The sequence below is a fragment of the Trichomycterus rosablanca genome, chromosome 22 (genome assembly GCF_030014385.1).
Source record: "Trichomycterus rosablanca isolate fTriRos1 chromosome 22, fTriRos1.hap1, whole genome shotgun sequence".
Classification (NCBI taxonomy): domain Eukaryota; kingdom Metazoa; phylum Chordata; class Actinopteri; order Siluriformes; family Trichomycteridae; genus Trichomycterus; species Trichomycterus rosablanca.
In genome coordinates, this window is record NC_086009.1 from 10828252 (window position 1) to 11116609 (window position 288358).

Genomic DNA, 288358 nt, shown 5'->3' on the forward strand with positions numbered 1-288358 from the left:
TCATTGCAGTGTCTGTTAAATTATAATACAGGCCTCATTCTACTTACAAAGTACTGATTAAATCACCTGAACCAAATCTTATTAAATGAAAAATATAAAAACACTGCTGTGGTCATCACAACTGAAAAAACTGTTGGCCAAAGGTTTGATAAAGGAAAGAAAGGTTCAATTCTGGCTTAACTGGCAGAGGGATACAGTGAGTGTCCAGTGTTGCTTCTGTCCTTAAAATTTTGAAAACGTGTTTAGAACAAGTCAGAAAGTCTTTAGCTGTTTAGCAAAAGATGTATTGCAAGTAAATTGCTACTTTCAGACATCTTTCCTGACATGCTAAAATTGCTATCAATAGGCCTTAATGATAGCAGGCTATTAAGATAGTAGGATGCTTTTAAAGGTGAACAAGAATTGGCATGGGCACTTTGACTGACCTGCAACTACATGGCTCTATACACACAAGGTTTTGTGTTATGCCACATTCACCTTAGTACCAGTATTAAAATTAATTGCAATTTGAGCCACAGCAACACTTTGTTGGACCATACCAAATGTCCTTAAGCATGAATGAATCTTGGTTGCCCAACAACCTGTTGATGGTCTGTGATTTGTTCCTCTTTAGACTTCTGTTGGTATGTTGGTATGTACTTACCATGGCTGCATATAAGCAGTCTTTTGCCATTTCGGAGGAACATTAACCCAGTCACTTGGTCATGATATTTTCTCCCCTTTTTCTCAATTTTAGAATGTCCAATTGCCTGATTGTGTCACGCTTCCTCTCCACCAATGTCGATCCCCGCTCTGATTGAGAAGAACAAAGCTAACCCACGCCCCCTTCGACATGTGGGCAGCAGCCGTACGCATTTTGTCACCTAAACTTTGACGAGTGCAATGCGGATCAGCACTGTGTATGGAGAGACACACCCTGACAGCACTCTTTTCCCCGTCTCTGTGCAGGCGCCATCGATCAGCCAGCAAAGGTTGTAATTGCATTAGTTATGAGAGAGTCCCTATCTGGCTTAATATCCCACCCCTATCTGAACAACAGGCCATGTGGCCACTCAACCCAGCCAACAGGCAGAGCTGAGACTCGAAACGATGTATTCGAGATCCCAGCTCTGGTGTTTCAGCGTGTGTTTTTACCACTGCGCCACCTGAGCAGCCCCTGGGATTTCTTAAACAGAGATGTACGTCTTGGAATTAAGGCATGGAGACCTTTACCGTATAATATTTGCCTAACTGTGTGTCGGTGATAATTTCATCTTTTTGCCAGGTAGTGTAGAGTTCCTTTAACTTTGAACTTGTAAACTATGCTTCCAACTGTATCTCTAGGAACATTCAGTGCCTTTGCTATATTTTGAATCATTTTCCTTGTTTGTGTAGGGCAATTATCTCTTTTCTTAACTTTTTGGAGAACTCTTGCATATTTCTTACATGCAATCAAATGTCACAGTAAACCAACCCCTAGCCAGTCCAGGTATTTGATGTGCTTTATTTTAAGCACTAATGAAATAATGAAGCCTGTGATTAGTTGCATTAGGAGAACACAATCACCTGATTTGCGAATGTGTGTTATGAGGGACTCTATTTAGAGGTTAAATATTTCTGAGACTGCAGCAAAAATTGGATTTTGTGTTGAATTTGGAAAAACACTTGTTATACTAGCTGTTACGCCTTTTAAATTGTTCTTATTTGATGGATTTATTGCAAACAGCTGCAAGTTTGTAAATGTTGCTATTTAACATAATTTACAATAAGAATTAAATAATTTAGAATTATATACAAATTCTATTTCCAAAAATGAGGCATTGTGTAAAAGAAGAAAGTTATTTGGTAATTTCTTGAATCTTTATTTAACTGACAAAAGCACTCCAATGTTTTTACATCATACTTTGTAAATAGAAACACATTTAGAATTTAATGCTTATAACATGGTCCAAAAATTTGGAGGAAAAATATTATAAAGTAAAAGAAGTAAAAGGTTTATAGAGTATTCAAGTTACAGTGTTCCAGAATAAGCAGGTGAATTAGTAACAGGTGAGGGAATTGTGATTGGGTATAAAATGAGGATCCACCATAGATTCAATGATGGGTCATGGCTAACCACAATTTAGAGGCCTGCCCATAGGCATTTCCAGAGGCAGCTTGCCCAGGGCGATTTGGCTGTGATGGCCAAGAGTTGCTGCAACACACCGTCTGAGTTCCCTGCAAATAAGATAAACGAGTCAACATATATGCTAGCAGAAAAACCAGATTGAGCTCGATATCATGGCCTCTAAAAAGTGCAGGATCAAATAGAGAAGCCAGCAACCCTCTGGCAAATAAGTTGTGAAAAATAAGACACACAAGCACCTACAGTGCTGCCTTAGGAGCAGGCACCAACCCAAACCAGAGGAGGGAGTGTTTGCGTGCTTAAAGCTGCAGGGATGAGCCAAAACATCAAGCTAAAAAAGGAAAAGGGAGCTCCCTCTGATTAAGCTCCATTCACAAACTGACCGGCTTCTTCTGTAAGAGGAGTTGGTCATGCATCACTGTGGAGGTGCTAGATAAAGCTCCACACTCAAGGGAGCTGTTTATAAATAAATTCACTATATAGGATACTTAACCAAGGCAGAATAATACTGTGGCTAAATAGTCATAAACCACAGACTGCTGGTTAAGGGAACTAATACTGTCAGTCATTTGCACGTCCATGCCCTGATGGCAGTGACATGACAAATGGAGATGATACTGTAGCCTAATTTCCCTGCCATAAATGAGATGAATAATAAAAAAAAACATACTTCCCACATATCCGCATACACAGCTCTAGACCGAAGCCAGTCACGATGTAACAGATTGCATCATTTTGTTGAACAGAAGCGCATGCATTCTATATCTGCAAGTGTGAGCACATTCACACCAGATCCAAACCAGATCAGTAGTATTTAAAAAGTGACTAACTTTGCAACTTGCAGTATTTTATTCATTTGTGTCATTTCAACATTTGGATCAGGATTTAAATTTTTTAAATGATATAAAAGCATCTAAGCAAAGATAATAGGTAAGTAGCTGAGTTTTTAGCAGATATCACTGCTAAATACAAATGTTGTTGCATGAACAACATTATTGTGGAAGAAGTCTTTGTTTTCCTGCACTACAGATAATACAGATATTATTAGCTAATTTAACCAGCTAGCACTGTTCAACTAACGGTTAGCTACATAGCTAACCACTGTACAAAACTTAGACACTTGTTAGCTTATTAAAATGTAGAAAGAACAGCAGTTTGTTTTGTAACATATAAGCATTGTATCATTCTAGTATTTTTTAGTTCTCCAACATTTTTTAGTTCTCCAAGTTTTCCAACAGATCCTTCTGTCTGTGTTTCGCACTAGTACAAAGGTGAGGTAAATCATGTTATCAGACATCCCAAGTTGCAAAAACTCATTTCAGGGAGGTACCCCCGGACCTCGACCCCGACCCCCAAGCCCAAAAAAAAAAAAAAAAAAAAAAAAGCTAAAAAACCTCTCACACACACCAAAGGTCACAAACCATTGCGACTGTGTCTGTTTACAGTGGCAGGTGTAAGCCAAAACAAAATAAAAAAGTATGTCATAATAACTTAATTAAAATTAATCTAAATAAGCATCATGAAAACACTAGTAAGGCTAAACTAAAGCTAGGACTTCTAAACATCAGGTCACTTGCATGCAAAATTGTAATTGAAATTATCACAGACAATTGTCTTAGTGCACTTTGTTTAACTGAGACCTGGGCTACACCTAATGAGTATCTAGGTTTACAGTAGTGTTCAAAAAAATAGCAGTGATTTTAAAAAAGTGAATAAAGCGCAAAATCATTATAATAACTTTTATTTCCATAAATGCAAATGCACTGAAAATACTACACTTTCAATTCTAAATCAAAACATTAACAAAATTTAGCCAGTTTGTGTTAATCCTTTACAGAAAATTAAGAAAAATGAATATTCGGCTGTTCAAAAAAATAGCAGTGCCAGCATTTTTCTTTAAAACTCAAAAAATGTATGTATGAACTGAAAATGTTTAAGGTTTCACTTTACTTTAAATTACTGAACTAATATTTAGTGTCATAACAATTGTTTCCGAGATCTGTGTTGCATGGAGTCGACCAACTTCTGGCACCTCAGAACAGGTATTCCAGTCCAGGATGATTAGAATACATTCCACAGTTCTTCTGCAATTTTGGGTTTTGCCTTAAAAAAAAACGCGTTTCAGATGTCAGAACACAAGTTCTCTATTGGATTGAAGTCAGGGGATTGGGCTGGCCACTCTATTATCTCAATCTTGTTTGTCTGTAACCAAGATGTTTTGGGTCATTGTCATGTTGAAACACCCATTTTAAGGACATTTCTTCTTCGACATAGGGCAACATGATCTCCTCAAGTATTCTGATATATTTAAACTAATCCATGATCCCTCGTCTGTGATAAATAGGCGTAACACCACGGTATGAGAAATATCCCCATATCATCATTTTGTACCACCATGCTTTACAGTCTTCACAGTGAACTTTGGCTTGAATTCAGTGCTTGAGGGTCGTCTGACATACTGTCTACGGCCACTAGACCCAAAAAGAACAATTTTGCTTTCATCAGTCCACAAAATGTTGGGCCATTTCTCTTTGGACCAGTCAATGTGTTCCTTGCCAAATTTGAACCCATTCAGGACACGTCTTTTTCTTAACAACGGAACTTTGCAAGGAGTTCTTGCTGGTAAATTGGCTTCACTTAATCATCTTCTGTACTCACTGGTAACTCCAGATGTTCCTTGATCTTTCTGGAGGTGATCATTGGCTGAGTATTTGCTATTTTGGCTATTCTTCGATCCATTCGAACAGTAGTTCCACGCTTCCTTCTGCGTCTTTCAGGTTTTGGTTTTCACTTTAAGGCATTTGAGATCATTTTAGATGAGCAGCCAATAATTTGCTGTACTTCTCTGTATGTTTTTTCCCTTTACAATCAACTTTTTAATCAAAGTACGCTGTTCATCAGAACAGTGTCTGGAACAACCCATTTTACCCAGTATTTCAGAAGGAAATGCACTATGACCAATCTGTGCAACATTTGCCACCCTCCTAACTTAAATAAGGGCCAAAATTGACACCCGTTCTTCTGCAGAATGAGTGACTTCACCAATTGAACTCCTCACTGCTATTATTTTGAACAACCCCCTTTCAATCAATGCTTCGATTACTCAGAATGAGCGGCATGCATGTCCTAATTGTTGGGTTTGTTTTGTTTTCATTACTCTACTACACTTTCAAGTGAATTATTTGCAATGTAGAAATATATTTTCTACTAAAAACAGTGATTTATCAGGTTAATGGTGTTGGACTGCTATTTTTTTGAACACCACTGTAAATGAAGCAACTGCTCCGGGTTACAGTTATGAACATAAGCCACGTCTTAGCGGTCGTGGTGGAGGAATAACCACAATTTATGACAAAGACATAGGTCTGTAAAATCATCTCCCATAACAAACTCGTTTGAAGTTCTTATCAATTCAATTCAATTCAAAAAGTGCTTTATTAGCATGACAAATATTCACATTTGTATTGCCAAAGCGCATTTACAAACTAGATAATAAATGAAAAAAAAAATAATAATAATAATAATTGCATACGTAAACATTCATATTAATTTAAAGGATGTTCAATAACCTTACTAATTAGAATTAAAAAATTAACATAAACAAATTAGAACAAGTATATAAAGTGTGTATATGTATGTGTGGAAAAAGTATTTGTAAGTGTGTGTGCGTGTGCGCGTGTGCGTGCATTTGATGGTGTGTGTGTATGGTGTGTGTATGATGATGTGTGTGTGCGAGTATGTGTGGGTGTGTATGGGATACAGTATAAGGTCACTCACTGTCCCTCACCTGGTGGCAGGTGTGTAAGTAGAGAGCTGCGAGTGTGCAGCTCGCTCTGTGCTCCCCCAGTAGGTAGGGCAGCTTGTCAGGGTTTGAGAGAAATTTGTGTGTATTTTGTACATTCAGTGAGGAAGTGCAGCTCTGTCTCTATTTGGTTTGAAGAGCAGTGTTGACACACTCTCTCCTCTCTGGGCATCCAGGACTGTCTGTGTCGTCCCGTCTCGATGGCCAGGCTGTGTTCGCTGAGTCTGTACCTTGTCAAGCTGTTTCTGAGTTTTGGATCAGTTATAGTGCTGAGATAATCTGCCACACTATACTGTCTATTTAGAGCCAAATAACATTGTAGTTTACTTTGGAGTTTAGTTTGTGTTTCCCAATAGGCCAAATAGTTTATCTTTAATTCATGTGTAATTTGATCAGTTCTGATTAGGTTCTGGTCTTGAGTCTTAATAGTGTTAGTCTGTGTTAGTGGTGTGTTAGTATGTGTTAATGGTGTGTTAATGCAGTGACTCAGGGCCAGTTGGATGAGGGGACTGGTATCTTTGCTCAGCTCTTGGTATTGCAGAGCTTTGTAATGATACGAGTGTGGGTCGCTCTCTTTGAGATGATTCCAGAATTTTATTGCCCTTTTTTGTATATTAATAATAAGTGGGTATCGGCCTAATTCTGCCCTGCACACATTGTTGGTGGTGTGTCTGTGCACCTTTAATATTGTTTTACAAAATTCTGTGTGCAGGGTCTCAATTGGATGTTGTTCCCATTTGTTAAATTGTTGGTGTGTAAGCGGGCCCCACACTTCACTGCCATACAGGGCAATTGGTTCAATTATTGCGCCAAATATTTTGAGCCAAATTTTGATTGGGATTTCTACAGAAGTTTGTTTTTTTATGGCATAGAAGGCTCTGCGTGCTTTTTCTCTCAGTTCATTCACTGCCAGGTTGTAGTTTCCTGATGAACTAATGTTTAGTCCAAGGTAGGTATAGTTTTTAGAGTGTTCAATTTCATGATGTCCTAATTTAAATGTGTGTTTGGTTCCCTGAGATCTGGATCTTTTCTGGAAGGTCATAATTTTAGTCTTTTTGAGGTTGACTGTCAGGGCCCAGGTCTGACAGTACTGCTGCAGCAGGTCCAGTTTGTGCTGGAGACCCTGAGCGCTGGGGGACAGCAGGACCAGATCATCTGCATACAGCAGGAGTTTAATCTCTGAGTCGTGTAGAGTGAGACCGGGCGTGGCTGAGTGCTCTAACATGGAGGCCAATTCATTAATATAGATGTTAAATAGAGTTGGGCTCAGACAGCAGCCCTGTCTCACTCCACGCTCCTGAGAGATAAAATTTGTTTGTTTATTGCCAATTCTTATTCCGCACTGGTTTTCTGTGTACATAGATTTGATAAGATCATATGTTTTACCCCCTACACCACTTTCTAATAGTTTGTAAAACAATCCTTGATGCCAAATTGAGTCAAAAGCCTTTTTAAAGTCAATAAAGCAGGCAAATATTTTTACATGGTTTTGAACTACATATTTTTCAATGAGGGTGTGTAGGGTGTAAATATGATCAGTTGTGCGGTAATTTGGTAAAAATCCAATTTGACTTTTACTCAGGACATTGTGCTCAATAAGGAAGCTTGAAAACCTTGAGTTAATTATACTACAGAATAACTTCCCCAGATTACTGTTCACACAGATGCCCCGGTAATTATTAGGGTCGAATTTATCTCCACTTTTGTAAATTGGTGTTATGAGACCTTGATTCCAGATTTCAGGGAAGGAACCTACACTCAGAACCAGGTTAAAGAGTTTTAAAATGGCCAATCGAAATTTGGAACTGCTGTGTTTAATCATTTCATTCAGGATTCCATCAGGTCCTGATGATTTCTTTGGTTTTAATTTATTTATTTTATTAAGGAGTTCCTGCTCAGTAATGGAGGAGTCTAAAGGGTTTTGATTATCTTTAATAGCCAATTCAAGTTCTATAAGTCTTCTATTGATGTCATTTTGTTCTGAATTTGTGTTGAATTTTATGTTTTTAAATAGTGATTGGAAATGGGTTGTCCATATATCCCCATCCTGAATGGCTAATTCTTCTAATTCTCTTTTATTTAGTTTGTTCCAGTTGTCCCAAAATTGATGTGTGTTGATTGACTCCTCAATTAGTGTCAGTTGTTTGTTTGTGTGTTGTGCTTTTTTGGTTCTGAGTGTACGTTTATATTGTCGAAGCTTTTCACAGTAAAGAAGTCGTATGTTAGTGTTGTTTGGGTCTCTGTGTTTTTGATTTGATAATGTTCTGAGTTCTGTTCGTAAATGTTGACAGTCTTTATCAAACCAGCTGTCATCTTTTGTTAATTTGGGTTTTAGTGTAGATCTAAGTTTTAGTTTTGCCTTCTCTGCTGTTCTTCTAAAGATTAGGTTAATTTTTTGGACTGCCTGATTTACTCCTTCTTTACTGTGAGTGTATGCAGTGTCCAGAAAGCTATCTAAGAGTGTTTGAGTTTGGTGGCTGATGATTGTTTTCTGGAACTCTTCTGCGCTGTTCTCGGCCCATCTGTAGGATCTGGGGATGTTGTACAGCTTACTGGGCCGTGTGTGTGTGGTGGGGTTAGTTTCTGTCTTTTTAATGAACACAGTAATTTGGCTGTGATCAGACAGAGGGGTTAGTGGTTTGACAGTGAATGCACTGAGAGAGAAAGGGTCTAAATCTGTTACCATATAATCTACTGTACTGTTCCCAAGAGATGAGCAATACGTGTATCTTCCCTATGAGTCCCCTCGTATCCTACCATTGACAATGTACAGACCCAGACTTCGACAGAGCTGCAGGAGGTCTTTTCCGTTTTTGTTTATCCCAATGTCATAGTTATTCCTGTAAATGGAAGAGGAATGATTATTAAGGAACATATTATTCTTAATAAAGTGATCTCCGTGTGTTTTTAAAGTGTCTGATTGTGTTCCTGTTCTTGCATTCAGGTCTCCACAGATGAGCACATTTCCCTGGGCCTGGAAATGGCTCGTCTCTCTCTCTAGTTCTGTAAATATATCATTTGAGTAGTATGGAGACTCTGAAGGAGGGATGTAAATGGCACAAAGGAATAAGTCCCTCTGTGATGATAATATAGATTTGTTTAATTTAAGCCAGATGTGGTATTTTGCTTGTTTTATTGTGTCTATGAAATTATGTACGTTTGATTTATACCAGATGATGAGCCCCCCAGAGTCTCTGCCCTGGTGCACTGTGCTCAGTTTTTGGGAGGGTATTAGAATTTCCCTGTAGTTTTGAGGACAGTAAGTGACCGTATCAGCCCTACACCATGTCTCTTGTAGAATGATAATGTCAAGGTGTTTTATCTGTTTGTGTAATTCAGGGTGTAAACTTTTTATACCAAAGGCTGAGGAATTTAGCCCCTGGATATTCCACGTGGTGATGGTGAGTGAAGTCATTTATAATTATTTCATTTCAGAATGAGACAAATCAGTCAAACAATCATATATACATAAAGGGCAGTTTTTTTTTAAACCAGTTTGTTGCAAATGTACTGCAGTAATTGTTTGATCTCACCCATTTCGTCAGTGTGTTGTGGTCCTATGAGTGCTTGAGCATAGCTGAGATGTGTTTGTTCAGTCCGGGTGAGGTGGAGTGGTGTTGCTGGTTCTGAATGCTTTGGTTGGTGCCGGTGAGCTGGTGGAGTTGTCAGTAGTCCAGGCTGAAGTGATGGTAATTTGCCTGGTGCCGGTCTGGTCAGGTGAGAGCGCTGAGTAGGTTGAGGTATGCTTTGTTTTTTTAAGTTGTGTCCCATTTGAGTTTTTTTTAAAAGCGGTTGTGTTGGTGGTCGTCTGATGGGTGTGCTGTAGCTGTAGGTTTGTCGTTGTAGCTTTGGGAGTTGTCCTCTCTGTTGGTCCGCTGTGTGAGTAGGTGTGTGTCTGCCCAGTGCTGCATCCTTTAGTGTTCTGGCGAATTCTTTAACACTGTTTTTGTTCAGGTGCACATGGTCGTATAGGTGATGGGGTGTAATATTGGTGTGATGAGCGAGGTGTACATTAGGAATGAGAGCACATCCTCTGGAGATGTAGGAATTTACTTTCTGTATGGTGTCAGGGTGGAAGTCTTTGCGTGGTAGGAGGGTTGATATGATGATTTTAGTGTTGGGGAAGGTCTCTGCAGCTCTTTCTGCAGCTCTGCACATCAAGGCTCCAACACGTTCCTGTTCTATTCTTAAATCGTTTGTGCCTGTGTGAATGATTATATAACTGGGCTGAATTAGGGCATTTTTGTGGAAGATTTGGTGTACATCTTTTATTCTGGGACACCAAATTTTTGATGTTGTGTATCCTGGGAAGAGCTTTTTCTCCTGTAAGAATTTGCCATTTGAATCAATTAGTATGACGACTTCTGTGTTTGTGTGAGTTCCTGGCTGGATATTCTGCTGGTGTTGTGGGGATGTGGGCATTTCTTGTGAGTGTCCGGGGGTGGGCACGGATGAGGGCTTGGCGGTGGGTAGCGCTGAGGGCCCAGGGGTGGGCTGTGATAAGGGCCCGGGGGTGGGCTGTGATGAGGGTTGGGTGGACGGCATTAGGGGCCTAGGGGTAGACTGAGATGAGGGCTTGCCGATGGGCATCGTTGAAGGCCCAGGGTTGGGCTGTGATAAGGGCCAGTGGGTGGGCTGAGATGAGGTCTTGGCATTGGGCAGTGTTGAGGGCCCAGGAGTGGGCTGAGGTGAGGGCTCAGGGGCGGACTGCGATGAGGGTCCGAGGATAGATTGTGACAAAGGCCCAGGGGAAGTCCTTTTAATGGAGTCTCTGTTGTGCAGCTCCTGTCTGAGGTTCGAGATCTCTCTGAACAGCTCTGCTTTAATGTTTATTTGTTCTTTTTCTGCTTTCTCTTTATATTCCTTCAGCTCATTTTGTAGTTTTTCCCTGTCCTGGTGTAGGTTCTTAATCTCTCCTTTCAGATCCTGTACAGTCACTTTTAGCTGGTTTTTAATTTGGTTGATCTGGTCTCTGAGCTCGGTGTCTGGGTTGGGGATGTTGTGATTAAAAAAGTGTTCTTTGAGTTCTATCAGCTCGGTCTCTAACAGAGCTAGATTGTCTCTGAGTTGGGTCACAGTGGTGCTGAGGTGTGGGCTCGGTGGAGGGATGGTGCAGGGTTTTTTACCTGACTCTGTGTCTCTCTCAGTGGTATGTAATTCAGAGGAGGGGTTCAGACTGTCCCTGAGACACAAGCTTCTGATTGATGGAAAAACATCTGCGAATTTTCCCAGTGCATGTTCACTACCTTGAATCATGATAGTACCTGTCTGGTACAGGTTTATAGTTAAAAATCTGTGTTCTGCATTTTTATCACAGTCTTCAAATACATAAATTTGACGTCCCTTACAGATACCACGTTTAGTGACATGTTTAAAATGAGAACAGATGGCAGAGTGCCAGTCTTCGGTGTGGTTTGTGTAGAAGAGTAGGTTGTTGGTGGTGTTTTTCCCTTTATTTAGACCACAGTCTTTAAACTGGGTTTAAAAGGGTTTTCTTTCTGAGTTTTGATCTTGTACTGCTGTCTGCTATTCTCTGTCTGAACCTCCTGAGGAAACTCAAAGAGGCGGGGCTTCACTGCTACTGCTGTTACTGTTGCTGTTACTGTTGCTACTGTTACTGTCTCCTCATTGGCCATTTTAAAAGGTATCAATATTTGAATGATACTAGCAATTTAATAAACAATTAGCACAGTAAGCCTTTAGAAAATAAATTATAGCTGTCTTATCTTCCGTTTTCTAATCCTTTTTTGTAGAGGGTATGTGGGTGTGCAGTTTAGGACTGTGTGCTTAGATTTCCTACCCTCAGTGTGCAGAAGCAGAGCAGATTTGTCCAGGTTTTGTGGAAATGCTGTCCTTATTCCTGTTTATATGCCTTTGTTTCTACTTTTCTTTTTCCTCCTCTTCCTAATACATGTTAAATCCTCTGTACTTTATTTTCTTCTTCTTTGTGTTATCTTTTCTCCTTCTTCTTCTTTTCTTTTGAAGTTGCCTTGTTTTTGGTAAGATTCTGTCCAGATATGTTATTTTATCAGGTTTTGCCTAATCAAGTTATTAAAAAAAAAAAAAAAAAAAGACTTATCTTTAATATTACATTTAAGATTATTGTAGATATTAACTGTTTTACTAAAATTTATCTCACTCCAGAAACAAAAATACTAAATAAAATCAGGAGCTCATCTTATACATGTCTTCACTCTCTGTGGAACTTATCTCTGACATAGCCAATAAATGTTCATCTGATAAAACTAGTATGTTTAAGTTGCAGCAGCATTCATAAACTGCCTACCAGAATTATCAAATATATCAGCATCAGAACCTAAAGAACTAGATCAGGCAACTCAACACCTAGAGACCGTATTGCGCACAACCTTAGATAATGTAGCCCCACTCAAAACTAAACTGATTAGGGAGAAAAAACTTGCTCCATGGTACAATGACCACACATGCGCACTTAAACAAGCAGCACGGACATTAGAACGCAAGTGGCGTCACACTACACTGGAAGTGTATAAGATAGCTTGGAAAGATGCTCTAACTGAATACAAACATGCCCTTATAAAAGCTAAATCTTATTATTCGTCCCTAATAGAGAAAAATAAGAACAATTCCTTTTTGAGACAGTGTCCAAATTAACTAAAAACGTCAATGAAACTGAATCTAATATACCACCCGACTGTACCAGCGATGATTTAAAAAAATTCTTTAATGATAAGATAGAAAAAATACGACTTCAGAGTCAGAGGGTGTGTTCGAAAACCTAGTGAGCTGCCTTGCTGTCTTACTGTCTACATAGGCAGCTGACTTAGTAGAGAGGATTCTAATAAGTTAGTGACTTATAAAGCAGGTTATTCGAACGCACTACTTAGATAGCGATTCCATCGGGTTTAGCATATCGCGTTTAGCATTTAGCATCTCGCCATTAAAACCAATAAACTGAGGTAGCACAGCACGCTAACGTCAATAACATCTCCCTTCATGTACCGATAACGGTTAAATTTCCTGACAAGCCCGAACTTGCAAATAAAAACACTCGGTACAAGTTTATACAAGTTAAAAATCAGTAATATTTTATTTACGTTTGAAAATAACTCCATTCGTTTCTCCGCCCCCCCGTCAGCCATGAATGCTGGGATTGCCTTGATCACTAAGGCAGCGTCAGACGCTCACTCGTTCTTGAGCCAAAATAACATTGAAATAATAAGATGCCTCAGAAGTGAGGATTTTAAGGCATCTAGGATTTCGAACAGCCTCCTTCTCGGGAGCGCGCACAGGATGACGTAAAATGCTGTCTATGTAGAGAGCTCACTAGCTTTTCGAACACACCCATAGTGTGTCACCTGCCAATGTTAAGAACTCACTCTGAGCAGCATTGGTGAGAATAGTGATGATAATAGTAACAAGGTAATCCAACTAAATTCCTTTAATCCAATCTCCCAAAATGAACTAACTGTGTTGATTAAATCATCAAAGTCATCATCGTGTATACTCGATCCTGTTCCAACTCGTTTACTTAAAGATTTACTCCCAGCTATTGTAGAGCCCCTGCTTACATTAATCAATGCATCCCTTAGCCTTGGGTACGTACCTAAATTCCTTAAAAGTGCTGTTATTAAACCCCTGATTAAAAAACCTAATCTTGATCCACATGTTTTTTCTAATTATAGGCCAATTTCAAACTTCCAAACAGTTATGTTCTTATTTGAATGAAAATTGTATTCATGAAAAATTTTCATCCAGTTGTTAATGTCTTCTGATAATGGATGTGTCTCTTTTCTTGTTCTATTAAATCTTAGTGCAGCGTTTGATACGGTCGATCATAACATTTTACTGGATAGGCTAGAAAATACAGTAGGTGTTAAAGGACTCGCACTCTCTTGGTTCAAATCATATTTGACTGACCGCTCTCAATTTGTTTATGTAAATAATAAATGCTCGGAAACTACAAAAGTAAAGTGTGGTGTTCCACAGGGGTCAGTACTGGGACCGCTATTATTTACACTCTATATGCTTCCACTAGGAAAAATTATTCATAAACATGGCATAAATTCTTACTGCTTTGCAGATGACACACAGCTGTATATATCAGCCAAACCAAATGATACTGACACAATCAGTAAGATAGAAGATTGTGTAAACAACATAAAAAAACTAGATGTTGTGTAATTTTCTTTTACTTAATTCAGATAAAACAGAGGTTTTACTTGTTGGCTCTAAAGCAGCAAGAGACAAGTTGTCTAACCTGGTGCTAAACCTAAACTCTTTCTCCCAGCTCAGATGTAAAAAACTTGGGTGTCACACTAGATTCAGATCTCTCCTTTGATACACACGTCAATAATATTACTAGAGTTGCTTTCTATAATTTGCATAATATTTCTGAAATAAGAAATATACTATCTGTTAATGACGCCGAAAAACTGATCCATGCGTTTATAACTTCTCGGTTAGATTATTGTAATGCTCGTCTAACTGGATGATCTGGTAGATCCATAAACAAACTCAAGTTAGTTCAAAATGCAGCAGCTCGAGTGCTAACTAGAACTAGAAAATTTGATCATATTAGTCCTGTTCTATCATCTCTACACTGGCTGCCAGTTAAATTCTGCATTGATTACAAAATACTTTTACTAACCTATAAAGCACTACATGGTCTGGCTCCACAGTATCTGAGTGAATCTATTAATCACTACAACCCGGCACGTCCACTTCGCTCACAAGATGCAGGGTTACTTATAGTTCCTAGAATTAAAAAAATCACGGCTGGTGGAAGAGCATTTTCTTACAAAGCTCCACAACTTTGGAATAATCTTCCTGCCTCTCTTTGGGATTCGGACACAGTCTCAATGTTGGATTTTGTAAAGTTGCTTTGAGACAATGTCTATTGTAAAAAGCGCTATATAAATAAAGTTGACTTGACTTGACAAAGGATATGGGTGATAACAGAACTTTTAGGAACTGCTAACTGAGCTACTAAGCTAACTGTTCGCGTCACAAACACATTTATGTGTACTACATAGTGCACTAGATAGTGTGAAAGATAATAGATTTATGTTCCCTACATAGTGCACTAGATTGTATTTTAGAAAAGAATTTATGTTCCTTACTTAGTGCACTAGATAGTGTAATAGATAATAGACTTATGTTTCTTACATAATGCTTTAGGTAGCGTATTAGTTAACGGATTTAGGTTCCCTACATAGTGCACTAAATTGTATATCAGATAACGGATTTATGTTCCCTACATAGTGCACTAGATAGTATTTTAGATATGAATTTATGTTCCCTACGTATACTACGTATAGTGCACTAGGTAGTAAATTAGACAATTGGTTTATGTTCCCTACACAGTGCACTAGATTGTATATCAGATCACAGATTTATGTTCCCTACATAGTGCACAAGATAGTGTATTAGATAACGCATTCATGTTCACTACATAGTGCACTAGAAAGTATAACTCGATGATGATTTGTGTTCCCTACATAGTGCACTAGATAGTGTATTACATAATTAATTATGTTCCCTACATAGTGCACTAAATTGTATATCAGATAACGGATTTATGTCCCTTACATAGTGCACTAGATAGTATATTAGACAATTGATTTATGTTCCCTACACAGTGCGCTAGATTGTATATCAGATCACGGATTTATGTTCACTACAGTGCACTAGAAAGTATAACTAGATGATGATTTGTGTTCCTTACATAGTGCACTAAATAGTGTATTACATAATTATGTTCCCTACATAGTGCACTAAATTGTATATCAGATAACGGATTTATGTCCCCTACATAGTGCACTAGACAGTATATTAGACAATTGATTTATGTTCCCTACACAGTGCGCTAGATTGTATATCAGATAATGGATTTAATACGCGATCGGGGGGAGTCAAAAAAAGTCTTTGTCTCCTGCATGCGCGTTAGTGTCGCTCTTGGCCGCTCGTTCTAGATTCCGGGAGATTTTATCTGACTTGCGGGCATCAGGGAGCCGCTATGTATATGCATGAGACTCCCGGAACTTCACGGAGAGTTGGGATGTCTATGGTAATCATCATTAATTTTATTTATAGCTCTGTAATTGCAATCAGCTCATCTTTGCATTACTGAGTGTGAGAATTTTGCATGTTATTTTTAGTGTTATTGTATTTTAACATATGTTAACAGAATAAAATATACAATTTCTTTTTTATGTTGTTTTGAGGGCTCTTTAATTAATAAAAATCTGTTTCAACCATTCATTGAAATTAAATCAGATTGTAGAGGTGGTTTAAAAAAGTCATAATTAGTTTATAATGTACTCAATGAGCATCATATGGTATACATACAATTGCACAGACTTAACACTAAGCAACCACAAAGCTTGGGTGTGTACCACTGATATAAGTAATAACTTACTTGCTTTCGAGTCTGATTTTATCAAACGTTTCATGAGATGTAAACTTACATAAGTCACCGAGACCTAAACTGAATGTTACTAGCTCCAACATTATATAAATATGCTATTAAGACATTGTTACAGCAAGAAGGTCCTGGGTTTGATTTCCAGGTGGAGTGGTCCAGGTTCTGTGTGGAGTTTGCATGCCCTCCTTGTGAGTGGGTTTCCTCCGGAAGCTCCAGTTTCCTCTCACAGTCCAAAAACAAGCTGTTAATAACATGTAAATAAAAAAACACAAAATTGCCTGTAATGGTGTTTGACCTAAATCTGAACTGATGAATTATGTGTAAAATCCTAAATAAAACAGTTACTTTAGCATTTAAGAAACTTCAATAATGTTACTTCTGCCTAATGTTATTTATTAAATTTCACTACTCCCTTCTAGTATCACTCCACTCGCTTTAAAACAGGCTCAAAAGTGTGACACATTAGGGAAGTCACTGCTAAGAATAACAAAAGGTATGAAAAGGAAATATGACTTCAACATAATTTTACTCTTTTACTCACAACACCACACCAAATATAACATCTAATGTTTAAATTGATCAAAATTGATTGTTTTAAATGTTGAACATAAATATCTAAACAATATAAAGTGAGTAAAAAGGGGCCACACTATCTGTGCCTCTACAACATAGGTGACTGGAGATCGCATTTTTGCACTTAAAGTAAAAAAGTTAAATAATAATAAAAAGAAAAAAAGCTTTTCTTACTGAATTCTTGAAACAGGATGTCTTTTATTGAGGGTAAGAGGTACACTTTCTGAATACAGTATTAAAACATGCAGTGCTCGTTATAAAAGTGCTGTTACTTAATCCTGAATCCTTACTAAACTTTACTTGCCAATCTACATAACCTCTGATGACTAATGTTCATGTTTGACTTCCTTTAGTAGAACCTAAAATTGACAGTGGATAGTACTCCACTAAGAATTTTTTTTTTTAAATATTAAAATAAAATTTATGGGCAGAACTGAAAAAGTGTGTCAGCACGGAAGCTTACAAACCTGACTTAGTTACACCAGTTAGGAGGAACTTGCCAAAATTCCAGCAACTTTTTGTGAGAAGGTTGTGGAAGGCTACCCGAAATGTTTGACTGGAGTAAAACAATTTAAAGGCAATACTACCAAATACTAACCACTTGTATGTAAACTTCTCAGCCACTGGAAATTTAACTAAAGTTTTTTTTTTTTTGTTTTAAAAAAAACATTTTTTAATGCATTTTCTCCCCCTTTAGCGCGTCCAATTGCATTATGCTTCCTCTCCGCCTATGCCGATCCCTGCTCTGACCGAGGAGATCGAAGCTATCCCTGCTCTGACTGAGGAGATCGAAGCTAACCCACGCCCCCTGCGACACGTGGGCAGCAAGCCGTATGCATCTTATCACCCACACATTGACGAGTGTTGTGCCACCTAGCGTTGTGTACGGAGAGACACACCCTAAGAGCACTCTTTCCTCATCTCTGTGCAGGCTCCTCTAATCAGCCAGCAGAGTAATTGCACCAGTCTGACAGAGAGAGACCAATATCCGGCTTAGTCCTGCCCATCTGAACAACAGGCCAATCATTGTTCATGTGACCGCTCAGCCTAGCCGGCAAGGCAGAGCTGAGATTCGATACGATGTATTCGAGATCCCAGCTCTGTGTTTTTACCGCTGCGCCACCTGAGTGGCTACTGTTTTAAGTATTATTCTGACATTTCACATTCTTAAAATACAGAAGTGATCCTAACTGACATAAGAGGGTTAAATGTCAGGAATTGAAATAAAAACTTTAAATGTGGCTGAGGTATGTGTAAATTTATGACTTTAAATGTAGTATGTGTAAAGTCTGGGTTAAGACTATTTGCAGAAACATATTATATTCAGTCCAAGAAAATGTATCACACAGTTAGGGGCCACTTCAAAGTACCTTTTCTTAGCTCTCACACAACACAAGTACATCTGCATTCAAAACATCACAGTTTATCATCACATATCCAAACATCCAATGTGAAAACCTGCACTTACATGAACACATAACTAGCCTAACATGATCTCTTTTGAAAAATGAAAATCTTTGGACAATAAATTAATAAAATAAATAAAAATTCAAAACAACGAACATTTATCCTCAAAAACAAAATAAAGAAACCACACTGTGGCTCATCTGAGATTATTTCTAAACTAGTTTATACAAACCTCTACCCCACCATTAGTGCAGTATAAGCGGACCAAAAACTCTGGCAGACTCCCACCTCTACTCCATCACCTCGTCTTTAATGCAAATCCCTGCATTTAACCTGTTTTCAAAATTTTAAAAATCATACCGCTACTCTTCCTCCAACCTTTTCAAAACTCTTCCTATATCCCTACTTTAGTCCTTGTAAACAGTCTGCTGTCCATGGCCCCTCTCATCATGCATAATATGTCTGCGCACATGGATTCTCCTCACACGTCTGTCTCCACCCCCCAAACCAACTCCATCCTCCTCTGGCTGGCCCACATAAGGAGATGAGACACCACTTGAGTCCAACAAACCAATACTTCCATGACCAGAGCCCTGCCCATTCTCATAGATCAGTATGTTTAGGGTTTCCTCAAAGATGCGGGCTTCTGGAAACTCAACCTACAGTTGAAAAAAACAATAAACAAAAGTCACAAAATTAGAAACCACACAAACAATAAGATAAAACCCCAAATATTTTATTTACAGTTGTTTGCAAAAGTTTGAAAACCTCAGTGATAATCGCATTTTGTTAATTTAAGTTAAAAGTAGTAATCACATTTTCTGCAGCACATTATTTAAAAATGATTACATCTGCATATATAAGAAACGATGGGGTTTTGTCCCATTCTTCTACAAGATTTCTAAAACTTGAAAGATTTCAGTGGACCTGCAAGAAGTTGTCCTGTGAGCCACCCATCACACAATCTGTTGTCACTCAGAAATCTTTCATTTGATGTTATTGTAGCTTTTGGCATACCAGATATCATACTGGAGTTTCTTCCAGTTTTTAATTGCCTTTGAAGAGTGTAGGAAACTGTACTGACACCTTGGCTGTTTTCACAATTTTTTTTTCAATAAGAAAGACCTACTTTTTATTGTTTTTGATGTTCTGCCTCTTTAGTCAACTGCCTAATTCTTGCCATTACAACAGCAATATACCATTTCTGGCACTGCAATATTGCAGGGATCTAGAGAGTGTAGTAGCATAGCAATGATTGTGAACAGACAGGGGCTTTGTAAGTAATCAACAAAATTTGGTACACCTGTCAGAACTGTTAGCATCAAATTTCAAAGTTAAATTTACTTCCATTGTTGTTCAACTTTTCAAACCTTGTGTAGCGGACTAACGATATAAATATGAAACTACCTAACGCTAACAATACTGAGATAAAGGCTATAAAAAACATATTTTTACTGGGCAAAATGTCACATTTAAGGGAAATTGTCGACGTAGGAAACTCTCAGAATAAACTACTTGCTTGCTGTCCATAAATGCAATACAGACATGTGAGTGGTGGTACACTGTCCCTACCAGGCAGCAGTAATTCCACAAACATGATCTGCATGAAAGAGTCACCAGAACAACCTTCCTTGCAAACTTATTACAAATGTGAACATTTAAACAATGCAAAACATCTAGGCAAAACAGGCATTTTGGAAACAAGTGTTGTAGAGTGTAAAGTAAAATTAATATTTTAAAACCACTATCAGCACAAATATGTTTGATGAAAAAGGCACAGCTTTTAATGAAAAAACAAAAAAACACTGACCAGCATGAGTGTGGATCAATTATGCACTGGAATTGTGTGGCAGCTAGTAGCTGCAAGGAGGCTGGCTTTTACAACAGGACAAAAATTCAGAAAACCCTTCATCATGAACTACTTCAACAAATGCAAGCTTAATCTAATAGCTTTACAGTCCCCTGACTTGAATATCGTTAAAAATATAAGTAGATCTGAAACTTAATGTGCAAAACCACCCAGGAATAACTAGATGCATTCTGCAAGAAAAGAAAAATGTGAAAATTCCTGAGCTTGATTAAATAGGCTTTAAGCTGGCTGCAAGTTCCTAGCTGTGTTTTCAAGATGTAATTTATTTAATTAGTAGGTTGTCCAAACTTGCACATACCACAGTTTTACCACACATTTCTAAACCTTTAAATCATTAAACATACAGTAAATTTGCAGTAATTGTTATGTAAAAACTTGCTGCAGAGGTAGTGCTTAGCTTTTGTCTATTTAAAGAAAAATAACAAAATACACAATTAAGCCAAGGGATTAAGATTAAGGGATGCATAGAACTCTGTATACAGTCATGCTTACTTTGGTCTGTTTCTTCTCAGTAGCATAAACAATTGAGGTACAACAAACTTCAGCAATCTTGCGTCCATCTCCGTAGAAGGACCAGCAGCAAATTTCATCTCCGAGTACATCTTTAATGAAAAGCACTCTGCCATTAAAGCGCAGTCCCAGCTTATCAAACAGCTCGATGTTCTTTAACAAGTTGTCATCAGAGTTACTGTGGAGGTCAAGAAATGTTTACAAAAAACATTCACAACTTAATATATTTGGGTAATTGTAATGATGGAATTTTTTGTTCCCACTTTTACTATTTTGTGGTTACATACAGTATGTGTGTACACCCTCTTATAATCAGGGATGTGGCCGTGTTCAGAATTAACCAATCACACTCTAACTCAATGTAAAATAGTGACAATCAACAGTGCCTTACCCTACACAGACTAAATGTCTCTAGATTCCATGAATCATTTTACAATATTATTATATATGGTAAATGGTAAAAGACCTAAATGAATTGTAACTTGCAATTAAGATTTGCAATCTTAATTTCTCAGTTTGGCACAAAGTGGTAAGCCTTTGGTGGATCCTCCTTTTATACCAATTATGCTATCAGTATGTATCAAAAACTTCAACATTCTTTACTTTGGTTTAATATTCTTTACTTTTATTTTGCCCTGTCTCAGCATTTTTTAGTGTACTGCAGGCATCAAGTGTAAAATGTATTTATTCTTACAAAAAATTTTTTTTTACATTTTGTACATTTGTCAATAAAAGAAATGTTCAAGAGAATTAACAAATACATTTTTTTTTAACATTTAACAAAATATCCTATCCTTGTATCCAGAAACTGGGTTTGTACTATATAATCATGAATATATTTACTTATTCAATTAAGTTAAACCTGTTTAACAAATCAGTCAATTTATTACTGCATTGGAATAGATATAATGTTGCTCTGCTTGTAATTAAGATTTGGCAGTGGAATGGCATATACTTTGTGATCATAACTGATAGATCTTCTAAACTATGCTGTAAATGTTTACAAAACAATGTTGCTTATCTTAAACCGACATGGCAGAACTGCAATTTTAATACACAAGTGACAAAGAATGATGGCAGTGGAGAGTGAGAGTTTGGATTTAAAATGTCAAAAACAAAGCTTTTCTACCAAAAATACATAATTGGCATATGGAGACAAAATCCATAATTTAAAGTACGTATTCAGCTTTATACAGCTGTTTATAAAAAAACATCCAGTGAGTTCTACGGGGCAAAATGATTTCTTGATAAAAGAGATTAGAAGGGTATGGCTAGATTGGTTCAAGCTGACGGGATAGCTATGAGAATTTAAGTAACCACTTTTAACAAGCATGGTGAGCAGAAATGCACAACACATTAAAACTTGGATGGGCTACAGCAGCAGAAGACAACCTTAACTTCCACTTCTCTTAGCTAAGTACAGAAATCTGAGGCTGCAGTGGGCACAAGTTAATGGTAACTGAACAGTTAAAGGTAGGGAAATTGTTGATCAGAATTTGGAGTACATTAAATAAATCCCTTTGACCAGACTTGTGTGAACAGTCTGATGGTGGTGGTGTAATAGTGTAGCATCTCAAAAATCACTGATAAGTACTTAAGTTTTTTTCTCAAATGTTTGTGTGTGCCACAATTGTTGGCACCCCTTTATCCAGTAATTCTCCAGTTCCTGAGCAGAAAGTCAAAACAATATACCGCATTAAAACTACTGACTGACAGTTTATTCACATGATGTTTTGTATGTAATACGTTTTAGTTTAAAACAATAAAGTGGGTTCAATGAATTTTGTCTAAGGGCAAATTAAATCTTATTAAAAAGCTACAAAACCATGATAAGTGATTCCAGAACCTGAAATGCAAACCTGTTTACTAGTTGCAATGCCATATTTTTCTTACTAAAAATTCCAGTAACATATGGTAAACTGCAATTGCTTGTGTTCGTTTGTCCTTGACAGCTGAGACTTCCTGAAACATTTAAAAACAGTGTGCAGTGGCGTTTGTGTAGTGGTGTTTGTGTTCTAAAAGTACCTGGTATAGGAGTACTTATTGTTCCCTCTGTTATTCTGTAATTTCACCACAGGCTGAAACAAATAAAAAAACAAGATTTACAACTAATTTCATATGAACAAAATCCCAACAGTACAATTCATTATATCATGAATACATTTTATCTGCAGACAGGTTGAACAGTTCTTCTCACCTTTCTGCAGGTTGCAATTATTCTTTGTTCCTCCTTGGCAGAGGTGATCATGGGGATGCAACAGCCACCCTCATAGACATCACTCCGTTTCTACAGGATGTAAAAATATTTACAAGCTAACTTTATAAAGATAACAACGGGTAACCTGTAGACTGAAATTGGTTAGATCAACATACACCATCTGGCCAACAGTATGTGCAAATGTCTTTCAGACTAGAAATGTTATTAATTAACCGCTTAACCAATAACAAAAAAAAAAAGTAATTGTTTAATTAATGTGATCATTTAAAAAGATCATTTCCATTCACAGCCAACAGCTGACGCATTATTTGAACTGAGAGACTGAGAACTCAATTTGAGTCACCACCTTGTGCACAAGAAACTCATCACAAGTTATCTTAAAAGTGTGAATGCAGTTGTTGCTGCCAAGGGTGACACAGCCAATTATGTTTGGGGGGTGGGGGCAATTACTTTTTCACATGGGTGATTTAGGGTTTGAAAATCTTCAATAAAAGTAAAGATAATTTAAAAGCTGCATTTTGTGTTTATTTGTAATGCCTTAATCTTTTTTTTGTTAAAATAACTTTTAATTGGAAATATGAACATTTAAATGAGCAAATATAGAAGAAAGGTACATAAACCTTTAAAATTAAATGTAGGTTTATGTAGGCAGTGGAGCTGACCTGTAAGGTGGACAGACAGTGTTGAATAAGACCTTGAAGTCTATAGAATTGTGCCTCCTTTAGCACCTCCTGCAGCTCCTGCTGGCTCTCAGGCAGTGATACAGTTCCATCTCGTAAGAAGTTTAGCACCAGTGAGAAGTGCCGTCCACATCTGTCAAGCACAACCCAACCTGGAAAAGAACAAATATACTAAAAGCACTTAGATTTTGGCAGTGAGCTGACATATTGTTGTAACAGCAGAACAATGCTTAGTGGACTAGACATGCTTATTATTTGGCGAGGAGTAGCTTGGCATACTTAATCTATAAATCCATCTTTACATTTGTAGATCCAATTTGCAAAGAACGTATCGGTGGACACATTTTTGGCAGCACTGGAATAATGGAACTACCTTATATTTTCTTCTACTTAATTAAGATAAAACTTAGATCTAAGGCAAGGGACAAGTTGTCTAACCTGGTGCTAAATGTACGTGACTCCCAGCTCAGTTGTAAAAACAAAAGGAGGTGTCACAAAGGAATTAGTCCCGTCCTTTGATGCACACATTAGTAATATAACTACAGCTGCTTTCTTGTATCTGTATAATATCTCTACAATAAAAATATACTTTGTCAATGATGCTGAAAAAGTGATCCTTTGTGTTCATAACTTCAAGGTTAGATTATTGCAATGCTCTTCTCACTGGATGCTCTAGTCCATAAACAGACTCCAGGTGGTTCAAAATGCAGTAGCTCAAGTTTTAATTGCAAAATATATTTACCAGCCTATAAAGCCCTACATGAGTTGTTTCTTGAGGATTCCACTACTAGTAATGAATGGTAACCAAAACACAAAACTACACCATACCATACATGGTAAATCACGGTGGTGGCAGCGTTATGTTTTGGGAATGTTTCTCTTCCAATTGCCAATACGATAGAAAAATTTATTATTTCAAAGAGGTTTTGAGAAAGATTTATAGAAAGATTTTCTATAAGCGCTGAATTAAACTTGAATGTTTACATTGCACAGACACAATTCTCCTAATATGCATTTTTTTTGTCACACTACCCCACCCCGTCTTACCTTCTGAGTCTAAAGTAGTCTCTGTGCTGCCATCACACATATTCCTGAGCAGGCCAGCCTCTTTGCTGAGGGTCTGGACTGTGGTGTAGTGTAGAGAGCCACCAACATTTAGCTTTAAATATTTACTACTAGTCAGACCTGGCCCGGTTTTCTTCTTTGTTGCATGGCTGGGGGATGAAGGGGCACAGCTGGGCTCTGAGACCACATTTCCACCAGAGGCTTCAGCAGACATGAGGAAAAAGGAGGTCCTAACACGTTTTATATACTGCCTGGAGATTAAAATAAAATATTATGAACCATACAGAGTTAAGGACACCACTTTGCAGATTGAGACACAGCCTTACATCTTGTTAGCATATTGGTCAGATAATCCATTTTGAATAGTTTGTGAGTACAGTGAAAGGTAGAAGCAATCAATGTTGGCTGAGATAGATGTTGGGACAATCAACAAGAAACATTAAGGTCAATGCCATTAAACACTTACAGAATGGTAGGTTATTATGGGCATATAAGGGATGTCTATGATTAAACGGCTAACAAAGTCATTACAGTACGTCATTGGTCAACTGTAATGTCCTGTCGTAATGCTGTCAGGCTGCTGATTTGTAACTCACACCCTTACTTTACAGAAAGCAGGACAGTGACATCTAATGCTAGCTAGGTAGCTTTATTTAAGAAAAACTAACGGTATTTCATATAGTTGATAAACAAATTAATTTAGCACTAACTGTTAAAGTCATTCTGACAGTGCTGTTAAAACACTTGAGTAAATACACTTTACTAAAACAACATAAGTCAGTAAGCCTGCTGGCTATCACACAGCACTAGCTAACCAGTTAGCATATACGTTAAATCTGTGGCTGTTATACACAATTCACTATTGCTGGCTGTCATAGAAGAAATTATCGGTTACTTACCAAGCTGCTTATCGGAATGGCCGCTAAATGCAATAAACACAAATTAAATGTAAATTATAGGATTAAACTAACATTTATGTACGCATTACTTCTCTATTCATCTGATCATTTTCCGTTTAATATCTGGATTCACCCAGTATTCACTTCCTCTTAAGCACGGGCCTGGTATTGTAAAATGTGCAGCTGATTGGTCAAGCCACACGTCAGTTACTTGTTCTAGAACCTCCCTAATTTATCCTGAACAGGCTGAAAGAGACCGCGGTAAAGTTAGTTTGTATCAAACGTTTGTCTGCTATTCGAGGTTCTTTTTTCTCGTTCCCGGGTCAAAAAATGAATAAAACTGCATGAAATCACACTGCATTAAATAATCAAATATATTTTGAGATTAAAATATCTTCCGTTAAGTCCTAATTAATGTTACTTTTTTAAGGCGAGGTTCATTCGCGTTGAAGCGATGAAGCGAACAAATTTTTAAAAGGTTACAGTAGTCACCTAGTGACAAAACTACTTACTACACGTGCATTACAAAAATAAAAGTTGTACAATATAAGTACAGTAATAACTAATATTTTTTTTTTCTTTTAGTTGCTCCATATATGGTCTGACTTGGTCTGTTGCAATCCTCCTATTTTTTTACCCGGGCTTGGGACAGGCACTGAGTGCACCTGGCAGTGGCTAGGCTGTTTCTACCATCCACCTCTTGGCAGTGCAAATGCCCGACCAGCTGAAAACCAGTGTTAATTTTGACAGCAAATTTTGATTTAGTTTTAGTCATAGTCTTTTGACTAAAATGTAATTTAGTTTTAGTCATAATTTAGTCATCTAAATTGTTTTAGTTTTAGTCTAGTTTTAGTCGACTAATTATCATAAGAATATAGTCGACTAAATCTACAGTTGATTCAGTCGACTAAAATACATATTTGTTTGTTTATTAGGATTTTAACGTCACGTTTTTACACATTGGTTACATTCATGACAGGAACGGTAGTTACTCATTACACAAGTTTATATCGAACACAGTCATGGACAAATGTAGTATCTTCAATTCACCTCACTTGCACGTCTTTGGACTGTGGGAGGAAACCGGAGCACCCGGAGGAAACTCACGCAGACACGGGGAGAACATGCAAACTCCACACAGAAAGGACCCGGACCGCCCCACCTGGGGTTCGAACCCAGGAACTTCTTGCTGTGAGGCGACAGCGCAACCCACTTAGCCACCGTGCCGCCCTAAAATAAATATAAAGGGTGTAAAATGTAAATGCTTTTTTATCAGTTCCCTTAAATTATTTAAGTCATTATATACACTTACACAAAATAAAACATTTTTAACCAGTTATGGAATATTATTAATGTTTGAATGTGCAATACACACAAAAACAGATTTAACTTATTTCAAACAACATCTTTATTTACCTGACCTTGCTTATTGAGCATAACAATAACAAAATATTAATGACCAGTAGGCCTGCTCTGCCTGAAAAATATATGCATTGTTCATAACAAATTGCATATTACATTCTTTATAAAACTGGGTACTGTAAAAGCAGCTGTGCCAGATGTTTCAGATGTGTTGTGTTTTTACCCTAGATCGCCCCACATGGTTTACACATCGTCTTGTTTTTCACGACGTCAAATGAGAAATGTGTCCATATATCGACTCTCCTCTTTCTCCCTGTTGACATTGTGGAGTTAATCTAGTTCCATGAGTAAAGAAAGTTCACAGGCTAGTCTGGTAGTGATGGGTCGGTCGCGAACGAGCCGGCTCTTTAAAGTGAACGACGGGATCCGGCTCCTGACTGGGAGCCGATTCGTTTTTTTCCGTTTTTTTTTCTTCTGTCAAACCCGCACGTGATTGGTCAAGATTCGTGGTGGCGTTTGTGTAATTACACTGAGCAGGAGGGGAGGGGTTACATACACACACACACACACACACACACACACAGACAGCGTGCACACGAACAGGAGGGAGAGAGAGAGAGAGAGAGCGAGAGAACTCAGCGCTTTACACAGCCAGACATTACACGCTGGAAAGGTGAGGAAAATGAGTGAGAGGAGACATAGTAAAGTTTGGACACGAGAAGCCCCTTTTACAGAGAAGTTCAGACCCACTGAACCAAGTGTTCACTGGGAGACCAAGTGTTCAGTCTACCCACATCTTATACATGTGATGGCACATAGACTGTGTATCTGTCCCCTCAGAGAGAATCTTTTTTAACAGGGCAGATCATAACAGAAAGGAGAAACAGGATCAAGCCATCAAAGATGAGCTCCTTGGTTTTTCTGAATGCCAATCTTCACTAAATACTTACAAATACTGTCACCTGGATGCTTTCACCTGGATTTTCTTTTTGTTTTGCACATTTTCATTTATATTTTGTTGAGTGTGAGTGATGCTTCGTTGATGTTGTGTTGTTTCACTCTAGATGCTTGTTTATTTTGTTTTGTTTATTAGGATTTTAACGTCACGTTTTACACTTTGGTTACATTCATGACAGGAACATTCACCTCACTTGCATGTCTCTGGACTGTGGGAGGAAACCGGAGCACCCGGAGGAAACCCGCACGCGGACACGGGAAAGACATGCAAACTCCACACAGAAAGGACCCGGGCTCTTCACCTGGGGATCGAACCCAGGACCTTCTTGCCGTGAGGTGACAGTGCCAACCACTTAGCCACCATGCTGTCCCACTTTAGATGCAAACGTACAAATAATATACACAATCAGATCTTTTTGTCTAATTTAGATGGGTCTTTGTTTTTGTATTTTATAATTTATTGTTGGAGCACTCTGTTCCATGTTGAGTATATAAATAAAGCAATTTAAATAATAAACATTTGATACAATGTTTTTTTTACATTATTAATTCATTTTACGTGTAATTTGGTAATAAATTAATTTAAGCAACAAAAAAATCTAAGGAGCCACTTGGGAGCCGAAAGAGCCGGCTCTTTTTAGTGAGCCGAGCCAAAAGAACCGGCTCTCTAAAAGAAGCCGAAATTCCCATCACTATAGTCTGGTCTTCCCGGGTATAGATCAAATTTGTGCCAGTGTGCTCTTAACGCAGTACTGCAAAAGATTAGTACTGATTGGATGGCTACCCGGCTTGTCCCGCCCCTCCACATACGCTAAAGTAGTTTTGATTGGATCTCTTCCTAACTTGTCCCTACCTTCCACAAAACTAAATCAGTTATTGGATGTCGTCCCTGCCAAACATTTTCGTCTCGTTTTTATTCGTTGACGAAAGTGTCGATTCATTTCGTCATAGTTTTTATCTTTTTTTGTAGTTTCTATTTAGTCATCGTCTCGTTTTCGTCATGAAAAAAGGTTCGTTGACGAAAACTATGACGAAAATCATTCGTCAACGAAATGAACGCTGCTGAGATTCAAACCTCAGGTCTTTGTAGCATACTTTACCGCTGTGCCACTGGAGCAACCCACAGTAATACGATATAGTAGTTACCTAGAGTCAGGGCTGGTCTGAGAACAAAATTCAGCCCTGGACTTTTTTCTTGACCAGCCCACTACAAGCACATCGCGCCACACACACACACACACACACACACACACACACACACACACACACACACACACACACACACACACACACACACACACACACACACACACACACACACACACACACACACACACACATATATGTATGTATGTATATATATATATATATACACATATATACAGTATGCATATATATATATATATATATATATATATATATTATTTTTCCAACACTTTCCTTTGGGATTGATAGTTCTATCCATCTATCACCCACAACTACAAATTCTACAATATTTCCTAAAGTTTACAGTTTCTTAAATGGTTCTATTGGATTTCCCCATCCTGTCTCATTAAACCGCAAGAAATAAAACATTTAACACTTTAAACATTTAACACTGGTAAATATGCTTTTTTTGCACTTTTATTCACACGTGATTCACGTTTGTTCCAAATTAGCGCATTGCTCCGATGAGCGAAGAAATAGATCGCATGTGTAAATACTTTAATATGTTGATAAAGGAAATTAACCATGTGAGCTATGCACATAATCACTCTAAAAAATGTCCTGAACAACTGCATTTTCCTTTCTGTATTATAGAGGACAAGATAGTGTTTACTTTTTCTGAGGAGAAGAGACTAATGGTACCATCTCAAATTATATCCACCGCCCTATGTAGTGCACTATGTTGGACATGACATAATACAACTTTCACAAAAATCGTCCTTAAAACGGCTGGTTAAAAGCCCCTGATATCCAACAGTAGCTTAGATAACTACTTATTAATCATTCAGTGACTGTTAAAAGAAATGTTTTGTACTGTTAGGAAGTACCCTAAGTAGGGCATAGGTGACATTTGAGATGGGCCCACAGTCTCTTCTTGAACTGTGTTACTAACGAAGCAGAGGCACTGGACTCTAACTCTACTTTTCTGCTCTTTGGCTATGCTGTAGTTCCTCACTGCCAAACAGGTTGTCCAGTTTCCTGCACTTTTCTGCATCTGCTTGCAGCTCTCTGAAGTTAGGGTGCCAGTACGACTGCAGTGAAGATTCACTTCGGTGGCCAGTTACAGCCATCATTTCCCTGCATCAGAAAGTTTCTGCACTGACAGTGGCGTATTAATATGGAATGATGTGAGGTGGTCATAGGTGTGGGCGTATATCGGGGATTTTACAACGGCTTTGAACGCGACTCAGCCAATTAGATTTTAGGAGCGGAACTATCTGTTTTATAATATGTAATTTTTGATTATGGTTTATCCTGGGGGAGGGACATTTCTGTGATTGGCCAATGGACAAGCAGTGAGGATACTGTGGTGGGCCAATGCACACTTCAGGATTATTATTTAGGAATATTTAAAACAGAATTTATTTTTCACTCTCTCAGCGGCCCACATACAGAGCGGCCCACCGGGAAAACTCCCGACCCTCCCGATGACCAGTCCATCCCTGCCTAGAGTGTAATACGTACTACAACTAAATTATGAAATGAAAGTCCTACACTATGAGTACAGTAATAAATCATAGGATTAAAAAAAATTATTACTAAAATTATTACATGTAACTTTTAATATAAAAAATATTGTAGTAGTTACTTAGTGGGTTTTAGTACCTACTGCACATGTATTACAAAATAAGTTACAGTAATTAATAATGAATTGTAAAAACATCGCTAAAAATCATTCATTGTGTGTGACAATGTCCCTGGCTAGGAACTCCCGTATAAGGTCTCATGTGCAGTCGGTAACAAGAAAAACAGCAATGGGCTGGAGCAATGGCTGTTAAAGTAGGCAATGTGCTCTAGTGGTGATATACATATTATACTATACTTTGCATAATATACCTACACATTATATACAGTGAATGATGTAATGGCATGCATAAAATATTATTGGTTGAAATGCACTAAGAATGGGCCATGGAATGTTTAGAGTGTTCAGAGTGCTCAGAGCGCCTGTGAGTCAGTGGAGGTTGCTGTTCTAAGTAAGGATGAAGTTCCTGAGGTATGGTTAATGAGGTTTATTGCTTTAGGGAAGAAACTGTTTCTTAGTCTGGCAGTACGGGTGCTGATGCTTCTGAAATGGTGTCCAGAAGGTAGTAGAGTGATTTCTGGTTGCAGGGGTGTGTTTGGTTACTGCAGGTGGAGTCAGCGACAACTATACATCTCCTAAAGAGATGGCAGCTGGAATCTGATGGTTCTCTGGGCACTGTTGATATTGATATTGATATTGTTGTTATTGATGTGATACTGGCAGACCAGGATAGGTCCTCAGATGTGTGAACACCCAGGAACTTGAAGCTAAGTACTCTTCTTACTCTGTCACCAACGATGATTAGTACATCATAACCATCACTGCCTTTTCTGAAGTCAACAATGAGCTCCTTAGTTTTGCTGGTGTTGAGTACTACGCTGTTGTCAGAACACCACATAGCCAGGCGCTTTGTAGACAGACTTGTCATTGCCCCATTATTGTAGTGTCGTCCGCATACTTGATGATGGCATTTGTATTGTAGGCAGGAATACAGTCATAGGTGAAGTTATAGTGCAGAAGTACAGTACATAGCTCTGAGTTGCACTAGTGTACAGTATAAGTGGGGAGGAGTGGTTATCCCTAGTCTAACTGTGGAGGTTGGTTAGAAAGTCCTGGAAACAGGTGCAAAGGTGTTGATTTTCAAAGCAAATCAAAAAATTAAAGTAAAAAATTTTAGATTTTTATACTTGACCAAAAGTTTAAGCTTATTAATGCAGTTAATTATTAATAATTGCAGTTAATTGCAGAATAATTATTATTTAGAGGTTTACACTTTTATAAAAAAACAATTTTATAAAATAAATAACATGCTTTCAACTTTGTGTAAACAGTTTTGGAAAGGATTACTTTTAAGCATGACTGTGACAATGTGCATAGGTCCCAGAACACAAAGTCTGGTGTAGTGGAACTTCAGTGGCCATTTAGCTCTTGCCTCAACTCCACACTATCTTCAGTGCCACTAGATCAAATGTTTTAAGCATAAAGTCTTCAAAATTTGACATAAAATGTAAAGTTATTGGTAGCATTCAGAATACTGCCTGTTTAAAATGTACTTTGGACCACACTGAAGAACTTCGTTTTAATATTTTGAGTATGTATTTTAAATGCATTTATATTTATGCAATTCAGCAGACATGTTATCCAAAGCAATTCACAACTGTGACCAAATACAACACATGCAATTGAAAGGTAGGTACTTGTTTAGAGGCCCAACAGTAGCAACTTGGTGGTGACAGGGTTTAAACCAGTGACCTTCTGATTAATAGTCAATTACCTTAACTGCTAAGCTACCACTGCCTACTGAGTATTTGCATTCCATTACTGCTTAGCAATGCCCTGAAGCAGGGGTAGCAAAAACAAATAAAAAATACATACTCCAGGGAAAACCAATTAGCATAAAGAAAATACAAACTGAATATACAGTGGTGTTAAAAAAAATAGCAGTCCAACACCATTAACCTGATAAATCACTGTTTTTAGTAGAAGTGCTATTTCTACATAGCAAAAAATTTACTTGAAAGTGTAGTAGAGTAATGAAAACAAAACAAACCCAACAATTAGGACATGCATGCCGCTCATTCTGAGTAATCGAAGCATTAATCGAAAGGGGGTTGTTCAAAATAATAGCAGTGAGGAGTTCAATTGGTGAAGTCATTCATTCTGCAGAAGAACGGGTGTCAATTTTGGCCCTTATTTAATGTAGGAGGGTGGCAAATGTTGCACAGGTTGGTCATAGCACATTTTCTTCTGAATTACTGGGTAAAATGGGTTGTTCCAGGCATTGTTCTGATGAACAGCGTACTTTGATTAAAAAGTTGATTGTAGAGGGAAAAAACATACAGAGAAGTGCAGCAAATTATTGGCTGCTCAGCTAAAATGATCTCAAATACCTTGAAGTGACAACCAAAACCTGAAAGACGCAGAAGGAAGCGTGGAACTACTGTTCGAATGGATCGAAGAATAGCCAAAATGGCAAAGGCTCAGCCAGTGATCACCTCCAAAAAGATCAAGGAACATCTGAAGTTACCAGTGAGCACAGCAGATGATTAAGTGAAGCCAATTTACCAGCAAGAACTCCTTGCAAAGTTTCATTGTTAAGAAAAAGACGTGTCCTGAATGGGTTAACATTTGCCAAAGAACACATTGACTGTTCCAAAGGGAAATGGCTCAACATTTTGTGGACTGGTGAAAGCAAAATTTTTCTTTTTGGGTCTAGTGGCCGTAGACAGTATGCCAGACGACCCCCGAGCACTGAATTCAAGCCAAAGTTCACTGTGAAGACAGTAAAGCATGGTGGAACAAAATGATGATATGGGGATGTTTTTCATACCATGGTGTTACGCCTATTAATCGCATACGAGGGATCATGGATCAGTTTAAATATATCAAAATACTTGAGGAGATCGTGTTGCCCTATGTCGAAGACGAAATGTCCTTAAAATGGGTGTTTTAACATGACAATGACCCAAAACATCTTGGTTACAGACAAACAAGATTGAGGTAATAGACTGGCCAGCCCAATCCCCTGACTTCAATTCCATAGAGAACTTGTGGGCTGACATCTGAAGTGCGTTTCTTTGAGGCAAAACCCAAAAATGCAGAAGAACTGTGAAATGTAGCCTAATCATCCTGGACTGGAATACCTGTTCAGAGGTACCAGAAGTTGGTCGACTCGATGCAACACAGATTTTGGAAACAATTGTTATGCCACTAAATATTAGTTCAGTAATTCAAAGTAAAGTGAAACCTCAAACATTTTTTGTTATAGATAAATTTTTTGAGTTTTTAAAGAAAAATGCTGGCACTGCTATTTATTTGAACAGCCTAATATTCATTTTTCTTAATTTTCTGTAAAGGATTAACACAAACTGGCTAAATTTTGTTAATGTTTTGATTTAGAATTGAAAGTGTAGTATTTTCAGTGCATTTGCATTTATGGAAATAAAAGTTATTATAATGATTTTGTGCTTTATTCACTTTTTTAAAACCACTGCTATTTTTTTGAACACCACTGTACTTAAGTATACTTAATAAACACATAATAAATTTGCCTTGTTTATTATTGTTTGTCAGATAAAAATAATAATAATAAGGCAATCAGTCACAATTCAACACTTGAATTTATTCATAAATCTTAGCAAATAAATAATGCATTCATGATGGGATAATATGTTGATTATTAAACAATATGAACAATTGAGTAATAATAATATTTTAATGCAACTGAGTCCACAGCTAGACTCCAAATATGGCACAGTGGAAGAGACAAAACTCACTGCATAATAGCAACAATAAAGCATGTTTAAAAAAACATGAAAAGCAGTTCAATTTGATACTGCATCATAGCAAGCAGTTGATTTAAAAAAAATATTTGTGTCAACATAGTGCATATGCAATACATACATTTTTTTCTCTTAACAGTGCATATGCAATAACATCGAATCCAATAAACAATGATAGTAGGGATAACTGTTGATGAATCCTAAGCTAAAGCAATAAAATACAATCATTTTGTGCCCTAAGCATGAAAGACATTCCACCCTTTTAACCCAGAGTCATTTAACATTAAGCAGAAAGAGATTTAAGAAATAGCAAAGAACATTTTGAAACGCTGGCATTATTTGTCATTATTACATTTAAAATGTGAGAAATACTATGGCAGCCTGTGAAATGTACTAATGTCACATTATGGGATGTCATATTTTGGCACTGAATTAGTTTTGTATACATAAGCCTCAATATTTAAACAAACTATTTACATTCAATACATTATGTAATTCTGTATATTCATATGTATGCAGGGTTCGAGCAGAATAATAAAAAAAAAAATAACGGCATCATCCTAAACAAATTCTGTTACTATACATTAAACATTAATGTTACGAATACCTTTAAAATACACACCTTTGTCACTTTTTATTTGTGTTGTTAGCTGGGGTGTTTCGGAGGGGTGGGGTGGGGGTTCAGGGCTGCTGTGTCAATAAACTTGGACCCCTCTGTTTGCCCCATGATTTTTTTATTTTCAGATCTCATAAGCCTTAAGTCCCAGAGCCCAACATCTGCAAGACGAATAAATGCTTCGGAAGGGGAATGGACCTGCACTATGTAGGTGTTCAGAAGCATTTAAAGCATGAAAACTAAGAAGAACACATCATTGATGGATGTACACTAGGGACATCTGGTGTATCATATGAACAAAAACTTGCAGTTTCATTGAATGTTACAGTTAATACAATTTGTTCAAAACCATAATAGAGCTCCAGAAAATTAAAAACAATGAAAAGGTCAACAAATATATAATTAGTTCTAATTAAAAAGACATTTTAGATGAACCCCTATCAATAATCAATGCAAACGAGATTCATTAAAACTTTCTTTAAGCATAATACAGTGTTTGAAAACTATTCTACTATTTGATAAAGGAACTGTGTTCGGAATACTGCCCTTTCAGTATTTTTTTGGGCCTTAATACAAATACATTATTTTTGTATTCTAAATTAGCCCACTGCTATTGGACAACCTCATGTGCATGAATATCTGTATGTATATGTGTGTGTGTGTGTGTGTGTGAGCAGGCATAAAAGTATTGTGTGTGTTCATATGTTCATGTGTTTGTTGGCGTGTGCTCCTGTCTTTGTAAGATTAACTTGTTCTTGTGAAAAATACAGTCTAATTCATATCCTCTCTCTTTTTAAAACTCTGTCTCTATTTTATAATTGCTGACTCAGCCTCAGCCTTTCACATATTTTCATATCACATAACTTTTTCTGTCCCTTCCTTGCTTTATTTTTTTAAGTCCATAAGGCACCACAACAAATGTAAAACATGTCTGGTAAGTAGAATCCATAAGCTAATACATATTGTTTACTCCTTGAGTCTTTTCTCTGTCATCACACACATATGTACACACACACATGCACACACACACAAAACACACAAACACACACAGAATTACATGAGAGAGACTAAATATAGAGTGAAACAGAAAAAAGGATGCGTTAGCGGATCATGTATGTCCGGTAAAGAGAGATATTATATTATTAATTAATTATTCTTCCTTCCTCACATCCTTGGTTTTGGCTGTTTACTTTTTTGCCCCTTCAGATAGACACCTCATACTCCCTTGTGTCCTACAAAGACACATAACAAACATAATAAAAAAATGTAAGCTTTGGTCATATGGAACCAGCTATACATACAATAATTTTAATGTTCAGTATTTACACTTCTTAGATTAGCACAAAACATTTTATTTGTTACTTCTTTGCAATAAATTGGGCTGGCCGTTGCACACTTGGTGCCCTGGGCAAGAATCACTCAGAAGGCAGATGTAGCCCTAGGCAGAGAGACCAAGTGAAAAATACAGTTTATATTTTAGATTACATATGTAAAATATAAACTGCATTTTGTACAGTAAATCCCTCTATTCTTAAATTTTTCTCACGAAAAAACACGTTCCGGTGACGGTATTTAAAAAATGTGAAGCGCCAAATTTCTGCTTAAGGTCCACCTTGAAAACTGAGACTTTAGGACCAGCGCGCATCCACAATAAGGGAGGTGCGGGAGTTGTAGGTGGTTGGAGCTCACTGATTGGTTGTGGAGGTGCTCACTGTTTGAGGTGATAACACAAAAGCTAAGGAGCTCTCTACATAGGGTGTGTTCAAACACCTAGTGAGATGCCTTGCTGTCTTACTGCCTACATAGGCAGCTGCCTCAGTAGAGAGGATTCTAATAAGTCAATGACTTATTATAAGGCAGGTTATTCGAACGCGCTACTTAGACAGCAATTCCATCGGGTTTTGCTTGCTAAGCTAACAGTTAGCATCTTGCCATTCAAAACCATGGGATGGGGTGGCACAACGCGCTAGCATGTCACTATAACATCTCCGTGTACCGAATACGGTTACATTCACCGACAAGCCCGAACTTGCAAAAAAACACACTTGTGCAAGTTTATACAATATAATATTATCTCTGTGTGTGTGTGTCGCGCTCACTATTCGCGATACTCGGATTTCGGATTTGAATTCCGACAATAAACAGCTTTTATTATGACTGATTAATTCCCCGTACTGATGTGAAGCAGAATGGGTGTATTACAGCCAATAAGAACGGCGCAAAAATGAAAAGAACACATAAAACATATATATAACGGTTCCCAGAGATGCGACTCGGTTCATTTGAAAGAGCCGTTCAATAGAATCGGATCGCTCGCGAACGACCCATTACTAACAGAGAGACGTCCGCACCACCACCCCCACCCCCACCCCCACCCCCGCGGTAATACCGTATTCATTTTATGAAGACGGTATGACGGTACGAAAATCGGCAATATCGACCAACCCTTGTGGGGGTTGCGCCTTGCTCTCTTTTAAGCATGGAGTAGCCATCCTTCTCCGTTACATACAGAGAGGAAAAAAGTTATATAATAACATTTATTTTTAATATTATTTTTATCAATAATAATAATAATATAGACAGCTGGGCAGCCAGCCATGCCGTAATATTATAATTTAAAGAATGTAACAGCATATAAAAAAATTTTCACACTAATGTCTAATTTGAGCCATATGGCCAAAAGTATGTCACTTTTGTAACACTCATAAAAAAATATTGAGTTTCAGTGTTTCAGCTATAGCAGCAGAGCCCTAACCCACATGAACACTTTTGTAATTAATATTCCAGTTAGAAGCCAGGCCTTCCTTTTCAACATCAATAACTAACCTCATAAACGCACAAATTTCTATAGACACACTCCTTAATATTAAGGAAAACCTTCAGAAGGTTATAGAAGAAAAGTGCAATTCTAATTTGAACATGGTTTTACAATGAAATGTCAAACAAGCTTATTGACAGATGTCCACGTACTTTTTTCTATACAGTGTATTTCCCAAATGGAAATAAGTTCATTTACAAGTAATACATACTGTACATGATAAGCCATACAAAAGCCATTTTGTGAGTATCAAGACAATGTCCTTACACTTCTTTGTAATAACTAAACAAGCAAGAACATTTTACAATTTGAAGCAATGTAACAGATCAGTAATCTCATTGCATACATTGATCATTTATCTTTATTGTCCAATCCATAATTTTTTGTATAATAATTGTATTTAATGCGACTTAATCATATTTAAATGGTTTAAAATTCTTACCCCAGCTTCGTACAGAGGGTTGTTAAAATCAGACTCCACTGTAATGGGACTGTAGGAATGAGTATGGGAGAGGGACTTCCAAAACAATGGCTTCCACTGCAATCTACACACACTGAGATAGAAAAAGTAACAGAAAAAATAAAGAAAGAAAAAGGCAAGGGAATATAAAAAGTTGTAATTAATTATTTCCAAAAATGATTGCTACAATAATATGACTTTATTTGTTTTAAAAATAGGTAAGACTTACTTAGTGTAGTACATGTATATTCCCCCAATCAAAAGGATGACCAGAATAATTGGCAGGATGATAGCCAATGCAATGTTCTCACTCAGCATTTGGTGGGAGGCTTCTAATGACTGTGAGACTTAACAGAAACAAAAAAAAAAACACCTGTCTGTTTTAAATGTATTCAAGTTCACAGCCCCAATTATTTATGCAGTTTTTCCACCTTTTCTCCCGATTTAGCATAGCCAATTTGTCTTCCACTGCTGAGGAAGGTTCCCGCATCCCAGGAGGTTATATTTGCCCATAATTCGGTGGATTCGCATGTGAGGCCGGATATCACACACGGAGAGTCACGCACTGATCTCCATGCAACTCAACTTCTGTACAGGCACCTCAGATTGCTAACCAGGGTCCTTACCCAGCATTGAAGACCCCACCCACTTATTAGTCCGATCTTTTCCACCCAGCAGACTAGTGGCCAATTTTGTCTGCTGCAGGCACTGCCAATTGTGCCCGCTAGGGGGTCCCCAGCTGACCGGCAGCAGAACTAAGATTCAAACTCGGGGAGTTCAGAATCCCAGCGCTGTTTTAATTTTAATTAAAATCTTTCTTGATTTGTCATACCACATAATTTTAACAAACATTAACTGGAGGTTGTTTTATAGTCAAGCCTTCTTCAAGACATTAGTCTATTTGCTGTTATCCAATGTCCAAATAATGCAAATGTATACATAAAACAGTGGTCTATAAGGTAAAAGTGTGTAACCTCATTTTAACTGTGCCCCTCAAATTTTGTCCTGTTTTCAAAATACAAATCTCATTTCTAGAAACGTTGGGAAATTTTGTAAAACGTAATCTTATCTTTATGTGACTGACAAAAATACAAAGAAATAATTTTAAATGTTTTGGCTGTCCAGCTAGATTTTATTTATTTGTATTTCGTAAATATAAACACATTTTGAATTTGATGCCTGCAATACACACACAAAAGGTGGGTCATGGGTCCAACCCACATGGGTCTTTACCCAAATGGGTCATTACCTTTGCCAAATTTAAAAAGAGAATTGCCAATCACTTTAAAAAGAACATTTATCAGCACAAGATTGCAATAGATTAATAGATTACTTGGAATACCATGATTATTTCAGCAAGACAATGCCAGGCCTTATTGAGCACACGCTACAACAGTGTGGATTTGTATACACAAAATGTCTTTTGGAAATGGAGTTTGGACATACTAATGTTATGAATTAACCTTAAGGGTAACATTCCAATTAGGATTTATGGTGTGGCTGTATTACCTTCCAGTTTGTGATCTTCCAGCAGTTCCTCATAGGCCACTATACAAATATAATATGATATGATATAATATAATATAATACAATATAATATAATATAACAGAATAGTGTATTTAGTCAGAATGCTACTTTGTTTGTGTGTTTGTGTGTATCTTCTCATACCTTTGCAGAAAGGTGGTGGGCTGTTCCACTGAGAGGGGTGTCCTGGGACACAGTTAATGGTGACCTCTCCAATCAGCTCATATCCTTCATAACAGAAAAAGCGCAGAGACTCCCCTGCTTGGTAACTGTGTTTGTACAAAGTCTGGTAACCATTGTCGGGCACACCAGGATTTGGGCATGGATCATACTTCACTGTATGTGTGAAAGATGGTAAATAGACAAAAAAGAGATGTCATAATTCTTAATGTACATAATAACATCCACATTAAGGCAATGAGCTGCAGCGAAAGCTTTAATGTGAGCATATGCTAGTAGCACAACAAAACCATTAGATTTACAGTGCTATGAAAAAGTATTTTTCCCTCACCTGATTTCTTCTGTTTTTGCTTATTTGTCACATTTAAATGTTTCAGAAATTCCAACTAATGTTATTACAAGCTTAAACATAAGTAAACACAAAATGTAGCTTTTAAAAGATACTTCCATTTACTTTATGCAAAACCAATATCACCCATGTGAAAAATAAAATGCCCCCAAAACCTTATAACTGATTGTGCCACCTTTGGCAGTAACAGCTACAATCAAAAGTTTGTGATAGCTTGCAATGAGGAAATTTGGCCCACTCTTCTTTGCAGAATTGTTTAAATGATGTTACACTGGAGAGTTGTTGAGCATGAACTGCCAGTTAAAGTCTTGCCACAGTATCTTAATGGGATTTAAATCAGGAATAAAGTGACATGCCTACTCCAAAACCTAAATTTTGTTTCTTTTGAGCTATACAGAACTGAACTTGCTTGTGTGCATTGGATCATAGTCCTGCTGCTTAATCCAACTGCAGGTCACAAAATAATGTCTTAAACTAATCTCTTTTTCTAATAGAGAGAACAATTTATTGTTTCATCAGTTATGACAAGTTGTCCAGGTCCTGTAGAAACAAAGCAGCACCAGACCATCACACTACTATCTCTAGGTATGATGTTCTACTTAGCCTTATGCCAGATGTAACGGAACCCAGAAAAGTTCCACCTTTGACTCATCAGTACACAAAATATTATCTCAGAAGTCTTGGGGGCCATCTAGATGTTCTTTGACAAATGGGAGATGAGCCTTTATGTTCTATTTGGTCAGCAGTGATTTACACCTTGCAACTCTCCTATGGATGCCATTTATGCCCAGTGTCTTTCTTAATGTAGAATTGTGTACACTAACCCAAACTGAGGCAAGTGAGGCCTGCAGGTCTTCAAATATTGTCTAGGTTCTTTTAGGACCTCCTGAATAAGTCGTTATTGCGTTATTGAGGATATTTTGGTAGTCCGGCCATTTCACCACTGTTTCAGAGGTTCTCCATTTGTGGATAATGGCTTAAAAAGATTTAAAGATTTTAAAGACTTCAATATTCCTCATCTGTATTCAAATCTCTTCAGAATGTGGCATCATGTGCTGCTTTTTGAGACCTTCTAGACTGCTTTACTTGCAAGACAGGTTCTATTTAAGCGATGTATGTATTTAACAGGTCTGGCAGCAATCATGACTAGGTGTGATTTGTGGAATTGAACCCAGTTGAATTTTTGTTAATTTGTTGACTGTGTAGCTACGGGGCAATTACTTTTTCACATAAGACCAATTAGGGATGAACAGCATTTTCCTCTAATGAATAAATTCATTTTAAAAAAGCATTTTGTGTTTACTTGGGTTATCTGTTCTAATATTAAAAGCAGTTGATGATTGGAAAATCTAAGTGTGACAAGTATGCAAACACAGAAGAAACACTAATGGAACAAATAATTTTTAAAGCACTGTATTTGGAATGTCTTAACTTAAGATTGTTTTACTAAGTTTTCTTAAATACATTATTAATAATCGGTACCAAAATACACAATATGCACTATGATTTCAATCCTTGCAGTCAGTGGTAGCTGGGATTGTGTTGCAATTAAAATCTATTTTAGTGTCTTTGTGTGTCAATAAAGTTTAAGAGTAGGATGCAAAGGCAAAGAAATTTAACTTAAACTATTATCATTCCTAAGGATGCAGAGCTGAAAGCATAAGAGCTAAAGGAGAGATCAGGTTTGCAAAAAATTCTAATGGTCCCAAAGCCATAAAATATGGAAACCAATTCATAACATTAATAAATGTTTATTTATGTAATAAACTACCTGCCATAGTCATCAGCTGAACCAGTTTACATCATATTCACCAGGACAAGAAGTGTTCCAAAAACTGCTATATAAGAACTTTTCTTAAAAACTGAAAAAGGTAAAGGTCCTGAAAATAACAAAAATTTCAAAACATAACTAATAACACGTATATAAACTTATTGACCTAAGACTGTCCTCTTTATATTATGTAGTAACTAGAAATGTTGCCAATTTCTATTTAACCAATAACAGCTGTTGAAAATGAATTTAAGTGACCATTTTAACCAACAGCATCAATTGAACAATGATTTCTTTGATTGGTTAAATAGTTAATCACTGACATCCCTAGTAGTGACACTGGACACATATGCATAGTCTCAGTATTAATTAAAACTCAAAAGCAAAGGGTGGAGTTTACAAATAAAAATACAAAAAAACATAATGTCAACTTACAGACACATTTGGGGCAACGGTCACTCCATTTTGGCAGACCAGTGTCTCTGCCATGGCAAGAGATCTGACTCGGGCCCTCTAGCTGATAACCTTGATTGCAGGTAAAGCGCACCACTGTCCCAACTGCAAAACTTAACTCTGGGTGCACTGAGCGTGCTCCATTCACCACCTCCCCTGGGTCAGGACACTGCTGGACTGTAAGGCAGGAAAAAGGCAGGAATAAAAACCACTCATAATGAATAGACACAGTCACAAAACAGTAGACCAGACCAGTGGTCTTTGTTCTTGCACCTATTTATCCATGTACCATCTGAATTGGAACTTACTTACTTTTTACACAGGTTGGAGGACTGTTGCTCCATGACAAATCCCACTGGCAGGTAATGATGTCAGAGCCCACAATATCATAACCAGGTTGGCACTGATAGGTTAACACACTGCCCCTCACAAGTGAGACGTGGGAGGAGCTACTTAATCCAAATTCAATTGGTGGGAGGACTGGGCATGTGTCATTAGGCTCCACCTCTGGATAAAATAAAGTGCAGCAGCATCAAAATCAGCTACTTAAACAAAATGTCAGAAATGTTAAAAAATCTGGCACAAACACATTTATAATCATACCTCGATAATGAATCAGGAAGCCTTGGCTTAGGATGAAGGTGGAATCATCAGTGTCACTTTGAAACTGAATAGTGACCTCTGCACCGCTAGACACAACCCGGAACCTCTCGCGTGATCCCAAGTACTGACCAATAACATGGGACATTAGGTCATGTCCATCAAAAATGGTAAGAATGTCATTATGTCGGATGTTTAAACTGTAGAACAAAATAAAAATAATTCATAACAGTTTATAAAATCATGCACTTTTTGTGCTCTTACTGCAATTAAACCTTTTCCTGGGTCGAATAAAAGCAATGACGATATAAACATACATAAATATGAAAGTTATTTCATATTTCATTGTTTTGGTCTTGCTTGTTTGTATTTTAATAAGTTCAATATGTTCATAATGTCAGCTCATTTGTGTTCTGCCACTTCAGCTGGCATCTTGTTACTTACAGATTCTTGTTTTATTGCATTTTAAACAATGTCCCAACTTTTCCAAAAAAAAGTTTGTAATTTATCCTAAAATATTTTGGCATGAATTCGAAACATACTGTGTAAGTAGATTGTAAGGTACTTGGAAAACTTAAGGTTACATATGTATTCGACGTGCACCTTTCTTATTTATTAGGTCCTGCAGGAAAGATAATATGACCTTCATGTAACAATGAATGGAGGGTTTGTGTTTATCTGCGCACCACTGCTCAAAAACACGCCACTTAAGGGTATCCATATAAGAATCTAGAATTTTGGATAATTTCAAGTTCAATGGCAGCTCATACTCAAATAGAACCACTTACGTGCCACACCCATAGATCTAAGTGCTCTGAATTGGAATGGTAAAGTAGGTGTGTATGCAGTGGGAGAGGCCAAGATAAAGAAGCTGTAAAATCTCTGATAGCCAGTGTTTCCTTAGCCATGGGGAGTGGGGGGTGCGCTATTAGCTTTACTAACAGACCATTCTTTCTTATTCTGGCTAGAGCTGGTGGATCAGTGCTATAGGGGGGAACACATAAAGGAGAGTGCATAGCCATTTGTGGGCTAGTGCATCTATTCCCAGTGGTGCACTTCATTCTTGCAAAGAGAGGAACAGCAGACACTTTGCTGTTTCCATTTCCTGTAAAAGGAATTTTTGCCCCCTAACAATAAGTCTGCTCCTCAGTTCAACACTTTCTGGACATATGTGTCTCTCAGAGAAATGAAATGGGCACTGCCTCATATCAGTTTGCGTGCCAATATATGCAAGGGACAGACCACATGCCGGTTCTTCAAAAATAGTAGGAAATACCCTAATGTTAGACAAACTGCTTGCCTTTCCAAACAGTTTATATGTAGGGGACACAAACGGCGGCACCATGTGCCAAGCTGGAGGCCAGATGTGCATAGGTGGGTCAAGGGTAAGCCTTAAAGTCTTTATGAGTTTTCTTGGGTAGGTACAGCTGTAGGGCTTCGCTTTTTTCTCCCTACACCTTTACTGCATTAGTGTTACAGCAGAGCAGAAGTTGCTACCTGGGACTACAGGTGCACTCAAAATGGTCTCTTTCTTGCTGTCAGACAAATCAACCAGGTTAAGTCACTGCCCTCTTTCCTGGTTCACCTTGGTGGCCATAGCTTTTCCCGCGGTATGTACATCACAGTGGCGATTTCTCTAAGACTGCAAGGGAAGCTCAGCTTCCCCTAAAATGTCAAAAATTAAATGGTCAAATATGTACAGTTGTGTTAACATTTCATTGACTACAAATGCATTAGAACACGTTCATCTCGAAGACAAGTTCATTCAGAATCAGCTACTTATCACAAATCGACTGACTCGATTTTGTAAACTTCCGTAGCGTCAATGCATTTGCCCACAGAAGCTGAGCGTCTATTCACTTCAATGGGACTGCATGGAAGAGTTTTTTTCATTGCTTCGAAACTCGCCGGGCATTGGATAAATGCCACGATTTTGTCCCGCCCCCGGATGCTGAGCGTCTCTGGGGGTGAATGGAGCTGTGGGCGGGTCTGGACGCTGAGCTTCTGCAAGATGATTGGAGGATCAGTCGAAAGGCTGAATCCCGTTTTGATTGACAGCTATTTTTATCTCTACACCCTCACTTAATCACTGGGAGCTTCAGTCCCATCGCGGATTTTGCGAGTGAAGTCGAAAGACAAACTGCAACCCATTTCAGGCCATTTTCTTGAAAAGGAATGGAGGGCAGAATTTATGTATAAATAAATTGACAAATTTTATGATGTAAGCCGACAATGAGCTTCCCCTCTTTGAAAGACCAGCAGCCGCCACTGGTACATCACATTTTTGTAGAGAAAGTAAAATATCTGTACATACATCTCCTTCATTGTCCTTGAACCGGTGTGGTTGACATCTTACTATACTTAACTATGACATCTTACGACTCTCTTAGCATAGAGATGGCTTTTAGAGCCCCTAATATAGGCTTTTATAGCCTTTCTGTCATGCTAGACTAGCAACAGTCAAGCATGGGGGCATACGGAGAGGGCCTACCCTCTCCATTCCTTCCAATATAAGATTTGGCCCCACTGTAAAAAGCTTGTCCTTCCATGTTACAGCTACCTTCTCTAAATGTTCAGGAAAAATGAACAGAAAGTTTCTAGACGTTTGTTTTGCCTTTTTTCCCTCATATAGAGATTTCACAGTCTCTGCTACTACAGTGGGCCATGTTCCTGGGTTCGAATCCCAGGTGGGGCGGTCCGGGTCCTTTCTGTGTGGAGTTTGCATGTTCTCCCCGTGTCTGCGTGGGTTTACTCCGGGTGCTCCGGTTTCCTCCCACAGTCCAAAGACATGCAAGTGAGGTGAATTGAAGATATTAATTGTCCATGACTGTGTTTGAAATAACCTTGTGAACTGATAAACCTTGTGTAATGAATAACTACCGTTCCTGTCATGAATGTAACCAAAGTGTAAAAACATGACGTTAAAATCCTAATAAACAAACAAACAAACAAACAGTGGGCCATGTATGGCAGCATGTATGGTGTATGTCTCTACTCGAAATCTTTTGTCCTGCAATTACCCAAGCCAGCTGCGTTCACCTCTCCTTTGTGTATAGCTGTAGCCATTTACCTAGTACACTAAATGTCAGGTTACACCAAATAATTGTGCCTCAGAACAAAATAAACAGCTTGTTGGCTGGATAATTGGTGTGCACATGTGATAATTGGCAAATATGAACAGCAGTTAATGTGGTCTCTAACTGTGTGGCAAACTTTGCAAATCCAGTTCTTGTTCGGGAACAACCCGGCTCATTTGGTTATTACCTAGACTAAGGTGAACACCTGAGGTAATTTACCCTCACCTTTCGATTAGTCAGCACTCGTTGACCAAGATTTTTACTCTATCTGTGGGCAGCAAAGCTAAGAGAATCTGCCCGAAGGAAGAAAAACAGAAGACAGGACACACTAATGTCATGACTGCCAGACAGCCAGTGGGCTGGTGTAGTGGTATGAAGTTTTCTGGAGCATACATAAGAGGTTGTATACCATATTCTTGCTCTCATATTGACAAGTTGAGTACATAGTTGTTTATTCAAACAAGCTGGTAAAATATTCGAAGCTTAATGATTGGTCAAAAAATGAAAAATCTGCAATTTGCAAATGGCATTACAGAGCTTTACACACTTACATCTGCACATCAAGCTCGATGCGCTTGTCCTCACTGACACGGATCTGCCACACACAATCCTGCCCCTTGGAATAGCTTTGTGGCCAATCAGGTGACAGCACGGTTCCAGATGCATCTGTTAGCTCACCTCCACAAAGAGCTATACATGAAACAAAGCATATGTAAAGGAATAAACATGTGGAAGGTGGTAGAATCAGCAATGAAACAACAATTAATGAAGGACACTTTTTGTAGTTTTTACTAATGCTACAACTTATTACAGCTTAGTCTCAATGTTTTATAAAGCCCCACATCTGTGCCTAGGTAAGTGTTGCCATGCAATGAATTGTTACCGTACATCAGTAGCAAACTATGACTCTTAAATCTTGACCCTTTAACCCAACTCCCACAGTATCATCAACATATACATTCTTGGTAAACAAGGTACCATTTGAATGCTTAGAATGCCTACCTTTTTCAGCAATTTTAGCTTATTATATTTATGTTACTTTAAAAACAAAAACGGCATTTTAATGGATTATAATATAATTTGTAATATTACTGGGCTTTATTTGTATCAGTATTGTAAATTTTTATAACTAACAAATCACAATCACATTTAAACTATCTATTTTGTTTCTAACCAATGAGCATCAGAAAACCCAAATTTATATTTGTGCATTGATCCATTAAGAATATTAAGAAACAAAAATGAAGATGATTGTTCATTTTAAAATTCAGAGGAATATGAAGATAACAGGCCGAGTGGCTCTGGAGACAGCTAATAATGCAGCTGGTAGAGCAGGCAGATGTTGTCAGTTCTTTCATTTAACCATTCACATCTTTTTCAGTGTTCTGCCGGCATCCAATTTAAAATCTATTATTTTTTTTTTTTTAAACAAACGTCAGTGAAAACATTCAAAATCTTTTCATCGTACATTTGTCAGGTAAACAAAGCTTTAAAATGACATATCACATTCTTGTTTTTACAGCATTCACTAAATGTCCCAAATTTTTCATGACTTTACTATGGAAAGCTATACAAATACTTTTTGACATGTTTTTATTTAAATCTAGCATCTTTACTCTCTTACTACAAAGACATGCTGTTGTAGCAAGTGAATAATTTGGCTTGCCATTGTACAGTATATGGCCTATAAGCACATTCTTTAACAAGTATGGTATAAAGAAACTACAGAGGCCAGCACAGAGCCCTGATTTCAACCTCATTAAACCTCTGGGCTAAATGGAAACATGGATTTGTGAGTCAGGCCTACAACAGTATTCAAACACACCAATGTTCTTTTGAAATAATTGTTACAAATTTTACAGACACAGACAGTAAAGTGGTGCTAAACTCCATATTCATGCTAAACGTTCATGCTTTTGGAATGAGATGTCCAACAAGATTGTGATAATATGTCCACATACTTTTCGCCATATAGTCTATCCTGGTATGCCAATTGCTAATAAAGTTAGATTAGTTAAATTGTGTAGCTTAAAAAATGTTTTGAGTCATACCTCTGCATACAGGCTCACTCTCATTCCAGTGAGGATCACTGGGGTCAACACACTCCATGACCCCTGAGCCCTGCTCCATGACGAAACCAGGAGAGCAGGAGAAGGTTACAGTTGTACCAATAGGGAAGGTGATGTCACTGCTACTGAAGTTTCCATGAGGGACATAGGGTTCATAACAATGCTCACCATCAAAAGCTGTATGGTAGTGGAGGAGCAACAATCATAAATGCACATGATCTTTACATTACATTTCACCTTTAAAATAGTAAATTTCAGTCTTATCCTTTAGTAGGGGTACTAACAAGATTAGGAAAAGTGTACACTCTAGGAAATAAAAGTAATGAAATATATTTGTATGTGTGATGTACTGTACCTTAAAGTCTCAAAAGGTACACAATAAATTGTTGTATTTCAAACAACATACTGTATGTACTTTCATTGTGCAAAATATACATATTAATTTAAGTCAAGACCCACCTTTCAGGGGACCACCCAAGCTACAAGCTACACTTCAGTATTTCCAATAAAAAAATTGTTTGCAATTTTTCTTCCAATGTAGTCATTCCCCATTCCCCACTGCAATTCTTCTGCAAGCACGACCACTTTTTTTTTACCAGACAACACTGGCTTATTACAGAGGGACCTAACATGTAGGGATCATCATATTATGCTTTCTATATTTCTCCACCACACGTTTTGAGATAAATATCTGTCACAGCAGCATTCGGTTCTCCCTTCCAAACACATAGCCTCTCCCCCCATTCCCCAAAATGCCAAACCAGGCCAGTGACAATGCTGCAGTGGAGTCCTAAACTGCTGAGTCTCTGTAATGGCTAACTACGGTGCCTGTACTTGGTGTTTTATGAAATGCTAATTATTTCTAAGGTGAAAATGACATTTTAAACAGATGTTGTCAAGACATGATCTCCTTCTCACCCTCGTAACGAAGTGCCATGAGCAGAGGAATGGAGGAAGAGTCTGCTGTTAGCTCCAAATAGAGTGATGATCCCTCACTCACAATTCCACGCTCTGGAACATCATCCAGATCGGAATGAAAGAGGAGAGGGGCGTTGGAGTTGTTCCCACTACGGACAATTAATCTAAAAAATCAGACAGGAAGAAAGACATGTCTGTTTCAGTCACATACTTGATGTTATGTACCCAAAAAAGAGCAAAGGAAATACCATAAGGGGAACTTATTTTAGTGGATGATATTGGTTTTGTAATAAAAAAAAAATCCATTATGACACTGGTATATGTATGACAATAAATGTATGATATATGTAAATAAGGTTCTGTGTCACTTAAGACTGACTAATGTCCTCAGCAGGCTTCTACAGCTTTAAAAGGGCTTGGATAGGTATGAAATGAAGTTTTTAGTGCAGTAAAAAAAGTAGTACACTCTATATGCTACCACTAGGAGAAATTATGCATATATCAGCCAAATCAAATGATACTGACACAATCAGTAAGATTGAAGATTGTGTAAATGACATAAAAAACTGGATGTCGTGTTACTTTCTTTTACTTAATTCAGATAAAACAGAGATTTAACTTGTTGGATCTAAAGCTGCAAAAGACAAATTGTCTAACCTGTTGCTAAACCTAAACACTTTCTTTGTTACTCCCAGCTCAGATGTAAAAAACTTGGGTGTCACAATAGATTCCGATCTTTCCTTTGAGGCACATGTTAATAATATTACTAGAGTTGCTTTCTTTCATTTATGTAATATCTTTCAAATAAGAAATATACTATCTGTTATTGATGCTGAAAAATTGATCCATGCATTTATAACTTCTCGGTTAGATTATTGTAATGCTCGTCTAACTGGATGCTCTGGTAGATCCATAAACAAAATCCAGTTGGTTTAAAATGCAGCAGCTCGAGTGCTAACTAGAACTAGAAAGTTTGATCATATTACTCCTGTTCTATCATTGTTACACTGGCTGCCAGTTAAATTCTGCATTGATTACAAAATACTTTTACTAACTTATAAAGCGCTACATGGTCTGGCTCCACAGTATCTGAGTGAACTTATTGATCACTACAACCCAGCACGTCCACTTCGCTCACAAGATGCTGGGTTACTTATAGTTTCTAGAATTAAAAAGATCACAGCTGGTGGGAGAGCATTTTCTTACAAAGCTCCACAACTTTGGAATAATCTTCCTGCCTCCATTCAGGATTCGGACACAGTCTCAATGTTTAAGTCTACACTGAAAACATATTTATTTACTCAGGCTTTTGAATAGTTTTTTCCAGACTAGGGGTGTGTGACTCCAGTCCTGGAGATCTGGGGTCTGGGTGGTCTGGTGCTTGCATGTTTTGTCAGATTTGCTGGGGCTGTGTGTTGGCTTCTGGCTGCGTCCAGCTTCTGGACTCTGGGCTGAGCTGTCCACTTCCACGAATATAGACAAAGGCGCAGAGCTTAGGGGTTCTTGGCCATAGAAACTTGTGGTGATCAGGGATGTTGGGTTGCTGTCGTTCTGCCTCTCTTGTCCGATCACTCAGGTTTGATGACGGTGGGGGAGGTGGGCGCTGATGTCCTGTGAAAGCCTTCATGACCTTGTTACCTGCTCGCTCTCCCTTTTAGTTATGCTGTAATAATTAGGGGTGCCTAAAAAGTAGTCTAAAGATACTCTCTGTAAAACTGATATTTTACTTAATTCACATTTTACATTTTTAACTACATTTTCTGTTGTTTTACCCCGAGGTGTTTCTGAGGGAAACCTGTTTACCCACCTGAGGTTTAGGAATGAAGTCGAGACTGCCGTGCCAACAATGCTGCTCCTGCCAGATGTGATGGGAACCTGGCGTGTTTTTACCAAGAATGTCAAGCGCTCACTATAGAGTTTATCACAGACTGAACTGAATAATAACTCCAATTATTTTTGCTAGTTATAACTTTTAGTTCATTTAAATTTGTGTGTGTATGATATTGTGTAAATCCTATTTATTCAAATTATTCTCCAGGCCACTCAAGAAGGATGGGTCCCTGCTGAGTCTGGTTCCTCTCAAGGTTTCTTCCTGTAATTTTAAGGGAGTTTTTCCTTGCCACTGTAACCCTCGGCTTGCTCAACAGGGGTTTTGGTCTGTTGATCCTGGATTCTGTAAAGTTGCTTTGAGACAATGTCTATTGTAAAAAGTGCTATATAAATAAAGTTGACTTGACTTGACTAGTACAAAAAAGTGTCTAAATTAACCACCCACCTCAACAGTGACTGGCCTATAAAGATACATAAGTGGGTGTGGATAGAGCTTGACTATGCAATGATTTAAAATCATGAACGGGTGTATTTGAGGCTGCAAGTCATGCATACTGTTGTAATAATAAGGGTGACAAACTAGCTTGTTGGTTATACCATTCTAAAATGTCCATTAATGTGGAGTTGCCTCCCCTATCTCTTCACAGCTACATCAGTCTCCACTTATGTGAAAAAGTTTCCACTAGATTTTGAAATGTGTGTCCATGGAAAATTGTAATCAATTCAAAGATGTTAAGCACTGGTGTTGGATTAAAAGGCTTGCCTTGCAATAATCATAATAGTTCATTTTAAAGGTGTTTAGTGAGATTGAGGCCATGGCTTTGTGCAGGCCTCTGGATTTTATTCACACTATGAACCATGATTTTACAGCCATTTTTGTGCACAGGCACAGGCACATTGGAAAATTTGGTAGCATATAAAATATTTTACATAACTGACTTCACTTCATCTATAAGCAATAGGTGTAGTTAAAACACTTGTGTCCTGCCTCCTCTGTCCTGCCAGTGTCACAGAACACTCAGAAGTTTCACCAATTCACCTCACAAGTAAACTGCATCCTCTAGTACTTACAGGGGCGTAACTACCGGGGGTGCAGGGGGGGCAGGTGCACTGGGGCCCATGGTGTGGGGGGGCCCCTCCATGACATGAACTCACCCCTCACTGCACTCATTGGCTGCACTCGCCAGGTCGTTATTATTATATTACAATATTGTAGCGGCGTTATGTGAGTGACATTCAGCTCAGCCAATCAAAATGCAGCACCCGGTTTATACATGTGCGTTCGGACGTTCTGCAGCTAGTTTTGTATTATGACCCTCTATAGCAAGTGGCTAATGCTAGCGGTAAAGTGCGGCGATAACGAAAGTAAAAACACGACAATAAAGTAAAATATTAAAATAACTGAAAGACAATGAAATATCAGAATACATGTAATAAAAATATACAGTGAGTGCACAGCCATGGATTTGGGGAATCTGTGTAACCTGCTTAAGGGGGCTCCAAATTTTTTTTTGCACTGGGGCCCATGAGCTCCTAGTTACGCCACTGCTTACTTACCATGCTGAACTTTTTTCACTATCCATATTATTTAACACTCAAGTTTTAATACAAACTTTACACAGTTTGCACAAGGGTGTGTGGGAGAGGGTTGAGGCAAGAGTTCAAAGTCCCAAGCAGCAAGTCAGTGATGACCAGATGGCTGCACAGGAAGCTCATAAAATATTACCCTCACAGGCAGAAAGACTACCCAGCTGCCAGTTTCTGATGGCACCAGTCTGCTTCCTATGTGTGCTGAAGACGTCGCTTTTCTTCATATGTTTGCTGAGGACGTTGCTCTACTTAATGTGCCCATGAGGATGTCGCTCCTCTTCTTGTGTCGACTGAGCACATTACTTCACTTCCTGTGTCCACTAAGGATGTCGCTCCTCTTTCTGTGTCCACTGAAGACATCACTTCACCTCCTGTGTCTGCTGAGAACATTGCCCCGTGTCATGTGCATGCTGTGGACGTCACTTCACCTCCTGTGCCCACTGAGAGCTTTTCTTTGCTTTCTAATTTTTTATTAGTATAGCACCAGTAAGATTTTTATGGGCATAAAAATTCTTGAAAGCCTCATACAGTATAACACTTGAAGCCATTACTTATTAACTTTGAGTCCCAAGAACACTAAGAATTAAAGTATTAATTCTTAGTTTCCATATGAGATTAAAAAAATGACTTACTTATCGTTGTCTTCATCCAAAGCCATTCTTTCAAAGTGGAGATGTAGTCTGTGGCCCTCTTTTGCCTCAAGCAGCCAGTGACAGCTTAAATTGCTTCCACTGCTTAGATTACTGCTGGAGGGAACAGTGGGAGATAGGATGGAGCCCACAGTAGCATTTCGGATCCATCCACCACAGGAGACGGCTTACACAATACACACACAGGAATACACTTTTAAGTTGTGTATTACGCCAACAGTTTAACAGGCCAAGTAAGTCTTTTTACCCATAAATCCAAGTTAAGTTCAAAGTATATTTGTTGCCTCTCAAGTTAAGTAAAAGTCAAATACTTAATGGGATCTCAGATAGCCTTTTCGGGCAAAATAATTATTGGTCTTAAACTGGCTCTGTTCTGGCTTTTTAGAACCTTGGTGCATTTTAAAAAACTGGTTTATTGTAACTAAGGATGCATCGCCAATGGAAGGTGTAGCAAACACACAACGAAAGAGAACAGTAGCAACAAGTGCATAGATTACCTTCGAGCATTTGTGCTGTTGTTACAAATGTTGTTTTAATCACTGAATGTTAACACTGAACATTCAAGCTGAACTTGATTCTTGAACTGAACATTCAAACCATGTTTGTCATTGCTGTTTGCCATTAAGTAGAGACACTATGTCACATTGTGTGCAGACTGACAAACTATCAAAGGTTTTAAGTGTAATGGGGTTTAAATATCTTTGGTAGCCTTTTAAATTATAATGTAATGCCATTTGATGTTCATGTTGGCCATGGAAGTTCTGCCGTGTGCATTTCCATCTAGTGTTTTCAAGGATATGCCATATACCAACCCTGTGATTGCAGAAAGATATATGATAAAATTTAGAATTTATATTATTATTGTTGTTGTTGTTTCGTTGATATTATTATTAATGTCAAAAACTTTCGCAAAATTTAATATTTTTTACACTCTTTTTCCTGGCACCCAGTGTTTCCTGGTTGAACCAGACCCACTGCGACCCTGACCAGCATCAAGTGGTTAATATATATATATATATATATATATATATATATTTTTTTTTTTTTTTTTTTTTTCCCCTTTTTTTTTTTCTACTTCAAGCTGAGCCTCAAGCTGTAGATAATAAAATCTAACAAATTAAATAAACTGAATAAATCATTTCTCACCTACACACTGAGGCTCAGGTGTGCTCCAGTGGGGTCTGGTAGAATTCACACAGGTGGCAACATCATGACCTCTGACCTGAAAGTTAGGGTCACAGTGGAAGTGAGCCTGACCACCAGGGTGAATGTCAGTCACCGTCACTCCCCCGCCTTCAGGGGAGAGAGGAAATGGACAGGACAGGAGGAATGCTAAGGAGAAAACAAACAAACAGTAAACAAATAATCTAAATTTCATCTACATTTCTTTAAAAATATACACTTAGGGTTGATTACTAAATACTCATGTATTCAGTAATGGTTTTAATAAAAATTCATAAAATACTAACATACTCAAAATACATTTGGAATATATTTTAAAAAGAATGGTTAGGGGCACTTAAATGGTGCAACAGTAAATAACGCTAGCTCACTACCACTGAAGTCCAGGGCTCAAATTCCTAGTGGTGCTATCGCCCGGTCGGACCTTGCAATGAATTGGCATCCTGTCTGGGGAATTACTGCTTTTGGCTCAGTGACTGTGGGGAAGTGGACCCTGACCATGATTAAGCGGTGGTTAAAAACATACATACAACTAAATACATAAACTTATTTTTGTATTTTTAAGTTCCTTGCTTGTTTTTATTTGGATGTTAACCGTAATTAACCCTAGTTAATACACAATATTAAACAATGTATTCCACTTTTTATTATCTTTACCTTGGTAGCGAAGGTTGAAAATCCCATGATCTGTCTGCTTCAGGCTCCGGTAGTGAATCTGGACCTGATTGGTTGAACTGCGAATGACCTGACCTTCGCTGATCATTGTCTCATTGGCTAAGAGTTCAGGCTCCGGGCCTCCTAGTCCCAAAATGGTGAGAGTCTCCTCCTTGAATAAGTTTACCTTTCTTACCTAAGACACAGCAGTAAGTCAGTAGAAAAGATGACATTTGCCAACATCAAGGTCTTCAAATCAAACTGAATTTTCATCATAAAAGCAAGTTGTGTTCATTTATTTTAGCAGCATTCTTCTAAGCTTGTAACTGACAGTATATATATATATATATACATATACAGTGCCATCCATCAGAAAGTATTCACACCCCTTCACTTTTTCCACATTTTGTTACGTTACAGACATATTTGAAAACCGATTTGAGTATAGTTTTCTTTTTAAAAAATCTACATGAAATAGCCCATAATGACAAAGTGAAAACATGTTTTCAGACATTTTTTAAACATAATAGGTACATAAGTATTCACACCCATGGCTTAATATTTTGTTGAAGCAACTTTGGCAGCAATCACAGCCTCAAGTCTTCTTGGGTATGTCTGCACAAGCTTGGCACACCTGTTTTTGGGCATTTTCTCCCATTCTTCTCTGCAGATCCTCTCAAGCTCAGTCAGGTTGGATGGGCCGCATCTGTAGACAGCCATTTTTAGGTCTTTCCAGAGATGTTCAATTGGATTCAAGTCCGGGCTCTGGCTGGACCACTCAAGGACATTCACAGACTGCTCCTAAAGCCACTCCTTTGTTATCTTGGCTGTGTGCTTTGGGTCATTGTCGTGTTGGAAGATGAATCATTGCCCTAGTCTGAGTTCCAGAGCACTCTGGAGCAGGTTTTCTTGAGGAATCTCTCTATATTTGGCTGCTGTCATCTTACCCTCTATGCGGACTAGTCGCCCAGTTCCTGCCACAGAAAAACATCCCCACAGCATGATGCTGCCACCACCATGCTTGACAGTAGGGATGGTGTTAGCCAGGCGATGAGCAGTGCCTGTTTTTCTCCAGACATGACGCTTGTAGTTCAGGCCAAAAAGTTCTATTTTGGTTTCATCCGACCAGAGAATTTTAATTCCTCTGGTCTGAGAATCCTTAAGGTGCTTTTTGGCAAACTCCAAGCGGAGAAGTGGCTTCCATCTGGTTACTCTACATAAAGGCCTGATTGGTGGAGTGTGTTAGCAATGGTTGACCTACTGGATGGTTGTCTCCACAAGGGAACTCTGGAGCTCTGCCTTAGTGACCATTGGGTTCTTGGTCACCTCTCTGACCAAGGCCCTTCTTCCCCGATTACTCAGTTTGGTCGGGTGGCCAGATCTAGGGAGGGTTCTGGTGGTTCCAAACTTCTTCCATTTCTGAATAATGGGGACCACAGTGCTTTTTGGGACCTTCAATGCTGCCGAAATTTTTTTGTATCTTTCCCCAGATTTGTGCCTTGACACAATCCGGTCTCGGACATCTAAAGACAATTCCTTTGACTTCATTGCTTGGTTTCTGCTCTGATATGCACTGTCAACTGTGAGACCTTATATAGACATGTGTGTCATTCCAAATTATGTTCAATCAACTGAATTTACCACAGGTGGTCTCCAATCAAGTTGTGGAAGCATCTCAAGGATGATCAGTGTAAACTGGATGCACCTGAGCTCCATTTTGAGTGTCATAGCAAAGGGTGTGAATACTTATGTACCTATTATGTTTAAATGTTTACATTTTTAAAAGATATACAAAAATGTCTGAAAACATGTTTTCACTTTGTCATTATGGGCTATTTCGTGTAGATTTTTTAAAAGAAAACTATACTCAAATCAGATTTCGAATATGTCTGTAACGTAGTGGAAAAAGTGAAGGGGTGTGAATACTTTCTGATGGCACTGTATATCTAATTTACACCGAGCACTTTTACATTTTTTTGTAATTTTTATTAGGTAATCCAAAATATGAAACCAACATTGTCCTTTTTAGAAACTGTCCACCAATATAACACTTAAGAAGAATTAACACACAATGTGCATGAAAAAAGAAAAAACTTTTACTATCTGTCAACCAACAATGAAAGGTAAAACACCTTTAACAGGATGTGTACTTAATAAAGAGGCCAGTAAATTTAAATAAAAATAAGAGTCACTATTTAAACACCATGTTAGTGTCATAGTGCTGAGAATGGTCCTGAATGGTCATCTGGTCAGTGGGGGTCCTATGAGGGTCCCTTTCGATAGAGAAATTGGGTACAAACCGGGGACAAAGTGTACAGAGCAGTAGACTCGGTAATTGTATACCCACACGGTTCATGTGTATGGTAGGTGTAGCTCTGATAATTAATAATTATACATTCCAGATAGGTGTACCTAATAAAGAGCTCGGCAGGTGTATATCTTTTTTGACTTAAATAGGACATTAAATAGGTTACAATATGTATGAGTGAAAACAAAAAATAATTAGTCAGAAAGAGAGAAATCATTTTAGACTGCTTCAGATAAAAAGTTTTGCTAGTAGTTTAACATATTTTATTCTAATAGTGTGTGTGTGTGTGTGTGTGTGTGTGTGTGTTCAATCAAAGTATATTCTAAATAGAATCTCTGGTTACCCTGTAATTGACAAGATTCAGTTAAATGGAATATATTTTACAGTTGCTTGACACCAAGTGTGCAGTGGCTAAATAGCCGCAATCAGTTTCCCAGCTGAGCAGTTTTAGACAACAGTGGTGACTGTGTTAACTGGGTTATACCTGTATTTCCACCCCATATCCAGGATATACGGTGATGCTGTAAGTGCATTCCAGTGGAGAAAAGAGGGTTGACGAGGAGGTCATGTCTGGAGATTCCACTATTCCCTCCATTCCTGTCATGTTAGTATTGCACAGCACTTGGGGAGGGGGTAAGTGGAGACAGAGAAAGGCAGCAATGTTATGGAATTAATTTTGCACTAGAAACTAGAGTGCATCATATGTTTACAAATCCGAGTACAAAAGTTATGGAACAGTGTAAAAATAAAATCAATAAAAAAAATCCAAAACTACATTCAATTAAAAAAGTACAAAGATACATACATACAGATGCTTTGAGAAACACTTTTAAACTGTAAAGTGGCAAACCTTAACCTATCCTTGCTCAAAAACAACCATTTATGAGCCTATTATTAATGCTTCTTTCATACCCAATCATGGTAGCATCACCTGTCACCAATTACCTGTGGAAAGTTATTAAACAGATGTTTTTTTATAATTATTTCACAAAACCTCCAGTATGTTATTGCCCCAATTTCAACTTTAAAATGTGTTGTAGTAATTATATTTGAATTTAATGTATATTTACAAAACATCAATAAAGTTAATTAAGTGAAAGATTAAATACTGTGTTAGTCCACCACCACTAGGATCCGAATATGAATCTCAGCAGTGCTATCAGCCGGCCGGGCTTATGCTGGAAAAAGCAGACATGATTGTCTTTGTCTAGGGGCGGAAGCCCTGTAATGGATTGTTGCTTTATGCAGCATATTCCCGCCTTGCGCAATGCATTTTCTGGTAAATTCGGACCTGCCATAAACCCGGACCAGTATAATGCAGTTGATGAAAATGAAGGTGCATGGAAGTTATCCTGGAATGCTCAAAATGTATTTCTTACTTAGAGCTCTTTGGGCAGTTTTGGGGAGTTTAAAGGCATAAAAATTATATGCCATTATTATACATCATACATCAACACCCACAACAATAAGGCAGCACAAAAGTTAGTAAGAGCTACTAATATTACATTTTGTACAATGCAATCAAAAAGAAGAATTTGTGATTTGTTAAAGCTCTTGCATCTTCATTTAATTGACAAAAGTAAAAGGAAAAGATTTCTAATGTTTTCAGTGATCAACTTATATGTGTTTTGTAAATGTAAACACATTTTGAATTTCCAAGAAAAGGTGAAATGAGGGTGTGGATTAACCTTGTGGATAATCATGTTGGTGGTTCATTGAGGTTCATTGGTGGCCTTTGTAATTAATCACTCTGCTGACGGGAAAATAAGAATCTGTCATCAATAGCCATACTAGATGGTGATACTACCTATCAGTAGACTTTCCTCAGTACATGTGTAAAATGTCCTGAGTATTGTGAATGGAAAATTTTATTAGTTATTTGCATTAAACTCATAAGTTTTTGCTTTCTTAGTTAATTAGCAGGGGTAAAAGAGACTTTTGAAGGTTTCAGAATTCCAAAGACTGATAACTGACCTTGACACACACCCACACCCACACCCACACAGCTGTGTTACTAACAAACCTTTCTTCTAAAATGATAAACAAGTTTGGTGTGGAAAGTTGACCTTGAGCTGGGTTGCTGAGCAGAGTTAGCCTGAAGGGGCAGTAAAGCGGGGTATAAATACTGCGATAGGGCAGACAGTAGTCGCCTTTCTCTTCTGTAAAGCTGTGTGAGCGTTTGCATTATGAGAGGGTCCTCAGCTGAGTAATAAATTGATTATTTTGCTTTCACGATTACCCCGGTTGTCTGTGTCAATCTTTAAGGGTTATTTTGAATTCCCACAACAAACATGGCACCAACCAGATGAGAAGTTCTTGGGGATACAGACGTCGGTATCCTGAAGGACTTCACTTCATCTTGAAACGCCCAATTGGCATTCTGCGTTGCAGGACCAGACTTCGTTTGCCGTCTTGGTACCGGGGTTACTATCATTTTATAGAATGTAAGTAAATTAAATTTTAAATATAATTGTACGGGGTGAATCACACAAGTAACAAAATTTTGACTTGGATTTTGTTGATGGGCACGGGTCAGCTAAAGGTCAATCGGATATTGACTTGGTCCAGGAAGGGTCGATTGGATATCGGCTCGGTTTAGCAGTATTTCTTGGATAGAAAATCTGCCACAGGTTGATGAACCTAGTGCAATGGGTCTCCCGGGAGAAAAATTAATGAAATAGTTATGTGTTTAGTGGGCACACACAAATGAAATATTGGATATATTTAATAAAGATACAAGGTATCTATGTGTGTGTGGGTGATTCACAACGGACAATTTAAATTGGGTGGATTGACACGAAAAGGCATAATGGGGAGTGGCAAAAGCAAACAGAAATTATTTTTTTTCGAATCGGGTGACAAACCAAATGTGTTTTATTTTTTATGTATTTTAATTATGGTAAAGCAGCAGTGACTAAATTTGAATTTGGATAAAAGAGTGTGGTTTTTCTTCCAAAGGTAGTTTTAGTGAGAGACAATTAGAAATGTTGAAATGTTGTTAGAAAAAAGAGGAAATAGATGTATTAATTGAGAAGGTTTTGATATGTGGGTTACTGAGTCTAAGAAATGTGCACAGAAATTACAAGGAACATGTAAAACTAACAAAGCAGATGTCTAGTGTGTTAAATCTGTTGCAGACTCAGATCTGGTGTCCTAGTCCGTGTCCTCAAGCGTCAGTGCAACATCATGCGCAAGTTCAACAAGAAGCTGAGGCAAGAAGCCATGAGGGTGCCATTCCACCTCCTGAACGGAATTTTAATAATCTTATCACTCGTTTACAAGATTTTGATGATTTAATGTCTTTTGAGTTGTTGGTTTTTATATTTAGTGAAGTATTTGATAATCATTTACACAATTATTTACTCACATTTATCTTACTCGTATACTGATATTTACTGGTGATATTCAAATGTTTTGAAAAATTTTGAAGCATTTAATCAAGGTAGAATGATTGTCTGATAGGCTTAATCATATAGTTCATTTTATATGTAATCATTTATTATGTGAGTCATCCTGTGGTGAACTGAGGTGTCGAGTACACTATCGCATCAGGTAGGTTGGTTGGTAAGATGGGTAGGGTGTGGAATTTTCCCTAAATTAGAAATTGGTTGATAATTAGCTCGTGAGGATTCTCTAACGAGCCTGAGGGTTTTTCGCCCACCCCTGGGGGATGACAGGATGAACAAGTAGATAGTATGTAACAGTTATATTAATCAATTATGTTAATCATTTATATATTCAGACTTTATGTCACAAACCCATAAGTGATTAATAAAGTCACAAAAAGAGGGGAATCTATTCTTAGCGATATTCTCAGAAATATTCCTAACAAAAAAAACAAAACACAGCATACTCATTTCATTAAATTTTTTTTAGGTGTGTTTACTCTATGATAACAATACCTTAAAACTCTGACAAGGGAAGGGTATGTGTTTGATGTTCATTGTAAATGCAAAGTTTGTTTAGTATATAATATTTTGTTTGTGTTGTCCAGGAAGGACAAAAGGAGGGATTGTGAATGGAAATTTTATATTTTATTAGTTATTTGCATTAAACTCATAAGTTTTTGTTTTTTAGTTAATTAGCAGGGGTAAAGAGACTTTTGAAGGTTTCAGAATTTCAAAGACTGATAACTGCCCTTGATACACACCCACACACACACACACACACATCTGTGTTCCTAACAAACTGACCATTCTTCTAAAATGATAAACAAGTTTGGTGTGGAAAGTTGACCTTGAGCTGGGTTGCTGAGGGGCAGTAAAGCGGAGTGTAAATACTGCGATAGGGCAGACGGTAGTCGCCTTTCTCTTCTGTAAAGCTGTGTGAGCGTTTGCATTATGAGAGGGTCCTCAGCTGAGTAATAAATTGATTATTTGTTTTTATCATTATCCCGGTTGTCTGTGTCAATCTTTAAGGGTTATTTTGAATTCCCACAACAGTATGCAGGGATATATACCAAACCTTCAGCTATCTGACATCTGAGGCGTTGTTTTGCCTTCTTTACTACCCCTGTGGTGTGTACTGTCCACAAAAGATCCACTGTGTGAACACCAAGGAACTTGAAGCACCTGTGCACTTTCTCCTGCTCCCTTAAGTCCACTATTAGCACCTTAGTCTTGTTGACATTCCGTTAAAAGGTTATTTTATAGAACCAGAATGCCAGGGGGCTGAACTCCTCCCTATAGGCTGTCCTGTTGCTGTTAGTGATTAGACCATCATGGCATCTGCAAATTTGATGATGACATTTGAGCAATGTCTGTTTGTGCAGTAATATGTATACGAACAGTAGAGTTGATGACAATGCAGTTCAGTGTTCAGGATTAGTGAAAAGGAGGTGATGCTACTCATTCTCACCACCTGTCATTGACCTGAGAAATTTCAGGATCCAGCTGCACAAAAAGCTATTCAGACCAGCAGATCTTGCTGTCAAGCCTTAGAAGAACAATGGTATTGAATGCTGAGCTGAATTGTACAAACAGTATTCTCACAAATGTGTCGTTATTTTCTATGTGGAAAAGAGCAATGTGTGATCTATAGGAAAACACTCAAATAAGAATAAGGTCTCAGTTCTATGTGTAGAAATTCCCACTGTTATTTACAATACCTGGTGCATGAACTGTTGTTATTGTTGTGGTGGTTATCAGAGTCGTTGTGGTCTCCTCCTCAACCGGTGGTGATGTCACACGACCATTTCCTCCTGACTGGCTAGTTTGAGGAACCGCTGATGAGGTCATAGTGGTGGTGAGAACCCCTGGTAACATCACTGTGGAGGCAGGATTAACAGAAGGGACAGCCTGGGTCGGGTTAGAAGTTGTGCCTGTGAATTCCAAAAAAAACCCTCAACACACAATGTAGGAATACAGAACCCAAGAAATAACCTTGAAATCTAATGTCAGATGTGTCACATGTTTCTATCATCTAAAAAAGAGAGGCTTTGGACCCAAAGATGCAGAGAAAAATGATAAATTTTTATTAACAATAAAAATTAAGATACAAGGTAAACAATAAATAATGATAACAAAAAAACAATTCGGGGAATCCCGAATGAAGCCGCTGATGCCGCAGGCAACTGAAAAGAGAAAAAACACAAAAGTAAAGATAATACACACGAGGCGCGATCCCTGGTCGCTCACTCGCAGGACGAATGCGAATCTCGCTACGCTACGACGTGGCTGAGAGAGAGAGAACCCCTTAAGCTTGTAAGGAGTGTGGAGATGGACGGATCTCCAGATAATAATCCATCAGAAGCGTGAAACTACAAAATTGAGCTTAAAGAGGGAGATCGCAGCTGCAGGTCGTTCGCCCTAATCAGCTGGCCTCCTATTTGAGGCCATGCTGTTTGTCACTCTGTAATGCCTGCGACGCTGAGAACTGGTGGTACGCTCACCAGACGCCGCAGGCAGGTGTCAGGTGGAGAAAAATGCAAAACATGAGCCACAATTGTCTGTAATAAAAAATAAATAAATGAATAAATTAAAAATAATGTCTTTCTTTTTTATTTTATCTTTGATAGTTTTCCTCACCAGTTAATAATCCTAAAGGGAAGATTATTACAGACTACTACTTCATTACATCAACTGTTTCCTCACAAGTTAAATGTATACGCTTTCCTCAGTTAAAACTCAGTAGAAAAAAATCATTCAATATTCTGCATTTGCTGTTTGTTTTTCTTTTTTTTTTTATGCAGCCATGTCTATTCAAAGGCATTTTGAGCCCATTATGTACACCGATCAGCCATAACATTAAAACCACCTCCTGGTTTCTACACACACTGTCCATTTTATCAGCTCCACTTACCATATAGAAGCACTTTGTAGTTCTACAATTACTGACTGTAGTCCATCTGTTTCTCTACATACCTTTTACTCTGTTCTTCAATGGACAGGACCCCCACAGAGCAGGTATTATTTAAGTGGTGAATGATTCTCAGCCCTGCAGTGACACTGACATGGTGGTGTGTTAGTGTGTGTTGTGCTGGTATGAGTAGATCAGACACAGCAGCGCTGCTGGAGTTTTTAAATACCGTGTTCACTTACTGTCCACTCTATTAGACAGTCCTACCTAGTTGGTCCAACTTGTAGATGTAAAGTCAGAAATGATCTCTCATCTATTGCTGCTGTTTGAGTTGGTCATCTTCTAGACCTTCATCAGTGGTCACAGGACGCTGCTCATGGGGCGCTGTTGGCTGGATATTTTTGTTTGGTTGACTATTCTCAGTCCAGCAATGACAGTGAGGTGTTTAAAAACTCCATCAGCACTGCTGTGTCTTATCCACTCATACCAGCACAACACACAATAACACACCATCATTATGTCAGTGTCACTGCAGTGCTGAGAATGACCCACCACCCAAATAATACCTGCTCTGTGGTGGTCCATATGGTAAGTGGAGCTGATAAAATGGACAGTGAGTGTAGAAACAAGGAGGTGGTCATAATGTTATGCTTTATCGGTGTATATTGTGATTATGGCCTTAATACGTGTTAGAATGCTTTTTTGTGGTAGCGACACCCAGTGTTGAAAAAAGGAATTTTGTTTTAAAACCTGTTAAATAACCTGCCAACCTAAATTTTATTTCCAAAATGCCTTACGGGCTGTTTAAGAAATGGTTGTTTGGACACCTCTGAACTAGAGTATGGACATGTAAACTTAGGAAAGCATAAAGCACTTTTGTCTCAAGACTTGCTAATTATGTAAATGAAAATGCATTCTAAACAATGCTGGGATGGTAGGAAAAAATTATTATATGTTAAACTTAAAAAAAAAAACAAAGCACATACAGTGTATCACAAAAGTGAGTACACCCCTCACATTTCTGCAAATATTTTATTATATCTTTTCATGGGACAACACTATAGACATGAAACTTGGATATAACTTAGAGTAGTCAGTGTACAGCTTGTATAGCAGTGTAGATTTACTGTCTTCTGAAAATAACTCAACACACAGCCATTAATGTCTAAATAGCTGGCAACATAAGTGAGTACACCCCACAGTGAACATGTCCAAATTGTGCCCAAATGTGTCGTTGTCCCTCCCTGGTGTCATGTGTCAAGGTCCCAGGTGTAAATGGGGAGCAGGGCTGTTAAATTTGGTGTTTTGGGTACAATTCTCTCATACTGGCCACTGGATATTCAGCATGGCACCTCATGGCAAAGAACTCTCTGAGGATGTGAGAAATAGAATTGTTGCTCTCCACAAAGATGGCCTGGGCTATAAGAAGATTGCTAACACCCTGAAACTGAGCTACAGCATGGTGGCCAAGGTCATACAGCGGTTTTCCAGGACAGGTTCCACTCGGAACAGGCTTCGCCAGGGTCGACCAAAGAAGTTGAGTCCACGTGTTCGGCGTCATATCCAGAGGTTGGCTTTAAATAGACACATGAGTGCTGCCAGCATTGCTGCAGAGGTTGAAGACGTGGGAGGTCAGCCTGTCAGTGCTCAGACCATACGCCGCACACTGCATCAACTCGGTCTGCATGGTCGTCATCCCAGAAGGAAGCTGACGCACAAGAAAGCCCGCAAACAGTTTGCTGAAGACAAGCAGTCCAAGAACATGGATTACTGGAATGCCCTGTGGTCTGACGAGACCAAGATAAACTTGTTTGGCTCAGATGGTGTCCAGCATGTGTGGCGGCGCCCTGGTGAGAAGTACCAAGACAACTGTATCTTGCCTACAGTCAAGCATGGTGGTGGTAGCATCATGGTCTTGGGCTGCATGAGTGTTGCTGGCACTGGGGAGCTGCGGTTCATTGAGGGAAACATGAATTCCAACATGTACTGTGACATTCTGAAATAGAGCATGATCCCCTCCCTTCGAAAACTGGGCCTCATGGCAGTTTTCCAACAGGATAACGACCCCAAACACAACCTCCAAGATGACAACTGCCTTGCTGAGGAAGCTGAAGGTAAAGGTGATGGACTAAACCCAATTGAGCATCTGTGGCGCATCCTCAAGTGGAAGGTGGAGGAGTTCAAGGTGTCTAACATCCACCAGCTCCGTGATGTCATCATGGAGGAGTGGAAGAGGATTCCAGTAGCAACCTGTGCAGCTCTGGTGAATTCCATGCCCAGGAGGGTTAAGGCAGTGCTGGATAATAATGGTGGTCACACAAAATATTGACACTTTGGGCACAATTTGGACATGTTCACTGTGGGGTGTACTCACCTATGTTGCCAGCCATTTAGACATTAATGGCTGTGTGTTGAGTTATTTTCAGAAGACAGTAAATCTACACTGCTATACAAGTTGTACACTGACTACTCTAAGTTATATCCAAGTTTTATTTCTATAGTGTTGTCCCATGAAAAGATATAATAAAATATTTGCAGAAATGTGAGGGGTGTACTCACTTTTGTGATACACTGTATACTATTTCAGAATAGGAGAGCTAGTGCAGTGTATTTGTATGAGATTAATTAACTAAAAAAGTAATAAATCGAGTTAAATAAGCAGTGCAGATCTTCAAACCATTCCTACCTAAGAACAGCTATAAAACTAAATACTAAAACTGCAAAAACTATTCTCCTTTTATCTTATAACAAAAAAGATGCACTCATGGTGCACTTTATTAGGAACACCTGTCTTACATTATGTAATCATATTTTGATTTGTACCTACCATATACACAATATATGGCTAAAATTATAATACTATTATTATAATGTGATACCTAAGTTTTTTACATCTGGACTGGGAGTAACAGAGAAAGAGTTTAGGTTTAGCACCGGGTTAGACAACTTGTCTCTTGCAGCTTCAGAGCCAACAAGTAAAACCTCTGTTTTATCTGAATGAAGTAAAAGAAAATTACACAACATCCAGTTTTTTATGTCGTTTACACAATCTTCTATCTTACTGATTGTGTCAGTATCATTTGGTTTGGCTGATATATACAGCTGTGTGTCATCTGCAAAGCAGTGAAAATGTATGCCATGTTTATGAATAATTTCCCCTAGTGGAAACATATAGAGTGTAAATAATAGCGGTCCCAGTACCGACCCCTGTGGAACACCACACTTTACTTTTGTTGTTTCCGAGCATTTATTATTTACATAAACAAATTGAGAGCAGTCAGTCAAATATGATTTGAACCAAGAGAGTGCGAGTCCTTTAACACCTACTGTATTTTCTAGCCTTTCCAGTAAAATGTTATGATCGACCGTATCAAACGCTGCACTAAGATCTAATAGAACAAGAAAAGAGACACTTCCATTATCAGAAGACATTAACAACTCGTTAACTACTCTAATTAATGCAGTTTCGGTACTATGGTTGGGTCTAAATCCAGATTGAAATTTTTCATGAATACAATTTTCATTCAAATAAGAACATAAATGTTTGGAAACTACTTTTTCTAATATCTTAGAGACAAAAGGAAGGTTTGAAATTGGCCTATAATTAGATAGTACATGTGGATCAAGATTAGGTTTTTTAATCAGGGGTTTAATAACGGCACTTTTAAACAATTTAGGTACATACCCAAGGCTAAGGGATGCACTGATTAATGTAAGCAGGGGCTCTACAATAGCTGGGAGTAAATCTTTAAGTAAACGAGTTGGAACAGGATTGAGTATACATGATGATGACTTTGATGATTTAATCAACGCAGTTAGTTCATTTTGGGAGATTGGATTAAAGGAATTTAGTTGAATTACCTTGTTACTATTATCATCACTATTATCACCAATGCTGCTCAGAGTGAGTTCATACTTAACATTGGCAGGTGACACACTCTGACTCTGAAGTCGTATTTTTTCTATCTTATCATTAAAGAATTTTAAAAAATCATCGCTGGTACAGTCCGGTGGTATATTAGATTCAGTTTCATTGACGTTTTTAGTTAATTTGGATGAATCTCGGATTGTTCTTATTTTTCTCTATTAGGGACGAATAATATAAAGATTTAGCTTTTATAAGGGCATGTTTATACTCAGTTAGAGCATCTTTCCAAGCAATCTTTTACACTTCCAGTGTAGTGTGACGCCACTTGCATTCTAATTTCCGTGCTGCTTGTTTAAGTGCGCATGTGTGGTCATTGTACCATGGAGCAAGTTTTTTCTCCCTAATCAGTTTAGTTTTGAGTGGGGCTACGTTATCTAAGGTTGTGCGCAATACGGACTCTAGGTGTTGAGTTGCCTGATCTAGTTCTTTAGGTTCTGATGCTGATATATTTGATAATTCTGGTAGGCAGTTTATGAACGATGCTGCAGTTGCAGATGTAATAGTGTGCTTACATTTAAAACGATGTGGTTGCTGTATATTATTGGATAGGGACACTTCATATTAAAATAGTGACAGCTGTGATCTTTTCAGCTAGAACAGCAGACACTCTTCTGAGAAGGCTTCTCACAAGACTTTATAATATGTCTGTGGAAATTTGTGCCCATTCCGTCAAAAGATGATAGCATTTGTATGGCTGGGCACTGATGCTGATAATTCATTTATTACACCAGTTAGTAACTGTTGTGGCTGAAACACATGAATTCAGTAATTAGAGGGGGTTTGTGGGTAAACAGTTACTGACTGTTGCCCACCGGTTTAAACCATGTATTTAAAAGACACCCCCAGCAGACCCTCACTGACCATCTTTTATTTATGTGGCGAATAATTGTCGCACTGCATAGACACTAACATGGCAATTTGTTGTTCTGTGTATGTATGTATAGCTGGTGCAGCATCGTTGTTGGGATTTTTAATCCTTTTTTAATTTCATAGCCTATTTATTAAGAACAAATGACCATGTTATTAACATGTAAGTACACTGCAGTGCTTAGAATGGCCCAACACCCAAATCTGGTAAATAAAGTACCAATTAAGGTCCCTTTATATTGATGGATTGAAGAGAAGGCTGGTTAGCACACACCCCATGTAAGTGTAAGTGTTGACTTGGTTAGTACACACTCCATGTAAATGTAATAGTTGATTGGGTTAGTACACACTCCATGTAAATGTAATGGTTGATTTGGTAAGTACACACTCCATGTAAATGTAATGCTTGATTTGGTTAGTACACACTCCATGTCAATGTAATGGTTGATTTGGTTAGTACACACTCCATGTAAATGTAATGGTTGATTTGGTTAGTACACCCTCCATGTAACTGTAATGGTTGATTTGGTTAGCACACACTCCATGTAAGTAAAATGGTTGATTTGGTTAGTACACACTCCATGTAAATGTAATGGTTGATTTGATTACTACACACTTTATGTAAGTGTAATGGTTGATTTGGTTGGTACACACTCCATGTAAATATAATGGATGATTTGGTTAGTTCAACCTCCATGTAAGTGAAATGCATTAATTGGGCAAAACACACTCCGTGTAAGTGAAATGGTTGATTGGGTTAGCACACACTCCATGTAAATGTAATTGGTGATTTGGTTAGTACACACTCCATGTAAGTGAAATGGTCATTTTGGTTAGTACACACTCCATTTAGGTTAAATGATTAATTGGGTTAGCACACACTCGATGTAGGTGTAATGGTTGATTGGGTTAGTACACACTCCATGTAAGTTTAATGGTTGATTTGGTTAGCACACACCCCATGTAAGTGTAAGGGTTGACTTGGTTAGTACACACTCCATGTAAGTAAAATGGTTGATTGGGTTGGTACACACTCCATGCAAATGTAATGCATGATTTGGTTAGCACACACTCCATGTAAATGTAATGGTGGATTTGGTTAGTACACACTCCATGTAAATGTAATGGTTGATTTGGTTAGTACACACTTCATGTAAGTGCAATGGTTGATTTGGTTAGAATAAATTCCATGTAAGTGTAATAGTTGGTTTGGTTAGTACCCAGTCCATGTAAGTGTAATGGTTGATTGGGTTAGTACACACTCCATGTAAATGTAATGGTTAATTTGATTAGTACACATTCCATGTAAATGTAATAGTTGATCTGGTTAGTACACACTCCATGTAAACACTTTATGTAAATGTAATGGAGGATTTGGTGAGTATACATTCCATATAAATGTAATGTTGGATTTGGTTAGAATACAACCCATGCAAGTGAAATGGTTGATTTGTTTAGTACACACTCCGCGTAAGTGAAATGGTTAATTGGGTTGCTACACACTCCATATAATCGTAATTGTTGATTTGGTTAGTTCAACCTCCATGTAAGTGAAATGCATGATTCCGTTAGTACACACTCCATGTAAATGTAATGGTTGATTTGGTTAGCACACACTCCATGTAAGTGTAATAGTTAATCTAGGTAGTACACACTCAATGTAAATGTAATGGTGGATTTGGTTAGTACACACTCCATGTAAATGTAATGGTGGATTTGGTTAGTACACACTCCATGGAAGTGAAATGGTTGATCTGGTGAGTACCCACTCCATGTCAATGTAATGGTGGATTTGTTTAGCACACACTCCATGTATGTGTAATGGTTGGTTAATTTGAATAGTACACACTATGTAAATGCAATGGAGGATTTGGTATGTACACACTCTAAGTGTAATGGTTAATTTAGTTAGTACACACTCCATGAAAATGTAATGGTGGATTTGGTTAGTACCCACTCCATGTAAGTGTAATGGCTGATTTGGTTAGTACACACTCCATGTAAGTGAAATAGTTGATTGGGTTGGTACACACTCCATGTAAATGTAATGGTGGATTTGCTTAGTACACACTCCATGTAGGTGTAATGGTTGATTTAGTTAGTACACACTCCATATAAGTGAAATGGTTGATTGGGTTAGTACACACTACATGTAAGTGTAATGGTTGATTTGGTTAGTACCCACTCCATGTTAATGAAATAGGTTGATTTGGTTAGTACACACTCCATGTAAATGTAATGGTGGATTTGGTTAGCGCACACTCCATGTAGGTGTAATGGTTGATTTGGGTAGTACACACTCTATGTAAATGTAATGGGGGATTTGGTGAGTATACATTCAATATGAATGTAATGTTGGATTTAGTTAGAACACACCCCATGTAAGTGAAATGGTTGATTTGGTTGGTACATACTCCATGTAAATATAATGGATGATTTGGTTAGTTCAACCTCCATGTAAGTGAAATACATTAATTGGGTAATACACACTCTGTGTAAGTGAAATGGTTGATTGGGTAATACACACTCTGTGTAAGTGAAATGGTTGATTTGGTTAGTACACACTCCATGTAAATGTAATGAATGATATGGTTAGTACAAACTCAGTGTAAGTGAAATAGTTGATTTGGTTAGTACCCACTCCATGTAAGTAAAATAGTTGATTGGGTTGGTACACACTTCATGTAAATGTAATGGTTGATTTGGTTAGTACCCACTCCATGTAGGTGTAATGGTTGATTTAGTTAGTACACACTCCATATAAGTGAAATAGTTGATTGGGTTAGTACACACTACATGTAAGTGTAATGGTTGATTTGGTTAGTACCCACCCCATGTTAATGTAATAGGTTGATTTGGTTAGTACACACTCCATGTAAATGTAATGGTGGATTTGGTTAGCACACACTCCATGTAGGTGTAATGGTTGATTTGGGTAGTACAAACTCTATGTAAATGTAATGGAGGATTTGGTGAGTATACATTCAATATGAATGTAATGTTGGATTTGGTTATAACACACCCCATGTAAGTGAAATGGTTGATTTGGTTGGTACACCCTCCATGTAAATATAATGGATGATTTGGTTAGTTCAACCTCCATGTAAGTGAAATGCATTAATTGGGTAATACACACTCTGTGTAAGTGAAATGGTTAATGGTTAATAAGTTGTTACACACTCCATGTAAATATAACAATGGATTAGGTTACCACACACTCCTTGTAAATGAAATGATTTGGTTAGTAGCCACTCCATGTAAATGTAATGGTTGATTTGGTTAGTACACACTCCATGTAAATGTAATGGTGGATTTGGTTAGTACACACTCGATGTAAGTGAAATAGTTGATTGGGTTGCTACACATTCCATATAATCGTAATGGTTGATTTGGTTGGTACCCACTTCATGTTAATGTAATGGATGATTTGGTTAGTACACACTCCATGTAAATGTACTGGTTGATTTGGTTGGTACACACTCCATGTAAGTGAAATGGTTGTTTTGGTTAGTACACATTTTGTGTAAGTGTAATAGTTGATTTAGTTTTTACATACTCCATGTAGGTTAAATGGTTGATTTGGGTGGTACACACTGCATGTAAGTGAAATGGTTGATTGGGTTGGTACACACTTCATGTAAATGTAATGGTCGATTTGGTTAGTACCCACTCCATGTAAGTAAAATGCTTGATTTGGTTAGTACACACTCCATGCAAATGTAATGCATGATTTGGTTAGCACACACTCCATGTAAATGTAATGGTGGATTTGGTTAGTACACACTCCATGTAAATGTAATGGTTGATTTGGTTAGTACACACTTCATGTAAGTGCAATGGTTGATTTGGTTAGAATAAATTCCACGTAAGTGTAATAGTTGGTTTGGTTAGTACCCAGTCCATGTAAGTGTAATGGTTGATTGGGTTAGTACACACTCCATGTAAATGTAATAGTTGATCTGGTTAGTACACACTCCATGTAAGTGAAATAGTTGATTTGGTTAGTACACACTCCATGTAAACACTTTATGTAAATGTAATGGAGGATTTGGTGAGTATACATTCCATATAAATGTAATGTTGGATTTGGTTGGAACACAACCCATGCAAGTAAAATGGTTGATTTGTTTAGTACACACTCCACGTAAGTGAAATGGTTAATTGGGTTGCTAGACACTCCATATAATCGTATTTGTTGATTCGGTTAGTACACACTCCATGTAAATGTAATGGTTGATTTGGTTAGCACACACTCCATGTAAGTGTAATAGTTAATCTAGGTAGTACACACTCAATGTAAATGTAATGGTGGATTCGGTTAGTACACACTCCATGTAAATGTAATGGTGGATTTGGTTAGTACACACTCCATGGAAGTGAAATGGTTGATCTGGTGAGTACCCACTCCATGTCAATGAAATGGTGGATTTGTTTAGCACACACTCCATGTATGTGTAATGGTTGGTTAATTTGAATAGTACACCCTATGTAAATGTAATGGAGGATTTGGTATGTACACACTCTAAGTGTAATGGTTGATTTAGTTAGTACACACTCCATGTAAGTAAAATGGTTGATTGGGTTGGTACACACTCCATGTAAATATAACGGTGGATTAGGTTAGCACACATTCCTTGTAAATGAAATGATTTGGTTAGTACCCATTCCATGTAAATGTAATGGTGGATTTAGTTTAGTACACACTCCATGAAAATGTAATGGTGGATTTAGTTTAGTACAGACTCCATGAAAATGTAATGGTGGATTTGGTTAGTACCCACTCCATGTAAGTGAAATAGTTGATTGGGTTGGTACACACTCCATGTAAATGTAATGGTTAATTTGGTTAGTACCCACTCCATGTAGGTGTAATGGTTGATTTAGTTAGTACACACTCCATATAAGTGAAATAGTTGATTGGGTTAGTACACACTACATGTAAGTGTAATGGTTGATTTGGTTAGTACCCACTCCATGTTAATGTAATAGGTTGATTTGGTTAGTACACACTCCATGTAAATGTAATGGTGGATTTGGTTAGCACACACTCCATGTAGGTGTAATGGTTGATTTGGGTAGTACAAACTCTATGTAAATGTAATGGAGGATTTGGTGAGTATACATTCAATATGAATGTAATGTTGGATTTGGTTATAACACACCCCATGTAAGTGAAATGGTTGATTTGGTTGGTACACCCTCCATGTAAATATAATGGATGATTTGGTTAGTTCAACCTCCATGTAAGTGAAATGCATTAATTGGGTAATACACACTCTGTGTAAGTGAAATGGTTAATGGTTAATAAGTTGTTCCACACTCCATGTAAATATAACAATGGATTAGGTTACCACACACTCCTTGTAAATGAAATGATTTGGTTAGTAGCCACTCCATGTAAATGTAATGGTTGATTTGGTTAGTACACACTCCATGTAAATGTAATGGTGGATTTGGTTAGTACACACTCCATGTAAATGTAATGGTGGATTTGGTTAGTACACACTCCATATAATCGTAATGGTTGATTTGGTTGGTACCCACTTCATGGTAATGTAATGGATGATTTGGTTAGTACACACTCCATGTAAATGTACTGGTTGATTTGGTTGGTACACACTCCATGTAAGTGAAATGGTTGTTTTGGTTAGTACACACTTTGTGTAAGTGTAATAGTTGATTTAGTTTTTACATACTCCATGTAGGTTAAATGGTTGATTTGGGTGGTACACACTGCATGTAAGTGAAATGGTTGATTGGGTTGGTACACACTTCATGTAAATGTAATGGTCGATTTGGTTAGTACCCACTCCATGTAAGTAAAATGCTTGATTTGGTTAGTACACACTCCATGCAAATGTAATGCATGATTTGGTTAGCACACACTCCATGTAAATGTAATGGTGGATTTGGTTAGCACACACTCCATGTAAATGTAATGGTTGATTTGGTTAGTACACACTTCATGTAAGTGCAATGGTTGATTTGGTTAGAATAAATTCCACGTAAGTGTAATAGTTGGTTTGGTTAGTACCCAGTCCATGTAAGTGTAATGGTTGATTGGGTTAGTACACACTCCATGTAAATGTAATAGTTGATCTGGTTAGTACACACTCCATGTAAGTGAAATAGTTGATTTGGTTAGTACACACTCCATGTAAACACTTTATGTAAATGTAATGGAGAATTTGGTGAGTATACATTCCATATAAATGTAATGTTGGATTTGGTTGGAACACAACCCATGCAAGTAAAATGGTTGATTTGTTTAGTACACACTCCACGTAAGTGAAATGGTTAATTGGGTTGCTAGACACTCCATATAATCGTAATTGTTGATTCGGTTAGTACACACTCCATGTAAATGTAATGGTTGATTTGGTTAGCACACACTCCATGTAAGTGTAATAGTTAATCTAGGTAGTACACACTCAATGTAAATGTAATGGTGGATTCGGTTAGTACACACTCCATGTAAATGTAATGGTGGATTTGGTTAGTACACACTCCATGGAAGTGAAATGGTTGATCTGGTGAGTACCCACTCCATGTCAATGTAATGGTGGATTTGTTTAGCACACACTCCATGTATGTGTAATGGTTGGTTAATTTGAATAGTACACACTATGTAAATGTAATGGAGGATTTGGTATGTACACACTCTAAGTGTAATGGTTGATTTAGTTAGTACACACTCCATGTAAGTAAAATGGTTGATTGGGTTGGTACACACTCCATGTAAATATAACGGTGGATTAGGTTAGCACACATTCCTTGTAAATGAAATGATTTGGTTAGTACCCATTCCATGTAAATGTAATGGTGGATTTAGTTTAGTACACACTCCATGAAAATGTAATGGTGGATTTAGTTTAGTACAGACTCCATGAAAATGTAATGGTGGATTTGGTTAGTACCCACTCCATGTAAGTGAAATAGTTGATTGGGTTGGTACACACTCCATGTAAATGTAATGGTGGATTTGCTTAGTACACACTCCATGTAGGTGTAATGGTTGATTTAGTTAGTACATACTCCATATAAGTGAAATGGTTGATTGGGTTAGTACACACTCCATGTAAGTAAAATGCTTGATTTGGTTAGTACACACTCCATGCAAATGTAATGCATGATTTGGTTAGCACACACTCCAAGTACCGTATTTTCCGCACCATAAGGCGCACCGGATTATAAGGCGCATGCAAACAAATGTTGTTTTGCAGCATACCAGTAGTATACTTACCGGAGGCGTGGCGGAGGTAAGCGTACGTACTGTACGTATTACGTAATGTTCTCTGATTGGTTTATCGCTGCCAGCGTACGTAGTGTACGTATTACGTCCCTGTGTCAGCGGGAAATGGTCCGATAGTCAATCAAGCGGAGCGCTTACCAAAGTCGCACAACAATATTTTAACAGATTTTGGAACTCAGTGCACACATAAGGCGCACGGCAGATTTTTGAGAAAATTTAAGGCTCTTAGGTGCGCCTTATAGTGCGGAAAATACGGTAAATGTAATGGTGGATTTGGTTAGTACACACTCCATGCAAGTGTAATGGTTGATTTAGTTAGTACACACTCTCTGATTTGGACCAAATCAACCATTACACTTACATGAAGTGTGTACTAACCAAATCAACCATTACATTTACATGGAGTGTGGACGCTGGCACATTTGGCTGCCGCTACCGTTGTCATATTTTATTATATTTATATCATATTTTTCTTTCATTTTTAAAGCAATAAGCCACGAGAGGCCGTACGTTACTGTGATTTTAGCACGGGGATGACGTTTTTGGCACGACGCGAAGCGGAGTTCCTAAAACTTCTTTCCCCGTGCTAAAATCGTAACAGTAACGTACGGTCTCGAGCAAAATAGTTCGATTAACAGTGTTGCTAGGCAACATGAGGGCGAAAATAACATTAAATTTTTCTTTTCAGTGGCGTATTAATATGGAATGATGTGAGGTGGTCATAGGTGTGAGTTTATCGGGGATTTTACAACAGCTTCGAACGCGGCTCAGCCAATCAGATTTTAGGACCGGAACTATCCGTTTTATAATCATCTTTTTATACACTCCTGTTATCACTATCACTCCTGTTGCTCTATTTCTTTTTCATCAGATAATCTTAGCGACTGTTGATACTAAATATCTATGGAGTGTGTTGGACAATTTTAAAAGATGCGGACGCTGGTGAGTCATTCTTTAATTTGGGGTACATTCCATGTCCAATGATAATAATTATATTTATTCTAACTATTTTCTTTAAAAATGTCATATTTTACCTATTAATGGAAAACATGTAATATCACAAAAACATTATGTGCATTCTATGCTTAATTTAGCTTGAAATTTGTCATGATGTTCCTAAATGAACAGTTTTTGCTGTATCCGTTTTTTTAAGTTGAGAGTGCCTTGGTTTCAAAATAATGAATAAAATCATTAAGGGCAACAACATCTATTTTTTAAAAAAAAAATTTCAAAAGTTTAAATACTAAAGAAAAATAATATTTTTTAAATTGAGTTTCTCTTTTAAATAATTTAAATATCTTTATTTATTAATGTCCGCAAAAGTTCTGTCAACTATGTTACTAACAGAACTCCACTCAGCAACTCAAAAATGGTTTGTTCTAAAACTATGTGACCAGCATTACATGATATAATTTTTCTCTGTAGAGGGTATATTGAACAAACTGTGGTGAAATATTTGATCTATAATAGAACATTGTCAATAAGTATATTAATTGACCGTCAACTATGTTACATACATTGTCATGGTTAAATTTTTTTTTATAATTTTAATTCAAATGTATGTTCAAATTAGACATTATTCTGTTCATGAAATGACATGTGGTCAGCCAGGCAAGGTCTACCACTGAAGTTATGGGTCAAAATAGGGATATTGTCAACTATGTTACCTGTCAACTAAGTTACCTAGTAGTCTACATCTACTGTCCCTTTAATATAAAAATAAAAAAAATTAATGTTTAAGCTTTGCAAATAGTGGATATGTTACACTAAAGGAATATATTAACTTGAACCACTGATTGTTCTATTGAGAGAGAACATTGTTTTTGTACTTTTTTGGTGATGTGAAATGTACCCCAAATTATAGAATGACCCTGGTACGTTTGGCTGCCGTTGCTCTCCCTTCATAATTCTTTAATTTTGTACTTTTGTGTCTGTGATCTGTGGTCGGTTTTTCATCTGGTTTCTTTTCTTCACATCCTGAAACGGTGATAACTGGACTACAATATTCAGCTATGGTACTGCTTACACTCTGATTTCCCTCTCCCGAGCCGCCATCGGCTTTGTACTTTCATCAAGTTATCTAAAACTCAGACCTGAAACCGAGAAAGAGGAGAGGACGCTGGGGTGGTATGTTTCGCCGCTTCTCCAAGTTTATCCAAGTCTGCCTGTTTTTATCAGTGTTTTTATCAATGTTTTAATTTCCTACCGACTCTTGGATTTCTACGTATCTGCTGTCAGCGTTATACATCAGGAACTTTTTACCTGGGCGTAAATTGCGCACGATGTTGAGTTATTCCGTCAACCAACTAATGAAACTCAACAACTACACTACTCCATCGTGTTTATCAGTAATAAAACAACTTGGACTTCTTCGCCGACCCCGTTACATTCACAGGAGTTCACGGAGAAAGTTTGTTTTTACTCTCAGTCTGATAACGCGATTCCATCTTTCTGGTCAGCTGTGCGCACTGCTGCACCGCAAACACGTCATCAGAACGCTGTCGTTCTCCGAACTAGTAGCGGTGGTGTTTCCATGGCAACACTACATGCGGAGCGGGATATAAAACGTGGAGTGGATTTCAATACTCTTCGGCTGATACAGAGAGAAACTGCTTCATCTAAGATCAAAATTTAGCTGTTTAACGCACAATCACTTACAAACAAATCCTGCCTCATACACGAACACATCTTGGACAAGTGCTTGGATTTGATGTGCATTACAGAAACCTGGCATCAGCCGGATGTTTTTTCTGCTCTAAATGAGGCCTGTACCTCTGGCTATAGCTATCTTCAGAAAGCCCGTTGCGGGCTTGGTGGATGTCTGTGTGTCATCTACCGCAGTGATCTGGATCTGTCCCTTCTGCCCCTGCCTGAGCTGTCTTCTTTTGAATGCTTGGCTTTTAAATGTAAAGCCCCTTTTCAGTACTTCTCATGTACCGGCCCCCCTAACCTAACTCATTCTTTATCTCTGAGATGGACAATCTTCTCTCAACTTTCTGTACAACCTGTGCTAACATTATGATACTTGGGGACATGAATATCCATGTAAATTCTCCCTCCTGCCGCCGTGCAGCTGAATTTCTCCAGTTATTGGACTGTTTTAATCTAAGACAACTTGTTGATGTCCCCACACATACCAAAGGGCACACTCTTGATTTGGTCATCACTGATTCTGCACCCATCAGCAATCTATCTGTATATGATGTGGGTGTCTCCGATCATAAGGCTGTCTCAATGGAGTTGCCTTTAACGTCCACCCGCATCAAGCCCAGACGTCAAATTAGTTTCAGAAATTTGAAGAACATTAATCCAGAAACCATGACAGTTGATCTGCAGCATATTCATCATACAAAATTTTCCTCAGTTGAGGGTGCAGTTGATTTTTATAATGCAGCTCTGAGTAGCATTTTGGATATCCATGCTCCAGTTAAAACCAGAACTTTGACTTTCTCTTGCTCAGCACCCTGGTACACTGATGAGCTACGGGATATGAAGACAGCTGGGCGTGCCCTTGAACGGCGTTTTAAAGCTTCTGGCCTTACAGTGCACAAGCTAGCCTATCGGGAACACCAAAAGGCCTATTCAAAATCCCTTAAAGAGGCAAAATCACAGTTCTTCTCATCAAAAACAGTTCAGGAAATTCCAAACAGCTGTTTTCCACCATCAATCATCTCCTCAATCCACAAGCTCCCTCACTTGCGGAAATGACAGAAGAGCACTGTAATAAATTTATGACCTTTTTCAGAACAAAAATCAGTATTCAATTTGTTCTGTCCTTCCTGGCTCCTCCCCTCTGTCCATGCACACTAACCATTTACAGTTTGAGGTCTCTTAGCCCCTTAACTGTTTTCCAGAAGCCTCACAGCAAGAAGTCGGAGACATCATTAGGAGGATGAAACCGTCTACCTGTTCCTCAGATCCCTTTCCTACACAATTAGTCAAAGCAAATATTTCTGCCATAAGTCCTCTGATCACCACCGTAATAAACCACTCTCTCCAGGCTGGACATGTTCCTTTTGCTCTAAAGACTGCCTTTATCAGACCACTTCTCAAAAACTCTACTCTGGATCCTGAGGTTTTTGCAAACTATAGGCCCATCTCTAACCTTCCCTTTCTTTCCAAAGTAATGGAAAAAGTGGTTGCTGCCCACCTTCAGGTCCACCTTAGAGACAATAACCTTTTCGAAAAGTTCCAGTCTGGTTTTTGTTCTACTCACAGCACCGAAACAGCATTGATCAGAGTCACTAATGACCTATTCATGGCAGCTGATGCTGGCTCACCTTCCTTGCTCATCCTTCTTGATTTATCAGCTGCATTTGACACAGTGGACCATGGACTACTCCTAAATCGGCTGCATCACACCATTGGCCTCACGGACACTGCCTTTTCCTGGTTTCAATCCTACCTCAGTGACAGAACAGAGTATGTTTCCCTCGGTAATGCAAGGTCCCAGACACATACTGTGACCTGCGGAGTCCCACAGGGGTCAGTTCTTGGCCCCATCCTTTTCAATCTGTACATGCTCCCGCTTGGTCATGTCATTACTCACCATGGAATTTCATTTCATTGCTACACTGATGACATACAACTGTATTTGAAAATCAATACACCCTCCTCTTCATCATCATCATTTTCATCATCTTCTCTGACATTGCTTGCTGCCTGTCTGAAGGAGATACAGTCATGGATGAAACACAATTTTCTCCAGTTGAACAGTGCCAAAACTGAAGCAATCTTGGTTGGCACCCCGCATCAGATTCAGTCATCTTCCATAAACAGCTTTACTTTCTTTGGTCACAATATTCCCATTTCCTCATCAGTCACCAATCTTGGTGTAAGATTTGACTCACATCTCACCCATATTAAACACCTCTGCAAGATCTCTTTTTATCATCTGAGAAATATTGCTAAACTTCATCCCACTCTCACTCTATCAGATGCTGAAAAACTGATGCACGCTTTTGTCTCCTCCAGACTGGATTACTGCAATGCACTTCTCGTTGGGATTTTTAGCAAAAGTCTTCATAGATTACAGAGCATTCAGAACAGTGCCGCTAGGATCCTGATGAGAGTGCGAAAATATGAGCATATCACACTGATTCTACGTTCTCTTCACTGGCTTCCCATCTCTGTTAGGATTGAATACAAGGTCTTCCTCCTCACTCACCAGTGTATTTATGGTTATGCTCCCACCTATTTGAAAGAACTGCTCACCACTTAAACCTCATTCCGATCCTTCCGCTCTACCAACTCAAATCACCTTCTCCCCCCAAGAACCAAGCTCAGTACCATGGGTGATCGGGCCTTCTGTTCTGCTGCCCCTCGCCTTTGGAATGCCCTCCCTGACCATTTGAGGGCACCACAGACGATTGGGACTTTTAAGAAGAGACTCAAAACCTTTCTTTTTAGCAGAACCTATGAATAATTTTTAATTTATGTAGTGATTGCAGCTATTTTATTTATTTATTTATTTATTAATTATTTGTAGTGATGTCTTTTATCTTATGGCACTTTGAGATTTGTACATAAATGTAAAGTGCGTTACAAATTAAATGTATTATTATTTATTATTATTATTACAGACTACATGTAAATGTAATAGTTGATCTGGTTAGTACACACTCCATGTAAATTAAATGGTTGATTTGGTTAGTACACACTCCATGTAAATGTAATGGTGATTTTGAAAAATATTTTCCTGTAAGCAACTTGCTATGAATGTTGAATTCTAATAAACTAATCTAATGGTCAATTAGTGTCCAGTATTAAAGATGCAATCAACTAGAATGTGTAATACATAAATAAAAAAGTAAAGTAAAATTAAATTAAATTAAAAAACTGCTACAAATCTGACTTATTAAATTGTATACTACACTATAAACAATATACTATATTGGGTGTCTTAGAGTGACACAACATACCTTTTTTGTTTTACCAAGAAAATAATGTAATGCAGGTTTAATCATTGAGACTTTTAGAACACCATTATTCCTCTTAGTTTATAATCTTTGTTAGTTAGTAGCTGAAAACCACCAAGTTGTATAAACAAGAAAAGAGTACTGATGCAGCAAATGATGTAAGGATGGAAGAGGAAGGTAAATTTATCAGATTATCTGTTGTATGTTAGTCCTTACTTTAATCAGTTTGTGTACTTGTGTGTGACTGAGACCAATATTGTGACGACTCTGTGTATAACAAGGACATTCAGGAATTGTAATTTGCAGCATTGTCAGTAATGGAGCTGTATCTCTGTGTTAGTGTGTCAGATTGTGTGTTTATGAGGACTGCATTGATAAACATGATGAAATTTGTCTTATTTGTCTGTTTTGGACAAATACCTTTAAAAAAGAACTACACAATTTACTTTTTATAAAAATATGCTTCATGCTGTTTTACAATTTACTTTTTTATTTTAAATCATCATGTTTTTGTGAGAAGGTGCTTTTAAATGTAAAATAATGCATAACACACTTAGTATTAATACACAATACATATATAAAGGTCCAGTTTCTTTAAAAAGGTCTAGTATAAAATAAAATGGAGAAGCAATTACCCTATTACTGAGAAGCTTAGTAAAAATATTTTCCATGTCCTGTTTCATTATGTCTCACCTATGTTGCCAGCAGATAGACCAAGATACTTCTTACTCATTAGCGCTGCATGGAGCAACTCACTCAGAGGGCGGGGATTAGAAGTCATGGTGGGAGGAGCCTTGGGGTCAGAGGTCACAAAGGCTGCAACTGAAAGCACATTTATATTGGACGTTAGTGGTCCGACATTGCTCTTTGTATCATATTTGGTTATCAAGAATAAAATCTTGATTTAAATTTTTATATCTATAGCTTTTAACATACAGTAAAGAATTTAAACACTTTTATTTCTACTTCATATGCAAGTAACACATTCACTTTAAATGTACAATATCTTTTACCTTTGTATTAACAAAAATATAAACACAATGTATTTATAAGTGTAAACAAAGATGTGTATTAAAATAAAAGGGAAAAGGCAACAAATTATTAACATTTGCACTTTTGGCCCTTTTTTGGCAGACTGTCTTTACCCCCTTACAAAGACTTGAACAGTCTATAATTTTTATGGAAGGTTTATTTTAACAGAGAGAGACAGAATATCAACAAAAAATCCAGAAAAAAAACATTAAATAAAAGTTATAAATTAATTTGTATTTAATTAAGGGAAATAAGTACTTGATCCCCTACCAACCAGCAAGAATTCTGACCCCCACAGACCGGTTATGTGCACAAAAGGCACACAAATTAGTCCTGTCCCTGTATAAAAGACTCCTGTCACAGAATCAGTTTCTTCCATTCAAATCACTCGACCACCATGGGCAAGACCAAAGAGCTATCAAAGGACGTCAGGGACAAGATTGTAGACCTGCACAAGGCTGGAATGGGCTACAAGACCATCAGCAAGAAGCTTGGTGAGAAAGAGACCACTGTTGGTGCGATAATTCGAAAATGGAAGAAATACAAGATCACAGTCAATCACCCTCACTCTGGAGCGCCATGCAAGATCTCACCTGGTGGGGTAAGCATGATTCTGAGAAAGGTGAGGTCAGTCCAGAATTACACGGGAGGAGCTTGTCAATGATCTCAAGGGAGCTGGGAGCACAGTCACCAAGAAAACCATTAGTAACACACTTCGCCAGGACTAATTTGTGTGCCTTTTGTGCACATAACCGGTCTGTGGGGGTCAGAATTCTTGCTGGTTGGTAGGGGATCAAATACTTATTTCCCTTAATTAAATACAAATTAATTTATAACTTTTATTTAATGTTTTTTTCTGTATTTTTTGTTGATATTCTGTCTCTCTCTGTTAAAATAAACCTTCCATAAAAATTATAGACTGTTCAAGTCTTTGTAAGGGGGTAAACTTACAAAATCAGCAGGGGATCAAATACTTATTTCCCCCACTGTATATATATATACAGTATATACGTATATACATATATAGCAGAGGTCGTAATTGCATTAGTTATGAGAGAGTCCCTATCCGGCTTTTTTTAATATCTCACCCCTACCTAAACAACTGGCCAATCGTTTATGTGGCCGCTTGGCCCAGTGGGCAGGCAAAGCTGAGACTCGATACGATGTATTCGATAAGTGTGTTTTTACCGCTGCGCCTCCTGAGCGGCCTTTGGCAGACTGTCTTTAACTTGTCTTTTAAAAGCTTTTGATTCAAGTCAGAAAATGTGCTGAGACACAAATGGTACACAGCATTATAAATGCACCTTAAACTTAATAAACAGTTAAAGAGTTATTTTGCATGCAAAACTGTGTGGTAGAGCAGAGTTTATGATTTTATTAATTATAGCAAATCAGCTAGGCCCCAAAGGAGCAAAACATTCCTACACCATCAGACAAGGACCAATGTGTTCTTAACGTCCGATGTAACAGTATCCATGTCTTTCAAAAAGTCTCACTTTTGATCCATAAGTCCACAGGACATTATTTTCAAAGGTGTGGGGCTCATCTAGGTATTTCTGGCAATTGTGAGATTTACCTTTGTGCTTTTCTTGGTCAGCACTTGTTTGTGCCACACATTTTTTTTGAATGCTGTTGTTGTATTTACTAATGTTTTAGTAAAAGGTGAAATTAATGCCTACCTTAGCTAAGGTAAGCAAGGCTTTCAGTTCCCTGGATGTTGGTCTAATTTTTGGTGAGTTGTCAGGGGGCTCTTATTACAACCCCAAATCAGAAAAAGTTGGAACAGCATGGAAAATGCAGATAATATAAAACACAGAGTTTCTTACATTTACTTTGACTTTTATTTCATTGCAGACAGGATAAATCTGAGATATTTCATGTTTTGTCTGGTCAACTTCATTTCATTTATTAATGAACATCCATTCCTGCATTTCAGGCCTGCAACACATTCCAAAAAAAGTTGGGACAGTAAAGCATTTACCACTTTGTAATGTTGCTATTCCTTTTCACCACACTTAAAAGACGTTTTGGCACCGAGGATACAAAGCGATTTAGTGTTTCAGGTTTTATTTTGTCCCATTCTTCCTGCAAACATGTCATAAGATGTGCAACAGTATGGGGTCATTGTTGTCGCATTTTTTCGTTTTAAAATTCTTCACACATTCTCAATTGGGGACAGGTCAGGACTGCAGGCTGGCCAGTCCAGTACCCATACCCTGTTCTTCCGCAGCCATGCCTTTGTAATGTGTGCAGCATGTGGTTATGCATTGTCTTGTTGAAAAATGCATGGACGTCCCTGGAAAAGATGACGTCTTGAAGGCAGCATATGTTGCTCTAAGATCTCGATGTACTTTTCTGCATTAATGCTGCCATCACAGAAGTGTAAATTACCTTTGCCAAGGGAACTGACACAACTCCATACCATGACAGACCCTGGCTTTTGGACTTGTTGCTGATAACATTCTGGATGGTCCTTTTCGTCTTTGGTCCGGAGAGAAATATGCAAATCCCTTCCAATCTTTCTTTGAGGTACGTTGTTTTTAAACATTTCAATCATTTTCTCACACATTTGTTGACAAACTGGAGATCAAATGAAATTAAGTTGAGCAGACAAAACATGAAATATCTTGTGTTCAAACTGTCTGCAATCAAATAAAAGTCAGCCATAACATCACATAAAACCACTCTTTTTGTTTCTACACTCACTGTCCATTTTATCAGCTCCACTTGCCATATAGAACCACTTTGAAGTTCTACAATTACTGACTGTAGTCCATCTGTTTCACTACATACTTTTTTTTAGCCTGCTGTCACCCTGTTCGTTAATGGTCAGGACCCCCACAGAATAGGTATTATTTAGGTGGTGTCACTGCAGTGCTGAGAATGATCCACCACCCAAATAATACCTACTCTGTGGTGGTCCCTGGAGAGTCCTGACCACTGACATGAAAGGGGGCTAACAAAGCATGCAGAAAAACTATGCCATGTATGTCCAAAAAAATGGACTACAGTCAGTAATTGTAGAACTACAAAGTGCTCCGTATAGGTAAGTGGAGCTGATAAAATGGACAGTGACTGTAGAAACATAGAGGTGGTTTTAATGTTATGGCTGATCAGTGTATATAACAGAAGAATGTCATTTGTTCCAAACAGAGGGATAATAGGACATAGGCATTCAGTATTGGATTTTAGCCTTCATGTACAGATAGAGCTTTTCCACCAGAAGAACTCTAATTCCTGAACCAGTTCTGTTTGAGTTTCTTCGAACCTTGGTGTTTTGTAGAGAACCGACCCACGTTTCCACCACTTTTTGAGAACCAAGCCTGTGTCATCAACAGTGGGCATTGCGCAACGAAAGTAAAGAGTAGAAACATGATGGCAGAGCGTGTAGATTACCTGCGAGCATTTTTGCTGTTGGTACAGATGTTCATTTTTATGCAAAAATCATCACTCAACTATTACTAATAAGAAGACATAGATGGCGACTTTGTTACTCATGTTTGATGCTATTGTTGCTTTTTTAGTGAATTCACGTGAGAAGTTTTGCTCTTACAGCAACCCTCGGTGCAAATAGCCGATTTTCTCAGCGATTGGCTTGATTAAAACATCACTAAAGTGTACTATGACATGAACATTTGTGTGAAATAACCATCAAATCCACTCTAAAATACAATACAAATATCTATATTTAGCTAGTTCGCTGTCTGGAACCTCTTCTTTCGGTGGAAACATGTGGAACCAGTTCAAAATCAAGTCCACGGACCACAACCTTTCCGTGTCAGTGGAAAAGGGGTAAGAGAGTTCTCTTTTAGTAATAAGTAACTGTAGAAGGTAAAGTCCCTAAATTCTTGGAACTGTGCATTGAGAAACATTGGTCTTAATCTGCTGACCTCTTAACCTTGACCTATCTCTGATCAAAAATGACTGAGCCTTTAGAAAATGCTCCTTTAATACCATGGTCGCATTACCTGGAAAAAGTTTCACAAGAGGTGTCTTTGATCATTCCACAAATTTCCTGGTCTTATATTGCCCCTCTTTCAACAGCATATGTTTGCATATGTTTACAACAGAAAATTATAACACACACACACACACACACTCACACACACACACACAAACACCTCCTTACCAGTAGTCATGTGTATGTGAAAAAGTGTGACACACAGTGTCACAGCAAGAACTGGTAACACCATAGTGAAGTGACAGGAAAGGATGCCTGAAAAAAGAAAAGACAGGAAAAGAAGGGTAAAAATAAGAAAATGTTATAATCAAATTATGCAAACTTTATTTGCACTTTATTTGCATTTATTAGCAAACTGTAGTACTTCTATTTTGTTTTCACTAGTGGAGTGCTTTAGCTGACACTTTCTTTCCACAAGACGTCTTCAGCACTTGTATCAGCCTATAAACTTGTGCGGCCTACCATTTTGTGGTGGAGCTTTTGTTGCTTTTAATCAGCTCTGAACCTGCAAGATTATAAGAGATGGACCCAAGTGCAGAATACTTAACCATAGCAGAACAATAAAATAAAGAGGAGGAAACAGATAACAAAATCTAAAATAATCAAAGTAATAAAGTAACAAAAGAAACTAATCCTGATCCACAGCCAGATAGGGAAAAAAGAACAGAGAAAGGAGAGAGACAGACTGAAACTCGTTGAAAAAAGAATGAAGAGGGGTAACTCAGTAAAAACTAGCAATGTCTATAAAAATGCCTTAGCAAAAAGTGCAGGATCATAAAGGTACTTCTTGGGCTGCAGCAAATGAATGCTTAATTAGGTGAAGAGACTGACAATTAAAGAAACTGGCACTGTCAGTGATCTGCACATCCTTGCCACCCTGCTGGGTATTACAGGTGGGCACAAGATACCCCCTGCAGAGCTATACATTTTATGTGATGATTTTAATACAGTTATTTGTTGTAGCGCATAAATGTTATTTTGTCTCTCTATGGTTCATTTAGTATTTCTAGCATGGTAATTCACATGACAGCTAAAACTCAAATCACAGCTTGTTTTGAAATAAAAATTCTAAAATCCAACATTTAAAAAATATTTGGGAACCTCTCTGCATGCTATTCTGTTAGTACTAACAACAAATGTTGAAATACCCAAAATTCTTGTAATCATTTACTAGTCTATCCTTCTGATAGATTATAGAAATTTGGTAGAAAAAACAATTGCAAGGGCTATAAAATGATTAAAATTAACATTTTAAGTTGGTCAGCCAAAACATTAAAAGTTATTTCTTTGAATTAACAAATCTAAGATTCTTCATTATAGCATTTTACAAAGATTTTATTGGTTCTCACTCATCAGAATGGGGTTGAATGTTTAAAGTCATAATGGGGATGGTTGATGGTTGTTACGAGTTTTTACGAATTGGTGGTTTTCACATTTATTATCATGATGATGGCGGTTGTTTTAGGTATTAGGTGGTTATTATTATAATAGGGTTGTTATAACCATGAAGTATATGGTTGTTCAGTCATAATGAAAAACATTGGTGGTTCTCACACTCATTATACACTAATAATAGAGGGGGTTGTTATAGTCATAATAGGGATGATTGTTATAGTAATGATGAGAATGGTTGTTACAATCATAATGGTGATGGTTGATATTTCTTAAACTCATAATGGGAATAGCTGCTCATTCATACACTCATTATCATGATATTGTTACTATTAAAATGGTTTTAACGATGATTGTTGTAATCATGGGGGAGACAATTGTAATAATCATGATCGGATGATTAGTGGTTTTTACAGTCATTATCATGGAGGGAATGTCGGGTTGCATTAATAATTGTTATAGTTATGATGGGAAGATTGGTGTTTTATGAACTGATGGCATTGACTGTTTTTACACTCACTTTCATGGTGGGGGTTATAGTTCATATAATCATGATATAATTAAGACTGTCATGGTTGTTATAATGGGGATGGTTGGTGGTACTCAAAATAATGGGTTTGATAGTTGTGGTTGTGTATTAATGTATGTATGGAAAGTTTTCACACTAAAAATGATAGTGTTCACTTATGTTAAGAATTGTTGATTGTTAAACTCACAATTGAAATGACTGATAGATATCACAATCATGAAAATAATAGCTGTTACATATAACAGCTATTATTAATGGAGGTGGTTGGCACATTCACGGTAGGGATGGTTGTTACCTTCATAATAGACATGGTTGTCACAAGGAGGATTGTTTATGGTTGCCAAACTCATCCGAATGGTTAATGTTCAATAGTTAAAAAATGTTTAATGGTTTAAAAATGTAAAAAGGTTTACATACTACATCTTGACAATTTAGTTTTACTTGTACTAAAGCTGCAGTGTGTAAGCTTTTGTTAAAGAAAATAATCAAGAATTACCATTGCTAAGTAAGTTGAAAAATAACAATATGGCTAAAATATGTTGTTTTTTAGCTTATATACTCATTATTTAATATATATATATTTTTTTTGCCATATGTAGGAATATGTTTTCCCAAAATGTATTGTTAAAAATCTGAAACAAAGCTCTAAGTTTTTGAAATTCTTTTTTTTTTTTTTTTTGCATATTCCAGCTTGTTTTAACGCTGGGGTCAGAGTGGAGGGTCAGCCACTGTAGATGGTTAGAATGACCCAAAAGAGTTAAGGGTCTTGCTTAAGGGCCCAACAGTGGCTGCATGACAGGGCATATATAAATAACAAATATTATTACCCTTGTTATTTTTTTGGCTCAGAATAATAAATGTAAAAAAAATCAGTGTTGGTAAAGCATACACTGTTGTTACAATGAAAGTCCAACGATGTCTTTTCACATACGTTTTGCATCATTATATCTAACTATAAATGGTTAAAAACACAATTTTAAAAGTCAGCAGAAATATTTGGTATTGTTGGCACGTTGCTGTGAAAAACGCAATAATCCACTCTGATGTGGTTGAAGATCGCCTCTCGTTGTATCATGACCGCAACATGGCAAAACAATGTCATTTATTTTTGTAACAGCACACTTCATTATACTTTATTGCTTACTTAATTAATTCGAGTTGTGTCAGAGTACACTGTGACAACCAACCCCTAATTAAGTACCAAAGATTTTGGTTGAACCAGCAAAGTTCACTAAAACCAGCAGAAGGAAGCCTTAAAGGGAAGGAGGTGGGAAAAAATAGAACTGGGGCACACTTCAGCCTGGTAGTTGGCTCAAAACTGCCACTGACGCTCCTGGACCAGCTCAAGAAAACCATAACAATCTTGACTAGGCCTATAATTAAGCAGCCCAAAAGACAGCCCCTGTTTTGTTTCTTACATTCAAATACAGCAGAGCCACAGTGTAAAACGAGTCAAATCTGCAGTACTGTGTCCGGAGCAGGTCGCACTTATGGGACATATAAAATGGATTACGTACAGCTACCACCTTTATTCATCCCATTAATGATGTCACCTCCTTTCGGTGATCCGTGATCTGGCCTGAGTGCTCCGCCATCAGATATCTAATTATGGCCTATTATGAAAACGAGGCTCACAGAAAATACAGTTTCACCTAATAAAGAACATGAATACGTAAATAAACTCTTGGTTGATGATGGGTGCAAATTTGTTTGGAGTAAATGATAATGCTGACAATGCGATCTGTTATCTCAGATCTGTCTTTACTGTTCACTCCTTATATCATCAGTAACCTCTATTATAGGCCTATTTTATAAAAGCTGCATAATTTCGCCATCCAAAAAAAACTACATATTCATGTATGCGTCTTTCATAAATATTCCCTTGTATCATCGACGTTATGACACGCATTATTAGCAGCGAACCGTTAATAAATCGTAAATGTTATAAAATACTAAACCTATATAAATAACCTGCCCTCATGCAGCTGCTATAATGAAACACTAGGATTTCTATATGAATAACAATCTATGTGGTTGCCAGGCCCAACATGCATCGTAATGCGGGTACCTGTCAAACAAGGTTTGCAATTACCCAGGCTATACTTTAACATATCTAAGCAGAAAACATACGGACATTTAAAACCTTTTCTCTCTGTAATAGACCTTTTCCTTGCGTGTTTTTAATAAAACAATATATTGCTATTAAAAGCGTGAAATGCGCGCCTGTTTACAATGCGCGTCTCCCGTTTTCCAAAAAATGCCAGTAGAGTCTAAACGGCTAGCAGTTTTTAGATAATTTGCGCCGACAGATAGAGCTCACCGAGAATGTCAGTTCTTCGAGAGATCAAATTACGATGTCCTTTAGCTGCTGGTTGATGTCCAAAATACCAAAGCTAAGGCTTAAATGGGTGGAACAGCCATAAATGACAGTTCCCTACCCGTGTTTGATGCATCGATTTGTATAGAGAAAATTGCACCACCTGGTGGTCGAATGCAGTAGGCTTTTGTAATAATAAAAAAAAGCATCCGTCGCTGTCCAGCAGTAGCATAAAACAGCTCATGAAAATAATGCTTAAGCTCGATTTAGCTAGTCTTTGAACAGTTTAGACCAGTTTAAGGAAGAGTGCTTCGGGCCTCTTCCATGTAAACAGAAGAGGGCTGCTTACATCGAAAATTTTAAGGAGTGATTTTAATGCGGAACACAGCCCCGCTGTTCGCTCGGCGGCTGCAGCAGCAGCAGCACACACAGGCGGCTAAATCACGGAAAGGGGAAGGTGGAAAGAGGCACCGAGTGAGAAGCCGAGACAGGGTAAGTTAGAAATAAACCAAACGTAAGCAGAATGCAGAAAATAGGTAGAGCCTAATACAGAATGATGTCCTTTGGTCGTTAACCAATCTTGATGCAGCTACGATTTAGTAATGGTGCATGCTCAATAGCAGCCACTCCGTCTGAGCGGCGTTAAACAAACAAGCAAGAACCATGATTATGCAAAAGCAAACTCTGCACTGGGCCAAGTCCTGTTTGCTAACCTAATGCAAAAGTGTGAGCATGCATGCACACTATTAACACCGATATATCAGTCTAAAAGTGCTAAGTTACACCTAGCCTGTCATGCCATGCCCTTCGAGAAAAACACTGAGGAAGGTTTTTATTTACTGAAAACCCGTGGTTACAAGGAAAAGGGGGTACAGTCTTTCGTTTTCATATATTTATGGGAGATTTTTTTAATTGGGGGCTCTTTTTACCTTATTAACTTTTAAAAAATAAAATTAGTTAAATTTTTGTTTTGTTTTATGTCTTAATAATGTTTACATGCTTTAAAGTAAAGACTTAATAATGGCTACAACTGAGCTTATTATTATTTATTTACCAAGTGGCATAGCACAATGTCATTCCCATTACAACTTCAAAAACAGTTTTTAAACACAGATAACAAGCAGGTTATTTTATGTGGTTATTTATGTGGTGAACATTGTTTACCATAAAATAAAACTTTTCTGAGTTTTTTTACATTTAACAAATGACATATTTGTTCATGTTTTATTTTTTTGTTTTCATTATTGTATACTTTTGTTGTATTGTGTGATTAAAACATGTTAGATTATTTTTCTTTGGATAGTTGAGTGATTATTTATTAATTTTTTCATGTAACAGCACAAAATTGTTTTTAAACTACTTTCGAAGTAAATTAAGTATCGTGGCAGTAATGCCATGGTGTTCTGGTAAACAACGTTTTGGTAATAACATTAATGAAAAAAACATTATATTATTACAATCCAAAATAGAGAAAACATTCTTTCAAACCTTGAAGTTAATGAGTTGTTCACTACAGAATCAACATCAATACAAACAGTAAAAATATCCAAATTTAGCCCAAGAAAAAAGCAGTTATGGCCTACATAGCTCATAGTTTTGACCACACATCCCAGTCATATTTTACAACACACCAACGTCCTTTAAGTTTGTCTGTGATTTCAGTAACCAGAGAAAAAAAATGCTTGTGTTAGGGTACCTGCGGCGTCTGGTGAACGCACCACCAGCTCCCAGCGTCGCAGGTGTTACAGAGCACAGAACAGCAAAGCTTTAAATAGGAGGCTGCCTAATTAGTGCAACGACCTGCAGCTGCACTCGCGCTATTTAAGTGAGCCTCGCATAGCTGTAGGCGTCGCACCTTCTCTCTTGTTTTCACACGCATGGCTGTGCAGTCGCACCCCTTTTTTCAGGGTCAGTTCGGTATCCCCGGGCATTACTAGAATGGTCGGGTGTGTATGTTGAAAGACAGAGGTAAATAGGGTTTTCTTTTCCAGGTAGGGAAAGATCGGTGCGACCCCGCGCAGTCCTCGCGCTGCTGTTCTGTTCCTCGCTTTTTGCCAGATCTCCTCTGTATCCGTTAGCTGGTGGCTAACGTTAGCCTAGCCGCCGGTACAGCGAAGAGATCTTATCCGCTAAATTAGGCGGACCCTTCAGTGCCAGCTTAGCCTAGTGGGCTAAGCGTTTGTTTGTGGCGCTGTCAGCGTCGGTTCGGATCCGCGCAGTAACCTTTTTGTGTTCTCTATTTTTTTCCCCTTAGCAGATCGGTTTCCTCCCAGCTCAGCGGTGCGAAGCTGGTGACAGCGCTGGTCCGAGAAACTCCGAAACTCTTGCCGGTTTCGGTTTTGGTTTCTCTTCTCCGTGTTTTGGGACCGTTTGTTCTCGGCGCCTTTTAAGCGCGAGACTTCCCCCTTTTCTCCAGCTAGTAGATAGCTCTGTGAGTACACGAACGCCTCGCACGCCGGCGATCCGGGTTCGTGACTCGCGGTATTGTGTTTATTTATATATTTTTCATTTTTGTCTTTTTCAGTTGCCTGCGGCGCCTGCGGCTTCAATCGGGGTTCTCCCGATTTGTTTTTTGTTATCCTTTTCCAATTTTGTGTTTTATAAAATATATATTGTTTATAACAAATAAATATATATATTTCTCTGCATTCTTGGGTCCTCCGCTTCTCCTTATAACAGCTTGTGCATTCTTTACAGATCCTCTTTAGGGCACTTGGTTGCAGTTTCAATTTGTTTGTTTTTTTGCATTGGAGACTCCTTTTGGGTAAACCGCTGGGAAAGCTTAGAGCATCTCTTTTTGTATTTTTCCAATTTTCTTTGAGAACTTTTTTTCTTCTTTTGGACAGCACGCAGAACAGGTATACTTTTGTTCTTTATACCAGTAGCTTTTTCTGTAAGTTATTTTAAGATATGCATTTTTGCACATGTAGGAGATTGTACTGTTCTTTTAATGCTCTGTTGGAGATCTGGAGGGGGTGTTTGTAATTATGTATAACCGTACTCCCTTAAATGCATTTGTATCTTTGTTTCTGTTTTGAAAGTTGTGATATTGCTTTAAGCTTTCCTCTGTCTTTTTTTCTTTTGTATCTCTCCTTTGTTCTTTTAAGATATTACTGATCTTACTAATATTACTAATCTGATATTACTAATATTACTAATCTTTTTTACCTCTCTGCTGATGCCTTGTGGGCCATTTTGACTAAAAACAAAAGTAATGCGTGTCACTGGAAAATCTAACTATTATGTTTTTTTGTTTTTTTAAGCTGTAATTAGCTTTCATTATAAAATAGTTAATAAGACAGTGCTGGTAAAACTGAAAAACTGTCATTACCATCACAGTGTCTTTACCATCACAAGTTGTGTGTTTGTAGTGGCATAATGCAGTAATGACAATTTTTACTTTTTTAGGGAAAAAATGTTAGGTCTTGGATTTGCTAATGCAAGTCAACAGCTAGTATTATATGCACTTTACATACATTCAAATAATGTAAACATTTCATTTTTTTGTTGGAAAATACTACTATCAACATAAATGCTAATGATGCTGAATACTCTATGATCAGGATGAACACAAGAATTTCTCACATTTCCAAAGACCATAATGGCATTCCTCTCTCATGGCTGACATATGCACTCCTGTCAGTGATTGCTTTCATTATTATAATATCAGCAAGTGTTACATTCAAAAAAGCCCCTACAGAAATCATAGGCTTTTGTGGTAATTACCGTAATGTTAGGAACAATAATACATTGCTAAAAACATGCCAAAGTTGTATAGATATGAACAGAAAAATTATGTTCTGTCTTTTTAAAAACAAAAATAAAAACACACATTGTGATTTTTAAATGAAGTATTTACGTTTTTATCATTTTACAGGAGCAGAGAAGTTTTAAAGTCTGGGTTGAGAACAATGCCAAAGTAGCAACGGACATTTTTGGAAAATGTGCCTGGGCTTAGATATTTACCTTGCCACCTTACCCCACAGCCCAGAAATATGAAGAATACAGGAGACTGTTGTCTCATGTAATACACAACCAGTACTTGCCAGAAATACCTGCATCTTCTTTAATGGTGCCGTAGATCTCTTGGCATCCTCCCAGACCTTTTCATCTTTTCATCAATTTTAGAGGGAGGTCCAAATTTTTGTAATGTCATTGTTGTGTACTATTATAAAACGGATAGTTCCGGTCCTAAAATCTGATTGGCTGAGCCGTGTTTGAAGCCGTTGTAAAATCCCTGATATACGCACACCTATGACTACCTCACATTATTCCATATTAATACGCCACTGAAAAGAAAAAGTACAAACTTGGTTGAACACTATTTTAACTCATGTACTATACATGGAAATGTCCAGATTAATATAAACAGTAATCCTAATCAGTAGTCCAAGAAATAGTGTAATAGTGTTTGTGGAGGAATGCTTATTGCAAATGTTATGTTCGCCCTCCGCTTTGCGTCGTGCCAAAACATCCTTCCCCGTGATAAAATCGCAGTAACGTACAGTCTCTCGTGGCTTATTGCTTTATTATACAACAGTTAGTTCCAACCTTACAATCTGATTGGTTGAGAAGCGTTCTAACTGTGCTGATATTCGTGATAACAGCACGGTCTTTTCACACCATAACTGTATTACTCCGCTACGCGTTGCCATTAATGACAAGCTTCATGCACACAAACGCGCACGCAGGCAAAACAGACTTTTTCCTGATTGCGTTTTAAATCCGTTGTCTGATATACAATCTAGCGCACTGTGTAGGGAACATAAATCAATTGTCTAATTCACTATCTAGTGCACAATGTAGTGAACATGAATCAATTGACTAATTCACTATCTAGTGCACTATGTAGGGAACATAAATCTGTGATCTGATACACAATCTAGTGCACTATGTAGGGAACATTAATGTGTTTGTAACGCGAACAGTTAGCTTAATAGCCTAGTTAGCAGCTCATAAAAGTTCTGTTATCACCCATATCCTTTGGTGTGTGCGAGAGGTTTTTTTATTTCTTTTTTTCCCTTCGGAGGTTCTTGCCTTCTTCTTCTTCTTGTTCTTCTTACCTCCCTGAAATGAGTTTTTGCAACTTGGGATGTCTGCTTTGTAGTGTTAAACTTTATATTCGTTATGGAACTACTTTTTGGCGGAAGGTATTGTCAATATTAAAGCATATTTATTATGAAATTCAGGGCTTCTTTGATTTATTTTCTTTATTTTGTAAAAACTGTTGTATAAAAGCAATAGAACACTTGAGGTTGTGTGAGGTCGACCTCGCCGTGATGATCTACGGCACTCGCCGTATTTGTGATAACACACTCCCTCTCGTGTTCTATTGCTTAATTTTATAACTTGTTGATGACATTCCATGGTATATGGAATGCCTTGGAATTCTTTTGTCCCATTCTCCTGGGTGATAAATTTCAACCTTTGATGCTTTGTAGGCTTTTTGTGTGGCTTTATATGCAACTAGGTAAATGTCAGAAAAATCTTACTAGAAAAGCTAAACTTTATGTTAGGTTACTTTACAGATAGTCTGAGAGATAATGATCTATTCCAGATCCCCAGATCACGTGCTTTGTGGCATTTATTCTGTAAGTTGTGCCACTGTGCCGCCCCAACATAACAGTTCTAACATTACAGTTTACTCACCCTAAACAATTTTTCGATCATCTTAACATGGCTTTTTTCATTCACATTTATTTTTATATACTTTCCAAACTTTTATTTTATGTCCCCCTGACTTACTTTTATTTACTTTTCTCCCCAGTTTCTCAGCCTATTGGCAGGATGCCGTGGTCTCTGGACCTGCTTCCTCTACCACCCTGTGTGGACTTGGGTGGGCCTCCTCTGAGTGGCCTGCTGTGGACCCTGCTTCTGCTCTTCCTGTGGTATTGCTACCGTGTTGGCTCGGAACCCTCATCCTGCTCAGCCAATTCCAGTTGCTCCACAGTGGCTCACCCCCCTAGTTGTTCTTCAGCTGGACCTGGATGCTCTCCCCCCAAAGCTTTCCCCACTATAGCTGTAGAAGAGGAGAAGAAAAACGAAGTAAAAAGTTATTTAACACCAGTGTGGAGTCATGCTCCATTTCCCACTCAGGTGGCAGCAGGAAGTAGAAAGTTATACACAGCCCTGCAGGAGTACGCCAAGAGGTACAGCTGGGCTGGCATGGGCCGCATCCACAAGGGCCTGCGCATCCAGGTATGACATAAAGTTTTATGAGATAAGTTTAGGGCTAATATGGACCTTATGATAGACATTATGACATGACATATAAAATAGCCAAATGTATGTGGACAATCTTACAAATAAGTTAAGGTGTTTTATCAGACCAGTTTCTAACAAATTTATAACATCAAGTAAATAAAGTTATATGCTTTTTACTTTATGACAACTTTATGCACTATCACTGCAAAGCAGGAGTTCAGGAACATATATGTAGGGAAGGAGAGCTGTCAACTCAAAAAATTTGGATGATTAACACATGTCTAATGTACAGGTGAAGAAGATGAAGGCTTAAATCTGATGTTTTTGTCAGGGATACAATGATATATTGAGAATACATTAATTTGGAAAAAAAATACATGCATTTTTCTCATACTGTTAACTGTAAGTTTTTTCTTACCCTTTTTACTTACTTCCTGCATCTACAGTGCTGTGAAAAGTATTTGGCCCTCCCCCTATTTGTTAAATATATATATATTTACCTAGACTTATGACAGACTTATATTGTCTGTATATACAGGGGTTGGACAAAATAACTGAAACACCTGGTTTTAGACCACAATAATTTATTAGTATGGTGTAGGGCCTCCTTTTGCGGCCAATACAGCGTCAATTCGTCTTGGAAATGACATATACAAGTCCTGCACAGTGGTCAGAGGGATTTTAAGCCATTCTTCTTGCAGGATAGTGGCCAGGTCACTACGTGATGCTGGTGGAGGAAAACGTTTCCTGACTCGCTTCTCCAAAACACCCCAAAGTGGCTCAATAATATTTAGATCTGGTGACTGTGCAGGCCATGGGAGATGTTCAACTTCACTTTCATGTTCATCAAACCAATCTTTCACCAGTCTTGCTGTGTGTATTGGTGCATTGTCATCCTGATACACGGCACCGCCTTCAGGATACAATGTTTGAACCATTGGATGCACATGGTCCTCCAGAATGGTTCGGTAGTCCTTGGCAGTGACGCGCCCATCTAGCACAAGTATTGGGCCAAGGGAATGCCATGATATGGCAGCCCAAACCATCACTGATCCACCCCCATGCTTCACTCTGGGCATGCAACAGTCTGGGTGGTACGCTTCTTTGGGGCTTCTGCACACCGTAACTCTCCCGGATGTGGGGAAAACAGTAAAGGTGGACTCATCAGAGAACAATACATGTTTCACATTGTCCACAGCCCAAGATTTGCGCTCCTTGCACCATTGAAACCGACGTTTGGCATTGGCACGAGTGACCAAAGGTTTGGCTATAGCAGCCCGGCCGTGTATATTGACCCTGTGGAGCTCCCGACGGACAGTTCTGGTGGAAACAGGAGAGTTGAGGTGCACATTTAATTCTGCCGTGATTTGGGCAGCCGTGGTTTTATGTTTTTTGGATAAAATCCGGGTTAGCACCCGAACATCCCTTTCAGACAGCTTCCTCTTGCGTCCACAGTTAATCCTGTTGGATGTGGTTTGTCCTTCTTGGTGGTATGCTGACATTACCCTGGATACCGTGGCTCTTGATACATCACAAAGACTTGCTGTCTTGGTCACAGATGCGCCAGCAAGACGTGCACCAACAATTTGTCCTCTTTTGAACTCTGGTATGTCACCCATAATGTTGTGTGCATTGCAATATTTTGAGCAAAACTGTGCTCTTACCCTGCTAATTGAACCTTCACACTCTGCTCTTACTGGTGCAATGTGCAATTAATGAAGATTGGCCACCAGACTGGTCCAATTTAGCCATGAAACCTCCCACACTAAAATGACAGGTGTTTCAGTTTCATTGTCCAACCCCTGTATATATATATATCCGGGAGAGTTACGGTGTGGAGAAGCCCCAAAGAAGCGTACCACCCAGACTGTTGCATGCCCAGAGTGAAGCATGGGGGTGGATCAGTGATGGTTTGGGCTGCCATATCATGGCATTCCCTTGGCCCAATACTTGTGCTAGATGGGCGCGTCACTGCCAAGGACTACCGAACCATTCTGGAGGACCATGTGCATCCAATGGTTCAAACATTGTATCCTGAAGGCAGTGCCGTGTATCAGGATGACAATGCACCAATACACACAGCAAGACTGATTGGTTTGATGAACATGAAAGTGAAGTTGAACATCTCCCATGGCCTGCACAGTCACCAGATCTAAATATTATTGAGCCACTTTGGGGTGTTTTGGAGAAGCGAGTCAGGAAACGTTTTCCTCCACCAGCATCACGTAGTGACCTGGCCACTATCCTGCAAGAAGAATGGCTTAAAATCCCTCTGACCACTGTGCAGGACTTGTATATGTCATTTCCAAGACGAATTGACGCTGTATTGGCCGCAAAAGGAGGCCCTACACCATACTAATAAATTATTGTGGTCTAAAACCAGGTGTTTCAGTTTCATTGTCCAACCCCTGTATATATATATATATATATATATATATATATATATATATATATATATATATATATATATATATATACACCGATCAGCCATAACATTAAACCACAAAGCAGGTATTATTTGGGTGTTGGATCATTTTCAGCACTGCAGTGACAATGACATGGTGGTTCATTCAAACTCCTTCAATACTCAACAAAGTATTAGTTTAAGGATGTATGTATTTATGCAACCAAATTATTGTAGGTTTTTACTCCCCCCAACAAATTTCAAAAATGTTTGTTTTCAATTGAATTATACAGATTTACAGGTCACATTAAGGGTGGAAAAAGTTCTGAAATGATTCATCTTTGTCTAAGTTTTTATTTTTATATTTTATATTAATTTTTGCTTATTTTTCAAGTTTAGTGGTACTTGACTTCAGTTGGTTCTGGGAGTGGCTTTGAGTTTAAAAAGAAATTGAGTTTTAAGGTATTTTTTCCCATAAAATGTATATGAAACGTAATTCTTTTTTACGATAAGCGTTTTAGATTTAAAAAAAAAAAAAAAAAGCTGATTTTCATTGTGTTTAAAAGTAAAACAGGGGACTTCTGGTCTAACAGGTGAGGTGATGGCAGCATAGAACGGTATTCTCCCGACAATAATAATTAAAATATCGCCCAATATAACTCGAATATTGCTTGAAAGCTGATAATGGACTTTTAATACAGCGGGTGAACAATAATTACGCAAAATTAGGAAGAAAAGTTTTGTACAAAGTAAAAAACACGATGAAGAAGAGGAACGCCAGCCGCTACAAACTAACAGCGACATGGAGGACGAACAGTTAAACACGGACTCTGAGCTAACGTGTGAAGCCAACTTGAACACAATTTTAAAGGAGCTTTGAGAATTCAGAAAGGATTTAAATCAGCAATTAAGTGGCATAAGAGACAATATAAATAAGATATACAAAAGAGTAGATGAAGCAGAGGAGCGAATTAATACTGCCAAGAACCGAATCTAGTTATCGGAGGATGTGTTGTCGGAGTTGGTGAAGCTGCAGGGGCAAATGGAGGCTAAACTGACTGATTTGGAGGGACGTTTGCGACGTGACAATATCAGAATACATGGGGTAAAAGAAGGAGCTCCATATCAGTGATAGCTTTTGTGGAGGAGTTAGTAATGAAAGGCTGGAGCTTCCTACATCTACAGCGCTGAACATTGAAAGAGCCCAGCGCTCTCACCCCGAAATCTCAGAATGAAACCCGACCAAGATCAATTGTGGTCAAGTTCGCAAGCTTCAGATTAAAGGAAAATGTGCTTAAAAGAGCCTGGCAGAAAAAAGGCTTTGAGTTCCAGGGGAAAAGGGTGAACTTGGACCATGATTATGCACCGGAGCTGCTGAGGAAGCAGAGGGAATATACCGAGACAAAAACTGTGCTCAAAGATCGAAGCATAAGATTCCAGATTCAACAGGAGGCAACAGCAGACATGGCAGAAAGGGAAATATCGGCAAAAGCCCACACTCCCTTTTGGACAAGATTAACCAACTGACCTGGCGATTCAGCGGTAATCGAGAAAACAGGAACGAAAAGTACAAAAGTTGTAATAGTAATACTCCAGACTTATAATCTATCTTATAATAATTTCACATAATGTTAAAGACTAATAATTTGAGAGAGGCTTAATTACAAAATTTGCTTTCAAGTAAGATGTTAAACATATGATGTGGATATTATTCAGGGCTAACGAAGGACAGATATGGAGTAGGGACACCACTCAATGACCACTTTGGACCTAAACATCAGCTTAAAAGCTGAGGAGGGCCCTCTTCCACTCTCAGGAGGAAGAGGTTTTCCCTCATTACTCTCATTCCAGCAGAGACATTAGGCAACAGGAAAGGCCTTAAAATTGGAAGTCATCTATTGTTATTTTGTTATTTTGGTCTGGTTAATGTCTTTATAACATCAGGGGTGTTGGATGCGAAGTAAGAATAGGTTTTTGGGGATCTCAAAACACTCAGTGCAAAGTATTAAGTCAATCAGAGTAATTACTTACAATGTAAATGGTTTGGAAAGTCCAGTTAAGAGGGGAAAAGTTTTGACAAAAAAAAAAAGTTTTGAGTGGATGTAGCTCTTCTCCAAGAGACTCATATGACTGATTTAGAACATAAAAAGCTAAGGAGATGGAGGTTTGCTCAATATTCATTCTTATGTGGGCAGGGTTTTAAAAGAGGAGTGGTGATTTTAATCTCTAGTAAGCTAAATTTTGAATGTGTGTATGAAAGAAAAGAATCGGTGGGGAGGATCGTAATAGTTAGAAGATACCTACAAGGCGTACTAGTCACTTTTCTGAATGTCTATGTTCCACTGGGATCTGAATGGAAATTTTACAAACAAATTTTTGAACTGCTAATTCAGGAGGCCCAGGAAATTCTAATTTGCGGGGGTGATTTTAATGTTAGACTTCAACCGACCCTAGATAGTTCAAAACCCTGCTATCCAGGAGGGCAGAAAATTATAAAAAATATTAAAATAATGATGAGGAAAGTAGGATTGTTAGATACATGGAGGGAAAGAAATCTGATAAAAAGGGATTATACTTTTTTTCCGCATGCGCATTCTGTCTACTCGAGACTTGACTACTTTTTCATTTTTCAGAATGATTTGTGTAGGGTAATGGATTGCCATATTAGGACTAGGGGTGGACGATATGGCCTTTAAATAATATGACAATATTTTTGTGATAACGATATTCACTAGTGATATATAAGAACACTTTCTTAAAAAGTTTATTTTAAAAACACTTTTGTGTTTTAAACGTTCTCAGATGGTAACCTGTGTATTCTATGTTCGTTCACTGACACAGTTTTTGGGCTCACATCATTCTCGGACTCACGTAGTGAGTTACAGTATTTTTGCACGTTTTGTCCGACCTTCTGTATCTGAAAAACTTCCACACTAGTGATGTAGCTCAGCTTTTAGGGACTAGTTTGTCCTCAGTACTAACTCCGGTACTACTCTCTGTCCATTATTTCACTGTTACGCGCTTGAGAGCGAGTGATGCGCGTTTGCTAACAATATCGTGATATGACAAAAACCATATCGAATTTACAACTATACCGGTATTATCGTGAACCATATTATATGGCCCACCCCTAATTAGGACCATGGATTTGTCAGACCATGCCCCAGTTTTTCTTGATTTGTTATTAGATTGTGAAGAGAAGAATACTATCTGGAAGCTAAATACAGGAATTTTAGGTCAAATGAGGCAACAAATACAGATGGATATTAAAGACTATCTTGATATAAATGACAATAGGGAAGTAGCTCCGCCAATTTTATGGGACGCATGCAAAGCAGTTCTTAGGGGTAAAATTATAGGGTGATCTTCCACAAACAAAGATACTATGAAGTAGGAGGAAAGTCGGCCCGACAACAAAATCTATGCAATACAAATTAAAAGATATACAACGATCATTTCAAACCATTTATAAAAATGTTTTATTGACACAATACAATTACCTAGTGTGGGGGACGAACAAAATGAGCTTTTAATTAGTGAAATAACAGAAGAAGAAATCAAAAAAGCAATATCAAACTTAAAACTCAATAAAGCAGCAGGATGGATTTCCCTCAGAATGGTATAAGGAAATGAAAGATTTGCTCACCCCGGTAATGAAGGAAACATTTAATTATGTTAAATAACTCCTCCATCTTGGAGAGAAGCAGTGATCTCTTTGATACCAAAAGAAGGTAAAGACTAATCTGAATGCGGAAGCTATAGACCAATAAGTGTACTAAACCAGGATTACAAAATTTTCACTCATATCTTAGCAAAAAGAACTGAAAAAATCCTCCCCCAGATCATAAGTTTAGACCAGACAGGTTTTATTCCACATAGGCAGACGCAGGACAATATTTGCCGTACTCTACATATGATCGAACAAACAACAGGGAAAAAACTTCAGGCAGTATTTTTGGGTCTTGATGCGGAAAATACCTTCGATCGAGTCAACTGGGAATTCTTATATAGAGTATTACAGAAATATGGATTCCATCAGACCTTTATTAAAACTATACAAGCATTGTACAAAGATCCAAGGGCAAGACTAGAAATTAAAGGAGGACATAAAGAGATGGAATTAATTAAGAGATGGGATTCTGGACTTAAAGTGATATCTAGAATATACAGAGGGCTTCGAAGGATGGCAAGTACCACTTACATAAAAAAAATGGGAGAGAGAAACAAACAGTAGCATCCCGGAGGAGGTCTGGACAAAATACTGTGAATTTCAATGGAGGATAACAAGGTCAGCTTCATGGAGAGTATTCGGATGGAAGAGCCTCAGTAGATGTTTTATTACTTCTGTTCAGAGGTCTCGTTACTCAGGCACATCCAGCTGCTGGAGGAACTGTGGCTCTCAGGAAGCTAATCACTACCATCTGTTTTGGGAAGACCAGATTGGCAAGAACTGGCAACTTTTTTTTGGTCTTCTGCACTCAACATCGACAAACACTCAAACAAACTATTTATTTGGAATATTAAGTGTAGCTGCTAGAAAAGCAATCATAAAGAAATGGCTTAACCCGGTCACACCATCCATAGAGAATTGGTATGATATAATTTATGAAATCTTTGTAATGGAAAGAATAACCTTTTCTATTAGGCTTCAGGATAATAAATTTCAGAAAATTTGGGAGAGGTGGAAAAAGTACATTTCCTTCGAAACGCCCCTCATTTGTTTAAATATGTTTTTGCTTTGATCTTTTATTTTATTTAGAAATTGCTGCTTTGTTTCTGTATCACCCCAAGTTTTAATTTTGAGTTTTGATTTTGAGTTTGTTAATAAAATGGTAAAAGTTGAATCACATTGTAAAGGAATCTGAACCATTATCATATGTGTAAACTGTCATGTTTTTATGTGATTCCAAATAAATAAATAAAAAATTTAAAAAAAGTAAAACAGTGAGGAAAATACAACTAAACACAGATGTAAGTGGATGTTTTCAATGTGGATTTGACGGTTATTTCACACAAATGCATATTCGTCTTATATTCGCAATTTCAAGCCAAGCGCTGAGCAAAGCGGCGATTTGTGCCAAAGCCCCCTTTGTTTTGCTGCACAAAGCATCACTCTACTACCACTATGTTTGACTGCTGGTATAATGTTCTCATGGTGGAATGTGGTGTTAGCTTCATACCATATGTAACAGGACTAATGTTACATTATCCCAATAAATCTTAGACCACCATGGTTCATTGGAGTCCCACAGACTTAGCAATGGCTTTGTAACTCTTTACAAAGTGAGATTTCAATAACTTTGTTTCACATGTGTATTTGCTGCTTTTTGAGGCTTTCTAGACTGCCTCAAATTGCCAGACAAGTTCTATTTGAGTGCTATTTAGATTTAACATGTCTGGCTTTGGCTAGTGAAATTGAACCCAATTGTTAATTTAATTTGGTAAACTGGTTGAGTTAGTAATTCGATTACTGATTTATTTGATTCACTTCTACACATACAGTGGTGTTCAAAAAAATAGCAGTGATTTTAAACAGTTAATAAAGCACAAAATCATTATAATAACTTTTATTTTCATAAATGCAAATGCACTGAAAATACTACACTTTCAATTCTAAATCAAAACATTAACAAAATTTAGTCAGTTTGTGTTCATCCTTTACAGAAAGTTAAGAAAAATGAATATTAGGCTGTTCAAAAAAATAGCAGTGCCAGCATTTTTCTTTAAAAACTCAAAAATGTTTGTATAAACTGAAAATGTTTAAGGTTTCACTTTACTTTATATTACTGCACTAATATTTAGTGGCATAACAATTGTTTCTGAGATCTGTGTTGCATGGAGTCAACCAACTTCTGGCACCTCTGAACAGGTATTCCAGTCCAGGATGATTAGTATACATTCCACAGTTCTTCTGCATTTTTGGGTTTTGCCTAAAAAAACGCGCTTTAGATGTCAGCCCACAAGTTCTCTATGGGATTGAAGTCAGGAAATTGTGCTGGCCACTCTATTACCTCAATCTTGTTTGTCTGTAACCAAGATGTTTTGGGTCATTGTCATGTTGAAACACTCATTTTAAGGACATTTCTTCTTCGACATAGGGCAACATGATCTCCTCAAGTATTCTGATATATTTAAATCATTATTCCTCGTATGTGATAAATAGGCATAACACCATGGTATGAAAAACATCCTCATATCATCATTTTGTACCACCATGCTTTACTGTCTTCACAGTGTACTTTGGCTTGAATTCAGTGCTCAGGGTCGTCTGGCATACTGTCTACGGCCACTATACCCAAAAAGAACAATTTTGCTTTCATCAGTCCACAAAATGTTGAGCCATTTCTCTTTGGACCAGTCAATGTGTTCCTTGGCAAATCTGAACCCATTCAGGTCATGTCTTTTTCATAACAACGGGACTTTGCAAGGAGTTCTTGCTGGTAAATTGGCTTCACTTAATCATCTTCTGTACTCACTGGTAACTTCAGATGTTCCTTGATCTTTCTGGAGGTGATCACTGGCTGAGTATTTGCCATTTTGGCTATACTTTGATCCATTCGAACGGTAGTTCCACGCTTCCATCTGCGTTTTTCAGGTTTTGGTTGTCACTTCAAGGCATTTGAGATCATTTTAGCTGAGCAGCCTATAATTTGCTGCATTTCTTTGTATGTTTTCCCCCATACAATCAACTTTTTAATCAAAGTACGCTGTTCATCAGAACAATGTCTGGAACAACCCATTTTGCCCAGTATTTCAGAAGGAAATGCGCTATGACCAACATGTGCAACATTTGCCACCCTCCTACATTAAATAAGGGCCAAAATTTACACCCGTTCTTCTGCAGAATGAATGATTTCACCAATTGAACTCCTCACTGCTATTATTTTGAACAACCCCCTTTCAATCAATGCTTCGATTACTCAGAATGAGTCCTAATGTCCTAATTGTTGGGTTTGTTTTGTTTTCATTACTCTACTACACTTACTTAAGTAAAACAGTGATTTATCAGGTTAATGATGTTGGACTGCTATTTTTTTGAACACCACTGTAGTAAATGAAATCATCGTTTATCAGCAGTTAGTGTTTACTTGGGTTATTTCTGTCTAAAATTAAAAGTAGCTTGATGATTTAAAACATATACAGTACAGGCCAAAAGTTTGGACACACCTTCTCATTCCTGTGGTTTTTCTTAATTTTTTTAAAATTTTCTACATTGTAGATTAATACTAAAGACGTCCAAACTATGAAGGAACACATATGGAATTATGTAGTAAACAAAAAAGTGTTAAACAAACCAGAATATGTTTTATATTTTAGATTCTTCAAAGTAGCCATATTTTGCTTTAATGACAGATTTGCACACTCTTTGAAATTTTCTCAACCAGCTTTATTAGGTTTCCACCTGGAATGGTTTTCAATGAATGTTTGTGCCTTGTCTAGAGTGAATTTTTGGAATTTGTTGCTTTTTTAATGTGTTTGAGACCATCAGTTGGGTTGTGCAGAGGTAGAGTTGGTAAAATATAAAACATATTCTGGTTTGTTTAACACTTTTTGGTTCACTACATAATTCTTCATAGTTTGGATGTCTTCAGTATTAATCTACAATGTAGAAAATAAAAATAATCAAGAAAAAACATTGAAGAGAAGGTGTGTCCAAACTTTTGGCTGGTGTGTCCAAACTTTTGGCCTGTACTGTAGGTGTGACAAACATACAACACTAGAAGTAATTGAAAAGGATGCAAATACTTGTGGGAATACAGTTACTGACTGACCCCCATTGACCAGATTTATTTTTTATTTCGTTGGTTATTAGGTTGTGTATGTTGTACTTACTGGTATGGTTTAATCAGGTTAGTGACAGGGTTAGTAGCTCTCCAAGCAAAAGCTAGTGTTCACTGATAAAAAAAACTAGATTGTACAGAGGGTTACAGTCAGTAAATGTATGACCACGAAGTTCATCTGTATGGTCGGTGTAGCTGGGACATTTTTAAAATGTAAAAAAGAAAATGTTTACTTGTTACTTTGTTAGCAAGCAAAACTGCAAGCAAGCAGGTTTGGTGAATTAATGATCTTAGCTTGTAATAAGCAGGGGTGACCATACATTCTCTTTTTCCCAGACATGTTCTCTTTTTTTGGATCTAAAAATGCATTCGGCCGGGATTTCTAAATCACCAAAATGTCCGGGTTTTGGGTTTTGCGCGTTTTTGCACCGATTTTACCTTTCTCTTTAGGTCCCAGCCTTTCGCACTTCTCTTATAAATGCCCAAGCACAAATGCAAATTTACAGACAAATTACAGAAACAAATTTCAGTGTTTTTGTCTTAGTTGGGATCCTTGGGAAGCAGAATGCATGACCTGCAATGGTGGCACATCTTCTTCTTGGCCTGTCTTCGTAGACGAAGATTCATGAGGGGGGATGTCCACGTCTACCGCAGGCATGCTGATGGCTGATAAGGCCTATCCGAGACAGGCAGGTTCTGCCACAGTGTCTGCAGACAAAGATCCGGGTGGGGTCAGGGGCGCTGATGGTCCTATTCTTTCGTTTGCTCCTTTTCTCTTCCAGGCCAGCTCTTCGGGCGTCCCCAAAGGACTGGACAGCTGTATGAACAGTCCTCCGCCAGTTTTCCCGGTCTGCGGCTAGGAGGGACCAGTGGGAAGGGCTGATGTTAGAGGCGATAAGGGAGGACTTGAGGAGGTCCTTGTAACGCTTCTTTGGGGCCCCCGAGCCTTGAGGAGCATGGTCTCTACACTGGTGATCTCTGCCTGCTTGAGGACCTCAACGTTGGTGACAAAGTCACTCCAGTGAGTGTTTAGAATAGAGCAGAGACACCGTTGATGGAAACGCTACAGAAGTCGCAGGTGTCGCTGATAGGTGACCCACGACTCCGAGCCATAGAGTAGTGTCGAAAGTACCACAGCTTGGTAGACTCTGACTTTGGTGCCTATCTTTAGGTCCTTGTTGTTCCACACCCTCTTGTAAAGCCTACCAAATGCCCTATTTGCTTTCGCCAGCCTCCATCTCCATGTCGATTGTGGCATCGGTGTGTTACGGGGCGGTGCCGCCACGTGTTGTGTTTTCCAGGTGTCAGTAACCACCTGGGTGGACTCAAAAGCAAATAGGGAAGTATTGGAGAAAGTGGGATTTGAACCAGGGTCGCTGGTGTGGAAGAGCAATGCTCTACCCAGTACTCTATGGGGAGTGTAAGGGTGCTTGTGACTATGTTGTTTCATTGGATACTTGGATCATTGGATACTTGTTATCCAATGATAGGGGATAATAATATAAATATAATAAAATATAATAATAAACAAATAAAATACAATGGTAGCAGGACAGAATATACCTGCCCAGACTACAACTGACCACGTAGATAAAAGGTAAAAGAAAGAAACCAGCCACGGGAGTGTAATAACCACAACTTAAATACTGGGTCTCGAACCCTTGCCACTGGTGTACTGAACAGCCGAAAGGCCGACGCTCTAACAACTGCGCCACCGGCTGAGCTAAGGAAAACGTAGAAAAAGGCGGGAAAATGGAAACAAAGGATGCCAAACAAACTTAGGACTAACAAAGGAAAACAACCTGGCAAGCTACCCACTGGCCTTTGGGTAGTCTTGTCGGAACTAAGATGGAAACCTCTGCAAAGGTGCGAGGAGGTAACTAAAGAAATAGCTTTTTAATATTTGTTTTTTTAAACTTTTTATAAACTACAAAGGAACATAGACAGGGCCAAGAGGGAATTGGTTCCCTACAAGGCGAGAAAAAGAGAAGGCAGTATAAAGGTTCTTTCAAAGAGATATACCAATTACCGGCGAGGTCTGGTTTCTATATGCAAACGCAAGACTCTGCGCCGAGTGAACTGGGCGAAGTCCTTATAAAGGCATTGCCCAGCTGATATCAATCAAGCTAAATATAGGGTGGAAGTTGTAGCCTGTAGGAAACTGGGTTGATGCGTCGAACTACTTTGAATGGTCCGACATATCGAGGAGCCAGTTTCCGGTTGCTAACCTTCAGGGGCAAGTCTTTAGCGCTTAACCACACCCGTTGGCCCGGGCGGAAGGATATCCCCATCCGTCTCTTCCGGTCTGCAGTGTTCTTACGCGAGGCCGTTTGGGCTACTAAGACAGCCCGAGCTCGTCGCCAGGTTGCCCTGCAACGGCGTACCATGCGGCTGGCTGACGAGGTAGCCAGCTGAGTTTCCTGTTCAGGGAACAGGGGAGGCCAATATCCAAACTGGCACTCAAAGGGGGACATGCCCAAAGAGGAGTGCCAGAGAGTATTGTGGGCATATTCCGCCCACAATAGGTGATCCGCCCAAGTGGAAGGACTGGCAGAAGCCAGACACCGCAAAGACTGCTCCAGATCTTGGTTCACCCTCTCAGTCTGCCCATTGGACTGGGGGTGAAACCCTGATGAGAGACTGACTGAGGCCCCTAGGGAGGTACAGAAGGCCTTCCAAAACTGGCTGGCGAACTGGGGACCCCTGTCTGAAACCAGGTCTGTGGGTATACCATGATACCGCACAACTTGGTGAAGAATGAGGTGAGCTGTTTCTTTGGCTGAGGGAAGTTTGGACAAGCCAATGAATCTGGCGGCCTTAGAGAACCTGTCTACCACCACCAAGATCACCGATAGGCCCCTGGATTTGGGCAGACCAGTGATGAAATCCAGAGACAGGTGCGACCATGGACGGTGGGGAATGGGTAACGGGTGTAGTAGCCCAGTGGGCCTGGCCCTGGAGTCTTTGTTACGTGCACAAGTTTCACATGCAGACACAAATTGCCGGACCTCCTGAGCCATATTAGGCCACCAAAATCGCCTTTGGATTAACTCCAGGGTACGTGTAGATCCTGGGTGTCATGCAAAGGAACTCGTATGTCCCCATTGCAACACCTGAGTTCGGACCGAGGTAGGGACATAAAGACAATGGGCAGGGCTCCCTCCAGGGTCGGGTTCTGCCAGAAGGGCCTTCCTGACCACTCCCTCAATTCCCCAACGCAGTGGTGCCATTATGCGTTCGGGGGGGAGAATGGGTGTGGCAGGTGGGGCTGGTGGTTCTTCCCACTGCCTGGAGAGGGCATCTGGTTTGGCGTTCTTGGTGCCTGGACGGTATGAGAGGGTGAAGTCAAAACGGCTGAAGAATAAGGCCCAGCGGGCCTGCCGGGGGTTCAGCCGTTTGGCTTCCTGGTTGTAAGAGAGGTTCTTGTGGTCCGTCCAGACCAAGAACGGATGCTTTGCCCCCTCCAGCCAGTGCCTCCATTCTTCGAGAGCCATTTTGAGCTCTCGATCTCCCACATCATAATTATGTTCTGTGGGCATTAGTCGATGGGAGAAGTAAGCGCATGGGTGGAGTTTCCTGTCAATGCCTGAGCGTTGAGAAAGAACGCCCCCCACGCCTACCTCAGAGGCATCGACCTCTACCAGAAAGGGGACGTCAGGGTCAGGGAGATGGAGAATAGGGGCAGACATCAGCCTGCGCTTAAGATCATCGAACGCTCTCTGTGCCTCGTCCGTCCAACGAAATGGCCCTGGTAATTTTCGGGTAAGGGCCGTCAGCGGTGCCGCCACTGAACCAAAACCCCTAACAAACCGCCGGTAAAAATTGGCGAAGCCCAAAAAACGTTGAACTAGCCGGAGAGAGGTAACAGATCAATGGCACAATCGAAAGACCGATGAGGGGGCAACACCTCAGTCTTTTGTTTACTAAAAACCTCTTGGAGGTCATGGTAGGTTGCTGGGACCTTGCTCAAATCAAATGGCTCCTGGGGGAGAATGCCAGGATTACACCTAAGGGCCAAACAGGACCCCTGACAATGTGGACCCCAGTGACGGATGGACTTGGAGAGCCAGTCGATTTGAGGATTGTGCCTGACTAACCAGGGGAACCCTAGGATGAGTGGCTTGTGACCCTGCTCCCCACAGTACATACATCGCCCCTCCTGGCGACGTTGCACAGCCTCTTCGGGAGTCAGGCGTGCACGTCCAATTTGCATGGGTTCGCCCCCCTCGGAGGTTACAGAAACTTGGGGGCGAATAGGATTCTACACAGGAGGTAAGGTTCATTGGGCCTTCTTACTAGCCCGACGACGCTCCCGTATGCGGTTATCGAGCCTGATAGTAACCTCATAAAGGTCCTCCAAAGAGGCAGGGGGATCCCTGGTGGCCAAGAGGTCTTTGAGGTCTTCATTAAGACCTTGTTGGTAAACGGCCATCAGGGCCTCCGAGTTCCAACCACTCTCTGCTGCCCATGTACGAAAGGAGATAGTATAATCTGCAACAGAGAGGGAGCCCTGCCGCATATTCAGAAGAGCAGAGGCAGCCTCAGCACCTCTTATGGGGCTGTCGAATGTACGTCTCATAGCTGCTGTAAAGTCAGCAACGGTGCTACAATCAGAGGACCCGCTTTCCCACAGTGCAGTGGCCCAGGTTAGAGCCCTATCTGTAAGGAGAGAGGGGCAACTTTAGCCCCTTCAGTGGGAAACCGAGTGGGTGCCTGTTGGAACACCAGAGAACACTGGAGCAAGAATCCTCTGCATCCACCTGGTTCACCACTGAACCTAACGGGTGCCGGTAGCATAACTTCTGGGCAGATAGGGAGAAGAGGCTGGGCAGGTGGGACAGGGGATGGAGCCTCATCCTTGGGGGGGTTGGTTAGCTGTTGAATGGCCAACGTTAGTTCTTGCATACGATGGGCCAATTGACTTAACGCCTCTTCATGCTTGCCCAACCGGGCCCCCTGAGCTGTTATGGCTTGCTGCAACACAGCCCTGTCTGCTGAGTCCATATCTGGCAGAGTCTTACTGTTACGGGGCGGTGCCGCCACGTGTTGTGTTTCCCAGGTGTCAGTAACCACCTGGGTGGACTCAAAAGCAAATAGGGAAGTATTGGAGAAAGTGGGATTTGAACCGGGGTCGCTGGTGTGGAAGAGTAATGCTCTACCCAGTACTCTATGGGGAGTGTGATAAAAGAAAGAAAAAAAATATATAATAATAAACAAATAAAATACAATGGTAGCAGGACAGAATATACCTGCCCAGACTACAACTGACCACGTAGATAAAAAGTAAAAGAAAGAAACCAGCCACGGGAGTGTAATAACCACAACTTAAATACTGGGTCTCGAACCCTTGCCGCTGGTGTACTGAACAGCCGAAAGGCCGACGCTCTAACAACTGCGCCACCGGCTGAGCTAAGAAAAACGTAGATTCTAGAACTTAGAAAGATCAAAGCCGAAAAAGGCGGGAAAATGGAAACAAAGGATGCCAAACAAACTTAGGACTAACAAAGGAAAACAATCTGGCAAGCTACCCACTGGCCGTTGGGTAGTCTTGTCGGAACTAAGATGGAAACCTCTGCAAAGGTGCGAGGAGGTAACTAAAGAAATAGCTTTTTAATATTTGTTTTTTTAAACTTTTTATAAACTACAAAGGAACATAGACAGGGCCAAGAGGGAACTGGTTCCCTACAAGGCGAGAAAAAGAGAAGGCAGTATAAAGGTTCTTTCAAAGAGATATACCAATTACCGGCGAGGTCTGGTTTCTATATGCAAACGCAAGACTCTGCGCCGAGTGAACTGGGCGAAGTCTTTATAAACGCATTGCCCAGCTGATATCAATCAAGCTAATTATCACTGGGTGCAGAGCGCGGTCTCCCTCTGGTGGCGGGAAGATGGCAGTGCGGGCGGCCCCTTACACGGTGAAGATGGTGCAGCCGAGGTAAGTGAAATGCTTCACAGATTTCAGCTCAGACTGGTTGATTTTAATGTGAGGGTGGTGGTACTGATGGTTAGGGGCAGGCTGGTGGAGAACCACGGTCTTTTGGAGGCTGATTTCAAGGCCGAAGAGTTGGGCTGCCTCAGCAAAGCAGGTCACAAGGCGCTGCATCGCACATTCGGTGTGGGCGACGAGAGCGTCGTCGTCAGCGAATAGGAGTTCGCGGATCAGCAGCTCCGTCAACTTGGTGTGGGCCAGCAGGCGTCTCAGGTTGAATAGGCAGCCATCGGTGCGATAGTGGATGTAAATTCCATCGTTTTCGTCCAGATCTCGCAGTGCCTGGCGCAGCATCATGCTGAAGAAGATGGTACACAGCGTCGGTGCAAGGACACAGCCTTGTTTGACGCCATTCATAATGGGAAAGGGCTCGGAGAGCTCATTGTTGTTTCTCACTTGTCCCACTTGATTGGATGACCATAGTCAGGATCTTTGGCGGACAGCCCAAATGGCCCATGATCTACCAAAGACCCTGTCTGCTCATGGTATCAAAAGCTTTGGTCAGGTCCACGAAAGTCACGTACAGGCTTTTATTCTGCTCCCGACACTTCTCCTGGAGTTGTCTGAGGACAAACACCATATCTGCCGTGCCTCTATTGGCTCTGAAGCCGCACTGGCTTTCTGGCAAGTGTTCTTCGGCGACAGAGACAGCCTGTTAAGGAGTATTCTGGCCAAGATTTTGCCTGCGATGGAGAGCAAGGTGATTCCCCTATAGTTTGAGACTGCGTCTCGGAGGTCACTGGGGAGTTCGCCTCGCTCCCAGCAGCGGGTGAAGAACTTGTGGAGTTTGGAAAGTAGTGCTGGGCCGCTGTGCTTCAAGATCTCCGGTGGAATGCCGTCGATGCCTGCTGCCTTGCCAGTTTTCAGCTGTTCTATGGCTTTAACGGTTTCCTCCAAAGAAGGTGCTACATCCAGGTCTGCCTTAATTGGCTGCTGCGGTATGCTTCCCAGGGCTGCGACCTGCACTGTGCGATTGGTGCTGAAGAGGGCCTTGAAGTGTTCAGTCCAGCGGTTCAGAATGGTGGCCTTGTCTGTGAAAAGGTCCTTGCCATCTGCGCTGCGCAGTGGACTTTGGACTTGGAGGGAAGGTCCGTACACGGCCTTCAGGGTCTCAAAGAAGCCCTTGTAGTCCCCCCTGTCTGCGCACAGCTGGGTCCTCTCTGCGAGAGAGATCCACCACTGGTTCTGGATCTCTCTAAGTGTGCGCTGGAGGTTGCTGCAGGTGAGGCGAAAGGCTGCTTTCTTTACTAGGCAGGCTGGCTGAGCGAGGTGAGCCTGGTGAGCTGCACTCTTCTTCGCCAATAAGTCTTGGACTGTGTGGTTGTTTTCATCAAACCAGTCCTGATTTTTCCTGGTTGTGTATCCTAGAATGTTCAGATCCTTTGAACTTTTGCTGCTGTACGCCCCTTTTCTTCGGCTTAGGTTTAAACTTGAGATTGAGTTTGCAGTGGGTGAGTCTGTGGTCTGTGTGACATTCGGCACTGGGCATCACCCTGGTATGCAGGACATCCTTGAGGTCTTTCTGTCTCACTAGAACGTAGTCTATGAGGTGCCAGTGTTTAGACCGGGGATGCATCCAGGTCGTTTTCCACCTGTTCTTCTGCTGGAAGATGGTATTGGTGATGGCAAGTTCCTGTTCCGCACAGAGCTCCAACAGCAGGCGCCCGTTGTCATTGCAGCTACCAACACCATGTTTGCCAAGGATTCCTTTCCAGGCTTCTGAGTCTCGACTTACCCTGGCATTGAAGTTGCCAAGAACGACAACCTTTTCATCCACAGGGACTTGCTGGAGGACTGCGCATGTTGTTGTAAAACTTGTCCTTGGAGCATACACGCTGATAAGAGTGACATGCTGTTTGTTTTCTAGTGGAAGGCGCAAGGAAATAATGCAATCTGAGTGGCCCCTGGGTAGTTCCTTGAGTTTGGTAGCTATGGTATTTTTGATCATAAATCCTACGCCTGAGAGACGTCTCTCTGTTTAAGCTTTCCCTGACCAGTAGAGGGTGTATCCTGCGCCATGTTCTTTTAGACTGCCTTCTCCAGCAAAGCGGACTTCGCTGACTGCGGCAATGTCAATGTCGAGCCTCTGAAGCTTGTGTGCCACTAGAGCAGAACGACACTCTGGGCGGTTGCTGTCGGCTGAGTCTTGCATGGTTCTGATGTTCCAGCAAGCAAGCTTAAAACTGTTCTCTCTTCTTGAGGTGAGTGAGGAATACTTTTTCTCTCTGGCTGTGTTTAGACCGCATTTAAGATGCCTGTTGACTGCGGTAAGCCAACTAAGGTTGAGGAGACGAGCTTTGTTTGGACCACCTTTTCTAGGTCCTCTTGTGAGGCAAGCAGTGCTATCCCTAAAAAGGGCTGCTTAGTCGCTCAGGGTGCTACCGGGTGACGTTGTCGTCTCCAGGTCAATATCCTGAGCCGCCTGCATGCGGTATTGGAACTGCGGCTGCCAGTGACATCTTTCACCTACCGTTTTTGCTCCTCTCCCGGCGCTTGGAGCCAACACGTGAGAGATTTAGGAGATGGATGAGGACCAGTGTGCCCATCCACCACGAAGGGTGCAGGTATGTTTACCCAAAGATAAGGAAATATCGGCATTTCAGAACTCCCCATCCAACCTCAAGAAACACATTGATGTAAGTTAAGAATGATTAACAAAGTAAAGCCACAGCATCATAGCTTTTTATTTCTAAAAATTAGCTTTAAGATTGTTCAGATTTATAGCTAACATTGGTTATTACATTCAAATCACAGATATAACATTCCACAAAATTGTGTTGAAGGTGATGTCAACAGGTGATTGTCATGTCAAGTCAACTTTATTTATATAGCTCTTTTTACAATAGACATTGTCTCAAAGCAACTTTACAGAATCCAGGACCAACAGATACAAAAACAAAAAACCCTGTTGAGCAAACCGAGGGTGACAGTGGCAAGGAAAAACTCCCTTAAAATTACAGGAAGAAACCTTGAGAGGAACCAGACTCAGCAGGGACCCATCCTTCTTGAGTGGCCTGGAGAATAATTTGAATCAATAGGATTTACACAATATCATACACACACAAATTTAAATTAACTAAGTTCGATCCCCAGGTGGGGTGTTCCGGGTCCTTTTTGTGTGGAGTTTGCATGTTCTCCTTGTGTCCGAGTGGGTTTACTCCGGGTGCTCCGGTTTCCTCCCACAGTCCAAAGACATGCAAGTGAGGTGAATTGAAGGCACTAAACATCACATCTGGCAGGAGCAGCATTGTTGGCACGGCAGTCTCGACTTTATTCCTTAACCTCAGGTGGGTAAACAGGTTTCCCTCAGAACCACCTCGGGGTAAAACAACAGAAAATGTAGTTAAAAATGTAAAATGTGAATTAAGTAAAATATCAGTTTTACAGAGAGTAGCTTTAGACTCCGGCAGCCCTAATTATTACAGCATAACTAAAAGGGAGAGCGAGCAGGTAACAAGGTCATGAAGGCTTTCGCAGGACATCAGCGCCCACCTCCCCACCGTCATCAAACCTGAGTGATTGGACAAGAGAGGCAGAACGACAGCAACCCAACATCCCTGATCACCACAAGTTTCTGCGCCTTTGTCTATATTCGTGGAAGTGGACAGCTCCAGTCCAGAAGCTGGACGCAACCATAAGCCAACACGCAGCGCCAGCAAATCTGACAAACATGCAAGCACCAGACCCCAGATCTCCAGGACCAGAGCCACACACCCCTAGTCTGGAAAAAAACTATTCAAAAGCCTGAGTAAATAAATATGTTTTCGGTCTAGACTTGAACATTGAGACTGTGTCTGAATCCTGAACAGAGGAAGATTATTCCAAAGTTGTGGAGCTTTGTAAGAAAATGCTCTTCCACCAGCTGTGATCTTTTTAATTCTAGGAACTATAAGTAACCCTGCATCTTGTGAGCAAAGTGGACGTGCTGGGTTGTAGTGATAGGTTGTAGAACAGGAGTAATATGATCAAACTTTTTAGTTCTAGTTAGCGCTCGAGCTGCTGCATTTTGAACCAATTGGAGTTTGTTTATGGATCTACCAGAGCATCCAGTGAGAAGAGCATTACAATAATCTTATAACTGAGAAGTTATAAACGCATGGATCAGTTTTTCAGCATCATTAACAGATAGTATATTTCTTATTTTAGAGATATTATGCAAATATCAGGATTTGAAACAAATGTTCAGATAAATGATTAAATAACAGTCTTCAAATCTTCAAATTCTGACTGCTTGCGTTTTTATTAAAAATCATTTCTCATTTATTATTCTACTTTTAATACTTAAATACATTTAATATAAAAAAAATACTTTTGATACTTAAGTACATTAAACATTAGATACTTTAAGACTTTTGCTCAGGTAGTATTCTAAGGGGTGACTTTAACTTCTATCAAAGTACATTTCTGGTAAGGTATTTGTACCTTTTACTTAATTCTAGCTTTTAGGCACATTCTCTACCACTGTATACTGATATAAATTGTGTTAATGGAAACCTTAATCATCAACCCACTGAGGACTGGATTAAAAAAACACAAAAAATTTAAGTAAGAATTAAAATCACAGCCTGATGCAATTTGTGTGAATTTTATCACTATATATCAAAATGTAACTCAGTAGTATGTATGGCCAGTATGTAGTTCTGACAACATCTGGGCATGCTCCTGATAAGACGGCAGGATCAGGGCATCAGTGAGCTCCTGTAAAGCTCCTGTGGTGCTACTTGGCAGCATTGGTTGCACCGATACATAATGTATCAATGGTTCTCATTTGTATTCAGGTCTGGAGAACGAAAGGCCCAGTCAATGTCATCAATGTCTTTGTCATCCAGGAACTGCCTACACACTTTGGCCACATGAGGCTAGACATTTTCCTCCTCAGAAGAGGAATCTCGGATTGAGGATTTATCATCACTGTACCCAACCACAGTTGGCTATCATGTGGAGGTTCAGACCATTACTAACCCATCCCAAACCCGTCAGTCTGAATGATGTAGCAGGCAGCATGACACTCACCATGATATCTCCAGACGTCACAAGTTCTCAGTGTGTATCACAAGTTCTCAGTGTGAACCTGCTCTCATCTGTGTAGTGAACAGAGCACCAGTAGTAGATCTGCCAATTCTGGTGTTCTCTGGTGAGCTAAGAGGACGTTGGGCTTTCATGCTACCCTCATGTGATGATGTAAGGATACCTTACACATCACCAAGTCTGGTTGTAATGAATGAGGAAAGGGGCTAACCCAGTTAATATTGTAAATAGTATAAATAAATAAATACTTACCTGTCGTGGTGGGGATGGTCCGGGTATCGGGGATGATACGTGACGTTGCCTGGATTGGCTGCCAGGTCCTAGAGGGGAGGGACCTTTTTGATAAAACAGGAGGAAGTAAGGAGGGAGGGAAAAAGAATGACGGGAGGCCTAAAATGAATAACCCGAGTAACTGCCTGGAGTTACTATGTGAACCAGCTGTGGTTCTTTTTCTTTTAAATTAATAACGCATTTGTAAATATCCCTGGTGTGTGTAAACAAATAAAGTTGAAGGTGTTGGAAGTTGAGCTTTTGTCCTCCTTGGGTCTCCTATGCTTGGCTCAACCTACTACAATTCATGTTACACCTCATTAAGTCTGTTTTGACAGGTTGGTCAGAAACATGCACATCAGTAGCACTGGAGGTAATTTTAGGTGGGTTTGGTAAAAGAAGACCCAGATGCCAACTAATGCACCAATTAGTGGAAACAACATAAAATACATATTTCCTAAGCCAAATGTTTTTTGTTTAGGTGTTTTGCATTGTTTTAGTAAATTATTTCACCTTGTTTAGATAACTCATATGTTTTAGTTAATTTTAATAACCATGTTTTCTTCTGGCTACTGTTGTACATTTGGGTGGTATCAAATATTTTTAAGTATACAGTGTTAGCAGTCTGGGATAAAACTTGAGCCCTTCTGCTAAAAAATTGCCCTTGACTTTTTTAATATCATCAGTGCATCCTCAAGAACATTTTAGCATTTTTTTCTTGCCAGTAAAATATTTGCTTTTTATTTATATGCAAATCATATGATCATAGTCATATGTTTTAAATGAGTTCAGTGCTAAACTTTGCTATTCTGTGACCCACCAGAGTGAAATTAACTTTCAAACCTTCCTACTTCTTGTCTTCATTGTCTTCTCTTTAGGCCAGAATAAATGATCGCTTGTCCATTCAGAAGCCCCATCTTTTCTATCTTCCTGATGTTCCTAGCATTCCATACTTCCCCCGTGATGCTCATCGCCATGACATTGATACATTGGAGGCCAGCTATCCCATCATTCTTGCAGAATTTCAGGCAGTTTTTCAGAAAGGCGTGGACACAAAGTTGGGGTGGACATACCAAGGACCTAAGGTAAAAAAAAAAAACCATTCACTATAATACACTGGCTCTCAAGTCAGTTAGTCTAAAAACTATGAAACCTTATCACTGTCAATCTTACTCACACTTAGTCACACTCAGTCACACTTGATTACATAGATTTTTCATGTTTTGTTGGGTCAATTTATAGTAGCCAGTCTAGCCAGTCCATTTTCTACTTGCTTTTTAAGGGTGGATGGAAATCAAAGTAGGAGACACAGGAAAAACATGTACCACAAATCTACACAGTTACCATATACATGGATGCAACCTGGGTGACTTGAGTAGAACAGCACTAACACTGCATTTTCTGTTTAACACTTTACTGGCAATTGTAAAATGTCTGCAAAGAAGCTTACAAGATCACTAGCTTTTTAGCTGTAGTCAATGTATCATTGTATATCCAAGCTGTCTAGAATTTTGTAAATGATGTATTATATTCATGGTATAGGCTAAAAATGTCTCTTTTTAATAAATTTTAGCTAATTTATACAATACATAATGTTGAATAAAAAGGAAAAAACAGCAACCTCCAGAAAAACTTCTAATAAACACCAGGAGGTGGATCGAAATCTTAATACAGTATTAGTTGAAATACAGTATTAGTTTTTAAGAAAAAAATCAGAAATAATGTATAACATTCCACCCCTCTCTCTTTGACATAGCACTTTATATAGTTAAAGTTTACAGACACTTGTGTGTAGGGATATACTGTATAGCTTTGGGATTTCAATGATTTCTGCAACTGATTCCTTTCTGGGATCAAATGATTTTATTATTTTTGTTTGTTTGTTTTTACATATTTATGTTTTTTTTTTCTAAACCGTACACATTTATTGATTTTTGTAAATACATTGGTGCACAATTGGTCCAAAAAGTAAATAAAGAGAACCCAGTTCAACAAAAATTTTACATTTGGTGATTATTTATTGAGAAAATGGCAAATAGTCGCTGAATGGCGAGAGCATGGGAATTAACCACATTTAATTAGTAGGTGAAATTAGAGTCAGGGTCTGTCAAGGTATGGTGCTATGTCAGTGCCCTTTGCAAAGATAGTTTACACTTCTGTGGTGGCAGCATTAATGCAGAAAAGTACATTGACATTTTAGAGCAACAAATGTTTCTTTTGAGATGACATATTTTCTAGGGATATTTGCTTTTTTTAACAAGACAATGCAAAACCACTTGCTGTACACATTACAAAGGCATGGCTGCAGAAGAAAAGGGTACGGGTACTGGACTGGCCTGCTTGTAGTCCTGACCTCACCGCAATACAGAATGTGTGGAGAATTTTGAAACAAAAAATGTGACAATGACAACCCCATACTGTTGCACACCTTAAGATGTGTTTGCAGGAAGAATTTGACAACATAGCACCTGAAACACATTGCTTGATATCGTCGGTGCCAAAACCTCTTTGAAGTGGTATGAAAAGGAATGGCAACATTACAAAGAGGTGAATATGGCGCCGCAGATGGCGACACTGGTTAGGAGCTCCGTAGTGCTTTGTTTGTTTTTGTTTGTTTGTTATGGCATGTGTGATCCAAACACACTCCAATACAGCGCAGAAGATCTGCTGAACATTAGGCAGCTCATGCCACCAGGTATATTTCCTGATTTTTCATTTTCGGACAGTTTTTTGGACATTTTGGTCAGCGGAGCGGCTGCGCTCCTGAGCAGACGCAGGCGGATGCGCAGACGTGGGAAGCGCGCCGGAGCGCTCGTCAAACTCCGACAGCGCGGACTTCGTACACCGCTACCCAGCATCCACATGACAAACCTTCGCTCTTTAGGAAATAAAATGGACGAACTTTCACTGTTAAACCGTACCAACAAGGACTTTTCTCTCTCTGCTGTACTGTGCTTCACTGAGACCTGGCTCACCGATTCCGTCCCGGACAGCGCGCTCCACCTGCACGGCTTTCATCTCCACCAAGCGGACCGCGACGCGGAGCTTTCCGGCAAGAAAAAAGGCGGCGGAATTTGCTTTTATATCAACCAAGGCTGGTGTACAGATGTGACAGTGTTAATGAGAACATGCAGCCCTAATCTGGAATCACTTTTCTTGAACTGTAGACCGTTTTATTGTCCGCGGGAGTTTTCATCAGTTGTGCTTGTTGCTGTTTACATTCCACCTCAAGCGTGCACGCGCGAGGCACTGAGCGCACTCGCTGATCAGATTCTCAACGCCGAGCACAAACACACAGACTCTGTTTTCATCATCTTAGGGGACTTTAACAGAGCAAAACTTAACAACGAACTACCTAAATACAGACAGCATATTACCTGCCCCACCAGGGAGAGCAACATTTTAGATCACTGCTATACTGTATTTAAAGGTGCGTACCGCTCTGTCCCTCGTGCAGCACTGGGACTATCTGACCACTGCTTAGTTCATCTTCTCCCGACCTACAGACAGAAGCTCAAGTGTGCCAAACCTGTGGTCAGCACGGTGAAGAAATGGACTAATGAGGCTAAAGAAAGGCTTCAGGACTGCATGGAATTAACAGACTGGTGTGTGTTTGATGATGCCACAAGCAGCCTGGATGAACACACGGACACTGTGACATCTTACATCAGCTTTTGTGAAGACATCTGTGTTCCCACCAGGACTCGCATTAAATATAATAATGACAAGCCCTGGTTTAATGCCAAATTGAAACAGCTGCGCCGGTCTAAGGAGGTAGCATATAGAAGTGGGGATCGGGCGCTGTACAACCAGGCAAGGAACACCCTAACCAAAGAGATCAAGGCTGCAAAGAAGAACTACTCCAACAAGCTAAGCAGCATGATGTCCACAAATGAGCCATCAACCGCCTGGAGGTGTCTGCAGAACATCACCAGCTACAAAAGGCCACCTACACAGACAATGGGAGATCGTCAACTGGCCGACGACCTTAACAGATTCTACTGCAGGTTTGAACAGCCCAGCAACGAGCTCCCATCCAACACCACTTCACACCCATCTGACTATCAGCCACCCATCCAGCCTGCCCTGAAGATCTGCGAGGAAGACGTGCTGAGACTTTTTAAAAAACAGAAAGTCAAGAAGGCCCCAGGTCCTGATGGAATCTCTCCCTCCTGCCTGAGGACCTGTGCAGACCAGCTTGCACCTGTCTTCACTAAGATCTTCAACAGATCACTGGAGCTGTGTGTGGTTCCATCCTGTTTTAAATGCTCCACAATAATACCCATTCCCAAAAAGGCAACTACCACAGGACTAAATGACTACAGACCTGTTGCCCTGACCTCTGTGGTCATGAAGTCCTTTGAAAGACTGGTTCTCAACCACATTAAGGAAATCACGGACCCCCTGCTAGACCCCCTGCAATTTGCCTATCGGGCCAACCGGTCGGTGGACGATGCAGTGAACATGGGTCTCCACTTCATCCTTCAACACCTTGATCACCCGGGAACTTATGCAAGAATTCTGTTCCTGGACTTCAGCTCAGCCTTCAACACAATTATTCCAGGACAATTACACAGCAAACTGGCTGAACTCAGCGTACCAGCCTCCACCTGCCAGTGGATAACTGACTTTCTTACTGGCAGAAAACAGCAGGTGAGGCTGGGAAAGTGTACTTCAGGGACCAGAACCATCAGCACAGGTGCCCCACAGGGTTGTGTACTCTCCCCACTGCTCTTCTCGCTGTACACAAATGACTGTACCTCCATGGACTCCTCTGTTAAAATCCTGAAGTTTGCAGATGACACTACAGTCATTGGTCTCATCAGTGACAGTAATGAGTCTGCTTATAGACGGGTGGTTGATCAGGTTGTCCTCTGGAGCAGTCAGAACAATCTGGAGCTGAACACAGCAAAAACAGTGGAGATGACCGTGGACTTCAGGAGGAGACCCCCAACCCTGCCAGCACTCACCATCCTAGACAGGACTGTGATGGCTGTGGAGTCCTACAAGTTCCTGGGCACAACGATCTCCAAGGACCTGAAGTGGGACAGCAACATCAACTCCATCATCAAGAGGGCTCAACAGAGGATGTACTTTCTGTACCAGCTGAGGAAGTTCAACATACCCCAAGAGCTGATGGTGCAGTTCTACACAGCCATCATTGAGTCCATCGTCACCACATCCATCACAGTGTGGGGCAGCGCTATCACAAAACATGACACCAAGAGACTGCAGCGCATCATCAAGTCTGCAGAGAGGACCATCGGTGTAAAGCTGCCCACACTGCTGGACCTGCATGCCTCCAGAACCAGGAAGCGTGCAGAGAAAATCATCACTGACCCGTCTCACCCTGGTCATCACCTGTTTCGGTGCCTTCCATCAGGCCGACGCTTCAGCCACATGAAGACCCGAACGACCAGGCTACAGAGAAGCTTTTATCCAAACTCCATTACGCTCATGAACAATTGAACACTACTGTACTGATAATACTCGGGACACTTGCACATCAAAAACTACCTATTTCATTTATGTAATGGCATACACAGGATTTTCACCTTTACTTCCATTTCATATTTATTTATATATTTTTATATTTTCTATAGTTTTTATATTGCACAAAACTGCACCTTTTTAAAATTACAATGTAAATTGCACATGCTAAATGTTTACAATGTTTTCTATGTTTACAGGTATGAATGTGTGTGTTAGAGAGAGAGTGAGCTGTGTGAATAAGATTGTCTGTATTGTATTTTTCGTGCACTGCAAGCATCTGTGTAACCAAAAACAAATTCCTTGTATGTGTGAGCATACTTGGCCAATAAAGCCCGATTCTGATTCTGATTCTGATTCTGATATTGTACTGTCCCAACTTCTTTTGGAATGTATTGCAGGCATAAAAATACAGGAATGGATGTATGTTAACAAATGAAATGGAGTTGATAGACAAAACATGAAATATATTGGGTTCATACTGTCCACAATTAAATAAAAGTCAGTTTTTATTTGGTAAATGACATCCCAACTTTTTTTCTGATTTTGGGCTGTATAATAGAATTCTGCTAAAATAAATTGTGTTAATGTGTGTATGACTTGACTTCTCAGGGGCAGGCGGTGTTTCCACTGTACAATGCTGGAGTGCGTGTGGCGAGCAACTGCCGTGCATGTCCATGTACATATCGTATCCTCCTCTCCCTCAGAACATTTATCAGCAGTAACTCTCTCGGTGCTGCTGGTTTTTGGCTTCTTGGCCCTGGGGCCTCGCTAGGGGGAACGTATGGCCCCACCAACACACGCCTGCGTTGCCATTTGGGTAGGTGCCAGCTTGCAAACATTGACAAGCAAACTTCTGGTTATATATTACAGTGCCTTGAAAAAGTATGTACCACCACCACCAACAACAATTATTTACAAAAGATAATTGTCACATTTAATTTGTAGTGGTTCCCCTAGTAATATTTCAACACTCATTTTACAGAAAACACCAAAAAAGAAAAAAAAATAACTAAAAAAATTTAATTTGTGACAAAAATAAAAATGTTATAATATAATACATATTTATACTTCTTGTTCAGTATCTGGTTGATCTTCCTTTATCGTAGATAGATCATAGATTTATAGTAGATGCCATTATAAAGGCAATTTTGGGTATGTTCTTCATGTTCTTCAGGAGTATACAATCATTCTATGTTCTCATCACAGATGTTTGATAGGGTTAAATCAGGACTGGGTATAAATTTTTTTTATTTTAAGCCACTTGACTTTTTTCTTTCTAAATAAAGAATTTCCTTAACAAAGTTTAAGCCTACTGGAACAGCTAAACAGGTGTGCACTATGTACCACTTATTAACCCCATTAATCCTGAACAGATTACCACCACTAAGACAGAGGTTGTCCGTGTCAGTGATGCCACTGGCCTGGTTGGGTGCTCTACAGACACAACTGGCCATGTCCGACTTTTTTTTTTAAAGATTTATACTGTGTCACACATAGGACCTTCCATCTTAGCTTTAAGTTTTGTGTTATTATTAGAAAATCTCTTAAAATGTTACTTCTGCACTTTTTTCCTTTTTTCCTTTTGGCTGCTACTGTATTCAGGTGTTGCCAAAATGAATTATTCTGGTTTGCATACCTGTTTTAGTTTTTGTACCGGATGCCCTTACTGATGCTCTGCTCTTTTTTATCTAAGCTTGGGACTAGCAGTAAAAGTGCACTGAGAAGCGCATGCATTTCCCAGTGGTAAAGCCATTTAATTATACCCCCAGACAAAGTGGTAGTGACTTTGCGTATTTTACAGCTGTGCCACCCAAGCACTCTACTTCAGCACTGTGGTAAAAACACTGCTTTTATTTGTCTAATATCATCATATGTGTACCTTTCTGTACTAGATCTCTTAAAAAATCTTGCACTAGTTAATTGTGCCAAATTAGTCATTGTAGGTCAGATGGAAATGTTTATTTCTTTTTACTTATGTTGTTTGTTTTCTCAGAAAATTGCTGTCACCCTCTTATCTCTCAGGTCTTCAGACACCAACAGGGTGTGAGCTGGTGGTTGGTGGTGAACCACAGTGCTGGTCTGAGGGACACTGCCTTTTAGTGGATGACTCCTTTCTGCACACCATCTCGCATAAGGGTAATACAGTGGTACCCTCTTATCTGCGGAGTCACTTTCTGTGGTGTTAATTACCAGCAGTTTACTGCAGTTTTAAAATATTTTACAAACATTAAAAAAATCAGAAATTAACTATTTATAAGTTTACATTTCTTGGCATTTTGAGTAATATTGAAATAGTTTCATGTCAAAGAGAAAAACAAGAAAGAAAAAACAAAGTTGTATGTTGATTGCTAAAATGTTGCAACATTACAATATTAAATAAATTTAGTTCCATTTTTATTGTTAGTAAATATTGTAAAACTTGTATTATGTCTAATTTATAAATTAAACTTTATCATAAGTAAAAACAGCCCTTGTCATAAAATATGACATAAGTGAATTTGGTTTGCATGATGGTTTTTCAAAGTTTAGCACAAAGTGGTGAGCCACAACCCATCTTTGCTTGCAAAGACTTTGGTGGATCCTCCTTTATTACCAATTATGATACCTTCACCTGGGACCAGTGTATCTGCTTATTATGGAAGGTTTTAAAATGGTGTAACTTGAATATTGTAAAAACTTTATACTCTTATTTTGTCAATGCCCCATTAAAAATCATTTCTTAGTTTTTTTTTGTCAGCTAAATAAAGGTTCAAGAGAATTAACATATCATATGTTCTATAGTTTTTATTGCATTTAACATTTTTGGAAAAAAATTTTTTTGGTATGTTGTTGTTATAAAGTATTATGACTAAAGACAAATGTTTGAAGTGTTACCCTCTGAAGTTACAATTACAACAATTACAGTCATGTGAAAAAGTTAGGACACCCCATGAGAAACTTTGTCTTTTTGAACATATTTAAACAGATGGACATTTGAATTCCATTTGAACAGTATTTATAACGAAGCCTGTAGTAGCTGGTGAACGTGCCCCGGGTTCCCAGCGAAACAGGTCTTACAGAGCTCAGTAAACAAGGCCATAAGTAGTGGGTCACCAATTAGGGCTGATCACCCGCAGCTGTGGTGATGACTATTTAAGCCAGCATCACACAGTGGCGGGTGTCGCACCTTTTGTTTGTTTCCTGTTGCCGGTGGTAGCTCGCCCACGCCGTTTTCGTAGCCTTAGGTGGTAGCCCTGGTGGCATAAGGCCATTCGGGCATGTAGAAACCGCAAGGTTTGAGGTATTGAGGTTTTTCTTTCGTCTTCATTGAAATAGGGTGGTGCGATGCCGTGCAGTCTTTGAACTGCCTATTGTTGTTTCGTTAGCCATTAGCTTAGCGGGTGCGCACCGGACCACTGTGTGGCGCTGGTGTTACCTTGCTGCAGTATCTCATAGTGAACATTATATTTGGATTCGGTAACCGCTGGGTGGCGACTTTGTTAAGCGCTTGGCCGGTCTGCCACCAACCCCGGTTCGAATCCGCGAGTGGAGCTTCCTAACTGTGCTTGTCTCTTTTTCCCCTTTTTAGATCGGAGTGCCCCTGTCACCGCGACCGTAAGCCGTGCGCTCCGCATCACTTCCCCCGCCAGCCTACCGCTGTGCTGGGGTCAACGCTCAGCGGAGCTTGTAGCTTCCGCTGCCGATTTCAGTAGCGCTTTCTGCGCTCACGCGTAACTTCATTCCGTGCCTGGTTGGCGCGGTATTTAAGTCCCCGGTTTCCACCCAAAAGACCGGGGTTCGTGTCCGCTCTCTTTTAGTTTTCCTTATTGCCTTTTTTCTGTCGGTTTCACCGGCAGCTTCCGTCGGAGGTTCCGATCGGGTTTTTTAGTTTGGGTTTTTTGTTTTCCTGTTTTATTTCTGTTTATTAAATAAAAAATAAAGATCTTTAAGTTTTATTATCTCTGCGTTTGAGTCCTCCTTTCTCCCACGTGACAGAAAGGTGCGACCAGTAATGGACCCAGCAGAGCCCCGACCCCTCGCGGACGCTTTACGCCACCAAGGGCAGGCGTTGGGCAGACATGAGGTGGCCCTCAATGAGCTGGCTCAACGGGTAGCAGCACTTACCCGGCACCCGCCTACCTTGGAGCCCACTCCTAATCCCGTAGCCCAACCTGCGGAGCCTGTAGTCCGCGACACCCCTATCCCTCCCCCCGAAAGGTTTTCGGGGGACGCTAAGAGGTGTCGCGGCTTTCTCCTGCAGTGTGCGCTGGCGTTCGAGCTACAACCCTCTCGCTACCCTACTGAACGCTCTAAAGTCGCCTACATCGTCTCCTTGCTTTCCGGAAGAGCATTAGAATGGGCTACCGCCCTCTGGGAGCAGAACGCCCCCGAGTGCTCTTCCGAAAGTGCATTTAAGGAGGCTCTCAAGGAGACCTTCTTTCACCCTTTGGGGGGCCGTGAGGCAGGGCCACGCCTACTCGACATAACCCAGGGTAATCGATCGGTAGCCGATTTTGTGGTAGAGTTCCGAACGCTAGCCGCAGAGTGCGGCTGGGACGAGGGGGCCCTTACAGCCATTTTTCACCGTGGCCTCGCAGGTAAAGTTAAGGATGAGCTAGCCACTAGGGATCCACCCACTACACTTAAGGCTTTTTACACGCTGGCAATCTCCATTGACACTCGCCTTCGCCAGCGTGCGCGCGAGCGGAACACCTGTCCTCAGTTTGTTCGCGCGCAAGCCACTCCCACTGCCCCTCCACCCGAACCAGAGCCCGAACCCATGCAGCTTGGATCGTCAAGACCCGATGCCCGCCCGGCATCGGGCTCGACCTTTCGATCTAGGCCTCCTTTAAACAACTAGGCCGCTCTCGTGCCAGGGACACGAGAGAGGGCCCAATTAACATCCCTACTCAGGGCCTGTTTCTGGCGGCCCGGTTGTCTTGGGGTTCGGGGGGCACAAGCCTTAGGGCATGTGTTGATTCGGGGGCGGTGGAGAGTTTTATAGATGTCGATCTGGTACACAGGCTGGGGATAGAGGTCCAACCGCTAACCAAGCCGGTCTCGGTCCATGCTGTGGATGGTCGAGCCGTAGCGGGCAGCCCGGTTACCCATCGGACGCAATGGTTAACGTTGCGCCTAGATGACCACGAGGAACGGATCACCTTTTTAGTGACTCACGTTCCTCACCTCCAGGTGGTCTTGGGTCACTCGTGGTTGCAAAGACACAACCCCCAGATCGACTGGGTCACCGGGTCAATCTTCATCTGGGGAACACGGTGCCAGGATTCGTGCCTGCTTCAGGCTGGCACGAGGCACACTCCGCCAGTACTCAGAATGGAGACCCCGGATCTGACCACAGTTCCTCCTGTGTACCATGATTTACGGGAGGTTTTTAGCAAGTCCCGGGCGCAGGACTTGCCCCCCCATAGACCGTTCGACTGCGCCATCAACTTGTTGCCTGGCTCTACTCCCCCTAGAGGGCGCCTTTTCTCGCTCTCCGGCCCAGAGAAGGTCGCTATGGAGGAGTATGTGCGTGAGGCCCTCAAACAGGGGTTCATCCGTCCTTCGTCCTCCCCAGCTGGGGCAGGGTTCTTTTTTGTAAGTAAGAAGGACGGCACCCTGCGCCCCTGTGTCGACTACCGCGGTCTAAATGCCTTAACGATCAAGGATCGATACCCGCTGCCGCTGATGGCCACGGCTTTCGAAGCCCTTCAGCGAGCATCTGTTTTTTCAAAGCTCGATCTTCGCAGCGCGTATAATTTGATCCGGATCAGGCAGGGGGATGAATGGAAGACTGCGTTCATTACGCCCACTGGCCACTATGAGTATCTGGTGATGCCATTTGGGTTAATGAATGCCCCCGCAGTCTTCCAGAGATTTATCAATGAGGTCTTGCGGGAGACTCTTGGTAAATTCGTCTATGTTTACTTAGACGACATTCTTATCTTTAGTCGGTCCATCGACGAACACATAGGGCATGTCCGACGAGTTCTCCAGCTCCTGCTCAACAATCATTTGTTTGTCAAGTTGGAGAAGTCCGTCTTTCACTCCCCCATGGTTTCATTCCTGGGGTTCGTGGTTTCCCAGGGCACCCTGCGCATGGACACGGCTAAAGTATCTGCTGTGGAGAAGTGGCCAACTCCAGGTTCTTTACGCCAACTGCAAAGATTTTTGGGCTTTGCAAATTTTTTTCGGCGTTTTATTAAGAACTTCAGCTCGATCGCTGCTCCAATGACGGCCCTTACAGGTAAGGGCGCTTTCAAATGGTCGGTGCAGGCCCAACAAGCTTTTGATAAGCTCAAAGCTCTCTTAACAACTGCACCTGTCTTGCAGTTACCTGACCCAGAGGAATCCTTCGTGGTCGAAGTGGATGCCTCTGAGGTCGGAGTAGGGGCAGTGCTGTCCCAGAGAGTGGGGCCAGGGAAGAAGTTGCATCCGTGTGCCTTCTTCTCGCACCGCTTGACTCCAGCCGAGCGGAATTACCCGGTTGGAGACAAGGAACTCTTGGCCATTAAATTGGCATTAGAGGAGTGGCGACACTGGCTCGAGGGGGCCAAACATCCCTTTCTTGTTTGGACGGATCACAAGAATCTGTCGTTCATCCAACAAGTAAAGAGGATGAACTCTCGTCAGGCCCGGTGGTCCTTATTTTTCGGAAGGTTCCACTTTACACTGTCATACAGACCGGGATCCAAAAACATTAAACCGGATGCCCTGTCTAGACAGTGGGAGCCGACTAGGTCGGAGACCGGACCTGATCCCGTGATCCCCTCGACCCAGATAGCGGCCCCAGTCACCTGGGGCATTTCTAAGGTCATTCGGGACGCCCAAAGGGCCGAACCCGACCCCGATGGGGGACCTCCTGACAGACTGTACGTACCTTCATCCGTACGGCGTCAGGTTTTTGAATGGGCTCATGCTTCCCCGTTTGCGGCGCACCCAGGCGTGACTAAGTCCCTGGTTTTGTTGCGCCGAAGATTTTGGTGGCCGGGGATGGAGAATGAGGTACGTGATCTTGTTCGTACCTGCTCTGTGTGTGCTCTGAACAAGAGCCCCAGAGAACGCCCAAGGGGCCTTCTTCATCCGTTACCAATACCTGCTAGACCGTGGTCCCACATCTCCCTGGACTTTGTGACAGGCTTGCCAAAGTCCAGAGGGTTCACGGCTGTATTGGTAATTGTCGACCGGTTCACCAAGTCTTGCCTCTTTGTTCCGCTGCCCAAGCTGCCATCCGCCATGGGTACCGCGCAAATCATTCTGCAACATGTGGTGAGAGCGCATGGGGTCCCATCAGACATTGTGTCAGATCGGGGCCCGCAGTTTGTAAGCCAGTGCTGGCGGGCCTTTTGCCAACTTATTGGCGCTACGGTCAGCTTATCCTCCGGGTATCACCCGGAGTCCAACGGGCAGTCGGAGAGGCTGATCCAGGATCTGAGCAAGATGCTCAGGTGCCTGACGGCAGGGAATCCGACCACGTGGTCGGATAAGCTGATGTGGGCAGAGTTTGCTCACAATACCCTGCATCATTCGGCGATTGGCATGTCACCGTTTGAAGCTCAGTTCGGGTACCCTCCGCCGCTCTTTCCTGAGCAGGAGCAGCAGGTAGCGGTCCCGTCTGTACAGCTTCATGTCCGCCGCTGCCGCGCCGCCTGGCGGAAAGCTAGGCAGGCCCTTGTAGCCACCCAGCGCTCCATGAAGCGCAAGGCTGACCGCAGGCGGCAGCCGGCTCTTACCTTCCGGCCTGGCCAAAGAGTACTTGTCTCGACGAGGGATCTCCCCGTTCGAGGTGCCCCACACAAGTTGGCACCCAAGTACATTGGTCCATTCAAGGTGGTAAAGCGGATAAACCCGGTGACGTATAGGTTGGAGCTTCCTCCCCACATGAAAGTGCATCCAACCTTCCATGTCTCCCATCTCCGACCATTTATGTGCGGGGGAGTCTTACCCCCTCCCAAACCCCCCGCCCCTCGTATCATCCAGGGTGCCCCTGCCTTCACGGTTCGCCGACTGCTGGATAGCAGGAAGGTTCAGGGTAGCACCCAATACCTGGTGGATTGGGAGGGTTACGGCCCTGAGGAACGTTCATGGGTACCGGCTCGCCAGATCCTGGACCCGGAACTGATCCGCGAGTTCCGACGGAACCGAGCTGCGGGTCTTGGGACCTCAGGAGCTGTCCCTAGAGGAGGGGGTTCTATAACGAAGCCTGTAGTAGCTGGTGAACGTGCCCCGGGTTCCCAGCGAAACAGGTCTTACAGAGCTCAGTAAACAAGGCCATAAGTAGTGGGTCACCAATTAGGGCTGATCACCCGCAGCTGTGGTGATGACTATTTAAGCCAGCATCACACAGTGGCGGGTGTCGCACCTTTTGTTTGTTTCCTGTTGCCGGTGGTAGCTCGCCCACGCCGTTTTCGTAGCCTTAGGTGGTAGCCCTGGTGGCATAAGGCCATTCGGGCATGTAGAAACCGCAAGGTTTGAGGTATTGAGGTTTTTCTTTCGTCTTCATTGAAATAGGGTGGTGCGATGCCGTGCAGTCTTTGAACTGCCTATTGTTGTTTCGTTAGCCATTAGCTTAGCGGGTGCGCACCGGACCACTGTGTGGCGCTGGTGTTACCTTGCTGCAGTATCTCATAGTGAACATTATATTTGGATTCGGTAACCGCTGGGTGGCGACTTTGTTAAGCGCTTGGCCGGTCTGCCACCAACCCCGGTTCGAATCCGCGAGTGGAGCTTCCTAACTGTGCTTGTCTCTTTTTCCCCTTTTTAGATCGGAGTGCCCCTGTCACCGCGACCGTAAGCCGTGCGCTCCGCATCACTTCCCCCGCCAGCCTACCGCTGTGCTGGGGTCAACGCTCAGCGGAGCTTGTAGCTTCCGCTGCCGATTTCAGTAGCGCTTTCTGCGCTCACGCGTAACTTCATTCCGTGCCTGGTTGGCGCGGTATTTAAGTCCCCGGTTTCCACCCAAAAGACCGGGGTTCGTGTCCGCTCTCTTTTAGTTTTCCTTATTGCCTTTTTTCTGTCGGTTTCACCGGCAGCTTCCGTCGGAGGTTCCGATCGGGTTTTTTAGTTTGGGTTTTTTGTTTTCCTGTTTTATTTCTGTTTATTAAATAAAAAATAAAGATCTTTAAGTTTTATTATCTCTGCGTTTGAGTCCTCCTTTCTCCCACGTGACAGTATTTAGAGATTGAGCTTATACAACTAAACAAATACAACTGAAAAAAATACTTTTAAACTCAAGTTGTAAAATGTAATGAACAAAAATGGAAATTTATTGTGAGGAAAAAGTTAGGACACCCTATGCCCTAATAGCTGGTATTTCCCACTTTGACTGAAATAACCGCAATTAGACATTTCCTATAACCATCTACCATCCCACTCCTTCATGCAGAATTGCTTCAGCTGTGTGAGGTTTGAGGGGTTTCTTGCATGCACAACTTGTTTCAAATCACCCCACAGCATCTCAATAGGATTAAGATCCGGGCTTTGACTTGGCCATTCCAGAACTCTCAATTTCTTTCTTTTGAGCCATTCCTTGGTGGATTTATCGGAATGTTTTGCGTCATTGTCATGCTTCATGGTCCACTTCTGCTTCAGCTTGAGTTTTTGGACAGATGGTCTTACATTTTCCTCAAGCACCCTCTGATACAGCTTGCCAGGCCCTACTGCTGTAAAGCAGCCCCAAACCATGACATTTCCACCTCCATGCTTTACAGCTGGTAAGAGGTTCTTGTGCTCAAATGCCAAGCATGTCTTTTGTTACTGTGCCCAAATAATTCAACTTTGGATTCATCTGTCCAAAGCTCATTGTTCCAGAAGTCCTGGTCTTTGTCTAGGTGTTCTCTGGCAAACTTTAGTCTTGCCCTGATGTTTTTTTTAACAGCAAGGTTTTCCTCCTTGCAGACCTCCCATGAAAATCAAACTTGTGCAGTCTCTTTCTTATGATAGATGCATGTACCTTGCTATCAACTGTGGCAAGAGCTAGCTGTAGGTCCTGTGATGACATTCTAGGATTATTAGAGACTTCTTTACATATCTTGCGGTCTGCTCTTGGGCTACACTTGCTAGGACGGCCTGACCTGGCCATGTTGGCAGTTGTTTTAAATGTTCTCCACTTGTAAATTATTTTTTGGACAGTGGAATGGCTGATTTCTAATTGTTTTGAGATCATTTTAAATCCCTTCCCAGACTCATATGCATCTACAACTTTCTTTCTGAAGGCTCTTTAGGCTCTTTAGATCTCACCATGGTGATAACACTCACTTCAACAATCAAGAGCAAACCAAACTAATGTCTGAGGTTTAAATAAAACTCCAATGTCCTCTAATGATGGTCTAATCATTGCGGCTGATGTGGTGCACCGGATTCTAATTTTAGACATTTTACGTAGTAATACAGTGCCCCTTCACTTTTTCCACATTTTGTTACATTACAGACATATTCGAAATCCGATTTGAGTATAGCTTTCTTTTACAAAATCTACACGAAATAGCCCATAATGACATAGTGAAAACATGTTTTCAGACATTTTTGTAAATCTTTTAAAAATGTAAACATTTAAACATAATAGGTACATAAGTATTCACACCCTTTGACGCTCAAAATTGAGCTCAGGTGCATTCACTTTACACTGATCATCCTTGAGATGCTTCTACAACTTGATTGGAGACCACCTGTGGTAAATTCACTTGATTGAACATAATTTGGAATGGCTCACACGTGTTTATAAAAGGTCTCACAGTTAACAGTGTATATCAGAGCAGAAACCAAGCAATGAAGTCAAAGGAATTGTCTTTAGACCTCCGAGACCGGATTGACCGAAAAGCACTGTGGTCTCCGTTTTTCGGAAATGGAAGAAGTTTGGAACCACCAGAACCCTCCCTAGATCTGGCCGCCCGACCAAACTGAGTAATCGGGGAAGAAGGGCCTTGGTCAGAGAGGTGACCAAGAACCCAGTGGTCACTAAGGCAGAGCTCCAGTGTTCCCTTGTGGAGATAGGACAACCATCCAGTAGGTCAACCATTGCTAACACACTCCACCAATCAGGCCTTTATGGTAAGAGTGGCCAGATGGAAGCCACTCCTCACTAAAAGGCACATGGCAGCCCGCTTGGAGTTTGCCAAAAAGCACCTTAAGGATTCTCAGACCAGAGGAATCAAAATTCAAAAACTTTTTGGCCTGAACTACAAGCGTCATGTCTGGAGAAAAACAGGCACTGCTCATCGCCTGGCTAACACCATCCCTACTGTCAAGCATGGTGGTGGCAGCATCATGCTGTGGGGATGTTTTTCTGCGGCAGGAACTGGGCGACTAGTCCGCATAGAGGGTAAGATGACAGCAGCCAAATATAGAGAGATTCCTCAAGAAAACCTGCTCCAGAGTGCTGTGGAACTTAGACTAGGGCGACGATTCATCTTCCAACACGACAATGACCCAAAGTACACAGCCAAGATAACAAAGGAGTGGCTTCAGGAGCAGTCTGTGAATGTCCTTGAGTGGTCCAGCCAGAGCCCGGACTTGAATCCAATTGAACATCTCTGGAAAGACCTAAAAATGGCTGTCTACAGACGCTGCCCATCCAACCTGACTGAGCTTGAGAGGATCTGCAGAGAAGAATGGGAGAAAATGCCCAAAAACAGGTGTGCCAAGCTTGTACAGACATACCTAAGAAGACTTGAGGCTGTGATTGCTGCCAAAGTTGCTTCAACAAAATATTAAGCCATGGGTGTGAATACTTATGTACCTATTATGTTTAAATGTTTACATTTGTAATAAATTTACAAAAATGTCTGAAAACATGTTTTCACTTTGTGGGCTATTTCATGTAGATAAAAAAAAAAAAAAACTATACTCAAATCAGTTTTCAAATATGTCTGTAACGTAACAAAATGTGGAAAAAGTGAAGGGGTGTGAATACTTTCTGGTGGCACTGTAAATGTGGAGGTGTCTTAACTTTTTCCTCACAATAAATTTCCATTTTTGTTCATTACATTTTACAACTTGTGTTTAAAAGTAATTTTTTGTTATATATAGTTATATAAGCTCCATCTCTCAGTACAGTTTAAATAAAGCTCAAATGTTAAATAATGTTTAAATATGTTCAAAAAGACAAAGGTTCTCATGGGGTGTCCTAAATTTTTCACATGACTATATCTTTCTGTTTTAGTTATTATTATATAATTATTTGTATTTTAGTTTATAACATTTGTCCAGATCATAACTAAAATTAGAGTCCTAATTTTAAAACATTTTACTGCAATGAACTTCCCTTTCCCCATCTAGGTGGTGCTGAAGATGGCCCAAGGGTAATATTTAACGTGGATTTGTGGCACCCAAATGTTGCTGCAGCTGAGAGACAGGCTCTTGATTACATCTTCAGCCCTGGACAGTGATTAACTACATATCCCAGTGTTTATTTGCAAAACCTGCAAGGACGAAGGCTAATGACATTACATTGCAACTTCAGCTGGTCTTTTTTGCTGCTGAATGTTCCATACAAAATCCATATTAAGCACAGGTTTCTGTCTTAATCCTCATTATACAGTAGAACGCTATATATAACATACTTACAGTGCTGTAAATTGTACACAAATGCTGGTTTTCACGATCTTTATATGTATTTTTGCTTTTTGCCTGTCCTAATAATTCGGATCTTCTGTCATATTATGGTGTGCCTGATTTGTTCACTTGTGACCTTTTTCTGACATATACTGTGACTTAAGCTGTTCTTTCAATACTGTATTATTTATTTATTTATTTATTTAACAAAGACTGTTTTATGATATGGAGTTTTATTTTTGTGAGTGTTATTTTCAGACATATTCTGTGAAGCACACAGCAAGAAAAATAATTTGATCCGACTGCATGCATGTGTTGTGAAGCCTAATTGTACGGCCAATGTGATGCATCGGAACAATCACCTGTGAAAAGCAAACTTGTAATCAACTAATGGTGTATTCTTTCAATAAAGATTTTTGTTAAAGGTAATACATTTTGTGGTACTACTTTTACAGTTACAATTAAAATATTGTAAATTGTTGTAAATTGGATTTATCAACAAAACTTCCAGCTGTTTGCAATAAACTAATGAAATTAGAACAAATAGCTTAACACAACTAATATAACAAGTGGTTTCTTCAAATTCAACACAAAGTGCCACTTTTAATGACTACTACAGTCTTATTTGTTTAACCCCTTTAGGACTAACATCTTTAGCACAAACCCTATTTCCAGAATAAAGAAATGGGACACTTTCTAAAAATACAATAAAAACTACACAGATAATACTGTTCTTGAAGGTTCCACATAGACTTCAGCCTTAGTCTGTGCAAGCAAGGATGGGTAATGGTTTGCTACTTTGTGCCAAACTTTGTGAGAGAATTGTCAGTCAATTCAAAAACAATGATTCTCAGTGTATGATTGCAAAGAATATGAGTCTTTCAACATTTACAGTTCATAATATCATGAAAAGATCATGAGGAGTCAAGGGAAGTCTTGTGCATAAAGGCCAAAGGTGGAAACCGCTGCTGAGAGTGTGTGTGAACATCAAGCACAGTATTGCTTGAGAAACCATCATGCTACCGTGATGGGCATAGCCACATGGGCTTGGGAGAACTTTGGAAAATCATTGTCACTTAACACAGTCTACCGCTGCATCAAGAAATGCAACTTTAAACTGTATTATGCAAAGAGGAGGCCATATATTAATTGTAAGCAGAAACACTGGTGAGTTCTCTGAGCTCGAAGCCATCTGAGATTGACCAAAAGACAGTGGAAATGTGTTCTGTGGTCAGACAAGTATGTTACAATTTGTTTCATCTTTTGCCAAAGATGAAAAAAGGCATATTTCTAACATACAATTCAATGTCATAGTCAACAAACCTCTAGCCAGTCCAGGTATTTTGATGTTTTATCTTGAGCATACCTGATGCAACTAATGAAACCCTTGATTAGTTGTGTCAGGTGTGCTTGAGACAACACCTAATTTGCAAATGTGTGCTCCTATGAGGGATTCTGTTCAGGGGCAGCAGTCCCAGAATTGCCATTTTGTGTCATTTGGAGAAATTTATTGGCTCAAGATATTTGCATTGTTCTTGTTTTATTTGTTTATTACAAAAAGCTGAACGTATTTTTTGCTAATAAACTTACAGTGGATATAAAACATCTACACACCCATGTTAAAATGCCATTTTTGTGATGTATGAAAATCAGACCAAGATAAATAATTACAGATTTATTTACAAGTATGAGAGCTATAATTAATGCAAATCAATTGAAAAACAAAAAATCATTTAGAGGGGAAAATAATTGAGGATGTGGCTATTTTATCCAAGCACATTCAAACTTATGTAAAGTAGTAGATGTAGTACACATCCGCCATCAAATAACGTGAGTGACTGATTAAAGTTCAGCTGTTGTAGTAGGATTTTCCCTGACATTTATTCAGTTGCATCTTATAGCAAAAGGAGGCGTACAGATTGCCAAGTCAAGATATACCATGTTGATAGGCTCCTATACAAAAAGACTGAATGCTGTCATAAAATAAAAAGATTTTAGTTTGTTTTTTAAATAATTGTACAGATTAAAGGTCACATTAAAGGTGGAAAAATGATTCATTTTTATCTCATCACAAAAACCTGTCATTTTAACAGGGTGTGTACACCTTTATATCCAGTGTGATGTGCTACAGGTTATTGAATGATTAAAACTGTAGATACTGCTTGGTAAATAACAACCCCAAATCAGAAAAAGTTGGGACAGCATGGAAAATGCAAATAAAAAATGCTGTCACAACTTTTTCTGATTTGGGTTGTATAATAGCTAGCTAACTTTTTAATTAGTAAGGAAAACATTTTCTGAAAAGTTTAAATAAACGGGTTTGAAAAATGATCAGTACCAGTTTATTACTTTTTAGAGTCGGAAAATTTAGGAGCAGAACTAAAAAAGCATATTTGAGCAAAGAAGTCTACAAAAAAAGTAGGCTACTACAAAGTGTAAGAGTCAGTTACATCAGTTCTGTCAGGAGAAAAGGGCCAAAATTTCAGCAGTTTTTGTGTGAGAAGTCTGTGTAAGGCTACCTTGAACATTTGATCTAAGCTAAAACAATTTAAAGGCAATACTGCGAAAAACTAAACCTTCCCAAATTGCCCAGTTTCGGTTAAAGAAACATCTCTATAAGATTAGTGTAAAAAATATATATTACTAATTATATGTTTTGTCTGAACTTTGTGTGAGCTACTCAAGGATATTTCGAGACTAAAACTGTTGTCCCAGTCTGAGTTGGCATGAACACAGTAATAGGTTTTCATATAAATATTTTACTGTATTTGGGTACATTTATCTGTCACTCAATTACCTTACCTGGCTTCCTGTTTTATACATGCCATTTAGCAAACTCCAAGCAGACTGTCTTACCACTTTTACCCAACAGAGGCTTTTAGTGGCCATAAAAGCCAGATTTATGGTGTGCTGCAGAGATGATTTTCTTTTCAACAGGTTCACAAAGTTGAATCAGTTCATCTGGACACAAGTTTGTTGTAGAGATACGTTTCGTCACTTAATCCGAATGACTTCTTCAGTCTGAGCTGGTGTTAAATACCCCAACCTTATATGCAGTTGATTTGCATAACGACCGATCACCGCCCATTGCATAACAATGGAACTGGTGATCAGGTCTATATGAAATTCACAATGACCATTAATTACAATGGCCATGTGTGTCTTTCACACATGATTGGGGTAACGCTCCAATGACGGCGTTGTATGATGGTGAGAGATGTACTCTCAGGCCCCCTCCCCGGTTCAGAGATGGTCGTTCCCTCTTCACGTAAATGGCCTCTTTGACTCCACGTTCAAACCAGCGTTCCTCCTTGTCAAGGATCTGCACATCTTCATCATTAAATGAGTGGCCGCTGGCTTGCAGGTGAGTGTGAGAGAGTCCTGGCCAGAAGAGGTCGATCTTCTATGTTGGGCCATCCGTTTCGCCAGTGGCTGTTTAGTTTCCCCCGATGTACAGTTCCCGGCAATCCTCCCGGCACCTAACAGCATACACTACGTTACTCTGTTTGTGTCGAGGAACCCGGTCCTTAGGGTGAACTAATTTCTGGCGTAGCGTGTTCTGGGGTTTGAAAGCAACTGAAACACGGTGTTTGGAGAATATCCGTCTTAATTGTTCCGATACTCCCGCCACATACGGAATCACCACTGGTTTGCGCTTAGCCCACGGTTGTTCTTCTCCTCCCTTCGATCCACTGGAGCTGTGTTTGGGCATTTTTCCCGCTTTTATGAATGCCCAGTTGGGATAACCACATTCACCCAGGGCCTTCTTGACATGAGATTTCTCTCTATCCTTGGCCGTAGTGTCTGTGGGGATGCTGTTCGCCCGGTGGTGCAGCGTCCTGATGACTCCTAGTTTGTGCTCCAAAGGATGATGGGAGTCAAACCTTAAGTACTGGTCCGTGTGCGTTGGTTTGCTTGCAACCGTCCCCCATCTTTACTAGCAATTTCACAGTCTAAGAAGGCTAAAACATTGTTGCTTGCATCCTCCCTTGTGAACTTGATGTGTTTTTCCACCGAGTTCATGTGGTCCGTGAAATGTGGTACTTCCTCTAATTTTATTTTAACCCAGTCCATTGAATGAACGGGTGAGACAAACTAACTTCACAATCGATGTCTTAAAAACTAGAGAGGAGCAGATTGTACAAAGACTTACATCGCGTTCAAACGCTGGTTTGAACGTGGAGTCAAAGAGGCCATTTACGTGAAGAGGGAACGACCATCTCTGAACCGGGGAGGGGGCCTGAGAGTACATCTCTCACCATCATACAACGCCGTCATTGGAGCCCACTCTCCAGCAGGTGATTAACTTCACGCAGAAGGCTCGTCTAGGACAACATGAAAAGTCAAAAACCAGGCAGCGAAAAAAGTTTTACTTGCTTGCTGCAGGACAGAAACACCAACAGACCATGGATGGCCGAAAGAGGAATGAAGGGCAAACACACGCTGGTGATGTGGACAAGTGGGTGAAGAACTTGTCGGACAGACAACTCACACAAGCGGAGAAAGACATCTTGGCTAAGGGGTTGAATTTTGCTGTTACAAAAATGTTACATCATGGTCTCGTATGATGTTACATCCCTCTTCACGTGCATTCCGGTTGCTGAGGCAGTGGAGGTGGTCCGTAGGAAACTACAAGGCGACCCCACCCGGAGCACGGACCAGGTGTGCACACTCCTAGAACTGTGTCTTCAGTCCACCTACTTCTCGTACAGAGGACAGTTCTACAAACAGAAACATGGGTGTGCTATGGGGTCCCCCGTCTCACCTATTGTTGCAAACCTGTACATGGAGGAAGTGGAAAAGTAGGCACTAAGGACCTACTCAGGGACACCACCGAGTCATTGGTTCAGATATGTGGACGACACCTGGGTTAAAATAAAATTAGAGGAAGTACCACATTTCACGGACCACATCAACTCGGTGGACAAACACATCAAGTTCACAAGGGAGGATGCAAGCAACAACGTTTTAGCCTTCTTAGACTGTGAAATTGCTAGTAAAGATGGGGGACGGTTGAAAGTAAATGTTTACCGCAAACCAACGCACACGGACCAGTACTTAAGGTTTGACTCCCATCATCCTTTGGAGCACAAACTAGGAGTCATCAGGACGCTGCACCACCAGGCGAACAGCATCCCCACAGACACTACGGCCAAGGATAGAGAGAAATCTCATGTCAAGAAGGTCCTGGGTGAATGTGGTTATCCCAACTGGGCATTCGTAAAAGCGGGAAAAATGCCCAAACACAGCTCCAGTGGATCGAAGGGAGGAGAAGAACAACCGCGGACTAAGCGCAAACCAGTGGTGATTCCGTATGTGGCGGGAGTATCGGAACAATTAAGACGGATATTCTCCAAACACCGTGTTTCAGTTGCTTTCAAACCCCAGAACACGCTACGCCAGAAATTAGTTCACCCTAAGGACCGGGTTCCTCGACACAGAGTAACATAGTGTATGCTGTTAGGTGCCGGGAGGATTGCCGGGAACTGTACATTGGGGAAACTAAACAGCCACTGGCGAAACGGATGGCCCAACATAGAAGATCGACCTCTTCTGGCCAGGACTCTGCGGTTTACACTCACCTGCAAGCCAGCGGCCACTCATTTTATGATGAAGATGTGCAGATCCTTGACAAGGAGGAACGCTGGTTTGAACGTGGAGTCAAAGAGGCCATTTACGTGAAGAGGGAACGACCATCTCTGAACCGGGGAGGGGGCCTGAGAGTACATCTCTCACCATCATACAACGCCGTCATTGGAGCGTTACCCCAATCATGTGTGAAAGACACACATAGCCATTGTAATTAATGGTCATTGTGAATTTCATATAGACCTGATCACCAGTTCCATTGTTATGCATTTGGCGGTGATCGGTCGTTATGCAAATCAACTGCATACTGTATAAGGTTGGGGTATTCAACACCAGCTCAGACTGAAGAAGTCATTCGGATTGAGTGACGAAACATATCTCTACAACAAACTTGTGTCCAGATGAACTGATTCAACTTACCTGGATTATTGAGCATGCATCAACAGATTTTCAACAGGTTCTATGCCTTTCTCATCAGTGGGTCTGATTAATTAGGTGTAAGCAAAAAACACCCTGGACAGGTCGCCAGACCCTCAAAGGACAGACACACACTAATTCACACACACCTACTCTTTTAGGGCAGATTTAAAAGCTCTTTAAAAAGAAACCGGACCATCTGGAGGAAACCCCATGCAGACACAGGAAGAACATGTAAAATCCAAACCTTTTTGTCCAGCATCAATGCCTGACCTCACAGATGCTCTTCCCTTTACACACTTCAAATGCTGGGTCTTCTCAGAAAAAAGTAGGCTGTAATATCCACAGGGGGGGGGCCAACACTATAATTATAATAATTATAATTGTCCATAGTTGCTGAAGATGTTGAAATGGTATGTCTACCTAGCTCATAGTTATGTTTACACTTTTTTTTTTTTTTTGCCATATGGTGCACGGAACATGGCGACGACATTAAAGAAATGGGTTGCAACCAGGGACCAATTTAAAAGCAGTCAATTAACTTACATGTTTTTGGCACATGAGAACATGTTTACCCAAAACAGTAGCCAATAAATGTCAAAAAGGGGGCATACCGGTCACACAGCAGTCTATTATGGTAGGCTACATACTGATGGAGTTTGGTATGTCCTTTACATGTATGCATGGGTTTTATTACATCCCTAATGACCTTCCAGTGATTGAATAGCTTCTAGGTGCGTTTTGCCCTAAGCCTGTCCACTGCATTTTCTTCACCTTACTACCAAGTGTGTTATAAAATTTATAATCCCAAAAATGCATAAACAAATTGTGGCACAGCAAGTTGCTTAAGTGATAAACAACTCCAGGGCCTTGGAAACTGGGTTTAAATATACACTCCCTGACCAAAAAAAAGGTCACCACCTGGATTTAACTAAGCAAATAGGTAAGAGCCTCCCATTGGATAATTATTGCATGGGTGATTGTTTCAGCTGGCAACAAGTTATTTAACCCTAACTGATGCAGTGAGTAGCTTCTCATTTGTTAAACAACCATGTCGAGAGACACATCCTGTGGTAGTGGAAAAGATGTTAATCTGTTTGAGAGGTCAAATTATTGGCATGCATCAAGCAGAGAAAACATCTAAGGAGATTGCTGAAATCGGGTTAAGAACTGTCCAACGCAATTATTAAAAAGTGGAAGGACAGAGGGGAAACATCATCTTCGAGGAAGGAATGTGGTTGGAAAAAAATCTTGAATGATCGTGATCGGCGATCACTTAAACGTTTGGTGAAATCAAATAGAAAAACTACAGTAGAACTCAGGGATATGTTTAATAGTGAAAGTAAGAGCATTTCCACACGCACAATGCGAAGTGAACTCGAGGGATTGGGACTAAACAGCTGTGTAGCCTTAAGAAAACCACTTGTCAGTACGGCTTCAATTTGCTAGGGAGCATAAAGATTGGACTCTGGAGCAATGGAAGAAGGTCATGTGGTCTGATGAGTCCATATTTACCCTGTTGCAGAGTGATGGGCGCATCAGGGTAAGAAGAGAGGCGGCTGAAGTGATGCACCCATCATGCCTAGTGCCTACCGTACAAGCCTGTGGGGGCAGTGCTATGATCTGGGGTTGCTGCAGTTGGTCAGGTCTAGGTTCAGCAACATTATGTGCCCAAAGAATGAGGTCAGCTGACTACTTGAATATACTGAACGACCAGGTTATTCCATCAATGGATTTGTTCTTCCCTGATGGCACGGGCATATTCCAAGATGACAATGCCAGGATTCTTCGGGCTCAAATTGTAAAAGAGTGGTTCAGGGAGCATGAGACATCATTTTGACACATGGATTGGCCACCACAGAGTCCAGACCTGAACCCCATTGAGAATCTTTGGGATGTGCTGAAGACTTTGCGCAGTGGTCTAAATCTCCCATCATCAATACAAGATCATGGGGAAAAATTAATGCAACTCTGGACAGAAATAAATGTTGTGACATTGCAGAAGCTTGTGGAAACGATGCCACAGTGAATGCGTGCCGTAATCAAAGCTAAAGGCGGTCCAATTAAATATTTAGAGTGTGTGACCTTTTTTTTGGCCAGGCAGTGTATTTACTATGTTGTAAATTGTTCATTAATAGCGCATTTACTGTTTTAGAGCAAATTGTGTGATTTGAAATACAGCCCTCGAGAACCCTCTATAATAGCCACTATACTTTTAGTTATTGATACGTATAGTTGTGTATATTGTTCAATTACTCGTTGGTACACACTGCTGACCTTTTCTGCTTTCTCCATCTCCTATGATCATCTCTTATATGTTAAACAATTTCAACAGTGACATTTTGAGTTGTCATATCTGTGACTGGATGTACAGTGTACACTATGGACTGTTATATGCTAGACAAACATTGACTACTTCAAAGTCACATAGTGCAGGAGGCTTAAAGCACATGGTGGTGTTCACTAATCCATTTAATTTAATTAACATCATTGTTTTTCATAAATGATCTTGTAAATATGAATTGTAATAATCATAGAGGAATTTAAGAAAAAACAACAACTTAGGACTCTAAAAACACAGACAGCTGAAAAGTCAGTTAAGCTTGTTTTATTTTGTTGTTATATTACTGTAAAATGGCTCCAAAAGTTCTGAGTCACCATAGCCCAGTGGTGAGTCATGGCATGCCACATGTCAGTCAAAAGTGAGAAAGGCTTATTGGATCTCACACTCAAGTTAAAAAGATTCTCACCTACACACAGTTCCTTTCATCCTGCAACTAGGACAGGCACACTGAATCAAGCCTTCAGTGCAGAAAAATATATTAAAACCAAACAGAAGCTTTATCATCTAGCTTCAAGTTTCATTCGAGGAAAACGAGCATTCTGAAAACATTGTTTTAATGATGCTCAATGTTTTATAACAAATGTCCATCTCTTGTAGTGTGCTATGTTTCCAGTGAACATTTTGGAAACAGACTTTAATGTAATTGCAATAAGAAGAAAATCACTTTGTTGTTTATGTCTGAAATACATGTTTAGTAAAATGTGTCCCCAAACCGTTTTGTAAAACTTGGTGGGCCCTTAAGGTCCCACTGGCACACTCAGTGAAAAAGCTGATGGTTGCAAAAATGTCAAAAACCATTAGACAGTTATAATACTTAATTATAAAAAGAAATGTTGACATTACTTAACACATTTTAAGTAAAGTCAAAAAAATTTGGCAGCAAATAATGAGGTCTGATGAGTCAAACTGCAACTGCCACAAATATTCACACACACACAGACACTTTCGCACATGATAATGGGTACTTCCTGGATAAAACATGACGTTTTCGGTGGGGCTTGGTTAAGTGGCACATTCTGAAGGGCCAAGTAAGGACTCAAGGTGGTAAAATAAAAAGTAGCCCCAGTTGTCTTTCCATCCCTTGCATGTTTTTACTTTAGTCTTCACCTGCTTTCATTCCTCTCACCGATCCCTGGCTACGCATCTGTAAAGAAAAACAAGCGCTTACACAGCTCATATGTACATTTAAATCTGTTATCCAAATAATTTGTTTTTCCATCCAAATAATTAGTTCATAAAAACAATATTCAATTATTTTTACAAATCCAAACTATATCTGAAGGATGGCTGTTATGATTGCTGAATGCAGAGATATGATTTTGGTTGAATCATAGTTTGATATTACCCCAGTGTACTTTAGAATACTTGCATTTAAGAATAATTTAGAACAGATTTTTAAATAAGATGGCTAAAAGTACATTAAATGTATGATGTGTTTACTCTAAAACTGTTCATGTTTACCATTATTTAAAACAGAGTTTATAAAATATCATTATAAAGTATTTCTAAAGCAAAACCAATTTACCCAACCTTCCCAAACATCATTCTGGGTGTCAGCAGTTATTAAGACTTTTTAATGCTGGCTCCTATATACAGTGGATTCAGAAAGTATTCAGACCCCTTAACTTTTTGCCCGCTATGTTCTATGGATTAAATTCTAAATGGATAAACCTGTGACCACTTAACCTACATTTGATCACCAATAATGACAAAGTTAAAACATGTTTTTTAGAGTTTAAATTAAGTAATTAACAACTGACATTTCTTATTCTCAAAGGTATTTGCTGTGGCACTCTAAATTCTGGTCAGGTGCATCCTGTATGCTTAAATTATCCTTGAGATGTGTCAACTAGAAGTACAACTGTTACAATTTGATGGGACAAAGTACAGAAAGGTACAAATCTGGGTCTATAAGGGTCCACAATTTACACTGCATAATCTAAATATTTTCTGAATTCACTGCACTTCAAATTTCATTCTATGATTCTATTAACTTGCAAGTACAAATCTACCAAATTACAGAAAGTATTTGCTGTGGTACTCTAAATTCTTGTCAGGTGCATCCTGTATGCTTAAATTATCCTTGAGATGTGTCAACTAGAAGTACATCTGTTACAATTTGATGGGACAAAGTACAGAAAGGTACAAATCTGGGTCTATAAGGGCCCACAATTTACACTGCATAATCTAAATACTTTCTGAATTCACTGCACTTCAAATTATGACTCTTTTAACTTGCAAATACAAATCTACCAAATTACAGAATTGCTTCTAAGGTGGTTCTTGCATAGTATTACATTACATTTTTTTTTTATAATTACATTGTAGGGTCATCGGCTATTAATTATTTGTCCATAAGTACAGTATGCCTACAAGACCAGCATTAAAGCATTAGTTTGAAGAAGATCATAGATTCAAGCTTTAAAGCATAGTACATAACATTGTAAATGCTCTTATTGGTTTATGTGCTACCTGGTCCAGTTCCCGTTGTGTCTCCTCCTCCATCCTGCGGATGTCGTCCATGCTGAGGTCCACCCAGCGATCCAGCCAACAGAACAGCTGCCTGTGAAAATTAGTGAAGAGCCTCTTCTCCTGCTGCTCAAAAAAAAGTACTTTTACAAAAAGGGTTTTAACAAAGCAAAATGAAATCACAAATAAAATGACTGTGTGTCCCATAATTGTTGTTAGTGTCTGCTGTTCTTTCGGAAATTACATGAACCAATACCATTAATTTGACCAAACAGTCGCACCTATCAGGCCTCACATATCAAGTACTGAAGTAGTCAAACACAAGTTCTTACTTTATGAATGAAGTTCTCCACACGGCCCTGCAAACCCCACCAGCGGAAATGAACCGTCACCAGCTTGTACGCTGTCATATATGGACAGTTACTGTTATGAAGCTCTTTCTATAAAGTAAACAACAAGGTAATGCATAGGATATTTAAGTCCTTGTGTTATGTGTTTGTATAATAATGCATTCCTGTGAGTAAGAACCACCTTCCATCCTGGACCCAGTGGCCCCCTCCCGGTCTTCTCAGAGTGAAAGAGAGCAGGATCCTCCTCTGCTTTATAGTCCTAAAAAGACATTTATTTCAAGCATGACATTATTTTTTTTTAAATCATTATTAAGGATTTGGCATGCATACAACAATAAAGCACTATCATGTGATTAACTTCTACACTATACGACAAAAAGTGTGTGTACATCTGACCATGGACATACCATTTCAAAACCACCATACGCACCCTGAGCTCTAGGCTGGTGCAAAACCCAGTGACTATTTTCCCTTAGTTCCAAAAATTTAAAAACAAATCAAAAAAAGTTGGGACAGTTTTTTACATTTACTTTGACTTCATTGCAGATAGTTTGAACTATGTTTGAACTATAAAAACTTACCACATCATCCACCTGTGAGCGATCAGCAATATCAATTGGCACAACCTCTGTCTCTTCCCATTCCTCTGAGGGGAGGTTATGAGGCTGAAAATAAGAAGAAACAGATCACAATTTGTAAGGACGAGACTTTATCTTATGACGACTTTTTTTCCCCCCAAAAAAGTAACTTAATTTGTTATCTCACATTATCGGTTGTTTCCAGATCAGGTTTGTGCCAAGTCTCAATTTTAATGAAGAAGTCATCTTTCATGTACTCATTCTGAAAAAGAAAATACAGTTTGTATTAGCAACAAAGTATGTTTTGTAATTTTTTTATTTGAAAGTTTATTTCAAACATTTTACAAATTTCAATTTAAATCTATTCTGCTGGCTTAATGATGACAAGATTTAATTATAAAATATTAATGAAAAATGATACTTACTGTAACAACTATAGCAGTAATAGTGCAGCCAAAAAACAGAGGAGGGAAAAAAGGAAAACACATGTTAAAATAACAGAAGTATCAACATAATCTAGTAGCAGATCACAGGTTTTAGATACTTCCTCTTCTCAGCTCAATTAAAATAAAGGAAATATTTCCTTTTTACTAGAAGGGGCATATTAACAGGGCACATTACACAGAGCCCATTCTTTTCATCCACCAGTCTTTACATCTAAGTAAACAGGTGAGCTATGTCAGAAATACCGTTACTGTAAGTTTTATACGGTTACGATAACTTTTTATTGTGAGTATCTCACAGTAAATCATGTATGTAGGCCTTTTTTAATTTCAGCAAATACTCAGCTGGCATGAACATGTGCAGGCAATATAATCTTTTAAATAGTTGGCTGAATAAAGGTTTGAGTACATACAGAACTATGTAATCCATCTTGCTGCATCCTCTGATATCCATGTTATTACAGTAAACAAACAACAACAAAAAAACCTTAATAATCAGGCGATAAAGGCCTCGTAGTCTTTGAAAGCACCAAGCTTATTAGTTCAAAGGCTTATCAAAGATACTGTGTACTTATAATACCAATTTAAGCATTTGGCTAATGCTACAATATTTAATTTTCACACTGCTTGTCACTTTACAAATAAATTTTATATGAAACTGGAAAAAATCTAAAGCTCAAAAGATAAATGACACATGCCAAACAACATAATTAGAGGCCGCAAGTGAGTTGAGTAAATTCGGGTTGTAAAGTCTAATGCATCCCAAGTTCGAGTTGCAGCAGCGCCTTCAACATGGTCAGGTACACAAAAGACACAGTTTAGCTGTGCCTGAAGAGGGAGGGTCAAATGGGGAGTCACCTCATTGCCTCTGCAACCATGACTCTACTGTCTGTTCAAGGTATGAAGCAATACATACTGCATAGCATGATGATCTGTACATTTAAAGGCTTTCTCTAAAAAACTGCTGCTGCTAAAACACTGCGCAAACCAGATTCCTCATTTAATTTCCACACTTGTGTAAATATGTTTAGCAAGACAAACAAGGCAAGCAGGATAAACAGCTTATCACACTTGTTTGTTACAATTACTCTAAGAAGCTTAGGATTCTTAAAAGCCATGAGAGTTTGATACAATTTCAAATACATGGTAAAATTAATTATCACTGCATTCCGCCTTGCTTGTCTTTATTAAATTAGAGAGACATTATCATTGAAACACAACAATTGTTCATGATTAAATTGTATTTTTAAACCAGGCTTTATAAAGACTAAAATTGGAATTTAAGCAAATAATGATAACACATAGGACTAACATAATGCTAAGTGTAGTGATAATATGAACAGCAATCACCCCTTATACATTTATTAAGTTATAAGATACTGACTGGTGCGGCAATAGGGATATGCATTCCAAGCTTTCTCATGAAAGACCAGGGCTCCCTCTGGGGCAAACATCTGAATGAAGCTGGGCACCTTGCTACAAGAAAAGAAACAGTTAATAACTCAACACAACTATAGATAACAGCTATCAGTTATCAGATTTTTTAATTTCCTATATGTTCGTAGTAGTGGGCATCTTGAATATCCACAGCTTTAAATTAACACTAGACCAGGGGTCAGCAACCAAAATGTAAAGATATGCCAGTTTGTTCTGTTTAAACCAAAATCAAACCACCTTGGGAACAATAACATTTATGTTTATTTTATCTTGGCTGGAAATATGTCTCAGTATAATATGCACATCACAGAGACTGACAGCAATTTTAAACAGATAAGAGTGCAATCGATTTAATCTAGGTTGCACATGAATAATTCTTTATAAATGTAAGAACTGTAAGTTCTAAAAAGTACAGTACTAAGAACATTCTGAGAAATATATATACAGTATTAATATACAAATAGCGATTAGGATTACAGTATCACAAGTTTCACAAAGTAACAAAAAACATTAAAACACATATCCACAAAGTTGAACCAGTTCCTCTGGACACAAGTTTGTTGTAGAGATACATTTCGCCACTCAATCCGAGTGACTTGGGGTATCCACCACCAGCTCAGACTGAAGAAGTCACTCGGATTGAGTGGTGAAACGTATCTCTACAACAAACTTGTGTCCAGAGGAACTGATTCAACTTTGTGGATTTGTGTACCTGGATTATTGAGCATGCATCAACAGATTAAAACACTTATTTTCATTATCCTGGTCAGGGTTGCAGTTCCACTAAGAGGTAGTGGACAGTCCAATGGACTTTAATCTTTAGACTATTGGATAGTTAACAAAAGGGCTTAATAGGACTGTGACAAATGTTACCTGTGTATGTGATAGATTTTATGGGTGTACTGGCCCTTCTCCCCTTCTTTTTCATACGGTTCATTTCGGAGTACTTCAATACCTTCTCCCCCTCCTGTGTTGTTCTTACTGGCCTCTGCAACTGAGTACAACTGGCCAACCTGGTACTGAATAAGATCGCACAGACAACTTATAGGAAGGGCAACATAATACAATAAAATACATTTCATAGCCATAAGATAGGTGGACATACTAAAATTCATTTTAGCCACACTTATGGGTAACAGGTGTATAAAATAAATGTTTTCAACTTTGTGGCAACAGTTTTGGTAAGGTTCTTCTAGCATGTGTGCACCTTTGCAAAAAAACAAGGTCCATACAGGTATGAATTTACCAGTTTTGCGTAGTGAACCCCAAGTCTTCTGCATGTTCCTGCTATCAATTCCACTACTTTTGAGATACCTTCTTATCTCTTAATGACTGAATTACTAAATACAGTGAAAAAATTCTGAGAATCTAGAGAGATTTCGGTCTGTGTAGGACAAAGTCGGAAACCACTGTTGAATGTGTGTGACTTTTGAGCTCTCAGACAGCATTGCATAAGGAACTGTCAGACTACTCTAATAAATATAGCCACAAGGCCTTGGGAGTACTTCAGAAAACCACTGTCACTGAACACCTAACAGTGCATCAAGAAAAGCAACCACGGTTCATCTTGCTTTCAGAAAAATGGACATCGAGTTCTCTGTGCCAAAGATAAAAAGGACAATCCAGACTGTTATCAGTAAGTGCAAAACCCAACATCAGTCATGGTAAGGTGGTGCCTCAGTGACCACGACATGGGTGACTTGTATATGTGTGAAGAGACCATTGATGTGGAAGCGTATATTGGTAAATTAGAAAGATATGTTAATGACTTATGCACATGTTCTTTAACTCAGTGATTTGAACTTGGATTAATTATGTATGTGTAAGAATTAAGCCCAAAAAATGGCACCTTAAAGCTCTGCACTTAGGTTTGTTTGAAAGTGGGAACAAGAGCCTGCATGACAGCCTCTAGGCCCGTGGGTATTTGAAGACTGCGTACAGTATGCCTGGGTCCCAGTATCTTAAAATTTATGCCATACCTGCATTTTTTGTGGTTGTTAAGTAACGCAAAAACCACTGTTTCATGTACTTTGTACAAATAAATTTGCCCTCTGAAGTTTATATATATATATATATATATACTGTATATATACACAGTCGAATCCGGTTAATTGGACCACCGGTTAATCGGACCAGCCGCTTATTCGGACCGAATCCTAAAGTACCGAAACAAATCCTATTATGTACGTGTAATGTTATTCGCTTATTTGGACCAAAATTCCGTTTAATCGGACCAAAGAACGTGAGAGCGAATAAGAAAAAGAAGCCACAAGTCGCCACTTAGAGCGGATGCAAAGTGGGTCAGCGAGATATGGGAGGATTCCTGGGCTCCCCGGGAGAATTTATGCTTTTATCAAAGGTCAGGAAATCCGAAAAGTTGTGTTGACAAGAGCAAAACCAGCGGGAGGTGAACACGCCCACCACTTTCTTTCCCACAACGAAGCACCCAGTAGCCAGCAGCGTGGTTATTGGATCCATCTGCATCTTTAGTAAGAACTTTTTTTTTTATTATGCTTCGCATGCTGAGTACCTATACATTGTGTTGTAGATCGTTTCGAAAAACTTTATTTGCAAATTTATTTTTCAATGAACAAAGTTCGTAAGCAACAGTAGTTCTTCTTTGTACGTTCGCTATACGTGTACAGTATATCGCACAATAAAGGTTTAATAAACATTTAATATGTTACATAAATTATAGCACGTCCCGTCTTGTAACATAGGGCATGTTCGTGTAATCGGACCAGCCGGTTATTAGGACCAAAACGATCGCGTCCCGATGTGGTCCGATTAACCGGATTCGACTGTATATATATATATATATATATATATACAGTGTATCACAAAAGTGAGTACACCCCTCACATTTCTGCAGATATTTAAGTATATCTTTTCATGGGACAACACTGACAAAATGACACTTTGACACAATGAAAAGTAGTCTGTGTGCAGCTTATATAACAGTGTAAATTTATTCTTCCCTCAAAATAACTCAATATACAGCCATTAATGTCTAAACCACCGGCAACAAAAGTGAGTACACCCCTAAGAGACTACACCCCTAAATGTCCAAATTGAGCACTGCTTGTCATTTTCCCTCCAAAATGTCATGTGATTTGTTAGTGTTACTAGGTCTCAGGTGTGCATAGGGAGCAGGTGTGTTCAATTTAGTAGTACAGCTCTCACACTCTCTCATACTGGTCACTGAAAGTTCCAACATGGCATCTCATGGCAAAGAACTCTCTGAGGATCTTAAAAGACGAATTGTTGCGCTACATGAAGATGGCCAAGGCTACAAGAAGATTGCCAACACCCTGAAACTGAGCTGCAGCACAGTGGCCAAGATCATTCAGCGTTTTAAAAGAGCAGGGTCCACTCAGAACAGACCTCGCGTTGGTCGTCCAAAGAAGCTGAGTGCACATGCTCAGCGTCACAACCAACTGCTGTCTTTGAAAGATAGGCGCAGGAGTGCTGTCAGCATTGCTGCAGAGATTGAAAAGGTGGGGGGTCAGCCTGTCAGTGCTCAGACCATACGCCGCACACTACATCAAATTGGTCTGCATGGCTGTCACCCCAGAAGGAAGCCTCTTCTGAAGTCTCTACACAAGAAAGCCCGCAAACAGTTTGCTGAAGACATGTCAACAAAGGACATGGATTACTGGAACCATGTCCTATGGTCTGATGAGACCAAGATTAATTTGTTTGGTTCAGATGGTCTCAAGCATGTGTGGCGGCAATCAGGTGAGGAGTACAAAGATAAGTGTGTCATGCCTACAGTCAAGCATGGTGGTGGGAATGCCATGGTCTGGGGCTGCATGAGTGCAGCAGGTGTTGGGGAGTTACATTTCATTGAGGGACACATGAACTCCAATATGTACTGTGAAATACTGAAGCAGAGCATGATCCCCTCCCTCCGGAAACTGGGTCGCAGGGCAGTGTTTCAGCATGATAATGACCCCAAACACACCTCTAAGACGACCACTGCTTTATTGAAGAGGCTGAGGGTAAAGGTGATGGACTGGCCAAGCATGTCTCCAGACCTAAACCCAATAGAACATCTTTGGGGCATCCTCAAGCGGAAGGTGGAGGAGCGCAAAGTCTCGAATATCCGCCAGCTCCGTGATGTCATCATGGAGGAGTGGAAAAGCATTCCAGTGGCAACCTGTGAAGCTCTGGTAAACTCCATGCCCAGGAGAGTTAAGGCAGTTCTGGGAAATAATGGTGGCCACACAAAATATTGACACTTCAGGAACTTTCACTAAGGGGTGTACTCACTTTTGTTGCTGGTGGTTTAGACATTAATGGCTGTATATTGAGTTATTTTGAGGGAAGAATAAATTTACACTGTTATATAAGCTGCACACAGACTACTTTTCATTGTGTCAAAGTATCATTTTGTCAGTGTTGTCCCATGAAAAGATATACTTAAATATCTGCAGAAATGTGAGGGGTGTACTCACTTTTGTGATACACTGTATATATATATATATACAGTACAGGCCAAAAGTTTGGACACACCTTCTCATTCAATGCGTTTTCTGTATTTTCATGACTATTTACATTGTAGATTCTCACTGAAGGCATCAAAACTATGAATGAACACATGTGGAGTTATGTACTTAACAAAAAAAGGTGAAATAACTGAAAACATGTTTTATATTCTAGTTTCTTCAAAATAGCCACCCTTTGCTCTGATTACTGCTTTGCACACTCTTGGCATTCTCTCAATGAGCTTCAAGAGGTAGTCACCTGAAATGGTTTTCAGGTGTGCCTTATCAGGGTTAATTAGTGGAATTTCTTGCTTTATCAATGGGGTTGGGACCATCAGTTGTGTTGTGCAGAAGACAGGTTGCTACACAGCCGACAGCCCTATTGGACAACTGTTAAAATTCATATTATGGCAAGAACCAATCAGCTAACTAAAGAAAAACGAGTGGCCATCATTACTTTAAGAAATGAAGGTCAGTCAGTCCGGAAAATTGCAAAAACTTTAAATGTGTCCCCAAGTGGAGTCACAAAAACCATCAAGCGCTACAGCGAAACTGGCACACACGAGGACCGACCCAGGAAAGGAAGACCAAGAGTCACCTCTGCTTCTCAGGACAAGTTCATCCGAGTCACCAGCCTCAGAAATCGCAAGTTAACAGCAGCTCAGATCACAGACCAGTTGAATGCCACACAGAGTTCTAGCAGCAGACCCATCTCTAGAACAACTGTTAAGAGGAGACTGCGCAAATCAGGCCTTCATGGTCAAATAGCTGCTAGGAAACCACTGCTAAGGAGAGGCAACAAGCAGAAGAGATTTGTTTGGGCCAAAAAACACAAGGAATGGACATTAGACCAGTGGAAATCTGTGCTTTGGTCTGATGAGTCCAAATTTGAGATCTTTGGTTCCAACCGCCGTGTCTTTGTGAGACGCAGAAAAGGTGAACGGATGGATTCCACATGCCTGGTTCCCACTGTGAAGCATGGAGGAGGAGCTGTGATGGTGTGGGGGTGTTTTGCTGGTGACACTGTTGGGGATTTATTCAAAATTGAAGGCACACTGAACCAGCATGGCTACCACAGCATCCTGCAGCGACATGCCATCCCATCTGGTTTGCGTTTAGTTGGACCATCATTTATTTTTCAACAGGACAATGACCGCAAACACACCTCCAGGCTGTGTAAGGGCTATTTGACCAAGAAGGAGAGTGATGGAGTCCTGCGGCAGATGACTTGGCCTCCACAGTCACCGGACCTGAACCCAATCGAGATGGTTTGGGGTGAGCTGGACCGCAGAGTGAAGGCAAAGGGGCCAACAAGTGCTAAACACCTCTGGGAACTCCTTCAAGACTGTTGGAAAACCATTTCAGGTGACTACCTCTTGAAGCTCATTGAGAGAATGCCAAGAGTGTGCAAAGCAGTAATCAGAGCAAAGGGTGGCTATTTTGAAGAAACTAGAATATAAAACATGTTTTCAGTTATTTCACCTTTTTTTGTTAAGTACATAACTCCACATGTGTTCATTCATAGTTTTGATGCCTTCAGTGAGAATCTACAATGTAAATAGTCATGAAAATACAGAAAACGCATTGAATGAGAAGGTGTGTCCAAACTTTTGGCCTGTACTGTATATATACTGTATATACAGGGGTTGGACAAAATAACTGAAACACCTGGTTTTAGACCACAATAATTTATTAGTATGGTGTAGGGCCTCCTTTTGCGGCCAATACAGCGTCAATTCGTCTTGGAAATGACATATACAAGTCCTGCACAGTGGTCAGAGGGATTTTAAGCCATTCTTCTTGCAGGATAGTGGCCAGGTCACTACGTGATGCTGGTGGAGGAAAACGTTTCCTGACTCGCTTCTCCAAAACACCCCAAAGTGGCTCAATAATATTTAGATCTGGTGACTGTGCAGGCCATGGGAGATGTTCAACTTCACTTTCATGTTCATCAAACCAATCTTTCACCAGTCTTGCTGTGTGTATTGGTGCATTGTCATCCTGATACACGGCACCGCCATTGGATGCACATGGTCCTCCAGAATGGTTCGGTAGTCCTTGGCAGTGACGCGCCCATCTAGCACAAGTATTGGGCCAAGGGAATGCCATGATATGGCAGCCCAAACCATCACTGATCCACCCCCATGCTTCACTCTGGGCATGCAACAGTCTGGGTGGTACGTTTCTTTGGGGCTTCTCCACACCGTAACTCTCCCGGATGTGGGGAAAACAGTAAAGGTGGACTCATCAGAGAACAATACATGTTTCACATTGTCCACAGCCCAAGATTTGCGCTCCTTGCACCATTGAAACCGACGTTTGGCATTGGCACGAGTGACCAAAGGTTTGGCTATAGCAGCCCGGCCGTGTATATTGACCCTGTGGAGCTCCTGACGGACAGTTCTGGTGGAAACAGGAGAGTTGAGGTGCACATTTAATTCTGCCGTGATTTGGGCAGCCGTGGTTTTATGTTTTTTGGATACAATCCGGGTTAGCACCCGAACATCCCTTTCAGACAGCTTCCTCTTGCGTCCACAGTTAATCCTGTTGGATGTGGTTTGTCCTTCTTGGTGGTATGCTGACATTACCCTGGATACCGTGGCTCTTGATACATCACAAAGACTTGCTGTCTTGGTCACAGATGCGCCAGCAAGACGTGCACCAACAATTTGTCCTCTTTTGAACTCTGGTATGTCACCCATAATGTTGTGTGCATTGCAATATTTTGAGCAAAACTGTGCTCTTACCCTGCTAATTGAACCTTCACACTCTGCTCTTACTGGTGCAATGTGCAATTAATGAAGATTGGCCACCAGACTGGTCCAATTTAGCCATGAAACCTCCCACACTAAAATGACCGGTGTTTCAGTTATTTTGTCCAACCCCTGTATATACAGTGTATCACAAAAGTGAGTACACCCCTCACATTTCTGCAAATATTTTATTATATCTTTTCATGGGACAACACTATAGAAATAAAACTTGGATATAACTTAGAGTAGTCAGTGTACAACTTGTATAGCAGTGTAGATTTACTGTCTTCTGAAAATAACTCAACACACAGCCATTAATGTCTAAATGGCTGGCAACATAAGTGAGTACACCCCACAGTGAACATGTCCAAATTGTGCCCAAAGTGTCAATATTTTGTGTGACCACCATTATTATCCAGCACTGCCTTAACCCTCCTGGGCATGGAATTCACCAGAGCTGCACAGGTTGCTACTGGAATCCTCTTCCACTCCTCCATGATGACATCACGGAGCTGGTGGATGTTAGACACCTTGAACTGCTCCACCTTCCACTTGAGGATGCGCCACAGATGCTCAATTGGGTTTAGTCCATCACCTTTACCTTCAGCTTCCTCAGCAAGGCAGTTGTCATCTTGGAGGTTGTGTTTGGGGTCGTTATCCTGATGGAAGGGAGGGGATCATGCTCTGTTTCAGAATGTCCCAGTACATGTTGGAATTCATGTTTCCCTCAATGAACTGCAGCTCCCCAGTGCCGGCAGCACTCATGCAGCCCAAGACCATGATGCTACCACCACCATGCTTGACTGTAGGCAAGACACAGTTGTCTTGGTACTTCTCACCAGGGCGCCGCCACACATGCTGGACACCATCTGAGCCAAACAAGTTTATCTTGGTCTCGTCAGACCACAGGGCATTCCAGTAATCCATGTTCTTGGACTGCTTGTCTTCAGCAAACTGTTTGCGGGCTTTCTTGTGCGTCAGCTTCCTTCTGGGATGACGACCATGCAGACCGAGTTGATGCAGTGTGCGGCGTATGGTCTGAGCACTGACATGCTGACCTCCCACGTCTTCAACCTCTGCAGCAATGCTGGCAGCACTCATGTGTCTATTTTTTAAAGCCAACCTCTGGATATGATGCCGAACATGTGGACTCAACTTCTTTGGTCGACCCTGGCGAAGCCTGTTCCGAGTGGAAACTGTCCTGGAAAACCGCTGTATGACCTTGGCCACCATGCTGTAGCTCAGTTTCAGGGTGTTAGCAATCTTCTTATAGCCCAGGCCATCTTTGTGGAGAGCAACAATTCTATTTCTCACATCCTTAGAGAGTTGCCAAGGGGTGCCATGTTGAATATCCAGTGGCCAGTATGAGAGAATTGTACCCAAAACACCAAATTTAACAGCCCTGCTCCCCATTTACACCTGGGACCTTGACACATGACACCAGGGAGGGACAACGACACATTTGGGCACAATTTGGACATGTTCACTGTGGGGTGTACTCACTTATGTTGCCAGCCATTTAGACATTAATGGCTGTGTGTTGAGTTATTTTCAGAAGACAGTAAATCTACACTGCTATACAAGCTGTACACTGACTACTCTAAGTTATATCCAAGTTTCATGTCTATAGTGTTGTCCCATGAAAAGATATAATGAAATATTTGCAGAAATGTGAGGGGTGTACTCACTTTTGTGATACACTGTATATATATATAATAAATGAAATAATATATACAGTATAATATAATAATATAACAATTTAACAATAACAATTTTTAAATAATTTCTGTAATTTTTTTTGTCCATAGTTTAAACATCCTCTACAGTGAACAAATTGCATATGGCAAATAATAAAGCAATAAGCCACGAGAGGCCGTGCATTACTGTGATTTTAGCACGGGGATGACGTTTTTGGCACGACGCGAAACGGAGTGCCTAAAACTTCTTTCCCCGTGCTAAAATCATAACAGTAATGCACGGTCTCGAGTGGCTTATTGCTTTTATAAAACGGCGGTCAACATAAAATATAATAAATACAACAATGTTTAATTCATAAATGTATTTATTGTGTATAAACTTACAATAAAGCGTTCTTCCGCAACGCAAAATAGTTCGATTAACAGTGTTGCTAGGAAACATGAGGGCGAAAATAACATTAACTTTTGTATTCAGTGGCATATTAATATGGAATGATGTGAGGTGGTGCTAGGTGTGTGTTTATCGGGGATTTTACAACGGCTTCGAACGCGGCTCAGCCAATCAGATTTTAGGACCGGAACTATCCGTTTTATAATGCACATTTTAGTGCATACTGAAAATTGAATGATGACATATGAACATAATACTGTATTAAATGGGCCGTTACTCCTACTACTGTTTCAAAAACAGAACTTGATCATTATTTTTTAAATTTTGTACATTTCTACACTTTTTAATCTTTTAGACCACATGCACAAGATTAAATGTACAGTCCCCTCCACAATTATTGGCACTCCTGGTAAAGATGGGTAAAAAATGGTTATGAAAAAAAAAATCACCATTTGGTGAATTAGCTTAATCTTACAATGAATAAACTGAATCGAACTGAAATACATTTATTGTGAGAAAACAAATCCCTTATAAAAAAATATATTATTTTTAACAAAACCACATGTGCCACAATTATTGGCACCCCTAGAAATTCTTATTAACAAAATGTAACTGAACTCTTTTCTCATATTTAACAGGGGTGGCAATAAATGTGGAGGTGGCCGTTTATTCATTGCAGTTAATAATTTACCAAACCTAGCCTCTCAATTATTTATCTCAATTAATAATGTAACTACACATTATGCAATAGATTTGTCTGAAATCTTTCTGCTTATTACACTTGTTACAGAGATGGAAAAACCATGATCCTATTAGACGGCATCCAGAAAGGTCCATAGCCTAATCTTTTGTGTTAATTGACTGAAATACTAGTAAAAACGACAAAGCTTTTTACTTACTTTGACTTAACAATGTAATTATTTGATTATAAAAAAGTGAACTTTCTGAGTATACGTTCCCCAAAAGCAATATTACATCTTGGCAATAAGCTCACTGTGGAACACAATGTTCTTGCAGTTTAATGCTGAATGTTGACTTACCTCTTCTACCGAACAGGGCAACACCAAATGACTGGAAGAGACATAAAAAGATAATTTGCAGTTAATAGACTTTTACACCTTGAAATTAATAGTATATGAATGTATGTATATCTGTATTTACGTTCTCTCTGACACACTCTTTCTCACACACAGCGAATAATACCGCCTAATCCCGCCTCCTTTTCCAGGATTGGCAGACGGTTCTCAATCACAACCTATCCGACAGTTGCAAAATGATTAATCGTCTGACTGCTAAAGTCAGTTCACCAATCTTCCCACTAAAGGCGGGACTTGTCTCAATGGGGAGGGGGGACAAAAAAACACCCTAGCGCCTCCGACGCTATGCTACAATGCTGAATAATATGGATGAGACAATACTATTCGAATATAAGATCGGTAGTACCAAACGATTTGTTTAAGCAAGCTGTTTATTTGTACTTAGATTACACTTGTGCATTGACTAACGCTGTTTTAGGTTTAGCACCCGGGCTAAATAACGGACGCTAGCCCAGGATACACGTTTCCCCAATAACTGACTCACTGTCATTCTTATACAACGTTAACATTTAAATAAAACAGTTACAATTTTTATCAAATGTAAACAATTAATAATTTTATAAAACAGTTTACTATAGTGACTCACTATTCTTTGACGAGTACCATCCCGAATCCGCACACTATTCAACATCCACTATGATTACCCGATCCGCGTCCCCTACCCGATTACGCTGCGCATGCCCACCATTAATGCGTAATGCGCATGCGTGCGATTACTGCTCTTTTCAATGCGGCCCAATTTTGAGTACAAATTATACGAAAAACATACATTTTCACCAGAGGGGAACCGTCAGGGCACCCTCAGATATTCTAAAATAACATAATATATAATAATATAATAACTGTTTTCCAACATTTAAACAAATATAAATCTGAGTGAATAAATAATTCATACCTGCCTATTCATATTGTGTTGAAATGTGTAGTGTTAAATGAAAGAAGCACCCCCACACCTCTGTCAACCCTATGAACCCAACATATTTCATGTTTTGTCTGGTTAACTTTATTTTATTTGTTAATATAAGCTATTCCTGCATTTCAGGCCTACAACACATTCCAAAATATGTTGGGAAAGGGGTAATTTAGGGCTAGTAATGTCTGTGCCATAATGTCTTATAAGTGTTGTGACATGGAATGGCAACATTGCAAAGTGGTAAATTTCATTTCAATTACATTTCAATTCCAATTACATTTAATTTTACATTTCAATCACCAATAGTAAAGCCTGTTTAAGTCTGTATAGAATCAGACTGCATGTTAAACTCAACACTTTTTTGTGTGTAATGTTTTTGTTTGTTTTTGTATGGGAATTGTTTCTATCATACTCCAATTTATAGGTACAACACTGCATCAAAAATTGCACTAGTTTTCTCAGTATGATAGTCTTGATTTAATATAGTCTTAATACAGTATAGTCTTGATTGGCATGTTTAGTTAGCGCTTGAACTATTTAATATGTACAAAAATGACTCTGTTTATATGCACATTCTGAATGCTAAACTAGTTTTGCTCTCTCTGTATATATTTATTTTAAATAAAACATGTGTGACTATGACCATCAGATAAAGACAGTCAGTTATCGGTTAAAAGAAACTGGCACAATTTGCACCAGTTGGTTATGTTCACTATGTTAAGCTGTTTTTTATTAAATTGCAAAGATTGAAGATTATTAAAGAGTTATTGACTTTGTCAACTAAAATGTCAGCTAATTACTGTCAGTTATTGGTTTAAACATGGGCAAAATTTGCATCTCTACAATCTACTGTACATTACATAATATTATGAAAAGATTTAGAGCCAGAAGTGACTGTTGAATGTGCATGACCTTTGAGCCCTCAGACAGCAATGAATAAGAAGTCATACCACTGTGATAAATTTAGCTACATTATCTTGAGAGAACTGTTGTCACAATTTTCCGCAGAAATAATAAATGCAACTTGAAACTCTATAATGCAAAGAGATAGCTCATCCTAAGAGCTTATCTTAAATGGTCCTAAAGACAGTGGAAATGTGTGCCATTCAATTTGTTTTTAGGAGAAATGGACAAGTTCTAAATGCCAAAGACAAAAAGGACCATTGGCACAAATTATTTTTATGATGTGTACAGGTACCACTGACAGAGAATGTATATTGGCATTTTAGAGAGACGTGCTGCCATTTAGACAACCTCTTTTCCTGGCAAGTTCATGGTTATTTTAGAAAGACAATGCCAGGCCTCATTTGCCATGCACATACTGTATACATACAGCAGAAGTCATTTTTACAGTATGTCAAGTTTACAAACCCTAAAACAAACTATAGTTTGTTTGACAAATTAGTTTTAGCAAGTTGTTTAGAAGATCTACTTTGTACATGACAAAGGCAACTTTTCCAACAAATGTTTACAAACAAAATTAATTTACTTATAATTCCCTATACTAAAATTACAGTAGGTCAAAGGTTAACACAAACTAAGTTGACTGTGCCTTAAAATACAGTAGCTTGAAAAATTCCAGATCAAAATGTAATGGCTTTAGAAGTTTCTGATAGGTTCATTGACATAAGTTTAGTCAATTGAAGGTGTATCTGTAGCAGTATTTAAAGCATAATCTTCCAAACCTGCTTGCCACTTTGTTTGACATCATGAGAAAATTAAAAGCAATCAGCCATCAGAAAAGAACTGTGGAAGTCTAGCACATCTTGGGAGCAATTTCCAAATGCTTGAAGGGACCACCTTCATTTGTTAAAGCGATAATATGCAAGTTTAAACACCACAGACCCACACAGTCATCGAGTCGGATGAAAATTTGTTCTTTTTCCTAGAGATGAACTTGCTGAGATTTTTAAAGCAGCATCTCAAGACATAAGCCAGGAAGTTAGAGCTTTGGTGCAAATGGGTCTTGCAAATGGACCATGACCACAAGCATACCTTGTGTGTACACAACGGACCTAGTTACACCAGTTCTGTCAGGAGGAATGGCCCAAAAATGCAGCAAGTTATTGTGAGAAGCTTGTGTATGGCTACCTAAAACATCTGACCCAAATTAAAAGATTTAAATGGAATTCTAACAAATACTAAACATATGTATGCAAATGTCTGTGTGTGATGAAAAAAGAAAAAGCTAAAATAAATAATTGTCTCCAGTATTATTTTGACATTTCACATTCTTAAAATATAGTAGTGGTCTTAATCGACATACTATAAAGGGAAATGGATTAAATGTAAGTTGTGAGTTGTGAAAAAATTGAGTTATAGAATAACTTAGGTTTAGAAGAAAGGACATGGCTGAAAGTCCTTCCAACTTCTAATTGACTGCCTATATATGTACACATCATTCTCTGGGTGGCACAGTGGACAAGTGAAAATGTAAATGTAAAAAATGTAATGATTTAGTAATTCTCTTAAACATTTATTTAACTGACAATAGTTCAAAGACCCTGGTGAAAAAAAGTAGACCTAAGTAATCCTTAATATGCCACAGTGCACTATAATGTACTTGTTGTCACACAAATGATCAGTGCACATAAAAAGTGCTAAAATGGAACAAATTATTTTGTACTTATTACATTTTAATTGTACAAAAATATAAAAAGTTTATCTAAAACTGCATTTATCTAATGCAGTTTACACAAGTTACTATTTAAGCTCTGTAAAGTACACCAAATAAATATTTATGTAGTGTACCTGAAAATGTTCTTTAATAGGACTAATTATTTTCCAAATTAGAATTAAATAACACTGAAATATATTTAAAATTATTATATTTTAATAAAACAAAAATTGTAAAAACGTTTTACTGTTGTACCATTAAGTCACTTTCTAAAAAATACACGTATTCAAACCTTTGTATGTAACATGTTAAAAGTGTGTTTTAAGTGAATTACTATAGCAATTGTTTAACATAAAATATACTACAGTAGTATTAGAGAAGTATATTAAATTAAATGAAACTTAATTTTAACTAAAAGTATACTTAATGGTAATGTATTTATTAAAACTTTTTATAACTTTTTATAATTTTTTAAGTTTAAAAAGTGTACTTGCAATCATCTGATTAAAGCATGACTAATACATTTTAACATGTTTGAAATAAGTACAGACAAATGCTAGTTAATTTATAGTATATATTTACAGATATAGTATATTTATAGATATAATATCTCTGTATATTTTAAATACACTTGCATTTTTTTCACTAAAGGGAAACTGCTGTTAATTTTCAGCTTTTAATTTGGTAACTGCAACGCAAAGAAAAGTTGGGACGCAGATATAAAAAGAGCAGTGCTTCTAGAATATTTAAGTTACACAGTTTTAAAACATTCCACAATAAGCAGTGAGTTAGTAAAAGATAGGGGTAACATGATTGGGTGAAAAAGGAGACCCCCCCAAAAGTTTTTGCAACCAAAGGGGAGTGGTGGCTCACCATTTTATGGCAAACTTTGTGAGAGAACTGTCAATCAGTTCAAAAAGAACATTTCTTAATGCAAGATCACACATGATGTAGGTCTTTCACCATCTACCATGCATAATATTGTGAAAAGATTCCTTGAATCTGGGGAAATCTTAGTTTGTGTATAGGGCAAGACTAGAAGCCACTGTTTAATGTAAGAGACCTTCAAGCCCTGGCGTGTTTGTGATTTAGCTCTACAAACTAAGAGCTCATTACGGACTTTATCACAGACTAGACTGAATAATGAAGAAGTCCAATTGTTTACATTATTATTATTATTTTTTTTGCAAGTTATAACTTCTAGTTCAATTTAATTTTGTTTATGAATGATTTATGTAAATCCGATTCATTCAAACTATTCTCCAGGGCCACCCAAGGAGGATGGGGATCCGTGCTGAGTCTGGTTACTCTCAATTTACTCTCAATACCTGTATATTTAGGGGAGTTTTTCACACATTTACAATTGTATTCTGATTGTATCTTGTGCATTCTCTACTACTACTGGGACGGGGACAACTCTGGGCTAGTAATGAGGTGAAAAAACTACATAATGATGCGATTTTAAACAGGTGATGTCAACAGGTGATTGTAATCATGGTTTGTTACAAAAGCAGCATCCAGGAAAGGCTGAGTCTTTGATGAGCAAAGATGGCCAGAGGATCTTTAGTTTGTGTGAGAAAATTATTGAAATGTTTAAAAACAATGTACCTCAAAAAAAGACTGGAAGGGATTTGCATATTTCTCCCTCTACAGTGCATAATATCATTAAACATTTCAAGGAATCAGGAGGAATTTCAGTGCATAAAAGCCAAAGGCGCAAGCTTAAGCTGAAGCGCTCGTACTCTTTGATCCCTCAGGTGCCACTGCATCAAGAACCGCCACTCAACAATAGCTGATATAACCACATGGGCAAGAGATTACTTTGGCAAGCTCTACAATACGGAGTTAAATGCACAAATGCCACTTAAAACTTTACTGTGCAAAAAAGACACCTTATGTTAACCATGTCCAGAAGTGGAATCACCACTGGTTTGCGCTTATACCGCGGTTGTTCTTCTCCTCCCTTTGATCCACTGGAGCTGTGTTTGGGCATTTTCCCCGCTTTTACGAATGCCCAGTTGGGATAACCACATTCACCCAGGGCCTTCTTGACATGAGATTTCTTTCTATCCTTGGCCGTAGTGTCTGTGGGGATGCTGTTCGCCCGGTGGTGCAGCGTCCTGATGACTCCTAGTTTGTGCTCCAAAGGATGATGGGAGTCAAACCTTAAGTACTGGTCCGTGTGCGTTGGTTTGCGGTAAACATTGACTTTCAACCGTCCCCCATCTTTACTAGCAATTTCATAGTCTAAGAAGGCTAAAACGTTGTCGCTTGCATCCTCCCTTGTGAACTTGATGTGTTTGTCCACCGAGTTGATGTGGTCCGTGAAATGTGGTACTTCCTCTGATTTTATTTTAACCCAGGTGTTGTCCACATATCTGAACCAATGACTTGGTGGTGTCCCTGAGTAGGTCCTTAGTGCCTTCTTTTCCACTTCCTCCATGTACAGGTTTGCAACAATAGGTGAGACTGGGGACCCCATAGCACACCCATGTTTCTGTTTGTAGAACTGTCCTCTGTATGAGAAGTAGGTGGACTGAAGACACAGTTCTAGAAGTGTGCACACCTGGTCCGTGGTAAGGGTGGTCCTCGTGCTCCGGGTGGGGTCGCCTTGTAGTTTCCTACGGACCACCTCCACTGCCTCAGCAACCGGAAGAGGGATGTAACATCATACGAGACCATTGTTTCCTCCGTCTCAATGATGACGCCCTTCACCTTGTCCACAAAGTCCATGGTGTTCTGAATGTGGTGTTCCGTGCTACCTACCAACGGGTTGAGAATCGATGCTAGAAACTTAGAAATGTTATAAGTCACAGAGTTAATCATACAAACAATGGGTCATAAAGGTACATCCTGTTTGTGTATCTTAGGTAACCCATACAGACTAGGTGTAGCCTCCCCCGGATATAATTTGTAGTACAAAGCCCTGTCAATAGCATTGTTCTGTTCTAAAACTTTCAGACAATCTATCACCTTTTCTTGTAGCTACTACCTGGATCTCGTTTCAGCAGCTCATAAGTGTTAGTGTCACTAAGTAACAACATCACTTTCTCATGATAGTCTATCTGGTTTAATAGAACAGTACATCTACCTTTGTCAGCAGGAAGTATGATGATGTTATTGTCCTTACTAAGTGTAGTAAGTGCATACCTCTCGTGTCTGCTGATGTTGGATGGCGGTGGCTTTGCATTACTCAGGCAAGCTGACACTTTCATCCGCAACTGTTCCGCTTCCAGGTCGGAGATGTTGTTGTTGCGGATTGCTGATTCTGTGGCTGTGATCAGTTCCACTAGTGGGACTTGCTTTGGTGTAACATCGAAATTCAACCCCTTAGCCAAGATGTCTTTCTCCGCTTGTGTGAGTTGTCTGTCCGACAAGTTCTTCACCCACTTGTCCACATCACCAGCGTGTGTTTGCCCTTCATTCCTCTTTCGGCCATCCATGGTCTGTTGGTGTTTCTGTCCTGCAGCAAGCAAGTCAAACTTTTTTTGCTGCCTGGTTTTTGACTTTTCATGTTGTCCTAAACGAGCCTTCTGCGTGAAGTTAATCACCTGTTGGAGAGTGGGCTCATCTAGACGTGATGTAAGTCTTTGTACAATCTGCTCCTCTCTAGTTTTTAAGACATCGATTGTGAAGTTAGTTTGTCTCACCCGTTCATTCAATAGCTGGTTCTGTGCCTTCGGAATGATCTTGCTAGCTCGGTGACCTTTGAAAGAAGATCTGAGTTGCAGGCTCTTAGGTGTGATCCTGCTCTGTCTGCATCTGATGTTAAATCGCAGGTGGTTCCTGTAGTCAGCCATCTTACGTGACAATGGAACTGGTGATCAGGTCCATATGAAATTCACAATGACCATTAATTACAATGGTCATGTGTGTCTTTCACACATGATTGGGGTAAAGCTGTGCTGTGAAGATGTGCAGATCCTTGACAAGGAGGAACGCTGGTTTGAACGTGGAGTCAAAGAGGCCATCTATGTGAAGAGGGAACGACCATCTCTGAACCAGGGAGGGGGCCTGAGAGTACATCTCTCACCATTTTACAATGCCGTAATTGGAGCTTTACCCCAATCATGTGTGAAAGACACACATGACCATTGTAATTAATGGTCATTGTGAATTTCATATGGACCTGATCACCAGTTCCATTGTTATGCAATGGGCAGTGATCAGTCGTTATGCAAATCAACTGCATATAAGGTTGGGGTATTCAACACCAGCTCAGACTGAAGAAGTCATTCGGATTGAGTGACGAAACGTATCTCTACAACAAACTTGTGTCCAGATGAACTGATTCAACTTTGTGGATTTGTGTACCTGGATTATTGAGCATGCATCAACAGGTTATCAGCTACAAGTCCAAAAGTCAGGGTCTGTCATGTTATGGGGTCATGTCAGTGCCCTTGGCAAAGGTCATGAACACTTCTGTGATGGCAGCATTAATGCAGAAAAGGGTACTGGACTGGCCTGCCTGCAGTCCTGACCTGTCCCCAATAGAGAATTTCGAAAGGAAAAATGCGACAATGACCTCGTACTGTTGCACATCTTAAGACGTGTTTGCAGGAAGAATGGAACAAAATAAAAGCTGAAACACTAAATCGCTTGGTATCATCGGTGCCAAAACGTCTTTTAAGTGTGGTGAAAAGGAATAGCAGCAGTTTTATTACACAATACAGTACAGTTAATCTACATTTTAATATTGTTATCTTTATTTCATTTTATACTGTTACAATTATTATATATAATATATAGTATATATTAAACTATATATAGTATTGTACGTATTTAACTTTGGTGGCATAATTGAACCCGTTTGCTTGTTTTTAAAGACGACTATAGTGTGTCATCTACAGGCTATTTTTGGTATTACTGGTTGAAAGCTGTAGCCTATTTAAAAGTGATTTTCAGCTTCAGTCCTACTGTCCTGCACAGTTTCACTATATCAGGGGCTCCTGAGACCACGTGCACTCACGAGAAGCAGTGCGCACGGCACCGTGCACCGACAGTTTGCGATTCCGTTTTAATCGTCAAAATCAGAAGGCAAACGGCTCACCAACAAGTAAATTTATGCTTATCAATAAATCAATCAATCAATAAATAATATGTTATTATTTAATTGTACAAAATGTCCCAACTTTTCTTGAAATGGGGTTTGTATTGTATGCATATAGTAGGTTTAGTATTATACAGTATATTAGTGTTACCGCCAGGGAGGACATCCGCTCACTGGTTTGTAAAAGCATGCTGTTATGTCATACGATATGAGACTTCCTGACAGGCCAGACACAATATGCTGCGTGTGGTTTGCTTAGAAAATAATATTTGTCACGGTACAGTACTTTCCAGTTTTTTTAAATAAAGATTCGTTGTAAAAAAACGAATATAAGGATCTAAGGATTCTGACTCTGTCTATAAAGATATGCATGCCATCTGTATTCAACATGACTAAATTCTATATTTTTCCCCTTTGCTTGAATGAAATAAACACTCATGAGTCAAAACACTAGGAACACTCATCTAATATGCTGTTAAAACAGCTCTGACCCACTGATAAAATAGGACATCTAAAGGAGCCCAGTGTTATCTGGTACCAGGACAGTACCAGCAGGACCTTTAACTTTTGTACGCTTTTCTTGTTGACCCTTTTCTCTTGCTTCAATGACTGCCCATTGTATTAGTATATTAATATTAATTGTTATTAGTATTAATATAAAAAAAGTATATATAAACCTGTAATATAATGAACAAATACAAACAAGCTGGTTTATTGCAGATATAAGTGCTTTCATTCGTCAAAGTAAGACCAAACTTACATTCCTGTGTTGATCCATAAGAAATATTAATAAACATAAAATTGAGATGATAGTTTGGCCATAGAAAATTGCATGTGCACTTCAGAGGAACATAGAGGTAACGGGCTCTGGAAACAAATATTGTTGCAACTGGCACAGCGGGCAGAACATGTAATTAAGTTTGAAATTGGTCATTTGAAACTGAATTTATAGCTGGAAACACACACACACACACACACACACATACACCGATTAGGCATAACATTTTGACCACTGTCAGGTGAAGTGATAACACTGATTATCTCTTCATCACGGCACCTGTTAGTGGTGGGATATATTAGGCAGCAAGTGAACATTTTATCCTCAACGTTGATGTGTTAGCAGAAAAAAGGGGCAAGTGTAAGGATTTGAGCAAATTTGACAATGGCCAAATTGTGATGGCTAAACGACTGGGTCAGAGCATCTCCAAAATGGCAGCTCTTGTGGGGTGTTTACGGTGGTAAGTATCTATCAAAAGTATCTATCAAAAGTGGTCCAAGGAAGGAACAGCGGTAAACCAGCGACAGGGTCATGGGCAGCCAAGGCTCATTAATGGACATAGGGAGCGAAGGCTGGCCCGTGTGGTCTGATCCAACAGACGAGCTACTGTAGCCCAGATTGCTGAAGAAGTTAATGCTGGTTCTAATAGAAAGGTGTCAGAATACACAATGCATTGCGGTTTGTTGCATATGGGGCTGCAGAGCCGCAGATCAGTTAGGGTGCTTATGCTGACCCCTGTCCCTGCTGAACCAGGATGCACTATGGGAAGAAGGCAAGCCGGCAGAGGCAGTGTGATGCTTTGGGCAATGTTCTGCTGGGAAACTTTGGGTCCTGCCATCCATGTGCCACCTACCTAAGAATTATTGCAGATCATGTATACCCTTTCATGGAAACGGTATTCTCTGATGGCTGTGGCCTCTTTTAGCAGGATAATGCGCTCTGCCTCAAATCAGGAATGTTTTGAGGAGCACAACAACAAGTTTAAGGTGTTGACTTGACCTCCAAATTCCCCAGTGCAGGACAAACAAGTCCGATCCATTGAGGACCTCGCAACTTACAGGAATTAAAGGATCTGCTGCTAACATCTTGATACCAGATACCACAGCACAATTTCAGGGGTCTAGTGGACTCCATGCCTCGAGAGGTCAGGGCTGTTTTGGCAGCTAAAGGGGGACCAACACAATATTAGGAAGGTGGTCATAATGTTATGCCTAATCGGTGTATGTTTACTGTGTATGTTTTGTTTTTTTTGTCAGTATTGTCTTTTTTAGATTTGTATTTGGAATGTTTGTCTTCTTTGAGTGTTGGCCGTCTGTCCATTGGCTAACTAGTGTTTTTATTTAGCCTTTTTTTACTTTGTATGCTGGTGAACTTATAATAAAATGTCCTATATATGAAACCACAACTTTCTGTAGTCAAAAGTGTTGTATTGAATAATAAATATATAATTTGCAATTACTGTGTGATGTTTGCTTAAAAGTAAAGAAATCTAAACAAAAAAATACTTTAACAATAGTATAAATAGACAAATGAAATAATAAGTGCAGTTATAATGGGGGAAATGTCTAATAATCATCTGCCCAATGTTTAACTAAAGCTAAGATTAAAGAGCACAATAATTTTGCTAGTTTACAATAAGAACATGAAAATGTTCTACATTTGTCAGACGGCGATGTCTGGAAACTTTGAAGTCAAACATTGACTTCCTGTTTTCGCACTTTTAAGTGGAACATTGCATGAACTAATGTTAGTTTTGCTACTGTGGGCAAGATGACAACTCTGACTGTGACCTTGTTTTTAATGTCTGTACCTCTGTTCCACTTTAGCATCTTTCCTAGAGCAGGTAAAACAGCATATTTCATTTATCTTTCTTTATCCTAACACTTTAATAAGCACATTTTGATTACTTTTTAATATTATTTGTTACATCTGTTTTTTATTTTAAAACATGTTATGTGTCACTGGGAAAACAAATTTATTAAAATACATATTCTTTCTCCTTTTAAATGTTTTCGTATTAACCACTTTTAACTTACCAGTAACATTTTCTTGCAACACATCTTAACTGATACATGCACTGTGACAGAGATCAGAGTGTATTTTTTTTTTACAAATCAGACTCACTTATGTGCAAGGCATTTCTGAAACCTAGGGCATAATACTTGTAAAATTATAAACCTTTAAATGTCACATTGAACATATATATTACATGTATAGTTATAGTCATAAGTTTATATACACATTTTGCAGCAAAAGACCCCTACAACATGATGCTGCCACCTATGTGCTTTAGAGTTGTGATGGTGTTCTTTGGATTTCAAGCCTCTCCCTTTTTACTCCATACATAACTATAGTCATCATGACCAAAAAGTTTTGCTACGTCCCCATGTGCGGTTGCTAACTGTAACATGGCTTTTTCATTGCAGTTTTGGAACACTATATTGTTTTCTGGAATTTTCCATGCTATTTAAAGGCACAGCCAGTTTGGTGTATCTACACAAAACAGTAGTAGATATCCTGAAACACTTGCTATGACTATAGTTTGTTGACATGGAAATAATGGAGAGGATAAAATATGAGTTAATGACTTCAACCTAAGTGTACATAATCTTATGACTTTAACTGTATCAATCTAGATTTTGTTTGTCAAATAAATATTTTTTAATAACATTTGCAAGTACTTTAAACTAGAGTTTAATTTGACAGTAAGTATGGTAGTAGTAGTAGTTCAAGGAATGCTTGATACATTGTCCTGTCTATTTACAGTCTCTGGGGGGAAGACTAAAACTGTAATGAAAAACAAAGGAGAAAATCTTACCATAGAGTGTAGCACCAACGATACCCCAAACAAATTATGTCTGCAAGGAAAAAACCCTTCCACTCAAAAAGTGTGTGTTTATGATGCTCGCAGCCAAAACATCACTTTCTACAATGAGTATAATGGAAGAGCGTATTACACTGGTGACATTAAGAAACTAATCATAAACATCACTAACCTGCGGCTGAAAGACTCAGGAGTATACACGTGTATGTATAGCAAATTTATTCACAAAAAAAGTGAAGAAACAGAGGAAAACAGTGTTCTACTGATTGTCAAAGGTAAGCAAACATCTTTTTCATCCTAGATAAAAACACTGAATATTAGTTTTAAGAAGACAGATGATTTATGTTGTACATTATTAATTACAAGCTTTTTTTTAAATAGACTCGTTTTATACATTAACGCTTTTACAAGGCTAAGGTTTATGTTAGTAATGTAAGGTTGTTGTTTGCAGAAGTGCATGAGAACCCTGGAGAAGGAACATGTACCACACCTGAGCCACTGGTACTGGTGTTTGCCCTTACTGCATGCACTATGCTTGTAGTGTGTGCCCTGGTCTTTTGGATGTTAGTACCAAAGGTAAGCACAGCATAGCGGCCTGTAGTCATTTAAACATAATTTGTACTCCTGTTATGAAACTGTGTGGGTATATTCGTGCTAAGGCTTGTATTACAGTGTGGGAAGACATCCGCTCACTGTTTTGTAAAAGCATGGTTTTTAGGTCGTATGGGGCTATGGATTTCCTGACAGACCTGACACATTGTGCAGCATGTGGTTTCTTTGAAAAAAATCTTAGTCAGGTTTTTTTGTTTATAGATAAAGGCCTGCTGCAAGAAACGAGAATATGAGCCATCTAGGGATCCTAACTCAGTCTATGAAGAAATGCATGCCAACCGCATTCGACATGACTAACTTCCCTAATACTAATTTCCCTTTTGCTTAAATGAAGTATACACTGGTGAGCCAAAACATTAGGAACACTCGCCTAGTATGCAATTAAAACAGCTCTGACCCACTGAGACATGGACTCCACAAGACATCTGAAGAAGCCCTCAAGTTATCCACAGTTTGAGCCACAAAAGCCCTTTTGTTAGTTCATACTAAATGCCATAACCTTTATGGCATCAATAAGTCTTGGCTGTTTAATAACGATGGTTCATAGCTTGTCTTTCCTGGGACCAATGTTGGTAAGTATTTATCACAGCTGCCTGTGTGTCCACTCCTCCTGGCAACTTTTAATTTATAATTGCAACTTTTCGTGTTTATTGAATTTACACCTGCCATCCCCTAAACCAAAAAACAAACCTGTAATTATGCTGATCTCACAAAGCAATATTTATCTGACATGTTTGAGATGAACAGTTAATTATTAATTATTACATTAATTACATTAGTAAATTATTAATTATTTTTAATGCAATATTATTTACAATTATATGAATATGTATATAAGGAAATGTATATAATGCGATATAATTGTATTTTTTGTAGTTTTTTCTGTAGGTTTATTTTAATACTTTCGTTACTTTTCTATACTTTCTTTAATTATTTGTATGTAAAGCACCATATATATGACTTAAAATAAAAATATGTAATTAAAGGTTGTATTATTTGTATATTATATATACACCGATCAGCCAAAACATTAAAACCACCTACTTGTTTCTACACTCACTGTCCATTTTATTAGCTCCAGTTACCATATAGAAGCACTTTGAAGTTCTACAATTACTGACTGTAGTACATCTATTTCTCTACATACTTTTTTAAACCTGCTTTCACCCTGTTCTTTAATGGTCAGGACCACCACAGAGCAGGTATTATTTAGGTGGTGGATCATTCTCAGCACTGCAGTGACAATGACATGGTGATGGTGTGTTAGTGTGTGTTGTGCTGGTATGAGTGGATAAGACACAGCAGCGCTGCTGGAGTTTTTAAATACTGTGTCCACTCACTGTCCACTCTATTAGACACTCCTACCTAGTTGGTCCACCTTGTAGATGTAAAGTCAGAGACGATCGCTCATCTATTGATGCTGTTTGAGTTGGTCATCTTCTAGTCCTTCATCAGTGATTAAAGGACACTGCCCACAGGGTGCTGTTGACATGATGTTTTTGGTTGGTGGACTATTCTCAGTCCAGCAGGGACAGATAGGTGTTTAAAAACTCCAGCAGTGCTACTGTGTCTTATCCACTCACACCAGCACAACACACACTCGCACAATGCACCACCACCATGTCAGTGTCACTGCAGTGCTGAGAATGACCCACCACCGAAATAATACCAGCTCTGTAGGGGTCCTGTGAGAGTCCTGATAATTGAAGAACAGCATGAAAGGGGGCTAACAAAGCATGCAGAGAAACAGATGGACTACAGTAATTGTAGAACTACAAAGTGCTTCTATATGGAAAGTGGAGCTGATAAAATAGACAGTGAGTGCACAAACAAGGAGGTGGTTTTAATGTTATGGCTGATTGGTGTATATACTGTGTGTATATATATATATATATATATATATATATATATATATGTATATATGTATATATATATATATGTATGTATATATATATATATATATATATATATATATATATATATATATATATATATATACAGTGTATCACAAAAGTGAGTACACCCCTCACATTTCTGCAAATATTTTATTATATCTTTTCATGGGACAACACTATAGAAATAAAACTTGGATATAACTTAGAGTAGTCAGTGTACAACTTGTATAGCAGTGTAGATTTACTGTCTTCTGAAAATAACTCAACACACAGCCATTAATGTCTAAATGGCTGGCAACATAAGTGAGTACACCCCACAGTGAACATGTCCAAATTGTGCCCAAAGTGTCAATATTTTGTGTGACCACCATTATTATCCAGCACTGCCTTAACCCTCCTGGGCATGGAATTCACCAGAGCTGCACAGGTTGCTACTGGAATCCTCTTCCACTCCTCCATGATGACATCACGGAGCTGGTGGATGTTAGACACCTTGAACTCCTCCACCTTCCACTTGAGGATGCGCCACAGATGCTCAATTGGGTTTAGTCCATCACCTTTACCTTCAGCTTCCTCAGCAAGGCAGTTGTCATCTTGGAGGTTGTGTTTGGGGTCGTTATCCTGTTGGAAAACTGCCATGAGGCCCAGTTTTCGAAGGGAGGGGATCATGCTCTGTTTCAGAATGTCACAGTACATGTTGGAATTCATGTTTCCCTCAATGAACTGCAGCTCCCCAGTGCCAGCAACACTCATGCAGCCCAAGACCATGATGCTACCACCACCATGCTTGACTGTAGGCAAGATACAGTTGTCTTGGTACTTCTCACCAGGGCGCCGCCACACATGCTGGACACCATCTGAGCCAAACAAGTTTATCTTGGTCTCGTCAGACCACAGGGCATTCCAGTAATCCATGTTCTTGGACTGCTTGTCTTCAGCAAACTGTTTGCGGGCTTTCTTGTGCGTCAGCTTCCTTCTGGGATGACGACCATGCAGACCGAGTTGATGCAGTGTGCGGCGTATGGTCTGAGCACTGACAGGCTGACCTCCCACGTCTTCAACCTCTGCAGCAATGCTGGCAGCACTCATGTGTCTATTTTTTAAAGCCAACCTCTGGATATGACGCCGAACACGTGGACTCAACTTCTTTGGTCGACCCTGGCGAAGCCTGTTCCGAGTGGAACCTGTCCTGGAAAACCGCTGTATGACCTTGGCCACCATGCTGTAGCTCAGTTTCAGGGTGTTAGCAATCTTCTTATAGCCCAGGCCATCTTTGTGGAGAGCAACAATTCTATTTCTCACATCCTCAGAGAGTTCTTTGCCATGAGGTGCCATGTTGAATATCCAGTGGCCAGTATGAGAGAATTGTACCCAAAACACCAAATTTAACAGCCCTGCTCCCCATTTACACCTGGGACCTTGACACATGACACCAGGGAGGGACAACGACACATTTGGGCACAATTTGGACATGTTCACTGTGGGGTGTACTCACTTATGTTGCCAGCTATTTAGACATTAATGGCTGTGTGTTGAGTTATTTTCAGAAGACAGTAAATCTACACTGCTATACAAGCTGTACACTGACTACTCTAAGTTATATCCAAGTTTCATGTCTATAGTGTTGTCCCATGAAAAGATATAATGAAATATTTGCAGAAATGTGAGGGGTGTACTCACTTTTCTGATACACTGTATATACAATGATTAAATATAATTATATTGTGACTGTTACATGTGAAATGACTATACAGAAGAACTAAGTGGCATGATTTTACAAAAACACATTTGGAATTGCCTCAGTAGGACGTTTAAATTTTCTTTTAAATTCTATTTATAAATTACCTAATTACAGTTGTATCTCTACTGCTGCAGACTATTACCCTATTTGATGACACATTCTAGGCAGGGAAACACTCAATTGAGTTATCGGATGGAACAAGGGCATGTGGTGTAGCACTGAAGAAAGGTGACGCAGAAGTGTACGTGAGAGATAGTGATGGACACTTAATGAAAACGACACTAACAAAAGCACTGTACATTTTTCATCTTCTCTGTTAAAGCAGAAACAGCCAACAGGGCCTCAGAGAACTTTTGCTAAGGGTGTGACAAACTCATTTAAAGGAAAAGTACCAAGTTTGACATAAAAGAATACAACATACTTTACTATTTGATGACAGTGATGACAGTTGCAATGGTGACATTCAAACATGGCATGAAATCCCTGACCACTGTAAGTATGATGACATTTTTAAATTACAGAATGTAGTAGAAGAAGAAAATCAGTGGTAAAACTGAAAAATCTAGCTTAAACTGTAAAATATGCCCAGGGTAGAAATAGGGAACCAAATACATACGTATGCGAAAGCAGCTTTCAAACTAGTCCACACTGATATGGCTGAAATAACTGCTGCAGTGATTCAAAACTGATGCTTTAATAACTGCTTGAAACAAGCTCCATACTATGACAGTAAAAAAATCTGACCTTTTAAAAATAAAAACATTTGGATCGATATGCTATGCTTACCAGCATTTAAAATAAAAAATGTGAAAAGGAAACCTTTGTTGGATACGACGAAAAAAAACAAGAAAGAGGTTTTTAAAAATGGTCACAAAGTGTACTCCAGAACAGCAGAACCAGCGGTGCGCTTCCCAAAACATTCGTAACGCTAAGTACTTCGTAGCCTTGTACTTACGAACATTCTTAAATTTACGAGTGTTTCCCGAAACCCTTTGTAACTAACGTAGTACTTAAAATCGTTCGTAAATTACGAGTAGTCTGACCCATCCGTAACTCACTAAGTACTTCTTAACTTGAACTTTGCGTGCACAAAAACGATAAATTCAGCCAATTTTCCTTTAAAAAACTCACAGACGCACTGGTTCTATACATCACCTTTATAAAAAATATTAACTATCATAAAATATAATATATATAATATATATAATATATGTCAACAAAGAAATAGGAACTTACACAAACATTAAAATATCACAGAACTAAGTTTAAAGCGCTTCTTGAGCTTTTCTGACATTTGTATATATACACTCATTTATACTCAGAATTATACTTGAATTATGCTTACCTAATATATATATATATATATATATATATATATATATATATATATACAGTGTATCACAAAAGTGAGTACACCCCTCACATTTCTGCAAATATTTCATTATATCTTTTCATGGTACAACACTATAGACATGAAACTTGGATATAACTTAGAGTAGTCAGTGTACAGCTTGTATAGCAGTGTAGATTTACTGTCTTCTGAAAATAACTCAACACACAGCCATTAATGTCTAAATAGCTGGCAACATAAGTGAGTACACCCCACAGTGAACATGTCCAAATTGTGCCCAAATGTGTCGTTGTCCCTCCCTGGTGTCATGTGTCAAGGTTCCAGGTGTAAATGGGGAGCAGGGCTGTTAAATTTTGTGTTTTGGGTACAATTCTCTCATACTGGCCACTGGATATTCAACATGGCACCTCATGGCAAAGAACTCTCTGAGGATGTGAGAAATAGAATTGTTGCTATCCACAAAGATGGCCTGGGCTATAAGAAGATTGCTAACACCCTGAAACTGAGCTACAGCATGGTGGCCAAGGTCATACAGCGGTTTTCCAGGACAGGTTCCACTCGGAACAGGCTTCGCCAGGGTCGACCAAAGAAGTTGAGTCCACGTGTTCGGCGTCATATCCAGAGGTTGGCTTTAAAAAATAGACACATGAGTGCTGCCAGCATTGCTGCAGAGGTTGAAGACGTGGGAGGTCAGCCTGTCAGTGCTCAGACCATACGCCGCACACTGCATCAACTCGGTCTGCATGGTCGTCATCTCAGAAGGAAGCTGACGCACAAGAAAGCCCGCAAACAGTTTGCTGAAGACAAGCAGTCCAAGAACATGGATTACTGGAATGCCCTGTGGTCTGACGAGACCAAGATAAACTTGTTTGGCTCAGATGGTGTCCAGCATGTGTGGTGGCGCCCTGGTGAGAAGTACCAAGACAACTGTATCTTGCCTACAGTCAAGCATGGTGGTGGTAGCATCATGGTCTTGGGCTGCATGAGTGTTGCTGGCACTGGGGAGCTGCAGTTCATTGAGGGAAACATGAATTCCAACATGTACTGTGACATTCTGAAACAGAGCATGATCCCCTCCCTTCGAAAACTGGGCCTCATGGCAGTTTTCCAACAGGATAACGACCCCAAACACAACCTCCAAGATGACAACTGCCTTGCTGAGGAAGCTGAAGGTAAAGGTGATGGACTAAACCCAATTGAGCACCTGTGGCGCATCCTCAAGTGGAAGGTGGAGGAGTTCAAGGTGTCTAACATCCACCAGCTCCGTGATGTCATCATGGAGGAGTGGAAAAGGATTCCAGTAGCAACCTGTGCAGCTCTGGTGAACTCCATGCCCAGGAGGGTTAAGGCAGTGCTGGATAATAATGGTGGTCACACAAAATATTGACACTTTGGGCACAATTTGGACATGTTCACTGTGGGGTGTACTCACTTATGTTGCCAGCTATTTAGACATTAATGGCTGTGTGTTGAGTTATTTTCAGAAGACAGTAAATCTACTCTGCTATACAAGTTGTACACTGACTACTCTAAGTTATATCCAAGTTTTATTTCTATAGTGTTGTCCCATGAAAAGATATAATAAAATATTTGCAGAAATGTGAGGGGTGTACTCACTTTTGTGATACACTGTATATATACAGGGGTTGGACAAAATAACTGAAACACCTGTCATTTTAGTGTGGGAGGTTTCATGGCTAAATTGGACCAGTCTGGTGGCCAATCTTCATTAATTGCACATTGCACCAGTAAGAGCAGAGTGTGAAGGTTCAATTAGCAGGGTATTGCAAAATATTGCAATGCACACAACATTATGGGTGACATACCAGAGTTCAAAAGAGGACAAATTGTTGGTGCACGTCTTGCTGGCGCATCTGTGACCAAGACAGCAAGTCTTTGTGATGTATCAAGAGCCACGGTATCCGGGGTAATGTCAGCATACCACCAAGAAGGACAAACCATATCCAACAGGATTAATTGGACGCAAGAGGAAGCTGTCTGAAAGGGATGTTCGGGTGCTAACCCGGATTGTATCCAAAAAACATAAAACCACGGCTGCCCAAATCACGGCAGAATTAAATGTGCACCTCAACTCTCCTGTTTCCACCAGAACTGTCCGTCGGGATCTCCACAGGGTCAATATACACGGCCGGGCTGCTATAGCCAAACCTTTGGTCACTCGTGCCAATGCCAAACGTCGGTTTCAATGGTGCAAGGAGCGCAAATCTTGGGCTGTGGACAATGTGAAACATGTATTGTTCTCTGATGAGTCCACCTTTACTGTTTTCCCCACATCCGGGAGAGTTACGGTGTGGAGAAGCCCCAAAGAAGCGTACCACCCAGACTGTTGCATGCCCAGAGTGAAGCATGGGGGTGGATCAGTGATGGTTTGGGCTGCCATATCATGGCATTCCCTTGGCCCAATACTTGTGCTAGATGGGCGCGTCACTGCCAAGGACTACCAAACCATTCTGGAGGACCATGTGCATCCAATGGCGGTGCCGTGTATCAGGATGACAATGCACCAATACACACAGCAAGACTGGTGAAAGATTGGTTTGATGAACATGAAAGTGAAGTTGAACATCTCCCATGGCCTGCACAGTCACCAGATCTAAATATTATTGAGCCACTTTGGGGTGTTTTGGAGAAGCGAGTCAGGAAACGTTTTCCTCCACCAGCATCACGTAGTGACCTGGCCACTATCCTGCAAGAAGAATGGCTTAAAATCCCTCTGACCACTGTGCAGGACTTGTATATGTCATTTCCAAGACGAATTGACGCTGTATTGGCCGCAAAAGGAGGCCCTACACCATACTAATAAATTATTGTGGTCTAAAACCAGGTGTTTCAGTTATTTTGTCCAACCCCTGTATATACACACACTGATCAGCCATAACATTAAAACCACCTCCTTGTTTCTACACTCACTGTCCATTTTATCAGCTCCACTTACCATATAGGAGCACTTTGTAGTTCTACAATTACTGACTGTATTCCCCTTTCCTGTTGTTCTTCAATGGTCAGGACCCCCAGAGGACCACCACAAGGCGGTGGTATTTAGGTGGTGAATCATTCTCAGCACTGCAGTGACACTGACATGGTGGTGGTGTGTTAATGTACAGTGTATCACAAAAGTAAGTACACCCCTCACATTTCTGCAAATATTTCATTATATCTTTTCATGGGACAACACTATAGACATGAAACTTGGATATAACTTAGAGTAGTCAGTGTACAACTTGTATAGCAGTGTAGATTTACTGTCTTCTGAAAATAACTCAACACACAGCCATTAATGTCTAAATGGCTGGCAACATAAGTGAGTACACCCCACAGTGAACATGTCCAAATTGTGCCCAAAGTGTCAATATTTTGTGTGACCACCATTATTATCCAGCACTGCCTTAACCTTCCTGGGCATGGAATTCACCAGAGCTGCACAGGTTGCTACTGGAATCCTCTTCCACTCCTTCATGATGACATCACGGAGCTGGTGGATGTTAGACACCTTGAACTCCTCCACCTTCCACTTGAGGATGCGCCACAGGTGCTCAATTGGGTTTAGTCCATCACCTTTACCTTCAGCTTCCTCAGCAAGGCAGTTGTCATCTTGGAGGTTGTGTTTGGGGTCGTTATCCTGTTGGAAAACTGCCATGAGGCCCAGTTTTCGAAGGGAGGGGATCATGCTCTGTTTCAGAATGTCACAGTACATGTTGAAATTCATGTTTCCCTCAATGAACTGCAGCTCCCCAGTGCCAGCAACACTCATGCAGCCCAAGACCATGATGCTACCACCACCATGCTCGACTGTAGGCAAGATACAGTTGTCTTGGTACTTCTCACCAGGGCGCCGTCACACATGCTGGACACCATCTGAGCCAAACAAGTTTATCTTGGTCTCGTCAGACCACAGGGCATTCCAGTAATCCATGTTCTTGGACTGCTTGTCTTCAGCAAACTGTTTGCTGGCTTTCTTGTGCGTCAGCTTCCTTCTGGGATGACGACCATGCAGACCGAGTTGATGCAGTGTGCGGCGTATGGTCTGAGCACTGACAGGCTGACCTCCCACGTCTTCAACCTCTGCAGCAATGCTGGCAGCACTCATGTGTCTATTTTTTAAAGCCAACCTCTGGATATGACGCCGATCACGTGGACTCAACTTCTTTGGTCGACCCTGGCGAAGCCTGTTCCGAGTGGAACCTGTCCTGGAAAACCGCTGTATGACCTTGGCCACCATGCTGTAGCTCAGTTTCAGGGTGTTAGCAATCTTCTTATAGCCCAGGCCATCTTTGTGGAGAGCAACAATTCTATTTCTCACATCCTCAGAGAGTTCTTTGCCATGAGGTGCCATGTTGAATATCCAGTGGCCAGTATGAGAGAATTGTACCCAAAACACCAAATTTAACAGCCCTGCTCCCCATTTACACCTGGGACCTTGACACATGACACCAGGGAGGGACAACGACACATTTGGGCACAATTTGGACATGTTCACTGTGGGGTGTACTCACTTATGTTGCCAGCTATTTAGACATTAATGGCTGTGTGTTGAGTTATTTTCAGAAGACAGTAAATCTACACTGCTATACAAGCTGTACACTGACTACTCTAAGTTATATCCAAGTTTCATGTCTATAGTGTTGTCCCATGAAAAGATATAATGAAATATTTGCAGAAATGTGAGGGGTGTACTCACTTTTGTGATACACTGTATGTTGTGCTGGTATGAGTGGATCAGACAGTTTTTAAATACCATGTCCACTCACTGTCCACTCTATTAGACACTCCTACCTAGTTGGTCCACCTTGTAGATGTAAAGTCAGAGACGATCGCTCATCTATTGCTGCTGTTTGAGTTGGTCATCTTCTAGACCTTCATCAGTGGTCACAGGATGCTGCCCATGGGGCGCTGTTGGCTGGATATTTTTGGTTGTTGGACTATTCTCAGTCCAGCAGTGACAGTGAGGTGTTTAAAAACTCCATCAGCGCTGCTGTGTCTGATCCACACATACCAGCACAACACACACTAACTGGTTTTAATGTTATGGCTGATCAGTATATACAGTATATCTATATATTGTGCCCCAGTTTGCTCTGTAGACATGCCATGCTTCTGGATTGACGCATGAAAGGTTAATTGGGCCAGTGATAGCTCAGTGGTTAAGGTACTGGACTAGTAAACAGAAGGTTGCCGGTTCAAGCCCCGCCACCACCAAGTTGCCACTGTTGGGTCCCTGAGCAAGGCCCTTAACCCTCAATTGCTCATTGTGTAAGTCGCTTTGGATAAAAGCGTCTGCTAAATGCTGAAAATGTAATTGTGCGCCTATTTATAGGCTTGATATGCAACAGATAGCGATTGCAAATGTAATGTTTTTATACCACTAATTGAAAGATCTATTGGTTATTGGTTTTAAAAAAAAGGTTTTCTTAATGAATTATTTGCTTTTTGTAATGTAATAATGAGAAATTGTAGAATAATCGGTGATTCAGTTTTCGACTGGCTGTGCCTTTTCAGAGGCGAAGCCAACAAAAAACTACTTACACCTCATTCGCAGTTTCGGAGACTTACGAGGGCTTTTGGGAAACACTCGCAAAATTAGCGTTCTTAAAGATACGTCGTTCTTAAAGTTGTTCGTAAATCGCTAAGATCAACATGTCATGATGATTATATGACTATATGCCTGATATTCGTAGAATGTAGTGACCAAATACTGTGTAGTGACTAGACTAGTTACAGTGTCAGTGATGAACCACAAACTTCAAAGAGGCAGTGAGTTCAACAAAATCCCAAATTTGGGTTGATGCTATGAAACACCCATGGTCATATTTACAAAAGATTTTTTCATATATCGGAGTAAAGGTTTCTATGTATTGGGTGAAGTGCCTCTTATGTTTAAGCATTTCAGAATTCCCCATCCAAACACAAGAAACAGTGATGTAAGAATGATTAACAAAGTAAAGCCACAGCATCATAGTTTTTTATTTCTAATAATTAGAATTAAGATTGTTCAGATATTTAACTAACAGTTTCGATCACATTCAAGTCACAGATATAACATTCCACAAAATTTTGTTGGAATTAATTCAGTGACTCTTATTCCATTGCAGATATGAACCCAAGATATTTCATGTTTTGTCCGGTCAACTTCATTTCAACTGTTAACATACATATACAGTTTACATGCATTTCAGGCAAAAAAGTTGGGATGAGGTAAAATGAGGTAAAAAATTAAATAATGGAGTGATGTACAGAGGGAAGGAATAAAATTTATTTTGTTCAAGAAATTCTGATGTTGTGAGGACCTTGTTTTTCAGTAGGTGTAAGGTAGGCTCCATTGTTAAGGTGGTTTGTTAATAAAAAGCAGAGATACTTGAAAACTATTTAGGCCACACATCGCATTTAATGAAAAATTATGTAGAATGGAGAATGATAACCTGTAAAGGTAAACCAAAAACATAAAGAGCTGCCATTTCATTTATTTAGCTTACATTATCAAACATGTAACTTAATTCTGATAACTGTATTATTTACGGTGCATTTTCCAGATAATACTTCAGGGAAGACAAATAGTTGCTAAAATCTCTGTAGCAGTTTGATCATTTTTTCTGGAAAGGAAAGTTTCACAGCAAAACACAGTTTGTAGGTCAAATCAAAGAAACTACATTAATTAAATAACTTGAACAATGTTAGGATAAAAAAAAATTATATATATTTTTATTTGTCCAAATATCAAAGACACTAAGAACGTCCAGGGATACTGAAATGTATCTGTAACCGCTTTATTAAAGCCAACACTATCGCAAATTTTGTTGCAAGCTAGAGCTGTTAAACTACACCAACATGTAAACGTCACCATAGTCAATGTCACCGCCTTAACGTTTAGTGTAATGGGAAAAAAACTTCAGGTGTGCACTTGCCTGTTTTTGCCAAGGCGGAGTCAGCCGCGGGGTGATCGTGCGTTGTCCTTAGGCGACAGAATTCTGTTCTATTTATAGTAACTTCAATAAACGGTACATACCAAATTCTGCAAGCAATCGATTATTTTTACTACACAGTATAGCTTCGGCATTGCAGGCGGACTGGTGGGACGAACCAGAGACAGCAAAACATCGCTAGATTATAACCTTTTCTTGGATTACAAAGTGTGTTTATTTATTTAAAACGTTGCCTTGAAAAAAATGAAGAAATCTTCGTATTCAGGTGAGTAGTTTTTAAGTACGCTTATGGAACTAGAGCCTATATAGAAACAAACATCTGGGAAGTTTGTGGGCTGCTTGACACACCTATACAGTTCATGGGCATAATTAAGTAAAACAACTTGGAAGTCAGTGAACTGTTTACACTACACACAAAGTGCGTTTCAAAAATAGTGGTTGTCATGTTGACAGTCACGTAATATAAAGTAAGCCCGGTGACATTAAGTGAACTTGGGCGGGGGCGACTCCACTGGAGGGGTTCCTGCGCCATTCTGATTCCTGCCATATCAACAATTTATGGGAATACCGACAGATCCTAACATTGCGCTATGCTGAGTGAGTGGAATATGTCAGTATATTGGGGTGGGGGCATTTTGAACATATCGGAATATGGGGGGAAGAGGGCGTGTCCACTATAGGCCTATATTGTGGTTACGGCCAATGGACCTGCACTGTAACGAAGTACCCGTGCTAAATTTGATTACCCATTTTTGACCATGGGTAAAAAACCGTACTTGCCGACCGTTTATTGATCAAAAAGAATCGTCACAGTTGACACGATGCAAGTACCATATCTGGATTTGGATGCGTATCGTACTGAAGGGCACCACGATATGGAAAAGAGGCTCAATATACATAGATTTTATAAAACGACTTTCCAGCTTTCCTCCAGTATTTCACAGGTGCGGAGGTGGGGATTTACCGGTTTTGCTGTTTTAGAAGAGGCTTCTTTCTTGCCACTTGCCATACAGCTTTATGTACAGCTGAGTCACACATACACAGACCAACCTGTCTTAGCCATAAAGATCAACCTGTCTTAGCCTTTTGCTCTATGGTAGATTCCTTGAACAGTATTTTCCTGGTTTGGTCTGGAGTGATGGCCCAGTTTAGGTATGGTGCTTATTGTGGCATACACTTTAACTTCTTAATAATACTCTGATATATTGTGGCAACCCAATTTTTTTTGTGCACATTGCAGCATGGCAACACTGTTAGAAACCATGTGATGTGTGTGTGTGTCAAATTTCTGTTCACTTATTTTTTGTCTTGAATTCTTATCAGTTGATAAGTTAATCATTAACATTTAGACCTGTCAGCAGGTATGTGGAATTTACAAGGTTAAGAGATTAATGGACTTGGGTGGACTTTGTGTTTTTAAATGTCCTTTATAATCTCCACAGCCTTACAATCCTTCTGTACAATTATACACAGTTATTTGACTGGAATGTAGTTTTCTTAGGCTGACAAACTTATTGCTTTCCACTTGTTTTATCAGGCAGTCAATGAGTTATCTGCCTGAGGACCCTTGTGGAGTAAGAAGTTGGGCATTAAAGTGTCAGTTTAAGATAGCTAATTGCACTTCAATAATGACTGGATGAAAAATGAAAAGGTACACTGTATGTCTAAAGCCAACACTGGGCGATCCACCTTCTGCTATCTGTTGTACAAGCTCAGTCACGAGGGCAAAACCGCAAAAGTGGTTCATTGTTCATCAGTATGACAGTGTCCAGTTTTTTTTGTCAGACATAGGTGGTGACCCTAAACAATAGGTATCTTTTCAAATGAAATTTAGACCATAAATACTAATGTTTTCATAATGGGATTTAAATCTATGCACATATATTACATTTATGTTTTAGTTACTTTCATTAAGGTTAAATCTAGAGAACATAGAGGTAATATGTGTCCTGGAAAAAAAGTGTTAGCATTAGCTTCTGTAAAGTCATAGAGTGGTTTTTCAGTAGTGCAGGTGCCCCAAGTCCTGTCTCATACATGCATACATTTTAGCTAGTGGTGCAGTTATACAGGTTTTATTAGTTTGTGTTAACAGGTCCAATACAAATTGTGGTATAAGTATAAAGTTTATGATATTTACTTTGTAAGTACCTTAACCAATGTGGCTTTTACCTTAACACTATATATATATATATAAGTATTACATCATATTGTTTTTTTTACTATTATTAATTTAATATTTACTAACACCCCCCCCCCCCCCAGAGAGTGGCAGACAAATGTTATTCGCTAAGCATATTTCAAATATTAAGAGATAGTGATTTGAAATCAGTAAAATGAACATAAACACCATGAGCAGAACAAGTTCTACATTCAGAATGTCAATTACCAATGATCTCTAAAAAAGTTCAAAGTTCATCAACATCCCTAGTTTGTAGCCATAGTTTGGTCTAAAAGATGCAAAAGCTTACTTTGAAGTTTGTCTCTATGTCATTTTGTAAGTAAGTGGTCATAACATGTGGCCTTTACAAAAGTCACTTGGGTGTTTTAGCCTGCCTGTTCCAAAGATCTCTTTTAGACAGTATTTACTTTTGTGCATTGTACTCTTAACTTTTCTGTACTGTTTAAATCACAAACATTATTATTCTGTCCATCTACATTTTGTTTTCTTCCATAAGTTATGTATGGCAATTAGTGGAACAAATGGTTCCCACTGCCATTCCTTTTTTCTCTTCCTTCCTTTATATTTATTTCTGTTTCTGTTTGAAACGAGATTGTGTGCTTTGTAATTATAGCGTGCAGAGGGAGGAATGCGGCGGGCACTAGTTATGGCCCCTTAGTTTTTAGAACTGTTATGAGTACTGTTTGACAGTTTAAAATCAAATTAAACCAATTAGTCACTCCTAGACACTCCTCTGTTCGAAACTCGGTGTTGCCCCTGGTCAGCTAGGCGCCATCTGGCGGGCATAATTAACAGTGCTTGCAGCAGATACTAATTGGCCACCGTATCTGCAGGGTGGGGGCCGGACTATGTGTGGGTGGGTGGGACTTCATACGCTGTGTTTGGCGGAAAAGACACCTGTGCAGAAAGCAGGGGCATTAATTAAACCCTTAGGGTTTCACCATGTTGAAATTACAACACTTTGTTACACAGTCCCCTCATTTTCTGGCACCATAATGTTTGGGACATAGCAATGATAGGTACATTAAAGCAGTCATGTTTAGTACTTTGCTAAAATAATCAAGAAACTTTTTGGTCAAGAAAATGGGAAGTATTTCTCTCTCTCTTCCTGCACTAACATCACAGAAATGCACTTGTATGCAGTGGATGCTTTTTAAGTTGTGTATGACTGGTGGTGCAGTTGTGGTCAAGAGACTTGGATGTCTAAGCAGACCAATTCTAGTGATAAAAGGTGTATGGTAAGCATTGTTATTCTGTGAGTTAGCTTATCCAGGATTTATGTTAGTTTGTGGATTCTGATTCTTCTCTTGGCTTCTGTCTTCTTTTTTCTTGGTCCCTTTCCTAACTTCTGTCCTGGTTAATATGCAGTATATATATTGTTTTTGTCTGATTATTGTTTGTCCCTGTTAATGTTTTCTTTGTTTTTATCTGCCATGTTCTTTGTTATGCATCAGCTTAACATGGTCATTTACATGGGTGTTAACATCCCTGTATCTTGTAGTTTAAAAGTCAGAGCAGTTTAGTTTGACCTGTTATGTTTAGCTGTAGATTAGCAGTTAGCATTAGCCTATAACATTAGCATAGCCCTTAGCTTAACATTGTTATCCCCTGTTTTCCCAGCCTGTTTATATTGTCATTGTCTTGTCAGTATTACCCCTTGTATGTCTGTATTGTTCTGTATTAGTCATTTGCATTGTTCCTGTTCTGCCAATTAATATGTCTAGAATGTCTATGCGTGTGTGTCCGCCTCAGTCCCTCAGCTATTGACAGGCCGCAGTGAGACATTTACTGCAGAGGTTGCTTCACTGCTATCGGACAGACCTTCAAAGATTTCCGCACTACGACCAAAATACTTTTCTGTGATTTCCTTGCTGCCTCCAGGTAGCTCACCAGAGGTTTTGTTACTGCCTCTAGGCAGCTCTTCAGGGTCCTTGCAGTAATGGGTTAATACAGAAAATCCAACAATTCTCTTTCTCTGGAAAAATGGGAAGTCTCTCTCTCTCTCTCTCTGTGTGTGAGTGCGCATGCGCGGTTGTGAGCGGTGGAGAGTGGATCGTGGTGAGCGTGAGTGGCGTTTTTTGCCAAAACTTTTTCTGTAGTTTGTTTTGTTTAAATTAATTTTGAAGTTTGTGTGTGAGTGTTTGAGTGAGAGTGTGCGTGAGTGTTTGTGTGTGTGTGTGTGTGTGTGTGTTTGTGTTTGTGTGTGTGCGTGAGGTGCGCGGGGGAGTCTGCTACCGGCTTTTTTGCTGGAAGCATGGCTTTCCCAAACACCCGGTGTTTTGAAAACTTGACACGCCGGCACGGTGTTAAGGTGGAGTGCCGGGTGAAGGTGGAGGAGTGCTGTTTGGCGGCGGGGGTCGCAGTCGGCTATAATAATGTGTTGTCTGCATCACGAATGAACAATGCAGTGGTGATGTTTCTGTCTTCTGTGGAGAAAGCAAGTGAGCTGGTTCAGAACGGAATTGTGATTAATGAGAGATTTGTGCCTGTTCTACCCCTCAGTACCCCATCTAAAAAAATTATCATCTCCAATGTACCCCCATTTATTTCTGATGAACTGATTGCGCAGGAACTGTCCAGATTTGGTAAACTTGTTTCCCCTATTAAAAAAATACCCCTAGGCTGTAAATCACAACTGGTTAAGCATTTGGTGTCATTCAGAAGGACGGTGTTCATGGTGTTAAGAGATGGTGAAGATGAACTGGATTTGGTTTTAAAATTCAGAGTAGATGGTTTGTGACCTCCAACATTAGTATGAAGTGTTTTAGGTGTGGAGAGTTTGGACATCTTGTCCGTAATTGCCATCAGAGTGCTAGCAATAATGATAAAGATACTGAGTTAGGGGGTAGGAGTGCAGGTGAAACGGGGCCTAACGAAGCTGAACCTGCAATGTCCGTTCCCACTACGGCTGCTGCTCTGACAGCTGTGCAGGACCCGGAGACTCTGTTGCCGGTTCAGATACATGTGGGTGATGAACCGGCAGTGGTTGAGCATGCTCAGGGGACAGCTGCTGAGGCTGCGCCGGCCGGGGGCGAGCCTCTCCAAGCGTCACCAGCGGCAGGAGAGCCCACTGTTGAAAGGTCCCCTGTGGAGCAGGAGAGTTTGAACTTAGGGGAACAGGGTGATCAGATATGTGATGACAGTAATGAGAACACCCCAGTAGAAACAGTAGTGAAGGATGGAATGGAGGTACAAATGGAGGAAGAGACTGTTTTTAAAGTTCCAAATAAAAGAAAAAAGCGAGCTTGAGGAGAAGGCAATAAACAGGCTAAAACAGAGGTTAAAGCAGTGAGTGAAATGGAATCTGAGAGTGACGGATCTCTCTCGGACTCAGGCTGGTCCGTGTGCTCTCAGGAGGAGAGCACGCCTGTACTGTACAAAGTTGAGCTTTTTAAACAGTTTTTAAAAGTCACTAAGGGTCGGAGAGGTGTACGTGTTGAGGATTTTTTTTCAAACTGTGCTCAATTTGTACATGATGTCAAGTATTTTAGGAAGGAAAAGGCTTTTACTGAATTAGAGTTTTTTAGGTTGAAAAAAATACTGACTAAATGTAATAAAGAGAACATTGAAGAGGATGTATGAGATGAGCTGCTGTTCCTGGGTCAGAATGGCCTTTATTTTAAGCCATTTTTATTTATTTTTATTAATGGGTGATATTAGAATTGCAACTCTAAACATTAATGGGGGAAGAGACTGTGTAAAGCGAGCGAAGCTGTATGAGCTGGTGAAACTAAAGGGGATTGATGTTACTTTTCTACAAGAAACACACAGTGACGCTAGTAATGCTGATGACTGGGCTAAGGAGTGGGAGGGGATTGCGTTTTTAAGTCACGGCTCTTCTACTAGTACTGGTATTGCTATTCTTTTATCTAAAAAATTTTTACCTTGTTCTTACAAAGTGGAAGAGATTTTAAATGGTAGACTTTTAAAGGTGACAGCAGACTTTGAAAATGAAACTTTTGTTTTTATTTGTATTTATGCTCCAACTAGAGGAGTGGATAGGATGCTGTTTTTAGACACACTGAACACTGTCATTGCAGACTGTAATTCTACTGACTTTTTAATACTGGGTGGGGATTTTAATTGCACAGCAGACAATATGGACAGAAATCATACAGAACCGCATGCCGCCTCCCGTAAGCGTTTGTGTGAGCTATTGGAGACTCATGACTTGTGTGACATCTGGAGGAATTTTCAAGGCAGACAAAGACAGTATACATGGGCTCATTCTAAAGACAATGTACTCTCATTGGCAAGGCTGGACCGTTTTTATGGTTTTAATTATCAACTTTCTGCTTTTACACACTGTTTTATCTCCCCAGTTGGTTTTTCGGATCATTCTATGGTCCAGTGTGCAGTACAAAAAAGTAATGTGAAGCCACAGAGCGCGTACTGGCATTTTAACACTGCACTTTTAAATGATGTTAATTTTATCTTTTTTTTATCTTGAGTCTTTTACTTTTTTTTGGAAGGTTTTAAGTTCACAGAAAACAGCTTTTACCTCAATTCAACAGTGGTGGGATGTAGCAAAAATACAAACTAAAATGTTCTGTCAGCAATACACTTTTAATGTCACTAGAGATACAATTATATCGCTTAAAGCTCTGGAGTCTGAAATAGTGGAACTGCAGTCTTTAGCAGAGACCACAAGAAATAAGGAACACATTGAAACACTAAAAACAAAAAAGACAGCTCTAGCTGACTTTCTGGACACAAGAGTGCAAGGGGCTCTGGTCCGATCAAGATTTCAGTATGCGTCGGAAATGGATGCTCCTTCTAAGTTTTTCTTTGGTCTCGAGCGGAGTAACGGACAGAAAAGATTTATGCATGCAGTGCGAATAGAATCAGGAGATCTCTTATTAGATCCTTCTGAAATTCGTAGGCAGACAGTACAGTTTTTTTCAAAACTGTACAAGAGTGAGCGGACTGAGGTGAAAGAGGTCGAAGAACGATTCTTCAATGACCATAACCAGCTTACACAAGAGTCTGCTGAATGGCTTGATGAGGAGCTATCCCTAGGAGAGCTCTATGAGGCTCTCCAGGGAATGGAGAATGGTCGGGCACCAGGTATCGATGGCCTCCCTGTCGAGTTTTATAAAAGGTTTTGGTCAGTGTTGGGTCAGGATGTCTTGAAAGTTCTTCAGAGCAGTATAAGGGACGGAGTGCTTCCGCTGAGCTGCCGGAGGGCGGTCCTGACCCTGCTGCCAAAGAAGGGGGACTTGACTGAATTAAAAAACTGGCGACCTGTCTCCCTGCTATGTACAGACTGTAAGCTGCTCTCAAAAGCGTTAGCCTCGAGACTGGGTAAAGTGATGGAGCAGGTGGTACATCTTGATCAGACATATTGTGTGCCTGGAAGGTCAATTTTTGATAATGTTTATCTAATTCGGGATGTTTTGGAAGTCTCCAGACTGTTGGGCTTGAAAGCTGGTCTTATTTTTTTAGATCAAGAAAAAGCATTTGACTGAGTTGAACATGGGTACCTGTGGAAGGTATTGGAGTATTTGGTTTTAACTCAGGTTTTATAGCAATGATTAAAGTTTTATACAGTGACATTGAAAGTGTAATTAAAGTCAATGGGGGTTTATGTGCTCCTTTTAAAGTTTTTAGAGGTATAAGACAAGGTTGTTCCTTGTCTGGCATGTTGTACTCATTAGCAATTGAACCACTATTGTGTAAAATAAGAGAATGTATTTCCGGACTGGTGGTGCCTCCTTGTACTGTTCCTCTATGTGTTTCAGCATATGCAGATGATCTAGTTGTAAGTCAAAGTCAAAGTCAAAATTGCTTTATTGTCAAAAACTGCAATATGTACAGGACATACAGAGGATTGAAATTTCGTTACTCTCTGACCCATGGTGCAACATTACACATTAATTAACAATAAACCTATAATAAAATAAAAGAATAAAAATTGAATAAGAATAAACACACTCTGAAGCGCAAAATATATACACTGACAAATATGAAAATATAGAGTAATAATAACAAGTACCCAGACTGATGTGGACATTTTAGCTGAACTTTTAAATGATTTTAAGGTTTTATCATCGGCTAAGGTGAACTGGAATAAAAGTGAAGCAATTTTAGTTGGTGAGTGGGATGGTGGAGAACCTACACTCCCATATGAGTTGATGTGGAGGAGGGGTGGTTTCAGATACCTGGGAGTGTATTTGGGGGATAATGCTTGTACTCAAAAGAACTGGGATGGCATGGTTGGAAAAATTAAAGGGCGTTTAAATAAATGGAAATGGATAGTTCCCCAAATGTCCTATAGGGGAAGGGTACTTGTTGTTAACAACCTGGTGGCATCGTCATTGTGGCATAAATTGGCATGCTTGGATCCCCCAACTAATTTTTTAGCAAACCTGCAGGCTGAGTTGGTGGACTTTTTTTGGGACCGCCTGCATTGGATCCCACAGGGAGTTCTATACCTGCCAAAGGACGAAGGAGGACAAGGACTTATCCATCTGGCCAGTAGGGTTGCTGCTTTTCGTCTCCAGTTCATCCAGAGACTCCTCGTGGGACCCAAAGAACTGGTTTGGAAGGCAGTGGCTTGCAGGATTTTGCACAAAGCGGGAGGTCTAGGGTTGGACAGAACTTTGTTTGTAATGGACACTAAGGCACTGGACATTGCTGGGTTGCCTGTTTTTTTATCGTGGACTTTTTAGAGTCTGGAACTTTTTTAAAATACAAATAAACAATGACTCATCTTTGCACTGGCTTTTGGAGCCTGTGTAAAGGTTCTGAACAAGAAAAAACTGAATAGAAGGACTGACACACCATGGCGTGATGTTTTTAAGTTAAGTGATGATGTTAAGCCAGAGTGGAGAGCACTATATAAACCCCCATTAACCAAAAAAGTTGCTGACATGCAGTGGAGAATTTTACATGGTATTATCTCAGTTAATGCTTTTATCTCTGTTTTAAACCCGGAGATTTTACCACACTGTCCATTTTGTAATCAGAGGGAAACAGTGTTTCATGCTTTTATGCACTGTTTTAGACTGCGTCCCTTGTTTGAGGTTTTAAAGAATGTTTTTAGGTATTTTAATGTACTTTTTACAATCCAGACTTTTATCCTTGGTTTTAAATATGTCAAAAGGAAAAAGTCAGAATGTCAGTTGATTAACTTCATCCTTGGGCAGGCAAAAATGGCAATATATATCAGTCGTAAGAATAAGGTGGAGACTGGTACTGACTGTGAAGCCACAAGGATTTTATCAAGACTGGTTAGATCAAGGATTTTAATTGATTTTAGGTTTTATAAAAGTATGAAAAACATGGAGACTTTTAAAGAAGTGTGGTGCTGTGAGGAAGCAGTGTGCTCAGTTAATGATGAAGAGCTCTGCTTCACACTCGATTTCAGTTAAGCCGAAATGGATCATTTTATTGTACAAATGCTTTTTATTTTTTACATATTGAATTATTTCGAAGTGTTTTAATATGATAGAGTGGTTCAGATATTTTTTTTGTACTGAAAAGACTGGTTTAAATAAAGAAGTGTAAAAAGTCAAAAAAGTCTCTCTCTCTCTCTCTCTCTCTCTCTCTCTCTCTCTCTCTCTCTCTCTCTCTCTCTCTCAGTTCAGTTCAGTGGTGCTTTATTGGCATGAATGTAATTAGATACACTATTGCCAAAGCGGTAAACAATAAACAGTAAATAGAAATGAGAAAATAAGATACATATATATAAAAACAATAATAATAAAAAAATAACTAATAAAACAGATTACAAATACAACTCTAGAATTAAAGTTATTTACAGGATTATTAGTGATCAATAAAGAAGGTCAAAGAAAAATTAATAAAATAAATAAAAATAAAAACCATGTAATATCAGCAAAAATCAATAATAATTTGTGCTCGGCCTCACTGGTTGTCCCTCAGATTGTGACACGCTGCTACAAATTGTGCAGCGTGTGTGATCAGTCCTCTTTTCTCTCCCAGTATGTAGGGCAGTTTGTGTGTGTTACTGCAGTGTAGGAACTCAGGGGAGATGCTGCTGATCTTCCCATAGTACAGACTCCTGATAGAGCTGTACTTGGGGCACTCTGTTAGGAAGTGCAGCTCTGTCTCCACCACTGCCAGCTCACAGTGAGAGCACAGCCTGGCCTCTCTGGGTGTCCAGCTCTGTCTGCGCCGCCCGGTTTCGATGGCCAGGCTGTGCTCACTGAGTCTGTACATCGTCAAAACCTTCCTCAGTTTTTTCTCTTTCATTTCTGTCAGGTAAGCCGCCAGAGAGTAATCTCGGTTCAGGGCTGAGTAGCACTGGAGTCTGTGTTGTTGTTGAATTGTCTCAGTCCAGTATTTAATGTAATTTTCTTTTTGTTTGGTTATAATTTGGTTGGGTCTAATGTTTTGGGCGAGTGTGTGGTGAGGCTGATTGGTGTGTGTGATGTTAGTGTGTTTTAGGTCACTGAGACTCAGGACCAGCTGGGTTAGGGAACTCCTTTCCATGTTCAGCTCTTGGCATGTCAGCGCTTTATAAGTGGGGGTCACTGGATTTTATATGTTTCCAGAAGTTTAGAGCTCTTTTCTGAATGCAGAATATTAGTGGGTATTGTCCCAATTCTGCCCTGCAGGCCGTGTTGGGGGTCTTCCTCTGCACACTGAGAAGATTTCTGCAGAACTCTGTGTGCAGAGTTTCAATTGGGTGCTTGTCCCAGATTACAGATTTAAATATTTTAAGCCAAATTGTAATGGGTATTTCAAACTGAATTGATTTCTTAATGGCAAAAAGAGCTCTCCTTGCTTTTTCTTTAAGTTCCTTCACAGCCAAGCCAAAACTTCCAGTGGAGCTTATTGTTATGCCCAAATAAGTGTATGCTTTTGTATGTTCTATTTGTGTGTTATTAATTGTAAAAATATAATTCCCCTGACTTTTACACCTTTTTTGGAAGACCATAATTTTGGTTTTTTGGTGGTTTATTTTCAAAGCCCATGTCTCACAGAAGTTCTCCAACAGTTCTAGACTTAGTTTTAGTCCCTCTCTTGTAGGTGACAGTAAGACGAGGTCATCTGCATAGAGGAGACATTTAATGCTGGTGTCACCTAAAGTGAGACCAGGTATGTTACTGGATTGATCCAGTTTTTCAGCAAATTCATTAATATATAAATTAAACAGAGTGGGGCTCAGGCTACAGCCTTGTCTTACTCTTCGTGACTGGTGAAAGAAATCAGTTCTAAGCATTCCGATTTTTACTGCACATTTGCTCTGTGAATACATTGATTTTATGACGTCATACATTTTACCCCCTACACCATTCTCAATAAGTTTATAAAATAATCCATTATGCCAAATTGAATCAAAAGCTTTATGAAAATCCACAAAGCAGGTAAAGATTTTGCTCTTATTTTGGTTTACATATTTATTCATGAGTGTGTGGAGAGTGAAAATGTGGTCTGATGTTCTGTGATTTTGTAAAAAGCCAATCTGAGTTTTGTTTAGAATATGATGATCTGTTAGAAATTGCGTAACTCTGGTGTTCAGGATGCTGCAGAACACCTTTCCCAGGTTACTGCTTACACAGATTCCTCTGTAATTGTTTGGATCAAATTTGTCGCCAGATTTAAAAATAGGAGTTATGAGTCCTTCATTCCAGACTCTTGGGAAGTGACCAACATTTAAAATAAAATTGAATAGTTTTAGAATAGCCAATTTGAATTTATAGCTTGTGTTTTGTAACATTTCATTTAAAATACCATCTGCGCCACAGGCTTTCCTGGATTGCAGTTTTTTTAGTTTGTCCTCTAAATCTTCTTCTGTAATTGGGAAGTCCAGGGGTTTTTGGTAATTCTTAATTATTGTTTCAAATGTTTGTAGTTTTTCAGATATACTTAATTGTTTCACATTCATTGATGGATTACTGTATAATTTTTCAAAATGGGTTTTCCATGAATCTCCATTAATAATTGTTAAATCGTCCTTTTGTGTTCTTTTTAGTGATTTCCAGTGGTTCCAGAATGAATTGGAGTTAATGGATTTCTCCAGGTCATTTATTTGACTTTGTATATATTTGTATTTTTTTATTTTAAGTATGTGTTTATATTCTTTAAGTGCCTCACAGTATTTTGTGCGCAGTTCCTGATTATGTGGTTCCCTATGTTTCTGATTGGATATATTTCTTAGCTCTTTTCTCTTGTTTTTGCAGTCCTGATCAAACCATTTGTTTTCTTGGGTGGTCTTGGGTTTGCTTTTACTAATTGTCAACTTTGATATTTGAGTGGCATGGTCAAAAATACTGTTTAAATTTTCCACAGCCATGTCAACTCCTTCTGTATTTTGGGGATAGGTGTCTGACAGAAAAAAGTCGAGAAGTGTCTGAATTTGCTGACTACTAATTGCGTGAAGATATTTTTCAGTGCTGTCCTGAGCCCACCTGGGGGGGTTGTTTAAATGTATATAGTTTGCTGGGTTTTTGCCAATTAGTATTTACAGTTGGTTTGTTCAGGTATACTGTAATTTGGCTGTGGTCAGAGAGGAGTTAGTGGCTTGACTGTGAAGGCTCTCAGGAAGGTCAGGTCCAAGTCTGTTATGATGTAGTCTACTGTACTGTTGCCAAGAGCTGAGCTGCATGTGAACTTACCAAAGGAGTCCCCTCGCGTCCGTCCGTTCACAATGGACAGACCCAGGCTTCGACAGAGCTGCAGTAGATTTCTTCCATGTGCATTTATTGAGTTATCACAGTTTTCCCTGGAGGAGTAAGTGGGAAAATGAACATCATCTCCTGTTATGAAATGATCACCCTGTGTGCTGATGAAGTCTGGTTGGTCTCCCGTTCTAGCGTTTAGGTCCCCGCAGATCATTACATGGCCTTGTGTTTGAAAATGACTAGTTTCTTTTTCTAAATTTGGGAAGGTTTCTTCCTTGAAATAACGGGATTCTGTTGGGGGAATATATACTGCACAAATAAATAAGTCCTGAGGTGTTGAAATGGTCTGTTTGTTGATTTTTATCCACAAATAGTTTTCTCCTTTTTTTACTACTTCAATAAAATGTGATAGTTCTGATTTAAACCATATGAGGATCCCCCCTGAGTTCCTACCCTGAGTCACTCCTTTTAACTTGGTAGAAGGGACCACCAATTCTCTGTAGTGTGGGGGGCAACCAGTGGGCTCTTCTCCTTTACACCATGTCTCTTGTAATATTAAAATGTCAATATCTCTAATCTGATTAACAAATTCAGGGTTTTTGCTTTTTAAACTAAACAGAGAAGAGTTTAAACCTTGAATGTTCCAAAGTGAAATGCGAAATGATGCCATTCTGTTTGAACTAAAATGTATGTCATTTAAATCTGGAAATGAGAGAAATCTTGAAATGATTAATCATTATATATATGTTATATACAATTATTAGTTATGCACTTTTTTTTTTTTTTTCTCCCTTCATCATACTTCATTGGCAATATGTCTGTCAATCTATGTACATTGCCTGTATGATTCTCTACCTCATCACAGACCATGTTCCATCAGACGTGTGCAGATGTGACTGAGAATCTGCTGTATGTCTCTGAGTTCAGACACATTAGGATTTGCCCCTCTGCTGACAACCTGAGCATAGGTCAGTGTTCCAGGCTGGGTCTGGAGTTTCTGAGCAATTGATGCTGGGTCCTGGGAGAAGGATGCACTGTGAGTATCCATGGTGACTGTTGGTGCTGGTGTTGGTGGAGGACCAGTGTTCCCATGGTGTCTCTTCGTCCTGCCTGGCTGTGGAAGATAATGAGGAATGTGGTACTGCCGCATTAGATGGGGGGCTTGTGGAGATGCTCCTTCTGTAGGTCTTGGGGTGCGTTTTGGTGGTGGTGGGTTGTTTGGATTTCGTCCAGCATTGTGTTGGAAGATGCTGAAGTTGCGGGCCAGTGTGATGTCTTTTAGTGTTTTTGCAAAAACAGGAACTACCTCTTTGAATAGATGGACGTGGTCATATAGGCAGGTAGTATCTAGAGTCGGGTGATGGGCGAGGTGAGTGTTTGGCCGGAGAGCACATTCCCTGGAGATACTGGTGTTGATCTTCTGAATTGTGTAGGGATGAAAATCTTTGCGAGGCAGCAGGGTGGAGACGATGATCTTTGAATTAGTGAAGTTATTGCTGGCCTTCTCTATTACTGCTCTCAGGGATGAAGCCACTCTCTCTTGTTGAGCCCTGAGGTCATTTGTCCCAGTGTGGATTATGATGTGGCTTGGTGATCCTAGTTTTGCCTCTGTGAGTAGCTCCAGTGCTTTTTGAGTAGTTGGGCACCAGAGCTTAACCACTCTGTGTCTGGGGAAAAGTTTTTTCTCATTGATGAATTTCCCATTTGAGTCAATTAACAAGACAATGTCATACTCATCTGGAATTCTCCTTTCTCTCTTTGTATCCTGGATGTTGGGCTCTAGATGTTCTTGTTGGCTGACAGGAGGTTGTTGAGAGTTAGTGGTTGGAGTTGGAGGAGGCTGTTGTGGGCTGGTGGTTGGAGTTGGAGGAGGCTGTTGTGGGCTGGTGGTTGGAGTTGGAGAAAGCTGTTGAGAGCTGGTGGGGGTTAGATGTGAGTGCTGAAGCTGGGTGGAGTTCTCTGTCAGAGGAGTCTGGTGCTGACTAAAGGAGAGTAGCTTTTCTCTCAGACTCTGTACTATGTTGTCTCTCTGTCTCAACTCCTCTCTTAGTGTAGACATCTCCTTCTTGTGGTTGTCTCTGTCTTTCTCTCTGTCCCTTTGTAGTTCTCTCACCTGCTCTCTCAGTGCTGCCAGCTCTTTTAGATAGTTCTCCTTGTCTTTCTTTGGTTGTTCAAATGGCTGCTGCTTTAGGACCATCTCTCGAAGCTGTACTAACTCTACCTCCAGTAGTGTGAAGTGCTCCTTCATCAAGTTAATGGAGGTGTAGAGTGAAGCATGTTGGTTCTTCTGCTCCTGAGCAGGAGGCTCTGTGGGCTCTGTTGTGGTACTGTATAGGGGGGCACGGTCTTCTTTCTGCAGAGTGTTTTCATTTAACTTTTCTTGCTCTGCAATTTCTCTAAGATTACTAAATGAGCCCTGAAATTCACTCAAGTTTCCCTGTATCATGACAGTTCCGTTTTTGTATATGTTGACTGTGGTCATAACCGTCTCAGTGTCATTAGGGTCTTTTATTTTCACTTTACATCCGTTACAGATCCCCTCTTTTTTCACAGATGAGTAGCTGGAGATTAGAGCTTTATGCCATGAGCTTGGGTAGTCTGAATAGAAGATGAGATTGCTGGCTTCACCAGTTTTACAAAGATCTGCAAACAGAGTTTCTGGCTTTTCCTTCAGGAGCTTTTGCTTAAACTGTTTTTTGGCAGTTTCACTCTTCAGTTCGGGAGGATAAATGACTGGGCAGTACTGGACTGGACTGCAGAGTGGAGCTACACACTCCACAGGGCAGGGGGGGATAGGTGACAGTTCTGATTGGCTCATTCTGAAGAGCTCATGTGTATATTTGGTGGTTCGGAATGTTGAGAAATTTCAAATTTCAAATGTCAGCTGCCAACTGTCACTTTAGCTTTAGCCTTTAGCTTATCCTGCAGTTTTAATGACTTAAATAATGGATTTTTCTTTCTTTCTTGTGCTCCAATCTTTTTAAAAATGTATCACTCACAGTGCTGCAGATGTTTGTGATGATCCCGAAAGACATGAACGTTCCTCTGATTGCAGTTATTTCTTCTATAGTGATTTCTCTCCTACTCTGCTGCTCTGCTCTGTCTGGATGTGAAGTCTCTTGTAGTCGACTTGATATCTTCCAATATCTCACAGATTTTTGTTGATTTTTGTCCCGATTGTTAAACTTTCTACTTAAAATCACTTTATCCAAGTGGATTTCTAAGATTGGTTCAGATTTTCTCTCATGTCAAAACAAAAAAAAACATAGAAATCTGGGAGCTCATAGAGACATGACTTCTCTTTAGAATCTTCTCTCTCTCTCTCTCTCTCTCTCTCTCTCTCTCTCTCTCTCTCTCTCTCTCTCTCTCTCTCTCTGCCACCTTTGTTCCACCATGGTTTTGGTGAAAGACGTCCTTCTTGCTGTGGAAAAAAGGTTGGCCATGCGCGACATCTCCCTCCCGCATGAATAAAGTAAGAAACCAAACTTGGCTTGCTGCCTGGTTGAGAGTCACATTTTTAATGGGTTTGTGACAGCTAGACGATGGGTTTGTGACAGATACACCATGCTCCTTCCATGAAAACACATTTTTAACAGTAGTATTACTGGTCTTTCCATTTCTCCTAAGTGGTCTGATCACCACTTGGTTTCTGTCACTGTAAGCATGTTACAATGTAAGACTGTTACAAGATGCAGTCTTTTGTTCCTGCATTGTTCAAGAATCACAAAGACTGTACACAAGTTTTAGTTTTGAAAACCTGAGACAATGGTGTGAGGGAAAGTGCATATAAGGATTTTTTGTCAACAGTACACTTCTAACTCAATTCAAGCCCTTGAGCAGAAAGCACATTTCCTGGAACTTGCTTGATCTCCACTGTGCTGGAGAATCTATAGCACAAAAGTAAAGAACTGAGCTCTTACTTAAATGAGAGTGTGAAGCTTGCCTTGGTGCGATTCTGCTTTACCACTCTGACAGACATGGATGCTTAGTGCTTTCTTCTTTAACTTGAAACATTCAACAACACAGCATAAACAGATGGCCTCTCTCTGCCTTCCTGATAGAAGTTTGTCTTCTAACATCACAGAAATGCACATGTAGACTGGTGCTGCAGTTGTGGTCAAGAGACTTGGGTGTCTGAACAGACCAATTTTGGTGACAAAAGGTATATGGTAAGGATGTCCTCTTTCAGGCCAATTGTACAGTTTAGACAATGAACCCTTGCTTTTCTGCCTTTGAAAGAGCTGACTTTTACAATCCACAGACAGTGCAAGGCTCAGAGGTAGTGCTTTCTGATGCTTTAAGCTGATGACGTGACTTTTATTAGTACCAGTCAGGATATAAGTGGCGCCCACATTTTGTATAAAAGAGGCATCCTCTCTCTTCCTCTTTGTGTTGGCTGTGTGTGTGTGGTGTTGTAAAAACAGTGGACCATTTTTTAAATTAAATGTGCCTCTGTTAACAGCCTGAAAACTGAGAACGTTTCTTTGCTTTGTGATAAATATAGGTGAAAATTTTTGGACCTATGCTTAAAACAGATGTTAAACAGGCTGTTTAGTGTACTCTCTACCAAAATAATAACCAGCCCAGTTGTGAAGCTTAAGCAGGCCAATTAATATGTGTTATAATATTGTGTTTATTACAAAAATGAATAAATAATAATTAATTCAAATAAATAATTTAAAATACTACTAAAATTACAGCTACACTACCGGTCAAAAGTTTTAAAACACCCCAATTTTTCCAGTTTTTATTGAAATTTATGCAGTTTAATGTCTTATTGTACTCTGAAATGAAGTCATAGAACAAAAAAACAACTGAAGTTAAAAAAATAAATCATGGAATTAATTTATAAACCAAAATGTATTAAAGTAGATACCTTTGGCATATAAAACAGCTGAACACACTCGTGGCATTCTTTCTACAATGGAAATTAAATATTCTTTAGAAAGTTCTGCCCAACTCTGTTGCAGAAGTTCCCATAAATGTGTGGCACATGTAGGCTGCTTTGCTTTCACTCTTTTGTCCAGTTAATCCCAAACCAGCTCAATGGGGTTTAAATCTGGAGACTGTGCTGGCCACTCCATGTTTTCAAGCTTACCATCTTGTTCTTTTTTCCAAAGGTTCTGGCAAAGATTGGACTTATGTTTTGGGTCATTATCTTGCTGTAGGGTGAAACCCTGACCAACTACGCGCATCCCAGATGGTACTGCATGGTGCTGTAGAATGCTGTGGTAGCCGTTTTGGTTCAGGGTGCCTCTCACTCTGTACAAGTCACCGACCCTGGATCCAGCAAGACAGCCCCAGACCATCACGCTTCCTCCTCCATGTTTGACAGTTGATGTCACACACTGAGGAACCATCCTTTCGCCTACTCTATGGCATACTAAAAATCCTGCGTGATAAACCGAAGATTTCACATTTTGATTCATCAGTCCATAAAACCTTCTTCCAGTCTTCAATAGTCCATTGGCGGTGTTTCATGGCCCAGGCAAGCCTCTTTTTCTTATTCTGACATCTTAGCAATGGCTTTCTTGCTGCAACTCAACCTGTCAAACCTGCAACTCGAAGTCTTCTCTTCACAGTTGAAACTGAGACTTGCTTACTACGACCACTGTTAAGCTGTGCTTGAAGCTGTTGTCCTGTATGCTGCCTTTCACGCAAGCTGTTGACTCTCAGAAACTTGTCTTTTAATTCTGTTGTGGCTTTGGGTCTGCCAGACCTCTTCCTGTCAGAGTTTGCCCCAGACAGTGATAGCTCAGTGGTTAAGGTACTGGACTAGTAAACAGAAGGTTGCCGGTTCAAGCCCCACCACCACCAAGTTGCCACTGTTGGGTCCCTGAGCAAGGCCCTTAACCCTCAATTGCTCATCGTGTTCCGCTCATTGTGTAAGTCGCTTTGGATAAAAGCGTCTGCTAAATGCTGAAAATGTAAATGTAAATGTAAATGCCCCAGTTTCTAAGTGCCTTTTGATGGTGAAGGAAACTACTCACTGACAACTTGATTTTCTTCGCAATTTCTCTAAAGGAAAGACCTACATTTTTAGGTGTTACGATGGTCTGTCTCTCTTCCATTGTTAATTGCATTTTTCTTGCCATTTTTATAGCAACACAATACTTTCTGCAGAACAATACTGTTCAAATAATGCTCACAAGGGTATGGTACCACAGTGTGTCCTAACACTACTTTTATGCAGACAGAGGGGGTTGTAAGCAATCAAGAAAAATTGGAAGACCTATAGGAATTGGTAGCACCAACTTTCAAGGCTTGATCAACCTCCATTACTGCAGAACAGCTTTAAGTTGTTAACCCATTTTTTGTTCCCTGAAAAAGGCCATTTTGTATAATGCTGAAATGTACATTATTTTTCAGTTTAGGGTAACCTCACTTTTTTTTAATCTCTGACAGTTCAGCACTTACCTTTGTACCATTTCAAGCTATTCATTGGACTTGAACTGCTTGAGTTTCAATAAAAGAACTGGAAAAATTGGGGTGTTCTAAAACTTTTGACCGGTAGTGTATTTAGCCTCTATAAAAAGGCCTGCTTGCTTTGGTTTATCGGTAGTATGCTATGTTACATAGAATTACATAGAATTGTGGTTATAATTTACCATTTGGACTTAGAGCATTGATTTGTATTCATTTATGCAAATAGACACTGTTACTGAAATTGCATTTGTTCTAGAGTTAACAGTTGTGTCCTAAATTGCATACTGTGCACTGTATTCTAGTTCAAGAATTATTTCAAATTAAATTGTATTGTACTAATTTGATGTACTATTTAGTACAGTCATTTGCAGTTTTGTGACAAAGTCAGAATGGTGGATGTTGTGGTTCATTTGAAATACTTCCAACTTTTGCTTTGGAGAATTAAAAACGCTGTATTTTGATGGTTTTAGAAACTATTAAATGTTCTGAATATATCATTGTACATTATTTGTTTATGTAACAAATGTGAGTTAATACAGCTAGCCAGCCTACTATTATAGGAAATGAGACATGTTCACATTGTACGTTACTCAGTATTCAAAAATTATTGTGTTTCAAATAAGGGATAAGATGTAAAGATGTTCATTAACTTTTTTATAGTCATGTGAAAAAGTTAGGACACCCCATGAGAACCTTTGTCTTTTTGAACATATATAAACATATGAACAATTGAGCTTTATTTAAACAGTATTGAGAGATGGAGCTTATATAACTAAACAAATAAAACTGAAAAAAATATATTTAAACACAAGTATTGTAATGAACAAAAATGGAAATTGATTGTGAGGAAAAAGTTACTGTACTTCTGTTACTGTGCCCAAATAATTCAACTTTGGATTCATCTGTCCAAAGCACATTGTTCCAGAGGTCCTGGTCTTTGTCTAGGTGTTTTCTGGCAAACTTTAGTCTTGCCCTGATGTTTTTTTTTGACAGCAAGGTTTTCCTTCTTACACACCTCCCATGAAAATCAAACTTGTGCAGTGTCTTTCTGATGGTAGATGCATGTACCTTGCTATCAACTGTGGCAAGAGCTACCTGTAGGTCCCGTGATGACATTGTAGGATTATTGGAGACTTCTTTACACATTTTGCGGTCTGCTCTTGGGCTGAACTTGCTAGGACGACCTGACCTGGCCACGTTGGCAGTTGTTTTAAATGTTCACCACTTGTAAATTATTTTCTGGACAGTGGAATGGCTGATTTCTAATTGTTTTGAGATCATTTTAAATCCCTTCCCAAACTCATATGCATCTACAACCTTCTTTCTGAAGGCCATACAGAGAGCTCTTTAGATCTTACCATGGTGATAACACTCACATCAACAATCAAGAGCAAACCAAACTAATGTCTGAGGTTTAAATAAAACTCCAATGTCCTCTAACGATGATCTAATCATTGCAGATGATGTGGTGCACCCGATTCTAATTTGGATATTTTAAGTAGTAATAAATGTGGGGGTGTCCTACCTTTTTCCTTACAATAAATTTCCATTTTTGTTTTGTTCCATTTATTATTGATTATTATTATAATATTTATTATTTATTATCATTAAAGGTGAACTGTGCAACTTTGTTATTCAGGAGGTTTGTATCAAACAAGTAGCCCTTCGTATTACTCAGTACCCTTGAAGTAGCTCTTAGTTTTAAAAAGGTTGGTAACCCCTGGTCTAAATGAATTTTTTGTTAGTGGTTTGTCAAAGCTTTATTTATTTGCATTTTATATTTTCTTTGTGATCTTAAAATGCACATTAATTTTTAGAAGTGGCTTGATTTTACATTGCTTGTTAATTTGTAAAAAAAATATGTTATATTACTTTTATAAATGTACCTTTATTATAAAGTTTTAAAATTGTTAAAATGCACAGAATGCAAACGAAACGTTTGTTTAAATAAATAATGTTAATAATGTTCAATGTTGTGTAAACAGTCTGTATAATTTGAAATTTAGTAACATCAGCAATTTGACTATATTTTCCGATAAAATCTGCTGTCCTATGGTATTACTATTACTAATATTGTTCTAACAGTTTTTTTGTATTTGCAGGTCCACCAACCAGGTCTACCAGCAGCAGACTGATGAGGTTTGAGAAAGGAGATGCTAGTATGGCCACTGGGTCTGGTAAGTGTAATATAACCATTATGATAAGATACAAGCATTGATTTTTGCAATCAGGGATGTCTCTTTTGTGGTTACATCACAGTGCTCAAAGGAATGTTTCCTTAATTCCATGATCCTGCATCATTCAGTTTTTTATTATCCAAATGTGCTCTATGGAACCAAAGAAATACGAGAAAGGGTGTGCTTAGGTGCTACATTAAACAAACAAAAAATTCACAGAGGTAAAATAAAATAATTTTATTACACCTAGTGTTTCATGCATATGCACATTTAATGTCACAAGTGTCCTGTAAGCATGTCTGCTTGGTGTGTACAGTAAATTCTGGTCTGTTTTCAGACCCCTTGTCTTTTTGCACACTTTATTGTATTGTGAATTAGATTAAATTTTGAATTGGAAATTGTCCATGACTATGTTTGACATTAACCTGATGAATCTCGTGTAACGAGTAACTACCTGTCCTGTCATGAATGTAACCAAAGTGTGTAAAACATGACGTTAAAATCCTAATAAATAAAATTATTAAATATCCATTCCTTCACTCTTAATAACTTTTATTAATGAATAAAACATGCTTATAGAGTTTTTCAAAATTAAAATTTAAATACTGAAATCTCTTTTTCTCTAAAGTTTTCAGACTTTTTATTCAATGCTTTGTAGAAGCCCCTTTGGAAATTACATTTGTTTTCTCTACAAGCTTTGCTTTATGGCAGATTCTCCTAAGCTTAAAAGTAAGGAACACTTCAATTTTATTTTATTTGCATTTTCCATACTGTCCCAACTTTATCTGATTTGGGGTTGTAAATAAAGTTTTAAGAAGATTACCAAATCACAGATTCTTGTTTTAATAACATTTTACAAAATGTCCCAACTTCTGCAAAATGGGGTTTGTAATGAAACCAAACCAAACCAAAGCCGCAGTGCGAAGCAAAACTTCACAATAAGAAAAACAGATGACTGCATTTTCAGTCTAACTGTGCTTGATAATAATACTACTACTAATAATAATAACAACAACAACAATTTTGTGGATTTATGACATTTCAAAATTCTGCCATAAGGAACAAGTATGTTATTGTTCTAACCAAATCTAATGTAACTAAATTGCTCAGATCAACATGTCTTTTCCTTTGTCAGAAGTGACACCAACCCTTCTCACAGCCAACTGCTTTATTTGAAATGCGCTTAATTTTGAGTTAAAGAGTACTAAAGGCAATTACATAAAACTTATAGCAAAAAAATCCAGAAAGTATCTGGCAGACCATATTTGGTTGAGCAGGGGCTGTATATGACCTAGGGGCCAGAGGTTTCCCGCCCCTGCTCTTCAAAGTGCATACAATAATGACTGTACTGTTTTTGGTATTTTGACTACAATAAAATTTGTCCAGTGAAACTCAAAGCAGCATGTCTATGTACATTCTTTGATGACCACATGTTTCCTTTTGTCCTTCAAGCAAAAAACATATTTTGACCAAGCAAAAAAAAAAAAAAAGTTACACTCTTTCATGTGTTCATTTAGCAAAATCTGTGTGCTTTTTTACAAGCATGATCAAACTTTCATGTGGTAAGACCTCTTTACATGCTTATACAAGTTTCCTCTACTTCCTTTACTTAGAAGTCTTTACTCCAGATTTGTCCAGAAAAATGTTTTTTTTTTTTTTTTTGTGGTTAAGCGACAGACACCGTTATGTGCATTATTTCCAGTCATTCAGTTTGTGTTTACTCGCAGTGTGTATACGTGTGCATGTAATGTGTGTGTGTGTGTGTGTGTATGTACAGTGTATCACAAAAGTGAGTACACCCCTCACATTTCTGCAAATATTTCATTATAACTTTTCATTGGACAACACTATAGACATGAAACTTGGATATAAGTTAGAGTAGTCAGTGTACAGCTTGTATAGCAGATATAATAAAATAAAAGATATAATAAAATATTTGCAGAAATGTGAGGGGTGTACTCACTTTTGTGATACACTGTAGTGTATCACAAAAGTGAGTACACCCCTCACATTTCTGCAAATATTTCATTATATCTTTTCATGGGACAACACTATAGAAATAAAACTTGGATATAACTTAGAGTAGTCAGTGTACAGCTTGTATAGCAGTGTAGATTTACTGTCTTCTGAAAATAACTCAACACACAGCCATTAATGTCTAAATGGCTGGCAACATAAGTGAGTACACCCCACAGTGAACATGTCCAAATTGTGCCCAAAGTGTCAATATTTTGTGTGACCACCATTATTATCCAGCACTGCCTTAACCCTCCTGGGCATGGAATTCACCAGAGCTGCACAGGTTGCTACTGGAATCCTCTTCCACTCCTCCATGATGACATCACGGAGCTGGTGGATCTTAGACACCTTGAACTCCTCCACCTTCCACTTGAGGATGCGCCACAGGTGCTCAATTGGGTTTAGTCCATCACCTTTACCTTCAGCTTCCTCAGCAAGGCAGTTGTCATCTTGGAGGTTGTGTTTGGGGTCGTTATCCTGTTGGAAAACTGCCATGAGGCCCAGTTTTCGAAGGGAGGGGATCATGCTCTGTTTCAGAATGTCACAGTACATGTTGGAATTCATGTTTCCCTCAATGAACTGCAGCTCCCCAGTGCCGGCAACACTCATGCAGCCCAAGACCATGATGCTACCACCACCATGCTTGACTGTAGGCAAGATATAGTTGTCTTGGTACTTCTCACCAGGGCGCCGCCACACATGCTGGACACCATCTGAGCCAAACAAGTTTATCTTGGTCTCGTCAGACCACAGGGCATTCCAGTAATCCATGTTCTTGGACTGCTTGTCTTCAGCAAACTGTTTGCGGGCTTTCTTGTGCGTCAGCTTCCTTCTGGGATGACGACCATGCAGACCGAGTTGATGCAGTGTGCGGTGTATGGTCTGAGCACTGACAGGCTGACCTCCCACGTCTTTAACCTCTGCAGCAATGCTGGCAGCACTCATGTGTCTATTTTTTTAAGCCAACCTCTGGATATGACGCCGAACACGTGGACTCAACTTCTTTGGTCGACCCTGGCGAAGCCTGTTCCGAGTGGAACCTGTCCTGGAAAACCGCTGTATGACCTTGGCCACCATGCTGTAGCTCAGTTTCAGGGTGTTAGCAATCTTCTTATAGCCCAGGCCATCTTTGTGGATAGCAACAATTCTATTTCTCACATCCTCAGAGAGTTCTTTGCCATGAGGTGCCATGTTGAATATCCAGTGGCCAGTATGAGAGAATTGTACCCAAAACACCAAATTTAACGTATATATATTTATACAGTGTATCACAAAAGTGAGTACACCCCTCACATTTCTGCAAATATTTCATTATATCTTTTCATGGGACAACACTATAGACATGAAACTTGGATATAACTTAGAGTAGTCAGTGTACAGCTTGTATAGCAGTGTAGATTTACTGTCTTCTGAAAATAACTCAAAACACAGCCATTAATGTCTAAATAGCTGGCAACATAAGTGAGTACACCCCACAGTGAACATGTCCAAATTGTGCCCAAATGTGTCGTTGTCCCTCCCTGGTGTCATGTGTCAAGGTCCCAGGTGTAAATGGGGAGCAGGGCTGTTAAATTTGGTGTTTTGGGTACAATTCTCTCATACTGGCCACTGGATATTTAACATGGCACCTCATGGCAAAGAACTCTCTGAGGATGTGAGAAATAGAATTGTTGCCCTCCACAAAGATGGCCTGGGCTATAAGAAGATTGCTAACACCCTGAAACTGAGCTACAGCATGGTGGCCAAGGTCATACAGCGGTTTTCCAGGACAGGTTCCACTCGGAACAGGCTTCGCCAGGGTCGACCAAAGAAGTTGAGTCCACGTGTTCGGCGTCATATCCAGAGGTTGGCTTTAAAAAATAGACACATGAGTGCTGCCAGCATTGCTGCAGAGGTTGAAGACGTGGGAGGTCAGCCTGTCAGTGCTCAGACCATACGCCGCACACTGCATCAACTCGGTCTGCATGGTCGTCATCCCAGAAGGAAGCTGACGCACAAGAAAGCCCGCAAACAGTTTGCTGAAGACAAGCAGTCCAAGATCCACCACCCAAATAATACCTACTCTGTAGTGGTCCTGGGAGAGTTCTGACCATTGAAGAACAGCATGAAAGGGGGCTAACAAAGCATGCAGAGAAACAGATGGACTACAGTCAGTAATTGTAGAACTACAAAGGTAAGTGGAGCTGATAAAATGGATAGTGAGTGTAGAAACAAGGAGGTGGTTTTAATGTTATGGCTTTTGGTTTGCTACATTTAATAAAATTATTGTTTAATTTTATTTCATTTTCTTTGACCACTTTTATCATGGTTGGGGTCACGGCAGGTCCAGTTTAACCAGGTAATACTGGGCAAATAATTTTATTTTAGTTGATTTAAAATAATTATTGTTACTCTATGTAATGTAAAAATATTAAACAACCAGATTTTACATTTTGTACGTCTTACAATTGGGGAGTTGGAAACAACTAGATTGAGAGAAAAGGGGTATTTAAAATTGAAATGTATATTTTAAACACATTACATTACCTGCCTACTAAGCACAGTACTGGTCACTATAGGGAGTGTGGTGGGGCTGAAGAGAAATGGCGGTTCAGGATTTCTCATGACATTGAGAAGAGAAAGATATGAGGAGCTTAAATCACATTAGTTTAAGTTTTCATCTCAGATACAATGTCGCCAGTGTCGCATGAAGAAAAAAGCATACACGAAAGAGCCAGGAAATATAGTCTATATGATAAGCATTTGATAAGCAAATGAGAGAGAGAGAGAGAGAGATTTTTTTTTTATTTTGATCATACCTTTATTGGGACTTTCAAAGGTTAAAACACAATTAACAAAATTTTAAGTCTGAAAAAACACAAGACAAAGCAGAATAAATTCGTTTTCAAAGAGAACTTCTGGCTCAGGTTAAAAATTCAGCAAAATTTAGTTCTTCATGATCATCAACCCAGCACAAAATATCCATAAAACACCACATGTTCTCAAAACTATCGAGATCTTTCATGATAGAATAGTATTTAAAATCAGTTAAAATACGGGTTCTTACCAACCTTTTGAAAATACTCACAGTGTCATTATCCCTGACTCCTTCAATTAAACTTTTTCGGCTAACCCAGACCGCCATCTTAGCCGTTCCCAGGATAAAATTTAACAGTTTGCACTGTGTTTTGCGTTTCTGTGAGTACTTAAAACCAAAAATAAAAACTGGTTTCGTAAAAATTGTACTAAAACCATCAAAAACACGCTCTAAAAGACAAAACAAAGGAGCCAGTCTCTGACATTCCATAAAACAATGAAAAACTGTTTCCTTTTCCCCACAACATAAACAGTATTGGGTTACAGCTGGGTTTAAAACAGAGATAAAAGCATTCACAGCCATAATGCAATGTACAACCCTCCACTGTAAATCACCATAGGTTTTAGTTAACGGTGGTTTGTAAAAAGATTTCCATGCTGGTTTAAAATCAGCATCTAAAACCAGTTTTGCACGCCAAGGTGTGTCAGCTCTTGAATTGAGTTTAGTTTTGTTTAAAACCTTGACACATGTTTTGTAAAAAACCTTCCCAGTCGTCTCATTTAAAAACAAGGACCCAGTGTTCGCAGATTGCAATAGTGGACCCTCACACTCCCCGAAGTCCGGTGTGAGGGTCAGTTCTGGGGGAACATCCTCTCCACCCCTCTGATTATGGTTTGTGTGTAGTAGGGCACGCTCATCTTCTGTTAGTGCTGCTTTCCACCTGTCTAGTAACTGTGCTACAAAACGGGTGGACCTGATGTTCAGGCGCTCAGCTACTGGGCCCACTTTGTCCATGTCGGGACCCGCTAGGCCCACCAGGTCCCCTAATGTTCTGAGTCCTTTAGCACACAAAGTTCTGTCCAAGGAAGGGTGGGCAGCACTCGTCACATCTAGGCGTGCCCCTTTGATCAGTGGCTCTCTCAAGAGCCAGTGTAGAGAGGTTGTGTTCTCTCGTTGTTGTGTTTTAAAAAAAACTGAGTACTTTAAAAAGTCCACGGTAAAAAGAAGACAGGTCCTGCAAAAACAGTTTCTTTGGGTCCATTAAAAACAAGGGTAGGTCTATGTCTAGATCCCCCAGTCTCCGCAGTAGAGCGCAGGCCAGTGACCTCCATCCCAGGTTGCTTGGACCGGAGAAGAGTTTCTGTAGGAATTCGAGGCGGAAGGCTGCAACTCTGCTCGCCAGGTGGATCAGGCCTTGTCCTCCTTCATCCTTGGGCAGGAACAGCACACTCTGTGGGATCCAGTGAAGTTTGTCCCAGAACATCGTCACCAGAGTTGCTTGGATGTTGGACAGGAGACCTGGAGGGGGATCTAGACAGACCAGTCTGTGCCACAGTGAAGACGCAGCAAGATTATTACAAATTAAAACACGTCCTCTGTAGGACATCTGGGGAAGCAGCCAAGTCCATCTGTTAAGGCGGCCTTTTATTTTTTCAAGGAGTCCTTCCCAGTTTTTCATTACAGTCTGCTCATCTCCTAAAAACACACCCAGATATTTAAAACCTTTCCTCCCCCAGCTCATTCCCTGTGGCAGTCTAAGTGTGCCATTCACCCAGTTTCCCACCAGCAGTGCTTCACTTTTTGTCCAGTTCACTTTAGCTGATGATATCTTACCAAACTCATTAATTATATTAATTAAATTTTCAATATCAGTTTGACGGTTCAAAATCACAACAACATCATCAGCATAGGCAGACAATAAAAACTTAAAATGACAAGTGGGTATGTTAAAACCAGAGAGGGTCTGTCTTAGTCTGTGTAAAAGAGGTTCTATGGCCAGGGCATACAGCATACCAGACAGGCAGCAGCCCTGCCTGATCCCTCTCTGGGCTTTAAAAGGAGCACTTAAACCACCGTTAACCTTCAGTATACTTTCAGCGTCACAGTACAAAACCTTGATCATGGCTATAAGACCAGGGGGGAAACCAAAGGCTGCTAGAACCTTCCAAAGATACTCGTGTTCAACCCTGTCAAATGCCTTTTCCTGATCTAGTGAAATCAGACCAGTATCCAAACCCAATAGTTTTGAGACGTCCAAAATATCACGAATTAAAGATATATTGTCAAAAATGGACCTGTTTGGAATGCAGTAGGTCTGGTCAGGATGGACAATCTGATCCATGACTTCCCTCAGTCTGGTTGCCAAGATCTTTGAAAGCAGTTTGTAATCACAGCAGAGCAGTGAGACCGGACGCCAGTTTTTAATGTCTTGCAGGTCTCCCTTTTTGGGGAGCAGGGTCAATACCGCCCTCCTACAACTAAAAGGTAGCCTTCCTTTAGATAAGCTGTCATTGAGGGTTTCCAGCAAGTCTCCACCAATCACTGGCCAGAATGATTTGTAGAATTCTACTGGAAGTCCATCCAGGCCTGGCGCTTTACCAGGCTCCATGCTTCTCAGAGCTTCACTGAGCTCTCCCAAAGTCAGTGGTCTCTCAAGTCCTAGGGCATAGGTGTCTGCAAGTTGTGGTAGACCTTCAAGGAAAACCTCTTCCAGTTCAGGTTGCTTACGGTACTCACTGCTGTACAGTTCGATGTAAAACTGAACTGCACGCTGGCGAATCCCTGCAGGGTCTAACAGTAGCTGGCCTGATTCAGACCGCAGGGCGTGCATGCACTGGCTCTGACCATTCTTACGTTCCAGGCCAAAAAAAAATCTGGATGGAGCATCCATCTGCGCTACAGACTGGAAACGTGACCTAACCAGAGCCCCCTGTGCTTTAACACCAATCAGGTCTGCTAGTGCAATTTTTTTTTGTTTTGAGAACCTTAATATGGTCTCGATTTCTTGTGGACTCTGCTAAACTCTGGAGTTCCACTATTTCAATCTCAAGACTTCTCATAGATCGGGTTATGTCTTTTGTAACGCTGTAAGTATACTGTTGACAAAATTGTTTGATTTGGACCTTGCCAAAATCCCACCAGTCTTGGAGGGTATTAAAAGATGCCTTGGTCGCTCTAAACTCAGCCCAGAAGAATTTAAAATGTTCACTAAAATGTACATCATCTAATAGGGTGGTGTTAAAATGCCAGTAGGCACTGGTTGGTTTAATATTATTAAAACCGACTGTACATTGAACCAGACTGTGATCAGAAAAAGCAACTGGTGAGATTTGACATTTCCTTAAAACGTTAAGATGATGTTTAAAACAATAAAAACGGTCAAGATGTGCTAATGATAATAAGCTGTCTCTAGCATGTGTCCATGTGTACTGAGTCTGTCCATTATTTAAAAGTTTCCAGACATCACAAAGTTCATGTTTGTGCAGAAGCTGTACTAGCCTTCTGCGTGATGCAGGATGTGGCTCAGGATGGTTCCTGTCTGTGTTAAACTCAGTACAGTTAAAATCACCTGCTAAAAACAAATAATCATCTGCACTGCACTTGTCTAGCGTTTCACAGAGAGTATTTAAAAACAGCATCCTCTCTACCCCCCGAACAGGTGCATACACACATAAAAAAATAAAAGCACAGTGCTTGAAAATGGCACGGACTTTCAAAAGTCTCCCTCCTACCACCTCTTCTACCTCAACGGACTGAGGAGTCCAATTCTTAGAGAGGAGTACAGCTACACCAGCACTGACTAAACTTCCATGGGAGAAGAAAACCTGACCTCCAAACTCCTTTAACCAGTCTGTATAGTTCTGTTTGTCACTGTGTGTTTCTTGGATAAAAGCCACATCAATATGTTTGAGTTTTAACAGTTCCAACAGCTGAGCTCTCTTATAAGAATCTCTGGCTCCATTAATATTTAAAGTGGCCAGGTTGAAAGTACTCATATTAAAAATAAGGAATAAGAACAATACAACTAGTAAACTGAACAGAAGTCTGCAGAAGTGTTCAGGCCATCTCACTGCTGTCATCAGTAGTCTGGTGATGGAGTTTGGCCAGTATCTTTTTTAGTCTAAAAATTTCCTGATCAGTAAAACCCTCTTCTCGCGAGTTGTTCCTTAAAAACTGGACAGATTGGATAAAACTTTTAAGATCAGGAAAATGTTCTTCCACTTGCACCCCTTTGACATTTTTTGTGTTTTCTAAAAAACTCCTGATCATTTTCATGGTGTAAATGTTGCGGGAAACGCAGGGCTGTGAACACGAGGTGTTGGAGTCTGAGGAATCATTCTCAGCATCAGCAGCTGCGTCATCCTTGGGTTTAGTTTCAGTATTTGCGACGCGTCTGATACTGAATGTGACGGGTTTTTTTTCTTTTAGTGACCGGGACTTTAAACACGGGGTTAACCGCATGGCTGAGTACAGCCTGCTCTCCTTTCAGCTCAGCTGCCTCAGCAGTGCCTTTCCCACTGTCACCAACCATCACCACACTCTGTTCAGTACTGTGTACAGTGTTTGATTCTGTTGCTGTTTCATCAACACTCATCTGTACAGTATCAGCATCAGTCTTCCCAGCCCCACCGCTCTCCTTACCTCTATCCTCACGTTCACTTTCTGCGGTTCTCATTGCACCATCAGCCACGGTCTCCTGCGCGTTTGCCTCAGCGTGTTCCTCTCCAGCCTTGGCGTTCCCCGCACCGCTGGCCTCGGCGCTCGCTGTGCTGTTGCCCTCGGCGCTGCCCGTGGTGCCAGTCTTGGCGTGCGAAGGGGTAGCGGTTGCCTTTTCAGGGCATGCACGGACGAGGTGACCCACTTGTTTACACCCAAGACACTTCATATGTTCCGTAGTGGCGAAAACGGTGTAATCAAAGCCATCGATACGGAACGTGAAGACAACATCAATGTCTTCAGCGTTGTTTTTCAAAATCATGAACACGTTACGTCTAAAAGACACAACGTGCTTTAAAAGCGGAGATTTACTGCTGAGAGGAACTTTTTTGATGGGAGACATAATCTGCCCATACCGGGACAGTTCACGTGCTAAAACCTCGTCTTTAATAAAAGGAGGCACGTTGGACAGGGTGACTCGTTTAGCAGGGGTGACGAGTGGAAGAACATTATAAAAGCCACCGTTAATAACAACCCCCTGGTTAACAACTTCAGTGACTTTGTTAAGATCATTAATAAACAAGACTACAGCCTTATTCATTCTCGCGGCTGAGAGGATGTTTTCATGCCCCACAATTTCTCCTACAGCCAGGCTGCTCTCCTCCACTGATACGCTCGCATCTACCGACACTTTCACTGCGTGTCGGCGGCTCAACTGTTCCAACCCCACCTTCTCCTGGGCCGCCATGGCACCCAGCAAGGGAGACGCCAACCTCAAAACCCCTAAATCCCCCCAAATAATTACCCCTAAACCCCCCTAAACACACTAAAAAACTGAAATAAACTGTCACAAACTGATAATTAAACTAAACAGCCAAAATAAAATTAAAAAAAGATGAAAATTAAAGAGAAAAAGGTACACACAGACCAAACGGTCTGCACGCGTTCTCACTCACACGCTCCGCCCACTCAGACAAAGAGAGAGAGAGAGAGAGAGAAGGTTGTTGGCAAAAGGAGGAAAGCTGAGGAGGAATGTTTCTGGCTATGGAGAAAGAAAAAACTTCATGTAAGACCAACTACCTCACCACACGATGTTTGTTTTTGGGGATTTTTACTGTTCTGTTACAGTGCGCTTCTGGATCCCATTACTGCTTCTTTGCTTAACTTAGGCTGTACTCTGTTCTCTTTCATTCTGATTTATGATTTCAGCTGTACTGTAATAAGAAAGATAAACCAAAATCTGCATATCATACATGTTCTTGTGGCTACATGATATGTTCCAGTTTTTCACAGGGAAGCAAAAATGGCTGTATTAATATTCCATAAGAAGTGTACTAAAGAACTTTAAGACAGCCCAAAAGTGGCATCTATATTCATTCTTTTATGGGTGTAATGACTTAAGAGAACTTCAAAGAGCACCATTAAACCACAGCACTCTGTTGAAGTGACTTTTCTGTTCCTGGTGCCTACATCCCACGACTGCCAATTTAAACACCAGACTAACTATATTTTCCAACTTTTTTATCCTCTTCAAAATATGTTGGGTAAGATTTCTGATGATGAGGACATTCTGCAGCTCACAAACACTTTTTGGTTTACAGTTACATAGACAGAGTAAGAGATAGGCCAGAAGAAAAATCAAAGACTCTAGCTAGTTGGAGAGATTTGGATTAACTGAGGAGTATACTGCAGTAATAGGTTACTTTAAATTAAAAAAAAGGACACAAAAATCCCATTGATCTGTATAAAGGTCCAGGCAGGGAAGGTGCGTTTACAGTTCTAGATCTACTGTGCAAAACCTACACACTCCTGAAAATTAAAGTCCTGAAATTAACATAATGTGTTTTAGTCCTCTGAAGTGTTGCCTTATTTTTTATTATTATTATTATTTTATTATTTGCTTTATTTTTTTTTATAATTTCAAAATTGTCATTGCATTTGTAACCAAGTATTTAAGTGTTAGGCTTTTGCCCAAATTTGCATCACGTTGGATTAGCACAAGATGGCAATGTTGTATTTATTGTTTGTGTATGTATCTCCTGTGTACTGTACATCTAATTTGTAGTATTCTTTTTTTTTTTTCTTTTTTCTTTTTTAAACAAAGTGTGAGTTTTAAGTCACAATTTGTATTCATCACAAAAAATTGCATGGACCTTCCATTACTTCCTTTTTTCTGGTTTTGGCTAATCGACTCTTTTACTATGTCTAGAACCTAATAATTTTCCCGGTGCTGCTGCAGTCAGGATTTTATTGGGAAAATGTTTTTGTTTCAGGTTTTGTTTGATGGACATCTGTGTGAATAATTAGACTATTCAGCAATGACTTAAATATTAGATGACTTAAATATTAAATGACTTAAATATTAGATGTATACAGAAGAGATAAAACTTTATTGAAAATTAACTTGTTACAGCAGTTAAAATAGAGAAAAAAATCAGAGAAACAGAAAAAATACACTAACAAAATTCACTTTAAAACAAGTGATGTATATATATTATTGTGAAAATATAATATATACAGTACATTAAAAATATTATATTGCACTTTTTTGTATTGCACTGTAGACATGAAAGAGTAGAATGAGAGTATGATATATTACATATTATTATTGTAAGCCCTGATGGCTGCAGGAATGAAGGACCTGCCGTAGTGCTCCTTCTTACACAGGTGGTGAATAAGTCTGGTGCTGAAGGAGCTTGTTAGGACCCCTACAGACTTGTGTAGAAGAATTAAGGATCTGTTTTAGAACTGTTTTCTGAATTAAAAGGTTTTTCCTTAGAATACAGATACAGTTGCAATTATTAATTTTTCAAAAATTTCTGCTTTTTCTGATCATAGTTGCAGTGAATAAGAAATTAATTCATAAACTAGGACTGTCCGTGGTTTATTTCTGCCATCACAGGACATCACACATTAATTGACAGCTAATGACTATTTAGTTTAACCAGTGGCATGCTTTAGAAAGTGAGAACTCCACCATGACTTTAGAAGTTAAGTTTCACCCTAGTTGTTTTCTAGTTGGTGAAAGTTGTTCATTCTAATTCAGATATCTGTGTCCAGTTAATTTTCCTACGAGCACTCAGAGAACAATTATTGAACAGAGACGCAAGATTCAAGAGTTCAGCAACAAAAGCTCTAGTTTACAGAGGTTCTATAGTTTGTGTGAATGGGGGTTTGTGCAGGACGGGATAAATGTAACAGGAGGGTAAGAGCAGCTATAGGTTCATGTGTAGTGCAGCAGTGGTCTGATGTGTAAACATGCACATGCTAAACTAACATGCAAACAGAAAGTAACTGGAAACAAGAATACGTAGAATTCAGGTCCCCAGCAGTTGTGCCTTGTAGTTGCACATATAAGCATAATTCAGATATGTCCTTATCTACACGAAATAATACACTATTATACTATGTGCATGTGCATATAAACTAGTACATGTAAACTGATCTAATGTAAACATTAAAATATTTTATTTTTCCTGTTAAATGTGTCTAGATTTAATCAAACTAGAATATGTGAGAGTAGAGGATATTTATAGTGGGGTATTTATCTTCATTCCTATTTGTTTTTTAAATTAACAGACATCACGTACTTCAGGCAAATAGGCGAAAATATCATCACAAGTGTTACCAATGCAAAGTTCAAAAGCTAGAATCGTTTTGATAAACACTTACAGTATGTATCAGGGGCATGTCCCCGATGGGCTGGGATGGGCATTGCCCACCATGAATCATATGCCCATCCAATAAAACTCAGTTTCTATCGCCATTATAGGCAGGGATAGACTGACCAGGAATACCAGGACAGTTACACAGAACCAGATTTAAGTATTCTAATACTGATAGTGTGCATTGGCCTGCAGTATTCTCAATGCATGGTCATGAGCCAATCATGGAAATACTGCCTTCCCAGGATAAACCATAAACAACCAAGAGCGGTAAAATAAAACAGGAAAAAAGTTTAGTAATTAGTTCAAAATGAAGAATGCATCAAAAAAGTACAAATAAGGAGCTGAATCATTTTAATAAACAATCAATAGATGTTAAATACGGAGTTATTAAATGGTATTTGGTTGGAAGTTTTACTGTTTTATGTCCAACATAGTTCACTACATAGGGCAGAGGAAGTCATTTGAGACAGTGCCATTAATCTCAGCTTCTCAGGCCACTGAGATAGTAAAAAATTTGTAAGAATAGTAAGGAAAACACAGAGTTTCATTCAGGATGTGAATGGAACAGGAACAGATTCAGGAGCAAGTTGTCATAGTATTATTTGGATGCTTTAATGCTCATGGACACAGAGAAAGACATTTTAATGCCCTTAGACACAGAAACAATCATTGGTGGGATTGCACAGAAAGATGGCCTGCTACTTTCAGAAAAAAGTAATTTCATGTAATTGGTGGCACCATGGCAATGTGTAAGGGTTCAAATATTTGATAAATGCATCAGTAACCATGCAACTATGTTATTGAACTTTAATAAATGAACAGCTACTTTTTAACAAGACAACTAACAAATGCATTTATGGTTAGATAATCTTATTACTTTTAATTTAGCTTTTAGCTCTAAACAATAATAACAAAAAATAAAATAGTTATTTAGAAGAGCTATTTCGAAAGAATGTGGTGTTGACAATAACCTCTACCTTAGTGTACACTTGAAAATGTTCACGCTGTTTTGGGATCAGGGAAAGACTTTTTAACAAGGCAGATGTGCAGTCCATTGATCTGTAAATGTTATGATGCTTCGTGGTGTAAAATGGAAAAACTCCCACTGCAGCAGTAACATCATCTTCTGTGTTACCCGGTCTTTACCTGACAAACTCTTTCCTTTAGCTGCAGTTTTGTGTTTTGCTAAACTGACACCTTTATTTGACACTGACATGTATGGGTCAGCTTTGCAGGTCATGCATTGTGTCTCCCGAGGATCCCGACCAAGACAAAAACACATTTTTTTTTTGTATTTCATCTGTGAATTAGGTGGGACCTTAAGAGAAGGGTGCCTTCAGTGCAAAAACACGCAAAGAATAGTGCACGCAGTCTACAAAAGCCGAATCCTTGACATTTTTCGTGATTTAGAAAACCACAAGACTTCCTCACACATGGTAGCAACTTGGTTAAGTGAACAGCTAAACTTATTTGGAGCTAGCTGCTCTCAGCAATCTAAGTAAAACAGTTTATAACTTAAATTCTTGTTCATTCTTATCTTTGGTTATTTTAAGTTAATAGTCTTTTTTAGTTTCACATTTGAGGTTGCACGTTTTGCAAGCTGTGTGTTTCTTTCAAGTTACCCACTTACTTGGTGGCCACTGTTTAAGTGATTAGCCAGCTAGCTATCCAGCTTCAGGCTACCTATCCGCTTGTTAAGTGGTGACGTGTCGACCTTATGGTACGTCACATCCGGGTCCAAGTTGGCCGAGTCCCTCGTATTTTCAATATGCCACAGTGCTGTGTCCCGTACTGCTTCAACAGGTCCGAGTCGGAAAAAAAATGACCCAACTGTCTTTTAACCGCTTTCCTTGCGATTAGATATCATGAAGTAATATTTTTGTTCATAATTCAATGTAAAAAGGTGAACTGTCATTGTATATTCATTACACGTGTTTCAAGCTTTTTTTTTTTTTTTCATATAATAATGTGAGATTCTGGATTTTTACTATATAAGCTATACTGATTAAAAGTAAAACCAGAGAGTTAGAAATGTCAGTTTTCATGTAATGAATTAAAAATATGACCGCTTACCTCTTGATGAGGTGACATGAAATGAAATAATGACATGAACTTTTCATGATATTCTGATTACCTGAAGTGCACTAGTGTACTGCACATCTTGTCTTATTTGTATCTTAATGTATGTTTCTAATATACAGTGTATCACAAAAGTGAGTACACCCCTCACATTTCTGCAAATATTTTATTATATCTTTTCATGGGACAACACTATAGAAATAAAACTTGGATATAACTTAGAGTAGTCAGTGTACAGCTTGTATAGCAGTGTAGATTTACTGTCTTCTGAAAATAACTCAACACACAGCCATTAATGTCTAAATGGCTGGCAACATAAGTGAGTACACCCCACAGTGAACATGTCCAAATTGTGCCCAAAGTGTCAATATTTTGTGACCACCATTATTATCCAGCACTGCCTTAACCCTCCTGGGCATGGAATTCACCAGAGCTGCTACTGGTTGCTACTGGAATCCTCTTCCACTCCTCCATGATGACATCACGGAGCTGGTGGATGTTAGACACCTTGAACTCCTCCACCTTCCACTTGAGGATGCGCCACAGGTGCTCAATTGGGTTTAGTCCATCACCTTTACCTTCAGCTTCCTCAGCAAGGCAGTTGTCATCTTGGAGGTTGTGTTTGGGGTCGTTATCCTGTTGGAAAACTGCCATGAGGCCCAGTTTTCGAAGGGAGGGGATCATGCTCTGTTTCAGAATGTCACAGTACATGTTGGAATTCATGTTTCCCTCAATGAACTGCAGCTCCCCAGTGCCAGCAACACTCATGCAGCCCAAGACCATGATGCTACCACCACCATGCTTGACTGTAGGCAAGATACAGTTGTCTTGGTACTTCTCACCAGGGCGCCGCCACACATGCTGGACACCATCTGAGCCAAACAAGTTTATCTTGGCCTCGTCAGACCACAGGGAATTCCAGTAATCCATGTTCTTGGACTGCTTGTCTTCAGCAAACTGTTTGCGGGCTTTCTTGTGCGTCAGCTTCCTTCTGGGATGACGACCATGCAGACCGAGTTGATGCAGTGTGCGGCGTATGGTCTGAGCACTGACAGGCTGACCTCCCACGTCTTCAACCTCTGCAGCAATGCTGGCAGCACTCATGTGTCTATTTTTTAAAGCCAACCTCTGAATATGACGCCGAACACGTGGACTCAACTTCTTTGGTCGACCCTGGCGAAGCCTGTTCCGAGTGGAACCTGTCCTGGAAAACCGCTGTATGACCTTGGCCACCATGCTGTAGCTCAGTTTCAGGGTGTTAGCAATCTTCTTATAGCCCAGGCCATCTTTGTGGAGAGCAACAATTCTATTTCTCACATCCTCAGAGAGTTCTTTGCCATGAGGTGCCATGTTGAATATCCAGTGGCCAGTATGAGAGAATTGTACCCAAAACACCAAATTTAACAGCCCTGCTCCCCATTTACACCTGGGACCTTGACACATGACACCAGGGAGGGACAACGACACATTTGGGCACAATTTGGACATGTTCACTGTGGGGTGTACTCACTTATGTTGCCAGCCATTTAGACATTAATGGCTGTGTGTTGAGTTATTTTGAGAAGACAGTAAATCTACACTGCTATACAAGCTGTACACTGACTACTCTAAGTTATATCCAAGTTTCATGTCTATAGTGTTGTCCCATGAAAAGATATAATGAAATATTTGCAGAAATGTGAGGGGTATACTCACTTTTGTGATACACTGTATATATAATATATGTATATAATAAGACCTTTTCTCCTCCAGACCGCTATTGAGAAGGACTAGACATTTATGACTCGGGTAATGTTTGTAAATCCAATTTCCAACGACAGCAACAGGAGTTCCTTAAGTTTTCCACAAACAGAATTTATTTGAACTTTCTTCTTACATTGACTTGTCCGTTAATCCAAGTTTCTTATAAAAACTCACTATGTTCGCAATTGGCGTATAACAAACAAAACTACGATCATAAATCTGTTGCTCCACGTCCTCTTTCTTTCCGTATATTTGATAAATATTGTCGGTATATAGAGTCAGTACAATTCTGCCCCCCGCAGGCTCCACCGAAGAGGACTAATGAATAACAGCATACACTGATTACCAGGAAAAATCATCAATAGCTGAAATACCAAGTCTCCACCTCAAATAAGTATTCTTTAACCAAACAGAAAATATTTATGACAATAAACATAGATCATTACAATTAGTGCAATATGGATCTTACAATATATATATAAAAAGGTTCACAGGTTTAGCCATAGTTGTTTGCGTTTGCGATTAGGTTCGTTTGGCCCCGGAAATGACGCGTGACGTCACACTTAACAAGCGAATAGCAGATTTTTCGCTAGTCACTGGAATTAGCTTTCTGGGAAGGTATAATTTAACAAAAGGATCACATGATACGTTTTATGCCCTTGTTTAAAGACACTTTAGGAAAAGAAAAATTTTTGACCACCCAAATAATTCAAATGCCCACCCAAAGAAGATGTCCCTGTAATGCCTTTGGAATGTATTCTTTTAACAGGCACACACACACACACACACACACACATATATATACATGTCATTGTCACTGCAGTGCTGAGAATACCTGCTCTGTGGTGGTCCTGTGGGGGTCTTGACCATTGATGAACAGCATGAAAGGGGGCTAACAAAGCATGCAGAGAAACAGATGGACTATAGTCAGTAATTGTAGAACTACAAAGTGCTTCTATATGATAAGTGGAGCTGATAAAATGGTTAGTGAGTGTAGAAACAAGGAGGTGGTTTTAATGTTATGGCTGATTTGTGTATATACACCATGTACTACAGTATACTGATATACACAGTTGGAAAAGGAGGAAAAGAGGGAGGGAGAAAACAAAAAAGAGTGGGGGTGGGGGTTGTCATCGCTTGTTCATTCTGAGGTCTGTTGCGTTTGAAGTGCTGCAGGAAGTTGAGGAAGAGAAGTTAGTCTTTTAAAAAAGTAAGGAGCTTGGATCTGTGGACAGTGGCTATCTTTATCCTCTACTCGTTGTTGACTCCTAATTTGGAATTTGTTTGGAAGCTAAAGACTTAAGTGCATCTGTGAAGGATCGCCTTGCTCAGAAAAGAGTGCCAGGCATTTATATTCACAAAATGTCTGATTCTACTGTTAATGCCCATCTGGAAGGGATCATTTCAGACTTTGATGGTTAGTTTTCCTTTTTTTTGCACAGTACACATATTTATCAGAAAATAGCTGACTAAACTATTTAACTATATATTTGAATTTAATTCTTAAATCTTAATCTTAAAATGTTGTTCTGTAGATGATTGCAGTGGTAAAGATAAAAGGTTTTGAAAACAATCAGGTTTTCTGTGTCGAAATTATGTATTTATCTTGCAGATTGCTCATGTGCCTGATTCTCTGGCCTGACACTACATTCTGGTTATGTAGGCAGTTTATGTGTATAGGGCAAAATGAGTTTATGTTTGTTTATTACACACAGTGTTTGTTAGCTCTCTAAGCAAGCATTACATGGAAAGTACTTATCATAGATACATGATACATTATAAGCTAAATTATGGTTAAAAAATTAATTCTGTAGTAACCACTGTCATTTTTATTAACTAGGATATGGGGTACATGAAGTCAATAATTTCCTTATCTGTTGCTTCTGTGTTCTCTTACATTTATTTGCTTTCATCCCCCTTTTGTCTGTGTAAGTCCTCTCTCAGCAGCCCTTTTGTACCTAAAATACTTTCTGAAAGGAACATGCTCCGCTCTGCTGAGATACATGCACACACTTTTTGGATAAACATGTAAAATTGTCTGTCATCTTGTAGATATCACTAAACATGTTCAGGACACATTGGCTTATATTAATCGTAATCAGTACAGACTGCATTTTTCACCTGCACGAGTCGAGTTCATACACTGACGGGCACTGTGTACGGAGGGCCACACCCCCATCAGCGTTATTCCTCAGCCCTGTGCAGGCGCCATCAGTCAGCCAGCAGGGGCCACAGTTGCACCAGTTATGAGGACCTATGGTCCGACTTTTTACCCCTATGAACAACAGCCAATCGTTGTTCAAGCAGCCGCCCAGCCCAGTCGGAAAGGCACAGCTGAGATTCGATATGATGTATTCGAAACCCCAACTCTGGTGTGCTAGCATACTTTTTACCGCTGCTCCACCTGAGCGGCCCTGGATGAGCATTGATGTCTTTGATTGGCCATCATGTTTCCCAAACCTAATCCAATGAGAACCTCTGTTTCTTTTTGCCCACATAAAAAGTTATTTACCACTTTACACACACACAAGCACACAAACACACACACCAAGGGCTTCATTAGTTGCATCAGGTGGGATGTTTGATGCTTAAAAAAGATAGCAAAGGCACTGAATGTTCATAGAGATACAGTTGAATCTGGCAAATTCAGAGTTAAAGGAACACTGGCTACACTACCTGGATGTGGCAAAAAGCTATCACCACCAGATTTCTGTAGAGGCAGGTAGTCAAAAATTCTTGAGTGACTTCAAAATACCTGCAGCAAGATTTTCTATACTCTTAACTGGAAATTGCACTCTTAACTGGAACTGTTACTGTTTACTCCCTATAATTGAACTTTAAGCTTTTAATGCTCATCTACCTGCACTGTACACTTTGTGGGCAGAACTGTGACGCTGTTTTTACACTTACAATACTAAATACATTTGCACACTTGACCTGGTTTATCTTCACCTAAGCTGCAATCGCTCAGACTACATATTTATTTATTTTTTTACATTTTATTTATGCATTTCCTCCCCTTTTTTCTCCCTTTTAGCGCGTTCAATTGTCCAATTGCGTCATGCTTCCTCTCCACCAATGCCGATCCCTGCTCTGATTGAGAAGAACGAAGCTAACCCAGACCACCTCCGACCAGGGGCGACACACCACCAAAGAGCGAAACGGAAGAAATTTTTCTATCACAGCTGTGACTGTTCTGGACAGTCTGTTATGCCTCTGAATATCATAGTCCAATCAGCGTCGAGTTGTGTTCCGTACAGTACCGTCCCTTTTGGGGCGATTTCAGTCTGACCCCCAGATTGCTCTCATAGACTCTCATATCAATGTTTTTTTTTTCAAACTGCAGGCACTTCAATACAATCTGAATGGGTTCTGGGAGGGCTTGCACTTACGTGCTTGCATCACACGTAACCTGGTGTAGCGATCTCGTCACCATGACTACCATTACCTCAGTTTGGAGCAACTCCATCGTGTCATTAAGGGAAATGCCATTCAGTCGTCGTAGTAATCAGGATAAATTAGCAACTTAAGAATTAGGGCCACCCAGACCAAATTTAAACATCAAGCAAGTATCTACAAAGGGGGGGGGGAAATCATATAAGTTACAAGTAAATTACAAGTAAGTAATATCATTTTTAAATTGTGAATTGTGATTGCACTTATTGTATCTCCCCAATTGTTTAATTGTACTTCTTTGTTCATTGCACATCAGTCACGATGCCAATCTTTATTCTGGATCTGCTGCACCTAAAATAAAATGCTATCTGATGAAGCCTGAATTAAATTGTTAGTGTGAAGGCTTTACTTAATTTTATGATTAATGGTAAAGCTTGTCTCTTCATGTTCAAAGTTATTTGTGAGGGCAAACTGACAGATGATTTAAGATGTTAATTATTTAAGCTTTAATTTACCCATTGAACGGGTCACCTTGGCCATCATCACAACAATTATTCCCCCCTGAGAGATTTGGCAGGAGCCGCCACTGCCTCCAACACATGGGCAGCATGCTGTATGCATCTTATCACCAACACTTTGACGAGTGCAGTGCAGCTCAGCACTGTGTACGGAGAGACACACCCCGAGAGCACTCTTTTCTCATCTCTGTGCAGGCACCATCAATCAGCCAGCAGAGGTCGTAACTGCACCAGTTATGAGAGAGAGACCCTATCCGGCTTTAGCCCACCCATATCGGAACAACAGGCCAATCGTTGTTCATGTGGCTGCTCAGCCTAGACGGCAGGCAGAGCTGAGATTCGATACGACGTATTCAAGCTCCCAGCTCTGCTTCCAGCGTGTGTTTTTACCGCTGCGCCACCTGAGCGGCCTACATATTTATTTCTAATACAGTTTATACTTTACTACCACCTCTGACCTTGCACATATTCTTTATTTACTGTCTATGCACTTTTTGTCTTTATGTTTTTGTCTGTTGGCCTTTGTCTTTTATGTCTGTTTCTTTTTTTTTTCATTGCTGCCCTGGAGAGGTATCCTGACAGACCCTGTATTGGTATAATGACAGTAAAGTTGAACTGAATTAAATTGAATTCACAGTAAACGGTAAAGGTTTTTATGCCTGAATTTTAAGATGTACATTTCTAATGGTCCAAAAGCACAAGAAAAGTCAGCTCCATTATATTTTATTATATTTACACCCATTTACAAAAACATTGCAATAAAAACAAGAACCTTTGTTGATTTATGTGTAAGCCACATGGCCAAAGGTTTATTTTGGCAAACCTTATTCAAGTGCTATAGTATGGAGTTACATTAACAAATATTCTCTTGGAGGCATCTGAGATGGATCACCACACAGTGGAAACCTGTGTTGTGGTAAGATGAATCAGTATTTCAGAACTTTTGGAATGGAAGCTCTGGACCAAAGACAGATGCAAGATTGCAAATAATTGAGGTCTTTCACCATTTACTGTATATAATATTGTGAAATGATTTAGGGAATATCTTACTCTCTCTCTCTCTTTACTCAGTTGCTCAGTTGTCCAAATTCCTCTTTTCCGATGAAAGTAAATGCATTTCATTTGAAAATCAAGTTCCTAGAGTCTGGAGAAAGAGTGGAAAGGCACCGAATTCAATGTGTTTGAAGTCCAGTGTGAAGTTGCCACAGTCTGTAATGGTTTGGGGTGCCATGTTATCTGCTGGTGTTGGAACACTGTGTTTTATCAAGTTTAAAAACGCAACCGTTTACCATGAGATTGTAGAGCACTTCATGCTTCCATCTGCTGAAAAGCTTTATGGAGATGCCACTTCCTTCTCCAGCAAGACCTGCCCATAGTACCAAAACTACTACCAAATGGTTTGCTGATCATGATATTACTTTGCTTGATTGGCAAGCCAACATTCTGGACCTCTACGCCACAGAGGATTTGTGGGGTATTGTCCAAAGATTAGAAACACAGAACCCCCAACCATGTATTGAGTGTATAAATGAACATAATCTTATGAAATATTTTAATACAACCCCAGTCAGAAAAAGCTGGCACAGTATATAAAAAGTGTTTCTTACATTTATTTTTATTTCATTGCAGACAGTATAAACCCAGATATTTTATGTTTTTTCAGGCCTGCAGCACATTCTAAAAAATTGAGACATTGGCAAACCTAAATAATTATATGATTTTAAACAAGTTATGTCAACAGGTGATTGCAGTCATGATTTGGTACAAAAGCAGTATTAACGAAAGACAAAGATGGGCAAACAATCTTCAGGTTATCAACAAATGCGAGAACACTGAGAATTTAATGTAAATTTTTCCTAGAAACAAGCTTAAACATGGACCCATCTGAGCACGTATTTCAACTGTTCCCAGCAAATCTGGGATTTGCTCGGGCCCAAAAAAACTCTGGGGTGTTGCTGCGTAGTATTTTGCATGGCACGCATGGCTTTTTCACGCTGCATTTATTGATGCAGACTGTGTTAATTAACAATGATTTTCTGAAGTGCTTTTATGCTTGTGTGCTATATTTGGTTTCCGGCTTTGCCCAACAGTGAGATCTCTTCAAATTCCCTAAATCTTTTCACAAAATTATGAAGAGTAAAAGGAGTAAGACTAACTTATTTGCAGTTTTGCATTGAGAAATGTTATTTTTAAACTGATTGACAATTCTCTCGCAAAGCTTTGCACAAAACTGTGAGCCATGACCCATCATTGCTTGTAAAGACTGATCCTTTAGTGGATCCTCCTTTTATACCTAATCATGATTCCCACACCTGTTACCAATTTATTATTGTGGTAACTTAAATGTTCTGTTAACTTTTCACCTCTAATTTGTCCTGTGTGTCCTGTGTCTAATTTGGAGTGTGTTTGAGACAATGAAACTAGATAAAAAAAAAAAGCTATTTAAAATGCATTTTTTCAAACAAGCGTAGTGTTATGTTGTTCTAGCTTGTACCATCATGAGGCGGCTTGTGTTGGAATCTACAGTACATTAATTTACATACTTTAATTAATATCTTAATAAGAAAAGCAAAACAAAAAATTGATCCAAGGTGGGTGACTTTTGCATTGCCCCTGGTTGCAGCAATTAATTTTATGTGGAAAAAAGAATAGAATGCCTTTATTGCCATTGCACAGTGTACAACAACATTTTTGAATTGTCTTCTTTAATACTTTGCATCTTAAGTGGCAAGTAGTTCTTTGTTGTTGGCTAGCTGTGCTGAGACAAGAGAATTTTCCAGCAGCAGTAAGATAAGTGATGTAACACAGTGGCAAACATCTTAACTTTTTGAGTGTGTTGAAGGCATTAAATTCCAAATTTGTTTATATTAACTAAATATAATTTGTTTTCTTTGTACTTTTGTTTAAATTCAAGAGTTCAAGAGAGGCTTTATTGCCATTTCAGCTATATACAAGTACATATTAAAATGAAATAACATTCCTCCATTACCAGGGTGCAACACAGAACACAAGTGCAAACAATACAATATACTATATACTGTAGTATACTATATGTGTAGTGTTGGCCAGTACATGGTACTGAGTAAATGATAAGTGAGGTAAGAAAACATATTCTGATGTACAGTTAGCAGCGTAGGGTTTTGTTTATAGAAGCCGAGATATAAAAAGAGTAAGGTGCAAAAAAAACAATACTGTGCAAATTGCAATATTGTTCGATGATGCAATTAATATAGTCACTAAGTAGTTGTCTGTATGGAAGTTGTCAGAGGGAACAAGATGTGTTGGTTGTGTGTGTGTGGCCATGTGTGTATGTGTGTGCATGTGCAAGTGTGTTTGTGGGTGTAAGTGAGTTTTTTGTGTGTGTTAGTGTATGTATGTGCAAGTGTGTTAGAGTTTATTTATGTGTGTGTGTTTGTGTGTTTGTATGTGCATGTAAATTTGAGTGTGTGTGTATGTTCGTATAAGTGTGTATATTTATATATATGAGTAATTATGTGTCACAGTGTGTGTGTGTATATGTACGTGGGCATTTGAGTATCTAAGTGTATATGTACTATGTGTGTGAGTAAGTTTTACAGTTGAAGTATGTGTACGTACGTGTTTGTATATTTGAATGTGTGTATGAGTGTGTACAACCCCTGGCAAAAATTATGGAATCACCACTCTTGGAAGATGTTCTGTCAATTGTTTAATTTTGTAGAAAAAAAATAAATCACAGACATGCCACAAAACTATCATTTTTCAAAATGTCAACCTTCTGGCATTAAGAAACAATAAAAAAAAGAAACAAATATAATAGTTGTGGTCAGTCACAATTGCTTTTTTTAGATCAAGTAGAGGAAAAAAATATGGAATCACTCAAATCTGAGGAAAAAATTATGGAATCACTCTGTAATTTGCAGTTTAAAAACAAAACATCTGCAGCAGATTAGATTTGCTAATTATTCTTCAGTTTAAAAAGAGTGCTCACACCTCGGAGAGCTGTTGCACAAAGCAGATTGTCATGAATCATGGTTCCAACACAAGATATGTCAGTTGAAACAAATGAGAGGATTATAAAACTCCTTCAAGAAGATAAATCATTGTGGAATGTCGCAAAAGATGTTGGTTGTTCCTAGTAAGCTGTGTTTAAAATCTGGACCAAGTACAAACAAAATGGGAAGGTTGTAAAAGGGAAGCATACTGGTAGACCAAGTAAGACATCAAAGCATCAAGATAGAAAACAAAGCAATATGTCTTGAAAACAGAAAATGCAAAACAAAACAAATGAGAAACAAGTGGCCGGAAAGTGGAGTCAATGTATGTGACTGAACTGTAAGAAATCACCTAAAAGAAATGGGATTTACATACAGAAAAGCCAAACAAAAGCCACCATTAACACCTAAAAAGAAAAGAACAAGGTTAAAGTAGGCTAAAGAAAAGCAATCGTGGACTGTGGGTGACTGGATAAAAGTGATCTTCAGTGATGAATCGCGAATCTGCATTGGGCAAGGTGATGATGCTGGAACTTTTGTTTGGTGTCTGTCCAATGAAATTTATGAAGATAACTGCCTAAAGAAAACATGTTAATTTCCACAGTTGTTGATGATATGGGCCTGCATGTCGGGTAAAGGCACAGGGGAGATGGTCTTCAATAAATGCCAAAGTCCACATTGAAATTTTGGACGCTTTTCTTATTCCATCAGTTGAAAGGATGTTTGGTGATGATGACTTCATTTTTCAAGATGATAATGCATCTTGCCATAGGGCAAAGGACGTGAAAACTTTCCTTCAAGAAAACATATAATGTCAATGGCATGGCCTGCAAATAGTCCGGATCTCAATCCATTTGAAAATCTCTGGTGGAAATTGAAGAAAATGGTCAATGACAAGGTTCCAACCTGCAAAGCTGATCTGGCAACAGCAAGAGACAGTTGAAGGCAGATTGATGAAGAGTACTGTTTGTCATTAGTTAACTCCATGCCTCATAGAGTTTAAACCATTATAAAAGCCAGAGGTGGTGCAACAAAGTAATAATGGTGCAGTGTTTTCTAATGATTCCATAATTTTTTCCTCAGATTTGAGTGATTCCATATTTTTTTCCTCTACTTGATCTAAAAAAAAGCAATTGTGACTGACCACAACTATTATATTTGTTTCTTTTTTTATTGTTTCTTAGTGCCAGAGGGTTGACAGTTTGAGAAATGATAGTTTTGTGGCATGTCTGTGATTTCTTTTTTTTCTACAAAATTAAACAATTGAAAGAACATCTTCCAAGAGTGGTGATTCCATAATTTTTGCCAGGGGTTGTATATGAGTGAGCATAATTGTCTGTTAGAATCTACGTGTGTGTTAGTGTATGTATGTATAACCCCAAATCAGAAAAAGTTGGGACAGTATGGAAAATGCAAATAAAATAAAAATGCAGTGTTCCTTAAATTTACTTTGACTTTTATTTTATTGCACACAGTATGAATTTAAGTTATTTCATGTTTTGTTTGCTTAACTTTTCATTTATTTTGTTAATATACCTCCATTTCTGCATTTCAGGCCTGCAACACATTCCAAAAAAAAGTTGGGACAGGGCAATTTAGGGCTAATAATGAGGTGAAAAAACTAAATAATTATGTGATTCAAAACAGGTGATGTCAACAGGTGATTGTAATTTATTTATTTATTTAGTGTGAGAAAATTATTGAAATGTTTACAAGCAATGTACCTCAAAGAAAGATTGGAAGGGATTTGCATATCTCTCTCTCTACAGTGCATAACATCATTAAACGTTTCAAGGAATTTAAGTGCATAAAGTCCAAGGGCGCAAGCTTAAGCTGAACGCCCGTGATCTTCCATCCCTCAGACGGCACTGCATTAACCATGTTAACCATGTCCAAAAGCGGCATAGACTTCTCTGGGCTCTGAGGCATCTAGGATGGACCATCACACAGGTCATTTTTGGAAAATTTGAATGCCATGTGCTCCGGACCAAAGATGAAAAGGACCATCCAGACTGTTATCAGCAAAAGCCAAAAAGCCAGGGTCTGTCATGGTATGGGGCTGTGTCAGTGCCCATGGCAAAGGTAATATACACATCGGTGATGGCAGCATTTATGCAGAAAAGTACATTGCGATCGAAGAGCAACATTCTGCCTTCAAGACAAGAAGGAGGAAGAAGAAGGTACGGGTACTGGACTAGCCTGCCTGCAGTCCTGACCTGAACATAAATTATCTCAGGTTTATCCTGTCTGCAATAAAATAAAAGTCAAAGTAAATGTAAGGAACGTTTCATTTTTATTTTATTTGCACTTTCCATGCTGTCCCAATTTTTTCTGATTTGGGGTTGTATATGTGCAAGTGTGTGTGTTAATATAGCCTCAACACAAAATTTAGTTTACCTAAGACTAAGTAAGCAATTTGTAATCTGTATTTTGTGTAAATGATTTGGCTAATCTAACTTAAATTTTAAAGTTAAGATTAGAAAGTACATGCAATCTAGTAGTACTAAAACTTCCTCCAAAACCTGCTTGTCATGTAAAAGAAAATAACATTAAAATAGATCTAAATACAAAATAATGTAAAATAATTGCCTACAACAAATAATATATATGTGCTATTAAAGTTCGTCCATAATAATCAGTTTTGTTGGAAACAATTATTTATTATTGTTAAGCAGTAAATGTTAAGTGTTTTTGTCCATTTGAAGACCAAACCTGACTCTTTTCTCTTTTCCAGCACTGAAACGGTCATTTGAAGTGGAAGAGATGGACGGACTTACAAACCCTTCACCTCTTTCTCGCCGAACTGCTAATCCCTTGCGCTCCTCTGCCACAAGCCGTTTTCATGAGCTGGGTTCCCGAAACTCAGAAAACTCCTCCAGGTATAGTTTGGAATCCTTCTCCTCAGTTCAGCATTCCCCGAAGAGCAGTGCTAGGCACATAGAGCTCTCAAGGCGCACAGAGATCTCTATCGATATCTCCTCAAAGCAGCTGGACAACTTGCCCAGCCCTAGAACTGCCCGTTTTGGCCTAAGAAAGCCTCAGGTCTCACTCCATAACAGAACTCAAGAGCCAGGCACACCCAGGAAGACAGAGATCACTCTGGCACATACCCAAGAACCACTAGTGACCCTTCAAAAAGATGATGTCCCTGCTTTAATACTGAAAACTAATGAGTCTGTTCAAAGAAAAGTTGAGCCTCCCAGCCCAGGGGACAGTTTTCTAGTGCTTACCAAAGAGCCTGAGGCAGGAGTTGCCAAGCAGGAGGAGACTCCATCCAAAGAGTCTGAAAACAGCTTCATTTCAACAACCAATGCAACTTCAAGCTTCAGTGAATTTAAAATCCCAACAGCATCTATGGATAAGACTTGCAGAGTCTCAGAGCGTGAGTTTCTGTTTTTATTTGTTATAGCTAATATTTATTTTGCCTGTTAAATGTTACATTTTTTAATAAAAAAAAAACTTTTTAACACTTTAAGACAATAGCAATATGGTTGCACCTTTTGTTTGATTAGTTGGGGGAATAGAGTTGTCCACCACAGATGTAGAGTTAGGCACTCTGACTAGGCCACTCATTGAAATCAATTTTAATCAACTTCATTGTTGCTGTAAAGTGGAGCAGGATTGTTCAAGAACTTTCTGTATTGTTCGCTACTATTGGGGAGTTTTTTTCCTGCTTCCTTTTGTCTTGGTTTTGGAAAGCATTTTATTGTTGATGGTTTTAGCTAGCAATCAGTGTTAGCTTCAAACCATGGTTTTATTTAAAATTCAAGAAATTGTTAATTTTTTTCTTACTCTAAATCATTCAAAAAATAACTGCCAAATAATTTGGAAGGAAATTTAAAGGATATTAAGGGCTTGGCCATACAAATGACTAGTTTTATGTTTTCTCAACTTATTTATTATGGACAGAACTGAGCTTAGATGTACTGTATGTATAGAGCATTTAGGGTAATCTTATATCCTTGTCCAGATTTGTGCATTGCATTAATGTAAACAAGTAACATAAACATAAATGCAATGACTAGAAATAGTTCAGCATTTAGAATGGAGAATTATTACACATGGAATGGTCCCACTTATTAAAAACCAGAACATGATAAGTTGGCTTTTTAGTCACATATTATATTGCTGTTAGGTATTTTATCACAATGCCAAGTGCAATTTACATGGCCATTTAAAGGATTTGCATAAATTAGCCATCTTTTAGACTGTTATTTGGATTTGATGTGCTAATTAAATTTTTTAAGACCCCTGGAATTGCAGGATTACTTAAAACCAGTGATGCCAGTGATTAATCAGTAAAGCAATAATCAAAAAAGAGTTTATTGTTTGATTAATGCTATAGGGTAAAAATGTAATTTAAGTTTGTAAAGCTGACACTTTATTTAAAAGCAGATGTACAGATCTCTGCACACACAAGAACTCAGACCTGTCACTGTCCTCAATTTATTTTCTTTGATATTTTGATATTTTTAAGTTGTGATACTGTGTTAAAATGGATTTTATCATCCAAAGTATGGATCAGCCGTATTTGTGAAGCCCCAGCTGGATGTCAGTGACATTCATACCAACAGCTCAGACACGAACGTGGAGACTATCACCATCTGCATGCCAGAGATTTCTATTACCTCTGTATAAACCACCTGCCAGCCCCTTTGTGTGGCCCGACCTACCACCCAAATGCAGAAAGAAGTTTGCTGTTGTGATCGGAGACTTTAACTCTCATCACACAATGTGGGGCTATGACTCCACTGACAGTGATGGTGAACTAGTCGAAAGCTGGATGGAAAATATACAGCTGGAATTAATACACGACGCTAAACTCCCAAAGTCCTTTAACAGCGGCCGCTGGAAAAGAGGTTACAACCCAGACCTTTGTTTCACCAGCCAGAGACTAGCACATCTGAGCGAGAAAGCAGTGCTGAAACCGCTCCCAAAGTCTCAACACCGTCCGATCTCAATCACTATAAAGTCTGCCATAACTAAGTCAGAAGTTCCCTTTAGACGCCGTTTCAACTTCAAGAAGGCCAATTGGGATCATTATAGAGAGGGGGACATTGAACCCTCACCTGACAACTATGCCAAGTTCGTCCAGGCAGTGAAGAGGACAGCACATGCTCACATCCCTCGTGGATGCCGGAAAGAATACATAGCCGGCGTCACAGAGGAATCATCACAGCTGATGATTGTGTAATGTAAATGTAAATCACAGCTGCTGGAGCAATATGAAACGGAGTTTGAAAAGGACCCATTTTCAGATACCACTCACGAATTAGGAGAGGCACTCATGGAACTACTGGGAAAAGAGAGGCAGAGAACCTGGCAAGACCTCATGGAAAACACCAATATGTCTCAGAACAGCAAAAAAGCCTGGTCCACCATCCGCAAACTAAATGGAGATAAGATCACACCACCAACCATACCGGGTATCACACCGAACCAGGTCGGGAGCCAACTGGTAGCCAATGGGAAACGAGTAGGCAGGGTTAAAGGATACCATCACTCTACAATCATCCCAGGAAACCAACAGAACATGTCTATACTAACCAAGCCTTTTACTAGGGAAGAGTTTGAAGCAGGACTTGGCACCATGAAGTTGGGCAAAGCTGCGGGTCCTGACGACATAATGACTGAGATGATAACTCACCTAGGCCCTGTTACCAAACTATGGCTTTTGAATATGTTTAACATATGCCTTCAGACCCAGTACATCCCAGCTCACTGGAGGAAAGCTACCATCATTGCCCTTCTAAAACCAGGGAAAGACCCCAACCTCCCAAAAAGCTACCGGCCCATCTCCCTACTATGCATCACCTACAAGCTGTTCGAGAGACTGCTCCTTACACGTCTATCCTCACAGATAGATGCCCAGCTAATCGACGACCAGGCAGGCTTTAGACCCGGAAAGTCATGCACAGGACAATTGCTGAACCTAACCAAATACATCGAAGACGGATATCAAAAGAAGTTTATAACTGCTGTCGCCTTTGTCGATCTGACAGAGATCAAAAAACTATACAACATGACAGGCGATGCTAAACTATGCAGTGTAATCAGATGCCTCCTGAGCAACCGAATGTTCTACGTCACACTCAATAACAAGAAAAGCAGATGGTTCCACCAGACTAATGGGCTGCCACAGGGCAGTGTCTTGGCACCTCTCCTCTTCAATGTGTACACCAACGACCAGCCCCTACCAGAAGGATGCAGCAGGTTCATCTATGCAGATGACCTAGCCCTGACAACACAGCAGTATGACTTCCCAGAAGCTGAGTCAACCCTGGAAAAAGGCCTCTCAGATATGTCAACATACTATCTACAAAACCACTTGCACCCAAATCCTGGGAAGACCCAAATCTGCAGCTTCCACCTCAAAAACAGGGAAGCAAAACGGGAGATTAAAGTAACATGGGACGGTATGAGGCTAGAAAACAATCAGTATCCAGTATACCAGGGAGTAACCTTAGACCGCGCCCTGAGTTACAGAGAACACATTAGGAAGACAAGAGCCAAGGTCTCCACCAGAAACAGCCTACTACAACAATTAACAAGCTCTAAGTGGGGGGCCCACCCAAGCACACTGCGAACAACAGCATTAGCCCTGTGTTTTTCCACCGCTGAGTACGCCTGTCCAGTATGGAGCAGATCCCGCCACGCACACATAATTGATCCTATTCTCAATGAGACCTGTAGGATAGTGACTGGGTGCACTAAAACAACTCCAGTACCCTGTCTCTATGCTCTCTCAGGCATTGCCCCCCCCTACATCCGGAGAGCAATTACCACCCGAGCTGAGCGGACAAAGCAAGCAAATGACACCCGGCACCTACTCCATGCACATTATGTCGCCCACAAACGACTTAGCTCCAGGAGCAGCTTCTTGGTCACCACAGACGCACTGGAGACCAGCCCAGCCAATGCCAGGGTCAGTGAATGGCTTAAACAGTGGAACAGTCTAGGCAGTCAGACAGCCCAGTGGACAGAGAGAGGGATCTTTCCAAATGAACGCCTTGCCTCCGGCCATGACCAACCCTGGAATGTCTGGAAAACCCTGAACCGCCTGCGAGTCGGTGAGAGGCGCTGCAAGGCATCCCTGAAGAAATGGAATCTAATACCAGCTGACTCGTGTGTGTGCGGTGAACTCCAATCCATGGAACATCTTATCAGATGCAGTTCTGCTCCACAGTGCACTGCAGAAGACCTGGCCGAACCGAATGCAGCCGCACTCGCCTGTGTTAACCACTGGAAGGACATGATATAGATGACGGCTGGACACGAAGAAGAAGCACACCTGGATGGGAGAGCATATGATGAGTGGAATACCTTCAAGTTTGGTGACAATATTTTCTTGCTCTGCAACATAAAATCTTTGGAAAGTTCATCCCTTGAGGCCCCCAACCCCCACCGAGACCACCACAACAAGAAAAGTTGTGAGATTCTGTGACTAATGTGCTTTACACTAATATTGTTGTATGTGATAGTATCATTACATATTATTTAAATAGCTTGAAGTTTGTGAAGATATGCCATCTAGGTAAGTTATTTATGTCAGTAAAATAAACAACACAAGTAAGGTTAACAGTGTTTCAGAATCTTCTTATTTGATTTTGAATAAGAACTATGGAGAAACTCCAGACATTGGAAAAGTTTTCAAGATGTGAGCAAGGCAACATGTGTCACATTTGGACTGAATTACTACTCACTAACTCGCTTGCTCACTCCTAACCCCATTGTGGACACAGCATTTCTTCTTATTTAGCCAGAGAGTCTGAGCGTTTTAGTTGGTGTACACACGGAATTGTGAAACCAACAGTGTACTCTTATTCAGCTGTATAAGCACCACTCCACCTCAATTATAAAAAAATATTGATGGCTTAAATCTTTGCTCTTAATATGATCAGAAACTCATAAAATGTACCTGTACCACAGAAAATTATGTTAGGAATTCCTTGACTAAAGCTACGTTGTGTAAAAAGTATAGGCTGTTGGGTCAAAGGGGTTTGTAAATGTTTTCTTAGCACTTATTAGGCTCTCTAATACCAAACATCTGTCATAAAGCAAATGATCAAAGCTATGGTTTCAAGACATTTGATGCCACAAAATTTGAGTAAATTATGCTAATCCACTACTGCTGGAGTCCAAGGTTTGTATCCCAAGCGATACTATTGGGCAGTCAGACATCTACATACTAACATGATAGGCTATTATTATAGGAGAATATCCAAGGCCATGCAATGGATTGGCATCCTGTCTGGGTGTGTGTTACTGCACCGTGGCCAGTGAGTCGAGAAACAGAACCCACCTCAATCCTAACTATCAATAGGTAGTAAAATAAATTGTTTAAAAAAAAACAATGAAAGCAATTTTTTTCATGGCCTAATCATAAGCTCAAGTGTTATACTGTAATTGTGGCTAATTGATTATTAGTTGGATAGAAAAAAAAATTACATAAGCACAAATTTGTATTTCAAGGCATTTTGGAAGTGATATGAACAAATTTATCAGCTACAATGTTAGCTAAACACATTAGCTGGTTAATGGCATAGATTGCATTTCGAAAGATGCATAAAGACTCACAAAGGCACACTTTATTAAGAAATGACTTATCAAACGAAGTTATAGGGGAATTTTCAGACTGGTTTGTCACAGGACAGCTGTTAGCTGAGAACAGAAATCTAGGGCTACAGTGGGCACAGGCTCACAGAAATTGGATAGTTAAAGATTGTTCACTTATAAAAAAGTGGCCTTAACTGATAATTTATATTTCTCCCATGAAATGCAGAATGTAGGATCTGATTTTGGCCTAGACACCATAATCTCATTGACACCACCTGCCTTGATTTAATAGTTCATGCTGATGGTGGTGTAATGGTTTAAAGATTTTCAACTGCATTCAGTCTGCATTTTTCTCTTTCTCTGTCTGTAGCATTTTATGCTCTTTTTTATATTCATGTAACTGCTGATTTGATTAGACCAGCGGTTCCCAAAGTGTGGGGCCTGACTGAAATTAAGCGCGGAACCAATGTTTTAACGTCGGAATTTTTTTTACGGTGCACGATAAACAAACTGTTTTCAGGTCTGTCAGGATTCAGGAGTCTAGACCGGGGAGCCTAATACATCGATCACACAGTACACGCTGGTACATCGTTCCTCGTTCAAACAGCTCAGCGTGACTGACATGAAATGTGGCCACTAATTGTTTTAATTTGCGGTTTGTTACCATAACTACACCTGATCCCGCATAAATCAGCGCTAATCTAGAACGTTTTCAGATGGAGAAATTTTAATCCAACAATCTGACATTCAAATGAAGTCGAGGGCCTCTGCTGGACAATTTGGAACGTCCACATATTTGACAGCTGTTTCGGATCAACCTACTTGTGTGAATCAGCCTTTTCTCACATGAAAATAATGAAGTGTAAATATGGGTCCACACTCACTGATAAACACCTGAAAAACTGCTTGAGCATCAGCAGCTCCTGTCCAGATAAACCTGTCTGATACCATTTAGAGCAAATCATCACAATAAGGTCAGTGTGATTATTCAGTCACTTGCCACTTGTCACTTCAGTAAAGCTGAATATCAATACAGGAACTGAAGTGAATTTAAAAAAGCTTCAAAGCTTTTTTGAAAAAATGATGAGGCCAACCTTAAAAAGTAGGGATGTCCCGATCCCATCTCAAAGATCGGAATCGGGGCCGATCAAGGCATTTTTTAACTGATCGGTATCGACTTTACTAAGGCCGATCCTAAGCCTGATCCTTTGTTTTACGTCAGCATGTCCGCTGTGTGGAAATACTTTAAATTTGAAAGTGAAACAAGTCCAACAGCAAGGTGTAGTGTCTGCAATGTGAGCGTTTCACGAGGCGGTAGGAGCAGAGCTGCGTTCATTACTGCAGAATTGCAGAATTTTACTATTTATATAGTGTGTGAGTCAAGGATCACTCCAGTTTACAAAACAACGTAGTGATGCACTTGCTTAATAAAGAAATAAATACATGGTATATTCACAAATTGTCGGGAGCATAACACTTTATTAACTTCTTCTGTTACAGTACCGAATAGTGGACAGCTAGAGTCATCGCGTTAGCCAAGCACGCTATTCCATGCACTATGGAAGCCCCAAAGGGTCAAAACACAGTTTGTTACAGTTACAACACGCATACAAGTAGTGGCTCATAAGAAACAAACCAGATATCATTTAACCAAACGATCTACAATTACTACCAGTTTGATACGGCACCTAAAAAATAAACACTCAGTCGAATACAGCGAGTTTATTATTATATGATGAGAAGAGGAACCGGCTGTCCACTACCACGGCAGAGATGCTGATTTTCCTCAAAAAGAACCTTCATTTCATTTTGAGTGTTCTAGTTTTACTACTACAAGTTTGTTTACTTTTATTTTGTAAAATAAATGCAGGCAATTTTTTTCCTACAGCACTGCAGAGCTATTTAGTTGTTAAACATATACATTGGATTAATTTGAATAACTGTAATGTACTTGAAGAGTGCACTGTGTAAACAGTATTATCTAGTTCTTATTTAGACAATATCTAGAAAATACAAGTATCGGTTTGAGACTCGGTATCGGATCGGGATCAAAATTAATGATTGGGAACAAAAAAATTTTATCGGGACATCCCTATTAAAAAGTAGATGGTGATGACCTGTAGACTAAAACAGTAGATCTCAAGCCATGAAAGTGTGTAAACCCCTGGTCTAGATGTACAGAATGGAGAGGTATTTGACAGGGATACAAAGAAAAACAGCCACTAATACAGTGATAAGATTTGAACTCTCACAAATTGGCACAGATTGAACTTTGTTTGCAAATTTTTTATTTTTGAAATCGCAGACTGATTGAAGGAGCAGTCCAGTGATGTCAAAAAGTGGTTTGATAAAGTCAAGTACAACAGAAATGACTGATATAAAGGTGAAAGGAACATTCATGATCTTTGAGGTTATTTCAACAAAGTTAAAATTGGCCTATTTTTGTCAGCATTTTGTGGGGGGGGGGGGGGAATCATTCTCTTGCTGGAATTAAGGGTGTGAGTGGCAGTGGCATTGCATATTGTATTCACAGTCAGGTTTCTGTCCTATCCAATGTTAAGCCTTTTTTTTTAAATCATGGCCATATCCTTGTACTGTGTAAAAAGGGTGGGAGGCAGTGAGATGTGCGACAAAACAAGTTATGTTGTATTCTTTTACAATCCCAAATCAGAAAACATTGGAACGGTATGAATGCAAATAAAACGCAGTGTTTCATACATTAACTTTGACTTTTGTTTCATTGCAGACAGTATGAAACCAAGATATTTCATGTTTGTGTGGTCAATTTAATTTGTTAATAAACATCCATTCCTGCAAACACATTCCAAAAAAAGTTGGAAGTAGGGCAATTCAGGGCGAGTGATGAGGTTAAAAAAACAAAATAATAATATGATTTTAAAAAGGTGAGGTCAATAGGTAATTGTAATCATGATTTGGAACAAAAGTATCCATGAAGGCTGAGTTCTTGAGGAGCAAATATGGGCAGAGGATATTCCTTAGACAGAGATTGGAGGGGATTTGCAAATTTTTCTCTGTACAATGCATAATATGAGTAAGAAACAGCACTGTCCAAGTGGTGTTAAGCAAGGATGGTGAAACTCTTAACTCGACTGAGTGTATTGTCGAGCGGTGGAAGAAGCACTTTGAGGAACTCCTAAACCCGAGACACATGCCTCCTGGACAGGAGGTAGGGCCAGAGGTACCTGGGGTATCAGATTCCATTGCCTTGGCTGAAGTTACTGAGGTAGTTGGAAAGCTTTGCAGTGGCAAGGCTCCTGGAGTGGATGAGATTAGACCAGAATTGCTGAAGGCCCTCGATATTATTCGGCTGTCTTGGCTGACACGCCTTTGCAATGGACATTGGGAACAGTGCCTTTGGATTGGCAAACCAGGGTGGTGGTTCCCATTTTCAAAAAAGGGGATCGGAGGGTGTGTGCCAATTATCGGGACATTACCCTTCTCAGCCTGCCTGGAAAAGTCTATGCTAAGATTTTGGAAAGGAGAATTCACCCGATAGTCGAACCTCTGTTTCAGGAGGAACAATGCGGATTTCGTCCTGGCCGTGGAACAGTGGGCCAACTCTTTACCCTCTCGCAGGTCATTGAGGGGGCATGGGAATTTGCCAGTCTACATGTGCTTTGTGGATTTGGAGAAGGCTTATGAGTTCCTCGAGATGCCCTGTGTCGGGTGCTCCAGGAGTATGGGGTGCTGGGCTCGTTAAGGCGAGCTGTTCGGTCCTTGTACTCGCAGTGTTCGAGTTGTGTTTGCCTTGGAAGTAAGTCGGGCACGTTCAATGTGACCGTTGGACTCCGGGTGTGCCTTGTCCCCACTCCTGTTTCTGATATTCATAGACAGGGTGGCGAGGAGTAGTCTGGGACAGGAGGGGCTCCTTTTGCCTGGATTACTGCAGCAATGCGGCATGGCATGGAGTCCATCAGTCTGTGGCACTGCTCAGGTGTTATGAGAGCCCAGGTTGCTCTTATAGTGGCCTTCAGCTCTTCTGAATTGTTGGGTCTGGCGTATCGCATCTTCCTCTTCACAATATCACATAGATTTTCTATGGGGTTAAGGTCAGGCGAGTTTGCTGGCCAATTAAGAACAGGGATACCATGGTCCTTAAACCAGGTACTGGTAGCTTTGGCACTGTGCGCAGGTGCCAAGTCCTGTTGGAAAATGAAATCTGCATTTCCATTAAGTTGGTCAGCAGCAGGAAGCATGAAGCGCTCTAAAACTTCCTGGTAGACGGCTGTGTTGACCTTGGACCTCAGAAAACACAGTGGACCAACACCAGCAGATGACATGGCACTCCAAACCATCACTGACTGTGGAAACTTTACACTGGACCTCAAGCAACGTGGATTCTGTGCCTCTCCTCTCTTCCTCCAGACTCTGGGACCTTGATTTCCAAAGGTAATGTAAAAATTACTTTCATCAGAGAACATAACTTTGGACCACTCAGCAGTCCTTTTTGTGTTTAGCTCAGGCGAGACGCTTCTGACGCTGTCTCTTGTTCAAGAGTGGCTTGACACAAGGAATGCGACAGCTGAAACCCATGTCTTGCATACGTCTGTGCGTGGTGGTTCTTGAAGCACTGACTCCAGCTGCAGTCCACTCTTTGTGAATCTCCCCCACATTTTTGAATGGGTTTTGTTTCACAATCCTCTCCAGGGTGCGGTTATCCCTATTGCTTGTACACTTTTTTCTACCACATCTTTTCCTTCCCATCGCCTCTCTATTAATGTGCTTGGACACAGAGCTCTGTGAACAGCCAGCCTCTTTAGCAATGACCTTTTGTGTCTTGCCCTCCTTGTGCAAGGTGTCAATGGTCGTCTTTTGGACAACTGTCAAGTCAGCAGTCTTCCCCATGATTGTGTAGCCTACAGAACTAGACTGAGAGACCATTTAAAGGCCTTTGCAGGTGTTTTGAGTTAATTAGCTGATTAGAGTGTGGCACCAGGTGTCTTCAATATTGTACCTTGTCACAATATTCTAATTTTCTGAGATACTGAATTTGGGGTTTTTATTAGTTGTCAGTTATAATCATCAACATTAAAAGAAATAAACATTTGAAATATATCAGTCTGTGTGTAATGAATGAATATAATATGCAAGTTTCACTTTTTGAATGGAATTACTGAAATAAATCAACTTTTTCATGATATTCTAATTTTATGACCAGCACCAGTATGTATACAGTGGGGGAAATAAGTATTTGATCCCGTGCTGATTTTGTAAGTTTACCCCCTTACAAAGACTTGAACAGTCTATAATTTTTATGGAAGGTTTATTTTAACAGAGAGACAGAATATCAACAAAAAATCCAGAAAAAAAAAACATTAAATAAAAGTTATAAATTAATTTGTATTTAATTAAGGGAAATAAGTATTTGATCCCCTACCAACCAGCAAGAATTCTGACCCCCACAGACCGGTTATGTGCCCATGTGGCACACAAATTAGTCCTGTCCCTGTATAAAAGACTCCTGTCACAGAATCAGTTTCTTCCGTTCAAATCTCTCGACCACCATGGGCAAGACCAAAGAGCTATCAAAGGACGTCAGGGACAAGATTGTACCTTTCTGTCCTCGTTATCTGTATAAAAGACACCTGTCCACAGTCTCAAACAGTCAGACTCCAAACTCAACCATGGCCAAGACCAAAGAGCTGTCGAAGGACACCAGGATGAAAATTGTAGACCTGCACCAGGCTGGGAAGAGTGAATCTACAATAGGCAAGCAGGTTGGTGTGAATAAATCAACTGTGGGAGCAACTGTAAGAAAATGGAAGACATACAAGACCATTGATAATCTCACTCGATCTGGGGCCCCACGCAAGATCTCATCCCGTGGGGTCAAAATGATCATGAGAACGGTGAGCAAAAATCCCAGAACTACACGGAGGGACCTGATGAATGACCTGCAGAGAGCTGGGACCAAAGTAACAAAGGCTCAAATCCTGCAGTGCCAGGCATGTCCCCCTGCTTAAGCCAGTACATGTCCAGGCCCGTCTGAAGTTTGCCAGAGAGCATATGGATGATCCAGAAGAGGATTGGGAGAATATCATGTGGTCAGATGAAACCAAAATGGAACTTTTTGGTAAAAACTCATCTCGTCGTGTTTGGAGGAAGAAGAATGCTGAGTTGCATCCCAAGAACACCATACCTACTGTGAAGCACGGGGGTGGAAACATCATGCTTTGGGGCTGTTTTTCTGCAAAGGGGACAGGACGACTGATCCGTGTTAAGGGAAGAATGAACGGGGCCATGTATCGTGAGATTTTAAGCCAAAACCTCCTTCCATCAGTGAGAGCATTGAAGATGGAACGTGGCTGGGTCTTCCAGCATGACAATGATCCCAAACACACCGCTCTGGCAACGAAGGAGTGACTCCGTAAAAAGCATTTCAAGGTCCTGGAGGGGCCTAGCCAGTCTCCAGACCTCAACCCCATAGAAAATTTGTGGAGGGAGTTGAAAGTCCGTGTTGCCCAGCGACAGCCCCAAAACATGCACAACAGAACTTGCACAATCAGTGGCTGACTAAATACTTTTTGGCCCCACTGTATATATATATATATATATGTATATATAGTATATATATATATATATATATATATATATATATATATATATATATATATATATATACAGTGTATCACAAAAGTGAGTACACCCCTCACATTTCTGCAAATATTTTATTATATCTTTTCATGGGACAACACTATAGACATAAAACTTGGATATAACTTAGAGTAGTCAGTGTACAGCTTGTATAGCAGTGTAGATTTACTGTCTTCTGAAAATAACTCAACACACAGCCATTAATGTCTAAATGGCTGGCAACATAAGTGAGTACACCCCACAGTTAACATGTCCAAATTGTGCCAAAAGTGTCAATATTTTGTGTGACCACCATTATTATCCAGCACTGCCTTAACCCTCCTGGGCATGGAATTCACCAGAGCTGCACAGGTTGCTACTGGAATCCTCTTCCACTCCTCCATGATGACATCACGGAGCTGGTGGATGTTAGACACCTTGAACTCCTCCACCTTCCACTTGAGGATGCGCCACAGGTGCTCAATTGGGTTTAGTCCATCACCTTTACCTTCAGCTTCCTCAGCAAGGCAGTTGTCATCTTGGAGGTTGTGTTTGGGGTCGTTATCCTGTTGGAAAACTGCCATGAGGCCCAGTTTTCGAAGGGAGGGGATCATGCTCTGTTTCAGAATGTCACAGTACATGTTGGAATTCATGTTTCCCTCAATGAACTGCAGCTCCCCAGTGCCAGCAACACTCATGCAGCCCAAGACCATGATGCTACCACCACCATGCTTGACTGTAGGCAAGATACAGTTGTCTTGGTACTTCTCACCAGGGCGCCGCCACACATGCTGGACACCATCTGAGCCAAACGAGTTTATCTTGGTCTCGTCAGACCACAGGGCATTCCAGTAATCCATGTTCTTGGACTGCTTGTCTTCAGCAAACTGTTTGCGGGCTTTCTTGTGCGTCAGCTTCCTTCTGGGATGACGACCATGCAGTCCGAGTTAATGCAGTGTGCGGCGTATGGTCTGAGCACTGACAGGCTGACCTCCCACGTCTTCAACCTCTGCAGCAATGCTGGCAGCACTCATGTGTCTATTAAGCCAGCCTCTGGATATGACTCCGAACACGTGGACTCAACTTCTTTGGTCGACCCTGGCGAAGCCTGTTCCGAGTGGAACCTGTCCTGGAAAACCGCTGTATGACCTTGGCCACCATGCTGTAGCTCAGTTTCAGGGTGTTAGCAATCTTCTTATAGCCCAGGCCATCTTTGTGGAGAGCAACAATTCTATTTCTCACATCCTCAGAGAGTTCTTTGCCATGAGGTGCCATGTTGAATATCCAGTGGCCAGTATGAGAGAATTGTACCCAAAACACCAAATTTAACAGCCCTGCTCCCCATTTACACCTGGGACCTTGACACATGACACCAGGGAGGGACAACGACACATTTGGGCACAATTTGGACATGTTCACTGTGGGGTGTACTCACTTATGTTGCCAGCTATTTAGACATTAATGGCTGTGTGTTGAGTTATTTTCAGAAGACAGTAAATCTACACTGCTATACAAGCTGTACACTGACTACTCTAAGTTATATCCAAGTTTCATGTCTATGGTGTTGTCCCATGAAAAGATATAATGAAATATCTGCAGAAATGTGAGGGGTGTACTCACTTTTGTGATACACTGTACATACGAAAATTTCAGGTTACGAACGAACTTTTTCAACTTAACGTACGAACAAATTTCGGATTACGAACAGACATTCGCGAAACAAGTGACATCACGAACACGTTGACTCCAACTGTCTCTCTCTATATATATGGGTGAAAGACGAATAGGGTGTTCCAAGTACCAAAAAAATAAAATGGTTAAATTGTATAATTTTTTCATTTAGTATTGTGCACAAATGTGTCACCTATGTAAATATGTATTTTTTTTCTCAGCATTTTGCTTATTTCATAATTTTAGTGTTGTTGACACACAACAAGGGCACAAAAATGTCATTCAGTGCAACGACTAATTTATGACAAAATACACACACAAGGAACAATCTTAGCCATTTCAAATGTATAAGTTTAGTATATCTCTTACAAAAGATTTAAAACCTCAGAAGAAACTGTACTTACTCTGTTTTGAATTTTCTGTGCATTGTTTGTACTCTAATGCGTCTTGGGATTTTGTTTATTCGTATACAAGATGTTTTTGCTACACATTCTATTCTTTTTGAAACCTAATCAAACTCTGTTTTCTATGAAGCAGGCCTGGATTCTCTTGCATTCACATGAAAAAAATATATAATAATTACTTATTACAGTCAAGTCAAGTCAAGTCAACTTTATTTATATAGCGCTTTTTACAATAGACATTGTCTCAAAGCAACTTTACAAAATCCAGGACCAACAGATACAAAAAACCCCTGTTGAGCAAGCCGAGGGCGACTGTGGCAAGGAAAAACTCCCTGAAAATTACAGGAAGAAACCTTGAGAGGAACCAGACTCAGCAGGGCCCATCCTTCTTGGGTGGCCAGGAGGATACTTTAAATAAATACACGATTTACACAGAGCATACGAACACAGAATTAAATGATCTAAAAGTTATAACTGGTAATAAATAGATAAATAATAATAGAGTTGTTCTTCGGTGTTGTCTTCAATAATGTCTGTAGTGATTTCTTGTCATTCTTGGTGCAATTACTCCAGACCAGTCACATCCGGCAGGAGCAGCATAGTTGTCACGGCAGTCTCGACTTTAATCCTTAACCTCGGCAGGTAAACAGGTTTCCATCAGAATGCCCTTTGGAGTAAAACAACAAAGAATGTAGTTAATAATGTACAATGCGAGTTGAGTAAAACAGTTTTACAGAGAGTTTTAGACTCCGGCAGCCCTAATTATTACAGCATAACTAAAAGGGAGAGCGAGCAGGTAACAAGGTCATGAAGGCTTTCACAGGACATCAGCGCCCACCTCTCCTACCCAAACCGGAGTGATTGGACAAGAGAGGCAGAACGACAGCAACCCAACATCCCTGATCACCACAAGTTTCTATGACCAAGAACCCCCAAGCTCTGCGCCTTTGTCTATACTAATCAAAAGCCTGAGAAAATAAATATGTTTTCAGTCTAGACTTAAACATTGAGACTGTGTCCGAATCCCGAATAGAGGCAGGAAGATTATTCCAGAGTTGTGGAGCTTTGTAAGAAAATGCTCTTCCACCAGCCGTGATCTTTTTAATTTTAGGAACTATAAGTAACCCTGCATCTTGTGAACGAAGTGGACATTACAGTTATTTTAAGCAAATGTTTTTGTTGCACTGTATGATGATTTTATGTTGTACTGAATGACATACTCCAAATTATCCTGTTACATCAGAATATTCATGACTTAATTTGTTTTTAAGTTCTTTATTGATTAAAGTAGCAGTAGTAGAATGAAAATATGCCACACCAGTGGCAAGTATGTGTTATAATTAGTGATGGGACTTGATTAAAAATTTTAATCGAGTTAATTACAGGGTCTGTAATTAATTAATCGCAATTAATTACAAAAATTATTTTGCTACAAAAATTTTGAATGAATACACGTATATTCTTAACAACAAACATGTTTATTGCTTTTTGAAATTTTTTTTTTTTAATTGTTATTAAACCAACAGATGTGTTGGTGCTATTATAGTTATTCAGATTTCAAGTATTTCAGGAACCCCTGATTTATTAAAAATAAATAAAACAACTATACAATATTGCAACTCGTGAGAGTTTAACATCTGGTGTAAACAAAAATTAAAGTGCCATTTCTAAATTTTGGCCCTGAAACCTGTCATCTGGTCCAATGTGGGCTGAATGGAGCGTTTATTTGTACCGCTGCTGGGGACGCTGAAATTAGCTGTGGGGACGGCTGTGCTTGCCGCAACATGTTTTGCATTGAGATGGTATTTTAGGCTTGAGTAGCTTCGGTGATAAGCAAACTCCTTTTTGCACAACTTGCATACAACAGTAGTCTTTTCGAAAGTCCCATCAGGACGTTTTTTAAAGCTAAAGTTGTCCCTCAGTGGACCAAGAGAAGCGGCTTCGTCGTCCATCGTTGTTGTTTGCGGATGTCGCTTGTGCATCAGATTTACAGGCGTGCTAGAACACGCGAATACAAAGGTTCCGGCTCCAAACTTAATTGGATTAATTCCGATAAAAGTTTTAACGCGTTAAAATCTTTGTAATTAATTAATCTTAATTAACGCGTTAAAGTCCCGGCCCTAGTTATAATATTACTACATCATGAAAAAAGTAAGGCAATGAAAAACATAGCTAATGAAGCCATCATAACAACTTGTAAGGCACCAGAACAGTGTGGAAGTGTGGAATTTGTGTCATAACACGTGAAAAAGTTGCTGCAGTAAATCTAAATTCATTCAGCCGTGAAAACCATTTGAAGTCGCATTTTATTTCATGAACTGAACAAATGTTTTCCAGTCTTTTGTTGTTAACCTTGAGGTTCTTGCTGTACATGGCTTTGGTTCTGCGATTATCAGACTTAAGGTAGTAAATTTCATCAGGTGGATTTGGCCACACAAAGGAATTTCTGTTTCAATTTTGTAGCATGCAGCTAACTTGCACCTCATCTCCTACAGACAGCAGTACCTGCCCAACGAATGGCAGGTCATCGTACTTGACAATAACAAAATCTCAGGGACCACTTCATCAAAAACATAATTATTAATATTCATTGTAATTACTGCTCTTATTAAGGAAGACTAGAATGGAAAAAAGTGGTTTTAATATTTAAAAATAATTTTAAAACATTATAAAGTCAGTATAACAATGTCATTGTCAATTTAGTGCAACAGCGAAATTCTGTTGCACTGAATGACTGTTGTTGTACTGAATAACAGAAATTTTACTTTAGCACATTTTACAGTTATCCCAGTGGTTAGCAAATGCTAACATTGACCTTAGCTCAAAAACATTTCTACACATATTCACATTTAAATGTTAATAACCTTGTGTCAGTAAAAAGACATTTTTATCAAATAATGTTAAAATGCATTGACCTCGTATTTTTGCTGAAGGGTCCCCAGGAGTCTTCTTTTGTTGTTATAATTGGTCACATGACTACAGTAGCTTGATTGCATATTAAAATAAGGCTTTTTATTAACGTTGTACTGAATGACAACTGAAGATTGGGAAAATGGGGACTGAAAGTATCCTGAATATTATTAATATTAAAAAACACATCTGATTGAATATTATTTAATATGTCACACATGACATTTGTACAATTATGCCAAAGCAGTAAATTTTAAGTTTTACTTAAGATTAATTAGTTTTTTCTTAATGTTTCATTACTTAAAGAGGTAGGGGGACCGTTGCACTGAATGACATTTTGGGGGTTTCAAGGGTTATTTTTTCAAAAATCATAAATTTTCCGTAAAAATTACTTTAGGTTTCAGTAAAGATGTACAAATGGAGTAGATTGAAGGTATATCCACTTATATTAATATAATTGTATATTATTTATCAAGTGGGGACACTAAAAAGTTACGTCTCGTCTTTGACCCATATACAGTGGGCGAACATTCAGACAGCGGACTGTGTTTTCCCGGTGTTTTCTTAATATTTTGTAAAATTCTATATTAAAATGTCCCCAAAGAAGCTGCAGAGGAAGTGCAGTGTTGAGAAAATGAAAAAAATCACTACACTATTTGTTGTGTTGTATAATTACTCCTGCCAGTAGCTGTCACTGTGTATCAGACAGAGTGAGTGAGAGAGAATAAGGAATTCGGTTCAGTAAAGGATTCTTCCTTTCATGCAATTACACCTACAAAATACAACACTACTGAAATGAAGAAGGAAACAATAGAGACATTAGAGTTATTTTTGTTTCTGGTAGATACATTTTATAAAAAAAGAAGGAAATTTATTATGGTGTATGGTACAGTGCACGCACTGTACTGAAATGTGGTGTGTGTTTTAAGTGCAGTACAGTACTACTGTGTATTGTTTATTATTGTTTATTACAGTAATGTCCATTATATAATTTAAGATTAAGGGAAAATATAGTTGTATTTATAACAAAAAAGACCTTTTAAAACATTAGAAAGGTTTGGTAAGGGGGTGGTTTGGGAGGTCTGGCACTGATTTGTTCTGTTCACATTATTTCTTATGGGAAAAATAGGTTTAACTAATGAACATTTTGACTTAAGAACAGCCCTTTGGAACCAATTAAATTCGTAAGTCAAGGGTATAAATATATTACTATGATACCTTTTAAGGTGAGGGGATTAAATATTTTCTTTAGCGAGGTATACTATTTGGTAAATTCATTTTTATTGATTTTTTCTACCTGTGGCTCTGTACACTTTGTCACCCCCTGTAACACATTTATCAATAGAAAGGGTCTTTTTTTACAACCCACAATAATCAGATGTTATTTGGGTGGTGGGCAATCTCAGCACTGCAATGACCTAAACATAGCAATGAAGTGGTTGTGTGTGTTGTATGAGGTGTAGCAGTATTGTTGGGAGTTTTAATCACCTAAATTTCAATGCTGGGAGAAAAAAGTGTGGCAACCAAAATATTAAACCAACGGTGTTCTGTGATCAGAAAGTGTTTGATAAATGTCTACAGTAAGATTAACATAAACTGTGCTTAAAAAAACTGTTCATCTTTAAGGACTAACAGGGTACGTGTTTGTAATAAAAATGACATTATGTTTAAACAGTATTTAAAAATCAAATAACACTGCTACATTTGATACAGTCATGTTACATAATCAACACTATTTATTTAATATATATATATATATTTATAATCTATGTATATATATATATATATATATATATATATATATATATATATATATATATATACACGTGTATATATATATATAATCTATATACAGTATATATACTGTATATATATATACAATAATTAATATTTCATCTTCTAAATAGGAAATTTGTAATAGGTCATGCTTCTTCAACTGGCTTCTCCCATATCAAGAAGCTTGAAGTAAGCCATTGTAGTTCTAGAAGGACAACATATCACAGGGCTGACAGTTCTTAATAACGCCAAATAAATCCAACCCGCTGCAAGCCTGATCAGGATAAAGCGGTGGTAAAATAATGAAATAATAACAATAATGAAAGAATGATAGGTGGCATCTAACTTGGCTAATATTTAAATATTTTTCCCTAATTTACTCACATAATGTGTCAGCAGTGACTTTTTTTTACAAAGATACGCCAGCTAAATCTGTTCATCTGGACACAAGTTTGTTGTTGTTAAACTGATTCAACTTTGTGGATTTGTGTACCTGGATTATTGAGCATGCATCAACAGATACACCGGCTGCTTTTCAATAATAGAATATGATCTTCCTTTTAAAATATTTATTTTTTGTCATTTTTCATCTTTCTGTATCTTTCTGTACCAGGGTCAGAAGTCACTTCCAGCAACAATTACAATAGCAGCTACAGCGGTATGGTGGAGCCAGTCATCACTGAAATGCCCCTGACCATATTCCCAGAAAAACAGAGTGTAGACTTAAGTTATGTTGGCATTGATGCCATCTTGGAACAGATGAGGAGAAAGGCCATGAAGCAGGGCTTTGAGCTTAACATCATGGTAGTAGGTAAGAAAAATGCACTTTCAGTTTTGCTAATGCTTGAACATTCATCCATGCATATGTGCTACTCTTTTATATGTATAGAAAAAAAACTATAAAAACCTTCAAAAACTTAATTGTAATGACACTTAAAATAGTATTCAAATGCAGTTTAACATAAATTAGATGGAATCACAAGACATTAGTTTATATCAGTAAATATTAGTATCATTTTAAAAACTTAATTTATTTGTATACAGTACCAAAAATTCAGCAAATTAAGTTGTTGTGATTACAATATAATAGTACTGAACATCCATTCAAGCCAAAAATCTTAGCGCTTTCTCTATGTGTAATGTAGATTTAGTTAATTGAGACTTACTTAATCTATCAATTCATCATAATTTAAAACATTAAAATTAATTTTGGAATTAAAAGCATGTAAATTGCACGTAGCAGTACAGGATGAAAAGACTTGGGCAGACCTATAAAACAATGGCAGCTTGTTTATTACTGTATTTTCCTCTGATGGGGATATTACACATTTTAATACAAATAAAATCCATAAATATTGTATGAAGCCCATTTTAAAAATGATGGGACATTTTGTAAAATGCAGTAAAAGATTGCTAATGCTTTCATTTACCAACTGCATGGTATTTTGTAAATATAAATACCCATATAATTGTATGCCTACAACACACAAACGTATTGACATGTTTTATGTTTGGGTTATATCGTCTTTCCTATTAACTACACTGTTTAGTTGTTTGGGAACTTAGAACACTAATTGTTGCAGTTTTGCAAGTGGACTTTTTGACCAGTCTTGATTGATACAAGACCAACTACTCTACAGTCTGAGGTCACTGTTAATTTTCAGTTGTATTTCCACACGTTGTGGGCACAGATGTACCCCAAAACCATGACAGATGTTGGCTTTTGTTGCTGCTAACATTCTTTTACTGCTAACAGTAGTCCTTTTCATTCTTGGCACAGAGAATTCCACGTCTGTTTTTCTTGAAAACTGACAGCTGAAACTTGGGACACATCTTACCACAGCACGTTTCCACTGTCCGTCTATCAGAAGAACTCTGCAGCATTTTTGCATGGAATGCTTTCTCTCAGTTTTAGGCTGGCTTTTTAGATATAGCGGTGAACTGTGTAGCTAAGTAGCCAAGTTCACATACATTTGGGTTCCTGGACTTGAGATTACACCAGATTTTCTTAAACTCTTCCACAATTGTATATACATTATAGTTGTTTATTTGCAGTTTTTTAGATTGAAAAATATTCTTTTTGTACCGAGTAACAAGTCTCTTTCAAGGGTTGGCACGAAGTGGTAAGCCATGACCCATGTTTGCTTGCTAAACCCCTTTGAAGGATCCTCTTTTTCTACTCACATATGTTCTTCTCACCTTCTTATTGTGGAATGTTTCAAAACTGTTAGGGTGCCTGCGACGTCTGGTGAACGTACCACCAGTTCCCAGCGTTGCAGGCGTTACAGAAAAAAGAACAGCGTGGCCTCAAATAGGAGGCCAGCTGATTAGGGTGAACGACCTGCAGCTGCGAGCTCCCTATTTAAGGGGGCGTCGCCAGGCTGCAGGCGTCGCACCTTTGTCTTTGTTTTGTGGGCTTAGCTGCACCGCACCAGCCCCGTACCTTTTTAGGGCCAGACAGGTGACCCCAGACGCTACCAGAGCGTAAGGGTGTGTAGGTCGCAAGGCCGAGGTAAATAGGGTTTTATTTCTCTTGATAGGGATAGATGGTGCAATTTGTGCAGCCCTCGCGCTGCGATTGCTTTCAGAGATGCTAAGCGCCAGCTAATGCGGTTAGCATCGGGCTATCGCTAAAGGCGCCCTCACTAGGCTTCCGCAGCTCTTCAAGGCGTATACCGATTTCCAGGTTCGCCTATGCCCGTTTGGCTCAGCGGTTAGGAACACCGCTCTAGCAACGGCACGACCCCACTTCGAATCCACGCCTTGCAACTTTTTCTCTCTTTCTTAGAGATCGACTCCTTCCCAGCAGATGACTGGTGACACAGTCGATTAGTTACGCCCTAAAGGTATTTAGATTATTCCCCGCATTTTCCCGGGTAGTATCCGTGGTTTTCGTTGGCTCATCTTATGAGCTTTAGGCGAATTTCATCTTAGCTGCGCCATAGCGTAGCACCTAAGACATACGCCTAGCGAGTGAGTAACCAGGGTTCGCGTCTCACAGTTACTGTTTCTCTTGTGTTCTGCTTTCTTCTTTTTCAGTTGCCTGCAGTCAACGGCCTCGTTCGGGATGCCCCGAATTGTTTTACGTTTGCTTGTATTGTTTGTTTGATTATCTTTCGTTGTAAAATTATTATTTATTGTAAATTAAAATAATTTTATCTCTGCATCTTTGGGTCCAAAAGCCTCTCTTCATAACAAAAACAGTGTAACTAATATTCTATAAACATTTCAATCGTTTTGTGTGTTGCAGGTATCAAATGCAACTGCAAACTTTTTCAGAAATAGTCTTTGTAATATATTATAGGCAAGTGGACAAAATACATTAACATTTAATTAAAAAGTAGCTTCACTAAATCACAATCACAAACTCAGGTACAAATTACAAAGCAGTGTAGGTAAAACTAGGCAAACAGATTTAACAAAAAGAAACCGTGGTAAGGATTTACAAGATATGTTAAATACCAAAATAGTAAAGACCCCCAATAAAATGGATGTGAATCTTTGTCTTTTCAGATGTTAAATGCCCAAAAAGTAAAGACTCCCAATAAAAATGGATGTGGATCTTTGTCTTTCCTGTTGATGTTTCCAAATTTCAGGGAGATCACAAACCATTCAGGACTAGTATAACCAAACCATAAGTGTCCCAGCTTTGCATGTGTTGCTTTACTGAGTTATGCTTTTAAACTGTAGATTTGTTAATTAAAGATTAAGGTGTTTGAATCTGTTTTTTTGGCGGGATATCACTTTTCTGAGTATAAAAGAATGAGTAGAAAAAAGGTTTTTTTTCTGATTGACAGTGTTAATTAGTGTTTCTTACATTTACTTTTATTTCATTGCTGACAGTGTGAATCCAAGATGTTTCATGTTTTGTTTGGTCATTTCATTTGTTAATAAACACCCATTCCTGCATTTTAGGCCTGCAGCACATTCCAAAAAACAGTTGGGATGGTATAGCATTTACCACTTTGTAATGTAGCCATTCTTTCTTGCAACACTTAAAAATGTTTTGGCACAGAGGATACTAAGAGATATAGTGTTTATGGTTATATTTTGTCCCATTCTTCCTACAAACGTGATGACATCATGATTACAATCACCTGTTTAAAATCACATAATTATCTAGATTTTTACCCCATTACTAGCCCTAAATTGCCCCTGTCCTAACTTTTTGGAATGTGTTGCAGGCCTGAAATGCAGGAATAAAGTTGACCAGAAAAAACATGAAATATCATACTGTCTGGAATGAAATAAAGTAAATATAGGAAACACTGGATTTTAAGTAATGTGATTATAGACTACTGGTAAAAAGGTAAGAAAGATCACCTGCCGCCACCAGGTTGCCACTGTTGGGTCCCTGAGCAAGGCCCTTAACTCTCAATTGCTCAAAATTGTGTTCATAATTGTAAGTCACTTTGGATAAAAGCGTCTGCTAAATGCTGAAAATTTAAATGTAAATCACACTCAAAAAAGTTGCAGATTGACCTTAGCAGGAACAACAAACAGCACAATCTGCATTCTTTCAACCCACAAACCTTTACTTTTTGTATTTTGATTACCTACAAGTAGATTTTATTAAAGAATTGAAAGCTATATGTGGCAGGGTATTTGTCATTTGTCATTATGAGTATGAAACACTATTTATGCCTGACTTTTTATACATATTTACAGGTCAGAGTGGTTTGGGCAAGTCTACATTGATGAACACTCTCTTCAAATCAAAAGTGAGCCGAAAGTCTGTCATCGGCACAGCTGAAGAACGCATACCCAAAACCATTGAGATCAAGTCCATCAGTCATGGTAAAGCCTTGCTGTTATGACTTACCATGCGTTTGCTCTCAAACAATACCAAAACAGTGTCAGCACACCCACATTAGAGATTTAATGAATTAATTAAACAGCAATGATATGCAAATGTAGTCAAGTCAAGTCAAATTTATTTGTATAGCGCTTTTTACAATAAACATTGTCTCAAATCAGCTTTACAGAATCCAGGACCGACAGACCAAAAACCTCTGTTGAGCATGCCAGTGGTGAAAAACTGCCTTAAAATTACAGGAAAAACCTTGAGAGGAACCAGACTCAGCAGTGACCCGTCCTCCATGGGTGGCCTGCAGAGTAATTTAAATGAATTATACTTACACAAATTATACATATACGAAAAAAGTAATTTGCAAAAAGAATAAACAAACAAATTCTTTTTAACTATTCATTTATTTATTGTCTGTTTTACCACAGCTTTTCTTGGGCAGGGTAACAGGTCTGATTATTTGGCAAAATGTAGTACAGTCGATCACAGGGCAGATACATACACACACACGGCAATTTTTTGTCGTTACAACTTAGGACTTGTTTGACGACTTGGGGGGGGGGGGCACAGACACAAGGAATACATACAAACTCCACACAGAAAGACCCCTGCCACCCAGGGAATTGAATCCAGGCCCTTCTTGCTGTGAGGCAACATCGGTACAGCAATGTACCTCCCTGCCTATTGTTTTTATTAGGCAGCAGTATTGTTTTTGCTAAATATTAGGACCACTCTGCTGATATACTTTCATAACGACTTTGATGTGCTGAGACATGGACACCACAAGATATCTGCGGTCCTATGGTTATCAGTTACCAGGACATTACTAGCAGGTTATTTATACTTTTGTGCATTGCATGATAGATTGTCCTACAGTGCATCCTGGTGCTGTTTCTTCCACTGGTAACTGATGCACACATGCCCAGTTGTCCTTATCAATTATTAAAATAATCCGCAGTTTGAGCCACAATAGCTCTTCTGTTGGTCTATACCAGGTGCCTTCATTACCTAAAGCATTACTGAGTCTTGGACGTCCATCAACCTATTGGGGATTTGTGGGTTGAACCTTCTCATAACATTGTCAGTGGATAAGAGAGTAGAATAAAAAAGAATAGAATAAAATAAATATATTGACTATGTAGTGGCAATTACTATTATACAGTAGTATGACGAATTACAACTACAAAGGAAAACACTGTGTATACTATATATATTTATTTGTGTGTTATATCTCATGTAAAGTCAAGTGTGGGGGAAAAGGGTGGAGGAGAAAGATCTTGAGTTAATTGTGGGGGGATGGAGGGGTGAGCTGGATGGTCAGTGTGAGGACAGCCTGTGTATTCTGCTATTGTTATTCAGTCTGATGACAGTGGGCACAAAAGAATGTCTGAAGCATTCAGTCTTGCTCTTTGGTGGAATGAGCTTATGACTAAATAAACTGCCCAGCCACCATAGTTGATTCATTGAAAGGGTGAGAGGGATTGTCCAGGATGGCTCTGATTTTGTTCTTCATCCTCCTCTCACACATTACCTTCAGACTGTTCAGCTTCAAACCCACCACAGAGCTGGCTTTCCTCACCAGCTTATTAGGTTTGCTGGTTTCTCCAGCCTTGATGCCACCACCCCAGCACACCACAGCAAAAAGAGGGTGCTGGCCACCACAGTCTAATAGAATACTTTGAACAGTCTATTGCACACATTGAAAGACCTCATCCTCCTCAGAAAGAACCGTCTACTCTGTCCTTTCCTGTAGTTACATTTAACATGTGTACTACAAGCAAATGCCATCAGGCCAACATTAAATATGTCACCGACCATGACATGCACAACTGTTATGAAATAGAATAGAAGAATAGGACAGAATGCCTTTATTTGTGATATATACATATAAAGGTGTATAGTACAACAAAATTCTTTTATTGCATTTCCCAGCTTGTTTGGAGCTGGGGTCAGACACAGGGTCAGCCACTGTATGGCGCCCCTGGAGCAGAGAGGGCTAAGGGCCTTGCTCAAGGGCCCAACAGTGGCTGGATGACAGAACTGGGAGTCAAACTCTCAACCTTTTAATTGATAGCCCAAAGCTCTACCCACTAGGATTTCCATTGACAAGCCACATGAAAAAGCATGACAGTATTTAAGTGTAGTGCTGTGTGATGAGATTCAAGGTCACAGACAATCAATGCTTTATGCACAGAGATTTCTTCAGATTAATAAATAATAATATTTGAACTAAACCATGTTATAAACTATAAATGGTAAAATCCCTAAATCCCTTGCAACAATGCATTAAGAAAAGTTGTTCCTAAACTGTAAGACTATTATTTTCACACTGTGACAAACTTTCAGCGATATTTACACATAAACAATAGTTCCATTCATAATTGCACCCTTTAAAACCTCTTTTAGGTGTTTGGAATATTTTTCTTTTATTTCACAACATTCCTTGTTTTAATTTGCATCAACCTCTTTGAAATGTATGATATACATGTTTTCTATGTGCTGTTTTCAGTTAAATATATGTAAAGGACAGTTTACTCATAAGTGCACTGTTTTTATCTGCATTTTACCTTTGTCTCATGAGCTTTTTATGACTTCATTTCTTAATACAGTTAATAAAAGAAAAATGGCATTGCTTTAAGTCCCCAATCACTGGACAAAATATTAATTTAGCAAAAACTGTTAAGTAGTCCCTGGTGAAAAAAAGTAATAAGACTTAAGTATACTCATTTTTAATATACTACAGTGCACTATATAGTGTACTTGTTGTCACACTCAATCAACTGATCAATCAACTTAAAAAGTGCTAAAATGGAACAACTATTTTTGTACTTATTATACTTTAATTAAATTTACAAGAATAATGATACCTACCTTAAGAGGTTAAGCTTCCTTTTCATATTACTAGAAATGTAAATATTTATACCAGCTTGTTTTTGAAGTGAATGTTTTTACGTTATTAAAATGTGCTTTAAATACTAAGTAAGTTAAATAAACTGTTTAGCATTATTGGGAACTCTATGTAGTTACTTGAAAATACATCTAAAATTTATATTTTAACTCGTTAATTCATCAATTTGATCATAATTAGGGTCATGGGGGTGCTAAAGTTTAACCCAGAGCTCATTAGGTAAAAAGCAGGGAGACACCTTATGTATTTATTAAAAGTATACTCTTTATAGTTTTTGAAAAGTATGATAAATGTGTACTTGCAATCATTTGATTGAAGCATGATGTTAATATACTTTTAACATGTTTGAAAGTACAGACACATGCTAGTTTATTATAGTATACTTAGACAAATCTTGGTATTTTTTTCACTAGGTGTGAGTAAGTAAGTTAATGGCATTGAGGTTTAATTTATTATTGTCTGTGTGCAGATATTGAGGAGAAAGGTGTGAGGATGAAGCTGACGGTCATAGACACACCTGGCTTTGGAGATCAGATTAATAATGAGAACTGGTACAGATTTGCTTCTTTAAGTGACAAATGGGGTCCGTTAATACCTCTATTTTCATATTATGTTGTTGGGTTTCTCTAGTTGGCAGCCCATCATGAAGTTTGTTAATGAGCAGTATGAACAGTACCTACAAGAAGAGATCAACATTAACAGGAAAAAGAGGATTCCTGACTCACGAGTTCACTGTTGCATCTACTTCATTCCACCCACAGGACACTGGTTAGTACTCATTTTCTTTGGAAAGCCCTAATCTGTGTATGTACCAAGTGTTCCATCATAGCATTGTCTATTGGTAAGAGTGTCATAAAGTAAATAATTTTTAAAGTAATTTTACAACTGTAAAATAAATAATAAAAAGGTACATTTTACAGATCCTATAAACCTAGTATTTAAATCTTTTTGCTTCAATTACAGTTTTTAAGGAACACTGTATCCTACTCCAGCTGTGTTTAGTTCAAATGTAATACACATAAAATGTGACTTAATGGCCCACACTGCTTTTATTATAAAACAGTGACTGAATTGTTAAATTGTTTTAAAAATAGCTTTGGAATGGTAACTACAAGATGTATTATTTCAATGTATTATATTATTATTTTGCCCAAACCACCATTACCAGTGGGACTACATTAAGGGCTTGTCATCCACTGCATGTAGGACAAAATCAGATTTTTGCCCCACTTAGTAATTAGCAAGTAATTAGCAAACTTGCCCCAATTAGTAGGCAGAAAATATACACCACAAACAAGTTTCAGTACTGTGTCACGAACGGGGGCCTAGGCGAGACAATGGGCTGGACACACACGCAGAGATGCAAACACAATAAGAATTTATTACAATCACTAATCACAAGGGCTAGGAACATAGCTAGTAACACGAGCTAAACACAAGAGCTAGTAACAGCTAGTAACGCGAGCTAAACACAAGAGCTAGTAACATAGCTAGTAACGAAAGCTAAACCCAAGAGCTAGTAACATAGCTAGTAACGAGAGCTAAACACAAGAGCTAATAACATAGCTAGTAACGCGAGCTAAACACAAGAGCTAGTAACATAGCTAGTAACGCGAGCTAAACACAAGAGCTAGTAACATAGCTAGTAACGCGAGCTAAACACAAGAGCTAGTAACATAGCTAGTAACGCAAGCTAAACACAAGAGCTAGTAACATAGCTAGTAACGAGAGCTAAACACAAGAGCTAATAACATAGCTAGTAACGAGAGCTAACAGAGCTTACAGAGCTTAACCGAGAGTCCTGTCCAGAAGTCCAAACCAAAATAACACCAGAGCAGTTCAAAACAAGCCACCATAGCAGTCCAACAAAGCAACATTATAACAAAACAGTTCCCCGTGTGTGTGCTCCAGTGCACCTCTTAAATACAGGGCAGCTGGAGCCAATTAGTTCAAATGAACCAATCATGTGCTGGGGCGTGGCAGGAGACCTAGTGTGCTCATGGAGAGAGGGGCGTGGCACATCAAAGCACCAGAGCACACAGAGGCTTGGTGTGACATAACCCCCCCCTAAAGGCACTCCTCCTGGAGTGCCTAAAAAACACAAACCATAAGGAGGTCCTGGGCCCTGCGGGGCAAATTTAAAGTCATTAAGTTCATCTTGAGGCAGACATGACATAAGTGCTGTAACGCCGGCTGCCGACGGAAAACCAGCCAACAAGAGTTCTGAAGCACCCTCTGGGGGTGCCGACTTAACAAGAGCGCCATCAGGGGGCGCCAACTCAGGAACAGGAGCGCCATTGGGGGGCGCCAACTCGGAAACAGAAGCGCCATCGGGGGGCACCAACTCAGGAACAGAAGCGCCGTCAGGGAGCGCCAACATGGAAACAGGAGCGCCATCGGCGGGCGCCAACTCAGGAACAAAAGCGCCTTCAGGGAGTGCTAACATGGAAACAGAAGCGCCATCGGGGGGCGCCAACTCGGGAACAAAAACCAGCTGCGTGGAGCCTGGCGAAGAGGCTTCGGGAGATAGCTGCGTGGAGCCTGGCGAAGAGGCTTCGGGAGTCAGCTGCGTGGAGCCTGGCGAAGAGGCTTCGGGAGTCAGCTGCGTAGAGCCTGGGGAAGAGGCTTCGGGAGTCAGCCGCGTAGAGCCTGGCGAAGAGGCTTCGGGAGTCAGCTGCGTAGAGCCTGGCGAAGAGGCTTCGGGAGTCAGCTGCGTAGAGCCTGGCGAAGAGGCTTCGGGAGTCAGCTGCGTAGAGCCTGGCGAAGAGGATTCGGGAGTCAGCTGCGTAGAGCCTGGCGAAGAGGCTTCGGGTGTCAGCTGCGTGGAGCCTTGAGAAGCTCTTTGAGTCAGCTGCGAGGACCCTGGAGAGGCGTCCGAAGTCAGCTGCGAACACACTGGAGAAACATCACTCAGCTGCGAGGACCCTGGAGAGGCGTCCGAAGTCAGCGGCGAAAACACTGAAGAAACATCATTAACCAGCTGCGAGGACCCTGGAGAGGCGTCCAGAATCAGCTGCTTGGGACCTGAAGATTCATCTTGAATCAGTTGCTTGGAACCTGAAGATTCATCTTGAATCAGTTGCTTGAGACCTGAAGATTTGTCTTGAATCAGTTGCTTGGGGCCTGAAGATTCATCTTGAATCAGCTGCTTGAGACCTGAAGATTCGTCTTGAATCAGTTGCTTGGAACCTGAAGACTCGTCTTGAATCTGCTGCTTGAAACCTGAAGAGGTTTCTTGACTCAGCTGCTTGGAACCTGAAGAGGTTTCTTGACTCAGCTGCTTGGAACCTGAAGAGGTTTCTTGACTCAACTGCTTGGAACCTGGAGAGGCTTCTTGAATCTGCTGCTTGGAACCTGAAGAGGTTTCTTGACTCAGCTGCTTGGAACCTGAAGAGGTTTCTTGACTCAGCTGCTTGGAACCTGAAGAGGTTTCTTGACTCAGCTGCTTGGAACCTGAAGGGGTTTCTTGACTCAGCTGCTTGGAACCTGGTGGCGGCAGCAGCAGAGCTGAAGGAGACTTGTCTGTAGTAGCCTGTGTCTTGAACTCTGCAGGCTGGAACATAAAGCTTGGAACTTTGACAGGAAACAAAACTGGAGAGGACTTGGAACTGTTCGACTCTGTCTGGGTGGCAGGAGGGCCCGAACGTACAAACAGACCATTTTGGAAACCCTGACCCGTTGACTTACTCCTAAGACCGAGCGAGACAGACGAACACGGAACAGGACTAGACAAACTAGAACTCCTGGAACCTGACTTGGAGACAGGACAGACTTGGACAGACGGACTAGAAACAGGCAAGATCGACGGACTAATAGAATTAACTGGACTAGACACAGTGGCTGGACGAGTTTGAACTAGCGAACATGACCTGAACTTGACTGAACTCGACAATGGCGAATATGAAGCTACCCGAACGGGCAGGATTCAGTCATAAACTTTCCTAGACAAAGACTTAGACTGACTAGGAGTCATTGGACAGAGGACTCACCCGAACTTGAGTACCTGAAACTGGAGCCGGTGAACAAACAGAAGAACCCCTGGAGCCTTTGGGGTCATTACAAGGAGCAGGACTAAATAAACGATCCTGACTGGCTCCTAACAAGAACTTGGGACGGTCACGAGCAATAGTAGCGGGCACTGGCACCCGGACCACATCAGCAGTGGGCACTGGGGAAATTTTAACATCCCCAGTAGGCACTGGATGCCGGGTATAAGCTGCAGTGGGCACTTTGCTGCGTGTAGCATCAAGAGGTTTTGCGAACTTCCCTATACTAAAATCATAGGGGTTCCCTCCTGTAAATTTGGCTCTCATGAGGCCCTCAAACACCTTAACCGAGTTCAGCACAGCTCCCCTGTCAGACCACAGCTGCCTGGCCCACTCACGAGCGGCACCCCTCAGTCTAGACATCATGAATCGTACCTTGTCGATTTCAGCTGGCTGGGGGTCCAGAAGGTGCTGCAGGTAGAGCTGGCTCTGCAGAAGGAAGCCGTCGACAAATGAGTCGCTTCCATCATATGGAGCTGGCCTACTAAGCGGTAGGGTCTGAGGGAACCTCATGGAGTTAAACTCTGGGAAAACATGAACAAAATACATCTCGCTGTGTCCTTAAGGGGAACTGTTATGTCACGAACGGGGGCCTAGGCGAGACAATGGGGTAAACACACGCAGAGATGCAAACACAATAAGAATTTATTAGTAACAAAAGCTAGGAACATAGCTAGTAACGCGAGCTAAACACAAGAGCTAGTAACATAGCTAGTAACGCGAGCTAAACACAAGAGCTAGTAACATAGCTAGTAACGCGAGCTAAACACAAGAGCTAGTAACATAGCTAGTAACGAGAGCTAAACACAAGTGCTAATAACAGCTAGTAACATAGCTAGTAACGAGAGCTAAACACAAGAGCTAATAACATAGCTAGTAACGAGAGCTAAACACAAGAGCTAATAACATAGCTAGTAACGAGAGCTAAACACAAGAGCTTACAGAGCTTACAGAGCTTAACCGAGTCCTGTCCAGAAGTCCAAACCAAAACAAGCCACCAGAGCAGTTCAAAACAAGCCACCAGAGCAGTTCAAAACAAGCCACCAGAGCAGTTCAAAACAAGCCACCAGAGCAGATCAAAACAAGCCACCAGAGCAGTTCAAAACAAGCCACCAGAGCAGTTCAAAACAAGCCACCAGAGCAGTCCAACAAAGCAACATTATAACAAAACTATTTCCTGTGTGTGTGCTCCAGTGCACCTCTTAAATACAGGGCAGCTGGAGCCAATTAGTTCAAATGAACCAATCATGTGCTGGGGCGTGGCAGGAGACTCATGGAGAGAGGGGCGTGGCACATCAAAGCACCAGAGCACACAGAGGCTTGGTGTGACATACTGTGTAAAACATGTCCCATAGATGGTTAGTTTTTTATTTTGTAGGGTGGTGTTTTATAGTTTGTTTTTTAATTATCAGTCTGCAAAATAATCTAGCTGTATGCTATACTGCTGTACTGCACTGTACTTAAAAAGCTGTAGTGCTTTTTATGTTTAACAGCACATGCAGGGTTGGCAGCGAGTAGTGAAGTGGAAGCTAGCAGTTTAGCGGTTATGTATTGATAATTTGTGGTAATATAGTGATATAATGCATGAACATTTGTTAAAGAATCATGTGTGATAGCTCAAAGTAGTTAAGATACTGGACTATTAATCAGAAGATTAATGGTTTAGTCCCTACCACCATCAAGTTAACCGTCTGGTCTCTGAGCAAGGTTTTTAATCCCTAAATGCTTGCACTGTATTTGGTCACAATTGTAAGTTTGAATAAAAATGGTCTGCTGAACACAGAAAAGAAATATGACGCGCAATATGAGGCGGTCTTAGCAATCATATGCCAATTAAGTTATTGTAACAGACTTTTCTGTTGTGTAATGTGCTGACAATGTTTGATGTATGTGTTTACGTATTGAGTCCCTTTTGGGGATTCCAGTTTATTTCTTTCTTTATAAACTCTAAAGAGCTCTGAAGACGCTCGGTTACACTAGCAATCAGTTAGACAAAATGTCCAAGATGTCGAAGTCTAAAGCAGCTAAAAACACTACTCGGATAACTTAGTTTGGAAAACTTCCAACCGATTATGTGGACACAGAGAGGGGTGTGAAAACACAGACATCATTTATTTAATGACTGCCATGAAATGTGGCACTTTTATTTAAAAATCTGTGAAACCTGCAATTTTGCCCGTCCCAACTTTTTCTGGAATGTGTTGCAGGCCTGAAATGCAGGAATGGAGGTATATTAACAAATATAAAGTTAAGCAGACAAAACATGAAATATCTTGGGTTCTAACTGTGTGCAATTAAATAAAAGTCAAAGTAAATATAAGGAACACTGCATTTTTTGTTTTATTTGCATTTTCCATACTGTCCCAACTTTTTATGATTTGGTGTTGTAATATAAAGCATTGAATATATTATACAAATAATCATACTATCAATCTACAATTCTTAAAAATATAAGCTGCCAGACTGGGCATAAAAAAACTTAATATTGTTCTTAGTTGCTATCCATTATATTGTTAACCAAAGTGCCTTTACTAACTCTTGTCCACCATGTGTGCATAATTTACAAAAGGAAGAAACAGCACCATTATGCACTGTAAGATAAACCTCCTCACAACATACAGTACATTAGTTAAATGACCTGCTGGTATCATTCTAATATTAAACAACACTGAATGCCTTCAAATGGCTTGTGGGTGCATGTCTCGATGGGTCAAAGCTGACAGCATATTAAGCGGGTTGTCCCAATGTTTTAGCTTATCTGAGTCGGTTGATAACATTTTTTATGTGAACTAGCACCACCTTCTGGCGACATTTTGGCGACCCAGATTTAGCAACCTTGGAAGAGTAGCTTAAACGGAAATAAAAGCAGAGTGCATATGTTTGTAAAATGTAGTAAAAAGAAGAATCCGAATTTTTCTTACACCTCTTACACCTTTATTAAATTTACAAAAGTACAATGAAAATATTTCCAATGCTTAAAGCTTAAATGCTTTTTTGTAAGATTTGGAATTTTATGTCTGCAACACAGTCAAAAAATTTAGACAGAAGCATGTTTACCATGGTTAAATTACTTGCTAATCCTATGCTGCTGCATCAACTGTACCCTTATACATACTATATGCAGTGTATCACAAAAGTGAGTACACCCCTCACATTTCTGCAAATATTTTATTCTATCTTTTCATGGGACAACACTATAGAAATAAAACTTGGATATAACTTAGAGTAGTCAGTGTACAACTTGTATAGCAGTGTAGATTTACTGTCTTCTGAAAATAACTCAACACACAGTCATTAATGTCTAAATGGCTGGCAACATAAGTGAGTACACCCCACAGTGAACATGTCCAAATTGTGCCCAAAGTGTCAATATTTTGTGTGACCACCATTATTATCCAGCACTGCCTTAACCCTCCTGGGCATGGAATTCACCAGAGCTGCACAGGTTGCTACTGGAATCCTCTTCCACTCCTCCATGATGACATCACGGAGCTGGTGGATGTTAGACACCTTGAACTCCTCCACCTTCCACTTGAGGATGCGCCACAGGTGCTCAATTGGGTTTAGTCCATCACCTTTACCTTCAGCTTCCTCAGCAAGGCAGTTGTCATCTTGGAGGTTGTGTTTGGGGTCGTTATCCTGTTGGAAAACTGCCATGAGGCCCAGTTTTCGAAGGGAGGGGATCATGCTCTGTTTCAGAATGTCACAGTACATGTTGGATTTCATGTTTCCCTCAATGAACTGCAGCTCCCCAGTGCCAGCAACACTCATGCAGCCCAAGACCATGATGCTACCACCACCATGCTTGACTGTAGGCAAGATACAGTTGTCTTGGTACTTCTCACCAGGGCGCCGCCACACATGCTGGACACCATCTGAGCCAAACGAGTTTATCTTGGTCTCGTCAGACCACAGGGCATTCCAGTAATCCATGTTCCTGGACTGCTTGTTTTCAGCAAACTGTTTGCGGGCTTTCTTGTGCGTCAGCTTCCTTCTGGGATGACGACCATGCAGACCGAGTTAATGCAGTGTGCGGCGTATGGTCTGAGCACTGACAGGCTGACCTCCCACGTCTTCAACCTCTGCAGCAATGCTGGCAGCACTCATGTGTCTATTTTTTAAAGCCAACCTCTGGATATGACGCCGAACACGTGGACTCAACTTCTTTGGTCGACCCTGGCGAAGCCTGTTCCGAGTGGAACCTGTCCTGGAAAACCGCTGTATGACCTTGGCCACCATGCTGTAGCTCAGTTTCAGGGTGTTAGCAATCTTCTTATAGCCCAGGCCATCTTTGTGGAGAGCAACAATTCTATTTCTCACATCCTCAGAGAGTTCTTTGCCATGAGGTGCCATGTTGAATATCCAGTGGCCAGTATGAGAGAATTGTACCCAAAACACCAAATTTAACAGCCCTGCTCCCCATTTACACCTGGGACCTTGACACATGACACCAGGGAGGGACAACGACACATTTGGGCACAATTTGGACATGTTCACTGTGGGGTGTACTCACTTATGTTGCCAGCTATTTAGACATTAATGGCTGTGTGTTGAGTTATTTTCAGAAGACAGTAAATCTACACTGCTATACAAGCTGTACACTGACTACTCTAAGTTATATCCAAGTTTCATGTCTATAGTGTTGTCCCATGAAAAGATATAATGAAATATTTGCAGAAATGTGAGGGGTGTACTCACTTTTGTGATACACTGTACTACCATGACAGGTCTTTTTTGCCTTCAGCACAGAAAGGCTTTTCCCCTAAAAACAAGGTGAAAGTGGACTCATCTTACCACACCACGATCCACTGCGTTTTAGTCTACCCATAATAAACTTTGTTGCTTTGAGATGAGTATGTATGAGTATTATGCAGGCATAAATTCTAAATTTGTTCATATTTACAAAATACATTTGGTCGGTCAAAACATTAGAAGACAGCAATTTTTACTTTTGTTCAAGTAAATTAACATATTACAGATTCTTGTTTTTATTGCATTTTACAAAATGTCCTACCCCTGGGAGATGTTGGAGTGCAAAATATTCTACAAAATAAATGTACTTTTACTGCTGCTTTTCTAAATATTCTCCAGTGCTTTGTATCCATTTAACATTTTTAGGGTACACCCTGTGTATTATCCGTATAGTATGTGTAAAAAGGTTTAAAAAACACCTTATTTGGATCTTTCCATTGATGAATAGGTACCAGAGGATGCTACCATGATTGGGGTTTAAAGTTGCATTACAAAAGATCACTTTGCAAAAACTATGTGAATAGATATAAAGGTTTCTCTTCATACAATAAATTTAGGAATTTTACCATCTACAGTCCTAACAACATGCAAATATTAAGATAATTCAGAGAAAGGGAAAAACCAAAAACAAGTACAATTGCCTGCCACCTTCGATTTCTCGGATGGCACTACATTAAAAAATAACAAGCTTTTGTAATGAATATAATAACATATGCTTAAAAATATTTGGAAAACCCTTGTCGTTAAACAGTTTGATGCTGACTTCTCTGGGCTCAAGCTCATCTGGGATGGGCTGACGCAAAGTGGAAGTGTAAGCTGTGCTTTAACAATTGCAAGTTATTTTTGAAAATAATGAATGTCTCTTTTTTTTGGGCTAAAGACAAAAAGAATCATCCCAGTGTCATGATATGTGCATGCGAAAGCACATGTGACATGGACACATCTGTGAAAGCACTATTAATGCTGAGGTGTACGTGCACATTTTGAAACAACATATGCTGCCATCTAGACTTCTTTTTCAGGAAAAGACCAGTTTGTTTCAGCAAGACAAAGCCAAGCCATATCGCCCTTGTCACAATGCATTATAGAAATATAATGCAGATGCTTGCCTGAAGTCCAGACCTGTCTCTTGGAATAAGTGAACACATAGCTTTGCACACCTAGCCTAAGGAGTATTTTCCCAGGTGCTCTAAATGAAAGTTTAATTGAAAAAGAAATTGTTTTTTATTACAGTTTGAGACATTTGGATGTGGAGTTCATGAGGCATCTAGGTAAAGTGGTGAACATTGTTCCAGTCATTGCCAAGGCGGATACCCTGACCTTGGAAGAGAGGGACTTTTTCAAAAAGAAGGTGAGCTTTCTTTTTTTTTTCTAAAATATGTCCCTAAAATAATTCTTGCTCCACAAATTTATCATCTGCCTCTCAGCTATGATTTTGAACTACACATTTGGGTGGGTTTTAGGCTGTTAACCAGCTGAGATTTTAATATGATGCTTTGACAATACAGAACCAACAGAAGTTGAACTTGTGGATACAGATGATTTGATATACAGTGTAGTATGATAGTATGAAATGGGCTTATTTCCTTAATATCTGTGTCTATTTTTACCACTGTCATTTGAATAGGAAGACATTTTATAGGTCTCTGGTCAGAATTGCCCTAAAAAAACAAAAACATTAATAAAAACAAATGGCTATGGCTACAGCTGTTCTTCAATTAATAAATATAAAGTAGACATTAGACCTAACCTCTTTTTTGTTTATTTATAAAAAAAACAAAATGAACCAATGTGTGCATTGTACTGTACACGGAACTTGTGTGATAAAGCAATTATTTGTAAGGAGCATGAGCTATTTTGTTTAGGTGATAACTATCTCTGCTGTTTGCATTTCTAAGGCTGAACTATCATCCTAATTTTTGTTTTTTAACTTTTGCAGTACTTTAGGAGAGGGCTACAACAATGTTTTAGTGCCACTGTTATTTTTTTTTTTACATTTGAGAATAAAGTCATAATATTTTGAGAATAAAGTCAAAATACTTAAAGAATAAAATTGTAATATTTTGAGAAAAAAGGTATTATTTAGAGAGAAAAGTCATAATAAAGTTGTAATATTTCAAGATTACCTTCAAAAATTTTATGGGCAAAGGGTGTACTACAGGAACATACACAAGCAACCTCTGTACAAATGAGGGATGCTGAACATAAAGTTATACTTTCTGTCTCCTGGCACATCAGCATTTGTTAGTAGAATGCTGAAACAACTTCACAACAGCGTCTATGAAGTATTGTAACTTTATTCTCAGAATCTAAATATAACAACTTTATTCTTGAAGTCAAATAAAAAAAACATTTTAACAGCGACCTTAAAATGCAGTAATAGGACACAGTACACTCGGCTGGTAAATTTGTTTTTGAAAAAGGATTTCCAACAAGCTCATGGTCAGGTGTCCAAATACTTTTGGCCATATAGTGTAGGATCAATATTTAGTATTAAAATAAATAAATAATGATAGAGTTGGAGTTAACTCATCTTAATGATAAGATAGAGTTTTGGTATATGATGTGAATGTTGGAGCTGGGTAAAAAGAGGTAAGGGTTCATTGACCCTGAACATCTCCCATGAAAGTTTAAGTAATAGGAATGCAATAATTCCAATTTCTTTTAACTGGTAACTGACCTTTATTAGTCGGTAGATAACCGATGACCGACAACATGGCAGTAATGTACTACAGTAAGATGAACATAAACACTGTGAGCAGAACCAGTTCAGCATTAATAATGTAGATTTTAACCAGTAGTCTTAGTAACAGTTCCTTACAAGCACTAACAAAATAAGCTGATCATAATTTATAAAAATGCAGTTGGTGTAATAAAACTCTTCCTGACAACATCGGTGCAGTTATTATAAGATTTACTTTATAACGGTATACTGTATTATTCAAATTTTTGTAACACATTACACAGAGATCCACATGCTGTTTATTATGCAATCAGACTGCATACTGAAACAAAACTGCTTTCATTTGTAATGCTAATGCAAAAAAGATACGTCTTTTATGACTAAAACAATATAAGAGCAAAAAAAACTTCTTTTTGCTCGGATTATTATGATTTTGGCTTGATGTCAGCATGTGTCTCTTAAAAATCCCAATATTTGCCTCTACATCTGTGGTACCTTCACACATGCAAGTTACTCATGCCATGGTCACTGATGCATCCCCTTACCATGCCAGATGTTGGCTTTTGCACCTTTTGCTGATAACAGTCAGGATGTTCCTTTTCAACTTTGGTACGAAAAACCATCTGTTTTAGCTAAAAGGTGTGGTGTGGACTTACCCTACCATAGCATGTTTTCATTGTCTTTTGGTCCATCTGAGATAAGCTTGGGCCCAGAGAATTAAGCTGAGTGTCTGTATAGAATAGAAGTTTGGCTTTTTTTGTGTAATACAGTTTCAGTTATTAATGCAGCGGTGGACTGTTAGATGAGAACTATTTTCTAAAGTACTTCTGAACCCATGTGAATATATTTATTACAGTATCATGACGGTTTCACATGCAATGACCTCTAAGGGCTGAAAGGTCACACACATTCATCAATGCCTTTTTAATACTCTAATCCTCTTTTTAGATCAGAGAAGATTTGCGAGTCAACAATATTGATGTCTATCCCCAGAAAGAGTTTGATGAGGATACAGAGGACAGACTGATCAATGAAAAAATTAGAGTAAGTGCTAATTATATGTATAAACTGCATATGACAGTAATTGTCTCCTGGCACAATTATTTATTTGGGAAACTTCAGTGTTATTATACAAATGTGAATATACTATTGGAATGTCAAAAAGTATTTTATTGTATTAATTTGCACATAAAGTATGTGTGTTGACTGTTTTTTCTTTGGTTCTTTAGGAGATTATCCCATTTGCAGTGGTAGGAAGTGACCAAGAGTACCAGGTCAATGGGAGGAGGCTCTTAGGAAGAAAAACTAAATGGGGAACCATTGAAGGTACTAGTATGTACTAGGGCTGGCACCGATCCGATACTTTGTATCGGTATCGGTCAGATATTGGCCCAAATCACTGGATCGGATATTGGAAGGAAAAAACGTGTAATCCAATCCGATACTGTTGCTTAATGTAAATTACACTTAATGTAAATAATGCCATTGTTTGTGTGTAAAGCAAATAACACACAAAGATACGTTCCAACAGAGTGCCCTTTATTGCCGTTTCAAGATGCATCTTGATGACATCATTAACATGTGCTACTGATCTACAACTCTTCCGCAACAGCCATTCAGAACTTAAAACACACTGATCTACTTAAACTTTTCACATTTAAAAAAATCATCTACTACTGCCACATCTAAAAACACTGTTTAAAAACAATAAAAATTGCTTTATAAATAATAAATCGCTCACCTGAGATAAAGATCTTGTTTAATCCATTACTGTTATGAAATAAAACAAACTACACAGTTTCCTACACAGCTCGAACGTAAGTGAAACCAAAAATGCTGCTAAATGTTCTGTGTTTAAATAAAAAGTTAAAATAAAAACAGCAGTTTTGCATAGCTGTGATGTTGTAGGTTATGTATTTATTCCTTTAGAATATTTGTTTTACAGTCTGAGCATTGTTATTTATATAGCTAGATTAACCATGCATTGAGACGTATTATTACTGCTTAGTTGTTTGAGGAGAAATGACGGTATCGGTATGCTAACGGTATCAGCAGATATTCAATATGCAGTATCGATATCAGTATCTGACCTGAACAAGTGGTATCGAGCCAGCCCTAGTATGTACCTACCGAAATGTTAAAATATTTGTATCCTTTTCTAGATACAGCAAACAGACGTGCATACAGCCATAGCATTCAACTTTAACTCAGACTTGTCCATATTCTCTTAATGTTGTGTCTGTGCAATTTTTTAATTTTATGCTGTTTCCAGTCTAAGACCTTCAGCAATTAGCAATGACTTGGTGTGTTTATGTTGTATAAAATTACTCTCTTACAATAAAATATTAGTAATAATAGTGTTAAATCTTTTTACATTTCCTGTAAAAGCTTTATTGTTTAAACCTTTTTATGACAAGCAACTTTAGTTCTTTGTAGTGCTGTTATGATCTGCTGCAGACATATTGCATAGCCAGATACCAGGTTCTGGCAGGGTTCCTGAGGAATAATTTTTTATTTGCAGTGGCCTTCAGTTTACTAATATTTTTGAGTTTGTGTGCTACAACCACTTTTTCAAATCCCAACAAAGATCCTCTGTGGGATTTAAGTCAAGTAACTATGATGGCCACTTATCATTTTCCTGTTAGAAGGCCCAATGGCGCCCAGTTTTCAGCCTTCTCACATTTTCTCCTAGGATTTCCTGAAACTTGACTGAATCCATTTTGCCCTCCACCCACTACAGGTTTCCGGTGCCAGAGGAAGCAAAGCAGCCCCAGAGCACCACTGCAATGCTTCACTGTAGACAAAGTGTTAATTTCAGCCTATGCTTTGCTTCATTCGTCCTCCCTCTTCCACACATACTGTTGATCCATAGGCCCAAAAAAATCAGTTTTGTTTTATTGCTTCATAGAACAGAATTACAAAACTCTGTGGCTTATTTATACGTTTTTGAGCATATTTAAGCTGACTTTTCTTGTGTTTTTGGGTTAGTAGAAGTGTATATTTTGGAATTCAGACATAGAGTCATTTGTCTGCTGCCACCAAATCTTGCTGCAGGTCTTTTGCAGTCACTCAAGGGTTTTCGACCACCTGCCTCTTTAGGAATTTGGTGGCAACCGGTAATAGCTTCATCTTTCTGCCACACCCCCATATCCAGTGATCCTTTAAATTTGAATTTGCAAACTATGCTTTCAACTCTATCTCTAAAATATTTTCTATCTTTTTGTATCCTTTATCTCATCTCCTAACTTTTTGGACAACTCTATTGAGTTCTGTGAACTCTCTTGGGTGTATATTTCTAACATGCAATCTAACGTCATTGTCAGCAAACCCCTAGCCAGTCCAGGTTTTGATGTGTTCGATGTGTTTGCTACAGACACATGATTTGCAAATGTATGCTATTATAAAGTATTTTATTTTGAGACTGCAGTAGTAGTAGTAAGCGGCATTTTGTGATTAATTTGGGGGAATCTCTTATTATATTAGTTGTGTTGAGCTATTTAAATTGTTCTTGTGTAACTGGTTTATTGTAAATTTTGTAGAATTTGCTGATAAACTTAATTTGTAATGGGGGTTGTATAATTTTGATTGCAACTCTAGGTAGTTTAAGATTAATATCTTTTTTTCTTCTTTTTTCAGTTGAGAATATTGCTCACTGTGAGTTTGCCTATCTGCAAGACCTCCTTATTAGGTGAATAATTTGTATACCTCAGAGAACAATGCCAACTCTTTTGACAATTTTGTCTACCATTCTTAAAACTGGACCCAAAGAATCTTTTTTTGTAAAAGACTAAGTCTGCTTTTTCTGTGTATTCTTTCCCTACATCTTATACAGAACCCACATGCAAAATTTTAAGGACATCACCAGTAGCATCCACTATGAAAAGTACCGTGTGCAACGCCTAAACGAGAATAACGTACAGGCCAGTGGCCTGACCAAGCACCATCCAGCATCACACGAAATCTAAAGACTTCATTTGTTCTCTTGTCTCATTTCTCGTTCTACTCATTTCCTTACTTTCCCCCTGCCACTCTATTATTATTATTCTGTATTACTAGCACAATCCAGGATTATGCATTTGAGCATTGACTGAGCTGACCAGTTCCCCTAGAAAATGACATGTAATCATTGTATTATAATATAATGCACAACACTACCTTCCCATGTCTATGACTGACAAACAAAAGTGAAGATAAATCACAGTTAATTGATTACACCCTGAATGTATATGCATGTTTCATTTGTCCATTTAACACACATGGATTATGTTTCTTTGTGCCATAATGTGGGTTTAGATAGATCAAGCTTTCTTTGCCTTTAAGGCAGACATGTGGTGCTCTTTAAGCTTTTGTGCCTTGGCATTATCATGCTGACAGTTGCTATTTTTTATGAAGCCAGTTTTTTAGCACCAGGCTCTGAACGTATTCGTAATTGTAAACCTCACATATACCTATGCATTGTAACACAAAAGATTAAAATGTGGGTAAATATGCATAGGCAACAAATGTTTTTCATTATGTGTTTTTAGAATTTAGGGAAGTAACATTCTCTCAGCTCTCACCTAGCCATATTTGTGTACTTTATTTGAACTGTCTCTTAACTGCTTTATCAGAAACTCATCTTTTACCTTTATGTTTTTTTTTTATGTACCATAGCCAAGGTTGTGTAAAACTTTTTTATCATCGTTTCTTCTTCTTGTCATGATGGACAATACTTAATTACTTGTTGGCACTACATTATCAGTGTGTGCCTGCAGTGTTTGCATTGGTCAACTGCAGATAGTATTTACTACAATGGATGACTAAAAGCTTTTAAAAATTAAGTGTGGACGATTTGTCACATAAAGTTCTACTACTACTACTACTACTACTACTACTACTATATAGTATGGCTATAAGCTGTAATTTGAGATATGTAGGTTGTCTCGCTCTGTATACTTAAAGTGATTTAATGCTATTTACTATTAACATAAATATCGTTGTCATAAAAATCAATACAAATTAAAGATGTTTTTCAAATGTATTTGTACATTATTGGAAATTTATTATTAAATGACGTTTGAATGTTTTAACTTGTTAGTAAATTGGTTTTATTAAGGCAACATTTTTGAATGTTTTAAAGTCATTATGAAAAGGATATTATGAAATTATGTTATTATGTCTGATATTATGTTATTGTGTAAGGGCATTACTTATCAGAGTTTCATAATGAAATTATTTATGTATTTCAAGAGTAAATATGTAAACAATTTATTACTTTCTTAATCGCACAGCCATCTTAAACATTGCAATATTGTTTAAAAATCATTAGCGTTTTTAGTTTAGTTTATTTATAAAGCACTCTTAAAACAACTTACGTTGACCAGAGTGCTGTACATTGATTCAAATATACACATAAAACAAAAACAATTTCACAGACAAATAAAACAAAAATAAATAAATAAATAAAAAATAAATAAATAAATAAATAAAAACAAAAAATAAAAGGATAAGGTACATGACAAAAATACTTTAACATACATGCTTGAGGAGTTTCTAAATTTAGTCCTAGAGACTAAATTTTGTCTGCTGAAGCTTCAGTCAACCACTATAATAACATTTCCCTGGCTGTCCTTCATTTGTCTATTCTTTGAAGACAAGCTGATATGTTTACTCATTCTGCTAGCTGGTTAACTCTTGAGCATCATTAAATCTGCTGGTCAAAAAAAAAGTAAAACACATTAGAAGTGGTGACTAGTACTACATTATTGTCATCAGTAATGGTCAGAGAAACCCTAAAGTTCTTTTCTCAAGAATAGTTAGCAACCTGCTAACAGTTTTTTTTTTTTTTACTTATCTGCCAGTACTAAACAAAACAAAAATCAGAATTTTTATAAATTTTCAATCTCAGACAATTTTTCTAATAGATTAGTTAAAGTCTGATTTGTGTTGACTTTCATGGACTTTCAAGAATTTCGAAAACAAATTACATCACTTTTCCACAATCACCTTCCATAGTCATACCAAATTCTTAATGCCATTTAGCAAAAAATGTCTTTGGGTGAGCGTGTAGCCACGGATGCACTGCTGCTTTCACATCATCATTACATGAAAATCTTCTTTCCCTTAAAGCTTCTTTGAGCCGTCCAAAAAGGTAGAAATCAGATGGTGCTAAATCCGGACTATAAGCTCCCCCTCAGCCTCTCAGACATAACAAATTACTACTACGCCCTCACCATTTCCAACGAAAATATAAAAGTGCGGAATTTTTTTAACATCCCTTGTACATTCATGCTCACATACACAAGCCCATGGCGGAGAATAATCAATAATCACTGTTTCTTTTCGTGCCCATAGATACAATAAAATAAAAATCAGTTGCCATAAAAATACATTATTTCCCTAGATACACTCTTTCAGATTCTGTTCACACAGTATAGACATGAAAGTATTGATTTATTTTGAATATGATTTTCTGTGTCAACATCTAGTGTTTCTGCCCGTTGTGGACACTGTTGTTAAAGACAGGCTTGTTCTGTAATGACTTCAAATTTGCGAAAACATTCTTTTCTTCTTTAATTCAGGTGCAAAGCTTCTCTCAGCAGCTTTGAAACAAATAAAGTAGAGCTTAACCCATCTGCAATTTCCCTCTGGGATCAATAAAGTATTCTGATTCTGATTCTGATTCATCTCAGTTACTCCCAGTATTCTGATATTGCATCTCCTCATTCTTTCCTACATGACCTCACATTAATTCCTGAGCTCTGCAACCTCCACAGTTTTTCTCAAACAGTCAGTTCTTCCTTCTACAGTTTTCCTTCTATAGTGAGATGGTTTTCCTTCAACACAGAGATGTTTTTACAGATTATCTCTGAGAATACACAGTATCTAAAACGTATTTTGGGGATGAAGTTTAATAACTGAAATGCAGGTTATCTATAAGAATATAGGGTCTGATTAAGGTATTTTGGGGATGGGGTTAAATCCCCATATCATAACTCCAATACAGGTTATCCATGAGATCACAGGGTCACACAAAGGTATTTTCAGGGATGGGGTTAAATTCCCCATCATAACACAAATACAGGCCTTTCAAAACAGCATGACTAGCGTAAAATACTGGGGCATCAGTAACATGCTGATTTACAGTGTATTCATTCATTCGTTCATTTTTTTTTCTCAGAATCAAAGAATCAAACTTTTCTTTTCAATTTGAATTTTGCCTTTTTGTTCTTTTATTTAAATTATTGCATTATACTACTGTACACAAGGTGCTATTTAATTGTTATTATTAATTCAATTCAAGCAATCGAGGGCCTTAATAACAGACCCACAGCAGTTTATTAACATCCTGGCCCAGTGGGACGTTAATAGGCCTTAATGTTCACAACACATTCACAAGCTAATTTATATGCCATAAAAATCCCTTATTTCCCTAGATGCACTCTTTCAGATTCTCTGTTCGCACAGTATAGACATGAAAGTATTGATTTATTTTGAATATGATTTTCTATGTCAACATCTAGTGTTTCTGCCCGTTGTGGACACTGTTATTAAAGACGTGCTGGGCAGGCTTGTGCTGTAATGACTTCAAATTTGCGAAAACATTCTTTCCTTCTTCATCACGTTGGATCCCTCCGAACATTATATTGCAGTTTTCACCTGTAAATGCAATAAATAATTGTTTTAAATTCAAATGTTATTTTTTAAAGTTCTATGTCTGTTTTGTTCTGTCTGTTCTATGTCTGCCCTATGTCTGCCCTCTGTTGTTAGGTTTTACACATTGCCATGAATACCCTGAATACTACTGATCTGTGTATGTTGTTAATTTATAATTTCAGATGCATTTATCCTGGTCAGGGTCGCGGCGGGTCTTCTTCCGTCTTCATGTACTTACATTTTTTTAGATTTGAATAATTAGAATATATTTATGATTGCTCTATTCGCATTAAAAAAAAAAATACAGGAAAACATATCTTTAACCCAAGCAAAACAAAACTTTTTACCTTTAAGAAGTACCAATGCAAATTAATTAAATTTACAAAAAGGGTTTATTAAGCAGGTAAAAACCTTCGCCATACATATGTAGGCTCACATAAAACTGGGGCAACAGCCTAAACATGCAGTTTACAAACACACACACACACACACACACACACATCGTTCTCAGCACTGCAATGTGACAATGACATGGTGGTAGTGTGTTAGTGTGTGTTGTGCTGGTATGAGATAAGACACAGCAACCCTGCTGGAGTTTTTAAATACTGTGTCCACTCACTGTCCACTCTATTAGACACTCCTACCTGGTTGGTCAACCTTGTAGATGTAAAGTCAGAGACGACCACTCATCTGTTGCTGCTGTTTGAGGTGGACATCTTGTAAGTAAGTAAGTAAGTAAGTAATTTATTTATAAAGCACATTTACAACCAAAGTGCTGTACATGTTGAAACATAAAACACACATATAAAAAAGCAACACAAAGTATAAAACAGTAGAACAACAGAAACGCAGACCATGACACTCATCCAGGAAACGCTAGTTGGTAGAAGTGCGTTTTTAGTCTAGATTTAAAAACAGAAATGGAGGAAGCGGCCCTGATATCCAAAGGTAGACTGTTCCACAACCTCGGAAAAAAATTGTAGACCTTCATCAGTGGTCACAGGACGCTGCCCACAGGGCGCTGTTGGCTGGATATGCCGTATTAATCAGAAATCGTGACCAACAACCGGGAGCGACCAAGGTCTATCAGATTTGACTATATACGTTACAAATGCAGAAATCAGATCATTCAAGTGGTTCACAACTTTATTTTAGCTAATCTACATTATAGGTAAAGTGCTAGTAAGTGACTTCATTCAGTCAGGATCTAACGGAGTTAAAGAAAGCTGGACAAATTTTCTCGTGTGTTAAGAAAGAAATGGCAAAAACGTATCCTTCTCACCTTCTTCCCACTTCGTGTTTAACTAGTCAGACCACCATATTCATCTAAGAAATAAGCTAACCTGTGAGTGCGTGTAAGGGTGTGATTTAAAACTTAGCTCCATAGCAACCTGCGAGCCAATGGAAGCACGAAAACCTGTTTACATGACAGTGTTGCGTTACTATGGTTGCCTGAAAAACCTCCTGTTGCAGGTATCAGCCACCCCACTCTGCGCCGTGGGTACGCGAGCGCAAAAGAGAGCCAAGAGCTTATTTATATCCACCTGCAGCGGAGAGTACAAACCACTCGAATTAAGGACATTTTTCATGAAGTCAACAATTCACTTTAAGCCAGGGACAAAAAGGACCTCTTGTTGATTTTTTTAAATTAAGACAAATCCATAACAGGTAAGTTATACTTTTTGTAATATAGCAGTAATATGAAGTATTTTCTATATCTAGTAATTAACAAGGTAATACAGGCTCATAATGATCCCGTTAAATAAAAAAAAGCTTTTACATTAAGGTTGTTGTGGCGGTCAATTATTGTGCATCAATCATTAAATTAAATTATTAACGTGTTGAGATTAATACTTTTTAATTAGTATTATTTTTTAGTTTTAGTAAAGACTTATAATTTATTTTAATCACACTCTTATTCACATGTCATTAATGTTTATTTAGGTCAATATTTTGGCAAAAATTCAGGCCTAATTGCATACATTGCGTAAAACCAGCTTGGACACAACAACTAGTGAACATTAATTTACTAGTTGCACTAATGGCTGTTTTGCTGAAAGGTTAGACTCCCTTAAAGTTACACTTTACACTAAGGAAAATTCTATTGCATCCAGTTAGGATTCAGTTGTTCTAACTCTATTCTTTTGCTTTGTGGCATGCCCTTTTAATTGACTGACAGTTAACGGTTCATTATCTGTGCCCATATGAATAAAGAGCAGTTTGATTGCACCCACTAAAAAGTGCATGAAACTGTGCTCTTTTTATTGGTATTTGCAGTACCGGTGCAGTAAAGAATAGTTCGTTTTCTTCAGAATTGTCGTTAACTTTTTTTTTATTCATGTATGACTTTAGAAATTCTTAATAAAAGTGTTAAGTCAGGAGAAAACAGTCAGGGTATTTGGGCTTTATGTTTTGTTTTTGTTTTGTTTGTTTGTTTTTTTGTCAATGTGGTTTAAATAAGTAATCTTAATTGTGCCACCTCCATACTTCACTGTTTATGGGTTTATGGGATTCTTAGCATGTTACACATTACCTTTTTCTTCAGACATAAGCTAAATTACTGCCTGTATCATCCAAATATTGTTTTGATTTGTTTTGCATGCAGTATTGATACAGAGATGAATGCACTGCAACTGTTACTTTGTGTAACATTTGTTCTTGTTGGCAAGCAAGAGCTATGGTTAAACAACAAATAAATTATGAGCTAAATTATTGCCAACTAAATATATTTGTTCCATGTAACTATTGTTTTGATTTTTTATTTGTTTTTATTTATTAGTTATTTGCTCATTTTGTCCCTAAAACCTTTACAGAGAAAATCTTCCTTCACAATAAAATCTTTCAATCCAGTAGCAACATATTTTCTAATAAAACATTTGCTATTGCTATTACAGTACTTTAAATTATTTGTATTTTTTTAATCTGGAACTTGATTAATTGTTACATACCACATATACAAACTCAATTTCCAGAAAAGTTGGGACATGTTGTGAAAAACAAATATCTATTATTTTTAACATTCCCTTGAATTTTTAACTGACAAAAGTACAAATAAAATATTTCCAATGTTATTGTATTTTGTGAATGTAAACAAATTTGGAATTTGATGCTTGCACTCTTGTTGGGACAGAGGCATGTTATTACTGTGTTTCTACAAATTTACTGTTCAAATGTTTGTGAACTAAAAAAAATACTTATTGATGCAATTTTACAAGTAGAATTTTTGTCCATATTTGTTTGATAAATGAAATCAGTTTCTTAACACTGTGTTTCTCTTCTTGCACCATACATTTTCATCTTGACTGCAGGCAGGCTAGTCAAACACACACACTTTGTCTACAAAGTCACACTGTTGTAGTGCATGCAGAATGAAACCTGACATTGTCTTGTTGAAATAACTGGTCTTCCTGGGAAAGGATGACGCCTTTACAGCAGCGTGTCACTCTACAACCCCAACATGCATTCTTCATACATATGTAAATTCCCCATGATGTGGGCATGATGCAAGCCCATACCATAACAGATGTTGGACTTTTTGTACTTTTTTCTGATAACATGATAATAAGATGGTTCTTTTTATCTTTGGCATGATGTCAAACAAAACAAACTCAAACTTAGACACATCTGACCAAAGCACATGTTTCCACTGCTTTTCGGTCCATCCAGCTTAGGCCTGATAACTTAGTGGTGTTTCTGCATAGAATTGATGTACAGCTTGTGCAACAGAGTTTTAGATTGTATACACTGAGTTATGATTCAACAATTTCCAAAATACTCCCAAACCTATGTGGCTATATTCATTACTGTAACGTGACTGTTTCACGTTAAAGTGATGAATATAGCTAGGGCCCTACTAAATTCATTTATTCAACCTCGTTTTTCAAAAATCCTAGATTTCATGGATTTTTAAACAAAAGTGCCACATTTCACAACAGTCAACTCATAAATTGAATGATCGAATTAATGGAAGCTACAATACACAGCACAGCCTACCTCAATAGCTCCCTCTCAAAGACCAAAATACTTGTCCGTGTTGTGACACACACAATTGGTTGGGAGACCGATTTTCTTGCTGTCCATCTTTCTCCATAAGGAAGAAAGAAAAGAAAACCATAGTAAAAATTACAGAGAAGACCTTTTCTGTTTGGAAAGTCAGATCCTTACATCTGCAGAGCTTTTCCAATTCTTTCCTTCTTGTTTTGCCAAGTGCCAGTCTGTGTTGTACTCCTGACTGCTGAATTCTTTGCGGTTTTTAACTGATCCAGGTAGGCAAAAGCTGTCCATCACTTACATATCTTCTCCATCAATAGTAAAGTCAGTGATTTTTAGAAGAACTTTCAAGTTTGTTTTACGTTTAAGTGTTGTGTCAACCACATATCAAAAGTTATTGATGTGTCCGCTATTTATCTTGAATCCTTGATCATCATCCTCTAGCCCTGTTTCTCTCGCATTATATGTTCAGAATACAGGATATACAGGTATGGTGACCGAATACAGCCTTGTCAAACTCTTGTAGAACCAGTCAGTTTGTCTATTTTCTGTCATGACTGTGGCTTATTGATCATATACATTTTGATATAGTCAATCTTTAAAAGAATTGAAAATAAAATGCTTCTGCATCAATTCTGTGTTTTAGGATAACTGTATCCAAGACCAAAATTATTTGGAAGACTGACCATGAGGTTGTTGGACACCCCATATCAAAAACAAACATTATTAAAATTGAGTGACCCTTATGAAAAGACTTGAAAAGAGTTTGAAGTAGGTCTGTGGGAATGTGTGTTTATTAAGTCAAAAGAGAATTTATATGGCTGGGCACTGATGTTGGCCAAGAAAGTCTCAATTGATATTCTAGTTAATACCATAGCTGTTCAGTGTGGCTAAAGTCTGTGTAGGCCACTAGAGTTTCTTTAAAGCAAGCTTTTTTCATGTCTTTACAGACCTTGCTTTGTGCACAGGGGCATTATAATGCTGATCATAAATGAGTCTTTCCTAAACTGTTGTTTTAAATTCTGTGTAAACACATAATTTCCTTTATATAATTGATTTATTACACCTGTTAGCAATTGTTGTAGATAAAACACAAAAATGATTAATTTTCTTAATTAGAAGGGTTGTCCAAATACTTTATCCATATAGTTTATATATGCTTATAAATAACACCTTTTTGTTATATTTTTTTTTCATAATTATAGGTACTATGAAAAATGCATTGTGTTTAAATTTATGCAAAAGCACCAAAAATATACAAGCCCAAATAAAAATAGTAAGGACAGTATGGAAAATACATGAGTGAAATAAATTAAGAATGAATGAAGCATTTCTTACATTTACTTTAACTATTATGTCATTGCAGACAGATATTTTATGTTTTGTCTAGTCAACCTATTTTTTATTTGTTACTACACATCCATTTCTGCATTTTAGAGCTTTAACACATTCAAAATTGGACTAAATAATGATGTGACTTCAAACAGGTTACATCAACAGGTAATTGTAATCATGATTTAAAGCAGTATGCACCAAAGTCTAAGTCTTTGAGAAGCAAATATGGGCAGAGGTCTCCAGTTTCCCAGTATGCATGGGAAAATTATTGAAATGTTTAAAAACTTTCCTTATTGTTCCTTAAAGAACGATTGTAGGGGTTTGCATATTTCTTCCTCTGCAGTACATTTTATAGAACGATTCAAGGAATCTGAAAGAATTTTAGTGCATAAAGGACAAGGGTGCAAACCTGAGCTGAACAGTGAAAAGTCAGACGAAATATATATCAGAGCTTTTCTGGAAGAAATAGACACTGTCTGTTTTGGACCAGCCCAAAGACGACAAAAGACCACCAAAAATGTTATCAGCAACAATTAAAAAAAACATGGTCTGTCATAGTATGAGGTTGTGTCAGTGACCTTGACAAAGGTTGTTACACATCTGTGATGGCAACATTATTGCAGAAAAGTAGACTAAGATTTTAGAGCAACATATGCTGCCTTCAAGATGGCATTTTTTCCAGGCCTGTCCATGCATTTTTCAACACGACAAAGCAACACCACATGCTGCACACATTACAAAGGCATGGCTACAGAGGAAGAGGGTGGACTGGCCTTCCTGTTGCACAATAAAGTATGTGTGGAGAATTTTGAACTGAAAAATGTGACGATGTACTGTTGCACATCTTAAGACATGTTTGAAGGAAAAATATCTAAAAATATTACCTGAAACATTTCATCACTTGGTATCTTTGTTGCCAAAACATCTTTTAGGTGTTTTTATAATGAATGGCAACTTTACACTGTCGTAAATGCTTTACCATCCCAACTTGTTTTAAATGTGTTGCAGGCCTAAAATGCAGAAGTTGATGCATTTTAACAAATACGTTGACCATACAAAACATAATATACTGTATCTTGTGTTCATACTGTCTGCAGTTAAATTAAAGTCAGACTGAATACACTTTTCATACTCTGCCAACATTTTTTGATTTGGGTTTGTTGGTTTTGTATTAAATGACAAAACAAATAACAAAAAGATTGAACTCTTATGTTACCTAATGCATGAATAGTATGGCTTGTGATTGTGTGTGCCAATGCAGGTCTTGGCACAGACCTTGAGAGGTGACCAAGGACCATGTGGTCAATGAGCTGTGCAGAATCTTGTTCTGAGGGCTCTCTAGGACTGGAGGAGGAGGTGATTACTGTTGCAATGCAGGCCGAAGAACTACATGAAAGCACAGCTACATGTACAAGTGCTGGATTTGACAACCTAGATGACAGCCTAACTAGTCTTCAGTGGTTACAAGAGTTCTCAATCCTTAATGCCAGTGAAAAACAGCAAGTAAGTTCCAGCCAACTTCAGAGCATATTCTTTGGGGACCAGCTGGGCACAGAAGCTCCTGCATCTCCCCTAGCAGGCGACCCTGCGTCTATTGGCATGCCACTAACTCCAGGCAAGCCCACAGCAGCAGCTGTGTGCCGGATGCCCCCCCTGAGTCCTCTGCCCACCTTTGTTGCTCATGGCCATTGCCCAGATGAAGTTGACTACAAAACCAACCCTCACATTAAGCCCCCATACTCATATGCCATGCTTATTTGCATGGCTATGCAGGCAAGCAAGAGAAGCAAAATCACACTCTCCAGCATTTACAAATGGATCACTGACAACTTCTGCTACTTCCGCCATGCTGACCCTACCTGGCAGGTAAGTTTTAAGCTGATCGGACTGGTTGACCACAGATGCCTTAAAGACTATTCTATATCCATATGTGTATATTTATCTTACTTTGTTGTTTTAGATTTTTAAATGAATTTCTATAGAAAATCATCCAGAAGAAAATGAAAAATACAGTTTGTAAATGATTGAAGGTTACGCAATGTCTATGATATATAACATTTAAAAATGTAGTTGCCTCTTTCATTAATAATTGGTTCTGCCTTTTTTTCGCAGCAAAAATATAACCAAATGCTTCTAATAACTAAAAATCAGCCTTTCACATTAAAGTGATAAAACTTGGCTTACTTGGCTTTTTCAGAAGTACTTTAATTCAGTCACTTTCAAAGACTTTGAAGCATGAATGGTCGTTTAAGGTCTTAGTGTGTCATATTAATAGGATTTAAGTCAGGGCTTTGACCTGGTCACTTTAAAACCTCCTGCATTTAAAGCATTTAGATGTGGACCTGGTCTTTTGTTTTTATTGTTTATCTTGTTGCGAAACTCATTTGTAATTACACTTGAAATCACAGACTGATGATAGGACATTCTTCTTTAGGATTTTCTGGTTCAGTGGTTCAGAATTCAGAATTTTGTCAATTATTGCAAGTCTTCCAGAAGCAGCAATTCTGACACCATCCAAGTTTTACTATTTGACTATTTGATGATGTTCTTATTGTGTTGTGTAAGTTTTTTATAAAATTGTTAAGAGACATCAAGTCTTCTGTGACAAGTCTTAAGTTTACATAGTGTATTGCTTGTTAATACCTTTCAGCCTTTTTTACACTGCTGGAAAGTTAGAAAATGATGAAT

General features: G+C 39.3%; 6 protein-coding genes and 1 pseudogene across 10 annotated transcripts in view; 3 read left to right on the top strand and 4 right to left on the bottom strand.

Moving 5' to 3' along the window:
* Positions 1 to 17062: 17062 nt before the first annotated feature.
* On the bottom strand, positions 17063 to 25705 carry kctd13 (potassium channel tetramerization domain containing 13). The gene is made up of 7 exons (XM_063018587.1): positions 25534 to 25705; positions 24617 to 24885; positions 23552 to 23721; positions 22869 to 22958; positions 22697 to 22749; positions 20654 to 20849; positions 17063 to 18950 (listed from the first exon to the last, which is right to left on the bottom strand). Exons 2-7 carry the CDS (start codon positions 24846 to 24848, stop codon positions 18699 to 18701), a joined length of 993 nt encoding a protein of 330 aa, XP_062874657.1. The 5' UTR covers positions 24849 to 24885; positions 25534 to 25705; the 3' UTR covers positions 17063 to 18698.
* Positions 25706 to 35480: 9775 nt separating this feature from the next.
* sez6l2 (seizure related 6 homolog (mouse)-like 2) lies at positions 35481 to 91001 on the bottom strand. Its single transcript, XM_062985086.1, has 19 exons — positions 90912 to 91001; positions 86839 to 86925; positions 82371 to 82499; positions 62523 to 62735; positions 57900 to 58036; positions 55111 to 55303; positions 54418 to 54603; positions 53254 to 53437; positions 49202 to 49365; positions 48266 to 48460; positions 46766 to 46904; positions 43141 to 43337; positions 42850 to 43044; positions 42520 to 42714; positions 39929 to 40120; positions 39769 to 39807; positions 38489 to 38606; positions 38242 to 38353; positions 35481 to 36213 (listed from the first exon to the last, which is right to left on the bottom strand). The coding sequence occupies exons 2-19, from the start codon at positions 86900 to 86902 to the stop codon at positions 36184 to 36186; spliced, it is 2682 nt and encodes an 893-aa protein (XP_062841156.1). The 5' UTR covers positions 86903 to 86925; positions 90912 to 91001; the 3' UTR covers positions 35481 to 36183.
* On the top strand, positions 76677 to 137037 carry asphd1 (aspartate beta-hydroxylase domain containing 1). 4 transcript variants are annotated; one of them, XM_062985088.1, is made up of 6 exons: positions 76677 to 76701; positions 96676 to 97106; positions 119463 to 119669; positions 124687 to 124894; positions 126100 to 126213; positions 136333 to 137037. In XM_062985088.1, the coding sequence occupies exons 2-6, from the start codon at positions 96696 to 96698 to the stop codon at positions 136440 to 136442; spliced, it is 1050 nt and encodes a 349-aa protein (XP_062841158.1). In that variant the 5' UTR covers positions 76677 to 76701; positions 96676 to 96695; the 3' UTR covers positions 136443 to 137037. The 4 variants fall into 4 exon arrangements, with proteins under 4 accessions (XP_062841158.1, XP_062841157.1, XP_062841159.1 ...); XM_062985087.1 differs by lacking the exon at positions 76677 to 76701 and adding an exon at positions 91209 to 91400; XM_062985089.1 differs by lacking the exon at positions 76677 to 76701 and adding an exon at positions 91209 to 91400 and having other exon boundaries at positions 126071 to 126213; positions 136333 to 136423.
* A 2449-nt stretch (positions 137038 to 139486) lies between these two features.
* Positions 139487 to 167990, bottom strand: LOC134300319 (uncharacterized; annotated as a pseudogene).
* On the bottom strand, positions 145207 to 161332 carry pitpnbl (phosphatidylinositol transfer protein, beta, like). The gene is made up of 11 exons (XM_063018518.1): positions 161247 to 161332; positions 160604 to 160634; positions 151109 to 151254; positions 150183 to 150274; positions 148781 to 148788; positions 148543 to 148617; positions 148359 to 148442; positions 147959 to 148036; positions 147760 to 147867; positions 147431 to 147553; positions 145207 to 146102 (listed from the first exon to the last, which is right to left on the bottom strand). Exons 1-11 carry the CDS (start codon positions 161264 to 161266, stop codon positions 146055 to 146057), a joined length of 813 nt encoding a protein of 270 aa, XP_062874588.1. The 5' UTR covers positions 161267 to 161332; the 3' UTR covers positions 145207 to 146054.
* A 21590-nt stretch (positions 167991 to 189580) lies between the features above and the next one.
* septin9a (septin 9a) lies at positions 189581 to 277695 on the top strand. 2 transcript variants are annotated; one of them, XM_063018502.1, is made up of 12 exons: positions 189581 to 189622; positions 206679 to 206753; positions 234338 to 234985; positions 254128 to 254325; positions 258183 to 258311; positions 261699 to 261780; positions 261860 to 261997; positions 271261 to 271378; positions 273659 to 273754; positions 273940 to 274036; positions 276347 to 276398; positions 276543 to 277695. In XM_063018502.1, the coding sequence occupies exons 1-12, from the start codon at positions 189583 to 189585 to the stop codon at positions 276673 to 276675; spliced, it is 1806 nt and encodes a 601-aa protein (XP_062874572.1). In that variant the 5' UTR covers positions 189581 to 189582; the 3' UTR covers positions 276676 to 277695. The 2 variants fall into 2 exon arrangements, with proteins under 2 accessions (XP_062874572.1, XP_062874573.1); XM_063018503.1 differs by lacking the exons at positions 189581 to 189622; positions 206679 to 206753 and adding an exon at positions 224912 to 225132.
* Positions 277696 to 281984: 4289 nt separating this feature from the next.
* Positions 281985 to 288358, top strand: part of foxj1a (forkhead box J1a) — a 9995-nt gene continuing 3621 nt past the window's right edge. Inside the window, exons 1-2 of the mRNA XM_063019082.1 lie at positions 281985 to 282013; positions 286932 to 287536. Coding sequence (XP_062875152.1) covers positions 286967 to 287536 — 570 coding nt within the window. The 5' untranslated portion in view covers positions 281985 to 282013; positions 286932 to 286966. The remainder of the gene's footprint in view (positions 282014 to 286931; positions 287537 to 288358) is intronic.

Coding starts and splice junctions, on each gene's coding strand:
- kctd13 (XM_063018587.1), bottom strand. CDS start 24,848: ATGTCTGCTGAAGCCTCTGGTGGAAATGTGGTCTCAGAGCCCAGCTGT. Junction 23,722..24,616: donor GACTACTTTAGACTCAGAAG/GTAAGACGGGGT, acceptor GTTCTTTTCCAG/GTTGGGTTGTGCTTGACAGA. Junction 18,951..20,653: donor CTGAGAAGAAACAGACCAAA/GTAAGCATGACT, acceptor TTTCAACTGTAG/GTTGAGTTTCCAGAAGCCCG.
- sez6l2 (XM_062985086.1), bottom strand. CDS start 86,902: ATGGTGTTACCAGTTCTTGCTGTGACACTGTGTGTCACACTTTTTCAC. Junction 42,715..42,849: donor TCCTCCAACCTGTGTAAAAA/GTAAGTAAGTTC, acceptor CCTGCCTTACAG/TCCAGCAGTGTCCTGACCCA. Junction 36,214..38,241: donor ACCCTCTGTACGAAGCTGGG/GTAAGAATTTTA, acceptor GTGTCTTTGTAG/GACACAAGGGAGTATGAGGT.
- asphd1 (XM_062985088.1), top strand. CDS start 96,696: ATGCCGTGGTCTCTGGACCTGCTTCCTCTACCACCCTGTGTGGACTTG. Junction 97,107..119,462: donor ACAAGGGCCTGCGCATCCAG/GTATGACATAAA, acceptor TCTTCTCTTTAG/GCCAGAATAAATGATCGCTT. Junction 119,670..124,686: donor GGACATACCAAGGACCTAAG/GTAAAAAAAAAA, acceptor TTGACTTCTCAG/GGGCAGGCGGTGTTTCCACT.
- pitpnbl (XM_063018518.1), bottom strand. CDS start 161,266: ATGGTACTCGTCAAAGAATA. Junction 148,037..148,358: donor GCTCACAGGTGGATGATGTG/GTAAGTTTTTAT, acceptor ATGTCTTTTTAG/GACTATAAAGCAGAGGAGGA. Junction 147,868..147,958: donor CACTGGGTCCAGGATGGAAG/GTGGTTCTTACT, acceptor TTTACTTTATAG/AAAGAGCTTCATAACAGTAA.
- septin9a (XM_063018502.1), top strand. CDS start 189,583: ATGCGCGGTTGTGAGCGGTGGAGAGTGGATCGTGGTGAGC. Junction 254,326..258,182: donor GCTTAACATCATGGTAGTAG/GTAAGAAAAATG, acceptor ACATATTTACAG/GTCAGAGTGGTTTGGGCAAG. Junction 276,399..276,542: donor CTGCAAGACCTCCTTATTAG/GTGAATAATTTG, acceptor CATCTTATACAG/AACCCACATGCAAAATTTTA.